Genomic DNA, 288358 nt, shown 5'->3' on the forward strand with positions numbered 1-288358 from the left:
TGTATGGGGAACCAACAGTAAAAGCCCATACAACCGTGACAGCTGAGGTCACGTGGGTTGTGACGTCATGGGCTAAAGCTATCGTTTAGTTTGGCCTGTGGGGTGATGTTCCTGATAGACACCTTCAGGAACAGAGTGGTTAATCTTCATATGCAGGTCTCTGTTATCATGGTGAGCCTGGCTAGAGCAAGTAAGGTCTGACCCTAGACCAGGTGACCTTTTTATTGTCTCAGAGACCCTTTCCTCACAGGAGATAATAAAATGATGTAATGTCAATAAATCCTCTGTAACACTGCAGCTCCAAATCCACACCTGGAGGTCAGCACAGGGTTTGAATATAAAAATATCATTTCTATGTTTGTTTGTTTGTTTTATTTTATTAACATATACCGTATTATTTGCTTCAGGGGTACAGGTCTGTGATTCACTAGTCTTACACAGTTCACAGCACTCACCATAGACCATACCCTCCCCAATATCTATAACCCAAGCACCCCATCCCTCCTGTCCTCCTCCCCTCCCACAACCCTCAGTCTGTTTCCTGAGATTAAGAGTCTCTCATGGTTTGTCTCCCTCCCCGGTCCCATCTTATTTCATTTTTTTCCCTCCCTTCCCCCCATGACCCCCATCCTGTCTCTCAAATTCCTCATATAAGAGAAATCATGTGATAATTGTCTTTCTCGGATTGACTTATTTCACTTAGCATAATACCCTCTAGTTCTATTGACATCATTGCAAATTGTAAGATTTCAGTTTTTGACGGCTGCATAGTATTCCTACACACACACACACACACACACACACATCCCACATCTTTATCCATTCATCTGTTAATGGACATCTAGATTCTTTCCATAATTTGGCTATTGTGGACATTGCTGCTATAAACATTCTGATGCGTGTGACCCTTCAGATCACTACATTTGTATCTTTAGTGTAAATACCCAGTAGTGCGATTGCTGGGTTGTAGGGTAGCTCTATTTTCAACTTTTTGAGGAACCTCCATACTGTTTTCTAGAGTGGCTGCACCAGCTTGCATTCCCACCAACAGTATGGGGGGTTCCCCTTTCTCCACATCCTCGCCAACATCTTGTCATTCCCCAACTTGTTAATTTTAGCCATTCTGACTGGTGTAAAGTGGTGTCTCACTGTGGTTTTGATTTGTATTTCCCTGACACTGAGTGATGTTGAGCACTTTTTAATGTGTCTGTTGGCCATTTGGGTGTCTTTTTTGCCGAAATATCTATTTATGTCTTCTGCCCATTTCTTGATTGGATTATTTGTTCTTTGTTGGGTTTGATAAGTTCTTTATAGATTTTGGATACTACCCCATTTTCTGATATGCCATTAGCAAATATCTTCTCCTGTTTTGTCAGCTGTCTTTTGGTTTTGTTGACTATTTCCCTTACTGTGCAAAAGCTTTTCATCTTGATGAAATCCCAATGGTTCGTTTTTGCCCTTGCTTCCCTTGTGTTCTTAAAAAGAGATCTTTTCATTAAAGTTAAAAGATTATCAACCCTCCCCCCCCAAAAAAGTCCTTGTTTTTCCAGTTTTTTTTGGAGAAAGACTTTAATTAGAGAGTTGTTGAATGGTGTTTAGACCATTTTACCATGCTACATGAAAAGATTTCTACAAGAAGAAAAAAAAAGCCATTTTGACCATAATATGGAGAAATATAATGTAAGCAGAATTTATTGTTGGAACTGACTCTATTATTGACCCAAACGAATTCTCTGTGAAATTTAACCAGCCTGCTTTTTGCATTTCATTCAGTTTATTCTATAATAGCTTTAGGAGAGTAGTTTTGGCCAAAATGGTATCAGATGTGGCTTAATATTAATAATTGAAAATCTGTGAAAATGTAAGTGGTTAAGAACACAACTTTAATTTTTATTTTTTTAGAAGCATCTGGTTTCAAGTCTTGAGTCAGAATACTTATTGGCTGTGTGACCTTGAACAAATGGCTTAATCTCTGTAAGTCTCAATTCCATTACTTGTTAAGTAATAATAATAATAATAGTACCTATTGACTGATAGGTACTGATTTTGAAGATTATATGAGGAAGTTCATGTAAAATATTTAGCCAAGTACCTGGCACATAATGAAAATTCAGTAAGTGCTAGTTATAGTTTTCCCATTTTGAAACAAAATGATGGCTAGTTTCAATAGATATAAATCACCTTTAATTTCTAAATAAGAAGTGAAATCTTTTAAGTAGTGATTATCCTATTCACAGAGTTTCTTATTTGTCAATTAAAAACATTATCTCGGTGGTATTATGGTCTAACATGGTTCTGCTCACTCTGACTTTGGAGAAATGTTCTCATTAAATGAAAAGTCATACTTCAGATCAATCAATATAGAATGAGAGAGGAGATGAGGTCAGGAAAATGAGTATTAAGGATGAGGAGGGAGGAGGGAGGAACAGTTGAGAAAAGGAGTTGGGGGAAGAAGAAAGAGGAAGAGTCAGAGGGAGACTTTGTAAACAGTCTAGGATAACTGGTGTCTGGGTAATTGGAACTGAACCCTCAGCCCTGGGGCTGATTAACAATTGTACCTCTGCTCTCCCCCTTCCCCCCAGAGACAACCCTCTCCTGGGCATTGCTGTTGTTCTGAATCTTTTCTCCCTAGTAGTACTCTCAGGCTTGTCTCAAGGTGGTGTTCACAGGAGCTACTTTTCAATATATCTGCAGCTCCTGTCATTTTACTACTTATAATTTAGGAATTCAAACTTTACAGGATCACTCTATAAAGAAGAAATGACGAAAGTGAAAGTTATGATGGGGCATCTGGGTGGCTCAGTGGGTTAAGCATCTGTCTTTGGCTCAGGACATGATCTCAGGACCCTGGGATCAAGCCCCACACTGGGCTCCCTGCTCAGCAGGAAGTCTGCTTCTCCCTGTCCCTCTGCTGCTCTCCCCAGAGCCCCCATGCTCATGCAAGCTCTTGAACCACCATGTTGTCTCTAGATCTCTCAAATAAATAAATAATTTAAAAAAAAAAACCTCTGAACTTGTTTTTTTTTTAAAAAGGGTGAAAGTTGTGAAAAATATTAAGCTTGCTTAGCAGCCACCAAAGTAATAATTTAGCTTCATGACTGAAGGATAAGTTTTGAATTGCTAAGTATTATCAAATGAGGCAACTAGTTTTTAGCCAGTCAGAGTGCTTCAGGCTAAGATTGAAATTGGAAAGACTGCCAACCAAGAAGAGAAGGTAAAAACAGGACTGACAAAGGATACCTGGGTGCATTGGTGAAGAGGCAGTAGGTCTCTCAAGGAGACTCACATTGCTGGCATTCGTTCAAACCCAGAGGCAAGCATGGGCACGAGCTGTGACGCTCATGTACTTCAAGGGCATCTTGATCCTTGATCAATACCTCTACTCCATCCTGCTGTGATACGAAGTCTGTCTCTGTCTCTTAGGTTAGTTAGCTTTAACCACTACTCGATGAGCTATCCCAGACTTTCTCACAAATCTGTTTAACTAACACTTGCTGTGTATTTTTTCTCTTCATTCTTATTCTACTGTCAGAAGCAGTCTAAGTTTTGAGTTCACATCTGTAAGTATGGATATAACATTTCTATTTTCTCAGTTTTTTCCTTTTGTTGTCACTTGTACTGGTGTGAGCTTTTCATCTCAGCCAGGAAGAGTGAAATGCTCAGTGACTGAGAAGGCAGTTTTCAGTCCAAGTGGGGGTTTTATCATGCGAAACCTTCAAGCAAAAATTCTATAACAGACATGCAAAAGTCTCTAAGCATTGAATAGTAACATTCAAATCTCTTTGCATGGAGAATTCATACATATGAATTGTTATTATTCATATGTTGTTATTATTTTTTCCTTTTTTTCTGTTGTTATTATTATTTTCCTTATTTCTAGTCTGAGTGATGATGTGAGGAACCGGAAAGAGCATTCCTTCTGGGGCCACACAGACAGCATTTGAATTCTGACTCTGCCCCTTCACTCTTATTGTAACCTTGAACAAAAGACTTGACCTCTTGGGGTATCAGTTTTCTCTTCTTTAAAAGCGAGATGCTGCCCATTTTGGAGAACTATTAGGTTATAGGAGAAAATATGAAAGATCTATCCCATGTTCAATAAATTATTGTTTTCATTATCCCTGTTATAGCAATCATATTTTACCATATTGTCAACTTACTCTAAAATATTGGTAATTTTGCATATGTTTTTTGAAGTTATCATACGTTACATACTTTCCTAATTAAAAAAACACCTATAATTGGATGAGACGCTTCAAAAGGCAGCATGTATGGAATTGTTTTGGTGGTGACGGTGATGGTGGTGATATTTACTTTCAGATTCTTGTACCTAATTCTTTTCTTTAAAAATGTGATCATTTAATAAATGCAAAATAAGATAATTCCTGTCCTAAAGAAAAATAAACCTGGCATGGAGTATGGATGAAACAGAGAGGAAAAACCCAAAGGGTGTCATCAACATGATGCAGAGTAAAGAGAAAGTTGGACAGATGGAAGGATCGGCAAAGACTGTGATGACCGTGGAAAGATTTAATGTGGGGACCTGGGGAATGGGATGAAGAGGAGGGAATTTCTGGTAAATAACCAGCATAGTACTTTACACAGGAGATTGATTGGCATAATTGGTGATAAAACTACACCGCATCGGGCTCTCTGCTCAATGAGGAGACTTCTTTCCCCTCCCCGTCTGCCTGCCTCTCTGCCTACTTATGATCTCTGTCTGTCAAATAAATAAATAAAAATCTTTAAAAATTTGCATTTGTAGAGCAACCTTTCCCAAACTCTTTTAGAAAATCAAACATTTTTTAAATAAAATCTTGTGCATAACCCTAGTATGAAAAATATGTCAAAGTAATAATTAAAGTTATTCTGTAAACTCAAATTTAGTGCAACTACTCCTTTAATGCTCCAGCCGTGTGAACTCCAGGATAATAGAAAATAGCTACAGTCTCAACATCCACTGCACTTGGGCCCAAATCTCATGTAACTCCTGCAGCACCTGTTTGCATCATCAGGATTCCAGAGAATTCATTTGAAAAATCGCTGGGATAGAGGAATCCAAGGTGCAGCTGAATGGGTTTGTCTTAACTCAGTTAAAAATGGGAGCCTTTGAAGATTTCTTAATGTGAAATGCTCTAGAAAGATTAGTCTTGTAAAATGAATCTTATAAAATGATAAACTGGAAGAAAAAAAAGGCGAGAGACAGGAAGATCTTTTAATTAGCAGACTGTGGAAATAGTGCAAAAGAAGCTGAGCCCAAAATTGAGGTGGGGTGGGAATGAGGTATTCATTAACATTCTAGTTTAAATTGTAGTTTTATTTTCAATGAGAACCCTATTTTGACTGCGCAGTCCCAACAATACTATTCTATTATTACTTCTACATTAAACACACAAATTTTGTTGTTGTTTTTTAATTTTAGCTCTTTGCAAAGTTAACTGTTATGTAAGAAATGAACCTTTTGTAATTATTCTGGGAGGTGGATATTTAGGATGGTGTTTGGTTGGAAAAGCTGCTCCGAAGATTATTTCTTTTCTGTTTTTCCTTCAGGATTTTGATTCTTTGGCTCTTGCTCCATAAGGACTCTTAGGTCACTCTTTCCAGTATGAGATAAATTAGATATAAATCACATGTCACTCTCTAAGTGTATTTAAGTTTTAATAACTTGGTTTAAATGAGTTCAGACCCTTTAATTTCTATTTCCATTTTCTATCACTTGAACTTTACACAAGATAGGATCTTAATTTTCCTCAAAATCTTTCCTAAAGAGTAGGTTTTTCCTCTGACATTGGCACCAGAGCTTAGAAAGGAAAGCTTATAATAGCTTTGTTGCAAGGCTTTAGAAATCAGAGGCAGTATTTTGAAGGTATAAATACTATGTCTAAAGGTCTTATAACACCTCGTCTATCACTCATCACCAATAAAAGTAAGATTCCATAAGTTGGAAAATAGTGGAAGCTTATCACTTTTAATGCCTTCTTTTTCCATTGCACTCACTTTGCGGGAAGCCTTTTAAAATGCATTCTGCGTTGCCTTGCTATTGAAACAACAGTATTATTTAACAAAATCTCCTTAATTCTCTTCTTCAAAATTCAGATTCCATTCTGGCTCACATTTGAGCATTTCCAGAGCGTCTTATTTGCTACCACTAGTTAGCCTTTATGAACTTTCTAAATAAACAATAAACAAACAAACAAAAAAGCTTGTTACAATTGCACATAAAGTCAAAAATAAATGATGATCTTAAGGAACACTTTGTGATAGCTCTGTGGTGATCAGAAGTACATTACAGGTATTCTTCATGTTAACGTCAAATGGGTAAAGTTAATGAATGATGACTACTGATAAGTGGAATATTGTTGTAATTTTCTGAGACATTCATAATTTAAATACTTAAATTTGATTCTAGGTGATTTATATTAGAAGATATGATATGGGCCACCTGGGTGGCTTAGTGGCTTAAGCCTCTGCCTTCTGCTCAGGTCGTGATCTCAGGGTCCTGGGATCGAGCCCCACATCGGGGGCTCAGCGGAGAGCCTGCTCAGCAGAGAGCCTGCTTCCCTCTCTCTCTTTGCCCGCCTCTCTGCCTACTTGTGATCTCTCACTCTGTCAAATAAATAAATAAAATCTTTTAAAAAAAGAAGAAGAAGAAGATACAATAGGAAGGACATAGGGAAAGTACCCCAATAATTTAAATAAGTTAACCATGATTTGAGAGTCATGGCTGCATGGAATGACATTTGCTCTGTGTTGGATAGTTTACTAGCAGCTAAAGGGAAGTTTATTTTTCTGAGCAGATACCCCTGTGTTCCCATGACTCTCTGTACCACCCTATATCATGTTTCATGTATTTTTTTGGTAAAATTAAAATCTTTTTGCCCCTCTAGATTAAATAAACAAACCAACCAACCCTAAAGGGAAAAACATACCGATATCGTGGACATAGATATATACCCAATATACACTTATTTTCTAGTTGTAACTAAAAAGAATATTTAAGGTCAGTAGAAAACCAGACAGGTGAAAGAAACTAAGACAATGAGAAATAATTCACTCTTTCTGGTTTCAGTCCTTGAGGGAATCTGCTAGATAAAAACAAAAACAAAAGCAAAAACACAGCTTCTACCAAGCCCTACATTTTATCTCTCCTCTAACTTTCAATCTCCTTATCCAGTCTCCTTTGGATAATGATCTAATGATATTCTGCTCCAGGTGTGCCCGTTGTGTTCATCACCATACACCATGGAAACTGTGTTACTGTCCCTTTGAAATCTCCTGGATTTGGCCCCAGCTCTGACTCACCAACTCTCAAGTACTTGCGCAGAAAGTGTGTGCTTTGTACAGAGCTATACCTCGTGTCCACATCCTTCATTATCCTAAGTTACTTTTAGACCCATTTTAAGGGCAGGAAATGGAAGTTAAGGGGGTTAAGTAGTGTGTCCAAGGGCACAAAAGAGAATCCATAGATCCAGTATCAAAGCCTGGTTTAACCTCTCCCAAGGTGTTGAATGAAACACCCTATGTTTCTTGGTCTTATCTTTTCTTGCAAGGAAGTCTGTTTTCAAAAGCGACCTGGCATTTTGTGAAAGCTCCTGCTAACAAACTCTGCCCTCCCTAGTTGCCAGTGCCCCTTTCCTTCCAGGTTCTATATACCTAGGGGCATTAACCTGTTACATTACCAACAGCTGCATATGGACACCAGATTGCTACACAGCAGCCAGGAACTTGCATTTTAGTAGTGAACTTCAAAAAACACTCAACAGTTTCAGTAACATGGTGAGATCTCAAGCACTGTTCCAGATCCTTGGAAGGTATTTGGGGGCAAAGATATGTACTGGAGACCCATCAAAGGCAGAAAGCTGTTTCCTGGGGTCTGTATAATCCAATCTTTTCTAGTCACAGAATGACAATTTATAGCAAATATTAGTGGCAGCGGAGAAGTTGCTTTATTTAGCAGGAAAGGGAGTTGTGGATGGAATGGTAGATGTCTCTGTGTTGAATGTGCAGACTGAGCAGGAAGGATGAGACATTAGAAGTATAAGGCAGACAAGAGGAAATGACAATTGAAAGAAATGTCAGAAGGAAAACAAACACACCAGATTTTCTTTTCACAGAGTCACAATTTCCTTACCATGACAAGAGATGGGGAAAGTAAGATTTCGTGCCTATAGCTGACAAGCAATTTTCTCCAATTTACAGTATTTTTCCATTTCTCTGGCTGTCCAATAGAATTGCTGTAATGATGGAAACTGTTTAGTCTCAGCTGTCTAGGAAAGTATCCATTAGCCACATATGTCTATTGAGAACTTGAATGTAACTAGCACGACTGAGGAACCGATTTTTAAAATTTTTTTATTAAATTTAAATAATCTTATAGAACTAGTGGTTACCATATTGAACAGTGAAACAGGCAAAATAGAAGTTGGAAGTTTTCCTCTACCGTTTATTTCTGTCACATAAGTTTTTGTTCAGTTTTTATTTCTTCTAAATGTTATGAAGAATTTGAGGGTTAATAGTAGTTCAGCTTGGCTTTTTTTCTGTGAGAAATCTAAAGCAAATGAGATTAATCAGACTTCCGAGCCTAGATCTGTAATTTCAGCTATCACAAATAGTCTATTAAAAGAAAAATAATTCCAAAACTATGCATTAATAATCTCTACCCAAAACAAAGCATGAAATTCATTTATTTAATAAAAATATGAATTAAAGGAAAATTATTTAAAACTCTGGTTCCCTCTGGGTCGTGGAGGAATGTGCTATCTAGGAGAACATCAGCCAATGAAATAGACCTCCTTACACATTGCACATTGAGGGGAACGATGGAATGAAAAAAAAGAAAGGTGAAGATATAATGCAAGCTTTTCAAATTCAAGTCTCTACTGGGCCTAGACAAACCATGTAAATATGTGACTTGCAAAGCCATGCTAAGGGTGTAACAGAGAGCACTGGACCCTCCCCCAAGCTATTTTTACTGCTCTGGTTATGCCAGAGGTCTACCTGCTCAGCCAGTCTGCCCCTTAAACCATCACTATTCCCCCTACCCACCTGGGGCAGCCAACTGGCCTCTGTCAAGTGAGTTTGGAAACCACTGTACTGAATGATTTTAAAGTTCCTCTAGCTCTAGCACCTTTTTTTTTTTTTAAGATTTTATTTATTTATTTGACAGAGAAAGAGATCACAAGCAGGCAGAGAGGCAGGCAGAGGGAGAGAGGGAAGCAGGCTCCCCACTGAGCAGAAAGCCTGAAGCGGAGCTTGATCCCCAGGACCCTGAGATCATGACCGGAGCCGAAGGCAGTTTAACCCGCTGAGCCACCCAGGCATCCCATCTAGCACCTTTTGATTCTAGAATTATCGGTCCATATCTTAAGAGAAGGAGGCAAAAAGTGAGTCTTGTTTTAATCAAAATGCTGTAACTTGGAGTTTTGACACATAAGGATAACTTTATAAGTACTACAAGTATTATGGGATGGGATTTGGAGATTATTATGCCCAGTTTTTTTTTTTTTTCTTATGTAAAGTACTATTTACTGTTTATTTGCACACCAACTCAGAGCATCTAATTAGGGGACCATCATGGGCTTCACCTAACTAGTAATATGTATGCCTTTTACATTTTGCATAACACCACCACATATCCACCTGCAGACAAGCCTAGGAACACAGTAGGTGCTCAATTAATGTTTAATGAGGGAATGATGCTGAGATTCCTATAAATAAGCATAATCAAACTTATAGACAATAAAACTAATTACCCAGTATCTTCATGGTGAAAACTTCTAAATCTTTTGATTGCGACAGTTCCTGAGATGACAATCCTCATTTCTTTTTTTTTTTTTTTTAAAGATTTTATTTATTTATCAGAGAGAGAGAGGGGAGAGAGCAAGCACAGGCAGACAGAATGTCAGGCAGAGGCAGAGGGAGAAGCAGGCTCCCCGCCGAGCAAGGAGCCTGATGTGGGACTCGATCCCAGGACGCTGGGATCATGACCTGAGCTGAAGGCAGCTGCTTAACCAACTGAGCCACCCAGGCGTCCCGACAATCCTCATTTCAATTCATGTTTTTGGTATAGTTTATGGTTTATTATGCAGTGGCTTGATTGCTCCTTTTACAATAGGTTGCTTGGGTTCCCACTTGAATGCTTTAAAATAAAAATAAAAGGTGATATTTTTAAAATTTAAAAATTGAAAATCTTCAGGAGCCAGGGAAACACACTCAGTAATTTAAAAATATGCCTCTGTTGAGGTCCACAATTAACAAATATCACTAGGAATTTATTGGTGTGTCTTCTTTAAGAAGAGAAAGAAAATGGGTAAAATAAGTTGTTCTGTCAACGTAAATTCAGGGAAGAAATCTGAAAAGAAAAAAAAATTGCAGGGGCCCCTGGGTGGCTTAGTCAGTTGGGCACCCAACTCTTTATTTTGCCTCAGGTCATGATCTCAGGCTCTGCTCCGCCATGGAGTCTGCCTAAGATTCTCTTTCTCTCCCTTTGCCTTCCCTGCCCCATTTGCATGCTCTCTCAGAAAGAAAGAAAGAAAAGAAGGAAGGAAGGAAGAAAGAAAGAAAACTTGCAAGTGGGGTGGAAGTTTGAGAGAGGACGCAGTCAATGTCCTTGACTTGTTTTCTTAGGGCTCCTGCTACAAATGTGCAAAGAAGAAATCAGGATAAAAAAGAAATTAAAGATGTGTGAGTAATAAAGTGAGACAAAATAGTCAGATCCTTAATAGTCCTTAGTCAATCTTCACAAGTAACATTTCTATTAGTATTTATAAAAGTACTACCAGAAGGGTGAGTGGTTGATTTACTTCTAAACTCCAGGTGATTTTCTACCAATAGTTGGCTGTTACATTAGACTTAAGTATATTAGGTATTTTATATTTCATTTTTATGTAGTGAAAAGAATTCTAAGGCAGTGGAAAAAGAGCATAGGATTTTAAGGAATACAAATAGACAAGTAACAAGTAAAAAAAAATTCTATTTCCCTTCATTCTTAAATGTCATATTTTGGAAGTTTGGAAACCTGGATGTTGATTATACAATTTTCTAGATTTTTGAAATTACCTAGATAATTTTTTGAAAGTTCAAAAAACATCAGAGCTGATGAAGATCTTAAAAATAACCCCAACCTTGGGGCACCTAGGTGGCTCAGTGGGTTAAGCCTCTGCCTTCAGCTCAGGTCATTCATGATCTCAGGGTCTTGGGATCAAGCCCCGCATCGGGCTCTCTGTTCAGCAGGGAGCCTGCTTCCTCCTCTCTCTCTGCATGTCTCTCCACCTACTTGTGATCTCTGTCTGTCAAATAAATAAATAAAATCTTAAAAAAAAAAAATAGCCCCAACCTCAACTTTTATAAATGGAAGAACTAAGCCTTAGTGGTTTGAAGATGATATGGTTGGTTGATGGCAAAAACTGATGAAGAGGTCAGTTCACCAAGTTCCCCCATCCAGGACTCCTCTCACTCCAGCACATGCCTCAGCCATAGTGAATACTCTAAGAGATCTCTGAGATGGCAAGAATAAATATACTCATGTGGATAATAAGACCATATGTTGGGCACCTGGGAATATGTAAATCTCTGAGTTCTTTTCCTGCATATCACATAGTCTTTCCAGGAGCATAATAATGGACCTCCTAAACCTCTGCCCCCTCCACACTCAACCCCTAGATTATCTGTTCATTATGATAGCGCATTCCTACCTCAGCTCTCACAGTATCCTCACAGCCAGTGTCATCTTACCCCAACGAGAATGCAAGAACCTTGGGGTTCATACCTTCCATTTACCATCAAGGGAAGCTTGGCAACTGTAACTCAAGATATCTCTTAACTATACCACAGCCCCATAGTATGAACAGCACCTACATGAACTAAAATATTATTTGGTGGCCCGTGGCCTATAAACTCTGGGGAATTAGTCCATAGTCCTTTATTCTGTGAGATCTTTCCATCTATACATACATTTTTATCTTTTCACCAAACTCTCATCCTCAACTCTGATGTCCAGTCAGAGTTTGAATCCTTGGTATCTTCTTTCATTTCTCTCTTTGATTCTCGAATGCTCCCTAGAAGATCTGTTAGTTGTTATTCCTGATGTGTAGAATTTTGATCCTTCCTTTTCTTTTCTTTGATGTTATGATTTAGCCTTAATAAAGAAAACCTAAGGAAAGAGAAAGATGGAAAAGTGAGGATTTATAGGATAAAATATCTAATTGAGAGCCCTTGAATATGAATGTAATTCTAAAGTAGCATAACATTATTCTGCATGTTCAAGAAAGACTCTCCTGATGGAGTAGCTAAAAATTTTAATAAGTGACACACAGTCCATAGCTTCTCTCTATCCTACTCTCTGACCTCACCCCACACCCCCCATATATATCCAATAAATATTTTTGGCTATGAGTAATTTATAGGTTTTTTATTAACTGTATAGTAAGTATCCTCAATTTTGTTCACTTTTAATGGCAGACTAAAAAAAAAATGCCAATAATTAAAGTCAGTTTAAAAATTTACCCCTGCCTGTTGTAAACCTTCGGGGAATGACAATGGAATGCTTTAATTCCTTGGGCTTTTCTCAGCCATGATCCTAATTCCATCTCCTTCCTGTCTTTAGACCCATCTTCAATCTCAAAAGGTTTTTTTTTTTGTTTGTTTGTTTTTTGTTTTTTTAGCAATTTATTTACGTTACATGGTGGGATAGTTTTCTTTGTGTTAGTTTTGTAAGGGACAGTGGGCTTTGGGGATCTGAAAATTTGTAGTTTCCATAAGTATGGGAACTCTGTTTGTTGTTTTTGTCCTCTGTTGCCCCTCATTTCATTCTGGGTCTCCAACTACCTATAAACCAGACTGCTTGATACTGTCCTTCAGAGCACTGAAGATTTATATTGTTTAGTCTTTGTTTTTCTGATTTCATTTTGGGTAACTTCTTTTGCTATGCCTTTACATTTACTGATATTTTCTTCTGAAATGAATATACTACTGTTATTTCATCCAATGACTTTCTCATTTCAGATATTTGATTTTCATCTCTGGAAGTTCCATTGATTTCTCTTTTATGTCCTCTATTTGTGTCCTTGTTATGTTCATATTTTCCTTTATGTCATTGAGGATATGGAACATATTTATAATCTTAAAGTTTTGTCAACAATTTTGTCATCCCTTTCATTTCTGGGGTTACATCTACTGACTGATTTTTTTTTCTTTTGGTCAAGTTTTTATACTTCACATATCTAGTAATTTTTTTTGTCAGGTGCCAAACACTGAATTTTAGGTTGCTGAGTGCTGGATTTTGTTGTATTCCTTTAAAGATTATCAGATGTGGTCCACATTTTGTAAATTTGATCTTTTGAGTTTTCTTTAAGTCATTTTAGGGAAAATCTAGAACATTTATTCTGGGCAACTTTAGCCCCACTTCTCAGAAGCCCAGGTCCTTCTGTAGATTCTACTGAATGTTCTGTGTACTCAAGAAGGCATCTCTGATCTTGCTGATGGGAACTCAAATAACTCCCCAGCTCTGTGTGAAATTTGGGAATTGTTCATCTTAAAGCTCCCATGTCATTTTTCCTTTCTTGGATGACACTCCTAGTCTGTACTTAAAAGGTTTCATATTATTCTTATGTATTTGATATTCAGCCAAAGACTCATAGACTGGGGCTCCTTCTCTACATGGTTTCTTTATTTCAGATACATTGTCCTGCAAGTTAACTTCTGCAATCTACTCAAATTGGAATATTTCCCCAACTCAATGAGATTGCCAGGATCATTTTGGTTTCTCCATTTCTATACTACAGCCCAGAAATGACCTTCTTGCAAGAAGCTCAACTCATTAGTTTCTTTTCTCAGAAACATTAGTTGCACTGCTTGTGTTCCAGTTTCTGAAAATAGATGTTTTCTATATTTTGCTCAGTGTCCTAGTTGTTTATGGATTAAGGTTAATTCTAGACTCTGTTACTCCCTCATGGCCAAAAGCAGAAATATCCTTCTTTTCAAGCATGACTTCCTTTTATGCTTATGATTTCACTTTAGTTGCTTTTAACACATAAGATCCTCTCTGACCACTGTGTTTATGTGTATACAAAATAAAAAAGTCCTGAATAATTGATTGTTTTCTCTTAAGTTGTTGCTCTTCTCTCTTCTCAAGAGATTCTAAGATACTTTTCATCTAAATTTTTGACTGAATGTATGAAACCACTTTTGGGATAAGAGTCATGTGTATTCTAGATGAAGAATCAGGTGGTGGAATGCCTGGGTGGCTCAATCAGTTAAGCGTGTGTCTTCACGCTGGGATCAAGTCCTGTACTAGGCTCCTTCCTCAGCAAGGAGTCTGCTTCTCCCTCTGCCTGCCACTCCCCCTGCTTGTTCTCTCTTGCTCGCTCTCTACCTGTCTCTCTCTCTCTGACAAATACATAAATAAATAATATAAATGTTTTTTAAAAAAGGATCAGGTGGAGATGCATGGGAGGACAGAATTGGGTTCTATTCAATCCTAGTATCTGGAGTTGCAGGCTCCCATCAGAATGAATTTTAAACATCAGTGAAAATAAAAGTATGATATTACAATAGCCAAAATATGGTAAAGCCCAGATGTAGCATCAACTGATGGATGGATAAAGAAAATGTGATATAGCTACACAATGGAATATTACTCAGCCATAAAAAAGAATGACATCTTGCCATTTGCAGCAACATGGAGGGAGCTAGAGAATATTATGCAAAATATTAAGCAAAGAAAGTCATCAGAGAAAGACAAATATCATATGATTTCACTCATATGTGGAATTTAAGAAAGAAAACAGGTAACAGAGGGAGAAAAAAGAGAGAGGCAAACCAAGAAACAGACTCTTAACTCTAGGGAGCACATGGAGGATTGCTGGAGGGAAGGTGGGCAAGGGGATGGGTTAAATGGATTATGGGTATTAAGGAGGGCACATATTGTGATGAGTGCTGGTTGTTATATGTAAGTGATAAATCACTAAACTCATTCCTGAAGTCAGTAGTATACTATATGTTAACTAGCTAGAATTTAAATTGGAACTTGAAAAAAAATGCTCAAATAAAAAAGTATATTACATAGACTTTTAGCATAATTAATTATAACAGAAAGGGAATGTCCCCTTAGTAGTTGATTTTACTTTCCTATTCTAGATGTTTTCAATGAAATTCAAGATGAGTTGACAGAAAGTTTTGTTCTGAAAAATTTTTGAAACCTGGTTTTAAATATAACTGTGGAATTAGGTAATTATTGTTCACTCCAGTCAGGAAGAGGAAGTAGCTGCGGATCTAGCTAGACAGAAATCATCATAGGTTTTTTTTTTGTTTGTGTTTGTGTTCGTTTGTTTGTTTTTAAATATTTATTTATTTATTTATTTATTTGACAGAGAGAGAGATCACAAGTAGGCAGAGAGGCAGGCAGAGAGAGAGGGGGAAGCAGGCTCCCTGTTGAGCAGAGAGCCCGTTGCCGGGCTCAATCCCAGAGCCCTGGGATCATAACCTGAGTTGAAAGCAGAGGCTTTAACCTACTGAGCCACCCAGGTGCCCCGAAATCATTATAGTTTTTAACCTAGGAGACGGATGAGAAATATAGCACTATTACCAAGATTGATCTTAATATAATCTTTGTCATGAAGTATTAGTAAACACACAATTTAATAATTTTGTTCCATTTGAATCAGAAAATTCACAGGTTTTATGGGATGCAAGTTATTCAAATATTGTATCAGTGTTTTCATATTGTTACTTATATCTCCATAATACAATTTAACTGAAAAAAATGACTTTTAGATGCAGAACTATAGGGCCCAGATACTATGGGCTCTAGAGGGATAATAATACCCAAATGATGTGGGATGTTGACCTAAATTTTTATTCAAGGACACCCAGAGTTTAATAATAATGGTGGGTTGTATAAACCTTGTAAGTACATAGAATCATATTTTTAAATATACTAATTTATGAGTATAAGTCATCCTAAATAAAATTACTACTTTATTCAGGTAAACAGCAAAGAACTTTTTGCAACATATTTCATAGTGCAATAATCCTGTGATTTTTTTTTTTAACTTCAAACATTCAGCAGCATGAACAGTAGTGAGTTTGCCTTAGACAATTTGGAAAACTGCCTCAAAAGAGTCAGGGTTCTGCAAATTATTTTATCCAACATGGAATCTATGAATTGGAGAGCTATAATTACTGTGCATGAAGATACTACCACATTCCCATCTCCATTTTAGTTATAGGAATTCCCTGTATAATATCCCTTTCAAGTATAACTATTTTCATGGATGGTAGTTCATTGATTCAGTCACATTTCTGGTCTTTTGTAGTGCAGTTCAAGATTTTATTGTTTTCTTGACCAAGCTAAAATAAAACAGATGCAAACAAATCAGACAAAGATGTGAATTTGGCATGTGACTAATCAGAGTAGAATTAATGTTTCCTCCTTGTTTAGTTAAGCAATATTAAACAGATTCTGTTACGGTGAACAAGGGATAATCCTTTCATAGTAAAAATTGCTAGGTTTTGGTAATTCTGACATTTGAAATCAATTAAGTGTTAGAAAAAGTAAGAGAGAAATATGATACTAAAATCTGGGAAATCTAATAGACATCAGGTCTATTAGAAGACCTACTGGTCTCAACTTAAATTCTTAAGTTTTAATCCTCACGTTAAGTTTTTAAAAAAGCATTTATTACATGAGCACTTTTATCCCTTAACATCGAGCACCTACTAAGTTACCAGGATATTTCATTTATTGAATCACCCAATTAACAAATATATATTGAATATATGTGTGTATTTATATCCATATATATCTGGATATACATATATATAAAAATCAAAATTCTCATAACTAATGTGTCATGTGATGTGAGGCTGAAAATTACATTTGGTAAAAATTCAGCCATTTTAATATTCATTGTGAGATAAGAGTGGGACACTCTCAGTAGATGAAAGCAGAATTTATTTTCAACTCTCAATAAATTTACATTTGCATTTTACAAGAATAAATAATTTCAAAATGTAGGTCTATTACATGAGCAATGTTTAAAAAAATTAATGTATCCATAAGTTTGGATGTTTCCAAGTGAGACAAGACTATTTTAGTCACAAAATAACTAATTGATGCTTAAGTCCGTGGACTGTGATGTTCCTGCTTAGCAAGAAAATCTAGATATAGTGTCAAGACATACTGGCAAGATCTTGGAATTAGTTGTCAAGAATCTCTGAGAGTTTCAATGAGAAATACATGTCATTTTCATTCTAAGAATGGTATTTATTTTTTTCAAAAAATATGCCTGAGACTAATATTCAATATTGATTCTCTGTCCAAAACTTTCCCAGGTCTATCATGTCCTATTATATCAATTTTTCTTTTATACTTAGCTAAACTTTACTTTATACATAGTAAATTAGCGAGTAAAAAATCTGAACTTCAGGTAATTTTCATTTTCTTCTCTTTCAGCATCATTTTAAATAAAAAATTATGATTTAGGGGCACCTGGGTGGCTCAGTGGGTTAAGCCGCTGCCTTCGGCTCAGGTCATGATCTCAGGGTCCTGGGATCGAGTCCCACATCGGGCTCTCTGCTCAGCAGGGAGCCTGCTTCCTCCTCTCTCTCTCTCTGCCTGCCTCTCTGCCTACTTGTGATCTCTCTCTGTCTAACAAATAATTAAATAAATCTTAAAAAAAAAAAAAGAAAACATTTAAAAAAATAATTATGATTTAGATCATAATGATTTTTAATAAATTACTCCAATATAAATAAATAAAGGAAAGAGGATGTAAAAATCATTGATAAAGAAATTGATTAATATTTATAATATAGGCAAGGAATCATTTAAGGAATATTTTACTTGCTGAAAGTTAACTTTCTAGCTGGAGAAGAAACTTCTTCACTGTTATCTTTCTGAATAATATTCTATGTCACCATGGAGAAAGATGATTCATCAACAATTTAGTACATTTTATTCCAACCCTATGTGTTTTTCAGAATCTTCAAATAAAACAGCTGAAATTCTTGCTTTTAGAGTATACTTTAAAATATTTCTATCCTATAATCTTGCCACTTAATAATAAATGTAACTTAACAAGATCTAACTTTTAATCAGTGCTCATAAATTGAGGATTGTCAATTTTTTCTAATTTACTACATGGTGGGAGAACCAAAGGATTTAGTCTGTTAAATAAAAAATTTCTTCCTTGAGAAATAGTAGTAGACAATAATCAGTTTAATATTTGAATAATACATAATTTATAAGTCTATAAATTTATATTAAAATATATAAAATTGGGGCACCTGGGTGGCTCAGTGGGGTAAAGCCTCTGCCTTCGGCTCAGGTCATGATCTCAGGGTCCTGGGTTCAAGCCCCACATTGGGCTCTCTGCTCAGCAGGGAGCCTGCTTCCTCTTCTCTCTCTGCCTGCCTGCCTCTCTGCCTACTTGTGATTTCTCTCTGTCAAATAAATAAATAAATAAATAAAATCTTTAAATATATATATATATATATATATATATATATATATATATATACACATACATTTTCTATAGCTTTTGAAAATTGTCCACAATATTTGATAGGGAATCACTGATGAATTTCTATTTTTCTCAAAATAATATGCTATTGATATGAAATAAATAAATCTCTTCACATTTATCAACCATGTAACTATTATTCTCAAAGTAGAAATAATTTGGGCTCTTTGATATATTTAAGGTTTTGAAAGAATTAAAGTGCTTTAGTATAATTCCATCATCAAACCAAAAAACCAAAACTAATTATGTGCAAGGCAGTAGACTATCTGTTATTTGCAAAATCATTTTAAATTAACTGCCCATGTCATCACAGCACTTTCTTATCCTTCTAATCTATTTTGTTTAATTCTTGAATAATTTAACTGTTGCCTTCTTTGTTCCAGTTTACATAGAATCAAAGAACAGTCAAGAATTTAGAAATGATTTATTCTAAACCCCCTCATTTTACAGATACAGACACTGAAGTCAGGAAAGGTAGTGCCACTTTTTTCTTTAAATTTGAAAGTTTAATCCTATAGAAAAGCTGAAAGAATAGCACAATAAACACCAATATAATCTTTATCAATTGTGAACATTTGTCAAATTAGTTCTCTGCACACACATATATGTGCTTGTATGTACATGTATATATGTATGTTGAACACCATGCCACTTCATCTCTAATTATTTTAGAACACATCCTAACTAGGACATTATCCTATAAAAGCAGAACACAGTTATTTACCTCAAGATTATACTTCGATTATAACATCTACTGTTAAATTTTCTTTCTCCAACATGTCTTTTATAACTTTTTCTCTGAAAACCAGGATCCTGTCAAATTTCATCTATTTAGTTAATCTCATTGAAATATTTTAATCAAAACAATTCCTATGCTTCTTGGGTGTCTTTTTTTTTTTTTTTTTTTTGGTTTTTGGGGTTTTTTTTTTAAGGGTTTTATTTATTTACTTATTTATTTTCAGCATAACAGTATCCATTATTTTTTCACCACACCCAGTGCTATATGCAATCCGTGCCCTCTATAATATCTACCACCTGGTACCCTAACCTCCCACACACACCCCCGCCACTTCAAACCCCTCAGATTGTTTTTCAGAGTCCATAGTCTCTCATGGTTTTATTTATTTATCTGACAGAGAGAGACAGTGAGAGAAGGGACACGAATTTGGGGAGTGGGAAGGGGGAAGGAGGCTTCCGAGGAGCAGGGAACCCGCTGAAGGGCTCCATCCCAGGACCCTGGGGTCATGACCTGAGCCAAAGGCAGACGTTTAATACCTGAGCCACCCAGGTGCCCCTTGTTTTTAATAACACTGAATTTTGAGCAAGTTCAGGATAGGTGTCCTGTAAAAACCTCCACATTTTGGATTGGTTGATTATTTCCTTATGATCAGATTCAAGTTAAAGTTTTGGGGCAAAAATATTATATACGTGATAGCGTATAATCCTCATTGCATTAATCAGGAGTCACATAAATTATAGTGTGTCACTAAGGATGATTTTAAATTAGACCAATTAAGGTAATCATCACAAGATCTTTCCCTTGTAAAGATCTGTTTTCCTTTTATAATTAAAAAAAGACTATCTGTATGATGATATTTTAAAACTATGAGAAAATTCTGTTTTTTATAAATTTTCACCAAGTAATATACATATATCTTCTATCCTTGTCTAAATTTCATGTTACATTGAGGATTGCATAATGGTGATTTGCTAATTCTGTCGTTCTTTCTACACTTATTGCTAACGCTCCTCTATATGGAATACAGTTCCTCTTTTTCAGGCGTCCTTATTTCCTTACCCCTTCCAATCATTGGAAGGGCTCACTTGATCACAATTGTCCCTTTGGCCAGAGATCACCATCTCACACCTACTCCTCATCTTCACCTTGGCAAATGCTCTAGTCCTTGTCCATGCACTAACGTCCACCATTCTGGCCATCCCAGATATGTCTTGGGCTCTACTCAGTCCCAGTTTACTTCAGGGCTCTAAAGGGCTGAGGAAAGCTTGGATGAGGGACCCAGAAGAAAGAAAGCACCCAAACTATTAACTTATAGTCAGAAGATTGAAGTTTAATGGAATCAAAGTGTGGGTCTCAGGATTAAGGCTGAGAGATGGCGATCTATTTATTTATTTATTTATTTATTTTTATTTATTTAAAATTTAATGCACATTCTCAAATGTAGCAGAAACAGAAAGAATAGTAGAATAACACCCTAAATGCCCACCACTCAGTTTCAAAACTCAAATTTTGCCAATTTTTTTGCATCTATTCCTCACTCTCTTTCTTTGTTGGTTTTACATTATTTGAATGCAAATCCCACACATCATGTCATTCTATCCTCACATATCAGTATGTACCTTTAACTGATAGGGTTTATGGTAGGTAGAATTTCAAGGTAGTTCCTCTAGATTATCCGGCCCTTATGTATGCACATCTTCTCTCAGTTATTCAAACACTAACATAAGCATTGCTGTGAAGAATTGTGCAAAAGTAGCTAAGATCCTAAATCAGGTGACTTTAAAATAGGAAGATTTTTTTTTTTTCGGGTGGGTCTGGCCTAATCACATGAGTCTAGGTCTAGAGATCAGAGACAGAGGAAGTCAAAAATCCATCCCATGAGAGGATCTAAACATGCAAGATAGTATCCATTAATGTTAATGATAGAGGGGCCCAGGCAGCAAAAATGTAGGGTCTTTAAGAGCAGAGAGCACCTCTGATTAATAGCAAGTAAAAAAATGAGGACTTTAGTCCTAAAACTCCAGGGAATTGAATTTTGTCTGCAACCTCTATGAGCTTGGTTCTATGCTTCAGAAGGGAAGAGCAACCCAGAATGTCACTTAGTGTCAGCAGTTTGAGACCCTGATCAGAGAGAATCCAGCCATGCTGTGCGAGACTCCTGATCCTCAAAAGCTGTGCGATTATTATTTTAAGCTGCTAGGCTTGTGGTAATTTGTTATATAGCCATGGAAAACTAATCTTTTTTTTTTTTTCCTAAATATAATCACCATACTATTACCACACCTAACAATCACTGTTTACTATGCATGACGCGTCAAAGAACTTAAAAGAGCAGGTAATATTGGCTGCCATGTTATGTAAGTAGTCTTTTATGAATCCTTTGGAAAGTTAACAATAAAGTATAATCTTATTACTATGGGGGAATTTAGACAAACTAAGATACAAATAAACTTTTGGGTCATATTCTAATAAAACTCAGTGTCTATATTTCTGAAATTAATCAGTTAAGGAGTTGTAATGAAATGACTGTGGAAACCAAGTTACTTAGAACATGTTAAATCATGTCATACTTAACCTTCCCTCTTTGATGAGTCTCTGCAATTTTAAATAATTCCAATGACTCACATCTCTGAAAGTTTTTTTGAGTGTGTGCCATTTACATTACCCAGGAGTTACTTCTCCTGAAGGTTTTTCCCCTTTCCAGTCTCTTTTGCAAGATCCCCAATTCTTTACTCAACCTTGCATCAAGGGTTGGTTTTTAAAGATATAGAAGCTATATAAAGAAGAAAATACCTGACAAAAAGATACCCAGAGAGTAATAGTTTTTTATTCAGGTAGTGGGTACACAGGTGTTCATTATATTATTTTCTGAACTTGCCTTTATTTAGAATTTTGTCTCCAAGTTAAAAAGAAATATTTCACTTTCTAAATGGCACTTCTGCTTCTGATATAAATTCTGTGAATTTTGACCTCTTGCTCTTTCTCAGTGCGATATTCACTAGATATTTCTCTGAGATTTTGACAACACATTTCCCTGAAAACTTCATTTGCCCAACTTACTTCCTTAAGTATTATAGCTCCTTCTTTAAAGACTTCCTCCAGATCTTATCTCATTTTAGAAGTCTTCCCAGGTTTGAGGAAGAAAATTTATTGATGTATCTCATTCACCTTCAGTGTAAGAACCACAAATACTTAATTCCTGAAGTCACATAATTACATAATCAGACAAAGTGATTCCCAAGATCTTCTCTTGCAAGTTGAGGCCTATCCTGATTTGTAAGAAATATTCCATGTGTGTGTTGATGACAACGGAAGCTCTGGCAGTTGAAATTGCTTTGAATGTAATCAAAAACAGCCACAGAAGCATGGGTAGTTGTTAAATGATTTCAATCAGTGGTTCTAAATGTGTGGGATATACTTCTTATGAAAGGTTTCCAGATCATACATACACAGGTATTTCAGTAGCCTGGATATATATGTTCTGTCTGAATACATGCTACTACTTTTCAAATATATGTAGGTGATAATGTGAATAAGAAGTATTATTGAATTGATAGTAACTTTGTCATTATGTATTTTCCTAGTCTGTGAATAATAAAAGTAGAAATGTGGTTATATAGGATTCTGCTATATTTCTATGTTATCCATTTTTGAAAATATATATATATGTATATGAATCTGGAAGAATGTACATAAATATTGAATTGTAATCATTCCCAATTGATTGAAACAAAGAGTGATCTATATTGTCCTCCTTGTACATTTATGATAATCACATATTGCTTCTATAAATCCCATCCACCATATTTACATATTTACATATTATGTAAATATGCACATATATTATCTGTATGTGTGTATATATATATGTGTGTATATCTAAAAAAAAAAATTCAGGAAACAAAAGCGTAGCATACCCTGACACTTAGAAAACTTTGCAAACCACTGATTTAGTCGAGAAGACAGAATAAGAGATTTGAGCTTTGATATTTTTGTGAATTCACAGTCACTGTGAAACATAAGTGACTTCATTTGAAACCTTCTAAAAGCTGTGTAACTGCTGGTAAAATTGGCTTTTAGGAAGAATGGAATGGATTACGGCTCATGCAAATGTTTTACAACAAAATAGCACATTGTAAAGCTTCTCAGTAATGATTACCAAGGGCTCAGTTGTTAGTGGCCACGTGCATATCCATACTGACCATCAACAGTTAGAACTGGTCTTCAAAATTCAAAAAGAGTTAAATCTATTGACAAAGACAGCTGCCTTCCAAGAATAGATAAATTAAACTCCCCCCTAAGAAATACCTTTTCTCTTTTTGATGCTTCCAGTCCCCAAAACTGAGAATCCCCATAACCTTCTTAAATATGCATCTCATCCATCGCTCCAAACAAACAAAAAGCAAATAAATGAAGTGCATGTATAATTTTATGAGAGCTTCCAACACTACACAACACCACTGTTCCCTAGAAGTCTTGTTCTAAAAGCAGTCACATCTAACTCACAGGGACAACGGTTTGCTGTTGCTATCACCTATAGCTGTCACAGTACATTTTCTAGGTTTGGGTGTGGCTCGTCTGTAGCAACTTTCCCCTGGGGAGTTTTTTCCTGACCTGACCCCCATTTGAAAATGTGCTCCTCTGTTGTAGCGGTTGTGTACCATGGAAGGAGAACATATCCTTTCTTTGTTTCACTGCAGAAACAATAAACATAGGCCTCACCCAGTTGGCTGAAACAAAATGTTTCACTAACCATATAAAATGACTGTGTTCAGGAATTTAAAACATTCTTACAGAAAAAGGGTGTTACAAAATTTTTTCTGTTAACATGATTCATTTGTTAGGACATGAAGACTCTTAGAATTGATATAATCATTTGATTAAAATTGCAGTGAATGTTTGAGGAATGAAAAGTGTATCTTTAAATCATTTTACATTTATAAAAAATAGAAAATGGAATGTTGATCAGAAAAAAATAATCAAGGAGTTATTCAAATATGTTAAGTCGATTAAAAATTAAACTTTTTGAAGTGTCCCGTTTAATTTTATATTAGTTATCCAAGAAGGATTGAAAGACTATTTTAAAATTTGTTCGTTCCATTAAAAAAACATAGTTTTAAAAAACCTACTATGGAGGGTTCCCCTTTCTCCGCATCCTCACCAGCATCTGTCATTTCCTGACTAGTTGATTTTAGCCATTCTGACTGGTGTGAGGTGATATCTCATTGTGGTTTTGATTTGTATGTCCCTGATGCTGAGTGATATGTACACCTGGGGATAAAAATATATGTTTATAAAAAATAAAAAATTTTTAAAAAACCACAAAAAACCTACTATGGGCAAGAAACTGGGAGGGAACAAGAACAAAGTGAAGCATAATTTCCCCCTTTGGAGCTGACGGTATATGCTATATTTTCTTGACTCTAAGATTTCTTGTTGTTTCTCTGAATAGGTCTTGAATTGGGATTGGTCTTTTAGTTAATGCATACATTAGAAAAAAAGTTTTTAATTGTTTCTGTATCTGACATCTGATTTTATCATTCTACTATACCTGAAATCATCTAGAAGCAGGACTCAGAAATTGGTACACTACTTAATACCATGGGAATGTTCCAAATCTCATTAGGGACAAAAGAATGCATAGGCAAGGTCTTGAGAGACTCCTGCTCAACAACAGATTATTTTTCTGGCTGCCTTTTCAAAATGGATAAGTGTTTCTGTCCCTAGAGAGTCTGACATGTGTCCTTACAACTCTGTGCAAGAGGATTATAGAGAAAGGCATCATTAATTTGACTGGGAAATCAGGAAAGCTTTAAGGACGCTGAAACTGCCAGATTATTTTTATTGAATGACTGTTTAGCTCACATCATTTCCCTGTTCAAAAATATTAAATAGTTCCCCATTCTAAGGTCCTAGAATTTGACTATAGGCTCACTTTCAACTAGACTTCTGTCAACTCTTGTACTTTAGGATCGAGTCTAGGGCTGTGTTATTTGATGCTGTTGAGCACTTGAGATGTGGCTAGTGTGACAGAGAACTGATTTTTTATTTTATTATTTATTTATTTATTTATTTTAGAATTTCTTTAAAATTTTTTTTATTTTTTTAAAAATTTTATTTATTTATTTGACAGATTGAGATCACAAGTAGACAGAGAAGCAGACAGAGAGAGAGAGGGAAACAGGATCCTTGCTGAGCAGAAAGCCCAATGTGATGCAGGGCTCAATCCCAGGACCCTGGGACCAAGACCTGAGCCAAAGGCAGAAACTTTAACCCAATGAGACACCCAGGTGCCCCAGGACTGATTTTCTAATTGCATTTGATTTTAATTACATTTAAATTTAAAAATTAAACAGGGTGCAATTTTCTGAATTGATTACATATTGAAATAGTAATATTTCTACATATTGAGTTAAATAAAACACTATTAAAACTCATTTCAGCTGTTTCTCTTTAATGTATTAACTAAAAAAATTTTAATGATAGATGTGGCTTGCATTGTATTTCCATTGGACAGTGCTGTTCCAGGGACAATGAAAAGCTTGCTTTTCTTGATATTGATATTTACACTTCAAATAAAACTTGTCTTTTCCTCCATAGTTTTCTTCCTGATGTAAAAGACTTTGGAGGTTGTGACAGAAATCTAAGAATTTTTGAGTCAGTAAATGAAAAGAACAAAGATAAGTGTTCAGGCGTAGTTGGAGTCAGGAACTCTGATTATATCCTCAGAACTTGGTCTTCCATGCAGCCAACCCAAGAAAAGCAGAGCTTAAAATTTCAAGAAATAAGTCTCAGTGGCTGGCTTGAATCGCCTACTCATCTTTAAACCAATCCCTGTGGCAAAGAAAAGGTTTAAACTCATTTGCCAGACATTGGTCATGTGCTTATACCAAGTTAGAATGTGAGGGTAATCAGTGCCTCCCCTTACATTGGCTGAAAAAAATCATGAAACTTATTACCAAAAGAAAGAGAATCAGTAAAGAATAAGAAAAAGTGCAGATACCCCAAAGCCCTGATTGCTCATGTTAAAAGTTTTTTGTTGTTTTTGTTTTTTGTTTTTTGCTTCTTCAGTGGTCATATTTCATGGTCTGTGCCTTACCATGCCCTTCATCTTCTTCTGATGCCTCCTCTCTGGCTTATTTTAATGTGCTCCTTCATGATCCCCTCTTCTAACCCTACCCTCACCCCCACCCCCGACTTATCCCTCCCAAATATTTCAGGCAGTTCCCTAAATAGGAGGCTTTCTCTCTCTGACTTCTGTTTCTTTTCCAATTCCCTTCCTCCCCCTACCACCCCCCCCCACAAACCCAGCCCTGCTAAATACCCCTGAAGTCCTCCTTATCCTTATCCTTCAAGTCTCAGTTCGTCTCTTGCTCTGAACTGTGATCCTGGATTCCCCCAGCCGAGTACATCTTCCGTAATTTTCCATCTTTGCATTTCCTCTGAAACTGTGTCCCTTCTAGTATGTCACTTTCAAAGTAACATGTGTAATTTGATTGCATGCTGGGACTAAGGTAGGTTAAGTTTTACCTGAAATAGTGCATTAAGTGAGAGGATTATTGACAGGTGCTGAAATGAGTAGGAGTCAACAAGGTATGGTAAAGCACCTGGGGGTTTGTAGTGGTAGAAAGCTGTTGTCACCCCTAGACCTGAAAGGCAAGGAAGAACTGTGTTACTGGAACTTGATCAGAGGTCTAGTTGAGGAAGAGAAGCATCCAGAGTGGAGCCATGGCTGTAGAGGGAGCAAGGTAGCTACTTCTCAAACTGTGGCCTTACAGGATGATGGGGATATAAAAACATACTCCAAATTCTCTTTCCTTCTCATGCTTACGCATCCATTGGCTAATGGTAACCAGGAAGAAGAGAGCAAAGAACCTCCCTGTGTAGAGGTCAGCCTCCAGGCAAAAAAAAAAACAACAACAACAGGATAGAAAAGGGCAAGAACAACAGAATAACCTACAAAGTTCAATTATTCTTTTTTGTATTCCCAGTCCCTAGTACACCTCCTTACATAGAGCAGATGATAAATATTCAATGGATGAACGAGTAAGTGACTCTCCACAAATCTCCCATAGTCCTGGTTCCTTTAATTCATTTTTTCTTAACAAACACAATAAATATAATATAAATGTAAAACTAGTGATTTAATTTGTAAACCTTTGTAATGCTTTTAAATAAGTAAATTCACAACTTAGAAGAAATGTTTTGTCCAGTTGTGGTTTTCAAATAAGATCTGGAATTATCAGCATCATATTTATCAGGAAACTTAATGTGCTTGGCCCTTTACCTGTAAGAGACAATTAATCCTCACGGCACCCGGGTGAAGTTGGTATTCTCAGTCTCTTTTACAGATAAAGAACCTGAAGGTCAAATGTATTTAAGAATGAGCAGACAGGGCTTTCCTCTTCAATTCTCTAGCTGTGCAAAACATAACAAGACTATTATATGAATGCTTAAATATTAAAGCCATTTCTTTAATAAATTAAAAATAAAATCAGTGAATCAGAAGTACTTCTCTCACCACTGAGCTCTGCAGATAGCAATTGAAATGTTGCTACTTCAGTAGTTTTAAAGTGGCCATGAAATATGTCTTGGGAAAGAATGGTGGCTAAAACCATGAATATATTTATTTTATTCTAATTGAAATTTTTTTTCAAGGACAAATACAAAGATTTTTACTTACTTTTAAGTGGTAAGTGCATAAGAGCAAAAAAAGAAAAGAAAGTAGATTGAGAATCATAATGATAAACGTGAAAGAAAAAAATGAAAAATATAGAAACTATGTAATGTTTTTCCAGTCTACATGATTTTTGAAATTTCTTTGGAAGGGTATTTTGAAAGGTCCAAACGCAAGACATGACAGTGACTATGTTACTGCCTTTCTTTCTCAAAATATCCTTTCTAGTGCCCAGTGTTTACTTAACAGAAAATATTTTCTTGTACCAGATATGTTATTCTTTTTTTTTTTTTAAGATTTTATTTATGTATTTGACAGAGAGTGATCACAAGTAGGCAGAGAGGCAGGCAGAGAGAGAGGAGGAAGCAGGCTCCCTGCTGAGCAAAGAGCCTGATGCGGGACTTGATTCCAGGACCCTGAGACCATGACCTGAGCTGAAGGCAGAGGCTTAACCCACTGAGCTACCCAGGTGCCCCCAGATATGTTATTCTTAAATTACTTTAATGCAAAATATGAAGAAATATTAATGCATGCTATAAAACCTTAGTACATATTTAAATACATCTTCCAAATATATACTGTTTCGCATATAGAAATAACTAACATTATATTAGCTAACTGCTAATGCTTGCAATAATCCAGTTTATTCCTAATGCTAATGATAACCCAGTAGCACCACTAATGTCTAAATCGCAGTCTCAAAAACCCCGGTCCCACTAAGAGGAACCAAGGCCCTTTAGAGAAAGGGCTAAGTTTAGAAACTTGACAATATGAGCCTGGAACATCTTATTGTGTCAAAATGCAAGGATATTATCAAAGAATATTGGGATCATCTCAAAAAGCTACAGTATTTAATAACTGGAGCATTAAAAAAGAACAAGGATTACAATACACAAAAACAGAAGGTAACTTTAACTCTGCAAATCAATAAAAAGCTGACAATTATCCAAACAACAAATGTCTGGAATGAATGAATAGGCAATTTACAAAACAGGAAATACAAAAGGGGATACAAACATTAAAATATGTTCCATCTTTATAGTAATCAGGGAAATACAAATTAAAAATATTAAGACACCAATTTTTTGCCCATCAGATTGGCAAATCTTTAAAAGTTTGATTATATCAAGTAGTGGCAATAGAGTGGAAAAACAGGAAATGTTGGAAGTTCAAACTGGTCAAGTTTTTGTTTTTTGGTTTTTTTTTTTTTTTGACTGGGCAATTTAGCAGTAACAATTTTCATTTTAACATATATACCATGTGGTCCAACAATTCTCCTTTCCTATACTTAACCTTAAAGAAAGTCTTGTACATACTTTTAAGGAGGCATCTATAATGCTGTTGACCAGCTACACTATTTTTAATTGTGAAGAAATTACATAAACTTTATCAATGAGGGATTAGATGTGTATGAGTCAGTTCAAAAGAATATCTTGGCTCTATCTTCAAGCTATACTGATAAGTTAAAAAAAAGTCATAGTGAAAAATATACTGTGATGTTATATATATTTAAAGACCCACAAAATTATTTCATTCTATGTGTCATATATATGTATATAGATATATATGTGTGTGTGTGTATACATATATACATATACATATATGTGAGTATGTGTGTGTGTGTGTGTGTGTATATATATATCTATATATATGAAGAATCATGCTAGAGGGAAACAGGATGAACTTTTGCCTTATCTGTATTTTTATACTATAAACACAACAAAATATTCTTTATTTTATAATTTTTGGATATTAGGAAAATAACTTCCCATAATTCTCCAAAGTGGTTTTTAATGGGCCCCCTTTTACAGATGAGAAAACAGGGCTCAGAAGTACTAGCTGACTTATCCAAGGTTAAACAATAGAAGTAAAAAATGTGGTTGATCTCAGGCCCTTTATGCAGATGCTTTTCTCTAGATCACAAGTCAAAACAATCTTGAATTTTGTACTGGTCAAAATTTTCTAGGGAGATATCTAGGTTGGAAATGGAGGTGTGGGAGCAGTAAGTATTTGCCAACTGATACCATGGAAGTATACTGAGGGGCTTGTGGATAAGAAGAGGAGCAGGCCCAGATCAAAATCCTGAGAATCAGCAATGTTTAATGGATGAACACAGTTCAGGAACCCTGTAAGAAAGTCAAAGAAGAGATTGCCATGCAGTCAGAAGGAGAGGGTGAAGAACTCAAGCACAGAGAGCGCGTCTATAAGAAGAAAGTGGTCACCAGTGGCATATGCTGCAAAAAAGTCAAGAGGGCTTTGAAGTGTCATTTGGACTTGCTAACATAGACCTTTGGTGACTTTGGCAAAAGAGTCTCAGTTAATAGGAGAAGCAGAAAACAGAAGGCAGAAAGATGAAGCATGAATACAGGAGAATTTAGCAGCATGGCAGGTCCTCAAAAATTTAAACATAGAATCATGATATGATCCAGCAGCAAGGAATACTTAAGTCTAGCAATTTCTATTTATTGGGTATATACCCAAAAAGAATATAGCCCAAAGAATTGAAATCATAGACTCAAATATCTGTGCACCCATGTTCTCAGCAGGATTATTCACAATAGCCAAAAAGTGGAAGCAAACACAAATGTCCATTGACGAATGAACAGATAAATAAGATGTGGCATATACCTATAATGAAAAATTATTCAGCCTTAAAAAAGGAAAAAAGATTCTCACATATGCTGTGACCTGGGATGCACCTGAGTGAAACAAGTCAGCTACGAGGATGAATCATCTACGATTCTACTTGCATGAGGTACCTAGAGAAGTCAAACTCATAGAGACAGAAGGAGGAATGGTGGCTGCCAGGGACTGGGTGAGGGCCAGAGAAGAGGAATGGGAAGTTATTATTATTAATGAGTATAGAGTTTCAGTTTGGGAGGATGAAAAGATCTAAAGATGGGTGGTGGTGATGATTGTATAATAACATGCATATAATTAATGTCTCTGGACTATAAGCATAAAATGAAAAAATTGTCAGTTTTATGTATGTCCTATCAAACACCCACAAACACATGTGCGCGCGCACGCACACACACACACACACACACACAACTATGAAGACATTAAAGAAGTCAATGATGAAAACTTTTTCAAATGGGAAAGTCATAGGGCAGGTCAGTCAGAGGAGAACTGTCTAAGACGGAGGGACCCTTGATCATATTCACCAGCCTGGAAAGAATCACTGGAGAAACAGAGACACGCATCCACCATCCAGGTGAAAGGGACACACATACTGAGCTAGCACATTAAAACCATCGATCGATATTCAGCACTATGCTTCCGGTACTGAGCCTGGGTCTTTGGTGGGCAGGAGGACCTAGTGTTTTAGAACAGATGTCAAATAGAGTCATATTTAGGGACATCTGGGTGGCTAGGTCGGTTAGTCATCTGCCTTTGGCTCAGGTCAGGATCCCAAGATCCTGGGATCAAGTCTCGCATAGAGCTCCTTGCTTAGCTGGGAACCTGCTTCTCCTGCCTGCTGCTCCCCCTGCTTGTACACTCTCTCTTTCTCCCTCTCTCCGTGATGAATAAATAAATGAAATTATTTTTTAAAAACTCACAAATACAATCACATTTAAATTTTTTCAAAACACATAGAATCTAAGCGATGTTAATCTCATTAATAACGTTTTCTTCAAGAATTTTCTTATAAGTATCTCAGTAAAGGATTCCAGTCCAATTTTATATTGATGATGCTCCGGTGTTCTGCTGTTGTTGTGACAGCTTTCTTAGTCCTGTTTGTTCATTTATCTTTACTTCCTGCAAATTCACATCACATAGGAGTTTAGGTGAAAGGGGAAAATGTTTCCGTTTTTCATTATCCCCTAATTGCTCTTCATTGCCCCTTTGAAAATATGGTTAAGTGAAAAGCAGAGTGTGATACCCTGGGAGCATGGTAGTTTCCAAAGTCCAGAAAGTGGTTCTTGCAGTGTGTGGAGGTTTGCATAATTACTGTTATTCTTGCAATCCACCCCGCCCCCCTTCCCTTCCCCAACAGCAAGGGACGGAGAGGGGGTGGGGAACTGCCACAAACAAATTGCAGCTGTTCATCTGGTGTTCATCTGCTTCTTCTATTCAGTAACCTGGGAGAAGTATGTATATGAGTATTTCCTTCTATTTGAGGTTGGTGATAGTGTTGGCTTTGATCAACGGGGTTTTTTTTCTTTTTTCTTTTTTTTTTTTTTTGGTCCTTTTTCCACCATTGTCCTTACCATCCCATAAATATTTTCAGTTAGTGCTCCAACCTGGTAGAAACTTGACCGGTTAAGTTCAACAGTGCAGGACCTGCACCTGTTTTTTATTCTTGTGGCTGAAGTTGAGAGAGACCGTAGCTTATGGATAAGCAAGAGTTTCAGTTTTGCAATGCTTTATCTATATGTAACAGGCAGCTACTCATGAGAAAGGAAGCTTAAGGCTTGTAGGTAAAAAACCACTACCCAGATTCCAGGAAAATGCCCGTTTACTGAAGTTTTTGTTTGTTTGTTTGTTTTGTTTTGTTTTGTTTTTACATTATGTCTCCAGTCAGATTAGCATTTAGGTCATACTCCAAAGAGTTTAAATTAATTAGCCTTATAAAAGCAAGTTTATTCCTCATGTATCAGCTTGACAGTTTTCGTCTGCATAGAGCGGTATTTTTTTTTTCTATGATTATCTTTCGACCACAGAGGAGATGTTTCCTTATGTAAATGAGCATTGCATAATCAAGGATATATTTCAATAACTTAACTTTTTGAAAACTTGCTTACACCTATAAATTCGTGTATGTGTTAATTGTGTATGTATAAATGAACAAATTACAGCCTGTCCCCATGACTCTAAATGTAAGGTTTGTGAAGACTTTTCCATTCTCCATAGAATTTATAAAGCAAAATGACTCTGGTGTTTCACAACTTCCTCTTTTGGTAGTGTCCTTTTGCAGAGAAAAAAAAAAATTGACTGAATAGAGCTGAGTGGAGTCAGAGCCCTTGGAGATGCTGGTTACCTCAACTATTTAAGCAGCTTAACAACCAACGGAAAAGAAGACATTGCGGTAAGAAGAAAGGGTTCGCTTGCTATTTTTCATTTTATTGCTTGGATTTCTGTTTGTGGAACAACAATTTAAATATTGGTTGGATTATGAAATAGATGAGATAAATCTGATAATTTTCAAGTAAGTACTCAATATTTTAGATGAAGTTTAGTAAGTTTGCTGTTTCAACTTTACATACAACCTTTTGAAAAGCTGGGCCAGTTTAAAGTGCTTATTGATCTCCAAATTATTTTAACTGAAAAGTAAACAAGTTCTCTTTTTTTCATAATTTTGTACACAGTTTAATGCTGAAAGAACTTTTGTATTGATATAACTTTGAAAACTTTTTCTTCCCCTAGCTCCAGTAAATTCCTAACATTTGTAAGTTATCCTACCTATATTTGTTTGTTCATTTTGCCTATGACTAGTTGGACATTTTATGTAAAAAAAGATATTCTTGCATTTGATTCTATTTACTGTGAAAATACATAGTATTATTTAAGGTGTTATATTTCAGTATTATTTTTCATATCATCACATTGTGATGATATTGAAATACCTTTGAAAAAGCAATTTGTAGTGTAGATAGTAGTATTTAAAAATGTAACTAAAGTAAGTAAATCAAATTTTAGAAATTTATGTTTGTTTTAAGATTTATTTGTAGTTTTAATGCTCAAAACTGGACAAGAACTGTAAGACCATTTGGATTCATAATTGGGGATCAAACTAAGCAGAAACTAATTTTATTAGGCAATTCTAAAGTAATCTAAATCCAGCAGAATTATTTTTATTTGTGCCACGCTAGAGTAATGTATACACATATTAACTATGTAATAGAATTATATTTATCATACAGCAATTTTTAAATCCTTTTTTAAGCAAATGAATGCTTATTTAATTTTTTTAATTAGAATAATCACATGGCTTCTGAAAAAGAAAGTCTGCATTATTCCATAAATTAACGGACTTCATTTTAATCAGTTTGGTTAAACAAGCCATCACATGGGTTCTATTACATTACCTAGAAAATAGGGTATTTTTAAAAATTTATTTTCATGCAATGTGCTGTGACAGGACTTGTCTTTTGGTTACAGAGAGAAGGAAAACAGACTGTTAGTGTTATAAATTCGGTCAGTAAACTGTGGACTCAAATTTGACATTCTTAACTAGATCAAAATCTTAAAATTAAGTTGGTAGTTGTGAGGAATCCATTAAAATTGTGTATGTTCATCTTTATGTATCACACACTTATTAAACACACCAGAACTTCATCATTGTTCTTTGCAACAAAACCACTTAAAATGTCCTTCTCTTGGGGGGGGGGGGGGGATGGAAGTATTTTTAAATGTCCAGAATTTTAAGGATGAGATATTTCGATACCATAAACTATTAAGTGTTGTGTGTTTGTCATACATAGTGTGGTATTACACTGAATAACTGATAACAACCAAAAAAACACAGCCCAAGGAGGTTACAATCTAAATTGATCAACATACAGTCATTCAGAATGGCAAATGAAGGCCCAAGAAGTAGAGAAAAATCCTATCTTGCTGGCAAGTTGGAAGTATTGTGGTGGTGGTGGTGGTGGTGGTTGTGAGCTATTGAAATCTCTGAATGAACAGCCTAGCTCCAGATTAAGGAAAATAAATTTAAAATTTTTTCTGTGACAAAATCATATTTACAGAAAAAAATTAGAGCTACCTGGTTGAGTTTCCTTAGTCGCGCAGATTGTTAAAGGAGCCGATCTTACCATTACTAGGAGGATAACAAGATGCATTGCTTCTGCTTTTCTTGCACACAGTGTAGTAAGAAAAAAGCACTTAGACTCCACCCCCAAATCCAAATTTTTGAAGTGAAATTAGATATAATATTGCAAATAATTTATTACTGGAATACACAAATTTTAACTTTTGAACTAAAGATAAATATTTTACTGTTTCGTTAAGATTACATTCAGGCGACACCCTAAGGCATAAATTTTCATTGAATCTAATCTAAGTTGAAACTGGGTGACTGCAGCATAGCACTGTGAAATTTTCTGAATTAGTAAGACATGGTTGACTATGTGGTGTGTGCGTGATCTTGCTCAGCATCCGTCCAATTGTTGAAATCCAGGGTTGATCCAACAAATCTCACCATTTAGTGGGTGTCTGCGCCCTCCTTCACAGTGTGAACTTTCTAGAGCCCCCCATCTGTGCAGGAGAATGACCTGCTTCTAGAGGGCTCTATCCCACCTTGGCAAATATATTACGGCTCAGATAATAATTTCACTTTGAAACAATGATGCTATTTGTTCTCAACATAAATAAGTTGACTTCCAAAAGAACTTCTGAAGCATTGAAATACTTGTTTGGTTTCCCCTTCTTTCGGCCATTTTCTCATTTGCAAAAGTAGATGAGAGTTTGTTGCCCTAAAGAAAGATCGTGGTTTGGGTGCAAACTAAGAGGGATGGCATGTTTTGAACTCAGAAACAAAAATCCTCTAAATCTGGATAAGTGCCACATGTAACATATTCATACTTATTCTAGTAATAAAAATATGTGTTCAATGGGGAAATTATTGTGTTCACAAAAATATGTGCTTTGGAAGTACATGTGCTCTGTAAGAGAGAATATCTATCTCATTTTCATACGGGAAATAATTTCTGCAAATATAAAGAATAAAGGCAGGTTCTTTTACATTTCTGAATATTTCCATTTAAAAGGGTATATTTTATGAAGTATAATGTACACATCTGTGTTCTAGAAAATATAACTTTTATATCTTTATGATTTTTTAATTTTTAAAATGTAAATTATTCACTGTTTGAGAATTATGATTTCCAATACTTCCCTAACATCATTGATATTTTTATTATTTTATATGAACTAAAATTAGGGACTTAGATTTGATGTCTTCTAGATGCTTTCCAGCTTTGTCTTTTCATTATTTTCTAAAGGTCTTAATTTTTCAGTATTAGTAAGGAGAACAGTGGATTTGTAGTTTTAGATCCAAATTGAGAGAAAAATGGCATTAAAATCATTAATTCATATTGGAACCATGGGAAGTAAATCAGAAATGAAGTTAGCCTACTGGTTTTACTCCACAAGTTAGTATAAAATGTCACAGCTCTTTGTTATTCTACTTTACAGATACTTCATTTTAAGTTCTTGGTTTTTTCAATATTGGGTGGCTATCACAGCCTCAAAAATTCTTTTCACTTTGGAAACAAACACAAATAGTAATATGATCATGAAAAAAGTCACCACAATTCTGATTCTGAAAAAAATAAATTTAGCAGCATTTTTCTTTAATCATACCTCTGTTCGATTTATTTTCATTTTACATAAGAAAAAAATTGAAGCAGAATGCTTTTATGCTTTTCCTGTGTTGGTGAACAGGTCTGAATTGGAGAAGAGAACATTCTCTAGGCAATTAGGCTGCCTTCTGAGTAAAAATCGTATCTGATGCCATTGGAGTCTCTTAAATGTTCACTAGAAATGCTTATTATACTTCACCTACTTTAAATTTTTTTAAGAAATAATTTCAAGCTCAAAAGAGTTGTAAAAATAAAAATAGCATAATGAATACCTATATATCCTTACCCAGATTTGCCCGATCTTAATATTTTACTCTATTTGCTTTATATTATAATTTGCTCTTATTCTTTCTATCTTTCTGTCTCTACTTTTTCTTTCCAAACCACTTGAGGGTAAGTTATAAAAAACATGACCCTTGACTTCAGCTTGTAAGTGCTAAAAATAGAGGTAGTCTCTTATGCAACGGTTACAATATCTACTTCATAAATTCACATTGATACAATACTTTTATCTAACACTTGCCCATATTCCAATTTTGCTATTTATCTGATAATACCCTTTATAGTATGTTCCCCTCCAGTAAAGAATACAGTTTAGAGTCATGTGTTACATGTAGTTGCAAAGTCTCTTTAGCCTCCCTTAATCTGGAACATTTCCACATCATGTCTTTGTCTTTTATGAAATTGAAAACTTTAAAGTCTATTCTTTTAGACTTTTTTTTTAGACTACTCTTTTAGACTTCTTTTTTAACAGAGTGTTTCCTCATTGGTCTGTGTCTGACATTTCCTTATGATGAGATTGTGGCTATGCATTTTTTGCTAGAATATGGCATAGGTGATGTCTCCTCTCATGCGATCATAGTATCTAGAGCCACAAGATGCTCATCTGTGCCCCACTGGTAATGCTAACCTAGGCTGTCATGTCAAAGTGTTGCCTCATTTCTCTACTTTATAATGACAACTCCTCATGAAACATTTCCCTTTGGATTTAATATTAATTGATGTTCTCATCTGATGCAGTCTTTACTGTAATGTGTGATAGTTAGAAAATGATGATTCTCCAGCTCCAGCACTCCTTGCATATTTCAGTCAGTCTTTTGCATTCTAATGTAAGCAAAAGAACTCCCTTCTCTCCTGTATTTAATTACTAATTTGTGTATGTGTTACTGATAATAAGTCATGAATTTCTATCTCTCCAATGGTTTATAATTCCTTACTGCCTTAATTATAATGGTGCTCAAATTTCTACATTTAAATAACGAAGCCCTCTTATTCTGGCTCCTATGTCCCTGTGGCATGCCTCCATCATGTTAGTGAACACTTTCTGGTGTAAAAAGATCTTCTAACCTCATCTTGTACTTATCCCATCCCAAACACAGAATCATTCATTTCTTCTTTTTTGTTTCTTTCTTTTATTTTTTAAGATTTCTTTCTTTCTTTTACTTTTCTTTCTTTCTTTCTTTCTTTCAAAGAGAGAGAAGAGAGAGAGCAAGGAGAGGGGTGAAAGAAGAGGGAGAGAGATAGAATCTCAAGCAGACTCCCTGACATGGGGTTTGATCCCACAACCCTGAGCCAGAGCCTGACACGGGATTCGATTCCACAACCCTGAGATCATGACCTGAGCTGAAATCAAGAGTCAGCACTTAAATGACTGAGCCACCCAGGTACCCCACATCTCATTTCTTTTGATGGGGAATGGTATGAGAGGCCAAGATCTGGGTTAGGTATACTCACTGCCACTGGAGTGTTTTTGTTTGTTGACCAATGCAAATGCACATAGTATGCATACCCAAAAGCATGCATGCATTCATAAAAACTCTTGTATCTATACACACATATTTTGGGCATCATGAGTTTATCTGATATCTCCGGTTCTAATCCATCCCCAGAAGGTTATTTCTTGCCTTCGCCTATGCCATGTTTGTGTGCTCCTTCCTCCATAGCGTGAGCCTTGGATCTTAACATCAGCATGTTTACTTATTTACTCATTTCTATAAAACATCTAAAATAATTTCTGAATTACTTTACCCAAACCACTATAATAAACCTACTGAAAAAGAATTCTGGGTCTGTATGCACTTCTTACCCCACATACCCATAACCCACCAAATACGTGTTTGTGGTTGCTTGGATGAATCCTTTCATGCTGCTTTCTCCCTTCCTTCCATCCCTGCCTCTTTTTCTTTCTCTCCATGTAGGGTTATCATAGTATTCATTTGAAATATAATAAGGTTCATTTGTTTCTTTCTTTTTTTTAAAAAACTATCTCTATGCACCTTTATTTCTGTATCTGATTTTTAAAAAAATTTTTTTTAATTTAATTTCTTTTCAGAGTAACAGAATTCATTGTTTATGCACCACACCCAGTGCTCCATGTATTATGTGCCCTCCATAATACCCACAACCAGGTTCATTTGTTTCTGTTTGTTTCCAGTTTTAGAATTTTTTTCCCCTCTGCATTGTTACTGGTTTAATTTTATTTTTTAATTTATTAGCTTTTAATTTTTTTCCAAGCCATGGAGAGTAAGTGTTACTTGTCCCAGCCATGTCTGTTAAAGAAATCTGATCATCGTAATTCAGATGTTATGATACAATTCGGAAATACCTGTTTGAGTTATTGGCTAAACGTTTATCTTTATATTTCAATTCTGTTCAATCTACAATTAGTCTGAATTTAATATCCTCTTGGATATTCCAAAAAGGGACAATTTTAGAAAAGAAAGTAGGTTATCAGAGGTATTTTGTCAACCTTATGAATTTATTATTCCAGAGTGGCTTTTAAAAGTTAAATGTGAAATAAAAAGTTAAAAAAAAAAAGAAAATATAAAAAAAGAGATTAAAAAAATACTATTTCATATTTATTCATATAGTAAACATTTCCAATGCTCAAAAAAAAAAAAGTTAAATGTGCATGTATCATCACATTTACAGAAATATAGGTAAAGAAAGAAGCAACCATGAATTTGTGTAGTCCATAGCATTGGACAAATTCTCAACCTTTTCTAGAATATTCCTGCCCCTAGCACTCCCCCATATTCTTCTCTCGTATTCATAATGATGAATGCATCCTGATATTTGTGGCAGGAAGAGAAAGTGAGTCAGTCTCAAGATTCATTTTCAGTTTCCATTCTGTCACTTATGGACTGTGAATCTTGGATGGTTACTTCTCTTCTCTATTCAGATATCTAGCACCATAACTGTAAGTTAAAAAAAAAATTCATACCTTCTTAACTTTTTGCCAACTTCTGGACTCATACCTCAAAGTGATTATTAAACTTCAGATGTTACCAGGCATCTTAAAGTTAACATGTCCAAAAGAAAGCCTCTCATTGATCACCCTTCTCTCTGCTCCCTGCCCAGTCTTCTTTGGTTGATAAATGACACCATCTTACACCCAGTTATCCAGGTCAAAAGCATCACTAATTTCTTTCTTTCCTTCACCTATATTCTATTTATTGGCAAGCCCATCAGTTCTATTTCCAAAATATATCTCAGCATCGACCAGGTTCATCCGTTCCACCATCTTGAGCTCAGTGTACAACACTATCATTTCTTCTGGACATCTCCATTCTACTTGTAGCCTATTAAGAAATCCCTCTTTCAATTCTTGCATTCCTGCCAGCATGATGTTTTTTTTTTTTTTTTTTAAGATTTTATGTATTTATTTGACAGACAGAAATCACAAGTAGGCAGAGAGTCAGGCAGAGAGAGAGGGGGAAGCAGGCTCCCCGCTGAGCAGAGAGCCCGATGCGGGGCTCGATCCCAGGACTCTGGGATCATGACCTGAGCTGAAGGCATAGGCTTTAACCTATTGAGCCACCCAGGCACCCCCAGCATGATGTTTTAAAATAGAAGTCAAATCACGTGACTCCCTGCTCAAAATTCTTTAATGGTTTCCTATTTTAATTATGAAGGAATCCAAATTCCTCTCTGTTGCTTATGTGTCTTGTCCTCTACCTACATCTCCACCCTCATATCCTACTTCTCAATCCTTCATTCATTATGCTCTGGCTCCACTCCTTATTTTGCCCCTAGGGCATCCTAAGTTCATTCCTGACTCAGAGAATTTGCACGTGCTTTCCCCATCTTTTCACGGCATATTCTTCTCACACATTATTGTGACACAGCTCTTTTTTATTCAGATGTTCAAATGTTCCTCCTAAAGGGTGTCTTCCATGACCAAGTACGTATTTTATTATCGTGTCCCTAACCCACTCTCTATCCTTTCGTCTCATTTTCATTTTCTTGGTAACACTCAATGTTACATAAAACTTTTATCTTTATTTCTTTGTTTAATTACTTGTTGTCTGTTTCTACTACTAAAATGTAAGGTCCATGGGGGCAGGGTTTGGTCTGAAATGTTTAGTTCATGTTACATCCTCAATGTCTAGAAAAATGCATGAAACATACTAGGTATTCAAGTGATGAGTAAGCACAAGGCCTCAACAGTTCTGAGCCTTATTTATAAATAAAACAAATGTGACAAAAATAACAACTATCTCCCAAGGTCATGTAGAGGCGGCCATGGGTATTTGTTGTGCAATGCAGTTGTCAGGTGGGATAGTTCTGCTAACACAGAATGAAAGGAACTGCAACAAAAGAAGTGGTCCCAGGAGACAACAAATAGACCGAAAATTCTCTTCTTTGTGTATTGGCTGTCTTCCATGCAGCTAAAAGGGATGGGTTCACAGCGGGTACCACTAATCTCTTAGGATCCTGGGGGCAATTGCTCTGCTTTGCTGCCCCACTGCCTTTGCACTTGTTCTGCCTCTGCCCTCACCCCCAAGAAAAACATGTGCCCACCCTCCCTTGCCAGTTAGGGTTCATTGCTTCCCTCAAGCCAGATGGAAGAGCAATCTCCTTCCAGAATTCTTTCCTGATTAACCATCTGCCTGCGCTGGCCTCATGGCTATGCATATAGTTCACATATTGTTTTGTAATTATTTCCTGGTTTTATATTTCATCTTGAAGTGGATTTTAAAGCTATTCTAGGAAAACTGTTTGGAGTTGTTTTGTGTGAATATCCAACAGATTAAGTTTAAGGTTGTAACATAGGTCTTGGTTCTTGAGATTATTAGGTCCTAGATGATGATGATGACAATGTTAATAATAATAGCTTTGCTGTTATATTTTTTTAGTACTAGTTTTTAGTACCATTGCATATCATTTTTAGTACCAGTTTTAAGATAACATTATGTATTAGATGCTTCAGATGATTAACAAATTTAACACCCTCACTAACTTTGTGAGTTAAGTACCATTATTACTATTTTACAGATTTAAGGAAAAAAAGGTTCTGAGAGAGTTCACTTGATAGTGGTTACCAAACTGATCCTGGTGTGTCTGTCTCTACAATGGATCTTTATAATTAATACACTGCCTTTAGAACTTACATTGAGAAACAGAATAGGCAAAGCTTTGGTTTAAATACAGTTAAAAATGTATATATTATATGGCACAGCCCCTCTGAAATCTTAGGCACTAGTAGGAAAAATCTCAAAAGACGTCAATTTTCAGCCACACTATGAAAAATGTAAGGAGTCACCTGAGACATTAAAATACTTGGGGGTTATACTTCTTGGTGCAGCCATGGCACAAGGCTCCCTGGGGGAGGCAGCATTAAGGTCGGATGATCCAAGTTTTCATCAAGAGGAAAAGAATTGGGATAATACATTTTCAAAAAAACTCAGAAAATTGTCAAAGAACTGGAAAAACATTTCAACAGTACATGAATTTAACATTGAGCCATGGTTTTGTATTGGTGTTTGTTTGTTTGTTTGTTTGTTTTCTCTTCTGTGGTCCTCCCAGAAGAGGTATTTGGTGACCCCGCCTTTGTGGTTCTCCTCAGGAAGTGGGCTATGCGAAGAGAGGGTTTTAATTCTTGTGAGAAGCTTCTGTTTCCATTTTGAAGTGCATATACACATGTATTCATATATCAAGCATTATGCATTAAGCATCCATCTAGAGGCTGTGGGATACCGGTGACCAAGACCAAGTTTCTACCCTGGAGGAGCTGAACTTCAGTCTGGGGGGAAGTCGATGAGTAAGCCAGTTAACAAGTGAATTTCTGAAAAGGGAATTTTAGATGATGACAGCAGCATGAAGACAATTCAGCAAAGTAAAAGGATAGAGAAACAGAGAAGGGAAGCTTCTTTCCCTACCTAGCCTCTCAGGAAGGGAAATATTTAAGCTAAGTCCTGAATGATGAGAAGCCTGGTGCCGTGCAGAAGCCCCTAGGAAGAGTGATATGCAAGTGCAGAGGCAGGAAGGACATCTGCCTTTCTGAGAAGGAGAAAGAAGACTCCGGGTCTCAGAGAGTAGTGGGAGATGAAGCGAGGGACCTGGGGTTGACAAAGGTCCAGGTTACTGAGATTGTAGACAAGGCAAGGAGTTACACAGCGTGAGCAAATATTTGCAAGGACAGGCACATGTATGTACTGGGGAACCGTGTGCAATGAATGATCCATTCATTATCTGTGTTTAATACAGAGTAGGAAAAACTGTTGTTTGAAGAGAAGCTGGAATTACGACATAGGTCAAAAGCTTTCTCAGGTGATAAATTTTTATATTTAGATAAATTTCAAGTAAGTGGAATTTATCTTCGCAAGTTAACTACATTTTCTTACCTTTTCCTCATTTTTATAATAGGTGTGGGTTTGATAAAAGTGAAAAGGGCTTAAATATTATTTGAATTGGTCAATCTAAGATTTTTCAGCACAATTGCTGTGGGATAGCTGACCTTTATCATGGCCACTGAAAATAGGTAGCCTGATGTCTGGTAATGGGGTCATTGGGCGCCTTAGTTTCTGCGTGGATATGAAGTAGGTAAGTCTAGAGAAAAGCTGTTTTCCAGTCTCTGGGGACAACAGATGTCCTCTTATTGATTCTTCTCAAATCCCAGCTCCAATGACGGTAGGGACCCTTGCAGCATCAACCTGTTCCTATTATAAAAAGCAGGTATTGACATTGCATTTTCAGAACAATTATAAATTTCCTCTGATTTATTTATATTATCCCAAGAGATTAAAATCATCCAGTTATTACATTTTAAATCCCAGAATTAGTCGGACACAACTTTTGAGTGGGAGTTGGGAGGCTGAGTGTGATTTAGGAAGGGAATATAGAATATCTTCCTGAAAAGGACCTCCTCTTCCTCTTCCTCCTCCCCCTTCTCCCCCTCCTCCTCCTTCTCCTCCTCCTCCTTCTTCCTCTTCTTCTTCTTCTTTCTCTTCTCCTTCTTCTTCATATTATTGTTATCAGTATTATTATTGTTATTTTTGTTATTATTACCATTGCTATTATTGTTATCATTATTATTATTATTATTATTTTAACAAACCTAATAGCTATTAGGGACAAGAGCAAGTGGCATCCCCATATACTTGAGAAGCTAATGACAACTAGTGTGGCAGCTGCTTCTTTTTTTTTTTTTAAAGATTTTATTTATTTATTTGACAGAGAGAAATTACAAGTACACTGAGAGGCAGGCAGAGAGGGAGAGAGAAGGAAGCAGGCTCCCTGCTGAGCAGAGAGCCCAATGCCGGACTCAATCCCAGGACCCTGAGATCATGACCTGAGCCGAAGGCAGCTGCTTAACCCACTGAGCCACCCAGGCGCCCTGTGGCTGCTTCTATTTCTGGGTTAAGAGCTGACAATGAAAAAAAAAAACAAAAAAAACCAAAACCCTACCAGTGGCATTGGACTGAGTGTGAATAGAAGGATGACAAGGGTGGGGTGTAGAGGAACACAACGGTAACTTCCCCAAGGCAGGCAGACATGATATTGTAGGAGCCACAAGCTGACTTTTGAGTGTTTCTGACAAAACCCAAATAGAAAATCATTATGTTACTGGTATTGGGAAGTGTGGAAGACTATAGATGACTTACGTGCTATTTAAGGGATGCAGTCCATTGTATCGTGCAAACACGTGGGTCTGATGACTCACCGTGTCACTGGATTATTGCCAAGTGTGAGATGGTGTGTGGTTTCTGAGTGTATGCGTGTGTAAATGCATGGCTATCTGCAGGATGTGATTATTTGGGGAACACTCTTGAAACAGAAAGCCGCTTCCTGACCTGCTGCTTACTACAGATGGACAGATTCACCAAGAAGCAAATATACTAAAGTATGAGAATAGTAGGTTTTCTACAGTAAGAATAGTACACATTTGTTGACACGAACTAGATTTGGGAGGGGAGCGTAGAAAGAGCACGTGGGCTTAAGGCATGACTCCAGAATCAGATGCTAAAGATGCCTTTTCCAGGGCTAGGAGTCCTCTCCTGCTGCCTTATTCAGCTTTGTTCCTCTGATTGGTGACCCATCATGTTGGAAAAAAATCTCTTTCAAAAGTATAAATGTTCCTCTTTCTGTGGGTGATGTCACCATTCCTGTGGCCCAAGCCTTTGTTACTAAATAGTACTTAGCAACACATAATCATTATTTTCTTCACTTAGAGCTCTGAGGGTGTTTGTTCTGATGAAATCGAGAGATACATTTTTTAGGGAGGTAGGAGTAAAAGCTGGGGGAAAAATAAAAGAGAAACTATGCCTGGAACATCTCTTGACTTGTATTACTTAAAAGAGGCAAGTAGACAACTAAATTTTTATCCTATGTTAACAGCTCTGACTGCATTAACACACACACAGCTCTGAAGGATGTGGTTTCAATGCAACTGTGCATCATACACTCTTTTTTAAAGTGATAGATGCCTTTTTCTTGGCTTGGCTTGTCCTTCCCATGTTTCTTCTCATAAAGTGGAGGGGGAAAGTTGGACAAAAGAAAGCTGTGCTCTGGTCAATGAGGAGTGATGTTTCTAAAGTGCCTGTTAATCATTCCAGGGAACATCTTGGATTCCCTTTTGATTATATCCTACCTGTCCATTCAAGAAACTGTAAAAGGATCTTTTATCTTATAAACAATAGCTGTAAATTTCTTAAAGTTGTAATTTGATTTTAATGCTCATGTTTTGAAGAGATCTGAAGTTTCACATGTGCTTGTTCTTTAAATATTCTATATTTTTAAGTTCATAATTTGAAATTATTACAATAGCTGTAATTTGTCAAAGGCCTGACATACGTTAGATCGATTCCTGTGAAATCGTTCATTATCACAGTTCTATGAGGTAGACAGTTTATGTTAGCAGGAAACGGAGAGTACATTGCCTAGAAATCTGTGCCTCAGAACAGACTCCAAAGACTGTCTTTATTTCATAGGAGCTGAGGCAGAGACAGAGCAGAAGCCTTGGAAATAACACCCCCTTATATTTTAACCTGATTCTGCTTAAAAGCGTGGTGCCTACGCAAGCCATTGCACCAGTTTGGTGAGAGAGAGCTATGCTATTTCCAAGAGGAGCCAACAACACAGGCAGAAGGACAAGGCTGTAGCAGCCATGACCCTTGCCAGTGGAAGCTGGCCCATGTGTCGTATTTGGCACATGTATACCAATTGCCAGTAATCCCAAGAGGCTGTGTTTTCTCTTGAGTTATCTGGGAATTTAGTCATAAATGAAATAGATTCACTTCAGCTGCCTTCTTCCATCACAGTGAGGAAAATATCCAGCGTTGGACCAAACATCACCCATATACTCCTTTTTCTTAATAATTAATTTTGGCCATCTCATATAAGTTGGATATTCGTGCCACATATGCCCTTTTCCACAAGTTCAAGTCTAATCTAACAAAGTGAACACCTCTCCGGGCCCACATACAGTTCTTGGTATTTAGGAACCCTGACAAACTATTTACAGTTTCTTCCTAGACAGACCTACCAGAATGGTGTAAGAATAAACAGACTTCAAAGTCTTCACAAGAGGAAAAACTGTTCTGGCAAAGTCTATAATTTAGACCATCTTCAGGAAGAATGACTTCACGAAAAGAGAGGCCCAGAGTGGCCAGCCTCTTTTAAACAGTTTTTTAAAACTTTTTCTTTATTTAATTGTGAAGACTAAATGACAGGAAAGTGCTTTTGTAGGAACGTGGGAGTCTTGACGCTGTAGAAGGAAGTTACACTGTGCATGGGAGTAGCTTGTGGGTGGGAGTTACAGACTACCGCTCTATTGCTAGTCCAGAATATTCATGCATAAACATCTTTACAATGGCACCCGAATAGAATTAATAAACTCCTATTAAAGGCACTTGATACATTATTTTTTTAAGAGCACATATTAGCTATTATATTCAGGAACAGGAAAAAAAAAATTACATCCAGGAACAAAGTTTAAAAAAGAGCCTTTAACTTTGGTGAAACAAAAGATGATACAATTGGATTTTCATAGGTTAATTCAAAAGTTGACATGCCACACTGTCTGAAAGTATGAGAGAGAAGCTGGCTCTGTGTTGTAGATGTCATAACCTTAAAAGACTAAACCCGAGAAATGAACGAATGTAAACAGCAAAGAATACAGCAAGGGAGGCATAGTAGAGATCCGTCACAGATTTCCCCAAACCTTGCCCTCGGGGCCTGTATGGCAGACAACGTGCATCTCGACAGAAATAAAGTCACTATTTCATGCAGCCAGGAATAGAATTCTGTCTTACAAATTAAAAGGAATTCCAACACGGAAGACATGTAGTGTAAGTACTGGGACAGCTCTCCCGTGGCTGTAATTCTAGACATTTGAATCGTGTGGGGAAAAAAAAAAAGAGAGAGAGAGATCATAAAGATAATGATCATTGTCTATCTCTTGAGTTTAGATTCACCTGTTTAACACTCTTGCTCTCTGTCACTACACTGTGCACACTCATATTGTTTACTTAATTGATTATAATTATTTACTATTTCATAGCTTTTGCGGGCTGGACTGTATGTTTTGAGAGCCTTGAGGTCTTGTTTTGCTCATTCTATAGTCTCAGATTCTAGGAAAGGCTGGAATTATGCCAGGTGCTTAGTGATTCTTTGTGAGCTGGAGAAGAAAGTCGACAGCAAAAAGACAGTGAAAATGCCGCCTTTACTGGGGAGCTGGTGACCTACAGCCAGAAAAAGTTTGAAAAGGGAAAAGAATGTTCAACATCGTCTAAAAATACATTCAGTACTGGGAAGACTCGGTGGGATCAGGTCCTGTCGGCAGTTACTCATTGCTAAGCCTGTGGCAGAAAATATGGGCATTCGGAGCCACCTGCGTGCGGCCTTTGGGACCAAAGGCACATTCACAACAACCGTAAATTAAGACTTCTAATGTTACCTGCAAATGAGATTCGAATGAGAAATGTCCTATTAATGTATTTGTATTTATGATTTAACCATGTTACTTTGTTGAATGAATTCATAAAGTATATAAGAATTTGTAAGACTTTATTTTTTAAAAAGTTATATATGTATATATCTATATACACGTACACATATTCACACACGTGTGTATATATGCACACTTTTATGTAATAGACACACACACACATTCTATAGTTCAATACAAATAAATCCAAAAAGAAGTGGCCTAAGATGCTTTAGATCTCTCAGAGACCCTAATGTTATTCTCAAGGAGTGCTCATGATTACAATTTCTTAGAAAGAGGCAGGATATGGAATTATAAATAAATAGCAACCTAAGCCTTATAGAATGTGTAGGATTATCCTCTGTGTGGACTCGACTGTATCTAGTTTGTTTTTAAGCCCACAGACAGACCACGGACGCTCACCTGGTACGAAGTGAAATGTGTTTAGGTTGCTTAGAGCCGCCATGTCCTACCAGGTGCGTGATAAACGCGCTCTGCCACCTTAGCTCCAGACAGCTAGTCCGGATTCCCACATGTCTAGGTGCATCTGTGCACCGGTTTACCCAAACCTAACTCCATTTGAGACAAACATTCCTGCAGAGAACACTGTTTCTTTCAAGCCAAATAGGGCTTATTTGCCAAAGGGGGGACGTGGACCAGGTCAATGGATCGCTGCTGATTCTGGGTAATTACATTTCCTGAATTCTAGCTCAGTAGGAGGACATCTTGGTTGCACACTGGAGCCATCTGAGGAACTTAAAAGTGCTCATATGGCACTCCCAGAAATTCTGATGTGTCTGGTCTGGATTTCACTCCATGGATCCAAAATGAAGCCAAAGTCAGGAACTACTGCCTTACTTTCATTCTCCCCATTTCTAGGATGGGCCCATAAATACCACCTCGTTTGCCTCTTGGGAGACTGCAAAGAGAGGTTATGTGCCATTAGAGTCCTGTCACATTCCTGAATTCACCAGTTTCCCTTCTTCTTTATCTCTGGAGAGGAAATAGGGAAAGACATAACTGTGGGTGGTAGCGGGCGGGAGTCTGGGAGGGTGAGATGGAGAGGCCCTTCACCAGAGCCCTCCAAGCTCTGTTAGATAGTGGTTTGGTTCCTTAGGGTTATCCAACTATCTTTTGTCAAACTAATTACTTTTGAAAGGTTAAGCCTCAATCTCACCTTTCTGTGAATGACTTTAATCAGATAATCTCCTATCACCTAGTTGAGGATTAGTTGTTGAAGGCCTGGGGGAAGCCAGGAGAGAGTTGCAAGGCAAGCCTGGGATTCAGGAAAGGTGAGGTAGGGAAGCCTGCTGTCTGGGAGCTAGTCTTGGCCCTCAGTTGGCTAATAGCAGCCTAAAAAATAAGAAGAACAAACTTTCTCACATTGCTAGGGCAGTGATTTGTTAAAAGTGTTCCTATGATCAAGTTGCTTGTCCGTCTCATGACCCTTTATGACTTTTCTGTTTTTCTGCCATGAAGCACTTAACACGTGCCAGGTAATTTTACCATTTGCCAGTTCTTGGGAGTCCGTGAGGAGCAAGGCCTGGCATAGCCCTAGACTCCTTACCATCTGCCTGGCACATGGTGAGCACTCAGGGTTTATTGAATTTAATTGAATTGTTTCATTTGCTATACTTTTTTTTCTGAAAGTGTGAGGTGTTCCCCACCCCCCACATCTGCCCCTTCACTTCCACCCCCCAGCTAAACTAGACCATGAGTACCTTGCAGAAATCTTAATAATTTCTCTATCTCCGGTGCCAAGTGCAACACTTGGCATATAATCAGTGCCCAATAAATATTTGTTCAATGAATTAAGAAGCAATAGCCAGCATACCGATGCCTACGTTAAGACAGTAGAATTAATTCATGACTGTACTACTGACTGTCCACACTACTGGAAAGGCAAAGAGGAGAAAAAGAAAAACATGTGTATATGAATCTCTCACCATTTATTAATGCAACAAAAGTTGTCCTTTCTCAAAAGGCCTTTAGGACACCTGTTGAGAAGCTATCTGAAAGTAATTTCAGGAAACAGAGAGGTAACAAGGAATAAGAGGAGCCAACAAGATCCAGAGAGAACCCAACAATGAAATGAGGAAAGGGAGGGACATCAATGATCACAGAAACCCAAAGAAAGAACTTCAAATATGAGATGAGTAGATAGAGAAAACAGACATTCAGGAAAGGAAAAACCAGCTTTGCTATTGGCATTTTCATAAATTTGTTTGCCTTTAGGAACCAATAAGGCAATGGCCATATTTTCAGATGCTTTTATTCTTCATGGACAGAGGTAATAGATAGAAATATTTGCATTATGGCATATAAAATAGTTATACTATAACATTCATGCTATAAGACCTACTAGATACTATTTCTAAAAAATTACAGGGGATTCTGGGCTAAGCCACACACACAACTTTATGAGATGGTAGAAAGCATTTCTTAATATTACATGTAATTATACACTATAAACATGCGTACATAATATACCCACTTTGGCATTCTGGCTACCTGTTTCATATTTATTTTTGTTTGTTTTTTAAATTTTTAAAGATTTTTTTGAAATTTATTAGAGAGAAAGAAAGCACAAGTAGGGGGAGCGGTAGGCAGAGGGAGAAGCAGACTCCCCAGTGAGCAATGAGCCAACACAGGACTCGATCTCAGGACCCTGGGATCATGACCTGAGCCAAAGGCAGACACTTAACTGACTGAATCACCTAGGCATCCCCATATTTATTTTGTAACTGCTTTTTAAAAGACCATTTCCTTTTCCTTAGTGACAGTTCTTCTTAAAAAAACATGTGTATATCCCAAGTAGAATGTCAATATATTAAATATTACACACATTAATTCAGGATCTGGGATATAGATTGTGAAATACTACACTGTGGGGCAGCAGTCTTGACCTCTCATTAGCTGTGAGATTTTGGTCAAGGGTTAATTGTCCAGTCCCCAAAACCTCATGTGATAAATGAAGGTTTAGATGAATGACATGAGAGATATCATTTGTCTTATAAAGTTATACTATGAGATTAAGTGGAAAAGAAAACAGAACACAAAATTGCATATATACAATGTCAGCTATGTAAAAAATGTGTTGAGAAAAGCCTGGAAGGATATAAACTGTAGTACGACCAGTGACTATCTCCAGGAATTAGAATCGTTGCTGATTTTTATAAAAATATTCTATTTTCAGTAATTTTGAATTTTCTATACTGTGTTGACTTCAAGAAAGAAATAAAGTGCACATATGCGTGCACATGTGCGCACACACATAAATCTCACTTCCTTTAAGGCTTGGAGGTGGTCATCTTACAGATTCTCTTCAGTTCTCAGATATAACATTCTAATTTTTACTGTATCTTACTGCTAAGGGTTTTCCACTGCCCTTCAGCTATTTGCTGCCCCTAGCCCTCCTAGCAGAGCCCACTTTTTTTGGTGCACCTCCTGCATTCTGCTCTGGGACTAGACCATTAGCCCCCACACTAGTGGTCAAGAGAGTACTCTAGTTATTTCTGTGAAAACCAAATCTGGATCACATGCCATCCCCCACCTCTAACCCCCACCCCCCAAACTCTAATACAACCAAACACTTGGATAGTTCCCACAGACCACAAGTCTCATGACTACAATTGTCGATTTTTTTTAATAGTTTTTTTTTTTTTTTAATTTATTTGACAGAGATTACAAGTGGGCAGAGAGGCAGGCAGAGAGAGGAGGAAGCAGGCTTCCTGCTGAGCAGAGAGCCAGATGCGGGGCTCGATCCCACGACCCTGGGATCATGACCTGAGCTGAAAGCAGAGGCTTTAACCCACTGAGCCACCCAGGCGCCCCCAATTGTCGATTTTGAGTGTGATTAATTTGATTAGGATTCATTGTTTTTCTCACTTAAATATAAGCTCTTTGAAGGTAGCGTCCTGTTTGTTTTTATTCACTGTTGGGACTTGAAGCCTTAGTGCGAAATTGGGATTCAAGGCTCTGGACATGCAGTTCCCACTGCTTTGAATGGTCTTTCTGCAGATGTTCTGCCTCTCCTTGAGGACTTCGCTGATCTCAGGCCACCTCAATTCTTGACCATGCCCTTGAACAGGTCAAGTCCTGTTTCCTCCCTCCCTAGTCCTGCTAACCTGCTTTCTCTTATTTGACAGCACTTAGCTCCATCTGAACTTGCTTCCCATGTTTACCTGTTTCTTTATATTTATTCCTTCCTTGTTTAGTGCCTGGTTCCCTCTGCAGCCTGTAAATTCCTTGAGGGTAGTGATTGGTCTGTGGTCATATCTCAAACGGTAGTACTTGGAACAGGACTTAGCATGATGGATGATCAATAAACATTTGTGAAATCTGGAACAGAGGGATTATGTGAAAAATATTTTCTGACAGAAAGAAGGATGGAAGAGTGGAGAAAGAAAAAAGTGGAAGAAAGAGTGTGAAAGAAGAAAAAAGAAAAAAGGAAAGAAAAAATAGAGGAGTAAAGAACTATACTGAAAATCTTGCATGGCCCTTCTTTACATTAAACTTGGGGAACTTTATGCCTATATTAGAGTTTCTTGTTGCCCCCAGTGTTTTTAAGAAAACCAATGACAGTAAAGGGCCTGAGAAGTCAGAAGACATTGATGCCAGTCCTGCTCCGTCACAGTGCCAATTTACTTATACAATGTTGTCTGGTCTAACAAAGGAAGAGGGCCAGATGGTCTCTAACGCTCCATTCCCAACTTAAATTCTGTGTTTCTCAATTTTTAATTCTGAAGTGTATTTTTTATATTGTCCTATTGCTGGATGCCAAAATAATTATATTGAAGATTTAGATTCAAGTTTTAGGTATAATAGCTTAATTGAGATGTGTCCAAATACTTGTAACTCAGTTTTAGTCTTTATAAACATTTTAAGACAAATATGTTGATTCTAATCTAATATTTTCACACTTATGTGATTTATACTTTAAGCGGCACAAAAATTATACATACAGTATGTTGTATTACACAGCACACTATATATATATACATAATATGCAATAGAATATAAATTATTTATACTGGGCATGATTTTAAAAACTTAGTTTGGGAAATATATAAGGTCCTTGAAGATAAACTAAAGTCATCTGACTCTATCAGTGTTATTTATTCACATACCTAAACAAGTTTGAATCCAAGCTATAAAAGAGTGCCTCCCTCCTCCACTGTGAAATGTAATAGAGGCACATTTAATGTATCTGCTTAAAATGGATTCTCCATACAAAAACGTTTCCAACTCTTCCCTGCCTTCCAGAAGCTTCTTCTCTCAACCATATGTATCTAAACGTGGACCAGAATGCAAAAGATCTACATTTGGGTCTGTTTTGGCACTGTCTTGCAATGGATTATTTTTATCCTGGTATAATAAAAGCAGCATTCCTGGATCAGTGATTGAAGACAATTTCATATTTTGACTTTTAAAAAACATACCTTCTTAGGATATTTTCATTGAGTTTTTTGTTTCTTTCTTTGTTTGTTTTGCCAGGAAAGCCAAATTACAGTTGGGAGGCACTTAGAACTTACTGAACTATAAATGTGGTTTGTAGGACAAGGAAGATACAATTCATACACATACTCACACACAGTTATACAGGTGCCTTAAAGACTCCCATTTGAGTGAAAAAGATAAATGCTACCATTTCCTTTATCTATATTATTGGTAAACCAGCCAACTGATATTATCTCTAAAAGCCATACTCCTTAACTGCATTTCTATTGGGATTCATTGGTATAATTAAGACTTGAATGGTCTGAAATATTTCAAGAACCTACAGTGAACATTCTTTCCTTTATCTGAAAATGCAGTTTTATTTCATCTGAAATTGTTTCTCCACCCACAAATGACCTTCTTTTTGTACTTATGGATCTACTCACTCATGAGCCCATGAACTCTAAGTACATTTCACAGAAGCAAAAGAAACCATACTGCTCATGCTTTCCTGGCACTGAGGGAATATCAGTGGTATTCTAAATGGGAAACTATTTACTTTTTATTACTAATGATTTTTTAATAATTTCCACAATTTAAAATGTGGTTAGAATGCTACTGGTAGCTGAAAGCTGGCAACATGATTTAATATTTTTAACATACGATCTGGTGTTTGTTACAGTGCTTCAAAATTTTCAATGTCATTACTCATGTTCTAGCATTATCAATAATACTAAATTAAGCTAAATCTGTGGCAAACTAGCTTTATATCACAATTTATTTTGAGTCCTTTTTGAATTTTAGATTGACAATTAGTTTATAGTTTTTCTTAACCACCCCTTTTTCTTTTATCTAATGTAAAACAACATTTTTTTCTCTTCTTTGTCATTTACGAGGATGTTTATTTTGCTGTTTCTAGCATTCAAGGGTCTTTCTTGTATTTCTTTGTATTCTGTTCGGTGGAGCAGAAAATCTGTCTCAGTTTCAATTTCTCTTTTGTTCCCAGAACTTCCCCCCTCCTTCAGTGCTGAAGTGGAAAAATAATTTCCCCTCTTGCCCCATACACAGGTTCAAAGTCCTGCTTTTGACCATGTTGCTCCAAACAGCAAACTTTCTAACTCACAAGGAAAAAGAACAGCAAAGTTCTAACTTGGAAGTCTACAAGGGTCTGAGAACAATTGAAAATGAATTCCTACAATGGGGATTAGGCCTTAGCAGTTCATTGGACATTCTGAGAGGTGCGTGGAAGCCTGCTAGGGCGCCAACCTGCCTGCAGATGCATAGGTGGCCCAGCTCAGAAGTCAGGGGCCGTTGTCATGGAGAATGAAAGGCAAATGGAAGACATTAAAAGGCAAGTAGCAAACAATCCAGTAGGCTAAGCCAGGGATTTGGGAGCCTCCCAAAGTTCCTCCCTTCCTCATTCCCTGCATGAGTCATTTTTCCAGTCTGTCCACACCCATTCACCCTTCTTCTATGGGCCGCCACCCCACACTCCCATTCACCCTCAAGCTGCTGCTACAGGATCTTCTGAACTACAAGTCCAAACTCTACCTATCCCGTTGCTGTATAAACTCTTCAGTTCACCACAGTTTTGACTAAAGCTCAGGCTCCTTGGATTACAACAGACCTACTTATAGCTCATCTCCTGCCACTCCCCAACATTTATCCTTCCCTCACTTCTGACAGGAAAGCTGGCAGGTCCATTGTATCTGCCATGCTCTTTTCTCCATTTGACCAGACGCAAGTCCCTTTCCATCTTGTTAATTGCTGTATACCTTTCAAGGCACCTATTGAAAGTAACTCCTCCAGGAAGCCTTCCTTAACCCTCCCCAGCCAGGCCCCCTTTGGCTTGCCAACACCGTTTTAGCATTTATCCCTCAGGCAGAGATAATTGGTTTATTTGTCTCTTCCCTAGTAGATGTGTTATCCTGGAGGGTAGGGACTGGGTTATCCATTCTTGTATCTCTGGCATAGTAGGCATTTGATGTAGTTGTTGAAGTGAATGCTGAATTAGAAAAAAAGGAATTCCTCATTGCTACTAATTGGCAGATAAAGAGTGCCCCTTCCTATTCTCTGAGAAAATGTCGGTATGTATCCTTTTTAATTTGCCTCAATTGTGTGTGCACTTGGGTACTTTTCAATAATTAACACTGAGAAGTAGAGCCATTTAATTAATTAATTTATTTGCTATGGAAGGGAACTATGCACAATATTTACTGTTTTGGGGATCTAGCCAACGGCTAGAACTCAAGTCTGTTATTAATGCCTCTTATTCCTGAACTTTAGCACCTTTCACAATGTTTTCCCTTTTCCTCCTTAAGCCGGCCCCACCCTCTTTAATAGGACTTAACGAAGTTGTAGGATGAACACGGCACCATATCCACCATTTCATTCCACACTGTGTCCAAAACATGGAACCGATGTTTTAAATTAGAATCGTTATTGAACAAGTTATCGAACTTCCTTAAATTCAAAGAAAATTCTGCCCCCAACCCTCCAAAACATTATCATGTTAATCCAGAATTCTTTCCATTCAAAGTGGAGCCGCGTTGCATCTTATAACACCCAATGAATTATGATTTGGGGCCGTGGTTTGTTTTGCTCCAACAATAATATGACTTACTTGCCTTGGAATATTCCAGTATTTCAGAAAATGATATTTTATTTCCAGAGAAGGGTCTCTGCTTCCTATAAATCGTGTAATGCAGAGTTGGGAAGAAAGGGGATTTTACGTTCCAAACATTATTTACCAGCTCGAGTGGAAGCTGCAGTGGGAGTTTTTGTGCTTGCGTGACAGTTTTACTGAGGAACTGCAAAACTGTGGACACCCTGCTCCTTGAGGAAGAGACAGCCTGGCAGTCTTGCAGATCTTTTTCCCGCCTGTGAGCCATCCAGGTTCAAAAACCGTGTGGTGCATTTTAAGGCGGCAGCCCCATGAGGTCCTTACCGTTTTCTGCCGAGCTGATTTCTCACCTTCAACCTAACCTTGCCGGCTTTCTTACAAAAAGCCCCATCCGCCGGCCTCTTTAAAAAAAAAAACACACACAACGAACCTCTGTGTCGGCCCGGCTGGTTGCAAGGAGCGGAAAGTAGTAGGGGTGCGTCCCATTTGCACTATGTAGCTCTGCTGTTATAATGTTGAACGTGTAAGATGGAAGATACCACCGGTCGGCTGCGGGGATGCACCTCGCCCGCGCCGGCTCCGGTCTCCTTGTGCCCTCGGCGCCGACCCGCGAGCGGCGACGACCACCCCCTGCGGACTGGGTTCGCCTGAGGGGCGCCAGGGCGGCCCGGGCGAGGGCGGGAGGGCGGCGGAAAGTTGCCGAGCGTTTTTTTCGCCGCCGCGTGCGTCCGGGAGCTCGACGAGTCCGCCCCGGGCTTCCTGGTGGGGCTGGGCGGGCGGGGGAGGGGCCGCGCAGCAGCGGCGGAAACCAGACCTCGGCGATAAGAGGCTGCACAGCGACATGCAACAGTCTTTTCACTGCAGCTGAATGAGTTGTGGCGCTCACCATGCTCCCGTGACCGGGAACTGACAAGTTCAATTTTAAATCGCGGGCCTCTTGGAATCATGACTCCCACAATGCCTTGGGCACTCGGTCGGCAGTCGGGCTGCCTCTGAAAAAAATGTGAGAGGTAAGTTTCCATTTTCACAGTTGCCTCGCGCGGCTCCGCGGCTCTGCATTGTTCGTACTCTTTCGGGGCCGTCCATGGCTGCGGGAGGAAGTGCGCGGGGGCTCGGGCCGGCTGCGTCTCGGGGCCGCCGGGGCTGGCTGGCCGCGGCGGGCGGCTTCCGATCGCGCGCCGTGTCGGGCTCGGGGGAGCGCGGGAGGCTGCCGCTGCAGCCCGGCCCCGGGCAGCCCTTCCCCGGGCGCTGCGGACCCTGTCAGAGCGCAGCCGGCGTCCAGTCTGGCAGTCTAGACAGAAAGAGAGAGAAGGACAGAGGGCGAGAAGGAGAGAGGGGGGAAAGGAAGGAAACAGGTGCGTGGAAGTGTACTTACAACTTAATGACCTTCGTCGGGGGTGGGGGGGAGACGCGAGTCCGTCAGACGCGAGCCACGGTTGCTCCCGAGAGAGCCCGCATCCCTGTCCCCGGGGCTGCCATCCAGCCCGGTTTTCATCTGGGCCAAATATGTGCACGCAAAGGTTAATTCTCTGCCTGCTACCCATAAATTACGCATGACATGTTTAGCTGGGCTTCCTTATATGGAGAGTGCTGTATTTCAGTCCAGTTTGCCTTTTGCCAAGTTTACAGGGCGGAAGACGCCCTGCATGAGAGGGCTCCTCTTTTTTTTTTTTTTTTTTTTTCATCGTTTTGTAGTGCGTCACTCAAAAACTGTAAGAAAAGTAAGTATAGACGCTCTCTGGGTGGAGCCGCAGTCGGTTGATTGAATTGCTTTCGTGAAAGACTGAAAAAAAAGGAAAAGTAGTTAGTACTTGGGTTCTGGTTTTTAGACAAAAGCAGGACAAATATGTGCCCCCCTCCCGCCCCCCGCACTTTTTTTTTTTTTTTTTTTTTTTTGAAACGGAGCCGGAATCTGTTATTGGTAGTAATGTGTCATGTGAGAATACTTTGATTCCAGAGCCTGTAACACGAGCAGGTATATGGTGGAGCTTATGCCTGCCCCTCTCACAGCACTTTACCACGACAGGGGTGTTGCTAGAAGAGTCATTGTGTTCTTAAGTCTCTCCCCGGCCCGGGGGCGGGGGGGGGGGGTGCGGAATATATGGCTGCTGGGGTTTGGTGGTGTATTCCCGTGGAGGGGGCTTCCCTAGGATTAAGACGGAGTAAGAAGCTGCCAGAAAGGTTACTGCCACTGTCTTTACTTTGTGTGCTCACCAGCACAGGGACAGGCGATAGCAAACGGATGGTAAACTCTGCCGTACTCTGAGGAGTTTCTTAAACAAATTAATACACCGAGAGAGAAGTCATAATTAATGCCTTCGGATTTGCAGGCCCTCTGCAAGGCGCTTTGAAATACTACACCGGTGGACACGGTGTTCCTCCCTCCTGGGTCTGAACACAGTGTCTGTTTATACACAGAGGGTATTTCGGACCTAACTATTCTATACCCGCATAAGTGATCCACTCCACGTTATCTTTGTGGGCTCCTGAGCGTGTTGGTGTTTCTCCTTGTCCTGCTGTTGAGATAAAATATTATCACTAAGGCAGGTTAAAATGAAAGTTCAGCGACTCTAAAATTCATCGGAAGAGTATTTAGTTCAATACTTAGAATGTCTTAGATGTAAACTTATAGCCAGAGACACTGAATAATGTTATTTTGTAGCCTGAAAAAGCACATTGTTGTCACTTGTATCTTTGCTTTCTTAAAGTTGGTGACAACTATAGTTCAAAAAAAATTTTTTTTTTTTGGGTTTGCATAGGGGTGAATTTTTTTTTTTTTTTTTTTGATTACTGTGTTGGTAGGCCTTCTTTCAAAGTGTAGACATAGTTTTTAGTTTTATTTGTTTAATGGGGGTTTCCTCAGGGAGAACTATAAAAGTTGCCTTTTGTGTTTTAGGGAACAGGTTGGGTCAGCACCAGAAAACCTGTTCATCCATCCGTCTATAATTACAGTGTCACTTAAGACATAATAATCAGGTTATATTATTACTAAGAGACTCAGAAAGGCTCACATGTGCCTAGTTTAATTTTTTTTTTCTCATGTAACTAAGAACAAAAGTGTGATATTCTATGCAGCCATGCCAGTGGAGAATCCAGAGTGTTTTATGGTTTAAAATATTATTGCTTGTGTTTACATTTCCACATTTGAAGCAAACTTAGACTCCAAGTTGAATTCATTAAATTTTGCTTCCAACATTCTGTTCTTCTTCTGGGCACAAAATTCCTATGAAATGAAGCACTGGGTTCTGTTCCAGATCAAGAAAAGAGTATCCCAAGGTTTCTCCTGGGGTTGAGGGTGGTGGTGGGGGGAGTAAAATCATTTTTCTCATTGAATAAGGGTGTGTTACTTTATTATTAAAATTTCCCATTTTCATCATAAGCAAAAAAAACTACCCTTGCATTTATCACTGTCGTGGTTCATTAGACCTGTATTTGATATGTCTATTTATGGAAACCAAGAGAGAATAGCCTTGCGGCACCTTCTGGTTTTCTGCTTGGTGATGGAAGATGCACAGGTTAGAGAACATCCTAGATCTTGCTCGGAAGGAGCTAAAGAGAATAGGTCACTGGGGTTTCCTAGATCCTTAAGAAAAAGTTATCAGGATGAGCAGTAGATATGAGGGTCAGAGGAGTAGAGCAAGGAAGTGAAATATATTCACTTAAATGTTTGTCTTAATGTAAAATCCCAACAGCAATACTGATTATAGAGGATATTACATAGGAAGATTTTGAAGTGGTGGCTTTTTAGGCCAGAAAGCTTCATATTTTTGGAAATCTAGAATGTGCCGTTCAGCGCAGCAGCCACTAGCCACATGTGGCTGTTGAGCATTTGAAATGTGTCTAGTTAAGTTTTACATTCTGGATTTGGAAAACTTTGTATGAAGGGAAGAATATAAAACATCTGATTAATAGTTGTATATGGGTTATATGTTGCAATGATAATATTTTGGATATATCAGTTTCAGTAGAATATACTGTTAGGTTAATTTCACCTGCTTCTTTTTCCTTGTTTAAAATATGACTACTAGAACACCTAGAATAACAAATGTGGCTTGTATTGCATTTCCCTTGGGTAGTGTTGTTCTAGAATAAAGCAGGGAAGCAGCATTCTGAGAGGAAGCTGAAAGAGTTTGCTGGTTAAAATATAATAAAATTGAATTTTATTTTTACAAGCTCAAGAAGTTTACTATACATAGAAATACCTTGTCTTTCTTATCCATTGTAACCAAAATTTGAGAAAACACACTACCTAACATCTATTTTTATTTCCTCAAAACTACTGTTTAGTTTAGAGATTTAATGGTGAGGTAGTAATAACAGAGAAAAGGCTTATAATTAGGGGATGAGTCTTAACACCTCTCAAAGGCCAGAATAGAGTATGATTGCTACTTAGGAACATTTTAGAGACACTATAGTTATCATTGTCCTGAAGTTACCAAACATAAACGAGTCACTAAAATTTATTTTAAAATAGAGTTTTCGGTAAATAGCAATTATCCTCAAATGCTTAATATGTATTTTGCTATCCTATGACTTTCCTTCCTTAGAAAATAAAAACATCATGTAAATCCAGACAAACTCCTGACCACGTGTTAATCAAAGATTAATAAATTCAGAAGATTGAAATTTTCACTTGTAAGCTATAAGACCTTGTTTTGAATGTTAAGAAAGGTAAAAATAGGTTTCTGTGGTAATACGGGCTTTGAAAGATTTCTATACACAGAGATAATTGTCTTTATAATTTGAACACATTCTTGAGAAAGCATCTGACTAGCAAACAAAGCACAATGGCATAGGTCCTGGAAACATTCCCCGCAGATATTTTCATAACTGAAGTACATTTTGCCATACACAGTGTTACGCTAGAAAAAATGCAGTTCTTTTCTACCCATATAAAGTATGCTTACTTTTACTTCCTTCAAGGCTGCCAAAGATATAGGACAGGGTGGATATAGTGGGTTCATTTTTGCGGGGAGGACAGATTTTATAGAGAAACTTGGAAGAGTTGCCTCCTGGCTAGGTGCCATCTTGAATCTCTCCCCTTGTATGAGGTATAACTACCATTAGTGTCGATGCATGTGTGTGGTGTGGAGGGGAACACTGATCCCCATTAACTTTGCATATCATTTTTGATGAGTCATGGAACATGTTCTCTAATGGTTGGAGAATTATTGATTGCTAAGCAGAGAATTCAAGAAGAGCTATTGACATATGGCATTAAGTGTCTCTAGACATATTTTATATTTTTAGATGAGATAGGGAAATTGATTTTTATGTAGTGTTTTATATTATAAAGATGTATGTTTATGTAAACATTACAGCTATATCCTTAAAAAAGCACTTAGCAAATACACAGTTACATTTTTTTACATATTATTATTAGGTTTTAATGACCCTAGTACATTTCTTACAGATAATTATTTACATTTTCCAAGAGACATCTTAATACCTGTGTCTGTGACATTCATAAAAGTGAAGAATCTTTAAAGCATTTATGTTACAGTATTAAATATTATGTATTTGGCACTTTCCCCACTGTTTTTGAGATCTTACTCAGGTTTCTGTGATTATCTTTTGTTAAAATAGTTCAGGATATATTAATCTTTTTGATGGAATATAACCATATTTTATAGAGTGAAGAATTCCTTTTCCACTGAGATCAGTGCTTTTAAAAAGGTGAAGAGGTTTCTGAAATAACTGTTATGCTTCCAGTAGTGTATATGCTCCAAAGGAAAAACTGTCAACTCTTCGGAAATTGTTCTAAGAAGTTGAGAGTTCTATCTTTTTTATACCCAAAGAGGTGAATAAGAATTGGTAAGGTAATACTCCTCTGAAATGTGGATACAATATTTATGTGAGTGTTTGTGTGAAGGCTGAGTATTCCCAAGACAGGGCTAATTTATTAAAATAATCTGGCTTTTAAATAATGCCATATTATTAAAAGGAACTGTGCTAAATATCATATAATCTAAAAGCTGTTGCCTATGCAAATATCAACCATGGTCCCTCTCCAGCTGGTATTTCTTCCTCCAAAGGATTTTTAAGAGAAACTTATATTTAAAACTGAGTTTTCTGTATATTTTGAATTTTAAAGCAGTTTTGGAGCTATTAACTAAGCATGAACTTGTTTTAAAGAGCTAACAAGATCTGAGGATCATGGGAACAAGTTTAATCATATGAAGCAAACATGACATTGCTGAGATATTCTATTTTGTAATGTTGATTTAAGTGAATACATATTGGGGCAAAATAGTAAGCTAGGCTCAGTGAGATCTACCAAACTTACTCAAAATATACTTGATCTTCAAAGAAGTGGCAGTCTGGTAGCAGAAGTAAGAGTTTTAAAAATAACTGTTAAGTAGAAAGTGGTATTTCGTAAACACTGGCTTGGCAACATGGTTTGGAAGTACAGATAAGGAAAGATAAGTCTTAACGTAGCTCTGACCAATACGTGTAATAAAGAGAACAGTCTTAATGTATAAATAATGGAAAACCAAAGCTATTCTTTATTTTTCAACCATGCAAAAATAGTGTTCTGTTAAGCCAGCATTAATTATATCTATTTAGTGACTATTTACATATTTTTCATACATTTATATTTTACATTCAGACACAGGATTTTTGTATGTGTTCTTTTTCATTTCTTTAGTTCATTTCTCTAGTAGAAATATAGAGATTTCCAGATGTCCTGTACTAGAATATAGATAGCTTTTGCCATCAGTTTTACTGTTGAATACCATAAAATATCACCTTTTGAAGTCAACAGATTGTTACTATTGTGTCAGAAGACCAGAATGGGTAATGAAGTTGAGCAGTGGATGCAGAGAATTTGCCAAAGATTAGATTGAAAGCAAACTGACAATTATAAAGAGGTTGTTTGCTAAAAATCTATATATTAAAGTTAAGAAGTAGAAATAATACTAAAATATATTTAAAAAGCAGTGATTTCATTTTGGGAAAAGAAATGTATCATACATAATGAACAACAATGAGGGAACTACATATTGGCAGGAGATTTTAATCAGAAACAGCCAGAGTATCAAATTTAACATGACATTGAATAAAAGAAAAGTGGAGTAATAAAAACAGAAGGTATAGACACAGGGAATAGTGTCCCACTTATGAATACAATTTTGTGGGTTTTCAAAAATAATATTTTAAGTACATAGTTGGTGGAAGATGTCACATTGTCTGTACTTTTCTGTATTTACATTCCTATCCTACTAACATCTGTCTACAGTGATTGTGACTGAATAGACTCTTCCAGAAAATGCCAGAAAGTATGGTAACAATAATATATGCAGTGGGAGTGTGAGGAAATATAAACAGTGAGACTTTACAGTTTAATAGTCAAAACACATCATAAGCATGTTAAATAGCAATGCCAAAATAAGGCATTACGCAGTTCATATTTAGAGCATCGTTAAAGATATTTTCTGAACTTGATGTAGTATTAGAACTTACAGACCATTCAGAGCCTATTGCATGCAAAATCTGTAGTCACATATCTAGCAATCCGTTTACCAGCATTGTTGATGATAGTGGTAGTGACACTTTCACATTTTACTTATTTCTGTGCTCTCTGATTGTAAGAAAGAACTACCTTTACCATGACCTTTTAGCACTCCATGTGGATGAATAGCTCTTATCCCAGTGGAAACATAGTTTGGGTGGTGGTAGTCAAGTTAGGTGACAGAAAGAAAGAAAGAAGGGAAGGCATAAGGCTTGCTGTGTGGGGAAAGGTTGGTAGGATAACCTCTGAGTCATTAGCTGAACTTGCAACTCTATTCCCAAGCCAAAGGCCCCCTCACTGATATTTTTATTTACTAAGTTTTAGTTTCAAAAAAGCTGTATTATGAAAAGACACATCACATCCTTTAAAGAGTTTCTGAATTTGTTTTGAAAATCCAATGTTTGTTGCAGTGTAAGTAGAACAACAAAAACCAGACCTCAGTGGGGGCTAATTTTTGAAAAGTAGAACATTCAGCAAATGTAAGAGGTGATATCAGTTTTATTATTATCAAAATGATAATAATAATCTGTATATGTTCTGTATATACAGATTATAATCTGTATATGTTCATTACATTTTTGTCTGTATCTTGAATGGAGAGACTGTTGGGAGGTTGGCACAGACAAGCTTCACAATGTGTAGACTTTATTTTATAGACCAGATCTGACCAGGTATGTGGCCTGGGGGAAACCATTTACTCTTTCCAATCCCTGTGTTCTATATCTGTGAAATGATAAACATATAAATAATTATTAATAATAGAAATTCCAAGGGCACCTGGGTGGCACAGTTGGTTAAACATCTGACTCTTTTTTTTTTAGTTTTCGGCTTAGGTCATAATCTCAGGGTTCTGGAATCAAGCCCCAGAGTTGGGGCTCCCTTTCCCTCTGTTCCTCTTGCTCATGTTCTCTCTCTCTCTCTCTCTGAACTACATAAATAAATCTTAAAAAAAAAAAGTTCTTTTTTATTTTTTAATAAAATAAATAAAAATAAAAAGCTTATTTTTTAATAAAATATCTCATTTAATCTTTTTTTTTAAACAGCTGTAAACTAGGCCTTATGACCTTTATATCTTCAAGACTAAGTAGCATGACTAGAAATCTATCATTTGTAGAATTATGAGGCTTGTTGTTTGTCTTGGTTCCAAATCCATGTTTTTAACCAATTTTTTTCTTGCCTCCAATGATAAAGAGTAGTAATGAGGATAAGAACTATAATGAAGATTATTAACATTTTTGGACTGCTTTCAATATGCTACGGTAGGGTTTATGAATTAATTCATGGATTCCTGAGAACAACCCTGTGAGATGGGTGCTATATTAGCTTCATAGATGGGAAAATGAGGCACCAGCAAGTTAATTGTCTAAAATTATTTAAGTAACATGAAACACAAGAAGGAGTTGAATCAGGGTAGTCCAGTTCTAGAACCTGTGCTTGTACATGAAAGAATAAAAACAGATTAAAAAAGTATTTGTGCTAGATGCATATAGGAGATTGAGACCATAAACATTTGTAATTCTCTAGCAGAGTCACACTTTTACAGCACTTAGAAATAAGAGGGTAGAGAGAAAAGACATGGGGGGAGATAGGCAGCATGTGGGGTAGGAAGAAGGGAGGAATCAGGTGGGAGAGGAGATTGGTACAGAGGGGGCCATTGAAGAGCAGGTGGTATAGGTTTGATACACAATGGGGATCACGAGACATGTGGTTAGGCCTGTAACCTTACAGGCATGCATTTCAGTGACAATTTATAGAAGAAGGATAGGAAACATACAGGATGAAGTAGAGATTGTAGGAAAAAGATGAGGGGAATGCCAGGAAATGAAAAGAAAGACCTATATGCTGGGGGAAAAGTGACTGGGATCCCCCTCTACGGTCCATAGGATGTATGTAGCAACTGTTTAGATGTGGATCTGAAAGGCAATGGGGGGTAGTAAAAATGATATTTAAATACAGTAATTTTTTAAACTTTTCATCAAAAATTTCTTATGTAAAAGTTTTAATCTTTAATGTTAATTCTGTTCATTACATTGCTACTTGTGCACTCTTTTAGGATAAAGAACTATGGAGTGCCTAGGTGGCCCAGTCAGCTAAGTGTCTGTCTTTGGCTCAGGTCATGATCCCAGGGTCCTGGGATCAAGTCCTGCATCTGGCTCCTGCTCAGTGGGGAATCTGCTTCTCCCTCTACCCCTCCCCCTGCTCATTTTTTCTCTCTCTCTCTCTTTCTCTCTATCACCTTCTCTCTCTCTCTCAAATAAAGAAATAAATAAATATATAAATAAATAAAATCTTTATAAAGGTTAAAGAACTGTATTTTAAAATGTCACTAAGAGAAAAATACTTAAAATTGTGTTTTATCAGGAACTATAACTCGATTGAGTAGAAGACGCATGTTAAATTCTTAAAATATTTCGTTTCTGTGTCTAGCTCTTTTAAATAAAGCACAGGATCGGATGAACTGTAGAACGTCACCAGATTCTTCATCCCAAATTGGTAATTCTGAAGTAAGCATAATTTTGTCTTCAGGGGCATATTGTTATTTGCTGGGAAATCTTTCATGTTGGCCAGGCGGTTCTGGTCTCTTATTAAAGGAACCAGAACCGCCTGGCCAAAAGCGGTGTCACCTGTCCTCTGTGATAAACCAGGTGGCACACAGATACATGATAAAGCAAGTTTGCAATGTGCTCAATGTGACTGACATTTATACTTGGACCTTGCTATTTTCGGGAAGGTATCAGTATAACTGTGATATTATTTTTCCTGGAAATAAAAACTCTTTAACACTAAGACATTCTTATAAACAGAGTGATGTACGTATGGAAATAAATAAGCAGTTACCTGAGCTCACAGTTTCCTGGTATTGTGGGGATAGTTTTAGTTCAGACAGAATAGAAAGCTTAGTAGCAGTACTCACACGCCTTTTTGCTTAAGGTCCTTCGATGCTTTTTACAAGTAAACGGCTTAAGGTAGTTTAAGCAGAAAATGTCAGAGCAGTGATAGATGATGTTGTATTTAACATGCATAGAAAAATTCCCATGAAATGAAGATGGTTTTCAAGAAAATGATTCTATTTATAAATATTTACCACTTATTATTTATTTAGATGGTCTGTATCTACCAAAAATAATAAAAATTGCACTGTTTATGTCTTTATAGCGTGTTTATATAGAGCCAGAGAAAATCGTTTATTTCACCTTTTGTTTATATGCCTCGTGGTATTATGTCAAAGCCACACTTAGTACATATTTTTTTCTATTATTAGATTTTTATTTTCCTTATCAGATTTTTGCCTTATGCTATGAAGATACGGTAAAATCTATTTTGTTGTGCTGTTTGAGGTAATGTTCAGAAAGTGTTCATTTTTTTAACTAAGATTAAACAGTGTTAAAATGAGAAATTCTGCTTTGCTTTCTCTATTCATTGGGCTAATTTTAACTAGACAAGTTTACTCTGAATTATTTTGAGCCATTATTTGAATTTCATTGCTCAGACATTTTAGGGAAAGCTGCATTGTCAACTTAGTGGATTCAGGTAAGTATTTGTTTTTAAATACCCTGTCCAGAAGACTTGAAGAGATTTGATGAACATAGCAAAAGTGAACAACAGGGAATACAAGCAAATTTTTGACCCAGGTGTAGGGTCTCTCTGAGGCATTGCATGACCTTTCCAAAAAGTAATTTGAAATGTCCAGAACAATTGAGATTATTGAAAAAAATATATCCTTCAAACATAATTCTTCCTAATGCTTTCTGGGGGACCACATTTACTGAAAATTGCATGTAGGAAATAATTCAGAGAAATCTATTTTTGAGGGCTGAATTTTAAAAGTAAATATTGTTTTGGGAGCAGTTAATACAGGAAGAAATTATTGTGCCTGTTTCTCAGTAATGGATTAAAGTTTGCTAAGTGCTGAGATCTTTTCACTTAAAAAGTTATTTTACTATGTTAACAATAAAGCAATACAGCGAAATAAATTCATCCTTTGTGTTCTGCTAAATAACTAATTAACAAACGTATTTTGAGCACCTATTAGAGTTAAGGGATTACAGTAGGTCAGGGCAGGGGATTCTAAGGAGAATTATATATTTTCTCTTCGTTGGCTTGTAATTGAGCTGGAGGGAGAGACATGAAAGGCGGACAGTACAACTGAGTATTTTTATTTTACTTTTTTAGAGAAAGAACGAGAGAGTGCATGTGCAGGCATGTGTGGGAGGTGGGGGGAAGGGCAGAGCAAGACAGAGAGACTCCTTTTTAAAAGATTTTTATTTATTTATTTATTTGACAGACAGAGATCACAAGTAGGCAGAGAGGCAGGCAGAGAGAGAGATTGGAGGAATGAGGCTCCCCATTGAGCAGAGAGCCCAATGCGGGGCTCGATCCCAGGACCCTGGGGTCATGACCTGAGCCGAAGGCAGAGGCTTAACCCACTGAGCCACCCAGGTGCTCCCCCCACTTTTTTTTTGTAAGATTTTTTTTTTAAATTTATTTATTTGAGAGAGAGACTCTTAAGCAACCTCTGGGTTCAGTCTCATGACACGGAGATCATGACCTGAGCTGAAGTCAAGAATCAGAGGCTTAACCGACCAAACCATCCAGGAGCCCCTACAATTGAGTGTTGGCCCTCTATAATCGCCAAAGGAGGAGATTCAAAGAAAAAAGAAAATCCAAAGAAGGAAGCTTTATGGAACCAAATAGTCAAGGCATGCTGTGTGGAGGAGAAATTTGCCACTCTGTTCAGAAGGTGGAAGGAAACAGTATGAACGGGGGGCAGGTAATGAGGCTGGCTACCATGTTTGAGTGTTTTCTTTGTGAGACGTTGCCAGTTTACATTCTCTTATGAAAGAACCATCTCGTAGTGGTGTTCAGCAGTTAGGGAACTCAGGACTTTGTGGCAGGAGCCACCATTCTCTTGACAGAAGTGAGGAAACAAAGACTCAGAGAAGTTAACCTACTTGCCTAAAGTTACACAGCCGGTGAGCTGCAAAACTGAATTGAAGCCCAGTCTTCTCTTACTTCAGAACCACGTTCTTTGTTACCCTATTAGGATTCCGCTGGGAATGGGTGGCTATAGTTATGATACAGTGACTTTAAAACTTCACCCATGCCACAACTGACCTAGGTTGAGAAGGTGTAAATTTAACTTCAAAGGCTGGCAAATAAAATTTCATCTTTTTGCTTTGAGGCTGTCATATAGTCTGACAAATGCTTATAATCTTTGTTTCTTAGATTTAGAACAAAAACAAAACAAAACACACTAGACCTCCCGTCTTCAGCAGAGGGAGTAAGGGCTTGCATTCGTGTGACCTGTTACAACACTGTATTTGGGAGGCTCTCAGAGAAAGCTTAGTGAGGTTCCAGAAGATAATGTACTTTCATACCAATAATGTGATGCTCTAAAATCTTCACCGAGAAACAAATGATCAGGGTAACTCCAGAGTGCATGCTGAATTCACTTATCATCCTCATGTGGTTATTTTATGCTTTCGTGTTCTATCGCGTTCACACACCAGTCTGTGTTCTCAGCCACTGTGTGGCAAAGCTTACGATTTTAAGAGATAAACTGTTAATTGAAGACTTGTTCTGCTGGAAACATGTCACTTTGCTAACAAATTCCTCTCTTCATAGAGCTATTTAGAACACATACCAAATGAAATTATATAATGTCTGGGGAAGGAAAATGGAAGAATCTTATGCCATTGCTTTTGGCATCAAAGGAAAACTCTCTCTGTTAATTTAGCAAATATCAATTGAGTATGGGGTATCCATGGGCTACCTATCACACTCTGTCCTTCAGAGGATAAAGAGGTGAGTAAAATATGCCCTGTTCTTAAAGTAGTTTCCAGTGTAGTGATAGAAATATTCACAAGTAATGTACGGGCAAAACAAAGTGGGCACAGGAGCCAAGAATAGGCTGCCTGTGGGCAGAGTGTGGAATTTGCCTAAAACCATCCAGTAGACACATTAACTCTTTACACGCTCTGTATGTGAGAGAAAAGACAAAGCCATCCCATGATTTATTTTAATTATGTGATTTCATATTTAAACTGCTTGTATTTCTGTCTCAGTGTTTGATAAAGAAGCATGACCCAAATGTAGTGTCATTCTAGACTAGACAGAAAAGATTACTTTATTTATGGGGTTGGCACTCTGGGAGAAAGGTGGGGAACGCCCGATTTATCGGAAGCTTCTCCATGCTCACACCTTGATGAGGAGAGTAAATCACTCCATATTGACAGTCAAGTTTCAGAGCCTGCAACTTTCGTGTTAACGGAGAAGCAAAGACTATAAGAGAGATGTGTGTTATACCTGACTTTAATGACAAAAGGTTTTGGATATGCACATGGTGCTCTGTTTCCTCCAACTTTTTCTTTGTGAGCAGGAAATAAAGCTGTATTTTGTAGGCCAGCTTCCAAAAAGTGCAACTATGCGTATTCTGTTAAGACCCCATTCAGCTGTGAAGTGTTCATCCCTCGTTTCCAGCATTTAAGCTGCAGTCTCAGTTAGAAGACTCAGAATTTTTCTTTTATTGCTTACCGTTATTCATTTTTAATCAAAAACATTTTTCTTTAAAGCCCACGGCATAAAAAGCTTCACGATAAGGTTTTGACTGAAATTTTCAAGAGAAATTAAGGATAGACCTTCTGCTTTTCTGACGTTTACAGCCCAAAGAAAAAGGTCCATTTTTAGGGAAATAATGAAAACAACCAAACCACAAAAGGATCAGCCTGTTAGCAATTGTAATAATTATAAAAACAGCAACTTATTCGGTAGGAACTTATTCTATTCCATATGTGACCATATACGGTTTGTGTATGGTGCTTTGAGATTTGGGCGGTGCCGTCCCTCTCTCTAGTTTACAGGTGAGAAAATCGACAGTTGGCAAGGTTAAGGTCAGGTAATTTGCCCAGGGATCATGTAGTGCAGTACTGGGAGTGCCACGATCCTAACCCAGAGGTTCTGCTGTTTGTTTGTCTGCTTGTTTCCATTCATCTGGTATGAATTAAGTACACAAATATTGACAGCACTGTCAGTTTGAGACCTAATCCAAGTTGGTTCTGAAAAGACTACATGAAGGGAAGATGTGAGAGATAGCTTTGGAAGCATTGTGGTCATATAACAGCAGAAGAGATGATGAAGTGGACTTTGAAGTTTCACTGGCTTGGAAAGAAGAGCTTGATCAAATGGTCTAATGTGCCTGTGTGGTTTGCGTAGTATTAGTTCCCCTTACACCTAATACCCTCTACCCCAGCACTCACCGAGATCAGCAGAATCTACTTTTAGACTCAAAATCTTTGCCACCTGTGAAGTTTCTGATGTCACTTCTGAATGACAGAGCACTCTGCCAATTGCTCAGTTGGATGACTTTAAGTGGCACATTTTAAGAAGTGTCTTGAGCCCAAAAAGAGTATTGCAAATGTGCTTCTCATTTATTCAGCTGCATTATTGAAGGCATTAGAGGATTCAGTTCATTTCTCTCATCACTAAAATATAGAAATCTTATTGCCAATATTAAAATAATAAAACATTTTATTGAGAATTGACATTCACTTGAAGATGTCTGATTGAACGTTCTCAGTTTCCCTCATATCCCTAACACGGTAGTTAGAGCACGTGCCCGTGTATGTCTTGTGTGCCTGTAGGTGTGTTGGTCTACCGTCCTTCCAGGTACGTATCCTTTATAAAGGATTATGGAGTAGTACATAAGTTACAGTTAAAAGTAGAATAACTATATGAGGCAAACAGGTACATTCACCAACTAATGTTTAGGAATTTGCTCTGAAGTATTTATTTAATACCATTTTCTGGTTCTCTGCACTGATAGCAAGCAGGACTTGTGAAAATGTAGACCCTACGTGGAAATAAAATGAAAGATACTCTGATAGGCAGATGTCAGTTTGAATACACCATCACTCCAATAGTTTTTAAGGCTTGAGATCAAACAGTTGGTAGAGATGTTATTAAGAATCTTCTGTGTCTTAATAAATTGATCTCCATTGCTCTTTTCTTCCATTGGTGTTCAACTCTAACCAATTCATACAGCAACAGTTTTGTTTATAAATGACCTGACACTTATGGATTCGGAAAATGCTTTCCCTTTACATACCAAGAATTCTCAGGCATGTTTTTTAGGAGGAATATGCCTTGCTAATACAATAATTTTTTGGCAAGAAAATGAAGCACCTATATTTCACTTCAATAGTTCTGTGATAAATGAAGTATAATTAAATGTGCAGATTCTGCAACATTCACTTAAATATTAATTTGGGTTCTTTTATATTCTAGGCACTGTGGTAGGCATTGAATACATAATGGTTAACATAAGCAGATATAATTATACAAGTGCAATTATAAAATTTAGACAACTCTCAAATTTTATATTGGCCATTGCAGAAATAATGACATATTATTATAGTTCTTAACGCCACAAAATTTAAATAATTTTTTCAGGTGATTAAAACCTATTATTTATAGATGTCAGTAAATATTTATTTTACATGAAATAAACAAATGAAAACTCTATCCATGTTAGTTTCCTATGTATCAGGGATGTATTTTATTTTCATGTAAAGAAAAGTACCACTGTATGCTTAGAATATGCTTTTACTATTATGCAAGAGAAATGGCATCACAAAGTATTGCAGAAAGAGGAAACTCAATTTTGAGTGGCAGCGCAATATTCTGAGTTTGAAAGGTCAGGCTGGTACAGGAGGCTCGGGTTTGCCACTCAATCTCATGCAGAATGCTGTGACAGCCAGGGTTGATACAGCTGAAAATATCTGTAGCCTTGGAAGCCTTGTAAGTTTCAGAAGATCATTTTGGCATCTAGTAGGAACACTGATTCGCATGGAAGGTCAAACTGGAAAGCCTGGCCAAAAAAAAAAAAAAAAAAATAGATTGCTGAACCCAGTCGTTGTAGATTTTAGACTAATTGTCCCTTGCAGTAACTGGGTATCCTCATCCAGCATGACCATCTTTCACTGAAATATTTTTAGAGGAGTACGCTTTACTTGATGGTGAATTCTAGATTTTATTTATTTATCTGACACATACATAGAGAGAGAGGGGGGGGGCGATACTGGGCTCCATCCCAGGACCCTGGGATCATGACCTGAGCTGAAGGCATACGCTTAACAACTGAGCTACCTGGGCACCCTTTGATGGTGAATGCTAATAAGTTCTCTTTTCTCTTCTGAAACTTCTAAGTATCCCATCTACAACCTTACCTGGTACCAGGACAAACATTACTTCCATTTTATGTGTGATGTATGCTCCATCCAAAAAGATGTGAGTCGGCTTATAACAGTAAAGTGCACATAAAATAGGACTGTAAAAAAGAGACCTAACAAATCAATTAGAAGGAAAAGGGATAAAACAAGTACTTGAGATGAAATCGAGCCCTAAATTTATCTCTCAGCTTTCTGGCAACCAAAGCAAAAGCTTTAGGAAGTAGAAAAACCCCGAGTTTACTTAATAGGACCTCTTCAGATCTCATGTACAGTCTTATTCTTAGCCCTTAGGGTGTTAAGTTAAATAGTCTGACTCCGTCCTCGGGTGAAATCTTGGAATGGATGAGATCCAATTAATTAAGAAGTGAGGCCCAGATTCTTCAGCCTGGCCTTCAAGGCCCTTACTGATTTGGTTCCAGTCCCCAAACACAGCTTTATTTCCCACCAGACCCATGGCACGTGGGTGCTCCATTCGGACTAGTTCCCCCAGTGCTCGTGTTCTGTGCTTTCCCATACCCCTGCCTGGATTGCCATGCCTTTTTGTCTCTAACCAAATGAGATTCATCCTTCTGTCTTTCCATCTTAAATGTCTTATGCATCATGAAACCACCCCTGACCTCTCTCCTTTAACTCCCCCGAACTTTATTGTTCTCTCTGTTGTGTACTTCTCACTTTTTTTTTTTAACTGTGTACAGAAAAGGTGTGTTTGTTTTATGTTCCCCTGTAAGTGGTAAATTCTTCACAGCTGGATCCATGTATTAATACCCTCTGTAGGGGCTCCTGGGTGGCTCAGTGGGTTAAAGCCTCTGCCTTCGGCTCAGGTCATAATCCCAGAGTCCTGGGATTGAGCCCTGCATAGGGCTCTCTGCTCAGCAGGGAACCTGCTTCCTCCTCTCTCTCTGCCTGCCTCTCTGCCTACTTGTGATTTTTGTCAAATAAATAAATAAAATCTTAAAAAAAATACCCTCTATGTCTAGGTTATGTATAAAGGGCAATCAATAAACTGTTTATATAATCAAGACATAGATATAATTTTATCTGTGTATTGTTTATTTTTGATGAATGTGTTTATTCATTTAACAAGGTTATTGTATGTGTTGGACATATTTGGATTTATTTTAGGAAAATATTTCTTTTTCTAGGAGAGTGGAGAAGAAAAAAGAACTGAAAATAAATAAATGAATAAAAAATAAATAAGCTATTTTTAATTGTTTTGACTTTGCACCTTCATATTTGAAAGCAATGCATTATTTACCATTTCTTTGTGGCATGAGGCAACTAATATAATACAGAACAGGTTTGTTACATGTAAAAGAAAAGTATCATTTATGCTGTTTCAAACCCTTAGTGCTTTCTCTCTAGTGTACTTTTCCATGGTTTTAACAGCTGTCAAAAGATCTGTCCAACTCTACATGGCTTAGAAGTGTTTTAGACAGTTATTCTATCCCCTTCACTGCTTTTCAAACACTGTTTTAGTAGTTGATATAGATCAGCCTTACTATATGCAGACTTGCTTAGCACATATTCAATTTTATACTTTTAGAGCAGCATTTCGTTTTACTTATAGGGAAGGTTTCTAGCTGATACATTTTAAGCTCCTGTAATGAAAGCTCTGAAGAAAATGTGGGTTCTTCTTGCTCAGAGGGCAGACAAAAATAAAATCATGCTCACAGACCTCTTCCTCAACAATTAATATTGAAATCAGTTACTGAGTATTTACAACCCTGTAATGCATTAATTACTAGATTAAAATTGATTAACAGTCTCAAGAAGCTGATAGACATGGTGTGTAATTTTCACATCCCTAAATTTACATTATTAGTGTCGAGTGAATACCCATGGACATACAAGGACAGTAGCAACCATCTCTCAGCTTTGTAAGGGACCATCTTATCTCCTTTAGGATCTATATGCGAGCCTTTTTCTTTCACTTACATCTCAGCACAAACCCTGGGTGATACAGTTGTTGCTGCTCTACCATATCCCACTCCAGCCTCATTCTCTCTGTTTTTATCCTAGTTACGGTCATTGTCATTTCTGTAAAGCTTGGCATTAAATTGCCAGCATGTGTTGTGAAAAAAATTTTAAAGATGGAATTAGAAGACCTGATTTGGGATCCCGATTCTGCCATATAATTGGCTTAGGGGACTTAAGTGAGTCAGTCAAACCGTACAAGCTTCAGTTTGTTTGTTCACAAAGGGCAATATAATAGAACCAACTCTTAAGAGCTGTGAGGGTCAGGGCGCCTGGTTGGCTCAGTGGGTTAAGCCACTGCCTTTGGCTCAGGTCATGATCCCAATGTTCTGGGATCCAGCCCCGCATGGGGCTCTCTGCTCAGCGGGGAGCCTGCTTCCTCCTCTCTCTCTGCCTGCCTCTCTGCCTACTTGTGATCTCTCTGTCAAAGAAATTAAAAAAAAAAAAATCTTTAAAAAAAAAAAGAGCTGTGAGGATCAAATGGCAACAATCAGGTAAAAATAATTGTATACCTATATATAAAATACTATTTGCTGTGTTGTACAATCATAGAATGTATGGGTTCTGGGGGAAAAAACAAATTTTTCTACTTGGCTCCTCCAGTAGAAGCTTGCCATTAAAGAATCAGATGAACACCTTCAGATTTTGTATAAAAACTCAAAAAAGAAATGTAGCATAAACCAACTTCTCAAAAGTTCATCACTTCAAGGGTTTATTACTTAATAAAGGAGAGAGCATAGTTTGTAGTTTTATCCAGAGTAAAGTGGTTCTTATTGTAAGAAGATTAAGTAATTTCTTCTCCCCCCCCATTAATTTTAACAGAGTTTTTACTTTAATTTAAATGAAGAGCTAGGAAATAAGTCAATCAGAGAAAGACAATTATATGATTTCACTCAGATGTGGAATGTAAGAAACAAAATGGAGACACATAGGGGAAGGGAGGGAAAAATAAAAGAAGACAAAATCAGAGAGGGAGACAAACCATAAGGGACTCTTAATCATAGGTAACAAACTGAGGGTTGCTGGAGGGGAGCAGGTGGGGGTTGGGGTAACTGGGTGGTGGGCATTAAGGAGGACATGTGATGTAATGAACACTGAGTGTTATGTAAGATTGATGAATCCCTGAACTCTACCTCTGAAACTAATAACACACTATATGTTAATTAATTGAATTTAACTAAATAAAATAAATGAAGAGCTAGTTTTTTGTTATTATATGAAGACCATGATTTGACTAATTCCCTCATAAAAGTTTTTCCTTATTCTTTGGATACACATACACAGACGCACACACAAACATACGTAGATACCTACCCATCCATTCATAAATTAATTCCTATTTCATACATACCTATGTTATTAACAGTTGATCTTATATTGTGGTGATTGAGTAGGTGCTTAATTGTTTCTTCATCTTTTTACAAAATGACTTCACTATTATAAATTATTCTCATTGTTAGTGAGAAATAAGAAATCTAAGTATCACTGCCTTTAAAGAATTTAGTGTGTGTGTTTATACACATAATGGTTTATTGGACATTTAAATGATAGAACAAAATGAAGTTTGAAGATCTCATTATGATTGCCTTTTAAGTATAACCAGTGCATTCCTTCAGATATACTGGGAAGTTTTTGGGTTTTTTTTTAGTAAGCTAAATAACTTTTGCATGCTAACTTGGAGTGACTGTTGAACAGGGTGAGAATATAAGTGGTTTGAGACATGATGAGTAGTATCTTAGAGTGATGTGGAGGAACATGCATGGTGCCTGATTAAAAATGATACTTTAAAAAGTGAATATAACAGAATTTTGCATAACATTTTGCAGATGGGTCAAGTTTTTAAAGTAATTCATAGATTTTAGTAAAAAACCTTGTTACCAAATCTCAAATAGTCCGACTTTTCAGGACAGATATTCTGAGTTCTTTGGAAGTTTTTGGGTAGATATGTAGGAAACAGTCTGGTGGAAGTAATATTTTAGGTTCAGTTGATTATAATTGCCAAATTTAATGAGATTAAGAATAACCCGGAGGAGTTCAATTAAAATGTAGATTCCTGGTCTTTATCCTCAATTGGTTTAAGGTAGGCCTTAGGGTAGAGGCAGGCAGAGAGAGAGGAGGAAGCAGGCTCCCCACTGAGCAGAGAGCCCGATGTGGGGCTCCATCCCAGGACCCTGGAATCAATGACCTGGGCCGAAAGCAGAGGCTTTAACCCACCGAGCCACTCAGGTGCCCCAGGAATATATATATTTTAATAGTCATCCCCCAAGTGACTGATGCAGATAGTCCAAGACTCTAGAGCATCAGTATCCAAGAACAAAAAGTGTCCCTGTTAATACACTGTTGGCAGTTCTTTGAGTTTATGAGCGACCATCAGTGCACTGTAATTGGCCATGGAAAGCTGGTCAGTGCTTTTTAAGTGTATCTGATGCCGATGGAGACACACAGAACCTTAATCACTGTCTCATTAGAAGGGTGTGGTCGGCTCTTTGGATTTCCACGTGTGACAGCATTTTTGAAATCGCAGAACCTTATAGGTAATTAAAATAACTAAGAAGGGGGTGTTCTTTTTCTATTTAGCAAAGGACCCAAACGTCAGATCCCATATTAGTTTGTTCATAGCGTGTTCAGTCCGTGTACTCTTTTGGAAAGTACAGAATGCTAAGAATGAAATCTTTGATCTCCTAGGAGAAGCAAGACCGACCTTACACTTGACAACATGGTAAAGTCACGTTGTGAAAAAGCATTCAAAATGCCTATATTTTGCCAGCGAACCATCCTATGTTGGTACTTGTTTATTCTGTGAGCTGTTACTTAGTAACTAAGGAAGAGTTTGAGGAAGGCAGAGTGAGGGGAGAATGTTTTATTCTCTAACAGGACATATGTCTATTGGCAAAATCCTACAAGAATACATACTTACCTTTGTCCTTTTAATTGGATGGACTTGGTGCCTTAGGAAAGCACTCTACTCCAGGGTCAGAAATGACTACATGAGGAGTCCCAGCCTCGGGGGAAATTACCACATGAGAAAATGTGTGTAGGCCTTCATGAGTTCACCACACTTCTATTGTGCCTTAGCTAGTTTGATAATGCCTTGCATTATTTATAGTAGTTGTCAGAAACCATTTCCTTTAGTCAATTTGTGTCTAAAAAAGGAGATGGGGGGAGCAGGATATTTTCTGACATTTGTAGAAATAATGTGTTAAAAAAAAGCATTCCCTTAATCATATGACATTGTGCTGTCAGTGATTTCCAAATATAACATGCTCTGCAGACTCTGTTAACTACACAGTCTGTTTTTATTAATACGAAAAGAATAGTAAGCTGTATATTGTCCTTTTTGATACTCTGTCAACCCAGACATTCATTCAGACTCCCAGTTCTTGTTCTTCAGCAAATTATTACAAAATGTAAACATTAGGATTGTTTTACGGTAAAATGGTTTATTTTGAGATAATGGGAGTTGAAAAACTGATTTTACAAATGTTTTCATTGATTAGCTGCCATTCTGAGGGCTAACGGTTGAAAATATTTTGTGAAATACAAAGACAAGGTTTTAAGTTCTGCTTCTAGGAGAAAAGACGCATTATACCTTTGGCCTATTCCCACAACAGAAGTTTACAATCTTTTTGTTGTTGTTGTTTTTGAAATTTACAGTCTAGATATAGGGATTGTATCTTTTAAAGGCCTGGAGTAGATTTAGCAATATAGAAAAGCAGTGTTCACTGTTGGTGGAGGCACAGATTGGTGAAAATTTTCTTATAAGAAGCTCATTGTTCGTAGTTACTATATACATATACATTATGTTGTAAGTATGTTATTGAAACCACTCAGTGTAAGAATAGTTTTATACATACATTATAGTGTTGCTTATGAGAAGTTTGCATTAACCTAGGTGGCTGCTATTAAAAAAAAAATGGACAAAGAATGGAAAAATACATAGTTTTTGAAAAGCATTTATATTGACCTATGTGTATTGACAAAGAAAGGTCATCATATGTCCTGGAAAGCAAGCCTCAGAAAAATATGCTTGTTCGTATGCTTCCATAATTTCCATAAGATAAACTTATGAGTGTGTATATGTAGGTATGTTTATGTGTATGTGAATGTGCATAGATATACTGCATATACTGTACTAATAAGAGGTTACTTTTGGCACGGTAGGGGGTCTGATTTGGCAGTGGAGTGGGGTGGGAGCGTTCAGCTGGACATTATTAAAACCCTTCTGTATAATTCAAATTTATTATAATTGAAAAGCATTCATTTAGCGATGTCTAAAACCAATGAAAGGGAGAAAGAAAAGATGTAGACTTGATGTATGTAATTCATGTAAATTACTTGCTAGAGATTTTTGTTCATCATTTTAATTTGTACTTTACTATCTCTTCCACTATTTAGTAGTTTCTATCTCTATACAGAGAATAGCCATATAATTTATACCCTGCTTCACAGTACACCCAAAAAGCAGAACCATAGTTAAGAGTGCAGATTGTCAATTGACTTCGGAATTATTTAGATTATTGTAGTCACTGGCAGTATGGAAGTCTAGGTCTGGAGGGAGAAAAGAGGCTTAAAACTTAAATAAACTGTATTTGGTCCAAATTTTAATTTGTTCCTGAGCCTTATAACTCTCATATGAGAATCCTTTATTCTCATAGTCCTAATTGTACCACTTCATAGGTTTTTATTTTATTTGACATCTCTTTCTGAATGTGAGTTCTGTGAAGACATGACATTTTCATGTATGTCTGCCAAAAAGGTCCTGTGTATCAGTGACTTAGAGATTCTAGGTCTGCATCATTTGATGCATTTATAATGAGATTTCAGTTCTTAGATATGTTAGAAATTCAAGGACTTAGAGGGACACAAAGGTGTGGTAAATAGTGTACATGTAGCTAAAAAAGCAGGTATCATATAGACAAATCCTCTTTCCAGTTAATATTATGTTTTCAGACTTGCAGATTTCAGTGTGTTTCTCTTTATAAAAACTCGGTATATTTACACACACACATACACATACACACACACCCCACAGGAATGTTATGCATCCATAAAAAGAATTAGACTTTGCTGTTTGCAACAACATGGGCATACCTAGGGGGAGGTTATTATGCTAAGTGAAGTAATCAGACTGAGAAAGACAGATACCATATGATTTCACTAATATGTGGAATCTAAAAAAAAATGAATAAGCCAACAAAAAGCAGAATCAAACCTATAAATACAGAGAACAAATTAATGGTTGTCAGAGCGGAGGGGGTAAGAGGATAGGCAAAATGGGAAATAAGAGTAAGAAATACAAGTTTCCAGTTAAGGAATGAATAATTCTTGGGAATAAAAGGCACAGTATCTTCAGTGATATTATAGAAGCATTGTATGGTAACAGATGGTAACTCCACTTTGGTGAGTGTAGCATAATATATAAACTTGTCCAGTCACTGTGTTGTATATTTGAAACTAATATAACATTGTGTGTCAACTATATTCAAATAAAAAAAATTATGTTAAGCCCTGTAAGAAATACTGAGACCTATAGGTATGAACTAAATATGCCTCCCTATGTGGACTGGCTTATAAAATTCTAGGCTTCTGCAAAATTCAGCTTGAAGATCTGGGTTATTATATAGCAATTGCAACAATGTGAGCATAATTTGTTGTTGCGTGCATCTCAGACTTAGTTAAGTGTGTGAGTTATAGGGAATCTTCTTCAAAGGATACTTAAGCTACACTGAAGTGAAAATAGGAGTTACCAGTGCATGTCCTTGTTTCAGTACATATCTTCCTTCATCCTTTAAATTAGGGAAAAGCAATGGGGTCTTGACTCACTATTAATTAGGGAAAATAGAATTCTTCTTTATATGTGAGTGTGTGTGAATTTGTGATTTTTTAAAAAGCTGAAGTTAAACAGATTCTAATATTTTATTGTTATCAGAAATAAGCTTATTTAAAAAGATAAATTTTAAGGTTAAATATGTCAATAGAAATATTTATAGAATGATTTATATTTATAGGATGATTTATAGCTTGAGTATTTGTAAAGTTTGCAGTAAGTATTTTGACTGAGTATTTGTAAAATTTGCAGTTAGAGATACATTTGTAAAATGATAGAGATTTTTGCTGATTAAATGGAAAGAAATTGTTTATGTACTATGTTGTGTCATGAGAAGTCCACTAATTACTTAAATTGGATCCATTAATATAGTACCATACTATATTTATAATTGGTTTCATTCATTATATTCTGAAGAATAATTATCTCTTTATAATAATAGAGATCTCTTTATTTAACTATTAACATACATTTTACTTAGATTTCTCATAATGATTAATAATTGCCCACATATTTTGGGCTATCTTCAATGGAAATAAATCAGTGAAATTTCCCAGATTGAGGTTGCTGTGTTAGGCTTTAAATCAGACCTATCTGGAAATTCAAGATTCATCTGTTAAAGTGGAGGTTTTGTACTTATATATACTTGACAGTATTGAGGGTTATTGCCACATTAGGATTTTAAAAATTCTGAGAAGTGTGACAACTATGATTAAATCTGGCTCTAATAGATATACTTTATTTTTGGTGTACTCTGACTCACATGCACTGTCTATGTACATACGTATACACACATATATTTATACATATATATATATACACACAAATATATGTACACATACATATGTATGTCATATATATATATATATATATATATATATATATATATGGTCATTTCTTCTCATGTAGACTTTATAATTTAGCTCAATTGGTTGAGTCTGCTCAAGTGAAAAACAGGCACAGGTTAATTGTGGAGAGGACCTTAATGACCACCAGTTGTGAGAGTGATTTCTGCCTTGGAAGGAAAGTTGGGACAGTGGGACAGAGAGGTATGTATGTAGCAGATCTCACTGTTGCACGGGGCGCCATGTTTTCTCACTGACCAACTTCATAGTTCTTTTTGAGTTGGGCAATAACACTATTAGGGAAGCATAGATGAATTTGCTACCATTTCTCATGCAATGGAGATCATATTTAAACATGTTTTAAGTTGAAGTGCCACCAACCTTGTAGGAAGTTAGGTGATATTATTCAAAAGATAGAAATGTAAAAAATTTAAAACTAAGATTGTGGTGCCCCCAGTTACTATGCCAAATAAAATTAACTCATTTGGGTAAACTTTAGAATCAAAGTCTATAATTATGGCATTGCACTGAGAATAACAATATCACGTTTTGGCATTCTCAGTTTTGTCATACTAATTTCACACTGGTAGATTCCATTTGGGTCAGTGTATTGCTGTTCCTGAAAATGGCCAGAATGGCGAGATTTGTTAGCTCTTGAGCACCTAGCAGCATTATTAATTTTGTTGTAGTTTGTGTACTGATTTCCTGTTTGTTATTTTGAAATATTAAATGATACAGACAGCTCAGAAATGACTGTGTTAAGGTTAACAAGATGACTTCTTTGTATAATATGTAAAGTAGACAAAACACTAAATAGGCTTAATGTTTTTTCCTGAAGAACGATAAAGTGACATTATAGTATTATGTCATTATGCTTTCTTGTAGAATAGCCGGAAATGTTAAAAAGCAGCCTGTTTGAATATCCTCAGAAAAAATTGCAAATTTTCCCTTCTTTTGCCAGAACTGAAGACTGATTCTGTCAGGAAGTCACAGATGATTATTTAGGTGTTTTAAATTTGCGAAGCCACATGTAACTATTTCACATTATTCTGTGGATAAGAAAATCTTCCATCAAATTCATAATTGAGGAGGTACATAAATACAGTCTTTGTTGACTTCATTGCCTCATGCTCTCTTTCCGGTGAGTGGAGTTTGATGCTGGTTTCAGTCAGTTATAAAGGTGACAGAGCCAGTGTATCAAACAGGCCTTGTACCTTTTGTAAAGTACTTACAAACTAGTATGCAGATATACTAAGAAATATTTACTCATCCCACAAACAGACTGCTGGCTTTCTCTGGATGAGGCACTTTCAGTTCTGGCTGTTGAGTGGAGAACTGGCTTGGAGAGCTGCCTGCTGTCATGGAACTTACATATTAATGGCAAAAGTAGATGATAAGCAGATAGTAAAATAGTTACATAATATTACACCAAATACTAATAAGTGCCTCAAAGAAAAAAAAAAAGAAAGAAAGAAAGGTAAAGATCTGGCAAGCCTGTGCTGGTGTTGAGAGGAACAGAAAGTTGGATACTCTTTGATAGTGGCTGGAAAAGCTTCCAGGAAGATAACTTTGCAGTAGGGACCAGATGAAGACCAAATTAGGTGCAAAGCTAGTGAGCCAGTATACAGAAGAAGTACAGACTGCCATCATGATGTTTATCTTCTAACGGTCTTAAGGCTTTTAATTTTTTTTTTTTTTTTATTTTGCCTGATACAGGAGACAATTCAAAATTCACTTTTTAATCATTGCATCGAAGCTTCCTGTTTTCTTTGGTCTTAAATATCAACACTGGAGGGACAATAATCATTTTTCTATTGAGTGCTATTCAATTAGTTGCTTTTGGAATTCTAATCTCTGGCAATAGTGTATCTTCTAATCATGGCCCCTTCATTATTCTTCTGGTAAGGGATCACTTGGTGATTTAGGATATAGAGCCCTCCAGAATTGTAAAGGAGTACTTTGACAGACCATAGATGACTTATTTGAGTTTAGTAAACTTTCCTTTTCTTGGCAGCAGCTTGTCACTCTAACACAGTGCAATGTGTCCGAGTGGCTGGGCACATTAATAGTCAGCATGTGTGGTTAAAAGTTATCTTTTTTTCTCAGCAGTATTTCTAAAACTTCAGTTATTTTCATATCTCCTTCATGATTTTTGCCAGTATATTTACTTAGGGTTTTTGTTTTTGTTTGTTTGTTTGTTTGTTTTTGGTATATTAGTTTTACTCTCTAAATTACTTTTATTAAATGTTAGCTTCTTTCTAAGCAATGCTATCCATGTAATCACAGGCTTGATGAGCTAGTTTTTGCATTCTGAAGCATCTATTAAAATATGTTGTTTCTGCCTCACTTAAAATGGCCATGGGTGCTACCAGTAGTGTGCTTACCCCTTGCTGAGAAACACTGATCTCAGCTTTTTGTTATATGGAGTTGAATACTGCTGAAGACTGCATTAACCCATTCAGACTGCAGTTTTCCCCCTGTAATAACTAACGGTCTTGTTACTCTTTTTAGTACCTTAATGAGTAGAGAAATTGCTGTACAGCTTCCAGAAATGCCTAGTTGGTTTGCGTACTGAAATCTGTTAATATTTGGGGCAAGACCTGGACAAAATTGTACTGTGAGTTAATTCACTAATGTCATGCATTGCTAATTATGGACTTGTTGACATTAGCGAGTCTGGGGGAAAAGTTATGGTTTGGGGCAAGGGGCTTCTTTTTGTCAACTTCAAATGTTGTGTGGTGAAATTGACTTTCTTTTCCAATTATGTTGAAGCTGTCTTAGTAAATAAAAAATAAAACAAAGTGAAACAAAACAAAAAAAAATAAAACCAAACCTCAAATAATTACTTTGTTAACTTCCTTAACATGTAAGCTATTTCAAAATCAGAAGCTTATGAAAAAAGTCCCCCAAATTCCCAGCTAACTGCTCTGGGAGGCAGTAGGACCAAACTCCCTATATATGGTTCAAAAGAACTGAAATGATGATCACACGTATATGACTAAGACATTTAACCTTGCTCATAGAAGCCATCCAGTTCTCCAAAACAGAATTTCAGTCTTCTACCTTGCAAGCACCCATTTAGCCTCTATTGCAGTATGTAGGCAGCCTTTAAGTAGCCATACAAAGCTATCCACTGTCCGTTTTGATGCTAATATATACTGCGTGACTCATTATTAGCAATATACCACACTGTTTTACTTTATCCTTGATCCTTTTCTTAGCTTCCTACCCTCCAGCTTTACATTCATGTCTTTTCCTATTTCCCTCTTTGTATCTTAAAGTAGAAAATGTATGTGATTTCTGATATTACTCAAGGAGAAACTGGATCTTGCTTCTTACAGCAGAACATGCTTATTTGTAGAATGTGTCACGTAATGGGAGAAGCTCTTCAGTTAGTGTTTGGAGTTTGATCAATAGGTACAAGAGGGCTTGTGGTTATATCCGTTTTAAGAAGTTTGATTCTTACTGCAAAACTATTAAATGGTCCAATTTTTTTTCTTTTTTTTTGGTGCAGGGAAGTTTATTATAATATGTTGAAGTATAGGTCAAGCATTTCCTTCAGAAACAATTTACCTCTTAGTAAATATCTTTACAGTAGAAATATTTTCCTCAGTAATATTTACAAACAACACATAATTTTAGAACAAATAGGTTTGTAAGAATTCTTACAATGCAGACATTACCCATACACTTTTAAGCACCTTCTCTATCTCTAGAATAAATATCCATTACTAGTTGAAATAATGTTTTGAGAATTCAGTATTGATCCAGATCCCACACAATCTTAATTTACTTTGATCCTTTTCCAACTATGAAGATTTCCAGTCTTCCTTGAAGTTCTTCTGTTTGAATAAAGAGGATTATAAAATAGTACTATAATCTGATACCAGAAGTTTAGATATAATCTCAGTTCTTTACCCCAGTGCCCCATATCAAGGACTGCAACACTCATTGCCTGGTGCAGCTACACTAACAGAGCATAAAGGTTGGTGTCCATTTTGACTGCTCAGTCTCTATGCCTAGATAATAGGAAACATTTTGACTATCATCTTTGCCTATACATTTGGCAATTAAAATAGTACTGAACTTACAAATACATGTTTATCTATAATTTTTTTCAGGAACTCTTTTTGAAGTGAGTAGAATATCTCTGCTACAGAAAAATAAAAATGTCCAAAATACCCATTTGCAAGCATTTTACTAATTAAAGTGTGTTTTGTGCCTGAGTGAGATTAAGCCTGGAGCATGGTTAAAAAAAAAAAGGAAAAATAATCAACTCTGGAAATGGATTTTGTGGTTGTATTTAGACATAACCACTGACCAATGAAGATATTTCTAGTGATACCATTATCCTTTCTCATGCTGTGGGACCTGGGCCCCGCAGGTCATGATGAACTATTTCCTTGCTGTTGGGGATGTGTCCTTATATACATGTTTATTCCTGTGAGTTTGAATAAAATTTATTCATTTATCAAACATTTTAAAGGCATCTGTTATGTTCCAGGAACTGGGATAAAATAAAAAGTGGTGGTAGGCCCTGTTGTCGGGGAATTTATAACCTTGGGGGCCAAAGTTCCAAGAGCTATAACGTACCGAGGCTGTTCTGAGATGGATAGTGTTTAGTATAGTTGGTGCAGCCGTCCAGAGAAGGTGATATTTGAATAGCAACTTAAATAAGAAGGGATTTACCAAGCCGAAGGGATGAAGAAGTGTGTCACACCAAACAAAGGGTTAGCACGTAACCATTCCTGGAGCTACACCAGCATAGTACACGCCAAGAGGCTTCCCAGCTCTCGGCAGCTCCTCTCTCTGAGGGAGGGTACTACAGGGGCAGCAATGGGAGAAATCAAAAGGTTAGAATGTGTCGGTTCAAGACAGGAAAGGTTCAAGAAAGAGAGAACTATAGCTGCTGTTAGAGGTCAAGTAAACATAAGGACTTGGGTAGTCTTTGGATTTGGCTCAAACTGGAGCCTTGATGGCCATTGCTGAACAGAAAGTAGTGAGTGTGGAGGTCACACTGATACAGATTCAAAACTGAAGAAGCAGAAAAACGGCACATGGAGATGACTCTTTAGACATGGGTCTGGGAACAACCGATGAAGAGCATTAGGGAGAGGAAGGACACGTAGCTAGGCAGGGTCCCCTTTCTCCTGCCACACCACCTCCTCGAGTCAGAGCTACCTCGGTATGTTGAGGACTAAGAGAAAGCATGTGGTCAAGGCCGGTTATTCACGGGTAGAGGGAATATAAAGGGAATGGGTGTTTTGAGAAGGAGTGAGTCAAGGCAGACGCTTACGGTGTGCAAGGGAAGGCAAAACTGGAAGAGAAAAATGAAACATACAGAAAGATTGTTTAAAGATGGGTGGTGGGAAGATGAGACCTCTCTCTCCTGCCTGAGAGCTGCTTTTTTCACTATGAAATATCTGTGACATGTAAGACTATCATCTGCTGCTAGGGAGAGGAATATGGAGGAGGAAGGGCTTGAAAGTGTTGAAGCTTTAGAAAAGCTGCTGTGTGGAATGTCTGAGGGAGCTGTCCAGGGCTGGGGGAGGATTCCTGGGCAGTGGGAGGGCCCCTGTGACCTGAGAATAGAGGAATTGATAGAGGCAGTGATGGTGTGTGTGTTTGTGTTCATGTGTTGTGTTATACATGTGTTTATAGGGTGTGTTCATATGTGTGTTTATGTATTTCTGTGCTCTAAAGGTAATTCCAGTCCGGATGTAGTAATCAATCATTTAATTTACCAAAGTTACAGAGCTCCATATATTTTCCATCACTGTGCGGGGCACTGGGGTTCTGAGACGAGTGACATTGTTTCTGACCTATAATTTAGTGGGTCATACATAGAAGGGAGTAACACACCATATGGAGATGCAAAGATAATTCAGAAAAGGCTGTGCCAATAAATGGGTGGGTGGAGATGGAGAAAGTGACATCTTGGGAGTTTCTTGGAGAAGTGACATCTTAGCTGGCTTCCAAAGTAGGTGAATGGTTACAGGTGAAGCACTTGAAGATTCCAGAGAGAAGGACAGAAGAGGTTGTTGGCCATAGCTGGATACATGCTAAAGGTCTGGAGTAGTTGAGAAATCCTGAGTGTAGAGCAAAGTCAGGAGGGTGGATGAATCTTAGAGTTTATGGCCAACTTGACTTTGTTTTTATATATTTAGGAGGTAGGACCAGAAAGTTTTTTGAAAATAAAAATATTTCTTGAGTTGGTTCTTTTTAGCCCCTTTTTTTTTTAAGTTGTAGTCTTACTATAGTGTTCCTTAAACCTGGCTTCTGCTAGTTTTTTTTTTTGTTGTTGTTGTTGTTTGTTTTGTTTTGTTTTTAAATTAGTATTAAGAATGACAGTATTGGGGCACCTAGGTGGCTCAGTAGGTTAAAGCATCTGCCCTTCTGCTCAGGTCATGATCCCAGGGTTCTGGGATTGAGCCCTGCTTTGGGCTCCCGGCTCAGTGGAGACTGCTTTTTCCTCTCCCTTTGCCTCCCACTCATGCTTGCTCTCCCTCGCAAACAAATAAATAAAATCTTAAAAAAAAAAAAAAAAAAGAAGAAAGACACTATTAATCCTAAAAGAAAATTTTTCAGAATTCTGCTAGATATCCATAGGTAGATCTATTCAGGTTCTATATTTACACATTTATATCCTGTATTCCGGTTTCCAAATCATGGTTCCACATGTACCATATGCTAATTGACCATATTTGGCCTTAGAAGTCTGATCAAACATTATTATATTGTGCCAGTGCCTCTGTGGAGTGGGAAATTTTTGGAGTTATTAAAGCCTTGTTTCCTTTGTTGGTAACATTCAAAAGAAAAAAAAAAAAAACTATGCACTTTTGTTTCTGTAAGTACTAAGCATTTTCAGAAAGTTTTTTCATCCCGGTTGAAAGAGAAAGTAAGTCGTGAGAGGCAAAAACGCACTGCTGTTAGGAGCAGCCTCGTAGTAGATCACTGGGCGACAGGGGAGCCCCCAGCCCCCAACCTCCGGCTTCATTCGTACCTCCGAAGTGCATCATGCTGCCCAAATCAAATTGCTCACTTAATATTTAATGTTTCTGCGATGGAATCACTTTCCCCCTTGAGGTTGACTTCAGATTTGCCAGACACACTGACAACACTGCACTCCTTATTTTCCCCACATGACCTCAGCTTCTGCTTCAAAAATGTTCAAATAAAGGATGCTTTTGTTCGCATCTCGCCTGCCTGTGATATATTGACAAAGTGTCTGCCGGCTGAATGGAATAGTTTTACAGTATGAGAGCTGCTTTCAGTGGAGGGGCAGGACTTGGGCTTTAGAAGGAAGTGAATTGGATAGGTCAGGAGAATGTACCATTTGTAAACACCCCTTTCCTTTTTTATTCACGTGTCAGGACAGCGGGAGCAGGCTGTTCAGTGCCTGTCCCTGCGCAGAGCCGGAGGGAAAAGCAGCTTGGAAGTCAGCTGCAATTTTTAAACCTTGCCTTTATTCACCGGTAATGATCTTCAAGTGCTTGGACTTGTCTTAGATGCTGTTTTGAAACTAACATGGTTTAGTCCACTAACTGCATGTTGGGTAAATTCAAAACCCACATGCTCGTCCTCTTGCAGTGGAATAAGTCACATCTGATGGACATTTTCTGTGCTTATAGCATAGTAATGAACGTCTGACAGGCGCGACCTTTCATAAGACAACCCACACTATTGGCTTTCTGCCCAGAATATTGCTGCAACACTATCTGTGATTGGTTATCTCTCTATCATGCATTGCTTCACAAGGGGAAACGGCCCCTTTTTTTAATAAATCTACGATGGCTGGCTGCAATATGCTTCACTGTAAGTATTGTGTGTGTGTGTGTGTGTGTGTGTGTGTGTGTGTGTGTGTGTGAGAGAGAGACAGAATGAGCAAGAGACAGAGAGACAGAAAAGCTGACTTGAATATTACTTAGTCTGGTAGCACATGGCAAGGTTGTGATACTGTAGGACATCAGTGAAGTGCTACTTAGTAAATCTTAACCTATCTCTTTTTTCTACAGGTTGGTACTAAGAAGTGCCTTTCCTGACGTCTCTGCTGCTTGGACCCGCTTCTAGAGCAGTCTCTGCTTTTGCCTTGCTTGCTGCCAGCTAGACTGTGACGACAGCACATCCACCCTCCACCTCTAGCCCAGACACCCCCATTTCTACTTATAATCAAGACAAAAGCTCTAAGTATCTGGCATTGCCCTAGGCTGCTTTAGTTTTAAAAGAAAAGTTTGCTGAAAAAGTAAGATCTCTTCTGCCAGGAAATCAAGGAGGAAAAAAAAATCATTTTCTCGATTTGCTCTAAACTGCTTCATCTGTCTATGCCAAACTAATCAATACCGATTGCACCACCAAACTCCATTGCAAATTCAGCTGTGAGGAGATTCCCTTTCAGACAACTTTGCTGAAAGCAGCTTGGAAATTCGGTGTCAGAGGGTCTGCCACGTTTTCATGCTTGCATTTTGGGCTCCAAATTGGCACTGGGAAGGGGTTACTGAGAGCACAAGGCTGATTCGAGGCCCTACTTTTAAACATTCATCTACTTACGAGTCTAGTATTTCTCTAAAAACCAAAACCTCTTTGAATTAACAGTTTCATGCTGTGAATTTCTAGTGGGAGATCTTTTCCTTGATATTGACAACAAAATTTTCCATGTACTTTTAAAGCAGGGAGTGGGGAAAAAAGTATTTTGGAGGGGACATTTTCACCATCATTTTACAGTTTTATCAGTTCAGCTTTTTTTGGGGGGGGTTGTTGTTGCTGTTTTTTTTTTTGTGGGGGGGTTGGGTTTGTTGGTTTCACTGAAAAATTTAACTACCTGTAAAATCTAAACATGGCTGTTAGTGTCACACCAATTCGGGACACAAAATGGCTAACACTGGAAGTATGTAGAGAGTTCCAAAGGGGGACTTGCTCACGGCCAGACACGGAATGTAAATTTGCACATCCTTCGAAAAGCTGCCAAGTTGAAAATGGACGAGTAATCGCCTGCTTTGATTCATTGAAAGTGAGTAACTATTATATTATTTTAAGGATACGCAATAATTGAATAAAGGGGATATGGACATATAGTCCCTTGAGTTTGGAATTATGGATTGCTTTGTTAATAGTTTAGTTATACATACGGTGTGTTCTTACTAATGTTTTTGGGGGAGGGGGACTTTTATTGAGAAGCAATAGAGCCATGTCTGGCCAAACTTTGTTTGTTATGAGTAACTTCATCAGTCCTTTAATGCAGTATTTTTTTTTTTTTCTAAAAGAGAGTATCAGCATACTTTTTACTTAGTTATAGCAATGTCAATGTCTATAGAAATAGTAAACATAGATAGGTGTGTTAGCATATGCTTAGATTGATTTTACAAGGCCATGGCAATAGCTGAATGAAGATGATATGTTTTCCCTTGTTTGTTAAGGTGCTGCACCATTGCTTGTAAAAGAACAGATTTCTAGGCAGCTAAACTTGGCTAGAGTTTTTATATTAACACTATGAAATCGTGGGTTTCCTTTGTATTGTATAAGCATATTCTTTTAAGGCCAGAAGCAGTGAATTTTGTGGAAAATAGAGAATTAAGGTTCTCCTGCTCCAGTACTCTATCTGAGGCATAAACTTTGTTGAATGTTGAGTATCATAAATAAGCAGAAACTTTTAAATATGAGTATTTGGATTTTTTTTTTTTTTTTTTTTTTTTAGCTCCTAAACTTCTAATGTAAAATAACTTAGGTTATTTTGTTGGATCCTGATCATTTTGAAATTTGTAACAGTCTCAGCTAGAAGTGTTAAAAGTTAGCTTTTGTTGGGCAACATAATACTGAATACAAGATCTGCTTTAATATGTCTTGACATTCAGAAATGTCATTGGTTCGTATTTCAGGTATCAAGTTTGAAAATGTGCCTTTTAATAAGATAGCATATGTGTCTTTATTCTGACATGCAAGGTCAAGACTAGAAATGTGAAGATTTCTGGTACTTATTTGGTTTAATTGAATTGCCTTTAAAAAGTAATGTGCCAGTAGAATTCACTCTTTGAATCTGTGGATGGCGGAGTTGGGGGGAGTCACTATTGTTTCTACATCTGTAGAGAAGTAAAAGTTTTATAGATCCATCTTGTCTTTTGCAAAAAAAAAAAAAAGTGCTATTATAATAAAAATGCTTTCTTTAATAACATGGGGTGAATTAAATGAAGTAGTCTACTCATACGTTAACTCCTAACTAACTCTGATGTGTTGAGTTAACGTGTGAGTTGACTATTTCAGTTAATTGCTTCTTGGCTTAGCTTGGGCTCCTACTTTGCCAAAGTTTTCACCAAAGACTCAAGGATATTATCTTCAGAGTAGTAGATCAAGGGAAGTGTTCACAACAAAAAGGTATCTAATAGTATTAGATTATTTCTTCATGTCATAGTCATGAAGATCAATAAGCCAAAAGTTAGGAATTATCTTCGGGCCTTTCTCTTACTTTCCTTGGAAAGGCATCGACGAAGGGCACAGTGGTTGTACCTTTGTGAATATATATTCCTGAGTTCCTGCTGACTGAATTTAGGTGTAATTAGAGATGAGGGCCCATAAAATGAGGGGCAAATGGCTAATTACACTTGTCGGTAACCAGCTGTGTCCATAAGTAACCCTGTTTTGACCCAATTACTAGTAAATCCAATTTTTAATCCTATAGACAGTTGATGGTGCACTCGTAGCTACCAAATGAAGGACATTAAACTTGGCTGTGACATTGAGTGGTTTCACAGAAGACCTGCCTCCACAGCACTTGGAAACATTGTGAAACGTTAAAATTCAGTTGCTATTTTCTCATCTCAAAATATTTTTTTAGTGGCTGCTCACTTGTGGACACAGAACAGTCTCCCTTTGAGTAAAACAGCAGCATTGCTTAATGACATGCTGTGTGGTTAACAAGATTGAACTGCCACATCAAGGACTTTTTTTTAATAACGAGTAATTTCAAGATTTAAATTTACTTATGAAATGAACTCATTATAGCAGCTAATCAATGCAAACTTTGTCCTCGTTCTTTGTCTTTCTAAGAGAAACTGGAATTTAATTTATCTTGTCTAAAACTTGGTAAAATATTTTGATTTGAATAAGGAGAAAAACAAACAAAATTTATTTGTGGTGGAGGTTCATACTCAGAACAATAGCTCCTAAAATGTTAGTGAAATAATCAAATTAAGAATTCATTTAACCGATTTGGAATATGTAATTAAGTATTCATGTTTCAAAAGCCACCTTTCTTAGATATGTATTTATAACTACCACTTTTTGGCTAAAATAGATCAAAAACATACTTTAACAGTTAAAGGTAACTCTGTGACTCATGCTTGAAGTTCTGAAATTTGGGAGCATTATGAGGTTTCCATGCCAATAACCGCTAGATCATTTGTATTGTTTCAGAGAGTAAACGGAAGGAATCTAGAAAGCTTGTAATATCCTGACTTCTTTAATTGTGTTGTATGTTTTCCTACAATCCATAGTCCAGCCTTTTGTGAGTTCTTGAGCCATGAGATGGAGGTAGCCTGTGTAATCTACTATTTTTAGCAAGTTAGGAAAGCAAACCAAATACTCTGTGAGAGGACCCTGTGAAATGGCTGTAGCCTTCAGCTGTGCTGTTGCAGACTTTGGCCAGGCTCCCAGGTGACTTACGTTCGTAGCAGACTTCTACTTAGAAGAGGATTTGTTTCATTAAAAACAGAAGTCGAACAGTTCAAGACAGTATTTACGTAGAAGAAATCAATTGGCATATTGCTGAAGGTAATAGGAAGGAAATTTAGCTGATAGTATTTTAGTTGCATATCAGTGATTTCCAAGTTTAAATAACTTAGATTAAATGTACTGTGTGAAAACACAGAATTCTGTATCGTAGTAGATGTGTTGCTAAGTGAAATGAGAGTACACGATAATTAGGAATATGTGTTTATATTAAGCATGTTGGAAGTAGAATAATAACAGGAAGAGAGAGCAAAAGCTGTAATATTGTGTGTTAGTTTATAAATTAAACACTATTTTATACACTTTATTGTTCTCACTTAATTTTGCTTTTGTACTTGTAGTCTCCATTGACAGCAGTCTAAGAATATATTCAAATTGAGAATGAGATTGCTTACACACTATAGATTCGAGTGTTTTCGTTACTTCAGAAATGGTGAACATTTGAAAAGGTAGATTATTTTAGGATGGAAAGGATTTTTCTTATAGCTTGTGAAAGGGATACCAAAGAGGGAAAAAAAAAAAAAAACCAAAACCTGAAGAAAAATGTCAACACTGAAAGCTGCCATTAAAATACTATATTTAGAAATGATTTAAATAACAGTTAATTGGCAAGTTACCTATTTTCTTCAGTAATAATCACTCAACTAAAATTTAGGTAGTTGTTTAAAGAAAGCCTGGAATGTATTTTATTGTGATGTCAAGTTACTTATGCTATCAAAAAAGTATGCTTTCACCCTGTGATCAATACAAAAAGACTACTGCTTACTGAATTTTTCTTTTTCAGATATCCATTCATTTTTCAGGTGCAGCAGGAAGGGCGATATTTATAACCTTCATATTTACTATCTATTTTCTAAAAATCTAGCAAAATTCTTTTACCTTTGAGAACTTTACTCACTTGTTTTCTTATCAAGTTGGGCAGTTTTGTTTTAGATAATTAAGGTTCATTTCACTATTCTACACATTTGTGTACATTTCTAGCCCAGCCAATCAGATTTGTCATAGAGGTATCAGAGATCAGATTCCACTGCAAAGTGGCAGGGGCTCACGGGCCCTGAGTGAACACATTTAAGGTGCTTCTGAAGACCTAACAGAATACATGGATTCAGCTATTAGAAGACATACAAATATGTAAACATCCAGATAAATGAGCAACTAGAAAACTTAAAGCCAGTAAGGGAAAATCAAGCTTCTAGTTCATCACACAGGAACAAGGTAACATAACTGGACACTATAAAGTGGTCCCAAAGGTATTTATTTATTTATGTATTTATTTATTTGAGAGAGAGATTGACCCAGAGAGTGAGCTAGCACCAGTGGAGGTGGAAGGGGGCAGAGGGAAAGGAAGAAGCAGACTCCCCACTGGTCAGGGAGCCCTAGATGCGGCCCAGTTCCAGACTGTGGGATTATGACCTGAGCCCAAGATAGATGCCTAACCTACCCGAGCCGCCCAGGTGCCCCAGTACTTACAGTTTTATTCAGTTACCTATTCATATTCTTAGAATGAGAATTTTTTTAGACAAATAGGTTTTAAATGAGTTAAAATTTTAAAACTTGGACAAATTTCACGTCATGTTTTGAATCATGCTACCTAAGGCTCTAATTCTAGAACTAGTTACTTTGTTTCCTTTCGTAAGATTTTGGTATCCTGCATCTATTTTTTTTTTTCCCCTCCTTAAACCTCCCTTCAGTTTCTGTGTGTGACAAACAATTTACACCTAAAGCAATATGGCACTTAGAATTGAGTTCAACCTTGAATTGTATTTCAGACTTCTGAACTAATGCAGAATTCTGAGTCCATAAATAGCCTCAAAACAATTCCATGTAGAAGGCTGTTACTTAAAAGATTTGCCCATCCATTTAGGGTGGGGCAGATCTTTTATCCAGGATGTGTGTGACATATTCCCAGTTCACTTGAGAGGTGAGAAATTGAATGTTTCTCAGTTCCAGCACAGATACCTAGGGACCTCGTTTGGGAAGTTTATTCTGTCATTCTCCTTGCCAAGGATAAGTAGAGGATTTCAGCTATCAACATCACTAATCTGTTACCTTTCATGCTGAGCAATATCTCTGCCTTCCTGCAGTCTTAGACAAAGCTTCTTATTTTCTTACAAAGAGATGCTATTGAGGAAATTTTCTTTTTTTTTTTTTTAACTTTAGCAAAAACACATTCCATGCTTTTAGATCAGGGAGCAATTTTCTATGTTAACAGGCCCAAAATTATGACAGTCAGTGGGAAGTGGATTAACTAAATAGATAGTGTTTGATTTAGCACTAATGATAGTTATTAATAAGCAGAAACCAGTAAAAGCAAGTGGAAACCCTCATTAGAATTACTTAGCTGTTTGAAGTATAATCGATTATTAGAATAGTAATTTCTTTTCTTTTTTTTAAAGAATGTGATTTCTTTGTGACTTTCATTATACACGAGTCATTGTGGTGAGGAGATCTTATCCTAATAGTCATTTATAATAACTGCACAGGTTTTATCAAATACATATTTTTCATGCAAATAACATTAAATGCACATCACCTAAAGCCTTATCTATCGTATTTTGGCACATTTTTGAAAGACTTTGAGGTAAAGTTTGATTTATTGTTAGAGATAAAACTTTCTATACTGTAAGGACTTGTGCTTTGAAAATACTGATAGTTATGATCCCTCATATATTATAATTTGACTGAATGGGTGTCACCTGGACACCTTTGGGCCTTGGCAGTCTCTTTCATTCTTGTGATATCTCTGTGTTCTTCCCAGCTTGCTAACAGTCCCTAGCTTCAGAACCAATGGTTCTGATCCTTCTTTATATTTCTCTCTGAATATGCAGAAATTACTTACACATTTTGTCTTTAAGGACTTGTGTCCAGCATTAAGTAATAGAGCCTTTCCCTCTCCAGCATATGGCATAAACAGATTAAGGGTTGATATGTTAGTTGTCCAGGCCTATATGATGACGTCACTGTCCCTAGAACTTGGTTGTCTTCATCCTTAGTCCTGAGGAGCACACAGCTTCCAACCTGAGGTTTAGTTCAAAATTGCAAGATGTCCAGTGCAGCCCCAGCCATCGTAGGTTCATTCTGGGAAGTGGGAAGCGGCAAGGGCAAAAGAGACCAACTACATCCTAGCCTACTTAGGCGTCTTTGCCCTCTCGTCCTCTGAGCTTCACCTAGTGATTTATCCTGGCCGCTCATTGGCTGGTTTTGGCAGCAAGGATGGCTGGGAACTATAGTCTTTTTAAAAATACTATTTTTTTTTACTTCTAATTCCAATGTAGTTAACATACAGTGTTATATTAGTGTCAGATTTATCATTTAGCGATTTAGCAATTCTATGCATTACTCAGTGTTCATCACCATAAGTGTATTCTTACTTTCCTTCATGATTTCCCCCATCTCTGCACCCACCTCCTCTCTGGTAACCATCAGTTTGTTCTCTGCAGTTAAGAGTCTGTTTCCTGATTTGCTTCACCCCCTTTTCCCTCTTTGCTCATTTGTGGGAACTATATTCTTTTAACTGTTGTCCTGATTAAAATTAGGCCCCTGGATGGATAAGGTAGAAGGGAAGAATGAATGTTCAGGAGGGTAGTCATGAGGATGAAAGAGAGTTTTTTTTTTTTTTTTTTGAAGAAAAGTCCGGAATCAAGTAACTCTTCCTGAAAAATACTTAGGTATGGGGGTTGCTGAGGGGAGACCACCTCTGAAGAGAAACTTACATCTTCTTATCTTGGTAAACATATCATCAGTCTTCAGTCCTGGATAACCAGAGACATTTAGACAACTAAATCATGTTATATTTAGTCACTAAAACCTGGAATATCACAAATGGATTGCTTTTTTACTTATATAAAAAAAAGAAAATTGCTTCATTTTTTAAAATTTTTCCTTTGTCAGTGTGTGTGTGTGTGTGTGTATATACATATACATACGATTATATAATTATAACTGAACTGTAACAGGAATGCATGTCATAAGAACAGGTCTCAAGTGACTTTATTCAACAAAAGAATCTGTAGTTATTCTGGCATCTGTTTCTGCTTCTTCCACAAATTTATTTTTATTTCCTCTCTATGAAATAAAATGAGTTGATATTTATTGAAAATTGTAATATACTGGTCAGTATTTTCAGTGCTTTTAATTTTTTCACAGTATTTAGTGCTCACAAAACCTCGGAGAGGGTTCTTGATATTCCTCCCACTTCACAGATTGCCACATGCACAGGGTCACTCAGCTGGTAACATGTGAACTCCAAGCCTGGTCACCTGATTTCGCAGCCTGCCCTTTTAACCACTTTCCTCTAAAACTTCGCTTCTTAATTTACATATCCACATCCTAAGGATTCAACAAAGGAGTGCTTAAGAATAAAAATTAATGTTTAAGGCAGATTTACAACAGGTAGCCTAAAACAGTGAATAATCAGAGGTAATTATATTTAAAGTCCACAAATGAATCAGTAAGTGAATACAAGATAGCCGCAAAATAGCAGGTGCTTTTTAAGATTATATATTCTAAGTGTATTGCCTTACTGGAAAATGGTTTTAAATTAGTCATCTTCAGTAGGTAGTCACTGTAGAGATGAGATAGCCACCCCCCCGCCAATGAATTAAAAAATAAAAAAGCCATATTCTGAGTTTTAATTGTTTAGAAAGCATTTTCCACAGAAGGGGTGTGGTTAAGTCATCGGGCCAACCCCGGGAAGTCAAGTAACTCCTAGGATGCTCGACTTAAAGTTCAGTACAAATACTACCTGGGAAACCTGGGAAAATAGGGTTATTAGTGAAACCCATGGGGTTCCGCAGAGCAGGGTGAGAGCCATCTCCTCATACATCTTAAGTATTGCTAGTGTCATAGACCATAATGGCTTTTGTCAAACTGTTTCTATGGGAACGGTACATTTCCGGTTTCAGTTTAGTCCTCCAGAAATTCGTCTGGGCGTGGTGCAGGAGAGGGGTTTCTCCTAAACTTCTGCAAGGAACTGCAAGAGGTTCCCCAGCTTCATGTTTGGGCTGCTCCTGTCCCCAGGGCTGGCTGGCCACAGAGCAGTGGTTCAGAATCAGTAGGGACTAAAGATGGTATGGGATGATGGACTGCAGTTCAAAGCTTACTCAGGGTGGGAAAACTTCTTTGTCAGTGCCTTCCAAGTGACCTACCCTCCCCCTCAAAACAAACAAACAAACAAATAACCTCAGCCTGCTTTCTTTTCAAATGTACAGCTTGTTAATCCTGAGTCTGGTCCACTGTGGAACTTAATATTATTGATGAGCTTTTTTTCTGTTCCCTTTCATTCCTAAAATTTTCAAAATTTGAGCTGTTGTTTGGATACTGTTGCTTTATAAGTAGCACAGTTGGATAGTGAAAATATCAAACTAAAAAAAATTATCTTTTTGTGTTCTGGCTATTGTAAGACATAGTGAGAAGATCAGCAATAAAGACCCAGATATGAAATGAAAGGTGTCCAGCAGGTCTAGGGGATGGGTATGCCACAATTCAAGGAGTATAACTTAAACACTTCCTGTGTCAAACTTTAGGTAGGCAGATATGAAAAAACGAAGTCCTTAAGGGGCTAATTGCCAGCAGGGAGACCAATATATTATGGGTGGTGGTGATGGAGTTTAGAGGGGGAAGTTCTCCACAGCAATTAGAGGGTCTGTGGAAAGGGCACTTAGGGAAGGGAGACAGAAATGCCTCTGGTGGTTTATCTTTCCTTTTTCCCTCCATTCCCTCTCACAACTACTAACTCTCAAACTGTAAGTGGGAAGAGAACTAGAGGGAATCCCTACTAAGAGAGTTCCCATAGCCATGGGCCACCAAAGTAGGGTAGTTATCTCTGGGTCATCATTGGTCATTTGGGAACCACCTATATTTTAACTCCAGGTCATATTTTTTAGGCCCAGAAGGAATCTTCTGAAGCTGTCTCCATTTATTCAACCACATTTATATTTGAATTTCTGTTAATGTTAGATTGAGACTTAGTATTTAATGAGAATCCAGCACTCTGTTTCCCTAAGACCCCAGGCCTCTTGAGTCAGAATCGATCTCTCCGCATAAAATTCAGATTTGTTGTGTCAGGCTTCTGGATTTCAGAGTCACTTACAGTTATGTCCAGGCTGTTCTCAAATAAGGCAAGAAGCATCTGCTGTTAATAGTTGACAGTAAATTACACAAAGTATAACATGGAAAATTAAAGTTAGAAAAGCTGGGGAGCTTTTCTATCATTTTCAATTTTCTGCACAAGCATGGACATAATCAGTGTTTAGGATCTGCTTGTGACGGATAAATTACATCCGTAATTCATTCTTTCCCATGTTACTGCATTCAGACGTTAATTTGCTTTCAGATATCTTTGCTCATCTAATATCCTAAAATCGTTCATAGACTGAAAATAAGTCTAGTGACATCTCCCAGTCCCAGGAAGCTTTTAAAACTAAAGAGTGTTACCAAATGGGTCAAATTAAAAAAAGGAAGGGGGTTGTTTGGAGAGAAACACAGCAAAATTTATCATGCCCCAAATAAGGTTCCTCTTTGGTAGATGACATTGTTTTTCATAAAACAATTCTCCTTTAAGGGAGGCAACCAAGAAATGAACCATGAAGAAAGAAATAACTAAAGAATTCATTATTTATAAAAAGAATCCTGTTGAGAAAGATCTGTGTTCTGAATGAACTATCTCTCTTCACATTATCTCATATCTCTTCATGGTTAAGTGGAAACTAATGAAATCTCAATCTAGCCACGAGAAAAGATTATCATCCTGATTTTATTTATTGAACTTTTTTTTTCTCTTATAAACTTTTACTGCCAGACATTGCCTTCCATGAATCACAGCACAGTAATACATTGAAAACAAATGTCCACATAAGAAAATCCAATTTATTAAAAAAAACAAAACAAAACCCACAGGTTGACTTACTCACATGAACTAATGAGTCATGACCTATGCTGAAGAAGAGTCATCTATCTACATTGTACGTTTTTGCATAGGTGGGCTCTAGGGAACTCCTGCAGAGCCTTTGAACTATAATTAACCTATAGTAGCTTAACATGTAACATACATATAGTGGGTGAGGTGTGCGTAGTGAGAAAAGAAAATTTATTATTTAAAAAACTCTTTCTTAGGAACTCTTGGCTTCTGTATTTTGTACTGAGGATGAATAATGCTGGAGGAGAGATTTTTACCGGAAACATGTTTTTATACTAAAAGTTTAGGAGTTTAAAGAAATTGCAGACCCAAGTTTTTGCCACTTCTGCATATCAACCAAAGCATATCAACCAAAGGAAAGCAATCCATCCCCACCCCCTGCCCCGCCCCCGCTTTCGTCATTCATAACCTGCTGTGTACCAGACATCATGATGGGCAGTCCAGCTGCAAGGGTGAATGACTCACAGGGCCCCTGCCTTTTTGGGTGTTACTAGACCAGTGGTTACCAAAAACTTTTGAGCTTCTGAGGAGTACAATGAAAATCAGAATGATCATAGAATACTAAGACATTCTTTTAACTCTTCTGTTCTTTAATTTTAAGATTTCCCAGTAGAACATAAATTTGCCCATGTAAAATATAAGCAGGCATTAAATGTCGTCATGTATCTGAGGAGGTTTGTTATGAAAAACACGGTAAACTGTTGCGTAGTTAGTGTAGGAATAACAGATGAATTTCAGCTACGGTTATGTGTGTTGCAAGAGAAGCTGTGTGTTTGTATTAGTCAGAACAGGTTTACTGATTTTTACACGGTCAGAGATTTATACCAGACCCATCCTCACGTTCCATCATTTAGCAAGAGCAACCTGAGTCAGATTGGTTTTTAGGTAGTGCACGTAGAAGTGGTTAATTTTGCATTCCTGATCTGATCATTAACTATTGATGATATAACATGATGAGACCTCAGACTGATTGAGTAATCTGGACAAGGTGGCACAGTCTGGAGGCAGCTGACCTGGGATTCTGCCCAGGCAGCCTGTCTTCAGAGCCTGTGCCCTCAGCCTACACTCCGAATTTCCCTCGTATAAACTGGGCAGCATTAGGAAGCCCAACACCGTGGTCTTGTGCAGACCAAATACATTGTTCATTATCAGTGAGTCCGCTTGTTTGAACAGTGGACATAGTTGGGCAAGTATTTGTTGAGTCACTGTAATTGCCTGCGTTTAAGACAACTCTAGTTTTTAAAATCACGATCACTACCACTTTTCATAATTCGAAAAACCATCCCTGAATAATCACTAGTGAGGTTTTTTTTCTCATCTAATGTGGGAAATTTATATTAACATTTTAGCTAGAAGTCTGATAATGTCGAGAACTCTTAAGCGTTAGATCAAGAAGAATTTTGGAAGTCATGCCAGACTGGAATCAATTTAGCAAATCAGAATAATAGGCTGCTGTGGGAAAAAAACAAATGAGAATTTCAGGATTCCAAGACAAAGCTTAGAAGGGAAGTAAAGGGCAGTAGATAAGGAGGTTTTCATTTCATAACTACCTTTTTTTTTTTTTTTGCAGAAGATAGAATGTGCTTTCTAGTCAAAGAAATAGTATAATAAAAATTTTTCTAATGCATGAGCTGTTATTTTGTGAGAGACTGAGATTTCATTCTTATTTTATGAGTTTTACTGGGCTTTTATGATAATATTGGAAACAAGCCAAAACATATGCTTAAAAGCCTTTGTAAGTCCTGGTTAAGTTATACTGTATAAAATTAAAAGCCAAACCATTTTGCAATAGTTTATGCTATAGGTCTCTATAGTGTATGTCTCATTTATGTGTTTATAATAACTTTTAATATCATAGCTTAAAAATGAGCTCAGAATAAAATTTTAGTAGTTCATTTTAGTTCTTTGTATATTTGTATAGTAACTATTATATTATTATTACTGAAATATCTAGATTCAGTGAGAGGAAATTTTTGCACACGAATACTTCAATTTTAAAATAGCTCACACTATTCTTAAGACTTTTGCATTCTGTGTTAATATAAGCATCACTGATTGCATTTTTGTTTGCGATATGGCAGAAAAAGCATGTTTGCTCTCAGAAAAACATGGACTTCAGAATATAAAATACCTTAGCTTCCTGGGTATTAGTAAATAATAGTTTAAATTGTAATTCTGGACTGTCAAGAGATATTAGTGTTCATTATATGATTTAAAATGCCCTGTGGGAAATATATATTCTCACAGAGCAGTTCATTTAGGTGAATGATAGCGTGGAGAAAAGCGAACAGACAACCTTTAACATCAGTCACAAGTATTAGGAGGATCCTTTCTTTGAATGATTAGAAACTCCCAACCTTGGGGCCATTTTCTTGAATGTATCAGTTTAGTCAAATAGCTAGTTAGAAAGATTTTTGACACAGTTGTCTTCGAAATATAAATTCAAATGGTGTAAAAGTCAAACTTATTTCGTGTCTAACGATGTAAAAGTCAAACTTATTTCATGTCTAGAACAAAATTGTTCATAGGAAAAGTGAGCAGTATGTTTTGTTCTTTGACTTCTTTTCTCTGGGCATTTTCTTCCCTAGTTTGTTTTAATGTTAGGTTGATTGATTGATTGGTGTTTTCTGAATATCTGGCTTAGCCTCTGTGTTCTTTTTCTTGGGATGAAATTTATAATAAATATTACTTTATAGCAAATAAATATTGGTGCCAGGGATAATGAGAAAATGGCCACTGGTGGTTTTCTCTTAGTCCCAGTGCTACCTTGGAACTTTTCATCAAAGTAGGATCTTCAGAATACTTGCCAAAGCTATATGCAAAAATATTTAAGGCAAAGAGTAAGAGCTGGTTAAGAGCCCAGAGCAAGAATTCAGCTGGATCTGGGTTTGGGTCTGTCGGTTACATCTTACTGACTATGTGTCAGTCACTTTGCGCCTGTTCTATAAAAGGAGGCTCAGGATGTTGGCTTTGAAGGTTCATGTGGAGTCCGTGAGATCAGTTCTATAATCCAGGTCACTTCACACAGTGTCTGCATCCTTATAAATAGTCCGTGTACATGGGAGCTGCTAGTGTGCTTGCTTGTGTCATGCTGCTGGAATTCAGTCCAAGTTATCTTTCCCATTGTAAGAGGAGCTTGCCTTATATCAGAATAAATACCACATCAGTTTGCTTACTGTCCCAAAGGGATCTATCCATTACTTGATTAAAAAATCAAAACCAACTTTTATCTGGATGATGTATATAAATATGCCGTATCACATCCTAGCTTTTTTACTTACCTGTTATCAAGAGAAGATACCCCTCAGCCTCTCAAGGTATGTAGCTCTTGACGGTAAACTCATTGAGAGTAGTATTAATGAAATAATTCAGTGTTCATATCATTGTCTGTGCATGGTAATCCATTTCTAACTGCTGTTACCCATGAATGAAAAAGTAGTTGTAGCCATCTGTTCTGAATTTCGTTTCATTTAAAACTAATGCCCCTTTAGCTCTATGCTGGTCTAAAGTAAATAATTCACATTTGATATTTTGAACACTATATTATTTATGTAAATTACTTCCTAAAAGACTCACTTAGGACTTTTTTCAAAAATAAAATTGATGTTTATTCAATAAAATACTTGCACAGAGTAGAAGGTTGAATATTAAAGTCCCACTTTTTCATGATTTGCCCTCTCCCTACTTCGTTCTTTCTAGGCCTGTATAAACTCACTTACTTGGTGAACTATCTAGCACTTCCTTCTTTAAAGGTGTAAAGAAGTATCCAAGGCCATGCTCATCCCCACTCACCACATCCTCATTTCTCCCCTTTCACTATTACTCCGAATTGACAGGGATCCAGCTCTAGCTCTATGAAATGGTTTCCTTTGCTCCCAGGTCTTTCAAGGTGCTGCCTAATTCACGAGCTTGAGACTTTTGACTCTGGTTAGACCTAGGAGAGTATATGCTTTCTGCAGCAAGCCGGGCGAAATCCCAGCTTCTTGATTTTACTGGTTCTTTAGGAATAATACAGCCTAGTAGTTTCTCGTGGCTAGCTTCAGGTTTTCCTTTGCAGTTGTGTATACATTCTGTTACATTCTAATCCAGGATATGAGTTGTGCATTTACTGTTTGATTTACTCAGCTGTGCTACTGACTTCTTGTTAAGGATATCGATTATTACCCATTCTCTTCTGCTGCGCATTGATGTAGTATGTGGCCATGAGTTAGTTGTATTACTTGATGTTGAAAAAGGATCAAATATGTGTTCAAAGGAGATGCTTACAGTCTGTTTGATTGAGTTGGCTGTTTAGGCTTTTAACATGTGAACCAATTAGGAGAAAGTGCAGGAGGACCTCTGGGAGCAGGGAAAGTAAAATTTGTCTTCAACTTTTTAGAAGTTGCAAAAATTATGCAGTAAAGCCTTCTTGGGATTAAATTGTCAATTGATATTTTGTGAGCAGTTGGGTAAAACCTTGGATTTTCTTTTAAAAATCAAGGGAGGTAGCACCCTCAGATGTTCATGTTTTATTGATAACAATTCACTTCTCCTTAAGAATGGTTTCTTGTTGAAACTACATATTACTGGATATAGGTAGAAGTAATAAGCCAGATGTATATGTGTCTGGGGCACTCACATTTTGTGGGGGGTTGGGGGCTTGAGGAGATAGAAAGTTAAGCGAAATAAGCTCAGAATCAAACGAGTTCTTTTTATCTTCTGTTTTCTTTCATGTTTCATAGTTAAAATTTTTTTTTCCATGTAAATAACAACATGTAAGATAAGGCTGATATTCACTTAGTTTCTCTAACAGTAATTGTTTGATTTTTTTCGAAACTTTAGACAGTCCACACTCAAGGTAAAAACAAAATTAACCCTCAGAATGAGATCATGGTACCATGGTTCACTGATGAATGTTACCTTTTGTTTTAGCAGCTCAGTTGGCTCTAATCCATGGAAAAGTTTTTATTTCCCATCAGCTCCAAGGTAGGAGCCAAACCAAAGTTAAAGAAACATTTTCCAGCAGACAAGTCTCTACAGATAATATCAACGGTCGAGGAGCGTGCACTTGTGTGTTCTCTCTCTCTCTTTCTGTCTCTTTCTCTTTTTCTCTCGTTTACGGAAATATTGAGTTAGGAAGCAATATTGAGATACTGATGATGAAAGTGACTTTCATGTTAATAAAGGTGCTCCTTATTAATCCTTCTTGGATTAGGAACTCCACGTTTAAGTTTGCTTACTTTTTCAGAATACATTTGCTTCAGAATACTAGAGGACCACCCTCTCCCTATGTTTACCTTCTAGGTCTTTTTGATCTATAACCTTTTGTCACCTCTGGTTTATTTGGCTAGCCTGATTTTTGAAGAATGAGGGAACATAACATGACTGTTTTACTTATTTATTTTTTGAAATGCCCATTAAAACCCTGGCCTCGGGGGCTCCTGGGTGGCTCAGTCCTTAAGTATCTGCCTCCAGCTCAGGTCATGATCCTGGGATTGAGCCCTGCAGAGGGCTCCCTGCTTCTCCCTCTCCCACTCCTTCTGTGTCTTTCTCTATCAAATAAATAAATAAAATCTTAAAAAAAAAATCCTGGACTCAAAAGACCTACCATCTTAGAACTTTTAACAGCAGAAATGGGAAAAGCTTAGGACTGAACAGACTATATAAGAGATGTTGCCAATTGGACCACTTACGCTCCAAATACCTACTAGACCCAAACCTTTCCCTTGCCTAGTGATCAACCTTACTAACAGTAGGATCCACTTAATTCCAAGTGAGTCAACAGCTTACGTGGCATGCCCACTGTGTGCCAAACAGCATCTCGGGTACTTTTCCAGGCTTCCGGCACAAAGCAAAAAAGTCTTGGGAAAGCATATTCCCCCATTCTGCTCCCCACCACCGCTTGCCCTACCAGCTAGACTTACTCACTTGGAATCTCTAAGCCAAGAAATATGGCCGGATGTATTTTTAAACAGTTATATGCTCCTGGTTAACAATCGCTCTTTTAACATTGCTGAGAGGTTCAGGGAACATAGTATTTTTGCCACGACTTCACAATCTATGTAGAAGATGTATTTTTCTCCTAAGGATAAAACCATCTGGAAGTCTTTGCATGCTCCAGACTCTGACACAGAGCTCGCTTTGCTTTCTGATTAGCGCTGTAGATAAATTTTAAAACAGGATTTAGAAAACAAATATCTTCTCACCTACTTAGTAATTTCTTATTCATAGTTAGAAAGAAGGTGGAGTCACTTCATTTCATTAATGTCTTTATTAGATTTCTGATTCAAAAATAATTTTTCTCTCTAAATGACATTCCCTATGATCTCTGTTCCCTAAAAAATGCTATTTAATGTATGTTGATTATAATTAACAGGTTTTCATTTATTGTATACCTTTCATTTTGTGATCTGTTTTCTATTAATTATAATAGCCAGTTGATAAAAGAAAAAGTGTTACTTTTAAGTCTTATAATGTGTGTCAACAAATGTGGAGTTCCAGAGATGACCTATTTGACTCATAACTTATTTTTTTGGGCAGAATTTCATTTTTTTAACATATTTTATTTCTTAGTATCTCCAAATAACTCCACATAGAGTAATCTCCTAATAACTATTATATGTTCTCTTTGAATTTCTGAGTCTCATTTGTAGCACTGAAATTAAAAGTGATGATAGCCTATTAAAACAAAACAAAACATAGTCTATTAAAACAAAAGAGACCTTCTTTTGTTCTTGTGACCTCTTACCTTTTACCTTTTAAGTATAATGGATTTAAATGTGTGAAACTTTTCTTCGTAAGCAGCAGTCCTCAGACATATCCTGTGTGGGTGTGGATATAGTCTTATAAACTATCAACACATGAAAGTGGTACTAAAACTCTAAATGCTGCTCCTTTAGAACTTTAGAACTTCATACATAAATTACATGTGTTGTTCTAGGAAATGGAAAATGGATGGTCAGCCTAAGCCTGTAGTGTATTTTGACAGCATGAATGAGTCAAGCAAGCAATTTTCCAGACTGTTTAATAGTACAAAGGAAAGGGCTTCTAAGGAAGTCATTCTTATGACTAGCTGAAAATATTTTTCTGAGTAACTGTTCTAGAGAAAAACAGGTCACTGTTGGAAGAAAAATGAAATCTCAAGTTACAAGCATTCTGAAAGTGATTTGATCACTAAAACGTGTTTATCTTATGACAAAACTCCTGAAAAGGATACTTCTTCATACATTTCCAGTTATTTAATGAATATTGTCTTGAAATGCAACAAGAAATTAGTTAATAGCATTGTAAGTTTTAACTCAACCATCATGGCAGAACATTGGCCATTCTATTTCTTGAACTGTTTTTTTTGTTTGTTTGTTTGTTTGTTTTTATTCCAGCTGTATCATCATAATCTTAAAGGTAAAATGTTTTAGGTTGATAAAATTTATTCCACACGTGGTTTTAAACTGTATTTGAGTGAAAATAGGGCTTGATCGATGGAAAATCATTCGTTTGTGGGTTTACGGATTCTATTCTAGGTGGTTTGAAAAGACACATTTTCCCCCACCACCTCCTCACCCAGGGACAGTGCTCAGTGTGAGCCTAATGGATTCCAACCACGGGGTTTATCATTACTGCATAGATCTTTGAAAGGACAGGCTGCAAATCTTGTTTCTAAGCCATGACTAGCTCTTATGTCAATTTGAAGTATAGAAATAAAATCAATACAGATTAAAAAATAAAAGACACTCTGCAGTCATTCACGGACTACAGCCAGCTTTCGAATTTTAATATCCTGGCTAGTTAAGTACCCTTGATTATTATGATTTTTCAATATGAGGTTAATATTGAAAATTTGGAATATAACATACTAAGCTCATTTTTATTTGTACCATTGGAAGGGTTTCTAGTATTTTTGAAATAACTTGAAAGAAAATGAGATTTAGCAGTGATTCCACTTAAAGTTTTTACCAGAGTAACTATGTCAAGGCAAATCACTCTATAGTCAACGACTTCTTGGCAAGTGAAGCTTTATAAGAATTTTAAGAATAAAAACCTCAGGTGCTAGGTTTTCCATGAAGAAAGAAGATGTTTTTCTTTTTATTGCTTTTAATATCGAACTCCTGTGATCCATAGGTTCTTGGGATTGCAGTTAGAAACAATGCAATCCCATTGTTAGAAACAATGTCTCACAATCCATCTGTTTTACTGCTTAGGGGAACCAAGGAGGCACCAGTGAGATTAGGGCCCAAGTATAGTCCTAAATATCCTAAGATCATCGGGGCCCTTTAAATATGACTAGTCAGTAGGTCCTAGCAAAAACTGGATTATCTTGTCTCATTTCATGAAAATGGCATTACAAAAAAAAAAAAAAAAAAAAAAAAAAAAGGCATTACTGACACACCTGGTGGATAAATACTGCTATTAAGGTCAAGGTACTGACCTGCTGGTGTTCGCTGCTATTAATGGTAAAGAACTTCCTTGGCTCTTCTGATGCCTTGATTAAAGGCATTAAAGGTTTACGGTGTTTTGCTATATAATAGCAGGTTTTCCAAAAAAAATTAAAAGGTATGTACGTCTATACCTGAGTTTGATAAAACTAGCTAATAAAAGGAGGAATAGAACATAGTTTAAGATTATAATAAAATATACAGTACCCTGTATTTATACCCTATATTTGAAATTCTGTATAGCCAGTTGATTCTTATAGATGCTTTTTGTTTGTTGCTAAACTCTTGGATTTGTAACCAGCCTGTGGTTGCAGGTGATGGATGAATTTAATTCTGTCTCTGTGCCCTTACTCATAAGTGGCCCTTATTATACAATGATTATCAGATGAGACATACTCCATGGAATGAATAACTTTTCTTTTCTACTTTTCCCTAGCATTCTGTGTGTCACAGACAAATCACATTATACCTGATCTTACAATTCATTTGTTCATGTTTCATTTTCCCCACACTAGCTTTTAAGCTTCTTAAGAATGGGAAGCTTACATTAATCACCACTGTATGTATGGTGTTTTGAATATCCTTGGCATGTATTAAATGTTTGATGAATTGAAAGCAATGTTTCTTTTTGACCATGACCAATAATTGTGAGCAGATTTTATGTGCTTTAAAAAAAAAAAAAGATTTTTACATTTATTTTGGGGGGAAGGACAGAGTGAGAGAAAGAGAGTCAGAAAATCTCATTTTTACTCTCTGCTAAGCAGGGAGCCCGATATGGGTCTTGAACTCAGGACCCTGAGATCATGACCTGAGCCAAAATCAAGAGTCCTGATGCTTAACTGACTGAGCCAACCAGGCACCCTGATTTAATGTGCTTTTAAGTTCAATGTTAGTGAATTTTTTTTGTGGAGGGGTACATGTGTTGAATAGTAACATATAACTATAAGTATTTCTCTGAGGAATCCTTCATTTATGGTAGAACTCAAGCAGTTAAATTGCTCTGGCACTCTAATGGATTTGTTTCTGTTATCTTGATGTAAATTTCTGGAACAGGCCCTTATTTGCACTTACGCTGTGTTTTGTTATTTTGTACAGGTAGAGCATAGGGACCTGGTCAGGCTTCCTGATGCATGGCTGTATGTATAGCCCATGTCTCTAATGGGAAATGATAATTGGTGGGTACAGTGGGGCAAAATACAGTTGTTTTTGTAACAGTATTAACACTCTGTTAATAAACTGCTTTGTTAGAAAAGTATCAAGCTCATGTAGAAAAATATTTATCCTTCAAAAGTTGCATAGGGAGAAGTGATATTACCAGGATAGAAGCAATGATCAGTTTTGTTTTTCTTTCCTTTCTTCCTTCCTTCCTCCTTCCTTTAAAAAAAAAAAAGAAAAAGAAAAGAAAGAAAGAAACAAACAAACAAATAACTCTACTGAAAATGTTGAGATGAGCCTAGATCACTGTTGCTGTTTATTATGAGAGGAACATTCTGGGTACCAGACTGCAACCATAGCAACTATAATTATTGTTGTTTTATTGTAGAAGTAATAGTAGCAAAGATAACATGTTATTTATAGGGAAGTCCATGTATCTCTGTTGCACTTAAATTTCTCCACACTTTATTTTTAGAAAGAAAAAAAAAAAGTTTTGCCTTCCAAGTGTAAAAACTTCACAGTATTGTAAATCTTCAGCCCGAAGCAGAAAAAAGAGTCGATTTCTGAAAGGTATAAATGCCTAGACCCTGCCCTGTTTTAACCTGCTCATGACTTTTTCCCTCCAGGAATTACTTTAGGGGCTCTATGATATAAGCTGTTTTAAAAGAAAATAAAAAGTTCTAGAGGGTCAAAAATGATCCAGATTATGTGTTGATACCAGTAGTCCTAGCAATTAAGTATTTCAGAAGAAACCTGTATTTATCCACTTTGAAGAGGGTCATCAGGGGAGATTAAAAATTTAGTACTTCAGGCTCATTAAGATTAGAGTGGAGTAATTATGTAGCTGGTAACAACTGCCACAGTCGCCACTTGAACATTAAGATATATTACTTCTCAAGACTTACTGGCCCTCTTCAAGGAACGTCACAATTTGTAAATGTCATCTGCTTAGAGAATAAGTTCTGCTGATCCATTATTTTAGATTTGGCGTGCTTTTCTGCAAACTGTGTGTTTTCAGAAAAGGTAAGACCTTGATAATAATCTTAAAGAGATACAGACTCTATAGGGCATCTCCCCTTGGAATGAAGCAATACTTCCTGTCCTGAGCAGGGAGCCTTCTCATACAATGCCCAAAAGCGATGAATTTGAAGATCTCTGTATTATGTTTGTTTTGTTTGCTGGTAATTATGAGGCTAGTCTAAATTTCTAATCTTGCAGGTTGGGGAAATAATGAAAATGTTTGGGAGATAACAAATTGAGCCTAGTGTGTACCATTCTTTATCATGAACATTGTAAGGAATTTAGTATCAGTGACTCCGTATCTCTGTTCCAGGTCATGGTTCCTGCTTGTATGGCAATATAGTGACGTGTTAATTTCAAAAGACTATGTAGTCAGATCCACTTTGAAACTAACTGGAAGAGATAGCAGTATTTGTTTTCTCTTGAGTTTTTAATTTTGTTTTGTTTGCTTTTTTTTTTTTTTAATCTGAACAGAACAATTATTGCCTAAAGCAATCTCTTGATCTCTGACCCAAAGCCTATTCACTTTTGTTTTAGATAGGATTCTAGTAACTTAGGTAATATTACCATTATATAGAAACATGAGAACACATAAATTACTTATTAAGATTATTTTACTGCATGCAAATGCAGTGTCAATAGACACATTAGAACTCTACCGTACTCTAGTGGAGACCATTGTGGTTAGTTTGAACCCTCACGTTCCCTCTCTTGGAAGCTTTTTAAAAGCAGAGACTATGTCTTTTGTCATCTATGAATCTCTAATGTCTGCCCATAGGCTGGACACATGGTAAACTTCCAATAAAAACGCTTTACTACTATTAAAGTGGGGCAAAATGTGGAATATCAGTTGAAATCTTAGCTCCTGATCCATGCTCTAACCTTCCTTATCCCACCTCCAAGCTTTACAAAAAAATGAATTATAGATATTATAGTTACAAAGTAGACCATACATTTCATTAAAAGTTGACACAGTCGTCTCTTTGCAGGGCTCTTTTATTCAAAGAAATGAAATCAACATTGTGTATAGAACACTAGAATTATTTGGCTTGAACTTTTACGGCAGAACTACTTGTGATACCGCAAAGATAAAACTATACACCTATACTCTCATCTCAGTCTGATAACTGGGCTGAAAAAATTGTCAGTTCAGTTAAGTAACAAAATCGGTTGTTTGAGATATTTTATATACTTGGCAAGTATTGTTGATTGATTTTTTGTTGTTGTTTTTAGTCATTTATTCTGTGAATTTTTTTCCCGTAAGGCAGGGGACTAAAAAAGTGATATCCTTCTGCCTTTGATAAGCATTGTGAATAAAAATCAATAGTCAAATAGACCCAGGAAAAGCTGTCTGGGACTTACTATTCAGAAAAAACAACATATAGATAGAGACTCTAACAAGGCTCAGAAACATCCTTTGCATTTATTTTGCATGTGTATTAAATAGCATAATGAGGTGCTAATGGGTTGCATTTTTTTTTTCCCCCTTGGAGTCTCTCTAAGCCAGGATTCTGTTAATAGACAGGCTGTGGGTTTATGAGAGCCAGATATTCAGTCACAGGTCATCACTGGACTGCCCACATGCCCCAAATGGAGACATCTGCTTTAAGGTTGCTAGAACTCTCAAGAAATTTGTATTTAATTTAATTTTTTTTTTTTTTTGCTTTGCTAATCACCAGTTGCTTCTCTTCAACATTATATTTGCATTCTATTGAAAAATCTGTTTTATATTTCATGAAATATTTATTAGATGTATTTATTTGTTGGATACTTTTGTTCAATGATAAAGGGATTTTGTAAGGAGATAGGATCAATATATTAATATTAATAATTCTTACTCCCTTTTGTACACATATAAAATTCCTCTAACTATGCTTATTCATTCAGTGCTATTATTAAATGAGTAACCTAAAGGAATGTTTTTAAAGCAATGGTGTAAATATACTAATACTGATCATTTGAACTCCCCTTTATATACATGTATTTGCATATTCTTTAACTATAAATAAGCTGCAAGTATATAAATCTAGTTCTATGATGGCTTTTTTTTTTTTTCTTCTTTCTGATCAGTATCATTCAACACCTTTTATATGGCAGGAAGCTTGTAAAACACAGGGTATGCAAAAGTAATCTCCCCTTTTTTGGTTGCCATGTCTGTTGATGACCCAAACCAAATAATTGCCTTCAACTGTGTTTTCATTTTTAACTTTTCTAATTAGAAGTAAATCCCCTTATGTGTTACCTGAGGGAGGAATAGTTTAATAGGAAATCATTTAGTAATCACAGTTCATTAATCATATAGAAAATACTATTTTAATTGTCAACTCTTCATTCACAGAAAATGTATGTTTCCTTGAGGACTCTCATTGCCTTTCATACATTGTATTCTATTCCTTAGGAGTTCATTAATTTCAAACTTGTATTGGCTTTTGCTTTTATACAGATTCCTGTAGACAGAGCTAGCAGTTGAACCTTTTCTTTGATTTGCTTGTTATCCTCTTGAACATATAATTAGCCTCTTAATATAACTCTCTACCTGAATGGGTTGTTGAAGGCTATGGCCAGTGGTGTGCTGGAGCTGGCCCACATAAAGATCTCTTCCCAACTCCAGGTTAAGTGGTGTCATGTTGGCAGCTTGAAATTGGCGGTGGTGGGAGTATTTACATCATGGAAATTGACAGATGCCACAACTCAAGTCCTTCCCCTCCAGAGAGCTACTTAGATACTAAGGAGTGCTCACTGTTCATAGTGGCTTCTCTTCTTTTTTTAATCGATTGACCATGTAGAATAGCCACATAGAATTTTATTTTCAGGTATTTTCTTTCCACATTGTTTGAAACCATCAGAACATCGCTTAATATACCACTTGCTGATGGAGTGACTGAACAAGTTTTTTAGCTCTTAGGACCCACCTTGAGGTTGATGTGAGGCTGAATAAAAAATACATTTATCTCAGGGCACCTGGGTGGCTCAGTTGGTTAAGCATCTGCCTTCGACTCAGGTCAGGATCTTAGGGTCCTGGGATTGAGCCCCACATCAGACTCCCTACTCAGCGGGGAGTCCCTCTCCCTCTGCTCCTCCCCCTGCTTCTTTTCTCTCTCATTCACTGTCTCAAACTAAGTAAAATCTTAAAAAAAAAATTATTTCAATATATTAGCAAAATGGCTTGTGGACAGTGAGCAGTCCAATAGTACTAGCATTTATCTCTCCATGCTTTCCTTCATTAATAGGTATTAATTAGGTATTAATTAATAGATATTTATTGATCCCTTACTAAGTACTTAGCATTTTGTTGAGTCCAGTGGGTCACTGACTGAGGCCTAGTGCCTGTAACGTTGAGTGTTAGTGATAGTGCCCTGTTGCGAGGAAGCTCTATTGCTTTCTAGCATAAAGTCTTTCGTCCTTTCTGTCTTTCTTCCTACAACTTTTTTTCCTTTCCTAAAATAGTTCTGTAAACTTTTTTCATATTTAGATTTAGTTTAGATATTAGCTCTACTAGGAAGCTTCTCCATACCCCAGCCCTAACCATGTTATTGTCTCCTTGTGTCTGTATTGTGCCCCATTCATATCTCTGTAACTATCTTTGGGACATAAATCATAATTATGTACCTCCCTCCATCCCTCTCGCCACCTTTGTGTTCTCACTGTTTAGTGGAATACTTGATAAGTAGTAGGCCTATTAGGAACATATGTTGAACAGTTGTTGATTGAAAGACTAGGACACAGATTTTGCTCTTGAAGACCTTATCATTTGATTGAATTAATGATACATACACAAGTGACATGAAGGTGAACAAGAAAACATTTTAATAATGATAGCTATATTTTCAGATTTTTTAAGTTTGTAATTTATTTCCATATATATAATATATATGTGTATATATATGTTTGACATAGGTTAAGTTAGTCTTTTTTCTGTTACATATAGAGATATTTATGTTCACAGATATGAATGAATTGAATTAGGTCAGCCAGATCAAATTGTAAAAAGCAAAGTCTAGTTTGTCAACTAGGCTTTGTGACTCTGGGTCGGATATATAGCAAAGTTTGGTTATTCTTCTAGGCAGTAACTCATTCTCTTTTGCTTTCTGTTTATGGTTTTTTTTTTTTTTTGAAGCTTTAAAAAATTATTATGACAATTTTTAAACATGTACAAAATTATAGAAAATACAGTGCTATTTTTGATGTATGAATCAACATTTTGTATGCTTGTATCCTGTGTGCATCAGTTATTATTTTTCCCATCTTATTTTATTGCCTCAACATACCTTTAATCCCTGATGTGTTTTAAAACTGATCTCAAACATCCTATTAGTACACCTACAAGTTCTTTAGTGTGTATCTATAACAGATTATAACTTGTTTTAAATATAATTCTACTTCCAAATCTATCAAAATTGACAATAATTATATTACTTAGTACCCACTTTTTGTTCAGTTTTTTCCCTATTGTTATTGCAAGAGCCTTTTTATAGGCGGAGTGATCCCATGAACATCCAAATAGGATTTGCACACTCCATTTGGATATTGTATCTTTTAAGATTCTTCTACATTATGATAATTTCTGCTTTTTTCTCCCTATGCCTTTATTTGTTGAAAAATTCAGTCATTGTCATGAAGAAGATTTGAAGTTCTAAATTTAGCAATTTATACAGTGATGTTTACTTTGTTCTTCCATCACCCTGATTTTCTGTAGACTAAAAATTAAACCTAGACTTGAGTTCACTTGTAATGCAATTTAAGATTATTATTTATTATCTGGTGAGGATACTTCCTAGATGGTGCTCTGTATTTTTTATTGCATCACACTAAGGGGGCACAATTTCTCGTGTTTCCACTTTTAATGATGCTGAAATCTGGTACAATATATAGTTTGCATTTGTTTTCTACTTATAATGTGATGTAATTAAAAAAAATAAACACATACATGCATCTGGTTTTGGTTACTGTAACATTTGATGTCCTATATGATGAATATTAACCAAGAATGTGGTTTTTTTTTTTTTTTAAGATTTTATTTATTTATTTGACAGAGAGAGATCACAAGTAGGCAGAGAGGCGGCAGAGAGAGAGAAGGAGGAAGCAGGCTCCCCGCTGAGCAGAGAGCCCGATGCGGGACTCGATCCCAGGACCCTGAGATCATGACCTGAGCCGAAGGCAGCGGCTTAACCCACTGAGCCACCCAGGCGCCCCGAACCAAGAATGTTTTTGCTGACTTTAGAGTCCCTGGCCCTAGAGTCTGAAACAGGGACAATAAGTTAGAGGCTGGAAAGTTATTCGTGCTGCCCAAGGAAAAATGAGATTTCTCCATATAGGGCATTATATGTGACAAACAAGAAGTTTTAGTTTTTGTTATTTGAAAAAGTTAGAAGAGGGAATAATGGGGATTACCCCCAAGACTAAAAGTAAATAGGAAGATCTTATGCTATTTTAACTTAACCAAATATTTAAACGTTATTTGACCTTTATTTTCAGAAAGTGAGGGTGACATTTTAGGGAGGTCTTTATCTCCTGTAATTAAAGTGTGTTTTGTTAGGATTTTTAGAGGTGTTTTGGCTTTTAGAAAATGTACGATTTCTAAAACATTGTGGCCATCTTCTTGTATGAATAGCCAGTGTAAATAGGACTAGTAAGTTACTGCTTTTCCTGTGGGATTCTATGACTAGGAGATAATGAATATAATATTGAATTTGCCCAAAAAATGGACTACGTAAATCTGAGATTATGCTTAACATTTTATTAGGCATGCAATATTATGTCGTATATTTTAGATGTATTTACATAATTATTGTAATTCTAAAACTCAGATGTTTTTTCCAGGATAGAAACTCTACTCTTTACTCATCTTCATATAGTATGTAGCTACATAGCTGTTACAATTACTTAAAATTAGAGAAGTCAGATTCTTGACATATAATTAAAATAATTTTTTTCAGTTGAAAATCATAAAGATGAAAAACTTTACATTTTTCTTGTCAGTCTATGCTAATACGTTTTATGATGTTGTGGAAAAGTTCTAGAAAGTGAGAGAATTTTATTTTATTTTTTTAAGAGAATTTTAAAAGAAGTGGCATTATGTTGCTTTGCTAATAGTTATCAGGAAATCTTAAAGGAGACAAAAAGCTAAGCCCTTTAATGATGGTGTCTGATAACGAAGGATTAGACTGAATTTAGCTTTGAAGATCAACAGATGGACATTTACATTATGTCATTTGAAGGAATAGTTGCATTTTGACTTCAGGAGATAGCTTAATCTGAATGGCATAGAAGTTGACAAAAAAGTTTGCTAATATGTAAACACTGACTGTGTTAATCTGTTGAAAACAGAAGGCTAGCATCAAGGATACAGTAGTAAAATTCTAAAAGGAGTTGTTGAAAAGTAAATGTTATGCAACATGAAAAGAATATCAGGGGAAAAACTGACAGAGTAGAATAACAGGAAGATTAGTCATTTCTGCAAGGGGGAAAAAAAGGTGGAGAGAGGGGGAAGAAATATTTTAAACAGGAATGTAGAACTGGAAGTGCCTGTGCTAAGAGACAGATACAAGCTAATTTAGGAGTGAAACTGAGCCTAAAAAAGGAATAATACTGGTTGCATTTAATTATACAAGATAAAGTTTATAATAACAACAAACAAAAATAAAAACAGGCAAATTTTCTATTCAGCATTAAGTGAACCCGGTACAAATAAAAGAGTACTGTTTATTCCTTAGCCGAGTTGACTTGGGTTAGGTCAGCTAGCAGTGTCAGATGTGTATAAAGAAAATGCATGTCTTTCAAAACAGACTGATTTTAATGATAAAATTAAAGCCTTCTGGATATTTTAAAATCTGTCTGCTATTTGGTTTGAAATAATTTTCCCTTTACATTTTCTTATTTGACAACTGAAGGAGTAGCAGTCTCCAAATAGTTGAAGATTTCTATAAATCCTCAAAGGTAGGGGCACCTGGGTGGTTCAGTCATTAAGCCTCTGCCTTGGGCTCTCGTCATGATTTCAGGGTCCTGAGATCAAGTCCTACATCATGCTCCCTGCTCTGTGGTAAAGCCTGCTTCCCCTCTCCCACTCCCCCTGCTTATGTTGCCTCTTGCTGTCTTTCTTTCTGTCAAATAAATAAAATCGTTTAAAAAAAATCCTCAAAGATATAAATTATGATTCTCTGTGCATCTTAAAAGATATGTATAACAATCCCTATAACAAAAACCAAGAAAGTGTACATTGTAAATATCACCTGTGTGTGTATGTGTGTGTGTGTAATCTCACTAGTCCCTAGTTTCTACCCAAGGTGTCAGGGACATTCTGATTTTGCTGGACAGATTTTCCAACCTCTCTGAATGTTCTTATCTGTCAAATGGGAACAGTAATATACCTGCCTCAAAGCTGAGCAATGAGGATTAACTGAACTAGTAGATGTAGCCATATACCTGACATGGACGTGTTACTTGCCCTTTTAACTTATAATCTTGTACCCAGACATGAATCAGAGGCTTGTATGATGCATTTCCACCTAATACATGGGAAGATGGATGGTTGCAGTACAAGCTCTTACTCATACCTTGACAACTTAAACCGTGGTTTGATAGGTTACATTTGTATCCATATTTGACAAATACAAAAGGATTACTTCTCTTGGCCATTGCTCAGTAACCCCAGTAAACAATAAATTACATAAAATGTATTAAAATAAAGTAGATATGTCTAGTGTTATATAAGCATGATATCAGGACAAAATCCGCTTATTCTCCTATCAGGAAAAAAATGTTAACATTATTTAAATGCAGAAAATGGTTTATGTATATTGAAATAAAGATAACAAATCAATCCAATTTAGAAGCCCAAGACTTCTATTATTTTTTGTAACTATGTAATATATCATTCTGTGTCTTTGAATTAATAGAAATATATATATATGATCAGGTAAGCATTTCCTGTTGATTTTATTGACAAATTGCTATTTTTTCGTGGCTCATGTGCACATAACTTGCTGAGATATATTCTAACTTCAGCACAAAATTTGGTGTTATGTGAACACTAAATACTTCTAAAAAAATCTTTCTCTTTCCCATCTCATTTCTCTCTCTCTCTTCTTCTTTCTACCTTTACCCTCACAAACACAAGCACTTTACACATACGCGTTCACGTGCGCGTGCACACACGCGCACACACACACACACACACACACACAGTCCCTGTGCTTAATTGCTTAACTGGATAGGAAATGTTTATTTTCCAGACTACAGAAAACAAACGTTATCTCGAACACTGAAAGTCCTTCCTTTTCCTGGTTTGGAAACACTAAGTCATACTGAGTTGCTTGTAGATTTTCTTTAGCTAGCGTTTAGGTTTATTTAAAGCATAAAGTTGTGAGGACAAAATGACTCAGGAATTTGTAATGCACAATTAGAGCTTTTTACTTTTAGGTCATCAATTTATTCTTGACTGACTTGATATTAGTTAAGAATTGGTAATAACGCATTGTTTAGTTTCAGAAGAATGTGGGTAGCTCTTGGCAGCCATACCTGTTTTAATTTAAGTATGGCCTAGGGTTGGTGCTTATTAATATGTTTCTTTCCAGATAAAGCCAAGTTCAAGGAATTAAATAAGAGAGTATACCCAGTAAGAGTTGATGAGTAAGAAGCAGCTTATGTATTTATCTACAAATATGACTTCTGTTGTTTTCTATCTTTCTGAATGTTAAGTCTCAAAAGGACCCAAGCTTGGATTTCTATGTTTTTAATTACATTGTCATTAGCATCAGCAAGAAATAATAATTGTAGCTATGGTAGATAACTTGAACAGTCAGAAAAAATATATGTTCATATATGTATATATTTATATTCAGATGACTGCATAAAGGCGTCCTGATCTTTCTAGCCTATTACTTAATAATGCCAAGGTCATAGAGATAATTTGTTATGCTCTATCTTATATAAAAGCCTATGAGGTTACTTTGTTTTTCTAACTTGAAAGATGTCAGAATGTGTGTGTGTTTTTTAAAAGAACTTTTGAATAACTTTTGTGTTAATTTGGTGTTAACATCAAAGACAGATAAATTTAAATCTTGTTGTCAGCCAAAAAGTGAATCAAGCTTATGTGGGTACAGTGTTTAATGCCACCGCTCAAGGAATTGTGCAGAGAAGATAATTGTCTAGAAATCACGTAAAGAATTGTCATCTTCCTTCTTTGGAAACTCTTGATTTTAAAAATAATGGAGAGTAAATAGGTTAGTATGTATCACTTTGAGCTGTGCCACATGGGCACCTAAATTTCTTCTTGCTAAAGGCCACCAAACAGTTGCCTTTCTTATAGCTTGTGGCTAAATTCTGAAAGAATTTAGTGAATGGTGAATTTAGAATTTAGTTATAGTGAAGATACCTTCACCATAACTGTATTTGCTCTCTGAAGTTTTCATGGTTTCTTGTTTTAATTTCTATTAGGTTAAAGCCAAAAAAGCTGAAGCTAGCCAAACTTAGTCCAGAGAGTTAGGCTTGCTGCCAGATTAAAGAAATAGGTTGGTTTCAGTATTCTTCCCTGGTTTTCCAGTCTTATGTTTGTGACCGTAGGCGCTTGATTTGAGCTAAGATGACCCAGGTGACTTTGTGTCCTCAAGCGCTAATTTAAAGAAGGTCATTTCAGCTGCTGAATATTCAAGGAGGTGTCCGAGTCCAAGGTTGCTTCAGCCTGTATCTCAAGGGATGAGCCTCAGATTTCTGAGGCTTCCTTTAATCTCACAATTATTGTCTTGGTCCTGCACATAATTAAATGTATAATTAAATGATGGGAATGAAATAGAAGTATGGCTGCCAGCAGTGGTAATCCCCTAAACAGAATGACCAGTACTGTGGTGATAATAATGTTACTGTCCTGTTGGTGCGTCTGAAGACATGATACACTCGGGACAAATGTGAAAACTGAAAGTGTCCTTGACTTTTTTAAAATCTGAGAATCACGTGAAACATTTAATTCCTTAAATTAATGTTACTAAATATCATTAAGAGAAATGGATGTAGACTTCTGTATTATATAAATGGACATACTTTATGCATATTAACTTTTTGGGAAGAGACAGGAATAACATACCCTCTTCCCACCAGGGTTCCAGCCAGACCTGACATTCCTCACTCCCTTTCTTTCAGTGTAACACACCATCAGCTTTCAAGAGGCAGTGGAGGACAGGGGTAGGCATAAAACCACAACTTCAGGAGCTGTCTTTCCTGGATCCAGAGCTAACACTCGCTCCTTAGTAGCTGTGTGACTGTTGACAACTCCCTTGATGCTCTGTACCTCTGATTACTCCAATATACCCCGCTAAATGGAAGCCTATCTGCCTTGTTGGGGCTTTGTGAACCTTATAACACATGCATGTCAAGAACTTACGGAATTTCTGTGGCACACAATATGTACGATACACATGTTAGCTATTATTAAATCTTAATTTTATGTGAACACTTTCTAATGTCTATCTTGTTAAAGGCAATATACAAAGCAATGAAAACCAAAACTCATGTGACAGTTGTAGCAAAATGTTGAAGAGCTCCAGTTCTGACCAGGACAACCTGGGTCCATGTCGGTTGCAAGCTCTGTGACTTAGAACTTGTGATGGAACCTGGCTGCACCTCAGTATCCTCATTCGCAAAATGAGGTAGTGATAATATCTGATCTGGGGTTGCCGTGAAGATTAAATGGGATGACGCATTTAAAGCACTAAGAACAGTGCCTGGCACTTTGTGAGCATTCAGTCAGTGTCAGTGATTGTTTCTGTTATTACTTTGATGATGAAGTAAACATGAAAAGTACTAATATACAAGAAACATTACATACTAAGATTCTGTGTATGTAGGGTTTCCATTTTGCTAATGAGAATTGGTATTCTCTGCTAGGCAGGGAACAATGTTCCTGTGCTCGGTATTTATGACTCTTCACAGTTATTCTCTAATAAGTAAATAGTATTTACGTATTAGGAAAATAGTAATCTGCATTATACTCATCCTTGATTGAGCTATTTAAATTTGTTTTGAGCTATTTAAATTTATTTTTATTTTTATTTATTTATTTATTTTTAAGATTTTATTTATTTATTTGACACAGAGAAAGAGATCACAAGCAGGCAGATAGGCAGGTGGGGGGTGGGTGGGGGGCAGGCTCCCTGCTGAGCAGAGAGCCCTATGCGGGGCTCGATCTCAGTACCCTGAGACCAGGACCTGAGCCAAAGGCAGAGGCTTAACCCACTGAGCCACCCAGGTGTCCCTTGAACTACTTAAATTTTTAAAAAATCTCTAGATACTCTTCCTATCTATAGGATTTTAGGTCTGGATAAATCAGTTCGGTAAAGGAAATGCTTTGTTAATGATGTTACCTGTCCACTCTGTTGTGCAGCCGTATTCTAGCCACTCATTAAGTTGAACAGTACTGGAAGGAAAAGTAACTCATCAGTAACATCAAAATGGGAATAGAATATAATAGCAAAGAAGTCATTGTTCCTTCTGTAGAATAAAGATCGTAAGACCTGATATTTCTCCATCTGTTGGGAGTGTTGTAAAGATTATGAAAACAGTGTTTGCAAAAAGTGACTCTGTGCCAAAAGGCAGATAGAACATTAGGAAAGAAGTGACCAATATTGCATGATGGCATTTATTTTATATGGTAACATCTTTTCTTTCATTAACAGGACATTTTAGAGCAATCCACCTGCTTATTAGGAGTAAGGAGTGCGAATGAATTCTTAAGAGGGTTCATCACAGCTACCTTTTAATAAAGTAAACCTTTAAGAACATGTTTTCCATAGAATTAGAAGCTTAGAATTTCATAGTGACAGTATACTTATCACTTTGTTTTGGGAGCAGATTTTAAGCATGATCACAGGAAAACACCTGTTTTGACACCCTGGGAAAGGTGCAAACATACGGGTAAACTCTGTCTAGGTGTAGAATAAACAAGAGTGCTTTGGCTAGCATCCTGCAAGGAGTTGGGTCTAAATGGTCTGCTCCAGCTTCTGCTGCTGCTGCTGCTGCTAATACTGCTGGGAAGGAAAAGTGGCTGACCTGGCATATCCTTTACTCTTGGTGCTGCAGCAGTCACTCAGGAAGTGTTGTTTAAGGGGAACCTTCTGGATCCTTTTCATGGCACCATGGCAAGAAGAAGCCGTATCTTATCTATTGAAGATAAAGCATGGAGTTGGCTAATGGATGCTGGTGAGTGAATAAGGCAAATGGGGAGCCAGTTCACAAAGATATCTTCTGGGAAGGGCTGATCTCTCCAGGACTGACATGGCGCCCGCTGGAAAATGGCCTCTGATAATCTGAACGTCAGAATATCGTTTTGGAGGGGAGTCACAGTTTCCACACTTGTGACCTGATCTGTGATCTTACATATACTCCATAAATGAAGTTCATATGCATTCCCAGCTTACGACTTGAAGATACTAATCCTGAAGGTTGTTAGATACCTCAATCCATGGAACACAGCTTCCATTGTAATTTCCACTATTTTTTACTCTTGTTTTTCATTTGATCCACAATGATCTAAAAAAAAATAAAAAAGACTTTTTAGTATATGAAAGCAATTTTTCCTCCTTTCCATTCTAAATGATCATCTCCTTTTTTAAACAGCAATAGAGTATAGAATTTTAACTTAAGAAACTATTTAGTATGCATAATTCTTGCCAGGAATATTCTTTTCAATTTAAGATAATTATGTAAGCAGTTTAGTAAGATATTGGATATGTTAGTCAGATAGTTGCATAGGATGGGTCTTTGACATTGCTAATATATTTATGTACCAATTCAAGGTAGTTCCTTGAGCAAGTTTCTCTGTAGGTAAAATGAGTAATTTCAATGAGCTATATCTCACCTTTTCTCACTCTAAAACTTTATTTTCCCATTTTGACAAAGCCTACCATATGACTTAAAAATATATATATCTTCCCTTTTATAATTTAGAACACACATGGATATTACCAATTAATAGTTCAGCGGTGTCTTTCATTAAAAGATTAGAAGATCTATACATATAGATGTAAGATATAGACATAATAAGTTTTCCACAAAGTTGTAGACCAAATTTTCCTAGATAATCTCTGTTTAATAGGTATTGCATAAAAAAGGTAGACAAGTTTAGGAATTTATGGCAGCATGACAAACCATGCAGGAAGATAACTGTGGAACTTTTAAGAAATTTATTTGACCACACCCCCCCATCCCTGTACACACACACTTTTTTGAGGCGTGCCTTCTCCCCTGTGGTAGCACCATTCAGCCAATGAGTTGTTATTGAGCACCTGCTATGTTTTCAGGCTAAGTACAGGGATATGATTGTTTGCACATTTGTCAAAAATTTCTCCCCTTGTGTTGCTTAACAACAGGGAAACACTAATTTAGATTATATGGTCTTATTACCTTAGTAGGCTCATTAAGTAGCAATTGAATGTATATTTTTAAACAGCCAGTAAGGATTTTTTGTTTCCACTGAAAATAATCCTGAGACAGCATATACTCTAAAGAGCTCTCTAAATGCATACATGCTGCTGTGTCACATTTGGTGACATTTACTCACTTTTTGGTACTCTTACACATTGTTTTAGTTTTTGTTGGTTTGATGGTTGAAACTGATGTTTGTGAGTGGGACTGACAGCGTAGGTCAAAAACCAACTGTAATTGGTTTTCTATATTTTATTCGAAATCAGACTATTAGTTTTTTTTTTTTTTTAAGTCCAAACTTCCATTTGGTTTCTACCATAGGGGCTCACTCAGTCTTTTCTTATCCAAACCTTCCTATTGAAATGACTGTGTTTGAAAATACTAAGTTTTAGTTCAACATCTAAACTTAGGTACTGTTTATACAATAAAATTATTTCTAAAGGGAAATTCAGATTCAACACCCCCTTCCCTTATCAATTCTTAGTTCTCTTAAATTTAAAGTACTAGCTACCTGGGAAGTGCTTACTATTACGTAGTATAAGGGCTATTCCATTTTATAAGAGTGGTGGACCCTTCGTGCCTTATGGGGTATAAGTAAATTTGCCCAGCAAGAGCTGCTTTGATTGTCATTTATTAACTGTATATCTGTATCACTTTTTATTTATATGGTGAGGGATGGGAATCCACCTTTCCTAATACAAGCTGATTGCAGCCTTTTGATTCCAAGTAAAGATTATTATTCATATTTTACGTAACTTGGATTTTAAATCTCACACACAGAGCTGCCATCAACCGGCAGATTTTCTTCTCATTTAACTATGAAGCAAGCAGAAGACAGCACCTATGGTTAATTTGTTTCTAGTCTTGAAAAAAAAAGAAAAAGAAAATGATCATTCTCAAGTAAAGCTGATTTTTTTTTTTTTGGCACATATTAGGAATTATTAAAGTTCTGTCAGAATTTATATTTCCTTTTTGGCTTGATTTTATCCAGCTCCTTAAAGCAAAATTGCCTTAAGTTCTGTCTCTTGTACCTGTTGGATAGTTAATACTCAGTGGGCTCCTCCAGGTGAGCTCCTGAGGGCTTGTGAGCCGTTGAGCTGTGAACGGTGGTTAACATGCTAGAAGGAGCTATCTGGAAAACATGGTATTATGAAGTCCAGTTTCAGGAGAGTCTTAATGAGCTGTTTAGCTGACTGTACATTAACACCTAGTATGTTAGTTCCATTTTCCTGACTTCCTCCTGTTTTCTTCTTGCCTTTTCTTCTCTGTCTTCCTCTTCTAATTTCAGAATGCTCTTTGTCCACTTGCTTCTTTTTCTTCATATTCTTGTTTTCTTATCTGATTGAATTCCTCAGTCTTCCCAATCTGGTCAGAGTAGAAAGAGGTATATTTGATAAAGTATTCATTGTTCTTATTGAAAAAGCAATTTTCATGATTTCTCAAGTTAGAAATCAGCTCAGTTTAACACTTCTATTACATTTTCTCCTCTAATAATGGACAGCTTTACCTTTTAATTTCTCTTGCCTTGTGAATTAGCACCCTGTGGTTTTCTCTATTTGTAAATTTTCTTAATATGAATGTGATGGTGACAGGATTTAGGCATTTTTATGTCACATGTTAGATTTTTAAGCTTAAATACAGTAGGCGTACTGTAATATGTCTTCCTTACTTTTCTTTCTAGAACTAGAGCTCCGTATCCCTCCCCCAACTGTGTTTTTGGCTCTCTTATGGGATGCTAGAATGGCCTGTCTCCATGTATTTCGTTGCATTTCGCCATTGCTTCTTGTGTTCTGTCGGTGAATTTTGGTGATTCTTTTCAAGCGCTACCTGAGCTCTGTGCTAGTTGTTCCGTTACCCCAGGGTCTTGTGCTGTGCGGTCATGTCTCCACTTCCTCCGCCCTGTCCATTGACAGAGCCTGGGTTCCCTGATGGCTGCCTCTGTACCCTTGTGAGGGCAGGAATATTCCTCCCCCTGCTGCTACAATTGAGCACGTGCTGGGTACCATGTTGCCCTCTACACTTGCTTTTAGTTGTTAAGGCTTCCCAAGCTTTGGCTGTGGCTCAGTGATCCTGCTGTCAAAACCCTGAAGCTCTTCTAGCCTCGACACTCAGTGGTAGCAGCAGGTGTTGGGATTTCTCCAAGCCCCTAAGACCCTGGGAGCAAGAGAATGGCCGTTTGACATAGACCTCAGGACTTTTCAAAGCACCAAGAAACATCTACGGAAGATATGTAAAGGTAAGACTCTGATTTCTCCAGGAAGCTGTTCTAGAAGCTAGAAACCTATAGCCGTGGATTTAATGTGAACTAAAGAGCTAAAGAATGTCCTTAGGGAACTCTGCTTGATGATGAAGCCAGCATATGAGTTTTAGCTTGGGTAACTACTTATTAAAACACCTCTTTTAGGAATTGGGTCTGATGTTAACATTTCTAACCTATTTTATTTATATTAAATTTAGATCGAATAGATTTTTAAAAGTATTTTTTCCATTCTTTGGATCGGAATCTATGAAGCACTTCTTTCCTTCTTCACAATTTGCATTGTGTATCCAGCAAGAGAAATCTCGAGAATGAAAACAGTTAAAACAGTCAAAAATAAATTAGAAGTTATTCATGTTTCCAAAAGCCTGTATTTTATTTACCTGTTAATGTTCAAAACCAGAAACATTCAATTATTATACCCTTAAATTCTTTAAACTTGAATTTCTAAAGCTGTAATTAATTCAAAAGGAAGGGGAAGAGCTGCTTAGATCTTGGTAGTGCAAGGGTATGTTATTGTCCTTTGTCAAATATCACTGCTTAGCATTCTAAATGTAGCAGTCTCTTTTCTTTAGGCCTTTATTTTCATTTTTTAAAAGGGACTGATTCCCTGCCCCTAATTTTTTGGAAAAAAAATCACTCCATGTGGGTGTAAATAACCTGGATGAAAGGTGTTGGGGGGGGGGGTGGGTGTGGAGGAGAGAGCTCACCAGCATCTTGGCGTAAACAACACAGATCATCTCTTCAGCATTATTTATAACCCTTTATTCTTTACCCTGCCTCATTCATAAGCATTAATCTGTGAAGTGAGGTTAAAGCAGCTCTTCTAGTGTGAGATCTTCAGTGGCCTTACTCTCCATTTATGTCTCTTTTTTTCTTTTGTTTTCTTTTCCATATGGACTCAATCTGTTAATGGATTCCCTGTAGTTGGAATTCAGGCTATTAGCTGTCACACTGAAACTCCTTCATTTCAATAACTAAATCGGTAACTGAGGTTTTAAAAATGAGAAAGAAGAATGTTTACGAAATAGCTGTACAAAATGAAGAATCAAGCTCCTCTTTGATAGTGCTTATTTAGGATGCTTATTTTTAAAACTAAAAGAGGTGCAACAAAGTATTTATTTACACTTGAAAATATCCCAATTTTATTTCCTCTAGACTTCAAGAGTATAAGTGAATGGAATGTTTTGAAGTCTTTCTAGTGCATTAAATTGGGTAATTGATTTCATATGTAAAAACAGAAAAGGAAAACTGTAATGTTTTAATTCTTATATTATTTATAATGAGTTTACTGTTTTTGAAAATGTAAGGCACAGTCTTAAGCCAAGAGTTTGCATTATTCTCAGGTTGGCTTACAAACCATGTTTCCATTTTCTGTTTATTTAGAATTCTTCTATTCCTCTAGGACAAGAATTGAAACTGTGTTATAGATTATTTATTATGTTAATCATATATTTAATATAATTAAATATGGAGATAGAGAAATTGACATTAGGCATTTACAAAATTATTTTATTTTTTACATTTTTAAAATATTCTATTTATTTCTTTGACAGAAAGAGACACAGCAAGAGAGGGAACACAAGCAGGGGGAGTGGGAGAGGGAGAGGCAGGCTTCCTGCTGAGTGAGGAGCCCCATGCGGGGCTCGATCCCAGGACCCTTGGATCATGATCTGAGCCAAAGGCAGACACTTAACGACTGAGCCACCCAGGCTCCCCTTACAAAATTATCTTAAAACTTTAAAATTACTTAAAATATTTTTAACAGAACATAATGAATTAGTGGTATCCACTGTGTTTAATGTTTAAGGGACAAGATAGCTTCACAAGGTAACTTCACATAAGCTGAACTCAGTACAGTAATATTTAGACTTTAGTGATTTCTTTTTTAGGATGTACAAAAAAGGTACATGATACAAAATATTGGTGCCATGAAGCTCTTAGCCACTACCTGAATAGAAAAATCTATTGAATAAATTATGGAATGACCCTTTTGCAGATAAGGAAACAGAGGACTGCTAGTTCACAGTTTTTAAGCCCAGAGCCAAGACCAAAATGCAAATCACTGAATTCCAATCCAGTTCACTTGCCTCTCCCTGATTCTGTTTGGATGAATCGAGTGGCCATCTTGTTTGTGTCTTCAGGGCAATGAATAGACTCTAGGAATTAAAGTGATTTCATGCAGCATCAGCTGTGTCTGATCATGACCGATAAACACGGGCTCACTCCCACAGTGTAGCCCGATTGAGGCCTTTAGAATTGCCCTTTTATGTCTGCCTTGTTTAGTGTGGCTTTCCTTATATGAGGATTTTGGGAAAAGTACGCAAAAGAATCATTAAAATGTTTTTGTTTGAAGGGAGTATTGAACTTCTGGCATGCCATTTATTTTAGTTTACGATCCTAGTTTATGACAGGTTTCTGAAAATTTAAGTTCTTAAAATTGAAAAGATTAGGCCCATGTGTATATGTAGGCAGTTTATTTTCTGTTTCTAAGCAAAAAATTTTAATTGATTTCCATTGTTTCCAAAGTTGAAAAAATCCCTCAGCTTGGATCTTTAAAGATGTCTGTTTACTTGTGATATGAAAGTGGAAAGAGTGCACATTCTCAGTGCTACAATAATTATATGTATGTGAAATTATATGGTGTATTTATTAACTAAGTGTCTGGTTGCCTGACTTAGAATTATTACTTCAAAATCCAAATTCTCCCTGACTTGAGTGGATATCTGTCATCATTTAATAGGGCCTTGCCCAGCCTCCTTTAATGTGATTTTTTTTAGGAGGTATAATTGTAATCCAGTCCCCTTGAGTGATGCCCAAGATAGACTCAAGACCCAGTACAGACCTAAGAGAAAAACCAAGAATGTAAACTCTGAATGCTCTTTTTTAGGAAGTTAAATTTATAAAATAGCTGGAATACTTTTGGGATAGATTTTTTTTTTTTTTTAAGATTTTATTTATTTGCCAGAGAGAGAGAGAGAGAGAGAGAAAGTACACACAAGCAGGCAGAGAGGTAGGCAGAGGCAGCGAGAGAAGCAGATTCCCCTCGGAGCAAGGAGTCCGATGAGGGACTCGATCCCAGGACCCCAGGATCACGACCTGAGCCGAAGGCAGCAGCTTAACCAACTGAGTCACCCAGGCGTCCCTTGGGATAGAAATTTATAACACTTATTTCAGAAACAACAACAACAACAAAGCACTTGTTCACTGTAAGTCTTCGAAGTCATAGGCTAGTTCTCCAAATAAGGTTCTTAATGTCCATCGTAATGATCCCTGAGTATTTATTTCTGCCATCCCTCAACTCAGAAGACTGGTACCTCTCAGTGTACACTGTTGACTCTTTCCTGTCTATTCCTGTCCTTTCTTGGGGAGAATGAGAACTCTCCGGACTGATGGACAATGAGCAGAGGTCCTAATTAGTTGTAACCCCTGGCTCTGAATGCTAGGACCCCAGTGCGGTTCTCCCTTTGTCATGGCATAGTGCCATCAAGATGCTTTGACTCGAGCCTCCTTCCGGCTCAGTCTGGACTACTTTTCACCCCCTGGCTCTTTGACCTTAGAGAAAAAGGCTGCTTACTCTCTCAGTCATAGTCTCACATGCTCTAAAATATGAAGAATATCATCTCCTTGTCAGGGTTTTTGTGAAGATTTAATTTAATTTAATGAGGCAGTGTATGCCAAGCACTTAGCGCAGTGGCTAGCATATAGAAAATAGCCAACAAATTGGTCATGCTATTATGTGATTTTCCCAAGGTCACACAACTATACAGTGATTGAGTCAGAATTCAGACCAAAATCTGCCTGCTGGGGTAAACCAAATGAAAAAGGAACATGTATGTTCTTCGTGCACAGTAGCAACAACGTGAAGCAAAACCTTATCCTGTCTCTGAGCTCTGACCCTGCTTCCATGTGTACTCATAGCTTTTATGATGCATAAATCATGATGTCATGTATGCTGATGGGGAAAGTAGCCTAGTTTAGTGGTTTTGAGTCAACTCTAGAGGTAGAGCCTTCAAGGATTGGAATTGCAGCTCTGCCACATGCCAGCTTGTGATATTAGGTAAATTACATAACCTTTTACAATTCTTCATCTGTATATGAAACTAATAATAGCATCTGTTGTATTGCATTATCGTGGACAGTAGATGATGGAAATTAAAGAGCACCTCTAGTAAGTGACTTTTATTAATAATTGATAGATTTGGAATTATTTATTAAAAATAAAGTATGTTCACAGAATGAAATGCGTGGATGGGGAAAATCAGAAACCCAGACAGTATTAGATAGGGACAGGATCTTGGGGACTAGATGCCCTTCCATTCTCCAAGAATCTATATGCTTTCCCCATCAAAAGACATTTTACCTCAGTGGCATGTCAGTGGAGAAGGAGGGGAGAAGATATCGAAGATCAGAACTGACCCAGACATGAAGTGGTGGTTCCATCCAGAAGGTAGGTGAACTTCTGTCCGTCTGGGTTGATGACAAGGACTGGCATCGATGTCACCAGATGAAGAGAATAGTCCCAGTTAAGCGCATGGTAGGATTATCATTCTTGTTGTCTTTCTTTTTGAAGCAGAACCCAGACCAGCAGCTGGGGCTCTAGTCCTGGGGAGAGTGAGTTAACCTGGGCTAAGTTGGAGTGTCAATGTTTAACCTTGAATGCTAGTCAGATCTAGGACTTTCCTTGCTAGATTCTCAACTTTGTGAGGTCAGGGATGTTCATTCTACTTGTTTGCGGTGTTTTACTTAGGGTCTGGGAAACTTTTTCCCAGACCCTAAGTAAAAAAGCATGCCCTTTTTGCATGCTTGATAAGTAAGAGAAGAACTCATTTAAGGATATTGTGGCCACCAAAGGGATAGGAAAGCCGGGCTGCCATGAAGGAAGGGCAGGGTGCCTGGGGCTCCCTTAGAGACAGGGAAGGGTTAAGGCAGATTCAGGGTTAAGGCAGTACCTAGTCTTTGTAGTGACTGATTTAGGGACCTGGCCAAATGGAAACCATCAGTGCAGCCTGATTAATGAATGTAGGAATAAAGTATTGTGAGTTTTAAAAACTTTTCAAGAGTTTAGAGAAAAGAACTTTAAGGAATCAAAATCTATTAGAATCCATTTACAGCTTTTCATACAATTAAAAATGGTATTTCTAGCTTTAAAAGCTCAATTTTGGTGCCAGACACTTGAGGAAAAAAGTATCATACATCCTTGATTTTATATATATATATATATAACCTTACATAAAGAAGTCATCAAAATACAGTTTTTAAATATGTACTGTCATGAAGTGGTGTTTTGTAATACGTGGACATAAAGTGAAGAGCTTATGCAGATGATGTGGGAAGTCAGAGTGTAAATCTAGAAGGTGAACGATTTCAAAAACATTGAGACTTTTTAACTACAAATTTGCTTCCTCTTGTGATGTATACTCCCCCAAATAATAAGATGAAAGCATCTTTCCTGGGTGCCTGAGTGGCTTAGTGGGTTAAAGCCTCTGCCTTCGGCTCAGGTCATAGTCTCAGGGTCCTGGGATGGAGCCCCACATAGGACTCCCTGCTCAGTGGGGAGCCTGCTTCCTCCTCACTCTCTGCCTGCCTCTCTGCCTACTTGTGATCTCTGTCAAATAAATAAATAAAATCTTTAAAAAAAAGCATCTTTCCATTAAAGTCTGTTTTGAAAACATGAAACACAATAAAAAGAAAAAAATTAACTATGCTTAGTGTTAAAACTAACCTTTTTTGTTGATATTGAAGTTGCTATACAGGTGTTTTTGGGTAATCGGAACAGGTCTTGCTCTTACTTGGCATAGTAAATGGTAGATACATTAGCTCCTTGCAGTCAAGGCCGAAATACTCTGTGCTGGCACCTGAAGGACGGTTGTTTAGAAAACTTCAACTGAGAGTTAAAATCACACCAAATGTTTCTGTGAACATTTGTGTCTCCTTAATTTGAAAAAGACCATATGTTACAGTCGTGCTTCTATAATATTAAGATAGTGTGGAACGCTCCCTAGTATCTCAAGAGCAAACTCTTGAATCACGTGCTAAGTCATTGCACATTTAAAAATTTTTGCTTTGCAAAATACACATCAATGTGTAGGTAAACAAAAAATTGAGTCCAAAGTGGCAAAATCACCACTAACAGGTGTTTTTCTTTTCCGATGTGACTGTAAACTGGACCCCTCCCTCTAGTTCTCCCTCTCTTCCCGTTCTCTCTCTCTGCATGCGTAGAGATGGAAATGCACACACACAGTCTTCTGCTTTTGCCATAAAAGATTTACACCAGAACAGCAATCGCATGTTAACTCACTATAGTTCTTTCCAACATTTGCTTTTATGGTCGTGTCCCTGAATTCTAGAGGGTTGAACTTACTGTTTGCATGTGGAAACTCCCCAGCAGAGCTTTTCTTTTCTTTCCTGTTGTTTCCTGATGCCTGATTTTAATTTATCTCAGGCATTCATTAGGTGAGTTTAAATTAGGTAGTAAGTTAGAGATGTTATTGAAGCAGTATTACTAACTACTAAAAGTTGAACTCCTTGTGAAGTCCTGTACACGTGAAATAACCGAGATCACTGAGTACCAGTTTTTCTCATAAAACTTGCCCTGGACATATTCTAGGCAGTTTTAATCTGTTGTTTTACCATGTTTAAAAAAACATGACGGGCAGCAGTCCAAATCAAAACAGTGCATTCTCTCCTCGAGGAGAATTTTGTCATTGGACATAAAAAGGTCAGCACGAAGAGGGAAAACACTCTAAAGAAAGTGACCTGTGTTTGGTCATAGTCACCATTCGTGACTTCCTGTCTGAAACTGTGTTGGTGTATTTGCAAAAAACATTTAATACATTCCCATACAACAAAGGAGTACCTAACAGTACAATAGTAAGATTGCTGCGTGGCAATAGAGCCCTTGAAACAGGACATCTCAACTCAGAGGAAAGTTTGATTTTAGGTTCATTAGAGAACCAAAATTGTTTTTTAAATGTCTCCAGTGGGTTGAAAAGTAATGGAATGAAAGGAAATTACTTTAAAAATGCTAATTGAATTGACACTTTATTTTTATTAACAGAATTTCAAATTGAGTAACAACTATCCTTTAATTACTTTTAAGTTATACTTTTCCATTTGAAAGATGTTTTAAAGTTAGATTTCTTGTTTAAGGCCTCAAATTGGCCATTTTCTACCTGTCAGTCAAATCTACTGAGTCTTAGGGAATTGGATCAGTTTCCACTTGAGGTTTGTAATGTCTGTGGCACTTTTGATGTAGTCAGGAGCTTTACAACAAAGAAGAATAAAAATCATGTAAGAAGGCTGTGGAGGAAGCACTGAACTTTGACTGGGTTAGTGAGTTTCCTGGGACAGGTTTGCATTTAATCACTGTGTTACTTTGTATCATGTGTCCTCTCTAGCGTACCCATCATTTTGCTTTCCTGGATGGAATGAAATCTAAGGGAGATAATGCACAGCACAGTACCTTTTATAAACTCTGCTTCATCCTGTTTGTGAAATAATTCATTTATCTGAAAAGCCCTGTAAATCCAAGTCTAAAAGTATACTCTGAGAAGTAAGCCTTGTCCAGAATCCTGCCCACTAATGATATACTTGGGTATCACTCTTGTGAACACTAAAATTGAAAGTATAATTGTTGTTTTTATTATATAGTTGGTGGTATAAATTTTAATCTGTTTGAAAGAATAGTGGTGTCGGGGTTGGGGGAGAGTCCAGGCTCTTCTTTTCCTTCAAGATAAGCCATAAATTAGAAAAGTCAAGTCATATTTAAAATTTATTCTACAATTAATGAAACTGGTTTCTGTGGCCCCAAAGAATTTTCTAAGAGCGAAAATACATGTAATGGGAAGAAAGAAAAGGTATAGAAAACAAGCACCTTCCTCTAAGGAGAAAATGTATTTTTAACACTAGAGAATATAGAATCTGCTATATCAACAAAGTATATTATTTCATCAAACAGCTGGATATGCAAATGTGTATTTATTGAATAAATGAGTGTGTGTTGGTGAAAATTAAAGAGTGAGTAGATGAATGAATGGATAAGTTTAGTGGCAACAAATTCTTCTTAGTTATTATTTTTAGGAAAGAGATAGTTATTTTAAAATACTGCAAAGAATTCACTGAAAGAAATTGGGTGAAATTCCTCAATTTCTCCTGTGGTAACAGGCAGTGGTTACAGTAGGATGAGAACGTTCTAGGTTATAAGATACTGTTTTTGTAGGTTGAATTACCCTCCATTTATAGAACTTTGGGGAATTGCTAGATGAGAAAACAGAAGTCCTAAGCAAAAGGGCAGTTAGTACTATTCTAAAAATAAACATTGATTCATGTTATCGCATTCTAAATAAAATAAGTAGAAATAGGTTAAGAAAATCATGGTGGTTTCGAAGAATTCAGTGTGTTTTCTGTTCCTATTTTCATTTGGATTTTATGGCAATTGTTATTAAGGAGCACCACACACTACATAGTTTTAAACTTTCAGCCAGCAGTAGCAACATCCAAAAGTACATTGGATGTCTTTGCTGTGTTAAAAAAGAGAAAGGTTTGAGGAAAGGAGTTAAATATTAATATGGAAATGAGGCTTTCTGGAAGTCTTAGGACATGGAGGGCATAATAAACCTTATCACAGCCTGGGAACAGAAACAGGGCTTGCAGAAATAAAGTGAGGTGGGAGTTTGGAGAGAAAGGAAGAGTCTTTGCTGACAGTGAAGCATGCTCTCATCAGCCCAAGTACTGGCTATCATGCCTTCTCCTGGGGCTCATTCCCCTGGAATGTATCCCTTGTGCTTAAATAGAGCACTTATGTAAACACACACTGTAGACATTTGAAAATACTCGAATAATAGTTCTTCAGGGCTTACCATGTAATTCTTGCTAGCTGTTGCATTTATTTATCTTGGTGCTAATTTATAGAGCTAGTTTTTGACTTGTGTTACCTACAGTGTCTTGTTTCATAGTTTGGAAAAGCATATAAACAATATTTAAGGAAAATGCAAACATCAGTGGCTTTCTTGAGTGAACGGAACAACTGGAAACTTGTTTCTTATTTTGTAAGTGAATCACTTAATGTAACACTATATCTGTGGCATGTTGAGAAATGAAAAGATAAAAAAAATTAGAAAAAGAAGTGAAAAAGAATGGAAACTTACACTTCTGAATGAACAGTTAAGAAAACACTAGCTTTTGATTTTATCTGCGCTTTCCTGTAGAAAGTTTTTACTATTGCTCCAAAGCCTGGAGGCAGTTACTGAACTCGAAAAGCTGAATATCATTTCTGACTAATCTCTTAGTCATAATAATAGGAAATTATTTAGTTCCTACTTCATAGTAGACCATCTTGAACAATAAAATCATATAGCCCACTCAAGGATATTTCAGGAAAATTAGCGTGACGCTTTGAGAAAAAAAAAAAGGTACTTAAAGACTGTGCACAGGGAATGTTTTGTACTGTGCTAGTGTTTTATCCCTCATTCCTCAACAGGAAAGCTAGGAAAGTTAGCGAGCTTGAAGTTTATAGTTTGGGTGATCAGGGATGGGGCGTTGCTGTTTGTCAGTGTAAGAAACACAGGTGTTAGAATTGATGTGTTCTCTTTCTTTGGAGAGAGAGTAAGCAGGGAGTAGTAGATCACTGATTTGGCTGGGTAGTTGAGTTTACAGAGAAAGCATCTGAAAGCCACTCCCTTAGCACTGATTGTGCTGTGTCACAGGATAGTGCTGTGTTATATTCAAAGAGACGATGGATGGGGAGAAGAAGGGATGTAGAGACAAATCTTAGTGCATCCCTCTCTAATCAGTAGTTGGAAATGAGAGAGGTCAAAGAAAGTGGCAGGAAACAAGAAAGGACAAAGAGGAAAGAAGGAAGTAGTAAATGGTGCAGATGCCACAGATAGGACAAGAAATGAGAAAAGAAGACTGACTGGCAGTGAAAAGGAAAGCAGTAACCCTTGAGAGAGCACTTGGAGTAGAATTGGAAGGGGGAGCTAGGAGGCTGACTCCTCAGCGCAAACCAGATTCCAAGAAGATGAGTCAGTAGTAAGTTGGAAGATATGTATGAGGACTCAACAAGTTTAGACAACTCTATAAAGAAATTCAGTAACAAAAAAGAAGAGAAGAAGTGGGCGTCAGAGAATTAAGCAGAGGAAAGATTGTTGTAGAAGGCTTGAGGTGTTTCTCCAATGGAGACGTGTTTTTTTTCCCACTAAAGGAAGGTACAGAAGTCAGTGGAGAAGAAAAGAATGAAGATTGCTTAAAGTAGTGATATTGGAGGGCACCACATGTCACAGACATTAAGAAGGGGTAAAAAAAAAAAAAAAAAAAAGGGTAGAGAGGCTGATTTGAGGAAGCAAGATGAACCAAATACTTCCTGAGAGTCAGATTGAAGAAAGTGGTCTTCTGTTACTTTAGTTCCATCTTGTTTGCTGTGTGGGTAGCTCACTGCCTGATGTTTACGCTTTTTTGTATGTTGCTTTTTAAATCCATTAGTTCAGCTTCTCACCTTGACTATACAATTTGTGAGGGTGGAAACATGTTTTATCCATGTATATATACATTGTTTACTGTGATCCCTTTCATGTGATCCCGTAATGTATTTCAGGAACCCCACAAACCAGTGCTATTAGGGGAAAGGTCTTGGCCTGTCCATCAAAGTACAAGGCTGACAGCTATAATTGGCTATCTTTGTGAACCTCAAAAACTGTTTCTAAAACAAATTCTCAATTTCAAAGGGGTGGACAGGTTATTTTATCAGACTTTCTTTTTTCCTGATTAAGAAAGTCACAGCATAACAAAATGTCACTTAGAGCTCAAAAGTGGATACTTCCAAAGCCAGATGAAATTTTAAACCAAACTTTATTGTAGAAAGTAGAAACATTTGACTGAAAAATAATTATGAAAAGATAAAAATTTGCAAAGCAAATGTTTGCCTAAGTGATGTGGTTTATACCACTCTTCATATCAACCAAATAAGATTAGGTTATGTCTTTTAAGTTTGGTCTGAGACACACTGTAGGCATGAATCCCTTAATTAGAATAGTCAAATTATGTTTTTTGATTTTTTTCTTAGCAAAAATAATTCCAAGCAGAAGCAAAAACTGTAAGATTGTCTCTGTCTCCCATTTAGCAAAAATAGAGTGAATATGTTTCTGTTTATAGTATATTACTATTTGTTTTATGGTTAGTTATAATCTACTTTATTTACCTTTTACATAAATGATCAATGCTCCTTTTTTTTTTTTTTTTCAGTACAGCTCCATAGTCACAGAGAGATTATGAATTGGTTACCATTCTCTTGGTTTTAGACTCAATATTATTCTGGAAGTAAAATATATCTGTTTAAATTTCTAAATTATATAAGGCTGTAAAGTTTCTAAAGTAAGCCACTTGATTATAATTCCTCCTGAAAATACTTCATTTTCTTTCTTTTAAGACAAGTGAAAAGGAAAATTGAAGGGTGAGACAGTGTATCCAAATGAGTAAAATGTGGCTAATGACAATTTTCATATGTTCATCTTTTTGTATTATTATTATTATCATCCAAAGTTTTTTAAAGCAGTGTTTGATCATGTCCATTATGCAGTTGCACAAACATTTTATCATCTCCCGGAAGCACCCAGAAAAGCCTGAGAAGGTCCTATATTTACTTTGGAATTTTAAACTGAAGCGCCATGTTGCCCTGGCTCACCTTGGCAGGCAATCCTGAAGTACCCTTCAGTTTAGACTCTCTTCTACAGCCTCCCTACAGTTTTTTATACGCGCATCTTACTGTCTCACATTTGTGCTTTTTCATCATTCTATCTTCTCATGAAACATCTTTGCCACCCTTCTTTCTTAAGTAACTTCTACCTGTTACCTGTCCTTCTAGACTCAATACCAGTGATAGTTCCTTTGGAGAACCTCCCTTGGTCCTTTTATTCCCATGTGTGGGAGATATCCCCATGGCACCCCACACTGGTTCCTACTGTAATTGTTTACTGACTTGAGTCCTCTGGGGTGTAGTGGGACTCTCCCCCTTAGCTCTGTGTCTACTGTGGCTGGCACCATTGTGTGAATGCTCTCTACTGTTGCTTGGATGACGACAGGGACACATAGCTGTTTTGATCTGAACTTTAAGCTAGGTTTTATCCTTATTTATTAGGGGGATGCATGGATGTAAACTTTTTGGATTATGTAGCATGTCACTAAATAAACTAGTTTAAGTCTAGCTTGTAATGAATGGTTTATAAAAATATAGAAATTACACTTGCAATAAACAGTTTCCCCCTTTTTAATTAATGCATAGACAGATTTAAACAGATATATATATTTTTTTCTTTTTTTTTAATATAATTTTTTATTTTTTATAAACATATATTTTTATCCCCAGGGGTACAGGTCTGTGAATCACCAGGTTTACACACTTCACAGCACTCACCAAAACACATACCCTCCCCAATGTCCATAATACCACCCCCTTCTCCCAAACACCCTCCCCCCCAGCAACCCTCAGTTTGTTTTGTGAGATTAAGAGTCACTCATGGTTTGTCTCCCTCCCAATCCCATCTTCTTTCATTTATTCTTCTCGTACCCACTTAAGCCCCCATGTTGCATCACCACTTCCTCATATCAGGGAGATCATATGATAGTTGTCTTTCTCCGCTTGACTTATTTCGCTAAGCATGATACGCTCTAGTTCCATCCATGATGTCAGGGCAAGGTGATATGAGTAGCAACCACTACCTCCTTGCACCACCCTCCCCCCAATTCCACCCCCCAATTTCGGTGGCTAATTCCAGCAAAGAGGTATTTCTTGCTCTTGTAAACTCAGTGGTGCGCTCCTCTATCCAGTGACTCTGGGATCTAAGTTTGCTCCATTTTCCTCCAACATGTGGCTTCCGAGGTAGCTGAAGCTCAGACAGAGAGAGATGGGGGGAAAACATTGGCTTCTACTCATCTCAGAGGTTAAACTAGCTCAAGGGTCCCTCGGCTAGAATTAGTTATGTGCCACCAACTTAATCACAACAGAGGCTAAAGAAAAGGAAGTTTTCAGGGCACGTACACAGAATAGTGCATAGAAATTGACCGAGCCACTATGTGTTTTGCTTTGTCTTTTACCTTCCCATTTTTTGGAAGCATGATGGGACAGGTGGATGGGTAACAGGTAGATAGATGCATCTGGGTGAGTTCAAACGGAAAATATTAATTCCATAGCTTTTTGCTGTTTGAGTCCTTGGTATATATTTCCTGTGCATTAATTCTTGAAAAAAAAGAGTCTATCCAAATACATTCTCATCTTTTTAGTTTATGGTTCCTTTTGAGAATCTGGTAGAAGTTCTGAAATAGAGTGCATATGAGCTCTTAACCCTGAAATCTGGCAGGCAAGTTCAAGGGTTTAGGAGACCTCTGCATCAGCCCTCCCAGTATTAAGGGTACCTGGCCTATGCTCCGTAGATAGGAAGTATTGGAGAAGATGAGAAATCATTGTGAACATAAGTTTTAGCTGCCTTAGGGTGAACACTAAGAATCTTTTAAAATTAGAAACAGGGACTAAAACTAAAACTTAGTCCCTCAGTTTGAATGAAAGAAGTAATTTGGTTGCTACCTGGATGCCTAAATGAGAGAGAATGCAGACAATAGACAAAATTGTTGATAAAAAGCATAATTGAGAGGCAGCTGACTGAGGAGTGCACAATAGCTTTTATTCATACTATCTTTTGGCAGTTTGCACCATATGAGGCTTTAATGATAAGTGGATTAAATATTTCATGTTCTAAGTGGTTGCACTGCAGTCATTGCTTTGCTATTAAGGCAAGTACTTTAGGTATATATTCAGGTGGAAGATCATACTGATTAATGAAAGGACCGTATGATTTTTCTATAGCTTATTTCTGTAGTCAAGTCCCCTTTATTCTTTAAGATTATAAAGCAAATCTCTTAAATTGGAGTTTTATAGTCTTAATTACTTCATTGTAATTTTACGTCTTTTACCATGTGAAAAGTGTCTTCCCCCAAGCCCATCATTTATAGAGTGCAAATGAGCATATTTGTAATGTGTAAAAGAAGTTAATATAAAGTTGACGTGGTTTTACAGTCACTTTCTTCAGAATTAACACTTGTTATTTGTGCCTTTTTTAACGGTTGAGGGACTTGAGATTCAGAGTTTTTCAGTGACTGTCCCCAAACCTTTGCTTCTCTCATTTACCTGTCATTTCAGTAGTGCTGCTGGTAGAATTTAATTATTTTGTCCAAACTCTGCTGTCCTCCCCAGACTTGGAACTTTATCCTAAGAGGCCTACCTTCTCTATTACTTGTCATTATTTCTCCAGAGCCTGGCCCTTACTCAGGTGGTCAGAGCATGCTTATTGAGTGGAGGGATGAGCAAATAACTAACTAAAAGTATGTACGTAGAACAAAACAAGATAGAACAAAGAACAGTAATCCCTGGCCGAGTGTCTGAGAGACAAAGTAGCATCAGGGTTTGGTGCTAGGACATCGGAGCCCCATTTCCTTTGGTTCGCGTACTCCATCAAGGGAACTGGTCAATAACATGACCTATTTTATAGTGTTGCTGTGAGGATTAAATGAGTTTGTATATATATCCACTTTAGGTTTGCTCTGCAGATTTAAACCCCCAAGATTATGTAATGGGGACATAAATATTTAAATTTTTGATTAAAGTAAGAATTACAGAGTAAAAATAACTTGACATTGATTGAATAAAAGGAAGCAAAATATTTTAAACTTTGGCTTATGAGTCTGCATCTGATAATCATGGAAATTGAGACCAACTTTCCTTTTGAGCTTTCACATAAAATATTAAAGTGTACGTTATTGAAGGTATAACGAAGTTTTGAAACACTGAAGTCTTACGAGATCATAGAATTAACCTTCTCTCCCAGATTTTATTTTCTTTCATTGTCCAGTGAGCATCTAGTTAGAAAAATGCAATCATTTATTAGCGAGCAGAGGATGTGATACTGCTAGGTGAGGTGGGTCATTAGATACTGGCCAAAATTTAGACTCATATGCTGAAAATAAGTATTCCCCTATTGTTGTGTGGAAGAATGGATATTTCCAAACCAATTTGAAATTGCCTGAAAATGAACCACTGAATGTCACTTTATATCCAAGAATTATTTAATCGGCTTCTAGTTGATTGTAGTATTCTAGTAAATTTCATCAGGAGCACGGAGTGGAGAAGCAGCACAAGATGTCATGTATTTTTGCCATGTGTTTGGCTTGAGTCATTGCAGCATATGAGGGAGTCACTGTGGAGCTGCTGGTCCCTTTAGCACAACACTTGTTGCCAAAGTGAATTGATGATCAGCAGGAATAGGAGTGGCCATTATGACTGTGTCACTCACCCAAGCACAGAGAAGAGAAGAGCCTGCCTGCCCTTCCCTCCCCCACTATATATATAATATATATATATAAAACATTGCTTCAGGCCTCAATTTCATGACACTTTGTTTCTCATGGGAAGAAACAAGAACTCCAGAATGGTGTGAAGTGGAAAGACTTTTTGCCTCCACCCTGTAATCCAGTGCCTCAGAACAGCATGGGTTGGGGATAATCACAAGACAAGCATCTGTTTTCACGGTTTTATGAAACCTCCTTCTGATTCATTAAAATGTGTGCTAAGAAAGACAGCAGTCTCCCTAATTTATGTTTCATTATGCTCAGATGCAATTTTTATAGTCTCAGACTAAAATAAGCAGGTATTCCAATATACTTTTTATATATAAATACTGGCCCAAGAATTTATTATGCTATTCTTTTCTGAGATTGCTTAGTGGCCTCCCACTGTCGTGCCTGTACAGTGTGAAGCCGTTGTGAGTTCAGCCTGTCAACCCTTTATAAAATAGCTTGACCAATATTTGCTCCTTAAAAGAAACGACTCAATCCTAGAATGTGCATTGTGGCAAGAAAACTACTTAGTAACCTGGGTTTGCCTGCCCCCAGGATACCTTTAAAAGGTGTCCTAGTTTTAGATAATATACAGATACCTCTCCCCTTTTTTTCTGTACTTTTTGAGGATCCGAAGTTCACATGTTCATGAAATCTGCTCTAGGAGAAGTGGAGCCTTCTAATAGGGCATATGTTTTAATGTCTTCCAGGTAGCATAGAAATTATTATGTGGACTACAATAATGTCACTATGCTTTTTTTTTTTTTTTAAGATTTTATTTATTTATTTTACTGACAGAGATCACAAGTAGGCAGAGAGGCAGGCAGTGAATTGAGACAGGCAGTGAATTGAGAGGAGGAAGCAGGCTCCCTGCCGAGTAGAGAGTCCGATGCTGCAGGGCTTGATCCCAGGACCCTGGGACCATGACCTGAGCTGAAGGCAGAGGCTTTAACCCACTGAGCCACCCAGGTGCCCCATCACTATACTTTTTAGAACATTAACTTCACTATAGAAATGATATTCTTTTTAGTTTTAAAAATTATAACAATACAGTTGTTTTTTTTGTCTAAACCTGAGGAGATGTGTGTATGTGTGTATATATGTGTGTTTGTGTATTGTGTATGTGCATACAGTTCCCCAAATATATTTTAACACCAAGTCGTACATTTTCCCTGTGATATTACCATGTGTATAGTCCCAAATGTAGAGTCCTATGGGAGGGAGACAGCCAAGGAATGGAAAGACCTGGTTCTAACCCCAAATTCACAACTATTGTTGTGCCTTTGGGGCTTCACTTTCAACATTTTTCCAAGCAGAGATCATGCAGTCCTGATTTGCAAAGTATGCCTTGTCTGTTTTCCAAGCTGCTGGGAGAATTGTAGAGAGCCCCGTACAGTACTTTGCGCATAGAGGGTCTCAGGAGTGGTAGCTGGGATTCGTTATGTTATTTTCTGTCCTTAAAAGTGACACAGGAGGGGCGCCTGAGTGGCTCAGTGGTTGAGCCTCTGCCTTTGGCTCAGGTCATGATCTCAGGGTCCTGGGATCGAGTCCCGCATTGGGCTCTCTGCTCGGCGGGGAGCCTGCTTTCCCCTCTCTCTCTGCCTGCCTCTTTGCCTACTTGTGATCTCTCTCTGCGAAGTAAATAAAAAAAATCTTAAAAAAAAAAAAAAAAACTTTAAAAGTGACACAGGAAGGAGGCCGGTCAATTCTCAGCAGATCTGATTATAGTTAAGACCATTGCTGCTCATTGAATACATGATCCCTGACCAGACATTTTGCATCTCAGAGCTGGTTTCCTTACCTCTACAATAAGGTAGTAGCATCTGCTTGGATGACTTCCAATGGCTGTTGTGAGGATTATGGAAAATAATAATGTGTTATATAAACATCAACAGAGGTAGTTCTCACACACTGTCTTTGATGCAAGGTTCCCATCCCTGAGAGGGAGCCTGGTAGGAGCAGGGGAGTCCCCCTGCATGCATAGGAGGAATACTTGAAAGACTACTTGTGTTTCAGTAATGTGGATAATTAGAATTCTGGGAGGATGTGTGGTGGTTTAGTTTGGGGGGGGGGGGTGTGGAACAGGAGGAAACATATGTAGGAAACAGTGTCAGAGAAATTGGATCTCAAAAGGTGTCTCATTTAACCATCTTGTTCTTGCTTTTTTATGTTACAATTCCCATAGAATCCTGACTGTAGGCTCACATTTGAATGAGTGATGTTACTGATCAGGGGAATCTGAACTTCAGGGAGATAACATAAAATGATCAAAGCAATGAGATGCAAAGAGTTAGAAATAAGGGTGGCCCATGTGAGGGTTTGTATGGATGGTTAGAATTAGAAATATGGGGATCCACAGGATCTATGAGGCAGAAGACACTTGAGAAATGAAAAAAAAAAAAGTGTCCACATTCAATTTTCTTCTTAAAGAGGTGTGTTTGTATGTGTGTAAATTAAGGAGTGAGTATTTTTGTAGGCTGTATTTAAGAAAAAAAGAATTTGTTAACTTAGACTATTTAACTTCATATGCCTTATCATTGAGAATAGCTTCTGGCATTCAGTGAAGAGTCAAAATGTGTATAAAAGAGGAATTACTAAACTTTAAAGACAGATTGTGATTTAGGGAACTTTAAAGTCATATGGAGGTTTTTTTTTTAAAGATTTTATTTATTTATTTATTTGACAGACAGAGATCACAAGTAGGCAGAGAGGCAGGCAGAGAGAGAGAGAGAGAAGCAGGCTCTGCACTGAGCAGAGAGCCCGATGCGGGGCTCGATCTCAGGACTCTGGGATCATGACCTGAGCCGAAGGCAGAGGCTTTAACCCACTGAGCCACCCAGGTGCCCCAAAGTCATATGGAGGTTTAAATTGTGATAAGCACTGAGTGTTGTATGTGAGTGACGAATCACTGAATTCTACACCTGAAGTAAATATTACACCATGGGTTAACTAACTAGAATTTAAATAAAAACTTTCTTTTAAATGAAGTCATATGCAGGTTAATTCATTACTTATAAATATGTCAGTGTTTTTGATTACTGATATATTTGATTAAAGGTATTTTTCATTTATGCACATTTAAACAGATGTGTTGGTGAAGATTGTAAGTAGAATGTTCAATCACCTGCTTCTTGAGCATTGTTGTATGCCTGATTTATCGGGGTAGGGGGCCTGGGGAAGACAAATGATTGAGGAGAAAATAGAGTTGAAAATTACCTTTTGGGATTTAAGTGACTCATTAAAGGATAGAAAAGACCATAAAAGCTATTTGAAAAAAATATGTGAATCATTCACTTTGAAATACCCATGTACAGTTAGTTTTCTTCTTGAGAAATAGGTGTCTTTCCTTTGCTCTTTGGAATGAAGAGAGTGGGTTGAGATATCCAAGTGATGACATTTTTTTCTTTCATGTTTCCTTTTATTCATACTGAAAGAACATATTTTCTTCTTTTCTGATATGGATTGCATAAGACAGTACTGGTTCAGTGATCCTTTCCCTCCAGAGAATTGAGTGATCCACATCGGTTCACCTCTAAATTATAAAAGGAATCTGTTGTTTTGTTTGTTTGTTTTTTAATGGATACATGTGGTATAGAAAGATGATCAGTTGCCCAAAAGTAAGGGAAAACTATTTGACTCTCAGAAGCTACATTTAGTACTTACGAACAGAGATTAATTATTCCCCTAGAGATTAAAACCTTATATCCCCAAAATAACACAATTTAAACTTGTCCACCTGTTCTGTCATTTGACTTCAACTACGTGTATAAGCCAGCAATGGTTTTGGCTTCTTTCTTAGTTGACATTAGCAAGACCTATATATGCATATATATTTTGATCTAGACATTTAAGCTGGACAAACGACAATGCAAATTTCGAATCATTTGATTTATAAGAGGAATTCAAACTGATTTGCTCACTAACAGATTGCTGAGCTTTTTTAGTTATTATTTATCATGAGACGTGTCCTTGGTTTCTGACTGTCAAGATGGGTTGGATCTAGTGGTATGGTGGTAAGTGGTTAACAATCTGCTCTCTGAGGGGAAAAAAACAGAACCATCTTGATCTGTCAAGTTTGTGGGTCTGTTTGCTGAGTTCTGTAATCCCACAACTAGTTTCAGGCTATCAGTATAAGGTCACTGAAAATGGGGGTTGAGATGAGATGTCCCCAGCAGCTAACAGTGGCCAGTGCAGACAGGTTCCCACCCATCCCCAGAGGGGTCAGCATTATAGAACCCCCAGGTGTCCATTCTGGGGTTTGAGAGGGGCATGGAGTGCAAGACAACAGTAAGTGGCTCTAGGGGTCGTTACCGGTTGGTGAATGTGACTGCTTCCCATGTGTTCCTGGCTCCTCCTTTTTATCCGATAGCAAAGAGGAAATTCTTTGTGATTCATGGTAAATTAAAAAGCCAGAAGAGGGTTCAGACATTAGGTAAAATATCCCTGTTTTACAGTACCTGTATCTTCATTTGCAGTCAAACTGGACTCTTGCTCTAAAACTCAAGGCATAGTAATACTCAGAGCATAGTCCCAAGAGAGATTTAGAAAATTATAATCTTATTGCCTCTTGAAAACATTGGCCTTTTCCCTCTGTGTTCAGCTTCTCCCAGGATACCTGCCTGTCAAGTTTTCTGTAGCTTCTTTTGGCTTTGTCATGGCAACCAAGTACCTTGGCTCAGGGCCCTAATGATTTCCAAATGTTTAATTATCTCTAGTTTCTAATATGCTTATTCTGTCATTTTTTTAAAGTATCTTCACCTTAATGCTTCTTGAATAGGTCCTTAGCTTGTGTGTATAATCAGATTAGTATTCCATTACTTCTTTAATCCTCCTATAGATCGTTCATCTTTATTTTAAGCAAAGACAGCTCCTGTGTTACTCCATCACATACCAAAAACTATAACATAAGCCCCATGCCCATATCCCAAACCCTGTTGGTTCAGATTTAATGTAAAAACAAAAAAACAAACAATAAGATAATGCTTGCAAATACCAAAAGTTTGAGTTATTTTCAATCTATTATTTTTTATATCAACAAATAACAAAATATAATTTAAAAACAAAGTAAATAAAATTAGCAAAGTAGGAAAAAAAGATTAGTGGTACCTAAAAATTATATATCTGTTCAGTAATGATTTGTGGTAATATTAACACACATTTTAACTTTTTTAAATTGATAGAGTGCAATGTAAACAATGTCTTCCGTGCTTATGTCATTTAGGTCATTCATTCACTCATCCTGGAATCTCCTTCCCTTCTCTTTTTCTTTATCCCGTCTGTCTTTCAAGATTCATCCCAGGAATCCCCTTTGCTGTGATATCTTCCCTAATTGGTCTTCTCTGCTCCCAGAGCTGGGTAGGGGTTCCTCTCATTCTTCTGCATGGGGATCTCCTAGCACTCTGTTGACCCTTCTGCAGGTACTTCTACATTTATTATAGCTGCTGGCATTTTTCCTTTCAAAATTTTATTTTGAAAACTTTCAAACCCAGCAAAATTGCAATACTGGTGTCATGAATATGCATGTATCCTTCAAGTGGACTTGCCAAGTAGAGTTATTTGTTCGTACACATTGTTTTCCTAAATCCAGAGAGAAATAACTTGCACATTATCCCCTCCTTTTGCTAGTCAGCCTTTACTGAGATCCTTCTGTCCTTGGTTTAATCATACTCAACAACTTTTGAAGGATTCATTCCTTGATTTGTTTATTCAGCTGGTGTTAATTAAATAGCAACTATGTAACAGACACTGAAGCTGAACCTTGAAGGCTTTAGTGAGTAGATAGCTTGATTATAGAATATATATATATATATATATATATATATATATATATATATATATAATTGAGGATGGTTAGGAGAAAATAAAATGTTACCATTGTCAGTGGAGAAAGGAACCCACATACCCACCCAGATCTATATGAAAGGACCATCATTCATTCTTTTATTGATTCAGTTACTAGTGTTTATAAGCTATTCCGTACCAGCCATTGCCAAGTTCTGAGTCTTCACAGTTGAGGCTCCTTACCTTTAAAATATCAGTCTCACATAGGAGACCGGGCAGATCATTAGAGGATGTAGTAGAATATGCTCATTGATGGAGGTCCCCAGGATACTACGGAAACAGAGGAGAGGGAAGGCAAGGCAGGCTTCCTGAGTAGTTCCAATGATATACTCGGTAGTAAGGATAAGAATAAAGGTGTAACCAGACAGATAAAACACATTTGGAATCAAACATCCATGATTTTCAAGTCAAGCCTGAAAAAAATACAGAATGTTCCAGAAACTGCTGGGAGTGTGATGTAATTGAAATGACAGTTGCTAAGGGGTGGTTAGGGAAAAAAGGGAAGGCACGGAGCCAGAAGGTAAGCCTCAGGTTACTAGACACTTTGTGAGTTCAGCTGAGGAGTTGAGTGTTTACTTAAAGGGTATGGGAAACCATTGACTGGTTCAGGTTGAGTAGTGGCAGATAGTGGATTTGTGTTTTCCTAAATTTGGCCTGAAAACCACTGGGAAATGGATAGGTCTTAGTATTTTTAATTTGGGAAGACTAAATATTGCTGTCATAGGAGCTAACTCAAAGAGTAAAAGTGACTTAATGACAGGATTAGCTAATTAGTATGCATTTAATAAATTAACCAAATTATTGATACCTCAGCCAATGCTTCTTACCCCAGAACCAATTTTATTTTCTTTCAGACATTTCCCCCAAAGATGACTGACATAAAAAATTTAAAAATGTAGCTCACAATAAGGAGTTAGTAGTCTCTGCAGCTAACATTGCTCTCTGAAAGAAGTGAGTGAACGGGGGTGGGGGGAGGTTGCTATAATTAGACACCTGGCTTTGCAGTATACTGGATGTGATTTAAAGCATTTTATTTCTTGCTACAAAACTCTTTCTGTTGAGTAAATGAGTAGGAATTAATCAATGAAAACATGACAGTGATTTCGGAGATTTTTATAATTGATGTAATGTTTTTGTTTATTGGACCAATTAAGCCTGATTGACTTGCAGATTGCAGCCGCTCTGACAAAGCACCCATTGCTCACATTTCAATTCTCTGTTCTCACTGCAGTGCAGATCCACTGGCAGGATCAACAGGCTTCTTGAGTGTGTCAGAGAAGTGTAAATAGGGATCACTTATGCAGATGTTTCAAGTCAAGGATAAAGATGCAAAAAACTTATCCATATTACTGTAAAATATCACACTGTGTTTGTCTTAAACGCCTACAAACAGTATAGTTCTTACTTCAAGGTTAATGTTACAAAAGGATATATCAATTTCTGAAGGGCATTTATTAAATTAACTCTGATGTGGACTAGGGTTTCTCAGCCTCTGTACTCCTGACATTTTGGAGCTGATAGGTGTTTGCTGTAGGGGGCTGTCCTGTATATTATAGATGCTTAGCAGAAATCCCTGATCTTCACTGACTACATACCAGTGGCAATGTCCTCTCAACCTTTAGTTCTTAAAACCAAACTTGTCTCCACATATTGTCAAGTGTCCCCTGGTGAGCAAAACTGCCCCTGCTTCGGAACCATAGGTTAGACTTTTAAGGGTTAAGATAAACAAAACAAAACAAAAGTAGTTTAGTTAACCTTCCCGTGGGCTAATTGCATGTATTCATTTCTCCAAAAGGAAAAACAAACCCTCTCTATATATTTATATAGAAAGAGAAATGATATAGATATAATGTTTTAGTACTTTGCTGAGTGCTCAAATGTAGAGAATATTTTACAGAAAGAACAGGTATGAAATATCTGTGGAATTGTGTAAGTTAATATATGTGAAGTTTCCATATTTTTAGTAGAAAGGAAACTCAATCACAGAAACGTATACCAAATAAAGTAGGCGAAGTTCCATGACAAATTCTATATTTTTAGATAGTAATAGCAGAATTAGGATTAAATTTATGAGAACATAAATAAAAGACAGTCCTTTTCAGGCATGGTTTTAAACTATTGGAACTATACATTTGTTCTAAAATTTCATTTTTATCTACAAATTTAATATTTTTCACTTTTGATATATGTTATTAGTAGCATCCGAAAAGAGCATTGAAAGATACAAATTTAAGTTGCCATAGTAATTTAAACATGCCTTATACACCAACAGTCTAATCATTATTCTAGCATGTTAACAACTCAGTTGCTAATTTTGTAGATTGTGCCACAAGATACCAGGATAAACGGTGTTGTGGTAAGGACTTAGTTGGGATATACTAGTATCATTAAGTTAAATAGAGCTATTAGAATTCCTCCAACTAAATTCAGAGATCAATAAGTTTCAAAGAGGAGTAGGATAAAGGTGGTAGATAAAGGGATAGCCCGATGAAATTAATTTGTTTTAGCCCAGTACTAAACTGTCTCTCAAGCTTTTTTTTTTTTTTTTTTCCAGTGAGCTTTTACCAAACACTGACTATATCCCAGGCATTGTGGTGCTAGGCTAGGTGCTTACACTTCCATGATTTCATTCATTCCATAAAACAGCTGGGACAGGTATTGATAGTTCAGTTTTAGAGATGAGAGCACTAAGAATTAAATACTTAAATACATGTCATATAATTGGTTCATATCAGCACCACAGACTGAGCTGATATGCTGTCATCCTTTCTTTACTGGATACATTCAACAAGCACTTACCATGTACCAGGTATTTTGCAATGAAGAAAACATATGTCAGGTCCTGCCCTTTTATAGATAATCATCTTCAGTGTATCACCCTCACATTTCATTCTTTTTCATGCTTTTCCTGTACTGTAATCAAGAATGAGACCCATCAGTCATGCAGCTGATAGCCCTGGGGAACATAACCTGTGTTGATAACAGTAGCCACATTCCATCAAAACCTTTCCAGAAAGAGAGTATCTGTCAGGTGAATTTTTTGCTCCACAATATGTTACAAATTCAGGATGCCCTTATTCTTCACGTAAAACTTCTGGAATAGAGTTCCTTCTTTCTCTAATTTGATTCCTTAAGTTATGTAATTGATAGAGACTCTAATACCATCTTTGTTTAGCAGTGTCTGCATTTTATATTTTCTTGTATTATTTATTATATATTTTTATATTTTAATTTTATATTTAAATTTTATATTATTTAATTCTATATTTAAAATTCCTTAGGACAAGAGACATCTGTGTATAATGTAGCTGTAGTGTGACTTACAATAACTTTGCGTTTTTGTTATCTCAGCAAGAGATCACTTGCAAGGAGACAATGCACTCTTTGTGATTTCTAGTAAACCACTGCATACTTTTCCATGTCTAGCGTATGTACAGCCTGGCGGAGGTCAGGAAGGACACATTCATTACATGCCTGCCATCACTCCAGAAATCCACCTCCCATCAGAACTGATGTGGAAGCTGAAACCCTGTCTGACATCCCAGGTGATATAGTAATCAGGGATGTCCTCTGAATTGTAAAACCAGAGCTTTCACGGGACTATACATTTATGGCCTAGATGGACCGATGAGTGAACAGACTTCATTTGAAAGTAGAAATCTAAATATCTTAAACACTTCATTTAGAACATATTTATATCTTCAGGTTATATTCCAAACTCAGTGCAGCCAACATGACTTAGCTTCTCTTTAAAATATTTTAAAGTATTAACTTCAAGTTGTGACCAAAACCCCCAGCTTGGAAAAAGAGAAGTCAGACATGGTGAGAGATTGCAAACAAGTAGACAGGGAATCTGTTCTGACAAAGGTAAAAAAGAAACCAATTTGTTATATTATGACTTGTCCTACCTTTTACGTGGCATAGCCACTTTGGAGGTTTTGAGTAAAGATCCAGGGCGGGCCGTGTTAGGAACTTGGTTACAAATGTGCCGGCAGCTCCGTGGAAATGGACTGCTTTGCCTGAATGGTGCCCTGTTTCCCACCGTGCTGGGATGAGCCTTGTGTAACAGACCGCTCTTTTGGGAAGCTCTGCAGAGAATGGTGGCCTCTAACTGTGTACTACCAGACAGGATGGTTGCAGGTGACTTATTTAGACAGCATTTCGCTCTGCTGGAGATTTGAAATACACATGTGTCATATCGTTACTATACTTTATGCCTATAAAATGTATGTCAAGATAGATTTTCTAAAGACCAATCCCCAAGGTGTACCTGGGTACAGTCAGGGGTACCTGGGGGGCTCAGTCCGTTAAATGTCTGCCTTGGGCTGAGGTCATGATTCCAGGGTCCTGGGATCGAGGCCCACATCGGGCTCCCTCCCTGCTCAGGGGAAAGCCTGTTTCTCCCTCTCCCACTCCCCTTGCTGTGCTCCCTCTCTCACTGTCTCTTTCCCTCTGTCAAATAAGTAAGTAAAATCTTTAAAAAAAAAAAAAAAGTGAAATGAATATATGGCCTAAACAATTTCCTGATAATTTTTATAATTTTGTAGTCCTTTTTATTACTTTGCTAAGTGAAAGATTATCACATGACTGAACTTTGTAGGTCCCAGCAAACAAAGAGACAAAATGTTTGAATGTTTGCTATTTCCACATTGCTTCACTACAAGGCAAAAGAACTCACATATTAATATTGTCTCATCATTTGTTCTCTGTCAGAGGTCTTAAAGTCTCTTTCAGATTTTGAGACCTCAAATTGGATGGATGTAATTGAGCCTTTTAAGTTTAGTTTATCTTCCCTAACATGGAGATTGCTAAAAAGCTGTACTGGAGGTTAAGTTGGTGATGTTAAGCAGTTAATTTTTTTTTTTTCTTTGAAATCTAGCTTCTGAAAATAGAACGAAGAAGCTTTTGCTTAATTTTATTTTGTCTTAATAGCAGTTTGTGAACAACTGTGATATAGCCTTGAGGTTGGCATAACAGGACTAAATTATTTTAATTATACAGTTCTGCTTAACATCTTTTACAAGGCTGAAAGTTTATGCGATTTCCCCTCCCCCCAGAAATTCTGAGATAGTTTCCAGGGGCTTTTTCTCTTCAGAGATACTCTGTCAGTTTAGGAGATACCTCTATTATGTATACCCACACACACATATAAATCTTTGTGTATGTGTTTATATATATAGGGGTGGGTAGGAAGAGAGGGAAGTAAGTTTTTACAATCAGATATATAAAGGGATCTTTCAAAAGCACAAACAAGGCAGCCTGTGTCAGGACAAACACGTAAAGAAGGCTAAGTTTGCTCTAATCTAGGAGGAGGCAAGACTGACATTCTATGAGTCTTCCTTCTTTATCTACAAGATTAGGTGGTTGACTTAGCGCTATTTCTAAATCCTACTCCGACTCTAAGATTCCACAGTTTATTAACTGCAGAATTAAAAGTAGAAAAGAAAAAAAGAAGAGTGATCTCAGTGATCACAGTGGAGCTAAGAAGCTATTAAACTAGGTTTGTAATCCTAGCCAGAGGGTTTGTTGCTGTTTGAATATTGAGTAACAACTTTCCAAACTTGAATTTCATTCCCATCCGAAGTGTCTTATTCTGGTCTTAAGGACCAATATATCTCTCATTTGAAGATGGAATTTTTAGAGAAAGTACAAGTCTTTATCATGCGTAATTTTTACCAGTTGATTTTTATAGCACTTAATTTTATTCCATTTCAATCCATTTTTCTTTTTCTTTTGCTGTGTGAGTCATCGCGCTAAGCATCACAGAGTATAATGTAATATCCTCAGCACCTAATAAGCTGGCAGATACATTTCCATCTGAATGTAGATGCTATGGAAAATTTAACTGAATTAGGCTATAATGCCTCACTTACTTTTAAGTGGTCCATGTTGGAAGATTAATGAAGGAGTCTTACAGCTTACTGTTATATTTTAGAAATGCAGCAATCTGAGGCTTTGGGAGGGTAGATTATGACAAGTGCACGGCTGAAATTTAAATATGTAGGCATAATGAAAAAACAAGTGTTGCAGCCAGCGAGGGAAGTGAGCAGGCTTTTGAATGCCACAGTCATTCTTTGTTGTTTTACTCCCTGTTAGCAAAATGAGGGACATCAAAATAATTGCTTACTAGTGTCAGTTAGTTTGGATGGTGACTTAGGACAGATCTTCTTTAGTTACTGTCTCATTTGCCCTTAATTAACAGTCAGGTTATAGTTTGCAGAATATTAGACATTAATAGTTTGATGTAGCAAAGAGGCTAAAATGATAGGGTTCGTAATTCTAGAATGAAATTGAGAATGTATTGTGTATTTCTTTTTCAAAGTGATGAAAGCTTTAATTCTAAGGGGAAAATATATTAGACTTGTTTATATTTGACTCTCAAGTGATTTTTGTTAGTTTAGGAAAAGTATGTGATTTAAAACAAACCCCCATGTTTATAGGTTTCTAAGTAAGTATTTTAAATGATGATTTTTCAAATTATTATAGAAGTTGAGAGAATACTATTAATATACCATAATCCGGTGTTGACCATTTTTGATGTTTGTTAATCTTGTTGCTTCTGTCATCCCACTTTTTTGGGGGGTGGGGTGAGGTGGGCTCAAGCATTTTAAAGCAAATCCTAAATAGCATATCCTGTGTAAATGCTTTAATATACCTCTTTTACATATAAAGATTTAAAAAAAAATGAGGATCTCCTTTATCTGTTTTCCTTTAGAAACACTGAAGTTTAAAGATAACTATGATTTAGAAGAGTAGCCCAACTATAGAAGAAGCACTTATAAAATCAGCTCTTATTATAAACTCTGTCCGGTGATTAGCCACTTTTTAGAAGTCCAACAAAAGACACGTTTAGTTTAGTTTTCTTGTTAGCTTTTTGGTTTTGGTTTGGATTTTTTGTTTTTGTTTTATTTTGTTTTGTTAGCAAGAGGAGGGGGTTGAATATCTATTTTCATTTTTCGGATAACAGGCATGCGCCATCGTGAGCCGACGAGACGAGATGCTCTGAGGCATCTTCGCTGGGAAAACATCTGTATCGCGTTCTGTAATCGGTGTCAGCCACCAGCGTCTCCCAGCAGCACTGCCAGTGGTCACTTCTCAGCTCCATTATGAATCATTAAGGAGCCACACTGCAGTGGCTTCAATCCATAGAGCTGACAGATATGCCCTGGCATTTCCCTTACATGCCATGACCATTCAAGCAAGGGTGTCAACACGCCGTCACAGGAAGCCAGCTGAAAACAGGCAGGGTGTGATTGCTTAGAAAGTGAAATTGATGTATAACCTGTGGAACCATCTAGATAAAATTTACCAAACAAGAATAAAGTGTTTCTTTCAGTCTGAATCTGGAAATGTGATTAAAAAGAACAGAGGAGGATTTTAGGGATGCTGGAATTGTTAAGAAGGAAGATTGCCACCCACACCCCCCATCTCCTGCCCATCACCCACAGATCCTTGGCAATTCTCATAGGTCAAAAAAGGACCTGTCATTATTTTTCCCATGGACGAAGGAGAATTGACTTCATCATGTTGCTTTTTGAAACATGTCTCTTATTCTTACATCTTATTTATATGGCAAAGAAAATATCTCTCAGATGTGTACATTACAAGGAGTTAAGAGTTTTTACTCCTTTAGAGAATAGTTATATATTGCAGTAAATAAAGATGGGTTTGCCCAGGAGTTTTTTTTTTCCTCCTGCAAATAAAGCCTTGGTGCTAAAAGGCTCCTCTTGGAAACCTGCTTATAGTTCTTTTCACAGTGAAGTGTAGAGAATCGAAGATTAATTCCATTGAAATCATAAATGCACTGCAGTCTGTAGATTATCAGTTAGTCAAGATAAACACCACTGATTACTGTTGAATTATGCATACAAATATTTACATCATTTTGGGTAATTAATTCATAAAAATAAATAATTAGTACTTAAGTTTCTGTGTATTTCTCGAATCCTGAGAGGAATATTTTCCAACTGGTTTAATGTTATTGTATAATTTAACAAGGGTAGGAAGTATTTGCAGTGCAATGTTAGCCACATTTATTTCCCTTTAGACTTAAGAAAATCCAAGTATAGATATCACCCTTTTGTTTCCTGGAGAAATTTCTCTTGCTACAGGACACATCAATATAGTCATAAATTCATAGTTTTAAGTATAATATGGAGGTATGGTTTATGAAAGATAGTTTTGTTTAATTTCAGAAAGCTTTAAAATTCATGACAAAATATAAAGTTAAGAATGTAGGTTTTTGTCTTAAGACTATCTACAAATATTTGAGTCAGATATCTTAGACAATACTCTCACATATTGTCTGGAATGGCTATAAATTCAACTGTACTTTAATTGTTTATATCAAGTGTTTCAATCTTTTGTTTAACACCATGCTGTAGCTCTGCCTTCATAGTTAAAATCTTTTAAATGAGAGATTCTTTGAAAGTGCCATTGTGACTCCCAGTTTATACCTGAAATATGAAGCTCTTTTAGAAGCAGAATGAAATGTTTATGGCGGATAAGACTTGCTGACTAATAGTTGTTGGAAACTTTCCATTTGTCAAATCGTTATGTAGATGATCGCGTATTAGATCTGAGAGGAGAGTCAAAAGCCTAAGGAATCGAAAATAACACTTTGTTGGCAGACAGTGTGTTTTTAGGAAGAAGAGCTTGCTGTGAAAAATGCAGAAGGATCATACCATTTGTCCCAACTCCATCTTGAGCAGAGGATCTGAGAGGTGGAGCACTCTGTCTTCTGGGGAAGCTGTGACTCTGGAGGTCCACCTCAAAGTCTGCATTCGGTTCCCCATCTTCTCCTGGTTGTGTTTGTCTTTTCCTCACTTCCTCTTTTCCCTGATGTTCCCTTTTCCTCTCTTTGCCTAGACTCAGAATGTGATATGGAGTAGAGGTCCTGCTTGGTGATTCACATGCGAACTTCCTGTTGCTTTAATACAAAACCCCACAACCATGGCAGTGAGGGAAATACAGTACTAACAGTGAGGCTGTTCCAAGTAGCTGGGAGATTTTCACTGTAAGAAGCTATTAATAATGGCTCTAGTCATTCCTTTCTTTAGAGGTGTCTTCCTTTTTGATAAGGTGATATTTACTCTCTAATAGATCCAAGACCCTGGGCTGAAGGCAGACGTTTAACTGACTGAGCCACCCAGGCATACCCCCCACGCCCCTCCCCTAGTCCTTGTTTCGTATGTGGGCCTTTGAATCTGGGTTCATTTGTAACTACTTGCTGTCCCCTGCTGCACCATGACCTGTGGGTAGTGTAGAAGAGACACTGTAGCTAGGGGTGGTAGAGTAGTGTCGTTCAAATCCTGACACTGCCACCTGTCAGTCATGTAACTGTTAACTAATTACTTACTGTGTCATCATCCTGTATTTGGGGCTAATGATAGTACATACTGAATAGGATCGTAAAGGCTTAAATGAGGGAATACATATGAAGAAGCCCTTAAAACCATGCTTAGCACACATTGTATGATAATAAATGTTGGTTGTCATTATGTGCACAAAGACAAATTGTTGATAGAATGGAAACCTATGCTGTGATACCCCTTAGATATTTGGAGGTCACATTCATGATTTAGAATCTTTGGCTGTTACTTGTTTAAAATTCTTTAACATTGATTAAACTGTCTTCTATAGTACCTGCATTTCTTTTACCATCAAACTATCAGATTTGTAAAAAACTATTATATTAATTTATTTTTCAGTAAAATGCACAGTGGTCAAATGCAGAGCACAAGGACAGAGTATTAAGAGTAGTATTTCATCTGTTCTTGCTATTTAAATGAGAGGTAGTAGTGCGCTTGTTACTATACTATGTATCAGTTTAAATTGCTTTGTTTTCTTTGAGTTAAACTCATTTTATTACTATAAAATAGGTATAATATAATGTAAACATGTTTGCAATGCTGTAACCTCTCTGAATTTGTTTAAATGTTTAATAGGGTATTCCTGCCTCATATATCTATAATAAATAGACATTTTTTTTGGAAAACTATTTTTAAAATGTGCTTATGAAAGGTTCCCTCTTTGAAGATTTTCAAAGCTATTTACAATTCTAGTAATACTAAGAAATCATACCCAATATACTATGTTACATCAGTATTAGAATAGGAATTCTAAAAATGTATGTTTGTAGTAGACTGAATATGCTGTCAACTGAGTTTATAACTTTATCTGTCATGTGTAACGTACACCGAACAACTTAAAGCTAGGTTGAAAACAATGGCAATTAAATATAAAGACTTGTGTAAGAGGATGCCACTGACATTTCTGATAACTAAATTTGAGTATTTTTATTGAAGACACTAGAAAATGGACAGGATGCACACTGAAGCAGGAGTTCCTTATACGTGTAGGATATGGTTATTTCTGAAAATATCTGATCACAGTGTGCCCTTTTGCCAACCAATGATGGTTAATACTGAGTAATTATAGCATTTTCCCTCCCACTGCAAACCACCTGTGGATACATAGTAGCTTTTCTTGGAGGTCTAAATATTAAAATCATTTCAGCTTTTCTTTCAAACTATTGTTTTTATTTTACTTAATATTTTGGGCATGATGCCTCTTCCTTTCCTGGAACCATTCCAGATAGCTCAGAATTGTCTTCATTAAATTTACGGGAACACAGATTTTTCTAAATGACATTTTAGTAATTGCTACAAATAAGTGACAAAGGACCAGGAATTTGTAGAGGGGTTGTTGGGGGCTCTTGTTTCTTTGTTTTTGTTTTTGGATTGTTTTTGAGGTTTTTAGAGTTTGTTTTCTTTTGGCTTTTTTGTTTGTTTTCATCAAAGATTCAGATGAAGATGTTAAGGTCCCTGCCTCTGCTCTGTTTGAATTGCTGATGGACTCTAATTTCCTTAATATAGACAGACCAAAGTTCATGACAGGATTCTTACATTTTAAGGCAATTAAAGACCTTCTAAATAACTATCATTTTTAAAAAGACTTTATTTACTTATTTGACAGAAAGAGAAAGCAGGGAGCGGGGAGGCAGAGGAAGAGAAAGAAACAGACTCCCCACTGAGCTGGGAGCCCAATGGGGGCCTGATCCCAGGACCCTGGGATCATGACCTGAGCCAAAGGGAGATGCTTAATCCACTGAGCCACCCAGGCACCCCCACTAGGTATCATTTCTAAAAGCAAACAGAGCTCGAAAACCATACAGACTGCTATTCTTAGACAGGGTGAGTTAATATTAATTCTCAACAACAAAGAACTCTTCTTTAAGTTTCTAGGTGTGAGATTTTTTTATGCCATTGTTCACTAGCACATTTCGTGTTGTATAACCTTGAGATCAAGGAACTCCTTCGCTCTCCATCACTTACTGTGTTCTCTGTGTTTGAGAACACGTCTTTTGTCACACTCTTGAAATTTAAAAGATGCATCATAAAGTATAAAAATAGGAAGTGCCCACAAAAATCCAACGTTAACAGTTGTAGAACACATTGGTCCTCGAATGCCTAAAATATAGTGCCTGAAATGATCAGAAAAAGAAAGAAAGTGAGATAATTTGAGAATTTCAAAGTTCCTTATCTTTCAAATTGCTTGAATTGACTCTTTCCTTGCTTCTAAGTTCAAAGTTTATCTTCAGGTCTAACTGGCACTGAGCCATGTAGAAGAAACGAGAGAAAGAAGATAAGAGGAATGGACAGAAAAACAAGTGCGTGGATGGAAGGACTTTCAGATTATTCACTGATTACTAGGTACAAGCCTCTAAAGAGGTTTGAAAAGAGTTTTTATAGATTTTTCCTCATCATCCTTGCCCCTAACGTGTTGGCTAAGTGTATCTGGAGTATTGTGAGCTTAAATAAAGACTGTCTGTAATACTTTACTACATTACATTAAGCTCTTCACATGGGAGTTATGACGTTTTCACATGCTGTATTTCCATACAGCATTTATGCATTTTCCTGTATTGCATTTCTTTCAGTCATTTATGACTGTTTATGTACTTTGTGTATATCTCCCACTGTACATCTCTATGCATTTACTATTTTTTCCCTTTGAATATTGGTATGTTTTTGTTTGACATTACACAGGAAGATTCTTTGAATAGTCAAAATAGTCATGAGAAAATTCCTCTGTTCTTTTAGACTAATCCAAATGGCAAAAATCATACATCTTCTCCTAAGCTCAGATTTTATAATAGATACTTTCATTATAACAAGCTTCACACTTACATTACATTTATATAAAAAGCAGCTCTAAATGCTGCCTGTACTCAAGATTATTTGTAACAAAGCCTGGATTGAAAGATAAACACATCTGTATTTGGAGAAATATGTGTAAATATGGGTATATGGGAAGGTAGCAGAAGTTTGTAGGTTTCCTTGCTAGAGCCACATCTGTATATTTTAGGCAGAGTATAGAAAAATCCCAGAGTATATTAAATTAGGTATATATCCTTTCTTGCTAGAAAATAGAAAAAAAAAATACCCTACCTATAAATGCACACTATCATTTAAAAAAAAATTCCTGTTTATAGTTGGGATATTTAAAATTTTGATATAATATAAAAAGATGAACATGTTTTGATTAATTACTTATTGAAACATTATAGCAGAACAGGGGACCATATGGTATGCTGTTTACTGGAAAAACCACTTATCAGAAAATTCATTTTGGTGATCTAGCATATTCAATAGTTAGCAAAGTTTAATTTAATTTTATTTTTCCATGAAAATGAATGAAATGAATATGAAAAATATTCATATTTTTATGAAAATTGGTCTTAATTTAATGGGCAAATATTGCTTTTTTTTTCACAAATGTTAATTTCCACATGGGTTTCTGTGAAAGGTATGTTTCATGTCTTTGATTTAAAAATGTGATCTAGTGTAGCTTTGTAACTTAACTGAGTAAGAAAAGACTTAAATTGGTATTTCTCTTAACATGCTTAACTTCATTTCAAAATGATCAGCCCAGTCAGTTGGAAGGATTTAGTTGTTTGATGTCAAATAATTGATTGACTTACTACTTTGTCTTTCAACTGCTCTTTGACACCCTAACCTGCTTCAGTACAGGGATCCTATTTTTTTTTTTTTTTAAGATTTTATTTATTTATTTGACAGAGAGAGATCATGAGTATGCAGAGAGGCAGGTGAGGGCGGGGTGGGGAGGTGGAAGCAGGCTTCCTGCTGAGCAGAGAGCCTACTTCGGGGCTCCATCCCAGGACTCTGGGATCTCCACCAGAGTCCAAGGCAGAGGCCTCAACCCACTGAGCCACCCAGGCGCCCCGGGATCCTACTTTTTTTGAGGCAGGAACATATTAGGCATTGGGCGTATTTGTCAATTGGTTTAGAAACAACCTTAGTGTAACTAAGTAGCCATAACACACTCCTTAGTTACCCCAAGGAAAGTATATTTAGATTTGTTTAGTAAGCAGAGGTGGCAATGTTTAATCAAGTAAGCAATATAAGTATGACATGGTTTGCCTTTAAACCCACTTGGCAATAGAAGGAGCCAAATGGAAAACTAGCTGGCCATTCTAGCTGACCATTCTTACCCTGTTTGTCTTACGCAGTGGTTAAACCAAATGCCACTTAAGACAATGATTTATTAAGGGAAAAGAAATATTTTTCTCTCCTAAAATCATAATGTAACATCATGAATGATGACTCTCTGATGGAATATTTGTCCCTTGCCACATAATATTTTTAAGAAGGGACAAAAGCTGGAGAAATCATACATTGTATTTGTAAAAGGAGCTAGAGAGAATGGAAATAAGACTTTTCTGCCCCTTCCTTAATGCTTCAAGTAATTTGAAGTGTGAAGGAGAAAAATAAAACTTGGAAAATCCAAGACAAATGGGAAAACTGTGCTTTTTTAGAAGCTCATTTTCAGTTTTATACTGCTTCTCTTGTCCGTGAATTCTTTTGGATATGTATCCCAGGCGACTATGCAGACTGCATTTTATCTTTAATATTTTCCATTTTGAAGCTAGTTGTCCTCAATGGCAGAATATAAGTGGGATTTGGATAGGTGCCCTGTTCTGTTAGCTCTTCTTATTTTGTCAGGCAGGATCTAGCTTTTACTTATTTTCCTTGCCTTTTAAATTCAGTTTCTGTTACCCTACTATTTTCTGCAACTTTATTTGGTTTTGTTTGCTTTAGCATTCTTAGTTCTATAATGCCGTTTTATTTTGCCTGTCATTGCGTACTTATCAGGGTGTTCCCACACAGTACTGAGTCTCCCACTAACCTCTCCTTCAAGGAGTAGTTCTCACCTGAGGGACAGAGGGGCTACCCTTCCAGTCAGCCCCAGAAGGGAAGACCTGCTTGATGCCACCTCTGGATTCCAGAAGCCCAGGCAACAAGGGCTCTCCTTGAAGGTGGTATCAGTGTTTTGCTTTGATACGGTGGTATCAGTGTTTTGCTTTGATACAAGTTTCTACCAAATTTCTCTGAAATCTCTTTCTATTAGCCACCAAAAGCCTCTCCATCAGCTTGCTTGCCAATAATGATTTTGTAGGAACTGACTTGCTTTTGGATGCCTCGACAAGTCCCACGTTCTTTGACAAGTCCTGCTGGGGAATGGAGCTTCACAGTCCATCTTAACTTGGGGATTCCTGAGAAGCTACACAGAACCCTTAAAGGAGCTCTTGATTTCAGCAGGGGTATTCACAAGCCCCAGAGTTTTATTTAATTCCACTTGGGCAGTTTTCTGGAGAGTACGTCTGTAACATAGAGAGTTGTCTATGACCCTCCACAGCTTAAGAGCTGTTTGTACGCCCTGTATAGAAAGCCCAAGCGTATCCTGAAAATAGCAAAGATGTGAGACTTTTGGTTATAGAGAAATGCTGTTTCATGAGTAGAGAATACATTAGATTAAATTAGATGAGCTGGTGTAAAGGATCCATTGTAACAAGATCAACAAAGGTTTGTTATCCCTGCGGAATAACTGCCATGGGACTAATTCCCGAGTGTCCGCTCTCGAGCTGTTTTCGGAGGAATCTCTGGGCAGCTCTGCATTGTATGGATGCTGAGGCTGCGAGATGAATGCTTTTTAGTATGTAGATGTGTTATGATACACTTCATGGTTCTTTTACCTTGAAAACTGTGTCGCTGTCACGTAGGAAAAAGAACAGAAACGAAAATGATTCAGAGAGTGTCCCTTTGATTTGTGACAAAGAGAGAGAGATTTTACCTTCACTTACTTCAGATTTCCTTTTTTTTTTTTTTTAAGATTTTATTTATTTATTTATTTGTCAAAGGGAGAGAAAGAGAGAGAGAGAAGGCACAGGCCAGCAGAGTGGCGGCAGAGGCAGGCTGCCTGATGAGCAAGGAGCCCAATGTGGGACTCCATCCCAGAACCCTTGGATCATGATCGAAGCCGAAGGCAGCGGCCCCACTGACTGAGCCACCCAGGCATCCCTCAGATTTCCTTTTTATGTGATGGCCATTGAGCAGATGTATATTGTGCTCCTAGCACCTGAGTAAATCCGTGCCAGTAAAGGGAGGTTTAGATTTATTATTTGTTAGACTTATTGTTTAGTTAGATTAAATGAGAATTTACTTTGAAACGTGTTGATCATTTGGGTAACAGAATGACAAACATTTTCATATTGCTTTTCAAAATGTGAAATGTAAGTAATATGCATTTGAATTATTATAGACACCATATGCTTGGTATACAACAGAAGTCCACGTTTTATTTTAAGGAAAGTGACGCTTGAGAGGGGGTGGTGGGTGGAGGTCGGCTCTAGTGAACCCTACTCAGAGGAAATGCTTCTTAGTGGAGTAGGTACCTATCATTGTACTTTTTGTCCATAGACCCAGGTATACTAATTACTTTTTAAAAAATTAATTTATTTAATGGAGAGAGAAATCACAAGTAGGCAGAGAGACAAGACCCGGAGATCATGACCTGAGCCGAAGACAGAAACTTAACCCACTGAGCCACCCATGCGCCCCTTTAAAAAGTATTTCTCAGGTGTCAAATATGCCTTACCCCCATGAGCATTGTTCCCTGTTTTTTGCCTGGATAAAGAATTACAGAAAAGTAATTGAAGATAAAATGTACATACACAGTTTGAAAAGAATACAAACGAAGTTCAAGTGATTTTTAGAAGTCACATTTTTTTAAAAATTACATTTCATTGTCAATTTAAAAACGAGCAACATTAATGACAATAATGGTGATACTCTAAGAGCAACCCATGTCAGAAAAGAAACTGAAGAACAGCTAGATTACAGCCACAGTGTTTTAACATCCCCGAAGGCAGCACTGACGTGGTGCTGGTTGTTGAACCAAATCATAAGGCCCCCAAGCAGGTTGTTTCCAACACTCACTGGCAGGTGCAGAGTTTATAGGATGTTTGCTTTCCAACTTTTGACTTTAAAACTTGAAATCGCAATCTGCAGAGGGGGAGGACCTTATCGCTTGATGAAACAGACATTCTTTTGTGTTGCTTGGGAAATGTCTTGATTTTATAAACCTGTGCCGTCAGGTGTTTATAATTCTGAACTTTGTACCATTAGATAGGCCGTGTCCGGAGTTGGCCGATTGTTTGAGTATCGCTTGCACATTGGAATCTTTAGTGGGCATGTTCTCATAAAGTTTATTTAGATAAATATTATTTACTCTTTAGGCCTGAAAAGAGGACCAAGTAATGATGGTATAATTTTCAGAATTACTTATACTTTTTAAAGTAATGCAAGTGAGGTTACACACCTCTAGTAGGAATCTCAGAAGACGAAACCTTTCTATTTGGTAGCAATACTTAGTTTCAGGATTTGCATCTGTATTGTAATTTGAAAGGTAAATAGCTTAAGGTTTGTTTGCTTTTTTTTTTTTTTTTAATGAATTTGTAAGGTATTTTTGAAATACATTTTTTTTTCCCCAAGCATGTTTCTTCTTGTATTTAGGCTTTTCTTTGGTTAAATCTTCCAAGAGCCATTGCTATCTTAAATAAAGTACTCTTTAGCCCTCTTTGATGGGAGATAAAATGTTCACAGGGAAGACAGGACAATTTATAGGGCTGGTACTCTTGTATACTTTGTATTATTTTAATTCAGGTGATTTTCTATGATTAAGAAAATTAGCCTCCTCTTTCCTAACACATACTTTCTTTCATCTAAAATCTTTAGATTTTAACTCAGTTAAAATCTTTCAATTATAAATAATCATACCATTTCTGAATAGTCAAAGGTATACTATATTAAGGTATTAAGTATAATATCAGCACCTTTCCCATTATTCCCAATGGATAATTCTATGCTCAACTGATGGAGGAATAAATAATTTTTTATTTTCATCAGTCATAGGATAACTTCTTTTTATACATAATGAATCATTTCACATCATAATGGATTGAGCCTTTCAAAAACACATTTTAAATGAGTCACTTGCTTTTTACACTGATATCGAAAGGAGTATAATCTGGCAACTGCATAATAGAATTTCTACAAAACATTAATATTTATCTTCTGGGTCACCACCTGAAGACTAATAGCACTATGTCCAGAATTCTTGTCATGGACTATGTTAGTAAAACAGTAATAAAAGTGATCGAGTAGTTCACTATTTTATATTCTGTGGCTGGTTATGGTCATCTGGCTAGAATCTAACCCATATTAATCCCTTGAGTCAACAGTCAGGAACATTCAATGATGTACTTAAAATACTTTTTAACATGTGGTATTTAGAGTGTTTAGAATGTCAAAGGATCCTTTGTAATGATCTTCCCCTTGAGTAATTCAAAAGATATTTTTAAAAGTTATTTTTCAAAGAGCACAGTGTTTGAAGACTTTCAGAAAATATAAATCTAGTAGAGTACTTTGGGGGAAAAAAAAAGTTCAGTTCTAGAAAAAAAAAAATCACACCATACACTGAAGTGATATATTACTCAAATAATCTCTAAAAAAATTCAAGAAAACAGAGCATGTGTTCATTTTTGGTTGAGAAAAGGAACTTTTCTTTTTTTCCGAACAAGAGAATGTGTTTGATGCTCCCTTAGGGAGCTACACTCCTCTCTATAATTGTGTTTTTCACATTTTATGTTCAAATGTAAATGACTAAGGAGAAAGCATGACATGTTCATATTTTTCACAGAACATATTAAATCCTGTTTCTATGGCAACCACTTTTAATTGGCAAATCCCGTTCTTGTCAGTACTCTCAAGCTTATTTTTCTTGGGTACATTGAATTGTTAGAAATGCTTCCAGAAGTAAAAGTTCAATCTGGCATCGTTTTTGGGCATGAAGGATGTTCATTGGCACGGGTTTATTTTATTAAATAATTTCGCTGTAGTATGTTTGTGTCGTGGGTTGCTGTAGAGGTGATACACCTACCCCAGCAGCCTATTGTGTATCAAGAAACTTGCGAGGTTTCGGGGCAGACATTCGGACGCGCAAACTGAGAATGGCGACGTGTGCTGGTTCACACAGGTGAAGGAGGCAGCTGTCTGACATGGCAAAACAGAGTTGGGAAAAAAATTAAAATCTTTTGGGGCTGTATTTCAGATGTTTAAAATGGTGTTATCTGGGGTTTCTTGTGGCCCTGACTTTAATAGTGCAGAGTAGATTGATTTATTAAAAACAAACAGAGTTTGCTACTTGCTTCTCATAAATTTTATCTCTTGAATCAATGTGGTGCAAAATGTTGAAGCAGGTATTTGGTAAGTTGGTTCTGCTACTGCAGTGTTATAAAAATAGATTAAGTAAACAGACACAGCAGGCCAGTGCAGCTTGGATTTTGAACTCTTCTGAGACCTGGTATAGCTTTAATAGCTTATTGGTCTGGAGAGAAAGAAGTATGAATCCCCAATGTAATTTTAATATTATATAATGAAAGAAGAATGATTTTACAGCATGGAATCAGGTGTTGTAACTATTATAATTCTTTCAGAGAGCTTTATCCAAAAGCTTCCATTTTTTAAGCTATTTTGGTCTACTATTCCGGTCTGCTGTGTATTTTTTTTTTTTTTTTTTTGCCTTTGCTATTTTTATATGACTGCAGCAGCATAACCCTGCACCAAGCACAAGACAGCATTGCAGTTGGTGTCGAATATAAAACTGTTATTAAATGAAAACTAAGAAAGCAAATCCTTGGAAGGAAAAGAATTGTCCACATCGAAGACTTGCAATATTAAGATTAAATTTGTCTTCTAAAAATAAAAATCTGAAAAGAGTAAATGACAGTGTGTCTCCTCCTTCAAAAGCGATGATTTCATATAGTCAAGAACTAAAATATGTTTAGTCACCCTCTTTTAATTATCCTTCTCTGTTGCAGATTTCTGTAGAAGTATTCCTCCCTCGTATACACACTTTGTCCCACAAAAGTGTTCTCATTGCATTTTTCATGAACAAATGACTCTGCTGCTTTCATCAGAAGTCACAGAAAGCATTTATGTTCGAGAAGTTCAACCTTACCTGTGTCCTTCTAATCTGTATATGTTTCCTGAGTAATTTTGACTCTCCTAATATTAGGAGTGTCTCCTAATTCAATTAATATTAAAATTAAATATAGAAAACAAATTATGTATATTTGCTACCTATGTGCATAGTAGCCTTAGTAAGTGATTAAAGTTCTACTGATTTAGTTAAAAGTGGGAAATCAGCTTACCAGGGGCATTCCAGAAGTCTATGAGAAAAGGAAACCATAAGAATGGAGGTCAGTGGCTTACAGCAACCCGTACAGCGCTCCATTCTCTGAGCCACTGGCCCTTGTTTTCTAGGCTAACAGGTTTTCCCTAGATCCAATATATTCATGTAGTTTTGGGGATTCAGGAACAATCCCAAAGATCCATGACATGTGTACGATTTTGTTGGTGCTTGGGAGGAAGTCTGAGCCATGTGCTCTGAGTAGGCTTGGTGACCCAGCCAGAGAGGACACCCAGTTGGCCGCCCATCTTAGTATGTCCTTGTTCACTGTTTGTACAAACAGCAACTGAGGAAATGGAGCATTGCTACATTTGGGTATATACAAGGCTCTGGGGGGGGGGAGGCGGGACACAAAGCTTTAAAATCCCGAGGATCTTTTCATACCAGTACTGGGCCAACAGGATTTGAAAAATGACAAGATCTAACAAAAATTAGTTAATGGTTTTTAGATTTTTAGCTCTCCTAATCCAGAAGTCCCATTCTTATAACTGAGGGGAGCAATGTTCTTCCTCTAGCCTGTTGCTCATAGGCGCTTCGGATTCCCAGTTCAGGTCTTACATCCACCTGCCTACGTCCGATTTGGGGTTTCTGTCTCTGATGAGAAACAGGCAGGGCTGAAGGGGGCATAGAATTTTCTGAGAAATGGCCAAAGACTCTGGGTCAGAGACCTAGCAGTTAAAAGTAAGAGCTGGAAATCTGGAAACATTTCACTGACCGTATTGGGTGGGTATTCACTAAGCACATCTCATAGTTTACATGTAAATTACTTACACGGGTATATCAGTAAAGGAACTAATGGAGAGAAACAGTATCTCTATTACATAAATCATGCTCTAAAATAAGGGCAAAGGAGGAAGGTTGGTTGATAGTGGAGCAGTGTCTTGAGTTGCTAGAAAATAGGACTATAGATATTAATAGATTAATACTAAAGATTTTGCAGTTTAGAGCCTAATTCCCTTTCATTCATCCTTCCTAGGTCACATGAAATACTTCACAGACCTCGAGTAGGGATTAATTTCTATATGTGCCCTTTGTACATGCATGTATATTGATTGTTCTGTATACACAGATCCATACACAGACATCTGTCTCTGCCTCTTCTATATATTTATCTTTCTTTCTGCACACACACCCACACACACTCACTCACACACGTACACATGAATAGGTATAAATGGGGGATAGTCCTCTGGTTACTTAGTCTGAGATCAAGCTTTTAGAAATAAGACATCATGCCTTCTTTCTTGCCATGAGAAAGCGCACTCAAGTAGCAGTAACACTGATCCTGGGGACACCTGATTCAGGGAGAGGGCTAGAAAGCACAGGCAAGAATGCCCTTGTCCTACAGTCTGTGGAACAGCAGAGCAGGAACTGTGACCTTGTGGGAAGCCGCCCACCCCCTCCCCCTTACCAGAACAGTGAACTGAGACCTTCAAAATACATTCATGTAAGAGAGACTGGAAAACTTTCATCTAACAAATCCGGATAAACTTATAAGAAGACCAACTATAGTCTACTGGTGTTTTCTAGATACTAGCTATTGACTTTACACACATTTTTATTTAAATCCTCAAAAATCCCACTATCAGGTAGATTGTATAGTTAGTCCCATTTTATTGATGTGGAAATTGAGGCCCAGAGGATTATGAGTTAGGCACAAGGTCACAGAGTTGGTAAGTGGCAGAGTGGGATTGGAACCTGAATGTATCTTCTCTGCTTTTTGAGCACCCGCTCTGAAGCACTGTCTCCTTTGTCAGTTTTAAAGGAATTTTGCAGCATATCTCACATGTAGGAGATCCTTCTTGGAGAAATGAAAACCTTTCCTAGAATGGATAACAATGGTCCCAAATTTGAAATGGGAAGTCTTCACCACTAGGAGCAGGTGTGTTATGTAACTGTGTAAGCTTCTGTTCATAGATTTCTGACATTATCGTTCAAATTCCTGAACTTCTTGCCACATCTCTCTTTTTTCTTCCAGATCCTCATACCTGTAAACCTTCCTCCTTCTGACCTTGTCACTTGCGTTTAAAACCTTGGTTCATACAACTTCCCTGGAAATCACACCTGAAATAGCAATGCTCTAGAAGGCTTTTGAGGGGAAAGCTGGCAGTGCGGGGGTGGGGGGTGTGGTGTGGTGCGGAAGGGGGGCTTTATTCTGTACGCTTTTTATTCTCTGGGCATTTGGCTTCTGCCTGACTTGATTTTGTTTGTGTGGCATTTTGCTAAACATGGGCCAGGCATTATTTCACTGGGATTTTCTATATGAAACCCCCTGGCATAGTTCATGATGAAAACCATGGTATCTCTGAGGGAAGAAAATCAAATTTGATTGGCAAAGTGCTGACATCCTCCTAATGGGAAGTGGTGAGAAGTAGCACACAATTACCTCAGGCCCATGGAACCTGTCTGCCTGTCCCCTTCCTACCCCCAACTCACAGAGAGGCATATTTTTAAAATTCTGATGAATTCGTTCCGATTCTATTTTGGTGGGGGGGGAGGCTAAGTTTGCAGGGAATTGGTAGGAAAATATTGGCGTTCTCTTCGCTTTTATCATCTGAATGAATTGCAAAGGGTTTTTAAGAGTTTCTTTTACTGAACACGGGTTACAAAGAAGGGGAGCATCATGAAGTCCTTCCATTTGGCTAAAAAAAATGTATATTTACATTTTAGAGGTCTTTGAGATTTATATATAGCAAATAGTGGCATATAGACTTTTTTCATCTTTAAATTATGTGATAGAAATATCAACAAGAGGGGGCTTCTGGGTGGTTCAGATGATTTAGTGTCTGCCTTGAGCTCAGTCATGATCCCAGGGTCCTGGGATCAAGCTCTGCATCGGGCTCCCTACTCAGTGCAGAGCCTGCCGCTCTGCCTACTTACGCTTTCTATATCTCTCTGTCAAATAAATAAATAAAGCCTTTGAAAAAAATAAATCTCAATAAGAGATCATTAAAGATGGGCCTTATTTTTTAATATATGGGCTGCTGCTTAGGTAATACTCTATCCATAATAATAAGTAGTTCACCTCTCTTTGCTGCATAATGCTTCTATTAAACATTTCAGAGCTTCTGGCAAAAATGAAGAACTATAACTGATACGAGGTCCATTGCAGTGGTGTTAATGGGGGCAGAGTTCAACTAATTGAGTCCATTGTACATATTTACATATTTCTTGTGCTATTTCAAAACTCAAAATATGAACGGAATGCTTTTGAAAACCAGCATACCTATCCTCCTTCAGCCTCTTCGAATAAACAACCATCCTAGAATTTCTGCTTTTGTTAAGGAACAGCAAGAAATAGAAAATATTCGTAGTGTTAATCTTTAATTTTGGAAATAATATATGTTTGCTTTAACATTTCTTCTAACCAGCCTATTCCTATTTTTGGCAAAATTACATAAGACACACACAAAGAAAGAACGTATTATAAAAGTAGCCTTTCAGAATATTTTGGTGCACTGCCAATACTGTCGCGTTCTTCTAAAGGTAGCTGTTTCCACTTTTTGCAGGAATGTAAGGGAAACTTCATAAAAGATGCAAAAATATTCCTGAGAATTCATCTGAGTAGAAAATCCCAAAGCCCCTTACGTGTTTTTCACCGGAAGCATGCCTTGTGCAGATGGCTTGTTGAGTTTTCGAGCATTTTACTGTGGTGTACAATTCGTTGCCTGAGATCCTAGGTTTCTCGAATGGTGTTATCTTATCTCCTTGAGTTACCTCCTAAAAGGAGTCCAGAATCCTTTGCCTAGATGCCGGAGGAAGGTGACAGAAGTCGTTTTTATAAACAGGGCTCTCCTTCCCACCCGACTCTTACTGGGCTGTCTCCCTGTCCCGTGCCATTCCTCCCTCAAATCCCTCTCCATGTGTGCCTGTTTTCTAGAGGCCCTTTCTCTGAGATCCTAGAATGCAGTGACATTGTATTCCCAATAAAGTAGGTACAGAAGGGGATTATGGACTTTGGTTCCTTGTAAGTCTGTGAGGCAGATTACAAACACAAATTATCGTGCAGCTAGCGTCTATCCTAGAGGATTGTTTGATATCCGAGACTGATCCTAGATTCCAGAGCACTTTTAAGAAGCACGGTAATTTTAGTTCTTACCAGAAAATGGCAACAAAGAGCTAGAAGTCTCTAGAACCATATTGGACTACTAGGTTAAGAAAGCCGCAGTTTTACCTTTTCAAGACAATGAATGGGCGGACGGGTGGGATATTTCAGATATTTCAGAGATCTTTCAGACCTCTCCAGGTCTGAAAGAATTTCCTTTGACCTTTTGAGTTCAGCTTTATCCACTCCTCTTTTTTTGAGGAAATTTCTCATGAAGTCAGATGCCACGATCCCTCCTACATCTGACTCTATTTACCGGTAGGAATTGTGTTTTATATTTCTTTTTCTATCCTCTGTCACCTAGCATGATGATAAGCCACTAGGCACCCAATGTATATTGATTCATAGATAGAAGGAAAAATAGGAAATTAGCAAAATTGTAGATGGAGGATCCTCTTTCCTCTGTATGTGCAGTAGTTGGCGCAGTGAGTTTGAATGTTACTTATAATCCATCAGTTCTTTGTAGAGATTGTTGTCTCAAGAGTCATTTTTTTCCTTCAGAATCCTCATATTTATTGCTTTTAGTGGAAAGTACAAAATTATTGTAAATATTTTTTTCTAAGGACCTCACCGAAAAAACGGTGCCTAATTTATGGAACTTTTCTAGCAGTTATTGAGAGCAACTAGTTTTATATGAATCTGTTTTTATCACTGACATTCAGTTCATCCTTCATGGTTTTCCAAGATGAACCTACAGCTTTCAATATCAAAACTATCAGATTTTCTTCACAATTTCATCCAAAGTGAGAAGGATGGAGACATTCTATTATCTTTATAGCGTCCACACTGCTACTTTGGGGCAAAACTGAGTTTTTTTTCCAAAGGGTAATGGCAACAATTTTGTTTGTGACAACTTTGTTAATGGATTTCCTACAAACCAGCTGTGACATACTGATACACCGTAGCAACTGACATAGTCAATTGTGAATAGTTCATTTGCGTGAAATCTGTCATGTAACTCAAAGTGTATTGGGGTGATGGCCATAAGAAGTCTGTCTGACTGTATTAATGTACAATGAAAAGGGTCCTTAAAGATTGTTTTCTTAATTGCTGCCTTTTAAACACCACTGGCTATTTGAATTTCAGCTTGATGCTATGTTTGTTCTAAACATAGCCTGCTGAATTTGTTTATACAGTACCTATAAATCAGGCAGATGAGTCTCCATTGCTTTAATTGTTCTGTGACTTTGTACAAATGACCTCATTTCACAGGATCTCAGAATCCTTGTCAGCAAATGGGAGACGAGGTTAACAGTATTCCCATCCTGAAGTCGTGGGGGAGGATAATGTGAGACCTGTTCTTTCCTCTTGTTAAGCTGCGGCTCGCGGTGAGAGAGGAGAAATAAGGCTTTGCCCCCATGGATCTTACATCCCTAGAGGGATCAGTCAGTCAGTAAGTGAACATATAAATTAGCACCATAACTGCACGTCTGACCAATGCTATGAGGAGAAGAAAAAGGAGCAGCAGTCTGATGGAGGCTGGTTCTGGGAGAACTTTAGTTGAGTAGCTTATGTTTACTGTTCTGTCTGGGGGAGCATCGACAATAAGTGGTAATATTTTTCCCCTTATTATGCATAGTTAATTTTCTTATTTTCTGTTTAACCAGTGTGTTCATAATTTATTAAAAAAATGGATAAGTAGCTTTTATTTTGTGACAGGTGTTTTTGTTTTTATAAATTTAAGATATCAAAGCAGATTATTTCGTTGTTTGAGGGATAAAAGAGTGGGTACATTTTCGTTTCTTCACAAAATAATATAAATTATTATAAACGAAGGTATCATATGGTAGTCCTGATTATTCAAATCTGTTTTTCTCTTCTCTTTTGGTATATAATAAATTTCAGGGAGGCATGTGTGCACTAGCTTACAGTAACCTGCTTGAACAGTTTAGTGCAACTGTTTTGTCTTGGGTTGTTGGGTACCATAAAGCCACAGGAACCACCTTTACTCTTGATTTGTTTAATGAGTGCCGCCGATCTTTCTATATCCTTATGACTTAGGTCCTCTTCACCATAGGTCTTCCTGACATTCAGGTAGTCCTCAGCAAAGACATTCAATGAATGGGTTATTCTTGCTTATATTGTAGATTTCCTAATTAGGCATTTAGGTTATTTCCACTTACTTCACCTTGTCCACCTTAAAAATTAAACAACAAAGGTTCTTAGGCAGCAAATTAGTTTATTTGGAAACAGCAGAGGAATTGCAATTCAGAATAGGAAAACTCTGCAAACCATCAGCAAGTCTGGAGAGCAAAGGAGGAGAGTATCCCTTTATAAAGGAACTGAATAAGTCAGGAGGTATTGTTTTGACGAAAGTTCATGGGAGAAAAATCAGAGTTCCGAGTGATGGCTTCTCATTGGCTGCAGAGCTGGGCAGCTTGCTGTTGCCAGGCTCAGAGGAGATCTTCCTTCTTCCTGCCGAACTATGCAGGCTGGCCCCAAGGAATGTACCTGAGAGCCCCTCCCCTTACTGGCTTCCCAGTTCCATTTTGAATGAGGTTTCCTTCACTCATTTTCACAGCCGTTACTCTCTGAATGTACCTCCCCTGAGTAAAGCCTCCATCCCAATCAGGTTGGTTTAACCACTGGCCATTGCATGGCCTGAAATTCCCACCTGTATGCTATTTTACTTGTTAGGTCCTCTAACTCTTTGGATTCCTGGGAAGCCAGCTCTCTTATAGAAGACACAATCCTCCAACTTGGTATCAGATCTGAATTTGAGACATAAACTTTACTTGCTACTTCTGTAACCTTGGGCAAGTCCTTTAACTTCTTTGAGCCTTAATTTCCCCATCAGTATAACATGGTTAATACCAGTTACTCATACGGTCATTGTGAAGTTAATTGAAAATGCTTGTGAAAATGCCTGACTCCCTGCCACGTTTTCCTCTGTACTTCGTCCTCTTTGGTAGCACTTAACAGTATGAAGGGCACATCATAGCACTGATTATCTGTTTTCTGAAATATACCCTGTGGTGGGTTTTATGGTCCATGCCACCCCACCTTTTCTTTTCATACTATTTTCACCTGACCTTTCCTTTTGGTTTTTGGGTGTCGATAGGCAGTCAGATAAAAGAGAAGTAGATTAAAATTCTCAAAAAGGAAGTTTGGAGATTACCTCTTTATTTTGAAGAACCATCTATCTGTTCATTTGTGTGAGCAGTGCTTTATTTATGAAAACTGAGGTAGAAGAAATGGTTTGTGGTAAATTGATAGGTGTTTTTACAATAGTGGACCTATAGAAATACAATGAGGAAAAACATGGGGGGTAGGGTATAATACGTTTTTAAATATATCATTGGAAAGACCACAAAAGGAGAAATGACAAAGTTTCCACAGTAAATAGTGAGCTGGTAGGACTATACAAAGAGAAGACACTATAAGACAGTACTGTTAAACCCATGTAATAGTAGTGATGTGCTGTTAAAAATGGGTGATCTAACCTGAAAATTTCCCCAACTTTAAAATCTGGCAGTTAAGAACGTTGTCATTTTGGGAGCTGTTTAGTCTTAAATGATGGATTATGTGTTTTAAACATAAATAATAAAGCTGTAGATAATTTGTAAAGTTGTACTTGAATCTTTTTAAGGTGTTTCTTGGTCCTTCCAGGATCCTCTGTTTAATTTTTCCCTGCAATAACTGCATTGACTAATACATTATAAATCTTTTCTTGCTGTGTGCTACATGGGCTCCAGTAATTTTGTCTACTCACTCATGGTGGTGGGGGATGAGAAGTGGGGGGGACCTGTGCCCCTGCCCCATATAAACTAGTGTACTCTAGCAAAACCCTGGCAGTTTGTAATGTAGAATACTACTTTTAAGAGTAATTACTGTTTGTTTGTTATCAGTCTGTTTGATGATCAATTTTATTCTCTATCAGATATTAATATTAAAAAAATAAACTGCCTTACTAAGTTCCCTTTTCAGAGCACAATTTATGTAAAAACTAGTCAAAACAAACCAAAACAGTTGTCCTGATTCAGTACAAGAGAAATTTACTGTAAATTAGGAACCGCAACTTTTTAAATGAAATTTGAAATTATTTTGACTTATAGGTGAGTGCTAATGATGAAATAAGCCAAAACAAACAGTTTCAGAAATAGCTAAAAATAGTTGCATGTAGAGACTTAAACGTATTTTGGATAATGTGAAACTTAAATCACAGAATTATGACTCACTGAAAGAGTTTGGGAAAAAATTGTTTAGAAGCTAGGCATATATGCTAATTCCTATTGTTTTCTTATGCTAGTGTATTTTACTACACCACTCTAGAATAATTCCATTTAATTTTAGAAAGGCTTTTCCTATTTGATTTCATGATATTGTAGGATTATCTTAGGGTTGGTAGTAAAGTTGTTATTTTCAGGTATTTTAGATGAAAATGTCACATGCAGAAAACCTCCATTAAAATTATCAATATCAGCTACTGGTGGAATAAAATGAGGCAAGCATGTACTTTTTTTTATTGCTGTGGGTTTTTATGGAATCGGGAAAAATGGAAAGTGGCAATTCTAACAGGAAATACTACAGCAGGTAAACAAAAGTTAGTTTCACTTTATTGGAAGGTCTCTTGAGTAGTGCTTCAGGATTTTTGCCAAGCTACGTACCATATTGATACTTCTTCTTCTTCTTCTTCTTTTTTTTAAGATTTTATTTATCTATTTGACGCACACAGAGAGAGAAATCACAAGTAGGCAGGGAGGCAGGCAGGGGGGCAGGGGGAAACAGGCTCCTTGCTGAGCAGATACAGGACTTGATCCCAGGATCCTGAGATCATGACCTGAGCTGAAGGCAGAGGCTTAACCCACTGAGCCATCCAGGCGCCCCATATTGATACTTCTAAGTAACCTTTTCCAATCTGAGTAATCCACATTACAGTTCCTATTTACTCTTTTCTGATGTAATTGTAGTGTGGAGTCCAGTTTTTATCTTGGCAAAAGGAAACAGTGAAGCAGAATAATGGACTAATGATTGAGCCAGGAATTTGCTATTAAGTTGCAAGAAATTATAGAATAATAAAGCTTAATTTGGCAGTTAGTCAATAAGCAATTTTCAGAACATTGCTAGATGTTGAAAAAGCACTGCTCGAGGTGCGTTTGAAAGCTAGACATATAGTTGATATATGTTCTATGTATGTATGTCTATTAAACATGTATTATGTGTATATAGGATGTAATGTACATTTTGCTTTATAAGATTCCTATACGAGTTAACATTTGTTATTAGTCTAATGCTATTCTCGGTGTTGTTTGGGGAATGCCGCTGAAAAAGAAAGTCATGGTTTTGCTCTCACGGAGCCTGGTGTAGTGAAGGAAACAGGCAGCTGGCATGTAATTATGATAAGGTGTAACGAATGCTCTGGAATCAGCCAGAAGAACATTAAACAAAGAGGAAGTTTAAAAACAAAAACTGCTTGCGGAAGGTGACGTTAACTGGAGACTCTTAACTCAAACTACAAGTTGGCCAGGCCAAAAACACCTGGCAGGGCGAGTATTTTGGTAGCTGGATACACATGGTCTAGTGATGTCTCGTGAAAGACACTGAACCTAGTTCCATTCACTATAGCTGAGAGAGAGTGTGTGTGTATGTATGTGTTAGTACGTGTTAGAATAGGAGTAGAGGGGGAGAGATTGTGGAAAAGTTGGGTCTGGGAGATTATTAGGAGACAGGTCTGCGTTAGCTCTGGCCTGTACTGTTAAAGTAATGATTTCATTGGTCTTCCTGGCCGCTCTCTCGGCCACTTCAGGAGCTCTTGCTCTCCTTTCCGATGAGTTCATGAAGTATAACTTGGCTGCTGTGCTCGTGGTGTCCTTGGCCCCAGTCAGTGGCTCTCCCAGCTCTACAGAAGGAAGTAGACAATCTATACTTCAGTTTTTGAAACTGTCCCCAAACTAGAGTCAGCCGGCTCTTCACACTTATTTCTCACATCTATTATAAATGTATTATTTGTCATTTTCGCTTCAAACTATGCTATTTTTCTACCTGTGCATCTTTTGTAACTCTTCATGTTTAAATTCTACCTCTTCTTCAAAGTTGTTATCTGATTCTTCTAAGTGGGAACATTCTCTTTTTCCTTTGAATTATGAGACTTCTTTATCTGAATGTCCTTATAGCATTGTTTGCTTTCTATCCTTATATTCTAGTTATTCAGGAGCATGCCTTATTTCTCTTCATGAAATAATGTCTGATCCGTTTATTGTCTCCACTGCCCAAGAGCACTGAGCACATGAGAGGCCTCAAGAAATAGTGGGTGAATAAACGTATAAATGAGTCATTTTAGAAGGTAATAAGATTGAAGTTGAAGTATGTTCTAGGCAACCCCGTGACAATAATTGACAAGGCAACAGTTCTCTCCTTTCCTCCCTGCCCCCTCCCTCCCTCTCTCTACCTTCCTTCCTTCCCTCCCTTCTTTCTTCATCCATTCACTGCCTATATTCTAGCTTCCTTTTCAGTTTGATTAAGAGACAATGAATCAGTTGTTCTGTTTTCTCTTTCATCTGTGTCCGCACAGATGTGTCTGTGCGCATGCACTGTATTTCTTCTCTGTATATAAATCTAGCTTTTTTGGACCTCATGGACTTGTATGCTTTGGTATTATTGCAAGAAACACAAAAGAAACCTTCTGTTTACCTTTTGATAATTTCTAGGGTGAGACCTATCAATTTCCAATTTCTCTCTCAGGATTGTAGTAAAATCCTGTGTTGCATCTGCAAGCAAACAGCGACAACAAACTCAAGTTGCCCCCAGTCCCTAGACTGTTTAGACCACCCATATCCTGCCCACCCATCAGTGGGATGCATGGGGACTCTGACATGTCTAGTACTAACTTCATTACTTCATAAAGGTAGGACCTTCCATGGGGTATTAACCTCTGAAGCTTCTGTTTCCCCATTGGTACTAGGAGACTAATAAGAATCACTTCTTAAGATTTCCCTGAGGGTAAATGATAGATAATATTGTGAGAGTTAAAGACAGACATTGTAATTACACCTGAACAGGGCTAGAGGAGGTCACCATTAGGGTAAGGTTTCTATCCATTGTAATGGTCTTTCAAAACAAATGGTAATAATCCTGTGGAGACCTCATATCTCCTTTATTTGAAAATTTATGACATGCCAGTTTACCTCCATAAACATTTACTGCAGCTGTGAAAATTTTAGCCTTAGCATAGGTAACTTATAATTGAGTCATAAAAGCAGTACTGCAAAGATAACTTAGGAGCCGCCCAAGACCTCTGGCCCACTGTGGATGAGAGTGAAACTAAATTGTATAGGAACCGTTATGAGATATCTAAAATGCCACAAAATCTTTGATACACTCTTTCTTTACAATACCATCCAAGTCGAGTATATAAGAAAAATACTTGAGGGCTCTCATGGGTACCTTGATGACATGGGTCCTTTGACCCTCTTTTTCCCATGAGCTCTTTGGCATCCTATGAACAAGGCATTCAGAAGCAGGTGGTGCTATGGTCTGAGACACCGAGACCCAAGGGAACGGAAGGTAATAGCTCTTTCTGTGTAGTCCTTGTCCTTGAGCACCCTTTCCACCACTGTACAGGGAAGGAGCTGTGAGAAAGACAGGTGAGAAATAGAAATATCAGTTAAGGGAGAGTCAGATGACATTAGCAGTTGTCCTGGAGTCCTTGGCAAACACTGCGTTTGCAAGAACTATGGAAAAAGTTGTGATTGATGTGTAAATGAGAATGTGGGTTGGTATATATAGACTAACCAATGGTCCTCAGAGAAGCAGTCATTAGAATCATCTGAGAGCTTGCCTGGGATCCAGCCAAGATCAATGAAATCAGAATTTCTGGAGGTAGATGCTGGGTCTAGAAATTTATTATTTATAACGTGCAGCCATGGCTGAGGACCAGTGGCCTAGGCCTTACGGTATCATCACAGTGATGTGATAGCTGGGACACTGGGAATGCCCTCCTGTCTCTTAAATTGCTTATTCATTCTACAGACATTTACTAAAAAATGCTTAGGTTGCTAACTTAGATTTAGCCCTGTCTTTAACAAGTTCTTAATCTAGAGGAGTAGACAGACTTGTGGAAATTACCTGTAATACAGTTTGACAGGTGCTGAGTTCACTACTGTGAGCTCATTCTCTCTGGCAAGAAAGTCAAGAGGAGGAAGGGAGGGACAGTGGGAGAGAAAATGTCCCCAAAAGGTGACATTTGAAAGGGTCACCTCTCATAATTAAATTTAACTTTAGAAAATGGTTACCTGTTATTATCAACTCCTTTTGAAATACAGATGCCCCCTTTCCTAATGGGAAGAGAAATGAGCGTTATTGGGCTCTTACCGGGAACCAAGTAAGCTTCCTCAGAGCCACTCAGGAACTACGTTACTTGGATGCAGTGTCACAACTGAAGGTACTGTTGAGCTAGGAGCTGAGACCTACATAAAGTCACATAGCCAGTGGGCCAAGAACTCTAGCAAATCCATGTCTCTCTCCTTGGCTCTGGATGGGTGTTTTTTTGTTTTGTTTTGTTTTGTTTCATTGTGTGTGTGTGTGTGTGTGTGTGTGTGTGCTGGACCGTGCACATAGCTATCTTGGGCTACTTAGACGCTTAGTATGAGTTCATTAGAAGAGATTCGAACTTCATGGTGTACTGAAGGACTCTGGAAAATGGGAGGTTGAAGGAAGAGGAGAAAGGGTGCTTTCAAGCTCTTCCAGAGAAGTGGGACTGAGTAATAGGAAGCAGAGGTTGTGAGGTCCCAGGGATGTAAAGAATGTGCTTAGGAAAGTGAGAAAGGCCCAGGGAAGTCCATTTACTGAGTACCAGATCATAATTGAGGCGCCTGTATGCATTCTTTCCTTTAATACTTACATCATCCCCAGGATGGTATTCTTACCTTCATTTTTATAGAAGAGGAAATCAAAGTCTGGTGAGGTTGAATAATTAGCCCCAGATTTTACTACTTAGTAAGTATCGAAGTTGGCATTCGAGCAAACAACTCTGTGATGGCAGCTCATGTGATGTTAACCATTGAGCTGGGGCTCAATTGCTTTTTTATGGCCTGTGTGCAGATCTCTGATGCCTGCATATGAGAAGCTTACAAGCTGAGGACGTGGATAAACCCAACAAGAGACCGTAGCTCTTATCTGGGTGGCTGGAGCAGAGTACAAAGATGTGGTTGGGGACAGAAGTAAGAAATTACCTGAAAAAAGTGCCTATGGAAGGAGACTAGGGAAGAAGGGAAATAAAACTGATGAAAATGGGACTGTAGTATGTGAGTTGATAGAGGTCCTGGAGAAGTTGCAGAAAGAATGTTCTAGAACGTTATTGGACAACATATTTCCTATTCTGAAACAGTTATTGGGGCAACAGTTATTGGGGTTGTTGACCCTGCCCACCGGCTGGGCATGAGTGTGAGACATGACGCTGCCTCCTGGAGGCAAGGGGAATGGAGGGAAGATGTATGAACAAGGCACAGTAAAACCGAGTGACTCTCTCAGGAGAGAAGCAGGCACGCAGTACCAAGGAAGGTAAACCACAATCGCTACTCACAACCACTTGCTTTAGCCAGAGGTAGGGAGTAAAATTCATGCATATGTTGCTTTACTCGCCGCGCTCAACCGTGGTGTTTAGCTGATGGGGCCTTCAGCCTAAATGTTGTTGGTAATGATAGCCAGAGAAAAACATCAGGTGACAGCAGCCTGTGCTTTCCCTCGTACATTCCACATTCTGGCTTATTAAGAAACAGTGTTGCCATGGCTGGCGTTCTTGTGAGGCCCAACATCTCCATACTTTTCCTCTTAAATAAACACTTAAGAATACGCTCTGCAGCCTCTGATTGCCTTTTAGGACAGAGTAACCTTGTGATGATTTAGTTTTTTCAAGTGCCTCTGTTTAAGTGATGACTTCAGTACCCTTCTGCCTTAAAAAGAGCCTTCTCATAGATGTTTGTAAGGTTTGCATAATTCACATCTAGTTTTACTTGTTTGTTTATTGTGAACGTGGATCCTTTCTCAAAAAGCTACTGGAGGATACTAGAAACATGAATTCTTTCTCCAAATTCTTGCTCCAAATACTTATTTCATTTCCAGTGATTATTTGTAATAGCTTTTGTCGAGTGTTCTTTCTTTAGGTATTTGGGGACCTGCCTTAGAGAGCCAGTGGGGTAGGGATGGGGTGAAAGAAAGAGACAGGCTCAAATGGCCTGTGTTGTGATACGGCTCTTTTTTCTTTTTTCAGGAGATTTTTTTTTCACCCTTACTGCCTATGCTGCTGCAGTCAGCATCCAATAGAGACGTGTTCTGGGCTCCTGAGCCAATTGTCTTTCTCCTCACTGCAGCCTGAAGTCTGAGAGAGGGCTGATGGCTGTGCACAATTTTAGCAAATTGTCATGGGGACGTGGGGGTTGGGAGGGAGTGCTTTCCCCACAGGAACAGAGCCAGTGTCATTGAGCACATTTTGTTCAAGTACAAAGTTGATCTGTCTGAAGGAGACAGTGGTCAGCAGTGGTAAGGACCTTTGTCGCCTCACCTTTTCTTCCTGCTCTGTCATTGTTGTTTATGGGAAGAGGTAGCATTTAATGGCTGGACTTGAGGTCAGGTCTGTGAGGTCAGCAAGCGACCACATTTGATTTCAGTTAGGGAATCCCAGAGGTTTATAGAGGAGTCGGAATGAAAAACAAAAAAGGAAAGGTGTTTGAGATTTGGCAAAGATGATGATGTCTCTAAAATATTAGAAAGTAGTGTAGTGTTGTAATTTCTGCATGTAACTGGCAGACAAAATTTTGGACGTTTGTTACAGTTGAAAGAATTATCTAGGCACTAATCCTATGTGTAGCTTACAGTCTCCCAGAGAGTGGACTTGGCTGAAAGATTTACTATGGAAATACCCAAATGGGACTTGAAAAATACTGCATAGCATTATTCTTTTAAGTTTATCATCAGTAATAATAAATCTTTCTTTAGGTATGTTAAAAATAGGGTCATCTCTATTTGTAGGTATGTGTATCTAGAAGGTACAAACAGAGCAAATGCCTCATATATATACAGGGTAACAGTGTTATTAATCTTGAGCTCACATCATCAAGATGTTTTACCTCTTTGATTTTTTTAGTTTCTTTTCTCTTGCTGAATAAAAGACTTATCCCTTAAAACTGGCCATCCTCTCTATATCCCTTCTATTTTTCATTTTATATATATAAAGATTTTATATATGTAAAGAATATGTATACACATATATGTTTATATAAATGTACTTTTATATATACATATATACTTATATGTACACTTACAATATATAAGTAAATATATATTTATGTATCTAAAGAATATATATATTCTTTTTTTTCCCTATATAAAATCACCTTTTCTGTATTTGTCATATATCCTGTATCCATTAGTATATCCATTTGATATATCCAGAAATCCATTTGTGTTGTATCCAAATCACAGAGGCCAGTTAGGGGAGTCCATAGATAATCCAAGAACCTCTTGCCTCACTGGATGTCTTGCTGAAGTGGGTAGTGTTAAGCAGAATTTTAACTTGTCTGGTGTTCAGTTATTTTCTACTGTTGACCCTACATTAGAAGTCCCATTGAAGGCAAAAAAAAAAAATGAACAGCAGATAAGCTGAAATTTGAAAGAGAATCTAATGTTTTCCATTACACTTTGGAAATACTATGTGGATGAGTCTTCTCCGAAATCAGTTGTTTATATTGTGAAACATATTTTCCTTTGTAGAACTCAACAGAGATGGAAGTGTTCATCTGGCCCTGACCTATTCTGGTTAAAGTTATCTATGTTTTAGTGTGGGTAATGATTAGAAAAACATATGTACATACGTACGTACATATGTACATACATACTTGAGAATGTGACAGTGATCATCAGCTCGAATGCATCTCTCTAGCATCGTGCTGAAGAGCATCAGCTCCATAGTTAGACTGCCTTGGTTTGGTTATGTGCCCTTGGACAAGCAGCCCCTTCTCCACACCCCTACCAGCTCTTCCTCCCCACATACCTTTGGAGCGGTATATAAAGATGGAATGCTTTTGCATTGCCAGTGCCCTAGGAACTGTAAAGGACTGCTCAAACAAGTCTTCCAAAAGATTGTTAAGGAAGAAAATTAAATGCATTTGACTTAAGACCTATACCTTCTTTTTACCCTCAGGAAATCCTTAAGAATATAATAGCTATAGTCATGTGGTAATCCACCTAATAATGGGATGATGATGAATCGGGTACTATTTTTAAAACTTTTGATATTTCTCAATTGAAAGGCATGCGCTCCAAATAGAGCGCTAAATTTTATTAAGTCAATGCTGGGGTTTTTAATTATTAGCCAAGATCGAACAGTGTCTGATTTGGATTCCATAAAACTTAAGAAGTGTTTCTGCCACCAACAGTTTAGAAGTCTGACAGTGGCTGTACCAAAAAAATAATGAAGCAGTTGAAAAAATAATAGAAACATAGTGACCTGGCATTTCCAATTTTATGATGCCATAAAAAAGCAGCCAAGAAATGTTGGACTGTTTAATGATGCTGGCACTTACCAAATGTCACTGGGCTTTCACAAGGTCATGGAGACTCTGGTTTGACTCAGGGATGTTGGTCAGACCCATGTTGGGAGCACAGGGAGACTGGAATAGGGACAGGCAGTAGGAGCCAATTAAACCCTTCACTAAAACTTCATACAGTAGGCTACACACTTCTGTGGGATTCTTTGGGGTGGAGGAGAGGCCATGGGTGGGAGTCGCTAAAAGGTGAGCCCATTTCTTCTTATAGCATCCGATTGCAAACATTTCTTAGCCTAAGATCCTTGTGGGCCCTCACTGAAGAAGCTGAAATTTCTTCAGAGGACTGTCAGGTAAAAGTGTGCTGATACAGCTGTTGCTTTCACAATTGTATGTATATGGGAGCTCTCACAGACAAAAGCTGCTGGAGAAAGGAGTGGTATTTTTGTAACAAGAATGTGTGTGATTTGTTGCCTTTTTCCCTTTCTCCACCCCCTCAGACTCTCATGCATTACATAATGCTGCTCGAGATGTGTAGAGTTTCAGTTATGCCACGTTCAAGATGATTAATGGGAATTGTGCAATTAAAGCTCCCAAGTTCTCTGGGAAAAAAGTCATAGTATCCCGATGTTTGAGTTAGAGTGCGTTGGGTTTGCGTCAGTGTTGAGGATATTTTGGGATATTGTAAATGTCACTATTGGTTTTAATGTCCAAGAATCTTCATCATCTCACTTCGGAATGTTCTATGAAATAGTGCCTCGAACAGCCTTTGAATACTAGCTAGAAACGTCTAAACCTAAAATTGGTAGGTTAAGATCACGTTAGACTTTGATGAGAAGACGTTTAACCCCAGTCAAACAGGGTCTTTTACGTTCTTCAGGCCGTGGTACAATTATAAATTTGCGCTCAACAGATTGTGTGTATGCACCTGGGTTTGTGTATTTCTTTCTTTTCCTGGCAGTCTCAATCATTGCCGAGCCATAGTGTTTGTGTGGATATGAACTTTTTATGGAATCAAGAAAAGGAAAAATCTAAATTGGCCTTCTGTTGTGTTTCATTTGAAAATATTTTGTATCTGGTGTAATATAATTTAAGAAATTGAGACTATTTCAATAAAAATACATTCATAAATTTCTGCTCTTTTCTCTCACTGATAGGAGAAAAATTTCCCAGCTCTTGTATTGACCTCTAAGCTCTAAGCATATGGCCATATGTTGATTGGATGAATATATAGTAATTTACACCTAAAAAGTTAAGCTTTTAGTATTAATTAGTGTTACTGTATTTGCTTCATTTAAGTTTGGAAAACTTGAGAGTATAAAATGCCCACCAAAATAAAAGGATTGACTCCTTCCTTCATATTCTGTGAGAATGCTAAGCATTTGTTGCTGGTATTGCCTGAAAATCCAATGAGGAAATTAAAACAGGAAAAGTAATGTTTGGTTTAAAGAATATCTTCTTGCTTTTCCACATGGTAAAACTCTGAAATAGGTACAGGGGGCAAAATCATCAACAAAATTCCTATTTTGTTGTCTGAGTTAAAGGGCTATATAATATTTGAGAATAAAGAGAAAATAGAAAAAATACTGTTAACATGTGAATATTTTATATTTATTATATTAAAATATAGGAAATACATGGTACTGGCTTATTAAGAGTATATATACTATATATATTTACTAAATAGTATAATACACTGTTTATAAAACACAATACAACAAAACAATAGCATAAAATCAGTGAAATCCCCATGGAGATTTTCTAAGGGGAAAAAAAAAAAAAGAATATATCTGTTCTACTACATTAGGGATTTATACCAAATGATAGTTCACTGTTCTCTGGGGTTTTATTCTATAGCTTTCTGTAAGTATGTGTTTTTCCAAATAAAGCATGAAATGTAAATTTTAAGTCTTATATTCTAGGTTTCTTAAATTTGCAACACAAGCGGAATCTAAGTTTATAATACATATGTTGCTCTTAGAAATAGGTACATAACTGGGATGAATATATGTGTGTGTGTGTGTGTGTGTATAATTACTTACATATACATGTATACATTTGCGTATGACTAAAAACAACATTATGCCTTGGGTTTACTGCAATTTCAGGCGGTGGTCAGAAGCCTTTCATCATTTTTCTGGGTTCTCTGGCTACTTAATTAGCCTTTCTCAGTAGCTTCTTTTCCAAAGTAGGAGTATATGTCTCACTTTTCCTTATTCTGATAAAAATTTTCCATAGGGAAGTAAAACCAAAAAAATTTCCTTACTCTTAAAGTCACCATATCCAGTATTCTGGTTAACAGGTGGATGGAGCTATTAGTATGATTTTGGAATTTAATTATTTACTTTTTTATATACCACAGTCTTTATTTGTTTTAATTTCAAATAAGAAAAAAATCAGCATTGAAGCTCACGTATTCGTACCTTGGAAATTTTTAGAAGCTGTAGCTATTAGAATCTAGCAAAACTAGAAGGAGCCCACTCTTTTTGAGTCAGGTTTTATAGGACAAATCTATTATCTTATGTTTGAGGAAATTGCCAGACATTTAAGTGTTGTATGAAAACACTTAAAGCTAATTACAAATAACTTTGGGTTGACAGTTTTTAATTGTGTGCCCCTTTCAGAGACTGAACGTTGTTGTCCCCCTAAAATTCTTATGTTGAAGCCCTGTTTCCTGTATGGATATATTTGAAGATGGAACTTCTAAGGAAATAACTAAGGTCAAAGTCACAAGAGCAGGACCGGGATCTGATAAGATTAGCATCCTTATCAGAGACTCTGTGGAACAAACTTCTCTATAAACTTTCTCTCCTCCCAGAGGAAAGGCCGCATGAGGAATAGCAGGAAGGTAGCCGTCTGCAAGCCAGAAAGCACTTTTACCAGAAACAGAGGAATAAAATCCTGTTGTTTAAAACACTCAGTCTGTGGTGGTTTGTTGTGACAAGCAAAGCGGACTAATACAGCCCCTATTAAATTCCATTAGGTATAAAGCAGCAGTTGACTGCCAACTGGAGATGATTTTGCCTCCCCCCTCACCCCTAGAGACCTGGGGCAATACCGAGAGACAATTTTCATTGTCATAACTGAGGACAGGAGTGCTGCAGCCGTTTAGCAAGCCAGGCATGCTGCTAAACATCCTACAGTGGACAGAACAGCTCCACCGCAAAGCCCTGTAAGGCCCAAAATGTCAAGAGTGCTGAGATTGAGAAAGCTTGAGCTGCCTTTTAGGATGCATGTGTTCTTGTAAGCTGGAGCAAGTCCTTTAGGGAAACAGATAGGGTGTAAAGAAATACACATTCAGGAACAACAATATCCTGTGTGTTAGGTACAATTAATGTATTTTCAATATTTGCAAGCCCATAAACTATAATTTCTAGAGTTAATCAAGCTCCTCTCCACCCAAAGGAAAACAGTGAGTCTGTACAGGTGTGCATGCATGTTTACATGCATGTACCGTTTTCTAAAAGTTAATCATGTTTTAAACTGCCATAAATTTCCTACCACAAGATGCTTGTGATTTTAAAGTAGATATTCTACCTATGTAAATTTATTCACCTTGTATTAGAATTGAAAATCATAAATTAGCGTGGTAAAGCCATAAGATACAATTTTGGAAATGCATGAAATGTTATTTCTTGACTGCCAATTTTTTCCCCTTTGGCAAAAATTTTGTGAGCTATTTCTATCAACTTAGCTGAAAAAATGAAAAGTAAGAATTTTCAATAGGAAGCTACCAAATTCCTTTGACAGAGTTTCTGCCCAGTATCTGAGCAATGAGTATCGCCAGAAAGTGCTTCAAAAACATTTGTGTATCTGAGTCGTCCCAAAGGAAATATGGATTTTGTTTTAACAATTGAAATAAATGGTTGCAATTTGAACAGTTTTTCCTGAAAACCAGTATTTCTAGTGAAAATTGGAAAAGACCCATGAGTATAAACTGGTACCCCTATGAGTTTTTCATTGCCCCTTTATTTCCAGAATCTACCTAAATATGACCCAGTAATTTTAATTCTACCACATAGTTACCATTTGGCAGCTTAACAAGATGTCTTTTCTTTTTATATTCTGAACTCTTAAGTCACAGTGTGCCTTTTATTTTAGATAGAAGAATTATAGCTAACAATGGGAGATTAGTTTTTCTAGTTTTCAAATAGAATTTTGATTCTTTTGTTTTATTAAGTTTCACTGACTTCTAAGTAAGACATTTCATTTTTGATTGTTAGTTCTTAAATAAATATTAAAAATAGCTAAGAAACAATTTCATCATATCTCTAAATTGTCATCTATAGTTAAATTCAATTTTATCTTTATTCTGTAATTTACATCTCACTATATGCATATATACTGTATATACATACACATCATTTTTAGGTATGTACTATATGTTCTTACTATGAGTTATTTAAAATTATATAAATATATAAAAATATATAATATAAAATTATTTATAATTTATTTATAATTTATATCTCACTATATACATATATAGTGTATATACATACACATCATTTTTAGGTATGTACTATATGCTCTTACTATGAGTTATTTAAAATTATATAAATATATAAAAATATATAATATAAAATTATTTATAATTTATTTATAATTTATATCTCACTATATACATATATAGTGTATATACATACACATCATTTTTAGGTATGTACTATATATGTTCTTACTATGAGTTATTTAAAAGTACATTTCACTGGGACACCTGGGTGGCTCAGTTGGTTAAGCATCTGCCTTCAGCTCAGGTCATGATCCCAGGGTCCTAGGATTGAGCCCCACATCCTCTGGCTCCCTGCTCAGTGGGGAGCCTCCTTCTTCCTCTCCCTCTGTCCTTCCCCTCTACTCATTTTCTCTCTCTTTCTCTCTCTCAAATAAAAAAAAATTAAATTGTAAAAGTGTACTTTATCAAACTACAATGTTTAAAAATTAACCAGGTGCCTATTTTGAAGTTCACACATTTAATCTAAACATACATTTTCCTTTGTTATAAATCACAAACCCATGCCCATTTCATAAGCTAATGAGAAAACCCTTAAATTCACAGTTGAACAGTTTATAACTTCAGAAATTAAAGACTTGATGAGTTGATCTCTTGAATGACCATGATTGGTCTCAGAGAGGCTTTTAAGACGACACAGGGAAAATTTTGACTTTTTCGGAAAGATTATTTTTAAAGATGTAGAAAAATTACTGGAGAAAAATAGACTTAGTCTGAATTGATACTTTACTGAACTTCCTCCATTCCCTTAAAATATATAATATGTACCTTACAACTATGTCTTTGAAATCTGTGTTCAGTGAACCTGTAAAAAGCCACTTTGAGTGGCATGGAAGATATTTATGGTATAGACCCTATAGAGTGGCCTGCCAGTCATCTGGGAAGCTCATTGACAATAAATGTCAGTGCAATCAACAAAAGCAAACCAAGGCAATGTAACACTGTAAGAAATGTATCAGACCGGTATTTTCCGTAGTGGGTGTGGCAAATACAGAGTGATAATTAAGGACCCAGCTTGCATTATTAATGACTGACAGGCATTGTCCCTGGGTTTTGCCTTTTGCATTATTTTAAGTACTTTTAACAGAGCTAGTGCTAAACTAGGCAACTGCTGTTTGTTACTAGCTTCTTGACAGCCTGTTACAGCGGGAGCCATGTATGCAGTTGGCCCACTATCCTGCTCAACCCTTACACATCACCAGTGAAATCAGTAGGGGTGTTACTATTCGACCAAAGGTATGGCCACTCAGAGCACTTAGCTCCTATCTGGTCATACAGCAAATAAATAACACAGCTGCTATTCTGCTCTTAAAAACCAAGCTGTGTAGGATAAAATGTACAGTCATAAAGCAGTAAGTGAAACACCATAGAGCCATCAAAAAGGAATAAAAACTACTTTGTATTTTAGCATTAATCCTAGCAGCTTGATTTACTGTCTCTTGGGGTGAAATCTCTGGATGATTTAGAACACAGTTCATTTACACAGATTTGCATGTGTGAGTGCTAGATACCAGCAGAATTTTCATAATTAGATTTTTAGAATGTCACTGTATAGGTTTTAGAACACCAAATACATTGAAACTACAAAAATCCAGTTTAATCCCTGCTGAAACTAAAAAAAAAAACAAAAACAAAAAAATAACCAAAAACCAAACGAAAGGAAAACTTCTATTACCCCTTCTCCCTTTATTATGGCGAACTTTATTGGGTGTTCAAGTTACTGGCCTCTGAATAAAAGCATCAGTAACTTAGTACAGCTCTGAATCAAAGTTTGGTATTAGAGTTAGTTTTTGTTCTACTATTTTCATTGTCTCCAGAATGGAGTTGGAGTAGAAGTCACCTTTAAGGATTTATTAAGAAGTGTCCATTCATTGATTTTGCCAATGGGTACCGAGGTACGGTGCTGGGAACTCAGGTGCAGACTGGACAGACTTGGAGAGGTACCAGGGGTGTGTTCTCCTTAATTCTTCATGAGAGGTATATTGCTGTGATTCTCTCCAGAGTTTTAGGCAGTCCTCTAGAAGAGGATGTTTATTCTAACCTTTTCTTGACCTTTTTATTTGTCAAACCACAATTATTCAGCTGCATAGTCAGCATAAAACACGATCTGAACTCCCTAGGAAGCTGAGTTTATCTAACATAAACTGCGGAGGCCACTCTGGTTTTTTTTTCCCCCACACGTCAATGAAAAATTCACGTGGCTTTGCAGAATTGTGTTTTTGTAGTGTTTTTTTCTCTATCAAGCTAACCTGGAATACTGTGACAATGCAGCTCCCTGGGCTCCCCCCGCAGGTCTGTCACCAAAGACTGTGTGGAAGAGGCCTGCTTGTCTGCCTGTTTTTTCACCAGATATCCTCTTGATTCTTAGGAACAGAGCTTTTTGAAAGGGAAGCTTCAGCGCAGTCAAATCAAGACGTGTATAGAAAGGTAGCGTTTGTAAGAAATTAGAATGGTATTTTTCCTAAGTGTGGCAAATACAAATCGAAAACCAAAGGTCTCAGCATCTCTTGAAAGGTCTGATGTGATCTGACACAGAATGTATATAGGACAATACGATTTGTCTTCATGATTCCAGTCTGAGCTGTGTTCCTGGGGAGGAGGGACTGGGTGGTGCATGTGACGGGAAGCACTCAGATGAAGAGTTTAGGTGTTGGTGTTGGCCAGGCCTAGTTCAAGGCCGAGGGCTATCTCTGTGCTATTTGTGGAGCTATAGAAACTGATCAGAATGAATTGACAGTAACAGAGTCCTGGGGTGGGAGATGGGGGCTATAACCTTGCTTATTTCACTTAAATAGATCTAATATTAGTAAGAATTATGATGTGAAGTTACTGGCAACCAGAGTTTCACTTAGAGCCAAATTGTTCTTTGCCCTGAAAAAAGCAGGTTTTCTCTAGGATACTTCAACTGGGTAACCCTGAGATTGCATCCCATGTTAGCCAGGAGCTTATTTGCATGGCCAGGCATTCTTTGGGTTTTCTTTTGTGTTGTTTTTTTTAGTACAAGTTACTTTCTATCCAGATGCTTTCAAGCTAATAGCATGTTAATGATCTCAACAGATAGCAAGCATGATTTCATATGGAGTAAGTCACAAATATATAAATGTTACTTTATGAACATATCAATAGGCATAACTAAGGGATTTTACAAAAATTACCTTCATGCCAATATTTTGGTCTTTTTTTGTTAAATATACGATTAAAAGGGTGGGGGTGGTCGCAAATAGCAGCTCCTGACCTTTACCTTGCCCATAGAGTGCCATGCAGTGCCAAGGGCATGACATATACATTATGTCCTCTGATTTTCATAATAAACATGTGGTGTAGGTCCTATAGCGATTTCAACATGGATACAAGGCCTGAGACTTAAGTTTTGTTTGCAGTTCCTGCTGCTGATGGGAGACCTAGGCCTCTCACCTAGGTCTTAGGACCTATCAGTTCCTTGGTATCAACTACTGTCTTATGCTACCTTCGGATTTAAAGTATTATTAGCGATGCTTTATTACATAAATGAAAGGCAAAATGAAAGGCAGTATCCTATGAGATTAGCCCTTTACAGAAACTTATTCCTAAAAACCTGAATCAAAACAAGCCAGAAATAGATCTTTCAAATTAGGGTTGTGACAAGATTTTTATCAAAAATGTAAGCATGCTGAGTCAGTTTACAGTATGAGGTCAAGTTATGGCAGATGGATTTTTCTTAGAAAAATCAAAGAAAGCTCAGGAAAGTGATTGATGCTTCAGTTGAATCTTCCTTTGACCCTCCCAAGCAGTTCTAATTAGATCTATCAGTGAAAGAAGTTGTCAGGATTATAGTTGATGAGACCTTTTACTATAAAGGCTTGAGAACATATTGAAATAATATGGAAACAGTAGAACGATGATAGTATTGAAACAATATGAACTAAATCCCTTTTATATTATTTCATATTGCAGACTTTAATATATATTTTTGATGAAAAGAACTGTCGCAAAAGAAAGGGTATATTCATATTTCTTAATTTTTACTAACATTTTGTTCCTCCATTTTGCGTTATATATCTTTTGGAGGATATGTATGTCTATTTATACCTCTTGGTCAATGGAGACTAGATTTATCTTTGAAAGGTTAAAGGCTACATTTTCACCAATGTTTCATTATACTTACTAATCTTTATGTACAGGGGGAACATATGGGCATTTTCTTTTTTCACCTGTAAATTTCCTAATACATGGGTTTGTAAGCTTAGTAGTAATTAATTTTATTTGTTAATACTTGTAAAGTGATACTTGTAAAGGTGCTTAACTGAAGATACAGTGTGCCTCGAATCCTCTAAGTTCATTTCCTTAGAACTCAATACAAGTAAAAATAGATGCTAAAACTTCGTGATTCTTTTGGGTTCATTAAAGTTAACCAGGAGATTTGGAAGGAGCTAATATTCTTCATTGCATATTCTTTATTTTAAGATTACACTGGAAGTTTGTAGATTTTTAAACTTAGAACTAGAAATATTAGTGCTAATATTAAAAGAAGGGAAATTCTTTAAGCTTTAAGACTTTTTTGGAATGTCTTAACACCTCATTTGGATAGTGCATTTGGGTGAATTCATTACTTATTCTAAATGTATGGTAAGTGGGTATGTATAGTGCAATGTGCTAGAAACCCACGGTAGATCCAGGTGGTAGGTTTGCATTATCTTTATTTTTTAAGATTTACTGGTCTAATCTTTTTTAAATGATATTTTCTGCTTTTTGTCTTTTAGGGTCGTTGCTCCAGGGAGAACTGCAAATATCTTCATCCACCCCCACACTTAAAAACCCAATTGGAGATAAATGGGCGCAATAACTTGATTCAGCAGAAGAACATGGCCATGTTGGCCCAGCAAATGCAACTAGCCAATGCCATGATGCCCGGTGCCCCATTACAACCCGTGGTAAGCACATCTTCAGTTCTCATTCATCGAGTTTGTAATTCCAAGTGCTCAGTTTCAGTATAAAAGTAATGATTGCACTTGATTAAGTGAACATAGGTAACAGTATCAGGTGTCTTGCATTTTCTAGCAAAATTACCAAGCAAAGCCCGAAACAGTTTTCACATTGCAAAGTTAATTCATCTTCTCGTTCAATCATGGGGAAATTTACTTATGACATGTTCTCCCCCTGAAATTCTCTTCACATGAAATCCTGTGATTTGCAGGTATTAAAATGGTCATCAAACTCATCACTATAGTCCATGTGCGTTTTCAGGCTCCCTTTAATAATAGTAATACTTTTATAATTTGGTATCGATCAGCTTTAGTTTTGAGAAAAATTCTCCCTTTCCTCCTTCCTTGAAGAGGATCTGTTTGCATCATTTTCTTTATTGAAAAAGAGCTTCTGTTATTCTTTCAAACTCAAACTGAAGTTATTTTGTAGTTAGAAATGCTAGCAAAATTCTGATAGTGGTGAATCAATATCATGCATTAAAAGAAAACTAATCAGGAGAGGAGAGGCAGAAACTCACAGGGCTTTTAAGCGAAGAGCTAAGTATTTTAAACTGTAGCTGGTCATAGAGGTTTAATGTTTACTGAGCAGTGTGTATGGGAATAACTTTGCATTCTGATCATATTTATTTATTTATTTGGGGAGTTTGGGGGAATGTATACCATAATCGACTTTGATAACCTTTACTCCCCATTTATTCATAAAAATGTAAGATTACTATCCTAAGTAATTTTAGATTACAAAAGGTATTCTGATATTGATTGTGATATAATAATTCTGTATTTAAATGCATGTTAAAATTTGTAATGATCAGAGTGTATCTGTCAGTAATTTATGTCACTAACTTATATGCAATATAATGGGGTTATGGGAATGTGAAGACCCACATTTTTCTGATATGCTAACTGTAGCATGTGTGCTAACTAATTTTTTTCCTAATACATTTTAACACCTGAACTCAATGTAATTATTATTCTCTCTTAGAACTTAATGCACCAATCATTCCAAAAAAGAGGGGGGGATTGCATTTCGAGGTGGGAGGGATCTCCATATCACATCGGCAGTGATACCAATTATCAGTACTATACAGTTGAGGTGAGAGAATATTATAATTCTGTGTCTGTTTTAACCTGATATATTTTTTTTTCATTATTGGGGGCTCAGTTTAAAATATGATATCTTAAACTTATTTTTTGTGTCATCTGACATCTGCTAATATTATATCTGCATTGGGATAGCGTGAAGATTTCCATTTGGTTTAAAAAGAAGTTTAGATATAATCATTCTCAGTAGCATAAAACACAAGACAGGAGGTGTCTTTAACAGCTGGCCCTCTCACACGGTTTCAAAAATCTGATAAATCCTTGGGGTGGCTACTACTTTAGCTGATATGCGATCTCTCCTTGATGTGAAATACTTTGTTCCACTTAAACATTTAAAGCCTGCTTACTGTCAGGCTCGACCCTTTCAGTGACCGGCAGCACCTCTGGGCCATACTGCTGGATACAGAGCTGGTCATGGCATTGAGCTCCTACTCACTGTGACATCTTGGCCCATCTCCTGACTTAGTCCTTGAGCTTTACTCTCAAGGCCATTCCAAGGTCATTGTATGGGTAATCCTGGGACAGACCGTAAATGTTTATGCTCATGTCTGTGAAATATAGTAACAAATGTGTGGTGTGCAGAAAATCATAATTTCTGAAACCATCAGACAAATCACATGTCCTGGTGTCTTTGTTGGAAAATTCTCTACTTAGACAAAACATTTATTTTTATTAGTTGTGAGCACATTCAGGCTTTATGTTAATTTTCCCTGGTATGACTAGATTTGAATGCTGAATTACCCTTCTGCTAAAGGCATCCTGAGATCATAGTCTAAAAATATACTCTGTTCAGGGTGGCATTTTTGTAATAAGTATAGAAGTCATTTTAATTATTCAGTTTTAAAGCATTTGGGGCTTTAATGACTATAGAGAAGGCTCTAATCCAGGAAATTTGCCTTCAAAATCCCACCTGAGACTTTTCGATCCTTTGTGTAGTCAGCCCGGCTGATGAGAGTAATCATACAGAATATTCAGAAATAAATGAGATGGTCATGACCAGCTGCTTACTGGAACTTGAATGCTGGGTCACCAAATAGGGATGACGACAGGGCTGGAAGCAGCCAGGTGACTATTACGAGACATGGTTGTCACTCAAAGAGGATGGCCATTAGTACAGATGTTAGTGTTTGAAGATACAGCACACACTCGGATCCAGCCCAGGTAGGGGTTCTATCGAAGGAGAGGATACTCTGAGCAGATCCATAATATCAGGAGTGGTGGGAGTACCTGAGCAGTTTCGGGGTTTGTAGTCGAGTAGGTGAAGCCTCTTCTCTTTTTAGGGCAAACCAGTTTGGTCCCTAAAACCACAGCTGAAGGAACACGAAGAGGAGGAGGAGCTGGGGAGTTCTAACCAAATCCGGAAGCATCTCCAGTTGTGCCTGGCATATAGGGAAATCAAAAATCGTTGATGAGTGAAAGAATGAAGTAAGGCGTTTCCTGAATACAAGGAAGACAGGCAGAGGTTTATGGCAGTTCACCTGGCCCTGTGGTTCCAAAGGAATCATCAGCGGGAGCCAGCGTACAAGCCCCATTATAGAGATAGCAGCATAGTCTGGGGTGTACAGCTGGGTTCATGCTAACACACTATTTGCAGAGGCAGCCAGGGCCTCGGTGATCTACCGATCATAAACCCAGCCCACTTGGGTGGGTTTTCATCTTTTCAGAAATTTTGATGACACTGAGCTGACTTGGGGAATGTAGGGCTTTAAAGGAGAGCTTCCTTCTTTTGTTGACTTTATTCTGTTGTTATGAAATGCACCAAGCCAAGAATCAGAAAGAGGACTTCCATTTTGGGGGCAGAGACAACACTCTAAAGGCATTTACTGCACTCACTACTTGTTGTATCATAAATCCACACCGTCGTCCTATAAAGAAGATAATATTATCTCAACTTTAGAGATGAAGACATGAGGTTCAGAAAGGTTAAGTAATTTGCCCAAGGTACATAGCTAGTGGGTGGTAGGGCCAGGATGTTCAGGTTCTGGCCATCCGTGCTATAGAAACACTAATGTAGAAACATCCCACCAACCAGCTCTGGGTCCTCGGTTGAGACATCTGACTTCATTAATATAGAGCGGTAAGTTTCAAATATGTTATCTGCAAGTTCCTAACAATCTCGTAATTGTTTCCATTTCATAAGATGAGAAAATAAGTAGTTGAAAATAAGTCACTGAATTTACCTATGTGTCTACTCCCTAAAATTTGTATAAGACATTGTTAAGTAATAGGCATTAAATTCTATTATCATTTCCAAGCCCCTAAAGAAAATGTAAAAAGATCATATTTCTCTTTATTATATGATCTTTGAAGAGAAATGAAAGACCTATAGTATTTGGTTTTCCAAATGTAAAAAATTAAATATATGGATTTTTTGTAAGTACTACTTTAAAAAAAAAGTATTACTGCTTTGCTATGCACTATCTGATGCAGAGATAATCCAACCAGAAAACTAAGCAACCTAACCAAATATAGACCATATCTTGTGGCTCACAACTTGGAAGCATCTGGTGTGTTTCTTTGATCCATCCCAGAAAGATGTCTTCAGCAATTCTCTTGATTCCATGCTTTTGTCATTGCCCTTGAAGAGCTCTGCACAAGCAGTGGTTATGAAAAGCTGTATCTGAGCTCTGCTTTCCCACTCCACTCCTGTGCCTTTCCGTAAGGTTTGCTCCCAAACCTTAGCCTTGGCCATTGGTAATTTCTGAGGGCAGCTCCCCATAAGATGTACACACCTAGCTGCTTTGAGGTACATAACTCAAGTTGAATTCTTGTGCCTTTCATGAATTTGAAATAGCCTAGCGATAAGAAATTCAAAGTTATTGGACTTAGCAGAAAAGTCTTGGGAGCTCCTTTGCTCTTCCTGACACCTCACCTTTGCTGGCCCGGTGTTCCTGCATCATGGTTGTTGGCAGCTGCGTGCTGAAAGTTTTGAAGTCATCATTTGTCACATTTCCAGGAACACCTAGAATTCTTAAATTGGTTTTTAGTGCTTTACCCCCCAGGCTTCCCAACTAGTGACTGAGATAAGGCCACTTTGTGAGAAAGCGTTTCCAGTAAAACGTGGCCATATCTGTCATCCGTGGTCCACGTACCTGTCCTTCTAGTGCCGTTTCAGTCAAGGAGCCGGTGCTTTCTGAAGCAGCTCGAGGATGGGCCAGAATCTTAGGGACCGGGCCACACATACTGATACCTTCTTACTTGATGGGCCAGAAGTGAGTCTTCTTTATGTAAATGTTTGTTACTTCATTAAAACAAGATTGAAGTGGCAAGGTGACATTAAAAAAATAAAGCCAAGAGGTCATTGTGATTGGCCCAGTCAACAAACTCTAGAAGCAGACTTTGAAACAGTATTCTTATTTTATTCTAGTCATATGCTGCATTCTTGGGGAGGAAAAAAAAAAATACTTGGTAATGTGATTTGTTGAGAACTCCCATTAGCCTTTGGCTGTTTAATATTCAGGAATACAGGAATGTCTCTCCTTTCTGTACAGGGTTGTGTGTACCCAGAAACAGAAACATGGCTTTATATACCTTGATTATGTGCTATCAAGTTTAAAAAAAAAAAAAAAGTTTTTTTTTTTTTTTGGTACTGCTTGCAAGTTCAGCATGTACAAACATACACACACTCACGCATGCACAAAGGTAAAATCTAGAAAAATCCTTGTATTCCATAAATCGCATCAAATGCTGATTAGATACTTTATTATATATATTCTACCCATTTAAAAAAATCACAAACACTGTTTCACATAATGTATTAAAATAAGTTAGGGCTCCTATGATATTTGCAACATTACAGCATGGTCATACCACCATTTGGAAACTTAGAAAGCTCAGGATTTAAAAAAAAAAAAAACAAAACGCAAAACAATACTAAAAGACATTATAGTTTTCAAACAAGCATCCTAGGCCAGTTAACGATTACACTGTCAAGTGGAGAGGAAGTAACATTAAATCGCTTTCTTTTACGTTCACATAGCTATGCTAGAAAAATTTTAATGCGTTTGCTAAGTGAGTTTATGTGCTGGAGAAACACAGCAAAAGCATTAATTCCGACACGAAGCCAGTATGCCGAGGAGCTGCGCCCATGACAGCCGCTGGTGCCATGCAGAGCGAGGGAAGCCTGGTGCAGAAGACCCACTGGGCCGCCTGTAGTCAAATTTGAGAAGAGAGGGTTAAGTAAACAAGTGTGGTGATCAATGCCAAATTCGAGTGGTGAGGAGTTCTATGGTAACAGAGGGTAGAGGGAAAAAAAAAAAAAAACCCTCTTCATAGTTGGAGATGTGGGCGGATCAGGGGAAACTTGAAGAGAAAGAGTCGTGATTCTTGAAGCGTGATTAGGAATTAAACAGAAGGGCTGGGCAGGAACAACCTCCCATGTAGAGGGAAAAGCATTGTTCAGAAGAAAGCTGTGAGGACGCATGTCTCCTTGGAGACCTCACATACAATCAGAAATCTGAACCTGTTTCTGTTTTTCAGTAGTAGAATACCACGTAATGTATAGAAGGGCAATGACCCAGGAGATTTTTAAATAGTCCTGCCGAGATTGTGATGAGTGACGAGTGCCAGGGCATTCGGGGCTCGATGTTCTTCAGAGGATGCTAACGGCCGGCTGGCCCCAAGAACCACTGGTTTCAGGATCACCTGGAACCAGACACACCTGCATCCAGATCCTAAGTCTTTCATGCTCTCCTTTGCGATGATGAACATGTAATCTGTGTGAGCCCTTTTCCTTGTCTGCAAAATGGGAGAGACTAATAAAACCCACCCGACAAGACTGTAACTCTTCACACATTCCTTCATTCACTCCCTTAGTCTGTGTATGTTTATTGAGTACTTACTATGTGCTAGGCATCTAGCTCGATCCTGGGGATTTAGCAGTGAGTGATACAGATAGCCGCCCCTGCCACAATTCACAACTGGAGTTGTTGCCTTTGTTTGCCCAGGGAGTTTATATTTTACTGTTACATGAGTTAAATCGAATAACATAGGTAAAGCCCTTAGCACAATGCCTGGCACAAAATAAATGGAAGGAATTATAGCAATAATCATGTTTGCACACATTTAGCTAGGGTCATCATGTGAAATTGGACATCATTTTAATTTCTAATAAAGCCTGATGACTTTAATGGAATCAGAATGTCTCATTTAAAACAAACCAGGGATTAGCCCATAAATGCACCAGCACTCGTAAGGTTGCATTTTGTTTTTCTCTGCTCAGGGTGTTCACTTGCAAAAGGCAATCATAAGCCAGCATTCTTTATGCCTTCCAGGAACAGAGATATCTGTAAGTCATTATTACAAGGATGTAGTCAGTATCAAATACTCCAATTAGGTAGTTATATGTTATCCTGTGGATACTTCAGAGAAAATGCAAGGCACTTGATAATACCACAGCATTAACGTCTGCCCTTGCCTTTCTGCCGAAACCCTCCCCGGGAGGGCTTTTGGAAAGGAGACTTGGCAGTTCAAGCGCCTCACTAATCTGATTAGGGCGCTGATGGGGCCAAGAAGTGACCTACCTCTGACAAGGTGCTCTTTGAAAAAAGAAAGTAACAAATTTACAAAACCCCCAAATAAAGGAAGGAATGTTGCCCTTTCTGGGGGCAGCTTTTGGGATCAAGTTTCAAAGTATAGAGCTATTATTATTGATCCTCTGCTGGTTTAGCAAATAGCTCCACTTATCTGAAGAGGGAACAATTGGAGAGAATGCTTGCTGAGTAGTTGATGTTTCAGATTTTTCAAGCTGCTAGATTTGGGTGAGGGTGCCCTAAAATTTTTCAGATTTGAATTTGCTCTGCTGCATTAAGTCAGAAAATCAATTCACGTGACACCTCTATAGAAACAATCCAGCAGGAAAATTGTTGCCAGTTAGTGAGATCAATATTTTTATTTAGGAGAAGTATTCTTTTATCTGTGGTATGCAACTGCTGCCTCAGATGCATCATGGATTATAAATTTATCTTATTCATTGGGAATTAACAGAGCTGTGCTTTATTGGTCGCTGGTCTTATTTTCTTAAAATAAGAATGCTTTTCTTAAGAAAAATGCTTTTCTTGCCTCCAAATACGTTTTTAACTTTGACCTCTGCTTCTAAATAATGTACAGTGACATAAACATCTCCGTAACTTTGCAGAGTACACATTAAAAATCTACTACCTGGAAATCCCTGTTAATTCATAGCAATAGAATATGAAGAGGAGTGATACAGACTGGCTCTGCTCTCCAAATTTTAAAACTGGGCTTCTGGTCTTTTATGCTAAATTTCTTATAATTTTTAAATGCCTGATAGAAAATCAGAGTGCTGGTCTGGTTGAAATTGCACATAGTGTATCTGACAGTATGTAATGGTGAATGTTCGACCTGAATATGTTTGAAGAGCAGTCCAAGTTCGACATGGGTTCACGGTACAGATCAGCCCTTGCCAGGGCACTACCCTTAGCAGCCATTAGACCTTGGAGCAGCGTAGGATGAGCTGCTTTTCAAGTAACTGTTGATGGACAGAGATTGCTCTGGGCCCCAGTTTCTGACCAATTATTGATTGTTTGTATGTGGAGAGCTCAGGTAGTTCCAGTGTTTGGGGCAGAGATGGGGGTGAGGATCAGAGGTATTCCTTTAGGCCACTTCATCAGGCGGGAGCCCTCAACCTGGCAGGACAGCTAACCATGGCATTCAAACCAGCACGTCTGGAGGCATAACTATAACTTGAAAATCCCAGTGGAAGGTATGGTGTATTGTTTCTTCTCCCAAGTGAATCAAATTACGTATGAAGTATTTTATTTTCCATGGTCTTCTAAGTAAGAATGTATACACTAGCTGCAAAGATTTTGTCCTAAAACAATTTGTGAAGTCAAAAGACGAGTGCATCCCTTAAACAGGGATTTTTCAACCTACACACTATTGACATTTGGAGCTGGGTAATTCTTTGGTGTGAGGGGCTCTCCAGTGTGTTGCCAGTCACTTAGCCTCATCCCTGTCCTCTGTGCATAGACGCAACAGCTCCCCCAAGCTGTGACAATCGAAAATGTCTCCAGACATTGCCACATGTGCCCTACACATGGGACATGTGCCCTGCCAAGGCACAAATCACCCATAGAGACTTGAGAACCACTGCCCCAAGAAAAACAACACTTGAATTCCATTTTACTCTTCTTAGTGCTGGACAAGTCAGGGCCTGACTAAATAAGGACAGTTTATTTTTTAAAAACATTTCTCTTGAGCTGTAAGAATTTTATTTATTTGTTTATTTATTTATATATTATTTTTTACTTTTCATTATGTTATGTTAGTCACCATACAGTACATTTTTAGTTTTTGATGTAGTGTTCCATGATTGTTTTTGAGCTATAAGAATTACTTTTACATTTCAATTGCATAGAATTTTATTCCAAAGCTCTCTTGAATACTGTGTAAACTCAGGGTTCTTTTAACTTCTTACTTCTGTAAGAGGGAAGAATTAGCTACATTCTAGTGTTCCCCGCATTCTAGTGTTCCCCTCATTCTATGATTCTGTTCCTTACCACAGGGTAAAGAAAATTAATTGTTCAGAAGTCCTTTAAAGAACAGGATCCATTTTTACCCATGAATTTTTGGGGTTTGGAGACAAACATTATTACAGAAAATATTAAACTTCAAGAATTGAAACCCCATTGAATTAGAAAGTTAAAAATAGACCACCCATCAGGTGGAAAATTGTTATGCAACATTTATGCTTTAAAAACTGGAAAAGCGGGCACCTGGGTGGCTCAGTGGGTTAAGCCACTGCCTTCGGCTCAGGTCATGATCTCAGGGTCCTGGGATCGAGTGTCGCATAGGGCTCTTTGCTCAGCAGGGAGCCTGCTTCCCTCTCTCTCTCTCTGCCTGCCTCTCTGTCTACTAGTGATCTCTCTCTCTGTCAAATAAATAAATAAAATCTTTAAAAAAAATTAAAAAATTAAAAAAAAACTGGAAAAGCAAATCGCTAAAGTAGCTTGCAGGTAAATTATTTAATTCTACTCAAGAACAGATGTATTTCCTGATGTGCATATCTTCGTATCACAAGTAGAAACCACCATCCTGTATCCATGAAAGCATTTATGGCAGAAACCCTGTCTTGTGACATTTTAGTCAGTGCTACCTTGTATATTTCCTTGAAAAATCTTGTAGCCTTTGTTTAGTTTTCTGTTTCAGACTTCACATGCAGAATGGTTTCTCCCTAGTAAGGTAAATTCTTTGTTAAATATTTCCCAAGGGTGTGATAAGCTGGTGGAATATTTATAGTTTCTCCAGAAAAAACATGCAACAAGTGAATATGCCAAATGCTGTGCCTTACGTGTTCAAAAGAAATCATGTCATCATCATCTTTCCCATATCCCATGAGATTTATTCACAGTTTATATTGACTGTGAAACTCTGTTATCCCCTGGGAGTCTTGCTTTATTTATTCCAGCTAATAGGACACTTGCAACCCATTAACAGTTGTAAACAGGTCTTTCAAGTTCATCTGACATAGCAATTATAAAATGTATTTCTTAGACAAGTTTCTGGGATTAAATCCGGGCAAAAATGAAGATGAGGTGACCATAAGAAGTTACTGTATCAAATAACTGGTCTGTTATTCAAAGAGAAATTATAAGTATTACAGACAACAAGTTTCAGAATCCCAGCAGAAATTTAATGGGTAATTCACCGATTATATTTTAGAAAATCATGGACTTGATGAATGCTTATTTTCAAACGATTCTTATCCCAAATGGGAGTAAATAAACACAGAATTCAATGGGGGCGGGGGAGGAAGGGTGGAGGGAAGGAGGAATGGATCATGGAGGGGTGAGTGAAGGATCGATGTATAACGTGGGATAGCAAATTCGAGCCAAGACCTGTAGATTAAATTTTGCTTTTTTATTTTCTTTTCCAGCCAATGTTTTCAGTTGCACCAAGCTTAGCCACCAATGCATCAGCAGCCTTTAATCCCTACCTGGGACCTGTGTCCCCAAGCCTGGTTCCAGCAGAGATCTTGCCGACCGCACCAATGTTGGTGACAGGGAATCCTGGGGTCCCTGTACCTGCGGCTGCAGCAGCTGCCGCACAGAAATTAATGCGGACAGACAGACTTGAGGTAGGAGTGATTAGTCGGTTTCTTCACGGGCTCCATCCTGATTTTCAAAGTGTGCTGTTCATTGGCTTCTTCCATGGCCATGAAGGTTAAAAACAAAACAAAAAAAACAAAGAAGATATTTTGGTTTAGTGTCTAGAGCATTTTGGGAGATTTGAGGTATGCTATGTTTGACAAATGGAATGTGTGTAAAGACCACAGTGTCCCTTTGTATAAGGGTGCATAGAAACTTGGACCGGAGTCAGACTGCCATTCACCTCGTTATGTCTCAGGCTCCTCGTCCTTAAAATGGACGTCATAATGGCACTTCCCTTAAAGAGGCCGATTTCTGGCACACAGCTCCCTACATGTCCATTGTTGCTACTATTAATAACAAATTCTGTTCCTCCCCTGATACTTTTGTCACAACAGTTTGCTCAGTGACTATGTATCAAGCAATTTAAAATTTATTATTGCAAGTTTCTCACAGGCCCCACAGTATTTCGGTTGGAATAGCAAAGCCTCTTTGCTTGCAAAGTGTGTTCTGTTCCAAGTTTTTAAAATTGGAAGTTGCAGCATGCTCAAAGTCTCAGAGTCAAGGATGATCAGTTGTATGTGCTTTGGTATTGCAGCGTGAAAGAGAAATGAAAGGTAATTCTTACATTGAAGTGGTTGTTCAGAATTTCGGCATGGCTGTAAATGAAGGGATTTGGTAAACTCCAGATGAGGGGAAAAAAAAACAATGGCAGCATTACTGTACAGTGAGACTCTGAAGCCTGCCATTCTTGTCCAACTAAGGAACAAAATGACTCTTTTCTTCTTTTCCCTGGTTAGGATGAGGCAATACTTAGGACTGAGAAATTTTGAGTGTTGTTAATTACTGAGAAAGAGGCAAAATAAGACTGTTGTGTGAACATAATTGACACTCATAATTCATCGGTTGAGCAGGAATTCATTTAATAAGCACCAGTTTCTTGTTGATAGGGTTTCACTGCATCCACTGCAGAAAGGATCTCAGATTTTGGCCTAGTTTTAATTGCCACCACCTTTTTTGATGGTAGTAATAATAGTGAGTATTTTTGGGGTATTTACTATCTACCAAACACAGCATCAGCCCATCACATGCATCGCATAGTTCATCTTCAAAACAGTATTCTGAGGAAGTTACTATCATTAGCTCCCTCTTACAGGGCAATAAATTTAGGGGGAAAGTTGGGGCACAACTTATTTGAGGTCATAGAAAGGATGTTCCAGTTGGGTATGAACATAGAACTCTACTCTTAAACATTGTATAACTCAGTCCCATACAGGTGATAGGACAGGGAGGAAGCAAGCGATTCTGGCTCCCGTATTTTCTTTCGAGTTCTTTGTTTGCTTGTTCAGACTTAGTTCTTACCTTTCGTGAATATTTTGAAGAAAGCTACTAATGACGAGAGGACCATATGGAGATCCGAGAAGGGATTCTGAGACCTTGGTTGCACGCCCCCTGTGAACCAGAGACCAGGGTGTGCTAGAGATACACTTTGCTTTGTGGGTGGTTGGTCACTGTGCACTTGCACTTGTTTTACTAGTAAATTGATGCTGTTTGCAGCATCATAAATAAGAGGAACTTTAGGAAATTGTAAATATTTAAAAATTACTGGATGCTTAAACATGTGACTCACCTTCCCCCTGCCCCAATCTTTCCAAAGCGCACCCTGGATTCCTAATGCGTAATTGTGGATTGAAGGGAACCCAGTAGGCAACACAGGATGAACTTTAATGAATTACTTCTTAGGAGGAGATGATATTTAGGAAGCTTAAAAATCTCTATTGAAATCTCTTTCAAGGCTGAGCTATGTGGTCAGAACTCTTAGAAACTAATCCTCCCACAGTTTTAGGTAGTCTGTAATTGGCTGTACTTTGTAGTGTGTTTAATTAAAGTAACGACTTTATCATTGGTTGGGGGTTTCTGTCTTTTATCTTTTTTCTTTTTCTTTTCTTTCCTTTTTTTTTTTTGTGAGGAGTTGCCATGTATATTTTGTCATCTTCTGCTTTACTCACAAGTGGCTGCTGCTCCAGGACTGTCATTTCCTCTCAACCTGAATTCCTCTGATCTAAATGTTTGATGGTGGGAAGGCAGCTTCCTATCTTATTCTGGCAAAGAGGATCTGCTCCACTGTCAAGGTTACAGTCTGTTAGCTTATTACAGTGTGAAGTTCAGGGGCATGGCTTTCTGCTCGGCACTGAGATTCCAGACCCTTCCTCTCTTCAGCTTATCTCCTCTCTTGCTAATTGCACTAGGATCCTAGCATACTAGGATCTAAATGGCTTGGCAGTGAGAGCACACACTTATTTGCCGACTGGCCACATGTTTATCATTTGGACTTAAATCTATAGTTTTCCCTTATGGAACTCTGAAGTACATGTTTGAATTTTGAGTTCCTTTTAAGGTGAAAGAAGCTTAAGTTAGTTTAAATATCAGCTAACTCTTCTTGCCACTTCTTTCTTCTTGCTGCACATTGTTAGACCATAAGGACATTAAAAATGCCATAGATTATCAGTGTTCTAGTTCTTCTGTTTGAAAGAACTGACATATTTACAGCACCTGATATGAGTCTACAAAAAATGTTAAATCTAACGATGGGAACCCAAGAATAGCGATTTTGCTAATTAGGTGAGTAGCCTTGGGTTGAATTTCTCATCTTTTCTGAGCTTCATATTCCACACATATAAAATGAGAGGGTTGAAAGAGAGAATGTGTAGGGCCGCTTCCAGTTAGAAGTTCTAAGGGACATTTAGGTTGTCTTTGTGCTTTTCATGCCACTTTAAACTATTGAAAATTTTATTTAAACATAATATTTAAATAAGCCTATTTAAGTATATAAATAAACATTACAAATTTTATTAAATATATAGATGGAAAACACACACATGAACTTTGTATCAGTATGCCTATTATCCATCCTTTATTGGATACCTTTTAGTTAGGAGTCTTAGCTACTACTTTCTGTGCTGTAAAATTCAGTATTTACGGTATTCTGTAAAGAAGAGCAAATCTCTTAAATATTGGTCACTGAAATGGGAAGCTTTTAAAATTCCATTCTGTGACTTTGGGATACCTTTTTGTAATTTCTAAGCAGCAGCTTATTTTCAGTCATTATTTTCAGGAATTGTTAAATCTATAGGTACTGGAAAGGACTAAGGTTTTCAGTCATATCTGTACTTTATTATGAAGAGCAACAGTATCCAAGGGAGCACGAGGGAGCATCTTTCAAGTAAAAGGTATTGTGAGGAATATCTTTGAAATCTTTTAACTGCTGTCTTACCCATAACAAGAAAAGGTCCACATCAGGATAGTGCCAAGCTCATAAATGATACCCAATAACTTGCTAAATGAATGCATAAATGAGCCAGTCAGCCAGTTAATTAATTAATCACAAAAAGACATGACTTTATTCAGAGTTTAGTTTAATCAAACAGAGAAGATAAAGCATGACAGATTTTTAACATTTGTTAACATTCTCCTTGGGAACGTGTTTACATTTTGAGCATTCCAGCTATAAAATATGGTATCTCGTTCATGCCCCTCGTCCTACAGCAGTGGTTTTCAAGTTTCAGTGTGATTAGAATCACTTGGGACAGTTGCTAAAAATGCAGACAAATAGACTACATAGACTGATGCAGTAGGTTTGCAGTGGGGCTTGGGAGTCTTTTTACAGATCTGTCCAGTGATTCTAAATGTCAATAGTCTATAAAATACTTAGCCCACAGGATGCCAGCACCTGCTATTTAAGTGCTGACTTTTCATCATTTACCTTATGTCCAGTTATTTGTGACTCGGAATTAAAAACCTGCCTCCTCCAATACACTGAACATTTGACATTTTATTCAGTTGCTAAGAACACAGTGCACATAACGAAATATTTCAAGTAAATTGATAATTTTTAAGGTCCTTTATACTGCTTAATAGCATTAACTAAACAAAAAAATTAACCAGTGATCATATATTTCAGATGCTGATGAAGATACTAGATTGCTATTTGGTTAAGTGCATCATTTTTATAGCAACTGTCTATATGAGAAAAACATAAGATATATTCCAGAAAAGGTGGGCACACCACTTGGCTTCTGATATTTTCCAGTTGGAGTTGGTTTGTTTTTAAAATAGATTATTCTTGGGCTGGAAGTCTTATTCTACTGACATAATCATGACACGAGTACCTAATTTAAGCCATTGGATGCTGATCGCTTCTTTTCCTTATGGACACAGAAAAGTCTGGTGACTTTTCGCATGCAGGCATAAAACAGTATGGACTTGAAATAAAGTCTATGGTGCTAGTCATGCCAAACTAGTTGACTCAATCCTTTGAACCTTCGAAAAGGCTGGTTTTAGGACATAAAAAAAGAGCATTAAAAGCTAAATGAGGATTCGAGTAATAGTAGAAGGCATGTCTAGCTTGAGATCTTTATAGGAGTTTCACAGATTTGTCATGATCTATTTCGTAGAAAAGTCATTTGATTCAAAATAAGATTAGAAAAGCAGATGCTTTTAATGAGAGAAGCTTATTGATAGGATTATTTTCATTTTGTATTTTTGTGGAAGGTGTTTAGCTACAGCTTGTCTACTTTAATTTCTTTAGAACATTACTAAAATATGACAAGTTTCAAGCACACAGGTCTCTGTAGTTTATTTTTTTTATCTGTCATAAAACTTTAGAATAACTCCTTTCAGTGTTGTCATATCCCCTTTGAAATGTCTAGTCCATCAGTTATGATTTTCTGTGGCTAGTTGGAGTTTTGTTTGGGGAGGAAAGAGCTGTAAAGTTGTAAGTTGTTTGAAATACAGTAATTACTAAGCTTAGCCACTCATTTTTGCTGTTCTGCCACTCCTTTCTTCCTTCAACTTAAAGCTATTTCCTTATCTTCATTTATCTATTTATCTATTTCCCCAACTTCCCTATCTTCATTTATCTAGAAAAAATAATAAAAATAACTATAGGTTTCAGCATTTTGGCATATTGATGAGCCTGTTGATTTATACATTCATTCATAGGAATGACTAACTGAAGACCTGGAAGTAGATTTAATGGAAGGTTTGTTGTTGTTGTTTTCAGTTGACCATTCCTATATATTCAGATTTATTTATTCATATTTTTAACTACATGAGGTAAAGTGGCAAACTCTTAGCTATACTATCTATATGCTTGTTCTCTGGACTAATGGTAGTGAGAGGTTCTGCCTTTTAGATTTCAAAGACAATTCCCATTTGATCTTAACAGAAATCCTCTGAGGTAGCTGACATGGGTGTCTGAAGTCTAGGCAGACCAAATTATTAGATAACAGATATCGTCAGATAGCTGTCTTGGGAACTGAACTATACAGTCAGCTAAGATCATTACCCATAATCACCAGAATTTTAAACTGTGGAGATTATAATCCTTTTTAAATTGAAAATACAGATAATTCTTGGCATTAGCTTGTACACTCATGGCCACTAATGCTGTGGACACTTTGATAAAATTATTGATTATCCAGTATTCCTTTTTTAAAGTCTCATATAGCTCAAGCTTAATGGGAAATAAAGTCTATGGTGCTAGTCATGCCAAACTAGTTGACTCAATCCTTTGAACCTTCGAAAAGGCTGGTTTTAGGACAAATTCTAAGTGGATTCCTACTTACCGGTCCCCTTAAATACATTTTGAATTCTCCTGAATTGCATCTTGCAAAAGAGGAAACAGTAGAAAATTACAATTAACTGGTCCTTAACCTACAGGAACCACCAGCTCACATGCATGAAGCAGAAGGAGAGGAATGAGAAATGTGTATTAGAATGACCATTTGTATGCATTCTGAATCTCAGTTTATATCATTGAAAGTGAAAAGAATGTTGAGACAGAGAAACAAAAAGTCAAAAGCCCAGCACTCAAGTTGTATTTTAGGAGAATGATACTCAAATGTCTGGCATCAGGCACTGTCATAGTTGTTTTTTAGAAAATACCAAATCTTAGATTTTAATAGTTCTAAAAGAGCCCACAAATAGGCTGCTCTCAGATCTTTCTTGTCCATGAGGCAAAGAGTAAGGTAAATTGACAGACAGGGTGTCAGCCTGTCTGTTGCTAGTTCCTTCGTGAGCATGCTCAAGAAAGCAGAATTACTAGAGAACTAACCGCAGAAATATGCATTCATATAGTTTCTTATTGCAGGACACTGCACTGACTCAACGCAAAGGTGGCGTTTTGTTCATACGATAGTATAAATTCAGCTTAAATTTCATATACGTACATGAGAAGTTTTTGTTCTCAGCTAAGTGTGTCTCTCTCCTCCTGGTTGTTTTGTTAAGCCTAATCCAGTTAAGTGTTGGTTAGGGACTGGGAATTTGTGGTGTAGAAAGCTCCACAGCTATTTCCAGTGCTCAGCCAGAATGGAGGATGCTAGTTCAGGGGAACAGCTTTGATCACCTCCACTTTTCAAATTATAAAAACCCAGTTAGCCTTGTTTTCTTCTGTTTGAGAAGACAGATGCAGTGGAAAAAAAAAAAAAAAAAAGCAAGAGGGTCTCTGTAAGTTCTTAAGTCATCTTGAGATTCTTAATATCTCTCAGAGTATCTGGCCTGTAGTATTTGTTCAGTAACTTTTTGTAAATTAAATAAAGTGAATGAGGTGATGAATAAAGTCAGTTCATTGCTGTTATATGGAACACAAGGCTTCAGCTAGCTTGAGGTTTAAAAAGTAGTTCAAGGGGTCATTTACAGTGCTCATTTTCAGATGTAGCATGATATAAATTATAGCATTCTTCTTAAAAGGAAACGCTTTGCTCAGTAATGGGATGTGGGTATAATGGGTGAAAGTACCTAGAATTGAGTGTGATCATTTCACGTTCACAAATGCCAAGAAAACCTGTGCTTTTAAAATCACAACAGGGTTCCCGTTTCTCTTTCTTGTTGTGCTCCAAAATAAAGTGCTTAGGTTCTGCATATTTTCTCATTTTTTGAAAAGATATGTGAAAAACAAAAACTTCCCTTGAAGCACAAAGTAGGAGCATGGAAATATTAAAAAGACATTCTGTGTTTTAGATGGCCCTCTTGTGGTAAAAAGGTCAAACTACCCCAAGTGAAGAAGGTGCTGTTAACCTCTTGCTTTGAGCAGCCATCATGACAAACTTCAATAGTTAAGAGTCAAAATTGAGCAGACACATGAGAACTGATCCATTTTCACCCTTTCCCCAGGGACGCCATCCAGAATTAACAGATATAAAGCAGATAGTAACAAAAATTAATCTTTTTCCATCTGCTTCATGTAACTACCAAGTGAATCTCTAATGATCAGGAACACAACTCGTGGAAACATTTTACTAAAAAGCTGTCAGATTTTACTTTTTATACTTTTACCTGTAAATAATTTCAGATTAGCACAGAAGTTATAAAAATAGTCTGCCTGTCCACCCAATCAGTTTACCTAAATACTAACCACTCGTACCACTGTGTCATCACTTACAAAGCAAGTTCTGTGATATTCTGCAATTAACCAAATACAGACCTCAGTCAGATTTCACCAGCTGCTCTCCCAGGATCCTTTCTCCCACCCCGGGACCGTTCACTCTGTGGCAGTGCCTTATCATCCTTTGCCTTTCGTGGCTTTGACACTTTGGGGGAGAGTATTGATTAGTTGTTTTGTAAAACATTCCCCCATTTCAGTTTGTCTGATGTTTTCTTATGATTAAATTCAGGTTATGCAGTCTCGGCAGTCATACAACGGAAGTGATGTGGTAGCCTTCTTCTTGGTGTGTCCTATCAATGGGTACATGATGCCATTATGTCTTCTTCCTGGTGTTATTAATTTTGATCACTTGGTTAAAGTGGGGCCTGCCAGGTCTCTTCAGTGTAAAGTTACTAATTTTAATTAGTTTTTTCCCCTAATTGAAATTAGATGTTATATCATAATTAGAACAAAAAATGCATTTTCTTTCTCATGGAAGTTCTACTAAAAATGGGGTTATAACTTGTGTACTCAATGAAGAGCTCCTCAAGGTTATTTGGTGTTGTTTTTTTTTTTTTTGCAAATGATCTTCTCCCTCTTCTCAAGTGTGGGCTTCTACCACCAGTCTTGCACACACTTTAAGTTAAAAATCTTCAGAAGGATTCTCTTCGCCCACGTTGACTGAGCCCCCTGCGCTTAATGACCTCATAGGTATGTCGAGAGTACCAGCGAGGCAATTGCAACAGAGGAGAAAACGATTGTCGGTTTGCTCATCCTGCTGACAGCACAATGATTGACACCAATGACAACACAGTCACCGTGTGTATGGATTACATCAAAGGGAGATGCTCCCGGGAAAAGTGCAAATACTTTCATCCTCCCGCACATCTGCAAGCCAAGATCAAGGCTGCCCAATACCAGGTCAACCAGGCTGCAGCGGCTCAGGCTGCAGCCACCGCAGCTGCCATGGTGAGTAGCGACCTCAGCTCTGTCTCTGTTAGCAGTCAGTCAAGCAAAGTGAATCACTATCTCTGACTACAAGCTATTCATTTATTAACCTTAAAAAAATTTTTTTAATTTTTTACTTTTTATTTTTTTACTTTTTTTGCTGAAGATATGTTTGTTCAGGTATCCCAGACAATACGTAATGAGGTTACCATTCACAGATGTGAGGGTAACTCCTCAAATGGTTCCAATTGCTCCTGCCCTTGGCCTAACTCTTAATACTCTGTCTTATTCTGGATATAGGGTTCTGAAATTCCCGCTTTGTAAAGAACACCTGTCTCCTTTCAACTTAACGATATTGCCATTTTCGGTCCTCTTATTTTTCTGTGTGCCATCTAATCAGCCATTGTTCCCCTTCGGTGTGTTCTTTTGCACATCAAGACTCTACATATATCTTGCTTTTAACAATAACATAATCTGGAACTATTTAGGAGGATTGCTTAAGCAAAGTTGTTCTGAGGATTAGCCACCAGATTTTCAACAGTATGCTCTCTAGATTGTCTTACATAATATTGTGGCATAGACTTAATTGTCAAACTAGAGAAGCTTGACTATGCCATCATACAGAAAGAAAGACAGACAGCAGCACTCAAGGAGTTAGAGATTGGATCTTTTAGAGCAGATACCTATATTCTTAAGGTAAATTTTAATGTGATCTAATAGCTGATTTTAATGAGTCCATTCTTTGTTCTTTGCTTAGCTGTTTTAATGTTGTCCTTTTTTTTTTACATAAATATATGACTTAATCATGAAAATATTCATAAAACATACTGTGTGGTATTTGACAGCACAGTAAAATAATCACGAGAGAGGTCTTTTCTGTGTTTACGGATACTTGAGCAAAAATACAGAAGGCAGACTCTCTCCTCCTCTCTTCCTTTCACTCTTTTTTTTTTTTTTTTTTCCGTTAGAGTATCTTGTTTGTAATTAACTACAAAGAGGAGTTATCCTCCCAATAACAACTCAGTAGTGCCTTTATTGTGCATGCTTAGTCTTGTTATTCGTTGTATATGGCATTCCGATGATTTGTTTTTTTATTTGTTTTTTCTCACCTACCCAAAAATGCACTGCTGCCCCCATGATGCACCTCTGCTTGCTGTTTATGTTAATGCGCTTGAACCCCACTGGCCCATTGCCATCATGTGCTCGCTGCCTGCTAATTAAGACTCAGTCGGCTGTCAAATCACTGAAGCGACCCCTCGAGGCAACCTTTGACCTGGTACTATGACCTTTCACCTTTTAGCTTGGCATGTAGCTTTATTGTAGATACAAGTTTTTTTTTTTTTAATCAATTTAAAAATATATATTCCTTTTTCTGTTATAAAATTGTAAAGTACAATGAAAAACTGAGTGTGGTTTCCTGACAAAATTAGTGGAAAGACTATACTATAAGTACCTGGACGGATATCATACCATGAAAGATTCCAAAAGCCCAGCAGCCCACATTCAGTTTAACTACATTGTAGAATGTTCTAGTGAAATACTTTAAGGACATTAAAAATGTATTTATGACTGTATATTTATGTACCTGTTTGGTTAGCATGGCTTTAGTGATAGAATTATTTATTTTTTAATATTTATAGTTCAGTGTTTAAGAAAAAAAAAAACTTGCATGCTCTGGGACATTTGCATGTCTAGATAGGTCTGGTGGGGGAGGAGCAGAGTGGGATTAGTTTTTATTTTACCTGTTTCAGTCACTCTGTACAATTAACTATTAACATTGCTTATACTCGTCAGTCCTCATGGAGCTCGCAGTGCAGCTTTTCTTCTTTCCCCAAATCAGTGGCTTCTCACAGAAAGCCTGAAGCATTATGGGACTTAAAACACTTTAACACATTATAACATGTGATCTTGTCCTAGAGGGGTTTTTCTTTTTTTGTTTGGATTGGTTCGGGGTTTTTTTGTTTGTTTTTTGTTTTTTGTGGTTTTTTTTGGACAAAAATAATGCTTCTTTTAAAGCTTTTATCTTGCTTTTTTTTTTTCCTTTCATTTTTGTTGATTGGATTTTTCCCCCACCCTGGATAGTTCAGTGCTCTGCTGCTTGCTTGCTCATGCTTCCTAACAATTTTAGCCTTCAACTGATATTTCTTTTTTCTTTTTCTCTTTTTACTGGTATTTGTTTTTTATACTCATTCACTAAACAGGGAATTCCTCAAGCTGTACTTCCCCCATTACCAAAGAGGCCTGCTCTTGAAAAAACCAACGGTGCCACCGCAGTCTTTAACACTGGTATTTTCCAGTACCAACAGGCTCTAGCCAACATGCAGTTGCAACAACATACAGCATTTCTCCCACCAGGTAAGGGGTCTGAGCTTGTTCATGAACAAATCTGATGAGCTGCAGGGATTTGTGCTGGTAGAGCAGATAAGCCACACCCCCAATAATTTGCTGTTAGCCATAGATAAGGTGAAAGGTAAGGTGGTCCACAGTGGAAACTGACCTGAGGTATCTCATGTGATTTTCCTTAAAAACTGAGAATTTTAGCTTAATGAGAAGTGAATGAAAGATCAGTGTGATGTTCTCTAGATTTATTTTTGTTTGTGTAATTTGGAATTGAAATACAGTTCTCTCTCTTTTTTTTTTTCCTCTTTCCTCAACACTGTTGTATGTCTGTCAAGCTATTTTATGATACTTTCCTGCTGTAAGACCCCTTTGCCTTCATGATTCCATAGAGTAAATTTGAATTTGATGAAATGACCCTTCCAGTTTTGATTTTTATTGTTCAGCCTTTTTGTTTTTGAGGTGGAGAATAAACAAAACTGGCTCTGTGTTCCAGAGCTCATAAAGAGTACTCTTATTTGTACCAATCAGTAGATTGCCTAAAATCATTTGCTCCTGAGGTAATATTGAAATAGTCCTAAGTGCCCAGGGAAGTTTACATCTACTATTGAGTTACCCATTTGTGATTTCAGTTGATTTCAACTTAGTCACATAAACATACTCTAGAGCTCTCCACAAGGGTATAAAATTTAGAAACATTAATCGTCATTTAATTACTCAAAAATTTATTATTTCTGCTCTTCATGCAGAGGAAGAAATACATATTAAACTTACTAGAATCTGGAAAAAAACACATTATCTCAGAAAATACACATTAAACTTCTCATCATCTGGAATTCAACTAGCCAGAGACTCTAATCCCATTTTCCTCTTTCCCTCTTAACCTTTCTAAAATAATTACCATGGCTTCAGAGACTTATTTAATAAGATGATTTTATCTTACTAATTAATAAATTAATGACGAGGTGTGTAGGTCAGAGGTCCAGCATCATTAATATATTACCCTATATTGACAGTATTTTTTTTTTTTTAAAGATTTTATTTATTTATTCGACAGAGAGAAATCACAAGTAGATGGAGAGGCAGGCAGAGAGAGAGAGAGAGGGAAGCAGGCTTCCTGCCGAGCAGAGAGCCCGATGCGGGACTCGATCCCAGGACCCTGAGATCATGACCTGAGCCGAAGGCAGCGGCTTAACCCACTGAGCCACCCAGGCGCCCTATTGACAGTATTTAAATGCATTAGGTTCATAATGCCATGAGGGCATGTGATCATTTATTTTTTTAATCATGAACAAAAGAATAAATTATATTCACATTAGTTTTTACTACAAACCACAACTTTTTATACAGTGCATCTCTGAAAGCTGGCCATCCATACGTAGAATCTGTAGCAGCATTCAATGAATTGGAGTATCAGGAGTGTTCTATGAATTAGACTAACATGTGCCTTAGGCACCATGGATAAAATATTAGTACTCATGAAATAGGATCTATCAAAATGCAGATTGTCCATTTTAGAATACAAATTAAATCCTTTTGATCTGTAAGTTACTTATTGCATTCGGAGGAGAAAATCTCTCTTATATTTTATATGTTTCTCTTACCTTTTGTAAGATTAAAACTTTTTTCTCAAAGTACATAGGTTTCTGGAGATTCCCAGAATTTAATCTTTTGGCTTTCATATAAATTGCCATGCCCCTAGATTTATGCCATCTTCAATAAATAATCTGTCAGTTTTTCTATAGTCAGATCACTAAACAAAGTTTAAAGAGTTGGTAGGTAACTACCATAATCTCTTTGAAGAAATTAAAGATTATCTTTATCAGTTTATTTTCAAGGAATGAAACATTGCCATTCAAAGTGAATGTCTTTAAAATCTAAAAATAAAAAAAATCTAACTTATTCCATGTATTATTTAAGGAAAGCTAACATTTCTGTCTTATTAAGTGAGTTTTATGTTACTTTCTCCAACAACATTCTAATGACTAAGGACTTTTCTAAATAAGCTTAACCATTAACTGCATTATACAATGATATTTATGACAGTAGTCTCTCCCTAGAAAGGTTTTAGTCTGTGGATAAGACAGAGAAAAAAAGATGCTAGTTAAGAATCAAGTCAGGGGTAGAACAATAAATACATTCATAATTCAAAATCATACTTATCTCTCTGTTGAGAAGCTAAGCGTTGTTAATTTTAAAAAAATGTGTCACACTATATTGAAATGTGCTGAAAATATGAAGACATATTTGTATTTTTGATGAATTTTGCATCAGAGATATTCTGTATTCTGTTCTTGATATTTTAACAAATACATGAAATTATTGCAATAGTAATATAAAATTACACTTATTTGTAACCCAGTTTTAAGGGGCTTAACTTTTATTAATCACATAATAAGAAGTAGGTAATACCTTCATCATTCTTTTAAACTATTGTCATTATTTGTCATACGTGCTTGAGTACAAAAAAATTGGCTCTACGACATTAAAAGGTTAAAACAGAGAGCCCATCTTTACTTCTGCCCAACCACTTTGTCAGATAGCCAGAAGGGAAAGAAATGTAATGCAGAGAATGTAAACTAAAATGCCTCAGGGGCCAGGCAGGAAATATAAACAAATGGAACAAGAAATAAATTAGGAACTGTGGGGTCTGGGAGGCACTGGGGAGCACAGGCTCAATCTAAAAGTGAATGTTTTGACTTAGCCTTTAATTGCCTCAGAGGAATATCTGCCTGGCAGGTTGTACCTGCTATACACTGCACATCCTTTGCGGCTCCATTTACATTGTAGTGTAGTTGTGCCTCTGCCTCCGGTGGTTGGTTGTGCAATGTAGTCACCCTGATGTCCAGGATTACCAGATCTTGTGAGTTTTCTTTTCCAGTTATTCACCTCATTTGGATGTTTAAATTTAAACATTTCTAAATTTAAAAAATTTTTCCAACTATTTCAGTTTTTTAAAAGCTTGTTAGGAACTACAGGAAATCCATCCTACCACAAATCCCTACAATCTCATATATAATACCTGGGAGAAAAGGAAGTTTGTTTTTTTTCCAAAAACTACATTATTCTGCAGACATACAGATGAATTATATGATCAGAACATCCTAACTGCCCACAGTATAAAAATCTGGAAGGTATATTTTGGAGGCTGTATTGGAACTGGAAAGAAAATAGAAGTTATTTATTTTTTGCTGTTTAGAGTTTTAGAGCCCTGTAGTCTCTTGCTTCAGTAATAACTTCAGGGGTATGTAGGTCTATTTCATTGAAGTTACAGTGCAGCATAGTTGCCTAAGTCATTAGAGGAGGTGACCATGTGTACAGACTAGGTTGCCGGCAAAAGATCGGGGTTCAGCGGCAAGCCAGGTAGCTGGATAAAAAAATTACTGTATTTCATAACTTCTAACAACAGAATTGGACCAAATGGCACGTACACATCTTTTATCCCTCCCTGCATGCATGCATCCGTCCATTTATCCATCTATCCTTCTGACCATCTATCTCTTCTTCCCTCTTCCCCCCCTTCCCTCCCTTCCTCTTTTCATTCCCTCTTTTCCACCCACTCAGCCACCCACCCAGCCACCCACCCATCCATCCATCCATCCATCCATTCATTGAATCAGTGCCACGTGGCGTACCAGTACTGACACTAGGGATTATAAATTTATAACCCAGGAGCTAAAGCTAGAATTAAGAAATATTTGTTTAGCAGTGTTTTTAGTGTTTAGTGTTTAGCAGTTTAAATAAAGACATAATGTTAATCCTTTGGAAGGTCTACATGCTCTCCAGTTTCAAGCCCCAGGGCTCTCCCGGGCCTCTGGCCCAGCTGTTTCACATATTTTGTTCAAAAGAGCTACCTTTATTGAGTGTTTGCTCTGTGCCATACTACACTGGTTATGTTATATACATTATCTCATTTGTTTTCACAACAACCCTGAAAGGTTAGCATTAGTAGTCCCATTTTACCAATGAGTAATTTGGGACCTAGAGAGGCCCGCTGATTTGCTCCAAGTTGCATGGCTTGTAAGGTTTAGCTAGAACTTGAAATCGGGTCAGGTGGGTTTCAGTCAGTCTCTGAACATCTATGAACTCTTTACATGAAGTCCTAAAAAATGATGTGGCCTAAGAGATGAACTAGGCCTTTTTGACAACCTGTGTCCATGACTGGGGTTCTGTACCCTCCATGTCACTTAAAAAAAAATGCAGATAGTAGATTAAGTTCACATTCAAGTTTCTTTCTTTCTTTTTTTTTTTTTTTTAAGTTTTAGATACGTACTACTTTTTTTTTTTTTTAAATCTTCACCTTTTAAGACTAAATTATTAGTACATGCGTAATCTAGGGTCTACTTATGTTGTAGCTATGAGTTTCACCCCGAGATTAGAGTAGGTGAGAAATACACTGCTATGTACATCAGTTGTTTATTTTCTTGGATTGAAATTCGGTCCACTTCTAAATTTCTAAGCTTACCCTGTTGGATAGAAATACCAGACATTGCTAGGATTCCAGGACTCCCTCCTCCCCTCCCTTTCCTCCTATCTTCACCCTAAGAGAGAGGTCCTGTGTGGTCCAGTAGGGTAGACAGGCTGCCCATTCTCCATCTTTAGCCAGCACTGGTCCCTGCTGGTGTGATTCTTGCCTGATCTTCCGGGGTCTCAGCGAGGCAGGCACTCCAGAGTTCCTGGGGCTGCCTTGGATACAGGTGTGCCTGCCTGAGCTCCTTAGCCTCATAAGCAGCCTTTTCCTTTGACAGCCCGTGCCTTCGGGTTGGTTGTGGAAGAACAGGCTGTGTGCCCAGCTCCTCACGACCCTGCAGACTCCCTTCCTCTGTATCTTGAATTTTTCTCCCCATTCTCCCTCACCATTTTTGTTTACTTGCTGTCCTCTGAAGACCACCCCTCTTCTCTCCTCCTAGGATACTCCCCTCAGTGTGGGCTTGTGGTTTAAGACCATCTAAAAATAGTGTGCTTTAAGCAACTTCAGTTTTGGCCTGTGCTGCGGCTTACCATAGAGAAACAGAAGGCTAGGAAATTTTCTTTGGGGGCGGGGAATGGGAATGAGAGGGGAGGTGCAGGGGCATGAAAACAAAATTTCCCAGCTTGTCACTTTTATTGTAATTAATGAAATTAATGCAGATGGCTTACTTGAAACTCAGGGTAGTGATTAGAGATCAGGCTTGGGAATTTAAATCTGGCTTCACCACAAGTTATAATCTCTCTTTATGCCTTGTTTTTTCATCAATAAAATGGGGATAGTTGAATGGTAATCATTTCATAAGATTGTGTTTAAAGAAGTGTTAAACAATTTCAGAAAACAATCTCTTAAAGCACTTTCATAGGCAGTTCTAAGAGTTTAGAATAAAGCCTGGAAGGTAGGAAACACTGTTTTATTTGTTATTTCTTGAAGTCAGTAGTGCAATCGAATAGAATTCTAAACACTGAATAGAAACAGAAGTAAACTGTATGAAGCTGTTGCTGTTTCGGATATCAATTTTGAGACTAATTCAGTTGATTGTGAACTTTCAGCCCTAAAGGACACAAATTTAGTCCTAAATGATACAAATTTTAGAAGACCTTAAATCAGCTTTCTACTTCTAACCATACATAGGCTTGCATTATTACATCCAAATTCAAACCTCCAGCCAAATCTCTATTAAAATCCTTCCCTTCTCCTTGAAGTATTTTTAACTTGTACAAACATTGCATTTGTAAATTACCTTTCTACTTGTTTTTCCTACATCTTCAAACAGTAATGCATTTCTCAGGAACACATCCTTCTGCTATGCAAATATCTTCATAGGGGAAATTTGAAATTGACAAATACATTCACTTAAAATTTACCTTGTGTGGAAAATTTAAAAAATTTCAATTGGCTCTTTGTGCATCATTGTTAGTAAATCAACTCACTTGATGTAAAGATGGATATTATGGTCATTTCAAAGTGATTTTTGGTTTTGGTAAGTGGGTCCTACAGCATTATGTCTTCATTTTTGTGAGTTATTGCACCTGGCTAGTATTTTCATTGCTGCCTTATGTTTATTTGCTGCAAATCCCTCTCAAAACTGTGTGCACTGGTTATAGTGGTAACGAGGAAGATAACTTAGACTAAAATTCAGATCACAGAAGCTTTAGACAGATAGGAGAGTTAACTCATTTTCGGCATGTGCAGGCTAAATTATGCATGGGATGAAATATAATGGACAAAGTGCAGCATAACAATAAACAGTAAATTTAAAACATACAACCTGTACAGTACTTAAGCTGGCTCTAATATTCCTGGAATACCACATTACTGTTTTTCATTCATCTTCTCATCCTCTCTTTTCCCAGTCCCCTTGCCCCCACCTTGAGAGGATAATGTTGTCCCAGGATCTAGACCCAGGATTAAATTTCACTTGTTCTACTGTCTCCAGTTAACGTCTTTGTTATTACTGGTCTGTTTTTGTTGTTGTCTCTCACAAGTCTTTGATGCGGTAGTAGCAGCAAATGATAGAGATCTTCCAGTGTCAACCCCCCCACCCAAAAAAAAATGCCTGTCCGGGTAATATCACTCCACCTGAGAGGATGCCTCCCCAGCTCCTTGACCTTGACCGAGCTGGATCACTGATCCTTGGGCCCACGATCTGATTGTGATAACAGACTAATTGCAGCTGTTACAGGGAAGCCAGCCCAGTGTTTCTCAATGGCAGCTTTGTTTTGTAGAGCCATCTCTGACAAGACTCAACTGGCAGATATTTTTCTAACAAATGTTCATCCCAGATGCTGCTAGTGTTTAGATAGGCTGTGCCAAGATTTAGATAGAAATATAAAATCATTTGATATTTTAAAACCTAGAAATCTAAAATAATCTCATAGAAAGAACAGTAGTTCTTTATGTGGGGAAGGGCCCTGTACTCGGGAGAAAAAAATTACATTTTGTACTGTTTATATGTAGAAGAGAACAGGGACTATATACGTAACATCTTAACACCGTGGTTGGAACAATTGAAACATCACTCTTAAGCCCCCATATGCGACGGATAGATCTTCATTATCTCCCATTCAGGGTTTTCATTGAAGCCTATTCAACGATTTTTTTGTATGCGCAATTTTGTAGAACATTTGCTCTTCTAAGAAGTCCTGAAGGTCTAACCCAGCGGTGAAAACCAGTCTGTTTTCCCAGATACCTTTAAGCAAACCACTTTGAGACATAGAAGTAGAGCCCCTCTAAATGTTTTTTCTACATTTAAATTCCAAACAAAGTCAAGGCTGAAGTTTCACTTTCTCTTTATGCATAATTTATTGCCTGGTACCCCTCCCAGTAAAATTCCCGTAGGGATGGATGGTCACTGCCCCTTCCCTGTCTGTGTGGTTGCCGCTAGGGTGAACAGGGAAATAAAACCAAGGGAATGAAAATGAACGTTTTGGTTTTATTACGTTGTTAAGCCAGTTCTGTGCATTGGGTTACCTAGCATTTTAATAATAAATAACTTCTCTAATTATTTAACATGTGCGCAATATAAAGAAAATGTTAATACAGTCCTATGTTAAAGTCAGAAATAGCAAAGCCGCCAGATGGCTAGTAAGCAGAGTAAAAACAAAACAAATTACGATACGATTTTTAAAAGAACGAAGCAAGTTCCAACTTCTCCCAGCATACGTTTATTTATAGGCAGCGATGAGGAGAAACAAAGTGTACCAGCACACAGTTAAACTGGCTTTTATTCTTCACTCGAGACTAGTTCTAATTGATCACTGTGCTATTGTATGATTTGATTGTGCTGACAGTTACATGCCACTGTTCCCATAATAACAATTTTTCTTCTTTGTTCAAATGAATTTCCTAATTACACGTGTGATGGGATGTTTTAATTCTTTTCCCTTTTCAAATCCACCTTCCTGTTGCAATGCATGATGGGCAGGCTCAATATTGTGCATGACACCCGCTACAAGTGTTGGTAGGTGCCAGCTTTGTTTCTTGATTATCTTAAACCTGTGGTGCACCTCACAGCCCCTCAAAATCCACTGCTAAGTTTAACTTATATCCTATTGGGCAAGTCCATTTCCCTTTTACTAACACCTGTCAATTAAATGCCATTTTCTATTTAATTGACATGGACTCACATAAATGTTTTCTTTACACACAAGTTTCCTTTAGTCACCTTTGGTGGATTTTGATTGGACTATGAGTTCTGGTGTGTAACAACAAAAAATCTATATCATAAAAGTAATATATTGTGTATTTTTATAATAATAAATAAGAAAAAGTACATTCATTCAAATGGATAACTGTATAAATGAAGTAAATACCTGTATTTTGACGTAGATTCTGAATGTCTGACTATGAACACTATATAAAATTCTTGTTTTTGACGTAGCAAATTAAGCCTGTTGTGTCAATTTTCTTGATTTGATGGTAACAAGCTTTTTTTCCCCTTTTTTTTCTCTTTCATCCCCCTTTCCCTTCTCTCCTTGGAATGTTGTCCTGCTTTGCGCTGTGATTGCATGTCACTCGCTGGTGATGATGTCCCGTCACATGGCTTATTGCTGTGATAAATACCATGCCCAATTATCTCCTCCATGTTGCCATGGTTTCCATATTGCTACACTCTTCTGTATGTTTGCTTATATGATTTTCCCTCCGAAAGTTCCCATGGTGCACGGTGCTACGCCAGCCACTGTGTCCGCAGCAACAACATCTGCCACAAGTGTTCCCTTCGCTGCAACAGCCACAGCCAACCAGGTTTGCTAATTTACAGCTTTGTTTCTTAAAAACCAACTCTAATAGGGCTCGATCCAACAGCCCTTACGCACCGGATTTCCCATTGAGGTCAGTGGGAATTGTGCGTACGTGAGGGCTGTGGTGGGTGCTTTAATAGCATGGGGTTTCAAAGATACCTCTTGTTGGCCTACACATTCTCTCTATGATGAGCAGCAGAATGCTTTTATGCCATTGATAAGTGCTCCAAAGTTGTCGCGGCTCCATTTCTAAAGCTACTAAAATGATATTTACACAAGCAATTCTCACTGCGTCTCAATTGTGCAGGTGTTTTTGGCCGATCAAAAATGCAGCTGATTTTAGGTGTTTATTATAAACATTTGGCATATACCATTTCTTAGTGCTTGCCCAAATTCTTAACAAAAAGCAAAATGTTTAAATACGTTCTATATGCCACAAATGACCAGTCTTGTAAGTAGAGTTTGTTACAAATTCATGAGGGTTTTGTTTAATAAGCAGATTATATATTCAAAATAAATTAAATTGGCATCCAAGTTTTGATTCTCAGTGCTCTTGAGGAAAAACAAACAGAAAAACAAAAAATCCTATGAACTCTTATTTCTGTAATTAGCCAGCATAGATTTTGGAGAGTTAAGGAGGGGGGAAAAAAAAAAAAAAAAAAGACATCAAAGATGGTAAATTGAGTCATTCTGTATTTTGTACAAGTTCAGGGAGTAACAATTTCACAGTTTACTCATAAGTAAGTGGGATCTCTTTCAGAAATTTGAATTTTATGACCTATAAGAATGACTATATGAAAGAAAATGATAATTAGAATATTAGAAGTTTTAAAAATGGACATCGATTCAGCCAGCATTCTCTGATCCTATTTTAAATTGTACTCTGGAAAATAATGGTTGATCAAAGTCAGACTTAGGTAAAGTAGGTTTTGGCTTTAATTTATAGGTGTTCGTTATGAAAGCAAAGTTCAGTACAGTTGATAGCATGTGAAAAAATTTAGAGCCCAAATCCAATTTTAGATCACACACAGACTGTGGTTTAAGTGTAGCCAGAAGAAGCAAAAGAACCAGCATCAGATGGGAACCAACATGTAACCCCTTGGGCAGAAAAGGCCAATTAAGTGCCATCCGAATTTGTAGCTCGGGCTGTGAGAAGTAGGCATCCTGCCCTCCCCAGGACACCACGTCCTGTTGAAGAACTGTAAACTATTAGTGTAACCATTATACAACTCTCAAACGCAGCCTGCCAAAATGGATGTATTTTAAAGTTTCAGACAAGCTTTAAACATTTCTTGGCAAAGAACCATTAGTTTTTCTGAAGCTTGTCAAAATAGCCCTGGATTTATGCTAACACATCAAACTCATTTACAAGAATACTAGATTGTGCATATGTGGCATGTTAGTAAGTAATCTATGGCAGAAATTTCTTAATGGATTCAACACGATCCATTTATGGTGCAAATCAATGATGCCGAGCTCTGTGAGTTTACCGCGGATGACGACAGAATTGCTGGTGTAAGCGGAACTACAGCCAAGCAAATTCCAACGTGCCCTGGGGCCACCTGGGTTGTAGGGGACACTTTACTTTTTGCATTGTGCTGTGACCATTTCATGCATAATCTTGGGTCTTCGTACTGTTTTACAACCAAAAGAAAGAAAAGGGAAATGGATATATATATACACACATATATAATATCTACATATACATACATATGTATATGCCTACAGTATATTAGCAATGCCGGAAATAGCTGATGCCACAAAATGCAGCCTGCATGCATGCAGAAGTTTATAGCTGGCCCTTCATCTGCATCGATTGGTGTTGAAGGTCCTTGGTCTGTTTCGACAGCCCCATCCTTGATGCTTCTACACTGTTGGGTGCAACATCCTGTCCTGCAGCAGCAGGAAAAATGGTATGAGAAGCTTCATTATGCTTGGAGCACATTTTCGTGCCATTTGCCGATGCCGTACAATTGTGTAAAGATGTCAGCTGAGAAATGGAAATAAAATAGAGACATATTAATTTACACTCCAGACTGTGGATTGCAATCTGTTGAATTAGTCTAGGACATCTAAATTGAGACAACAACAACGAAATGCCTTCATGGACACGATGCCGCTCTTCTCCCACCAGCCTTGTGGAGTTGGGATGAGCGCCATTTTGTAGACAAGAAGCTTTTAGCCACAGAGTAATTAAGTGCTTGGCTCAAGGTTCCACAGCCAAGAAATGGGTCCCCCTCGGGTTAGAACCCGTGCTTTCGGTCCTCTGACTGCCTCTCGCTACCGCACTGCCTGCTCCCGGGTTAGTGGCCACAGTTCTGGGTTGGAGGAGAATCGGGCTACAAATTGGAAGTTCACTGCTTTGGGGACCATTGTGATGAGGCCCCTCTATATTGATTTCTTCCTGTATTTTCTCTCTCAACTTGGACTCTCATGCCCATTTATAATACGATACATTGTGCCATCAGGATTCAGAAATAGGTTCTGAAATGAACCTCGGCTCCTCTCGGGTTCCTTTGAAGTACTCCTTTAAAATTATTACCTGGTATTTTTAATTTGGAAAAAAAAAAAGCTAGAAACCATAAAGTGAACGAAAATGAGCAATTGTTTGCACAAAAGCAGGCAAGGCATTTCCTACTTTGATTTCTGGATGACTCCCTAAGTGAAACCACAGGTGTGTGTGTGTGTAGGCCAACAAAAAGGGCTTCTTTCAATTATTGCTGTGCATGAATTTTTGATAGTTTTACTTCTCTTACTTCCTAAAAACTGATAACATTTATAGACTAGTATTTAACACAAAGATTTTAAACAATGAGTTGCTACCTTGACATTAAGTCTACATTAACTTACTGTTATGTTGGCCAGATAAGGACTGTCACCTCACAGCTGAATTTCACTTCTCTTAAAAAAAATTTAATATTAAAATGTTTTCATCTCTTGGTTGTTGGCTTGCTTGCATGGATCATTCATCAGATAATTTTTTGTTTGCTAGATACCCATAATATCTGCCGAACATCTGACTAGCCACAAGTATGTAACCCAGATGTAGAATTTTCATCACTAAACAGTAAGTTCATTATGTCCTATATATAGTGTGTATTTATTCGTAATGGTTTTTTAAGATAACCTTGGTATTATGTGCTTCAGAAAAATTTTCAAAATTTTTATGAGAAAATGTTTATATGTTTTATGTTATTTCAATTATTTTTAAAATTCAGGATGTTCCTATGCTTAATTGAACACCTGCCTAGTGCTTGGCACAGTTCTCTAAGTACAGACAAATTAAATAAAGCTTAGATGAATGAATGAACTTAGGACACAGCATATGTTTCAGTACTGAAGGTTTTGAGTGGACTAAGGAAGGTCTCACATTTTTATGTTAAATGGGTTATAAAGAATCTTATCATACACACTTAGAATACATATGTTAATATCATGTGAATATATAATAATACTTAGGAAAATTAAAATTTGTTGATTAGATTGTTATTTTTAGTAGAAATAAACACAAGCATGAAGAAAGAAAAATAGGACTTAAAACTAAATGGATGGTATCCATCAGGGGTTGGTAGACTTTTTCTGAAAAGCTCAGGTAGTAAATATCTGTGGCTGTGTGGGCCCTGTGGCTTCTGTTGCCACTCTTGTGTTGCAACTCTTCAGCTCCACCCCCACCCCCAGCCTCCTGGCAGGAGAGCAGTCAGAGGTGATATGGAAATAAAGAGGTAAGTCTCTGTCACAATCAAACTTTATGTATAGAGCTAGGCGGCAGACCCACTTTAGCTCCCAGGTAGCAGTTTGCTGAGCCCTGGTGTAGGTCATCATTTTTTTTTTAATATTTTTTAATTTTTTTGCTAAATCCTAAAGGAGAACATGTACCCTCTTGACTCCATGCTTCACCACACACACACACACACACACACACACACACACACACAGTTATTTGAATGTAAAGTGTTGATTTTTTTTTTTAAGATTTTATTTATTTATTTGAGAGAGAGAGAGAGCACAAGCAGAGCAGAAAGGAGCAGAGGGAGGAGGAGAAGCAGGCTCCCTGTTTCTCCCACCCCACGTGGCACTCGATCCCAGGACCTTGGGATCATGACCTGAGCTGAAGGCAGACACTTAACTGACTGAGCCACCCAGCCGCCCAAGAGGTGGACTTTAAATAGGTGTATACACACACTAAATCTAGGCGTACACCTACATCCACGTATGCAGATGAATTTCAGGTACTTCAAAGTGGTCACCTTAGAGGGTTGCATAATTCTGAAGATGTTGCCATTGCTCAAAAATACTCTGAAACTCTTGTGATTTCCCTTCAAACACATTGACTGAGATACTTGTGAAAGGTGGCCAGTTTTTATCCTGAGAGGATCTGCTTCATTCAGAGTACATGCATTCAAGCTATCATATGTGCTCAGAATATTTTTTTTTAAAGATTTTATCTATTTATCCAACATAGAGAGATCACAAGTAGGCAAAGAGGCAGGCAGAGAGAGAAGGGGAAGCAGGCTCCCTCCTGAGCAGAGAGCCCCATGTGGGTCTCGATCCCAGGATCCTGGGAAGGCAGAGGCTTTACCCCACTGAGCCACCAAGGCGCCTCAGAATATTTTTGATACTTGAAAACAGCCACCACATTTAAAACTGAATCTAGTAATAAGATGGGTGATCCTTCTTGTTGTTTCCCTTCATGTATCTGTGCATGAACACATTTACAAATGATTTTTTTGTGTGTGCTACTCTGGGTGACCATGTGCTACTATGTCAATGAGATCAAGATGAATAGACCATTAGATCAAGATGTAAATTTCAGCACATGATATTAAAATAAGAGAGGTTTGAACAAATTTTTCTTGGAGCAAAGATGAAGGAGAACTTTTTTCCAGCAGAGTCAGAAAACAAGTGAATCGGGGCCATGATGGTTGCTATAGAGAGAAGGGAGGCGTGAGGGCCTTTCTGAAGAAGGGACAGTGTGTTGAGTGAGGAGCTGGTGGTGGAGAAGCAGTTCCGAATCCCTTGTGGTCATAATCCATTGCGATAAGGGGACAGAGGATGAGCCCAGGCAGGAGAAGAAGATAGACAAGATTTGAGAGCAATCCAAGAAGTACTACCAGAGGCATGCTGCCATCATGAATTAAATTATTCAAAATGATTTTTGTCTACTTCATAAATTTTCTCAATAACCTGATAATAAATTGTCCTGAATAAGAGCCACATTTTTTAATAAGCAATGCTCATTACTTTGTAGTATGTAGGTTTGGAAGAAAAATTCTCCTTTTGACATGTTTAAAAAAAGAGGGACTTCAAGCTTTTGTAATCAGTTGGGTATGTTTCAAATGTATTACATGTAACTATGTTTAGTTCTGAGCAATAATCCAGGTTGAAGAAAATGATACCAAGTGGCTATAAGTTCACCAAGTAGCAAACCAGTGGATATGTCTGTACTGAAGCTTCGACTCTTAATGTAGTGTTTATTTATCAAGTGATTGCTTATTTTCACGAGTAGTCAGTCGCAATAATTAAACTGGTCATTGAGTGTAGCAAAATGGTGACTTCTTTCATTCTCACGATTGTATTCTAAAGCATACTTTTACTATGTAAACAGCCTCTGATGAGAACGAAGGTCATGTAAAAACTGGAACTGTTAATTCACAAGTACGGGGTCCTATCTCTTCCACCTTCATTTGTCAGGAGCACGAGAGATTTTTTTTTTTTTCCCTTGGCTTTATGGGGGCGAAAATCCCAAACTTTAAATGATCCAAAACAGTTATTTAAAGTATAATTTCTACCCCCCTGCCCCCTGCCATACACTGTGCTAATCAAGCACCCAAACAGGATGAGCTCTGTTTCACAGGACTTAGCGTTGCATGGATTTTCATTTTGTAGGGCCAGGTAATAACTCTTGAAACCTATTAAACCATAAAAAAGAGATGAATTAAGCGAGCTTAAATTCTGAGCCCCAATGTCTGCGCTCCAAAAGAGCTCAACGACGTTCTGCCTCTTGATTCCCCAAATATCTTTTATACTTTAGCTCCGTACTGGGTAATATTCCAGAAGAGCTCATGATTTTATTAAGCTGTGCTTGTCCTGTTACTCTCCTAGAGGTGTGAATTTAGGTCCACCTGTACTTGTGAAGGGTTTTTTTTTTTTTTTTTTTTTTTTCAATATGAAGATACAACAACGTTCGTGTATTTACCCTTGAAATCCAGAAACGTAATTTTCATATTCGGTATGTATTGGCAACTGCTCTGCTGTCTGGTTTAACGAAGCTTATCTCTTTTTCCCTTGTAGATCATACTAAAGAGGAAAGGACAGTGTGCTTGGTTAGAGTAAAGGACGAGGTCATTAGCCATATTGTATATACCGTCAAGCAACACACACAAAACCCCTCAGCCACAAGACAGCCACATTTTGCATGTTAACCAGAAGAAAAGACAACATGGAAATCCACTGCACACTGTTGCCTATACACTTTGTACATTTAATTGATATTTGTGCTGAGGTGATATTCCTGTCTAAAAGAACAACATCGTCTTTCTTTTCTAGCACAGAGTTATGCATTAAGATATGCATACCTCATTAGTTTCCTATATATTCATGCCATCTGGAAAAGACAGACTATGGTGTAACCATGATTCTCTTATGTATTGGTACGTCTGTAGACCAAGATATAATTTTTTAAAAATAAGTTTATTTCTTTCAAGGTTTACAAATAACAAAGGTGCACCTTGTATTTAAAATTGCCATTATAGACGAGAGCGTGCATGCACAGTCATTTTTGTTTAAGAGTAATATTTTTAATGTAATAGATTTTAAGATGTGGTGAGGGAGGGATCTGACAGAGATGAATGTGCCAAGCAAAACCACAACTGTGTATCTTTTAAAGCACATCATGGCTTTAAGTACCATGTTGTTAAGGATTCTCATGAAGTGCCATAGACTGTACATCAAATTAGAGTATTATTTCTTCAGTGTTATTGTTTTCAGAGCCACATTTTGTTGCTTATTTGCTAGTACTAATCAGTCAAAGGGCACCATTCTTTTTTTTTTTTTCTTTCTTTCTTTCTTTTTTTTTTTTTTTGGAAACCAAAGCTGTCTCAGAAATGGCCAATTTAACTCTACAGTAACAATAGACAGCACAACACAAACTCTCTTGATACAGATAAACTCACACATACTGGAGATATATATAATAGATATATATATATAAAATTATTTTAATGCATTGTAGTGTAATATTTATGCATACTATAACATGTTATTCAAAAGGGATATGCCATTTCTGAGACACGATAACAAAAAAAATGTTTGAGGAAATTATTTTGCTTCTATTTATAGCTCTGTCAAAAGTCAAAAGACTATAAATGCTTTGCAAAAATGGTTTCACATTTGCTTAAATGCTTCATCACAGTCACATTTAAAATAGTGACTCTAAACAAAGAAGAAAGCAGCACTGTCATCAGATGCATGATAAACCAAAATATGAAAATGGGAAATGTTTAATTAACCTAGTAATTGGGTGGGTTAAGTACATGGGTGAATTTTATATGTGATTTGTTTTGTTTTGTTTTGTTTTATTTTGTTCAGATTAACTGCTTATAGCCTTAGAAAGCCTTTTACAAAATTAAAAAAAAAATAGATGTGCATTCAGTTTTTAAGAATGGATTCATCCAAAGGAATTCCTTTTTTTGTGGTTTGGATGTTGCAGCTAGCAATGGATATTTTTGCTCTGTTCAGCAGTTCTAAAAATTGCTGAAGTAGGGGCTAGGTCACTGGTAGTTATAGTATGGAATGGGAGAAGCGAAAGTTCGGTTATAGAACTTTCCATACTTCCAAGTTTACTGCAAGTTTTTATGCTTGAGAGAGATGCTTTCTAATATAAGACTGATGTGTTGATTTTACTGATTGTACTGTACATCTATTAAAGCCTTAGATTATTACATTACGGGTTGGAACCCATACCAATGTAATTTCAATCATGTTAAGAGAGTAATGGTGACTTCACATGTTATTGTAGTTAGTTACATTATAGAATACTACTTATTTTTCTTGTTAAAATGTAGTTTTTCATTTCCTACATTTATTAGATTTCATTTTCTATTAACAATTGAATACCATTTCAGTTTATAGACTATTGTTTTATTAGATTTTACCGATGAATTTTTCAAAATACAAAAAAAATTAAAGTAGTTTTTCCTTCATAACATACTCAGTTTTGAATTACATGTAGTGTCATACGAATATTCGTATTATTGTTAACTAAATGATTTATATTTTACTGATTTAATATTAAAGTGTAAGAATGTCAGTCATTGTTAGTTCTTGTCTAGTTTTCATTAAAAGAACAAAGATCTTTTATATGGATATCTTATAAATATATAATCATTGCTAAGTAAGAAGTTAAGTTGTTGCTATCGCAACAATCCTGGCAGACAATTGAGTAATATTTTGATGATTTATTTTGTTTGTAATTAGTTATTATAAGAAGATCTAGATCCTAGATATTAGAATAAAATTTATTTTCTACTGTATCCATTTCAAATGTTAAAGTATTGTTTAATATTTTTGAAATCCCTGAATATCAGGCCTTGTTATAAATAAGCTGCATAATCAATAAATAGAACAAGGGACTTTTTGTTGATAATCCAAATACTCAAAGTTTACGTAATGAGAATTATAGCGTGTGTGCAAACTCTTGAGGGTTGATTATGCTGCAATTTAGCATGTTGGAACGTCTAGAGAGAAGGTTGACTTTTTGCACTTCTGTATATAGTCAAAAGAGAGAAACCTGTATAATAGTAAGATCTTATTTTGAATAAAAACGTCTATAATTACAAGGAGTTTTGTTAAGGCTAATAAAATGACAGACTGAGCAAAATTGCTTGCAAAAGTGGCACAGAGTTAGCACTCCATACCCCTTCAAACATGTTGCTTTGCTTTATTGTGGACAGCTTGTAGTTTGCCAGGATTTTTTCAGCTGGAAAGATATGCCATCCTTCCGAGATCTCATGACTGACAAAAACTCCATTGGGCCAAATCTGCCTGAAGATCATTACCAAAAATAGCAGGTACTTCAACCATTAAGGTGAAATCATGGATCAGATATTCCGTACATTTTTCGAAACTACTGCATGTTTAAAACTTTCAACGAAAAAAAACAAAAACAAAAAAAAAAAAGAGAGAGAGAACTATACTAAGGACATATATGATACAAATCAGTTTCTGCCAATTTCAGTGGTTTATTGTTCACAAAAAAAAAAAATCTTCAAAACAAGTATTGACTTTCACAAAATTTAAACCATAAGCAGGCAAACCAAACAGCACACCGTAGCTATAGTTGTTATGTGATTGTTTTTTAATTGCCGTAGGATCCTGTTCTTTCAGCAGGTGAAAAAAAAAAACAAAACACAGTTCAAATTTCACGGTTTTAATTTTCAACTCAGAAGCACTCAAAAAAGCAAATGTGGTCATTAATGGGCACTTGTTTCCTGAATTTGTGTATCCAGCCTTCGTTCCAGCTGGCATCATGTTGCACTTACCAGCAACCCTCCCGCTTTCATCTGCTGAAAGGACAGATGTGCTTGGTTTTACTATTATGTAATCACAACTTACTTTCGGCTTGTAGTTGCTTAAAATTATGTATTTTGTCTTGGGCTGCAATTTGTTTTATGCTTATTTTATTATTACTGCAGTAGTTGACTTTGCTGTATGGAAAAATAAAGTGAAATTGCCCTAATAAAACTTCTCTTTCTTAAGTATATTTGCGTACCTGAGATTGAAGAGTAAATTATTTTTGCGCCTTTCAAGCACTCAGGCCTGTCTATCTTTAGAAACGTGTTGATAAGAAAATTCATCATCTGGTTTTAACCCATCGCGAGGAAGGCGTTGGCTGTTTTTCTCGGTAACTGTCCTTTGGTGCCAGGAGTGAGAATCAGAAACGTGACGTGTTGCCCAGTCTTTTCTGAAAAATCTTGCCCTCTCCTCCCCTGACACTTTAAGTACTGACTGGTATTATTTTGAGTGTAGGGGAGGGAAACCTTAAGGGGAAAAAATTCTCTCTTATCAATTCCAGAGCACTGTCTTTCTATTAAAGAATTTTTTTTTTTTTTGGTCTGACTTCCCCAGGAAACTAACACTAGAAAATCAGGCAATCTAAGAGAATACTTCAGTAATGAAATAGTAATTGATTCAGGGGGATAAAAGCGGTTACACACATACAGCTGAGCCAGGCCATGCCATAACTCCTGTATGTGTGTGTGAATTTTCTAAACAATGAATTAAAAATTTGGTTGAAGTGAGGGTTATCCCATTCACAAAAATGTGGAATTGATTAAATGTCAAGCAGTTTAAGTTCTCTTGATCTATCAGAATAACATCCCGTCCTGTATCTGGTATCCTATATAGCTTTACATTTTGCAATTTCCACAAATAGCCAGTGAAAGCCAAAGTTCCCATGTGAAGAAATTTGCTCATTTGTTCCTTTAGTGCTGTTCTATGTGATTTCCTCTTCATATTTGGCCAAAGACTGCAAATTCTCTGGTGTAGACCAGTGTTGTTGTTGTTTCTAAAAGTAAGATATTATTTATAATTAATACAATTCTGTTACTGTTTGAATTCTACAGAACATTTCTGTTATTCTCAGTGGGCCCAGCTCTCCGGGGGCCACCTATCAAAAATAGAGTAGGTGTCCTGGAGATGAGTGTCTAAAGCAGGAGTTTGTAAACTTGAGGAACATCAAAACATCTGACTCTCTCCAATTAGTCACAGGAATTTGGGTATCTTTTAATGGAAAAAGAATTAATGACAGTAGTGAACAGAAATTGTAACATTTTCCGTACTTTAAATGATGCTGTATTTTATTAATCACAACAGAAAAATGGTGTTTCTGATACACAGACTCCAGGCAACACTTGAAGTTCAGGAAGGAGCTATTACTACGGGGACCACTAGGGGTCCTCAGCTCACAAGACGGGACCCTGGCTTAGCCGTCCTTCCTTTCTTCTTTCTTATCTAAGGAGCAAAATCAGTTGCTAGAGCTGTTCCTTCATTACAGACCCTTGACCCTCACAGAGTTTACACTTTGGAATTACCCTGGAGGTCAGTGACATGGAGCAATCTATAATGTCACTGAGGCACACTTTGAACAGTAGCTTCCTTCACACAGGAAATAGTCACTTAAGGTGTAAGCAAACCTGTGGGGCACTTAGCAACAAGATTTTGTAATTTTTTTCTAGCTGCTTTCACTCCACTCTCTAAGGAGACTGAGGCAGTCACTTTAAATGCTTGAGGTACTCTTAACGTTTTGGAGAACATAGGGTGTTGTAATGTCACTCGAGGATTTGGAAACTTGAAAGCCTAGGAAGTATCTGCTTTAAAAGTTTAAAGTCTACTGGATTAGCATCACAGAGGGGTCCAAAAATGTGAAACTAGTTAAATGTCCAGCGATTTAAGTTCTCTTGATCTGTCAGAACAATATTGGGCCTTACCGAAATGGCTTTAAAGTGGCGCTGTACCTTTTGCTGGCACTGGCCCAGCCTCCAGCTCTTTATTGTTGCCATGGGGGTCCCAACCATCCCTAGAGGGGGCCTGGGCCCCAGCAGCGCTTGAGGTGGGTGGTAAATCTGAGGCCATGCCGGGACACAGTTTCTCCTTGAAACCTCTTGGGAGTTGGACTGTAGGTTTCTCCTAGGGTCATGGGTGCTCCGAATCCCAAAACAACATCCAGATGTGTGCCGGGCCTGAGCGGGGCTTGGGGCTCTGGATCTCTCCTTGTCCCAAGCCCCACTGCCATGCTTCCTCAGAGTCATTGACACTTGTCTGCTTAGAATGGCGCACAGTACACCGGTCTGGAAGAAACTGTATGCCTCTTGCCTGAAGTCGTATAGTGAGAGTAGCAAAGCTAAGCAGAAAACCTAGCTCCCCCCTGCACCCCTCCTGAAGTCCCATCATGTAACATGACTTTCGGTTCAGGATGAAAGGGGAACTTGCAGCCTGCAGCAGAAGCTAAACAAAAGAAGCCACAGTAATTGGTGTCTAAATAACAGTCAAAATGCCGGCCCTGAATGGGGTCTCAGGAAGAGGAGGAAGAACCTCAGTGTATGCTCCACTTTGCTCGACCCCTGGGCCCCTTTTTCTCACAAGCCCAACCAACTTCCAGATGTGGACTTCGGTGGGCTCTAAAGATAATTATAAGTAGCAACATCTGGGGGCAGGAGGAGGTTAAGGAATTGGGGCACAAGCTTTTGAGTGGTAAAGCTAGGTACTACCCAGGGAGACCATGTCACAGATGCTGGTAGTGAACAAATGGCATAGGAATAGAGTGTACCCTCCTAAAATGACTTTTTAAGACACATGTTGACAATCTCCTCAAATTCATAAAAATCAAAGCTATGCATTAGAAATGGCAGTAAAGCCTGGGGTGGGGGCCCTCTGAAGGGCTCTGGAACCAGACCACCTGATTCATCTCTCAACTTTTCAACACTTTGTGTTCCTTTAGCTGTGACTCAGTGCATCCTTACTAAGAAATCGTAACAGGAATATTTACCTTGCATTTGCAGGATCTTTAAGTGGTTTCCAGACTCTGCTACAGTCTGGAATTACCTGGCAGATCTTTACGAAGTATTGATGCTGGGTCCCTACCCCTAGACCGTCTGACTTAATTGCTATGGAGGCAACTCCTGGGTTAATATACATAAAGTGCTTAGAACAGTGCCTGGCATACAGCAAGCACTTCGTACGGGTTACCTAAGACTGCTGTTTAATTCTTAGCCATTTTGTAGATTATTCCACATGATCTTTATAACTTTCAGTCCTAGTTCTTCGGTGATGCTTCCCTTTGCATGGAGCCTGGGGCCAATACACTCTATCTATTTGTGTTATCTGTAGTTCTGGCTTTCCTGTTAAGTAGTGAAACTTGATCTTCTAATTCACCACGGCTCCTGCTCATTGCTGTACATGCAGGGAACATTTCAAAAATAGAATTAAGTACTTTTTGACTCATTCTAAAAGTTTGTATTTTATTTTCCAGCACAATATGACCATATATCCTACCAAAGCCATGTCAGTTTGAAAACAATAGTTCAGATATACAGAAGCGTAATTAATTTGAATTGTCTTGTGTTTAAATTGTGCTTCAGAGCCAATAAAAGCATGGATTAATTAATAATCATAAAAATGTGCCTTTAAGCAATGCATTTAAAATGCTTATTATATTGATCAACATAATCTTTCCATATCACATTTTATCATAGGGTTATTTTAGATGCTTAAAAGTAGCACTGACTCAGCTGTATATACACTGTAGTTAGAATCAAACTATGTGCCAGGCACTGTGCTAGGCTCTGAGATAGAAGATTGAATGGTGACAAGCTTACAGTGTAATGACTAAAATATGATCTATAGAATACAGAATACACACAGATTTATTATTTCCAACCTCCCACAACTGTCTCAAGCCCACCAACTTGTAATTAGTAATTTTAAAAAATTTTTTAAATCACATTAAATGAAATTTAAAATAACAAAGTAATTTAAAATAACATTAAATGAAAATTACTCTCATTTTGAGTGCAAAAACCTGACTACCCTTCTCATTTCCCAACACATTTTATCCTTAAAATGTAATCTGAATATTGAAAAAATAGGTATGATTAAGTATGTTAATTCCAACAGTTTTTATAATGGCAAACCCAAGAACAGTGTTGGTTTCAGTAGAAAATGACTAAGCAAATTATCACAGAGTGTTATGTATTTTAAAAACATTTTTCAAAAATGATATAATTACATGGGAAAGTAATTTTAGTGGTGGGATTATAGAAGGCTTTATAAATTGTCTGGGTTTTAGAACTTCTAATTGTTTCAGTAAATGTGTTGCTTTTTATTTAAATCACTTTTGATATATTTCCTTTATTTTTTACTTTGAATCATTTGCATTGTTTCTTAGACCAACCACCCACTTAAGTGATTCAGTTTGCCAGATCCAGAACAATAATATATCTTACAAAACATGCATTTACCTACTACTGTTAGTTGAAAATTATGTAAAGTATCTTGCCAACTCAGTAAAATAAATATGTTGTTTTAGGGAAGAATAGTAAAAGGGTATTAATAAAACCTCTCTTAGTATAATCTTTGGTCAAAATTCTCCAAAACTATAATTGGTTTCTGTGATTTCATCATCCTGATTGACACTCTATGTATAGCACAGTTTTCTGTTTTAAGTCAATTAAATCAATAAATACCTATTTATTTAGGTAGTTATCTCCTCATGCTCCTGCCCTCCAAAAGATACCCCAGTTCATCAAAATTGGTTAATATAAATTACAATTTTATTGAAAAAGACAACTGTCTTTGGAAAAGTTCGAAGACAAGAACTTTCAGGAAAATCTGCTAACAGGGTAACCACATTATTAACCAGGGAGTGGAGGACAAGTTGCTGCTCTCCAAGGAGGTGGCATCTGAGCAGACCTGAATGAAGTAAGAAGGCTTAACATGACCTTGGTGGCATACCTTTTCCAGACATCCTTCCTGCTGAATGCTGACTCATCTTTTCTGCTCCAGGAAATCCCACTGCATCTAGAAGCATTCCCTTCTTTGCCCCTGGCATCACCGAGGGGACATTCATTATTCCTTGCTCTATGTTCTCGGGCTTACTGCTTTTGCCTCTGCTTTCATACTTCTTTTATTCTTCCTGACATTACAAGTTTATTATTTATGAATCTGAATCTCCACAAGGAAGATTTACGAATCTTCTCGTCCTCTCTTCCCAGGAGTGAGGAACCAGGGTTCCTCATCTCTGAAGGGCACTCAGGGATTAACACCAAGTTTTTAGTATTTAGTAGCCGCTGGTTGAATGTTTGTGCGCTTGAATTTTAATTCAATCTATTTCCTAGCTTCAGCTGAACATGCAGATTAGGAACATTCTCTTGAACTCCGCTTTTCAGGCAGTGAAAATAATGCGACCACCGAAAATCTAGAAAGAATGATCAGAATCTCAAGGTCTTCCATTTTTTGAAAAATAGTCCGGGGAAAAGCACTGGTATTTCCAATCCCACAACCCACTCTGAACCTCCTTCACTGAACGACTGACTAGAGTAATTTAGAATGTGTTTAATTAGACTTCCCTCCCTTCTTGAATAAAAACTGTGATTACTGAGCTCATTATCTATGGAGAGGGGCATGTAGGGAGGGATATTCTTGTATGTGTGATATACCTTATGAACATATTCTTCTAAGTCTGTGGTGAGAGAAGAAACCTTTACAGTATTTCTGCATATTTTAAAAGATTTCTAAGTCTGCGAGTGAGAGCCTATTGCCTTGCATGCGAGTGTTTCCCTATCATCTGCGGAACGTTTTTATTTATATATTCCTTTCCTAGACACCTCAAGCCTGTGTTAATTAGCATCAACAGCGGAGCATAGGAGGAACATCAGACACGTATTTGTGAACAAATTATAAGAATTGCAGCCGGAATTGATCTGTACAAAATATACACCTACAGTCTAAATGCTTTTTAATATATTTATCTTGTTTTAATTAGTTAGTTTATTTTTTTACTCCTTCCTGTACCCTTTATATTATTTCACAAGCCTCAGAGTTCTGATCATTATTTTTGGCTCCTTGGCTTCCAGCAGAACCTTCCTATGAAAAGGCCTATTGAACTATTATTTCATCTGATATGACTTGAAAAGGTCTGGGAAGCCACTCCATTCTCCCACAAACAATTTTCCCACCTGTTCACTGCTAATCAACCCTTGAATAAGAGATGAAATTTTCCATTTTATAGTTAATGAGATTTAAATGCTTTAGGAGACTTCATGGGAAAATGACTTAGATTCATTTCTTTCTTTTCTCTCTCTCTTCATCCCTCTCTCCCACCTTGTCTTCACCTTTGTCCCCTGTTCTCTCTTCCATGAGAATTTAGAGAATGCTAGTCTGTGTCATATACTATGGTAGACACCAATGACAATACATTTAATCTGAATCAGTCCTCATGCTCAAAGAACACAGAGAAGAGTTAGAAAGATGTTAACAGATAGCCACAATTCAAACTGATAACTTAGACCCTTAAAGACTATGCAAACTGCTATGGAAAAGAGAGAGAAAGATCCCTGGTTCCTAAGAAGCAATGGAGAAGAGCGAGACAGAAGATGAGGAGTCTATGGGCACAAACTTTTCTAGCTTTACAGTTTTCCCATGTCTTTCAACTTTCTAAAAGCTTTATATTATTTACCTTCCATAGATACACAATATCCAAACAATATCCAAAACTTAAATTCAATGATGTAATGATCACCTGAGTTTTGGTCCCACAAAATATGATAATACTATGTTTTTAACCTGAATTGATTGATGTGTTGGCAGAAGGTGAGTATCTTTTTAAATTACGGTTTGCCAATATCAAGTGCATCCCCACCAAGTGCCTGGGTAAATGGTTACAATATTTTGAAATAGACATAAGAGAAATTATTAAAATGCTTATCTTATTCCATTAAAAAAATCCTCCAAAGCCCCAATTTATTGACCAGTCTTATTTCAAATATGAATATTGAAGTTTGAATGAGTGAACTAGATCACCACAAAATTTCAACCACAATTTAATCATTAGTATTAATTTTAATTTTTCCTCCAGCACCGTTGTCAAAGGAAAATGGATTGCTCTTCATTTGATATTATTTTTCTTCTTTTGCTGACCCTCTGGGTGGAGGTTCCCATAATCCTGAAATGAAGAAAACTCAGGGCAGCTGCTGTTCTATCTTGTTAATTTCCAAATTACAAACACTTTGTCCTCTCATAATTGCAAAATCCTTGAATACACTAATCAATTATTTGGTCTTCTGAGGGTTTTTAAAGATCGTAAATTCATGAATTACTAGAGTTTAGCACTTTCTACTGAAAAAGAAAAAAAAGTATTTGTTGGAGGATTGCTCTGGGCTAAGCGGGTGTTTATGGAGTTTCAACAAATAAGACACCACACCTGCCCTGATGAAGGTCATAGTTCAATTAGGAAAAGGTACAAAGGCATACCATATTAGGAGCTAGAAGCACTTAGAGGACAGGGTGATTGGTGGGGTCAGGCACTGAGGTGACACGGGAAGCTTTCCTGGAGAGGTGCCAATTAGACGAGCAGCCGCATCTAGGTGAAGAGGAGGGAAGGGGATCCCAGGCAGAAAAGGCCCCCTTAGCTAAAGCACAGAGGAAATGGGTCGAGGCCATTGATGTCATTATCAACTAAAATCCAAGGCACCGAGGGGTCAATGGGAAAGCTGGACAGGCTGGCATGGGACATAGAGCCCTCACGGGTCTCAGTAAAGAGTTTATACTTTCAGAGGCCATCTATAGACAGGTGGAATATTCTGGTTGCCACTGGCAGAGAATTTGAGGAAGCAAAACTAGAAAGAGGAAAAGGAGTTCTTGGTGATAAAACACGATGGTCAGAATTAGGATAGTGAGCAGTAATGGCATTCCAGGAAGTAGACGCCAAGATGGATGAGACATGCAAAACAAATCAAAAAACAAACAAACAAAACATACTGGGTAGGAAGCAGGAGAAAGTGGGGAGGACCCACATATTATTCTATTATCTGACACGGTGAAAGAAAAAGGAGGATAAGATCAGGAGTTTGAGACTACAGCATAGTTACAAGGAAGTTTCAACCAGGCTAACAGAGACCGCCCCAGTCAAAGTGGCCTATTAAGGACGCCCCACATTTTGCTATTTTGTGTCTGCATTTTGCGTTTAGGGGTATGAGGGGGAGAGAGAGGCTTAGTTTTACTATTCGGTGGGGGTGGGATGGGGGAGCCTGGGCAGAAGGTAGCAAGACGGACAGGAGTGACTGGCATTCATACTGGGATGGGGGGAAGGTTTGGGTGGTGTTTGGAGCAGAAAGGACTGCCTCAAGACATGTTGGGAAGGAGAAACTAAAGCCAGCGCCAACTGAGACCAGACTAGGGAGGTGGGGTTGGAATTGGGTCTGGAGGAATGAAGGGCCACCCCATCTCAGGGCTGGACGAAAAGTCCTGGCCCTGCCTTACTTTTCCCTTGTAGGGTCTCAAGCCCTCCTGCTCCCTGGGCCACACAAACCCCAAGCCTTGCTGCTCTGGAGAGGGCATGCAGTGGGGAGGGCTAGTCATGTGAAGACAGTGGACAGGGACCCTAGGGGAGTTAGGGAGCACACAGTGGGACCCGAGATGGAGAAGGTGGCAACCCCCCTGGTCAGTTAGTTCCCGGAAGTGTTGACCACAGAGAGTGCCATACCTTCCTGGGCATCTGCGTGCCCCAAGGCCACTTCCGTGGGATGGACCAGGTACCTTTGCTACTTGTTGGGCAATGGGCTGGGGTGTGGGGCAGTGTTCTCCAGTATAGGGCAGTCTCCATGCTCTGCTGGGCTATGGGCTTCTTCACCAGCTCAAAGGACAATGTGTGTATATGTGGAACATTCCATCTTTAAGACCACTCTCAGAATGGGGATGGCCTCTCTGAACTCACCTTGCCAGGCTGGCCCCTTGACCTTGTGGAAGGGCATGGTGATGTTGCCAGGCAGGCGCTCCAGCACAAGGCTACAGGAACTCAGTGAGGAGCAGCAGTGGCCTGGCTTCAGCTGCGAAGCCTCCAGACTCTCATATAATTCATCCTGAACCACAGGAGCTATTCTGCTTCCTCAAATGTCATGTCTGCTTTGGCTCTGGAGGTGACAGCCTTGATGGTGAGGTTGTAAGTGTTGGCTGCGGACACCAAATTGGCCTGTAGGCAGTTGGCATTCCTCTTCTCCTTTTTCCAGTTTTCTAGTGCCACACGCTCGGGCCCTGTGAGCATCTCCAGGCCAGGCTCAACCATGCAATGCTCAGGATCTTCTCTATGCACAGGGAAGGTTGTAGAGGGCAGTGTCTGAGGCCTTGGCTGTACTTGGAGTTAGCAGTGACTATACCTAACTCTCCCACATCCATGACTTGGATGCTGAGGTCCAGGGCCTGGAAGTTGTTATAATAGTCCAGGTTAACACCCGTTCTGGAACTTCCAGAACCTGTGTGTGGTTCTCCAGTGAGGTCTGTACTTGCAAGGATGCGGCCCTTGGTTGGGTGAGTCCAGGAGTCTGGGCCTGGGACCAATGTCTTATTCCTCAATAGTGGATTCCCCTGCATGTCCAGGCTTTCCTCCAGGCCAAGCTGGGCTTGGGCTCAGGCTCCAGGAACTGCCCATCTAGGGCTGGGGTCTGGTAGGCCTCCTCTAGTGGAGGCTGCCCCAGGAACTAGGATGGTGGTAGCTGGCTCAGGTCCTTCTTATCCTCTTGGTGTGCCTTTTCCTTCCCCACCTTGTCCTCCTCCTTCTCTTTGCATCTTCTACACTCACCAGATACTTGAAGTCCTCCAGTGTTGGGATACAATTGAATGAGGGGTTAATTCATATCTAAAAAATATAAAGAACCCCCACAAAGCAATAGAAAAAAAATCTGATTAAAACATGAGCAGAGGGGCACCTGGGTGGCTCAGTGGGTTAAGCCGCTGCCTTCGGCTTAGGTCATGATCCCAGGGTCCTGGGATCGAGTCCTGCATCAGGCTCTCTGCTCAGCAGGGAGCCTGTTTCCCCCTCTCTCTCTCTGCCTGCCTCTCTGCCTGCTTGTGATCTCTCTCTCTGTCAAATAAATAAATAAAAATATTAAAAAAAATGAGCAGAGGATCGGAATAGACATGTTTCCAAAGAAAAATACAGATGGTCAAAAGGTACATGAAAAGGTGTCCAACATCACTAGTCATCGGGGAAGTGCAAATCAAAGCCACAATGAGCTATCATCACACAGGTGTTACAAAGGCTATGATCAAAAAGGAAAGGAATAACAAACATTGGCAAGGATGTGGAGAAAAGGGAATGGTTGTGCACCATTGGTGGGGATGCAAATTGGTATAGCCACTGTAGGAAAGAGGAGTTTCCTCAAAATATTAAAAATAGAAGTACCATACAATATAGCAATCCTACTTCTGGGTATTTATCTGAAGGAAATGAAAACAGGAACTTGGTTGGGGAGGAGCAAGATGGTGGAGACATAGGAGGCCTAACTTTCATCTGGTCCCAGGAATTCAGCTAGACAGTTATCAAACCATTCTGAACACTTACAAACTCAACAGGAGATAGAAGAAAAGAATAACAGCAATTCTATGAACAGAAAGGTGACCAATTTCTGGAAGGTAGGACAGGTAGGACATGTGGAGAAGTGAATCTGAAGCAATGGGAAGATAGACTGTAGGGGGAGGGGTCAGATCCCAAGCAGCGGAGCACAAAATCAGAACTTTTAGAAGTCTGCTCTGTGGAGGGACATTGCTCCAGTGACTAAGCAGGGGCAGGGGGTGGACCCCTCAGTGGGACAATGTGGTCTCAGGACCCATGGGGTCACAGAAAGACCAAGGGTGCCTTAGTGTAGCAAAACTCCAAGATATTGGAATTGGGAAGCCAGCTGCAGAGACGGAGCCCAGCAGTGGGCTCTCAGCTCAGTGTTACCTTAAACTGTGATCCGAGGCACAGTCAGACCTGCTCCTTGAGCAGGGGTCCCACAAGTGGCAGATCCGGGGAGACCCCCTCCTTCCTCCTCTGGGAGGAGCAATGCAGGAACACGTGGCAGAAATCTGCTGAGTTTGGAGACTCCAAATGGGACTGTGCACCAGAGATAGAAATGCTGGGTCACAGGCTGGGTCAGCACAGAGTGTGACTGGAAACCAGGGAGATGGGAGGGATTGACTGCTTTACTCTGACAGTGCACTAAGGAGTGGGTCCCTCAGCTCTTGGCTTTTCTGATCAGGAGATTGGGAGGCCACCATCTTCATTCCTGTCCTCCAAAGCTGTAGGGAAAGCATTCAGGGAACAAAAGCTACTGAGCACAAACCCAAGCAGATTATTTAGCCTGGTCCCTGGCAAGGGCAGTGCAATTCCGCTTTGGGCAAAGACATTTGCGAACCCCTGCGACAGGCCCCTCCCCCAGAAGAACAACAAGAACATCTACCCAAGACCAAGTTCACAGATCAATGAGAACTGTGGAACTCCAGCGGCACATAGAATTCATGGCTTTTTTCCCATGATCCTTTAGTCTTTCAAAGCTAAATTTTTTAATTATGTTTTTAATTTTTAAAAAATTTTCCTCTTTCTTATTTTAACCTTTTAAAACTATTTTATCTTATCAATACCTTTATAAAAACTCTTCAAATTTTCATTATCATAGTCATATTCTATCCCTTCATTGTATTTAACTATTTTTTTTTTTGTTAACATATAGGTTTTTCTTTCTTTAAAATTTTGGGATACAATTTCTTCTAACAGATCAAAATAGAACCTAAATCTAGCACATGACTTTTCTCTAGTCTCTAACCTGATCACAATATTTCCTCTTTTGTTTCCTTTCTTGATCCAGCCAACTTCTTATCTTATCAATTCCTTTTTAAAAATCATTTTAATTTTCATCTTTACAGTCATATTCCATCCCTTCATCACATTTATCCTTATTTTTGAATATATATAAGGGTTTTTTTCTTTAAAATTTTGGGAGGCATTTTCTTCTAATAGACCAAAATACACACAAAATCTAATGTGTGTCTCTGTTCTATTCATCAGCTTGATCATATTCTTTTTATTTTCTTTTCTTCCTCTTTCCCCCCATTGTGGGTCTCTTCTAATTTGTTTAGTGTATATTTTTCTGGGGTTGTTGTTACTTTTGTAGCATTTTGTTCTCTCATTCACCTGTTCTTCTCCGGACAAAATGACAAAATGGAAACTCGCCTCAAAAAAGAACAAGAGGCAGTACCAATAGCCAGGGAGCTGATCAATATGGACATTACTAAGATTAGAACTAGAATTCAGAATGACTATTATAAAGATACCAGCTGAGGCTCTCTGCTCAGCAGGGAGCCTGCTTCCCTCTCTCTCTCTGCCTGCCTCTCTGTCTACTTGTGATCTCTCTCTGCCAAATAAATAAATAAAATCTTAAAAAAAAAAAAAGATACCAGCTGGGCTTGAGGAAAAGCATGATGAGGGGCGCCTGGGTGGCTCAGTGGATTAAGCCTCTGCCTTGAGCTTGGGTCATGATCTCAGGGTCCTGGGATCGAGCCCCACATTGAGCCCTCTGCTCAGCGGGGAGCCTGCTTCCCCCTCTCTCTGCCTCTCTGCCTACTTGTGGTCTCTGTCTGTCAGGTAAATAAATAAAATCTTTAAAAAAAAAAGTAAAGCATAAATGATACTAGAGAATCCCTTTCTGGAGAAATAAAAGAACTAAAATCTAACATTGTTGAAATAAAAAAGGCTATTAATGAGGTACAATAAAAAATGGAGGCTCTTACTGCTAGAATAAATGAGGCAGAAGAGAGAATTAGTGACACAGAAAACCAAATGATGAAGAATAAAGAAACTGAGAAAAAGAGAAATAAACAACTACTGACTAAAGAGGGGAGAATTTGAGAGATAACTCATATCATAAGATGAAACAGTATTAGAATAATTGGGATCCCAGAAGAAGAAAGATAGAGAGGGGAAGAAGGTATACTGGAGCAAATTATAAGGAGAACTTCCCTAATCTGGGGAAGGAAACAGGTTTCAAAATCCAGGAGGCACAGAGAACGCCTCCCTCAAAATCAATAAAAATAGGTTAACACCCTGTCATCTAGTAGTAAAACAAGCAAGTCTCAGAGACAAAGAGGAAATCCTGAAAGCAACTCAGGATAAGAGATCTGTGACCTACAAAGGTAGAAACATTAGATTGGCAGCAGACCTCTCCACAGAGACCTGGCAGGCCAGAGAGAACTGGCATGATATATTCAGAGCACTAAACGAGAAAAATATGCATCCAAGAATACTATATTCAGCTAGGCTGTTGTTGAAAATAGAAGGAGAGATAAGAAGCTTCCAGGAAAAACAAAAACTAAAAGAATTTGCAAACACCAAACCAGCCCTATAAAAAACATTGAAAGGGGTCCTCTAAGCAAACAGAGAACCTAAAAATGGTAGAGCAGAAAGGAACAGAGACAATATACAGTAACAGTCACCTTACAGACAATACAATGGCACTAAATTCATATCTTTCAATAGTTACCCTGAATGTAAATGGGCTAAATGCCCCAGTCAAAAGACATAAGCTATCAGAATGGATAAAAAAGCAAGAGCTATCAATATGCTGTCCACAAGAAAGTCATTTTAGACCCAAAGACAGCTCCAGATTTAAAGTGAGGGGGTGGAAAACCATTTACCATGTTAATGACATCAAAAGAAAGCTGGGGTGGCAATCTTTATATCAGACAAATTATATTTTAAACCAAAGACTATAATAAGAGATGAGGAAGGACACTATGTCATACTTAGTGGGTCTGTCCGACAAGAAGCTCTAACAATATTAAATATCTATGCCCCTAACATGAGAGCAACCAATTATATAAACCAGTTAATAACAAAATCAAAGAAACACATTGACAATAATACCATAAAATACAATAATAATAGGGGACTTTAACACCACCCTCACTGAAATGGACAGATCATCTAAGTCAAAGATCAACAAGGAAATAAAAACTTTAAAGGACACACTGGAACAGATGGATATCACAGATATATTCAGAACATTTTATCCCAAAGCAACAAAATGGACATTCTTCTCTAATGGCATGGAACATTCTCCAGAATAGACCACATCCTGGGTCACAAATCAGATCTCAACCAGTACCAACAGATTGGGATCATTCCCTGCATTTTTTTAGACCACAATTCTCTGAAGCTAGAACTCAATGACAAGAGGAAATTTGGAAAGAACTCAAATATATGGAGGCTAAAGAGCATCCTACTAAAGAATGAATGGGTCAACCAGGAAATTAAAGAATTAAAAAAAAAATCATGGAAACAAATGAAAATGAAAACACAAGTGTTAAAAATCGGTGGGATGCAGCAAAGACAGTCCTGAGAGAAAAGTATATAGCAATACAAGCCTTTCTCAAGAAAGAAGAAGGTCTCAAATACACGATCTAAACCTACATCTAAAGGAGCTGGAGAAAGAACAGCAAAGAAAGCCTAAACCCAGAAAGAGAAAATAATAAATATCAGAGCACAAATCAATGAAATAGAAACTAAAAGAACAGTAAAACAGATCAATGAAAATAGGAGCTGGTTCTTTGAAAGAATTAATAAGATTGATAAACCCCTGGCCAGACTTAGCAAAAAGACAAGAGAAAGGACCCAAATGAATAAAATCATGAGTGAAAGAGGAAAGATCACAACAAACACCAAAGAAATACAAACAATTATATCAATATTAATATAACTCATTAATATAACTCATAATATTATTAGCCAATATATGGCAGAAAATTAGACAATCTGGAAGAAATGGATGCATCCCTAGAAACGTATAAGCTACCAAAAGTGAACCATGAAGAAATAGAAAGCCTGAACAGACCCATAACCAGCAGTGAAATTGAAGCAGTTATCAAAATCTCCAAACAAACAAAAGCCCAGGGCCAGATCCCTTCACAGCAGAATTCTGCCAAACTTTTAAAGAAGAATTAATACCTATGGTCCTGAATCTGTTCCAAAAAATAGAAATGGAAGGAAAACTTCCAAACTCATTTTATGAGGCCAGCATTACCTTTATCCCCAAACCAGACAAAGAACCCCATCAAAAAAGAGAATTACAGACCAATATCCCTGATGGACATGGATGCAAAAATTTTCACCAAAATACTAGCCACTGTGATCCCATTCACCATGACCAAGTGGTTCGACATCCACAAATCAATCAAAGTATTACATTAATAAAAGAAAGAACAAGAACTATATGATATTCTCAATAGATATAGAAAGAGCATTTGACAAACTATGGCATCCTTTCTTGATCAAACTCTTCACAGATGGGGCGCCTGGGTGGCTCAGTAGTTAAAGCTTCTGCTTTCGGCTCAGGTCATGATCTCAGGGTGCTGGGATTGAGTCCTGCATCGGGGCTCAGCAGGGAGCCTGCCTCCTCCTCTCTCTCTGCCTGCCTCACTGCCTACTTGTGATCTCTCTCTCTCTCTCTGTCAAATAAATAAATAAAATCTTTAAGAAAAAAACTCTTCACAGTGTGGGCATAGAGGGTACGTACCTCAATATAATAAAAGTCATCTATAAAAAACTCACAGTGAATATCATTCTCAATGGGGAAAATCTGAAAGCTTTTTCCCTAAGGTCCACAACACAGCAGGGATGTCCACTATCACCATTGCTAATCAACATAGTACTAGAAGTCCTAGCCTCAGCAATCAGACAACAAAAAGAAATTAAAGGCATCTGAATCAGCAAAAAAAGAAGTCAAACTCTCACTCTTTGCAGATGATATGATACTTTATGTTCAAAACCCAAAAGACTCCTCTCCAAAACTGTTAGAACTTGTACAGGAATTCAGTAAAGCATCTGGATATAAAATCAATGCACAGAAATCAATTGCATTTCCCTACACCAACAAAAAGAGAGAAGAAAGAGGAAGTAAGGAGTCACTCCCACTTACAATTGCACCCCAAACCATAAGATTCCTAGGAATAACTCTAACCAAAGAGGCAAAGAATTTATACTCAGAAAACTATAGAATACTCATGAAAGAAATTGAGGAAGACACAAAGAAATGGAAAAACTTAAAAAAAAAAAGAAATGGAAAAACTTTATATGTTCATGGATTGGAAGAACAAATATTGTGAAAATATCTATGCTACCTAGAGCAATCTACACATTTAATGCAACCCCTATCAAAATACCATCAACTTTTTTCAAAGAAATGGGACAAATAATCCTAAAATTTATATGGAACCGGGGGAGGGGGGAACCAAATAGCCAGAGGAATGTTAAAAAAAAAAAAAAGCAAAGCTGGTGGCATCACAATTCCAGACTTCAAACTCTATTACAAAGCTGTAGTCATCAAGACAGTATGATACTGGGCGCCTGGGTGGCTCAGTGGGTTCAGCCGCTGCCTTCAGCTCAGGTCATGATCTCAGGGTCCTGGGATCGAGTCCCACATTGGGCTCTCTGCTCAGCAGGGAGCCTGATTCCTCCTCTCTCTCTCTCTCTCTCTGCCTGCCTCTCTGCCTACTTGTGATATCTGTCAAATAAATAAATAAAAAATCTTAAAAAAAAAAAAGACAGTATGATACTGGCACAAAAACAGACACACAGATCAATGGAACAGAATAAAGAGCTCAGAAATGGACCCTCAACTCATAATCAACTTATCTTTGACAAAGTGGGAAAGAATGTTCAATGGAAAAAAAGTCTCTTCAACAAATTGTGTTGGGAAAAATGGACAGCCACATGCAGAAAAATGAAACTGGACCATTTCCTTACACCACACACAAAAATAGACTCAAAATGGACGAAAGACCTCAATGTGAGATAGGAATCTATAAAAGTCTTTGAGGAGAACACAGCCAAGCAGCAACCTCTTCAACCTCAGTCACAGCAACTTCTTCCTAGAAACATCACCAAAGGCAAGGGAAGCAAGGGCAAAAATGAACTATTGGGACTTCATCAAGATCAAAAGCTTTTGTTCCATAAAGGAAACAGTCAACAAAATCAAAAGACAACTGACAGAATGGGAGAAGATATTTGCAGATGACATCAGATAAAGAGATAGTATCTAAAATCTATAAAGAAGTTATCAAACTCAACACCCAAAGAACAAATAATCCTATCAAGAAATGGGCAGAAGATATGAATATCTATTTCTGCAAAGAAGACATCCAAACGGCCAACAGACACATGAAAAACTGCTACACATCACTCTTCATCAGGGAAAAAGAAATCAAAACTACAGTGAGATACCACCTCACACCACTCAGAATGGGTAAAAATATCAGGAAATGTCAGGAAATGACAGATGCTGGCGAGGATGTAGAGAAAGGGGAACCCTCCTATACTGTTGGTGGGAATGCAAGCTGGTGCAGCCACTCTGGAAAACAGTATGGAGGTTCCTCAAAGTTGAAAATAGAGCTACCCTATGACCCAGCAATTGCACTACCAGGTATTTACACCAAAGATACAAATGTAGTGATCCAAAGGGGCATGTGTACCCAAACGTTTATAGCAGCAATGTCCACAATAGCCATACTATGGAAAGAGCCTAGATGTCCATCAGCCGATGAATGGACAAAGAAGAGGTGGTGTATATATACAGTGGAATATTATGTAGCCATCAAAAAACCTGAAATCTTGCCATTTGCAATGATGTGGATAGAACTAGAAAGTATTATGCTAAGTGAAATAAGTCAATCGGAGAAAGATAATTATCATAGGATCTCACTGATATTAGGAATTTGAGAAACAAGACAAAGGATCATAGGAGAAGGGAGGGAAATATGAAAGAAGACAAAAGCAGAGAGGGAGATAAACCATAAGAGACTCTTAATCTTGGGAAACAAATTGAGGGTTGCTGGAGGGAAGGGAGGGTTGGAGGGAGGGAGTGGTTGGTTAATGGACATTAGGGAGGATGTGTACTATGGTGAGTGCTATAATTTGCGTAAGACTGATGAATCACAGACCTGTACTCCTGAAACAAAAAATACATTATATGTTAATAAAAAAAAAGAGAAAAGAAAGAAAACATGAAGTTGAAAAGATATCTGCATCCCCATGTTCACTGCAGCGTTATTTACAATGATGAAGACATAGAGACAATTTAGGTGTTCATAGATGGATGAATGCATAAAGAAAGAGAAAATAGAATATTATTCAGGCATAAAAAAGAATGAAGTCTTGCATTTGTGAACATGGACCTTGAGGGCATTATGCTAAGTGAAGTAAGTCAGACAAGGAAGGACAAACACCATATGATCTCACTTATATATGGACTTATATATATATATGGACTCTAAAAATAAAACAGAACTCATAGATAAAAAGAACAGACTGGTAGTTGGCTGGGCAAAATGAGTGAAGGTGGTCAAAAGATATAAACTTCCAGTCACAAAATAAATAAATCTTGGGAATACAATGTATAACATGGTGACTAGTGTTAATATAGTTAAGAGAATGGATCTTAAATGTTCTTATAACAAAAAAAAATATAATTCTGCATGGCGATGGGTGATAACGAGACTTATGGTGATCATTTTACATTGTATGCAAATACTGAATCATTGTGTTGGACATGTGAAACTAATGTCATATGTCAGTTATATCTCAATTTAAAAAACGTGTTGATTAAAAAAAAAGAATACAAATTAAAAGACCTTTATTTTCCCACTGCTCTACAATGCCAAAAAAGAAAGTGGGGGGACGAGCTCATGGGAAATGTAGCCTTGGCATGAATGCAGTGGTGGACTGAGGAGAAAAGCAGCTAGGATTGTCAGTCAGTTGTGCTCCCTACACAGCTGGAGATCTGGGAGGTGCATATTCTTGGCTGCTACAGGGAAGAGAAAGAATATATTAAGTACAGAAGTCTGGAGATGTGTGATTTGTGATTGATTGAGTATGGAGGAGAAAGAGAGGAAGAACACAGGGTGATTGAAATTTCTGGCCACTGGTGCCAAGCAATACAATTGGTGGAGAAAGAATGGGGGATTTAATAGGGATGGAGATAAATTCCTTTTTATCAGATTGAATATGAAGTGTTTTGGAATATCTACGTGACTTCAATCAGCTCTCAGCAGGGAAAACATATCTGAAGACACATGGGTTGCCAATGGGCCTTATGTTTACCCTCATCCTCAGCTCTCTATATCCATAAAGATGGAGCTATTTATTTGCCAGAACATCAGATTTAAGAAGCATTCAGTCTGAGGTCATTTATGTGATGCAACTTTATAAAATTAACTATATTAAAGTAATTCTGTCCAACAAAAGATAACAGTAAGAAACTGAAGAGGCTAGCCAATGAAAGTCAAATACAGGGACTTTTTTTTTTTTAATTCCAGAAATTAATAAGAAAAAGACTGACAATACATTAGAGAAAATGAGCAAGGGACTTACGTGGATACTTTATAAAAGAGGATATTCAATGCAAGGTAAAAGCAAAACGAGATACTACTACAAATCCACCCCTTTTGCTGAAATGAAAAGTCTGCCCATATCAAGTGTCAGCAAGGACACGAAACACTCCTATATGGTTGGAATTAGTAAAACCACTTCATGAAAAGTTTTGTGACGTTGAAGCATATAACCTATGGCCCAGCAAATCTACTCTTAGGCTTATAAGCAACAGAAATGCCAGTAAATGCACCAGAAGACAAGCACAGGAATGCTTGTGGAAGCATTAGAACCAGGAACAGCAGCAGACCAGAAATGACCTGGATATCCATCAGTGATAGACCCGGGTGAACACATGGTGATATAATTATAAAATGTAATAATAATATTGATCAGAGATGATAAACAAGTCCTAGCCACCATGCAACACAGACAAAACTTACAGCATGTTGACTGAAAGAAGCCAAACCTGAAAGAAAACATGTGCTATGACCCCACTGATACAAAACTAAAACCCCAGTAACACTATGGATTTTTAGTTTGTTTGTTTGTTTAGATTTTATTTATTTATTTGACAGAGGGGGGGGCATTAGCAGGGGGAGCGGGTGAGGGAGAGGGAGAAGCAGGCTCCCCGCCCAGCAGGACCCCAGGATTATGACCTGAGCCAAAGGCAGATGCTTAACCCACTGAGCCACCCAGGCACCCACCAGTAACATTATGGTCTTTAGAGATGTATATTTAGAGGTTAAAATGTCAGGAAAAGCAAGGGTGTGGATTGCAATCTCGAAGGGGCAATCAGGGCTTTTGTAAGCATGTAGCCAATGTTTTATTTCTTGATTTGAGTGATGGTTATATGAGAGCTCATGTTATTAAAATACAGTAAGCTATAAATTAGAGTTTTAGAAGTAGTCATTCTACATTTTATTGTGCTTCACAGATACTCTGCCTTTTTTTTTTTTAACAAATTGAAAGTTTATGATAACCTTGCATAGAACAGATCTACTGATGCCATTTTTTCAAAAGCACTTGCTCAGTTTGTATCTTTGTCACCTTTTGGTAATTCTCATAATGTTTCAAACTTTTCACTGTTACTGTATTTGTTACAGTGGTCTATGGTCAGGGATTATGACTCACTGAAAGCTCAGATGGTGATTAGTATTTTTTAGTAAGAAGGTATTTTTAAATTAAGGTGTATACATTGCTTTTTTTAAGACAAAATGCTATTGCCTACTTCAGGACCTACATTATAGTGTAAGCATAACTTTTATATGCATTGGAAGAGCAAAAAATTCGTTTGACTCACTTCATTATGATAGCTGCTTTAGTTCAGTGGTCTGGAATCAAGCCCCAATATCTCTGAGGTGTCCCTATACCTTTTCTGCTTACTTGTTGCATTTTTACAATAAAGAGATAAAAACTGAGAAGCAAAAAGGGACGAAATAAATACCTTCGTTTCTCAAAAAGAAAACTTACGGAGTAAGTTTAGAAGAAAATAAGAACATCTTTAACACATGATAGGAAGCTAGGAGCTAATTTCTATAGCAACAATTTTAAATAAGCAGATTTAAAAAATAAAATAATTTCCTTGAGTCACAGAACTTTTTCTCTTACCAAAATGTTTCAATAGATAGGAAAAATAAGTTTAGAAAGAAATATGTTACATCTGATTATACTTAAAATTTATAAATAAACAAGTGGGGGAAAGATTATTCTTCAGTTTGACTGTTTCTCAAATACCTAAATAGTATTACAAGGGAGACAGCAAAGAGAAAACCTAGGAGAATAGGTAGAGTAACACAAACCCTGTCAAGGCTCTGTTCTTCATCCTCGTGAAAAGGGAAGCCTCAAAACGAGTTAGTGCTTCCTATGATCCAGAGAGCACGAACTGTGCTATTTATAAGATGTGAGGTGGAAATCAATTGAATCTTATTTTGCTTTTAAAAAAATGTCAAATATATTTTGGGGGCCATGCTAATGGTTACCTGTAAAAGAATTAGTAATTCAGAATTGTAAGTCTATGGCCATGTTTATCACCAAAAAGTTGTTGCCAAGATTATATTCTTAATGAAAGAAATGTTCAAGATTGCTCAAGCTCACATTTTCTTGATATATTAGTTCTTGGTTTGGGTTCCGAGGTAGTTTTCAGGTAGTTTCTTATCATCTTGCACTCCCCCCCCCCTTCTTATAACCAAGAGCAGAAAATGTGTCCAGTGTGTATTTCCAGCAGATGTCAGTGTTGGCGTTTGATGTGATCTAAGAAGTCCTCCAAGCCAGGGGCCTCACCTAGAAGATAAGCAGTGTTCTGTGCAGATCCTCAGTTCTTGTGCAGTGTGGAAAGACAGAGAATTCTGTTCTTTTGTAGGATGTTTTCTTCAGAAATATATTGCTGTGAGTGAGGAGATAGATAAGGCTCCAACAGATTCGTCCATCTCTTTTAGTTTGCTCTTGTTTTAGTTGCACGTAAATTGTATGAATTTATTCTTCCTTTTTCTCCAAAAAGTATATTCACTATCTATTTCTCTGTCTGAACTTCTTCCCAGAATGATGCTTTTTTTGGCTTGAGGAATTTCAATGTGTTTATCTCAGAAAAATATATTTAGCTCCTACCAGGTACCAAAGAAATAAAATATTCTAGCTGCCTTAAAGGAAGCCTTGAAATTTGTAATTATGGCAGTAAGTTCTATCACAAGCTATGAACAAGTTACCAAGAAAGCACAGAAGACAGGATAACAATGTCTAGAGGGGAGAGTTAGACTTCATTGAGGAAAGCATTTGGAGTCTTGAAGGATGAATATGAGCTTTTCAGAGAAGGGTTTTCAGAGAAGAAGAAATAACACGCAAAATTCTAATGAATGTTGGTCATACATATAACTTCAGTACAAGTAATTTGAGATCATAGTCCTGATTCTTTGGAGACTACTCTTAAGTATATTCAAGTAGTTAAGAATAGTTTGGGATTAAGGGCACCTGGGTGGCTCAGTTGATTAAGTGTCTGACTCTTGATTTCAGCTCAGGTCATGATCTCAGGGTTGTGAGATGGAGCTCTGTGGGGGCTCTGTGCCAGGCATGGAGCTTGCTTAAGATTCTCTCTCTCTCTCTCTCTCTTGCTCTGCCCTTGATCCCCTTAAAAAAAAAAGAAGAAAAAGGAAAAGAATAGTTTGGGATTAAAGAGCATTTAAAAAGAGGTAAAGGACACAGTTTAGAGTCTACCTAGATTCAATTTCCAACTATTAGGTTATGATACAGGGAAAATTCTAATATTCTTGTTCATCAGTTTCTTCATCTGAAAAGGAGATAAAGATGACATCAAGAATTTCTAGGAGAAAGAAGACTAAATGAAATAAATATAAATTACTTAATACAGTATATGGTATATAGTAAGTATTCAAAATGTTACCTATTATTGGTAGCTATTTTATCTCAGTAGTGGTAATGAAGAAACATTAAAGTTGACACTGAGTAGAGATACTCAGATTATAGTTGGGAAAATAAGTGAATCACTTTTTAAATCAATAGTTCACTAATTTTTGATACTTATACAGAATTTGCTCTGTCCTTTATGAAAGAGAACATACCAAACGCATTTTTAAGCAGTTGTCTGTTCTGTGTGTCTTGCTGTGTGGTTTTAGCTCAAACACACATGTTATCAGTGAAGGACAAACTCAGGTTCAAGAACACATCAAGAAAAAGACAGGTTTAAAGAACAGAATGTGAGAGATCTCTTCAAGGCAATAACAATGCTTAAGCACTTCCAAGAGAAAACCAGGGTTAGTGAGGATTTTGTCAACATGAGCCTGGGAGCCAACGTCCTACTTGAAAGTCTGATCACTAGCAGTCTGCCTTCCCTCCTGTCTTAAGAAGAATAGTGACTCCTTTCATAGGCCATAACTAAGAATGAAATGCATTGGTTGAAGAAGAGAATGGAATTATATGCTTAGCTTCCGGGTTTATTGACTAGATCTCTATCTTTGTGAAGCAGGTGAATGATGTGGCTTAGTAAATTTGGATTGACCATGTGGTCTATGTACATATTTACTTTATCCAAGTGATATGATTCCAAAAAATGAAATTAAATAAAAGGGGAAAATCAAATTTTCTAACTATAAGGGTGAACAGAATTCTAGTGATGGAGCAGATATAACTTACACAGATTTTCCAGGCAACCAAAGTAAGAAGATTGACTGAGTTGAATTACTCACATGAAAAGAGGAACATAAATTAACAACCTGATTCTGAAGTTTTATGGAGAAAGAAACATCTGAGAACAGCCAACACAATATTGAAGAAGAAGGACAAATTTGGATGACTGAATAACTTCAAGACTTATTATAAAGCTATAGTAATCAAGACAGTATGGTATTGGTAGAAGAATAAACAAATAGCTCAATGGAAGAGAATAGAGAGCCCAGAAATAGGCCCACATAAATAGAGACAAGAGGTCTTTGGCAATACAATGGAGCAAAGATAGTCTCAACACATGGTGCTGAAACAACTGGACATTTACATGCAAAAAAAAAAAAAGAGAGAGAGAGAGAGAAGAATGTAGACACAGAACTTACATCCTTCACAAAAAAATTAACTAAAAATGAATCATAAATGTAAATAGAAAATATAAAACTTTAACACCCCCAGAAGATAAACCTAGGTGGCCTTGGGTATGGCAATGACTTTTTAGATACAACACCAAAGACATGAGTCATGAAAGAAATAATTGAGAATCTGGACTTGACTAAAATTAAAAACTGCTCAGGATGCCTGGGTGGCTCAGTTGGTTAGGCGACTGCCTTTGGCTCAGGTTGTGGTCCCGGAGTCCCGAGATCCTGTCCCACATCGGGCTCCCAGCTCCAAGGGGAGTCTGCTTTTCCCTCTGACCTTCTCCCTTCTCATGCTCTCTCTTTCTCTTTCTCTCTCAAATAAATAAATAAAATCTTTGCAAAGAAACAAACAAATGAAAAAACCTCTGCTCAATAAGAGGCACCATAGTGGCACAGTTGGTTAAGCATCTTACTCTTGGTTTCAGCTCAGGTGTGATCTCAGGGTTGTGAGATGGAGCTCCAGGTTGGGCTCCTCACTCAGCACAGAGTCTGCTTAAGACTCTCCTCTCTCCCCTCTTCCTGGTCCCCCCTCCTTCTAAAATAAAAACAAATACATCTTTAGAAAAACACATACAAAAGAAACCAAAAAACAAAACCTCCTGCTCAGTGAAAGATAATACCAAGAGATGGAAGACAAGCCACAGACTGGGAGAAAATATTTTCAAAAGACGTATTTGATAAAGCTCTATTATCCAAAATGTATAAGAACTCAAAAGAAGCTAATCTGGAAAGGCTACATACTATATGATTCCAGAACATGATATTATGGGAAAGACAAAAGTATGAAGACAGGAAGAAGTTCAGTGGTTGCCAGGGGTGGGTTGTAGGGGAAGGACGAGCAAGTAGAGCACAGGGGATGTTTTTAGAACAGTGAAAATACTCTATATAACATCTTAATGACAGATACACGCCGTTATACGTTTGTCCAAACCCAAAGAATATACAACATCAAAAGTCAGCCCTCAAAGAATCTATGGGCTTTGGTGATTGTGATGTGTCATTGTGGGTTCATCCATGGTAACGAGTGTACCACTCTGGTAAATGATGCTGATACCTGGGGAGACCATGCCTGTGTGGGCAGAGGGTATATGGGAATCTCTGTACCTTTCTCTCAATTTTGTTTTGAACCCCAACCGCTTTAAAAAATTCAAGTCTTAAAAAGAGAGAGAAACACATCAGTCTCTCAAAGGAAGCCAAGTTTTTACCAAAGAGAAATTTTGTCACACAAGATACTATGTAAGAAATAGTGAGTTCAATAATTAAGAATATTCCCAGCAACCATTTCTCAGTAGTTTTCCTACTACTTATCTTATTTGATGTATATTTGGGCAAGAAAGATAGCTCTACAAAGTTTTATTTTTATCTATTTATTTTTATTACGTGTTAGTCACCACACAGTATATCATTAAGCCCTACAAAGTTTTAAACACATCCTTGAATTGTCCTTTTCTTAACTTCTAATTTACTCATAATGACAGTAATCTATCCTCTTCACATGTCCTCTCTTTGGCCGCATAACATTTCCTAGTCTTGAACTTGGATGAGATGCACATTCTCTATGCACCGTAGCTACACCATCCCTTCATGCTCAAAATGGGAATATTAACTACTCGGTGCTTGGGATTTTAGGAGTTCAGTAATTTGGGGGGAAGAAACAACCTGTCCTCTACCATAATAAGACTAAAGATGTTAACCCAAATAAATTCACTGGACCTGGAAGGATCTGATTGACTCAAGCTGACAAGAAGTTATATATCCCTTGGTTTAAGATTTGAAATATGAATTATCACCGACACACATGTCTTGTTTGGTAGATGAAGTCTTTCAACATGAAGACTGTAGAAGGTTACATTACAGGAGTTAAATTATTGGGAGCCTAAGTTTTGAAAACTGGTATAATTTGGAGACAGAAAATATGGGATTTACTTTCTTTTCTTGTTTGTGGCTCTGGGTCAAAAGATCTGGCTTCTCTCCCTTGACACCAACAAACCTTCCAGGAACAGCATGTACACAAAAATATACCTTTATTTTACCTGAAAAGAAATTTTCTTTGAACAAAAGCCTCATTATGCTTGCTGTAAACAAATGCAAAAATAAAAACCACATGATTCTAATCATTCCCAGAGAAACAGTCAATTTTGTGATTGAGCTTTCATTGTCCAGTCCACACTGGCCATCTTCTGTGATCACTGCATTCACAACCAGACCCTGCCCGGCACAATTTTGCACACATCTGATGCTACAGAACTCCTAATCCCAGTTGAGGGAACCAACTCCAGGCTTATATTAATCATTTCCTCTCTCATTCAACCTCTGGAACTTTTCTCTTGGAAGTGGAGAAGACTTGGCTGCTCTCGCACACCCCTCTGTGGTGCTGAGAAGCTACAATTTGTGTTTCTAACACCCCTCACAGGTTTCTTGAGCCTCGTTTTCATACCATTTGATGGGAGGACTTCAGCAAGGCTGACAATCACCAGAATCCAGAGGACTGGTGGTTGACAGGTCTTCTCAGTTCTTGAATCATCCTCAAATTGTTCTGAGAAGTTCTACTGCTACTCTAAAGCCCTCCCAGATACACTGTGGGGTGAAGGTGGGAAGTAAGATAGAGAACCACCAATGATGAAATACTCTCAATCCTCTTCCTGAATTTATAGGAGTTTTATCTGGTCTGGAGCTGGGTGAAAGGAGGAAAAACGAGTTCTGGCTGATAACTGGTCACTTTCTAAATTAGTCTTTCTCTAACATTGGTGGTAGGTTGAATCAAAAAGCTAAGAAGTTTCTATCTTCTATCTCTCCTCTCCTTCTGATGCCTCTTCACTGAGCAAGATAGCTCAGATCAATTAGCTGAAAAAAGCTTCTCAAATTATTATCCCACCACATTAATTTTTTTTTAAAAATTGGCCCAGAAACTGGTGAAAGTTGTAAGAATGATCTGTCACATTAGCCAGTTAAACATTGGCCGGTGCTTTTGTACGAAGGAACTTAAACTCATTTGTATTGGCGTATATGTTGGGATAGAAGCTTTGGCATATACCTTGGGGTAGAAGCTTTGTATCTATAAAGTATATATATATATATATATATATATATATATATATATATACATTTTATATATAAAATAAATTTTTCATAAAAATGTGTTTCATGCAGTCTAAATATTTACAGAACAGGAAGAAGAGAGATTATTTTCCTTTTTGTGTGTGCCTGTAACAGTTTCTTTGTATCATATGCACCTGAGCATTAAAAAACGAGGGAGACGGGCATCTGGGTAGCTCTGTCAGTTAAGCATCTGCCTTTGGCTCATGTCATGATCCCAGGGTCCTGGGATGGATCAAGCCCTATGTTGGGCTCCCTATTCAGCAGGGCGTCTGCTTCTCCCTCTCCCCCCTGCTCCTTCCTCTGCTTCTCCCATGGCTTGTGCTTTTTCCTGCTCACTCTCTTAAATAAATAAATATTAAAAAAAAAAAAAGAAAGAGGGGAGAGGTTACAGTAAGTATAAAGGGTCCACTTGAGACATGTACAAACCAAATAGCCTTAAAAGTCATCTTGCCGTGGAGCAGACATATTAGTTCAGAAGAATATGTATTTTTAGAAGTGAAGAAACAAACACCCAGAAAATTTAATTATACCATGATGAGATTAGTTACCATGTATGAGGTCCCACTGTGAACAAGGCACTGGACTCTGCTTTTTTCTGAAAATCATTTCATTTACATGAATTCTCACAACTCATCTACTGAATAGGTATTTTTATCCCCCTTTGAGAGATGATGAGACCGAGCACAGAAAGGACACGTGCCTTGCCAAATATCACATTATTAATTCACCAAGAATTGAAATGAGACCTTTGACTCCAGAGATCTTGGGAAAACCTGATATTTTCCAGAGAAATGTCACTGGTCTTGATCACTTTCAAATTTGAATTAACCTGATTTGCTCACAATTTTTAAACCCATAAAAACATTTGTAGAAAGGATACAGCTGATATACTTGGTCGGCATTGGTTTGGGCTAAAGGATATATCAGGATGTATCATTGTTTTAAAATCAATTTCTCTTTTTTTAGGGAGAAAGCAAATGATACATTTAATTATAAAGATTCATTGATTCATTTGGATCCTTGAGTACATTTTATAAGAAACCACTGCTGGTCACTTGAATTGTATCAGTTGAGAAAATTACTTCCAAAAAAATAATTAGTGAATGAGAAAATAGATACATCATTAATCATAATATTGCATGGTAATAATATTTTTATTTTTATATTTGACATGTGGAGCAGATGCGTGTAATTTTTATCCTATAAAATCCCCTCTTAATATTTTGGCAAATTTGGGTGAGGCAAGTATCTTCCTATCTGAATATTTTCTAGTATTGGAGAGCCCTGTGGAGCCCCTTTGTTATGCAAAACATTTATTTGCTTCTGTAAAAGATAGACAAACTGTTTCTAAAACCCCAGGTCCTAGAACTGGGGAAAAGAAACCTTAAAATTTATATTTGAGTCATCCAAATTATTTGTATTCTAAGACAAAGATCAAGTAAGTCCAGTGATCAGACTGTCCTCCAGATTAGATTGGAAGGAAGCAGTGCAGCGTAGCCTCCAGACCTATCACTCTTAGTAAATGCTCAACAGTGACACCATTGCCAGTGAGCGTCAGAGGCTTAATGTTTACAAACAAGTTCAAGCCATGGTGCCAAGTTGACACTGAAAATAATTTACCTCTAGTCCCACATGTCATTAGGGAAAGTGAGGTATGAATATATATCTTAGGAATAAACAGAAATGGCTTTTTTTCAGAGATATATTTTCAATGGAAAAAAAAAAAGAGGAAAAATGAATTTGGAACTTTCTGTGAGAACCCCACTGTAGGAGTTTTATACAAATTATAAAATTCAATTTAAAAGACCTTTAGTGATCTCCAGTTTTGTTTTCCTGAGGGAATATCAGAATTTCTGAGTCTCCTGAGCCTGAGAGAAGTTTGTGTGACATTGCCTCGTTTAGCCTCAAGGAAGCCAACAAGATCTGCAAACCGCGTGTCGGCATTCTTCCACATGGGATGGGTATAGGTGTGTGGCTGTGTGAGTGCTCATAAGCTCACACGTGCCAGATTTCTTTAATTTATAATCTCATATAATCAAAGGGGGGCAGCTTTTTTTAAATCCTAAAGAAAAAAATAATCTACTAGTTATTTGAAGTTCAAACTTAACTTGTAGGCTCTTCTACCTTCTAAGGGATGTGGCAAATCTTATCAGTGGGGATAGACGTCTCCCCATTGTTCCCTTCCTTTAATGATCAAACTTTTAGAATACCATGCTGCACATACAAATGTCCTGTGTAAGTGAGACGTTTTTGTTTGACTGAATTCTGCACCTTTTTTTTTTTTTAAAGATTTTATTTATTTATTTGACACAGAGAGAGAGATCACAAGTAGACAGAGAGACAGGCAGAGAGAGAGAGAGAGGGAAGCAAGCTCCCTGCTGAGCAGAGAACCCAATGCGGGACTCGATCTCAGGACCCTGAGATCATGACCTGAGCCGAAGGCAGCGGCTTAACCCACTGAGCCACCAGGTGCCCTGAATTCTGCATCTTGATCAACCCAAGGGTAAAGACATAAACACCCTGGGGACACGAGACACAAGTCAGAATTGCAAAGGAGCAGGAATTATGAGCCAGGAGTGACATAGAAACCCCAAGTCCTTGCAAGGCACAGAAATTGTGTCCTAAGATTTGATAAAGGAGGCAGTATGTGTAGGTAGATGTATTCAAATCTGTGCTTTTTATGCAGGTGTAGTATTGTATTAAGAGTCCAACTACATTTTTTGATATTTGCCTCCTGACGGGGGATTTTAAAACTCTCTGCCCCTTCCCAGACTTGGCCTAGCATCTGGCCAAGCTGATAACAAAGGCCGGTCCTCCCTTCCATCTGCTCAGGCAGGGGGTTCAAACCACACAAGGAATTCTCACTGCAGCCCCAGCTCTAAACAGCACAAGGACTCCCCAGCTGGTGCCCTCTCTCAGATCACTTTTGGACCTGCTTGGGAAGCAGCCCACTCTCTCCAAAAATCTCATTATATAACAAACATTTTCCTACTCTTTTGATGTAGGTGACATCAGCAGTCTCAACATTCAAATCAAATATTGGGTGTAAGTCCATCTCCCTCTATGGAGTGACCAAAACAAATATGCATGTATATTTGAATATATACACATATTTAGATTTAATTTGGGATGGAATGTATATGGAGGACATTTTTCTTGTGATCCTACTGCCAGAAAGAAATCTCAAAACTCACATGGAAGGAAGAAAGAAATTTGAGTAATAAAACTATCTGTCCTACATCCACATTTAAGAATCCACACTGAGTGACTAGTAAATAGTCAAGCAGATAAAGAGTCATTTTAGAAATTAAGGAGCTTCTGAAAAGAGAAACAATCAGTATTAAAGTACCACCTAGTACATAAAATTTTGTTTTACAATTGCTTCTAAATGTTAGTGAAATTTAAAAACCCTACAGCTACAGAGTATAAAGCGAGTCTTAGCTGACTGTGGCCGGCATAGATGAAGATTAACTAGGTTCCTACACTTGCATGGCTCTGGTCAGAATCAAATCAAGAACAGAAATAGACGGATGAGATAAAACCAAACACGAAGTCTATGCACAAAAAGGGAAGTTGGCACTATAACGGATGGAATTGCAAGTCTTACCTCTGTCAACTCTGGTGCATAGTAGCTAGATTGTTATGAGCAAAAAATTATGACCATATGTGCTGGATGACATTTAATCATACCGTGGTCAAGAAAAGAGTCTTGTGTGTTTTGTGAGGTGATAAGTAAGCAAATGCAGGAAAATCACATGTTTAATATACAGCCACCAAGAAAGGACATTTTAACCATATGTCATTGACATTAGTGCAGTTTCTTGAGAAAAGATGAAATTTTCAAAGCCTGTCCAAGTTGGCTTTTCTGGATCATTCTACTTCTAGAGAAGTCTTTGAGGTTGAGGTCCTTGGATAGACTGTCCAATTTTAATCTTGGGCTCTCTGAGAAATAATTGTTCCTTCTAAAATATAATAAATTCCAGCCAACTCTCTTAGGAGTTATTAACATTTCATTGCTATATAAATGTTCAGCAGTACAAGAAGGAATAACTGTATTCAGGGAATAATTCTGACAGATTACAGTGTGAGGTCTTGTTAAAGGCTGTTAAGGGTTATGTCCTCCAAATGATTTATCCATTACAGTAGAAATAGAAATACCACACAGCCTGAATAAGAATTAGCACTGCCATTGTAATTAGGTGAGCATTGAATTGTTAAGGACCAAAGACAATAATTACAACATAGAAGGTACTGCAAAACACCTTAAAATAATGAAGTTTTTGGGTCATTCAAATAGAGTCAGCCTTGAATATCTGTTTAACCTATTTATTCTCTGCAGACCCCAAATACTCTCACCACTACATTTACTGAGTGAAGGAAATTAGGTAAAGTTACTCGAGCTCCTAAGTGTGACCTTTTTTAGAAATTATACTGTTCTTAAAGGTAATAAATGCAATAATTCTAGTTATTCCAGGAGAAAGATTGCAATTGTGTGAGAAAGACAATATGGCTTAGAAACATGCACAGAAAACAATAGAATATGAGCAAACAGGACATGTTTCATTGAGAATCTCCTTAAACTACATCATGAATCAGGAACAATTAAATTATAAAGGACTCTACAAAACAAACTGCTTCCAAAGAAGATTGGATATCTCATAACAATGCCTGTGTCAGTGCTGGATTAAAAAGTAATAATGCACTACTCATACCTGCTTTGAAGATAAAGCCTATTGCTAATGAGCAGAAACAAAAATCAAGGCTGTGGTTAAATGTTTTGAGAGACAGGAGCTAGAGTACAGAAGAGTACTTTTCAGGCAGGTAATTAGATTTGTGGGAGTCAGAATCTCGTCAATGGTATGAGGTTCTTTATTCTTTCCCTCAATTGATTATTTAAGCCTTTTGCAGGAATTTACACAATGAATAGTCAAGGTACAGAGATATTGAAGGTCATGAAATTGTCCAGCAATCCACTAAGAGTCAGTTAGTTTCCAATGTATATGTACTTGTTGGAAGTTCTAAACTGGATTATTTTTTTTTCCAATTAAAGTCTTGACAAGAATTAAGTGGTTTAGTAACTCTCAGGAATGACAGAATCTCAGCAAATCATTTGGAGCCACTGTACACACTGCATATCCAAATCAAGTCTTGGAAACGAAGCACAAAACACAGCAACTCTCTATTGAGCACCTGTTAGGTACTCAGCATTCTGTCAGGTCCATTACACGCATAATCTCATTTAGTCCAAGGAAATTTTTGTAGATGCTGTTTTTAAAGATGAGGGCACTGTGATCCTGAGAACTTAAACAACTTCTGGTGCTCACTCAGTGGGTTAACAGAAAACCAGGGATTAGTGGAAGGCCCACGTCTTACTCCATCAAGGTTCCCTTTGTCAATGCACACAGATCATGAGGAAAATATCTCCACAATTCCAGTTCGTTAGTCATATTGAGAGGTAAACCATATACCACTCTCTGGCTATTTCCTGGCTATTTTCTGAGCTAAAGCTCAGAAATGAGACAGTATGAATCAGATCATTTTCTGACAGCTTCTGTGTGACAGATCATTTTTATAAACATATCCCATATTTGGTGGGATTAAAGTACATGGTGGTGTGGGTCTGGTTTTGACTTCAACAGTAACTGGATATATGACCTTTTGTAACTTACCCTTTTTAAACTTCTCTCCAGTCACCTCAAAGGTGGCAATGAATAACAGTCCTTACTTTATAGGACTGACAAAAAGAATTAAATGAGACAGTGAATATAAAGAGTTTAGTCAATGCTCAGTTATGTTTGCCAAATAGACTTAAAAAACAACAACAACCCTGGTTTCTATCAACAAGTAAGATTGATAAAAAGAAGATTACAAGGGCTTTAAAAAGTTGTTCCCGTGATTAAATGATTAGAAATACTTCTTTGTTGCTTAGCGTCAGAGAGATCTATAAGAAGTTCATTCCTGAGAACAAAGGGCATAGTAAACAATCTTCAAAAGATAATACAATGAAAACATTAAAAAATTTAACACTAATCGGTAATCAAAGAAATGCACAATAACACCAACATGCTATTTATTCTTTATTAAATTAATCGCCCTCAGAAAGATACTACCAAATGATTTAAAAATAAAGTAATTTTATTCATCGCTAACAAAAGTCAACATTTTGGAAGAGTAATTAAATAATATTTTTCAAATATAAAAAAGAATTTTAATTTTTAAAACATTAACTCTACTTCTGAAAATTCCCACTAAAAAATGGAAAGTCAACATAGATACAATTTTTATAATAGTATTATTTAATTGAGTAAAAACTGAGTAGAGTCTAATCACCCACCAAAAAATTATTTGCAATAACCACAGTACCATCTCTTCTTAGCATGTTAAGTACCAATTAAAATTAATGTTTTGAAGACAATATGGCATCATGGTAAGGCTTAGATAAAAAGGAAAGCGTGGTGTGAATTGTGTAGACCCATTGAGGCTAAATGAGAAACAGATGCCCAGGAAAAAAAAAATTCCAGAAAATTCAAAATGGTCATAGTTATGTTAAAGTGAAGGAACTTGGAATCATTACACTCTTTTAAAAAATTATTTATAATTTCAATATTAATTGTATACTATTAGTAAAAAAATAATTTTACCAAAACTGTGGGTGATAACAGTAGGTTGCTAACTGTTCTCATTATTATGTAACTAACAACTCTTATGACTAACTCAATTTTCTGAGTTCAGAAACTGATTTATTAATTACTGTTTTCACATGAATAAGACCAAAAAATAAGAACCAAATAATCAAATTCATCTTTTCATATATTTTTGCTACTTTTAGAATAATTTCCCATCACACAAATACTTTCTCAAAATGAGTCACATATGTGATCTAGGACTAACTACATGCAGGTATCGGTGCATCAATCTTTCTATTGCTATTGATACTAACATATCTCTATATGTTAAAATTTATCCCCAGTGATCAGTATCTTTAATTTCATATGTCTATGGACATTGATAACTTGTTTTCTCAATCTCTTACCTTAGGAAAGATTCTTTAGAAGGTTCAGTAACAATATGAATACTGCTACTTTATTGCAAAACTAATTTTTTAAACTCCATTTGACATACCACTGACAGAATTTTTTCTCTGAAAGCTACTGCTGTTATTAACTATTTAGAGTCTTTTGTTTTCAACTCAGATCCTCTCTTACTCACTATAGGATTTTGAATTTAATAGCGTGAAAGGTGGGGGGAGAAGAATGTAGAAAAATCACATGGTTAGCTATTAAAGAAGATAGAGAGGGCTTCAGAAAGAGTCCCTTTCTTTTATTTTTTTGAATATTTATTTATTTATTTGAGAGAGAGAGCACGCATCCATGTGAGCTCGGAGGGCAGGACAGAGGGAGAGGGAGAGAGAGAATCTCAAGCAGGCTCCGCCCTGAAGAGGAGACCGAGATCATGACCCGAATTGAAACCAACTGTCCACTGCTTAACCAACTGAGCCACCCAGGCGCCCCTAGGCAGAGCCCCTTTCTAATACAGATAATTGAATTTAGGGCAATTTAATATTTACTATATGTTACATGCAGTGCTAAACATGGTGGACAGAAGCAAAGATGATTAAGATACAGTTTCTGGCAATAAGCATATGTTCTAATAAGGAGCCCAGTACATATAAACAACAACAACATACATATACAGGAGTGAGTGTGTTCCATTTCTTTCAATTATGCTGCGCTGAAATTTTGTGAAACTATTTTTATTTTAAACAACGTTAGAAAATTTAATGCACAGACTATTTGTAATGTTTTATGTTCATTCCTAAATATATAAGTAATGCTTGTGATTAACATACCAGTTTTGAAAAAAATCACCCTTAGTTTTCTGGGGGCTGATCAAAATGAAGTAAACCTGCTATAGTTTATCTTTCTCACTGATCACAGCCAAACACTTCGGACAATAATGTCAAAAACAAACAACTACCTCAGAACTCTGAAAATTAACAACAGAAAATAAATGGAGGGTGGAAGAACAAACTTGAAAAACGCCCGATAGAGGGTGAGTTTCCTATTTCCCTTCTTTTTTCTTTGTGCCATGAGCACGGGCAACTTCAAGGTGCAACTGTGGATTTGGTACAGGGAGCAAATTTCAAGAGAGAAACTCTGCCTTTCTAGTAGAAGGAGCAGGAAAAGGAGCCCTTGCTCCACAGGCAGCCCCAATTGCACATAACTGTGGCAGTGAAAGCAGCTAAAACTCCAAAAGCAAAACAAAACACAAAAGCAAAATGCAAAACCAAACAAGACAATAGTCAAGCCAGAGGACTAGGAAAAGGGAGCTCTTGAGGGCTGAGAATATGTGGCAAATTGCCCCGTGAAGGGAACGTGGGGAAGGCTCTAATTCTGCCTTTGAACTGACAGAAGTCCCAGCTCCATCGGAACTGGGCGTCTGTGGGACAGACCAAATGCAACATAGCATGGGCTTTGAAAGCTCAGCCGACACAGGAATTCTACCCGTGGAAGTTAAGGGACACTTCAAGTTTCAACTTAAGTAAGGTAGAACTTCCAAGTTTCAACAAAGTAACTCAAGTTTCAACTTATGGAAGTTTCAACTTCGCTGCCACCACCCATCCAAATTCTCTAGTGGATTGTTACAGGATTCAGTATTCATGTCTCATACCATACTATTCAAAATGTCCAGGATACAACCCCAAAATACTCAACATACGAAGAACCAGGACACCATGAGAAATCCTCAAGGGAAAATAATCAGCAGATCAACAGATGGAAACTCCGAGATGAACCAGATATTAGACTTTAAAGCAATTATCACCAACCCTCCTTCTTCCCTCCCTGCCTTTCTTCCTTCTTTCCTTCCTCCTGATCAATTTTGTTCTTCATTTCTTAGATTTTTTGTTCTCGACCTTTTTCTTTTGTAATAGAAACATATAAAGCTATTGTTTTTTTCTGTTTCAGCTGAATCCCACACATTTGCTTTTGCTGTTTTGAGACGGTTAGGAACCATGGGAACAAGCCCCAAGTGAAAAACTTCATGCAGCGGGACACTTCCGTTGGATGTTACTATTACACCACTACCCCTAAAAACAGAACCAGAACGTGGCCACATGAACAAACTGGACTTAAAACAGGACTCTGAGTCCAAAGAGCACCAATGAGCTGCCTTAATTGCCTGCCAATATAGACCAATCAGAACGAGGCCCTTCCAACCAATCAGGAAGAAGTGCTTCCCCACCCCCACCCCTTTCTCTCATTAATGTATTAGACCCTAGTGGGAACCTGGGTGGGAGATTTCTCTCTATATGCAGGACCTCCCCTTTGGAGCTTACTCCCTTATGCTGTGTGTACCTTCGGGGGAGCTGCAGCCCGGGTAAAGCCTTTGAGTTTTGGTACTGGTTTCACCGTGTGGGGACCAAGAACCCAACTCTGGTAACATTTTCTGTATCATTTAGTTCAAATGATTTTCTAAGTTCTTTTGTGATTTCTTGTTTGGCCAACAGGTTGTGCAGAAGTGACTTGTTTAATTTACATATCTTGGAGTCTTTTCTAGATAGTATATTGTATTTATTTGTAAGTATTCTCTTACAGAGAACAACTCCTTTAACCTGAAGTACTTTCTTTAGAACTTGTTTTTTTTTTTTTTTTTTTTTTTTTAAATCTAGGTCAGCTGTAGATAAATTTCCTCATGGTTAGTTTATCTGAAAATACCTATATTTCCTTTGTTTTTTAAGGATAATTTTTCTGGGAAAAGATTCTTCAGCACTTTGAATATGCTTCTGGACTCATTTTAATATGACAAAAAGCACTAATTGTATCATTGTTCTTGTATATGTTTGTGTTACTTTTCTCCAGGTGCTTATTAAAACATTTTTTTATTTTTTAGTTTTCAGAAGTTTGTCTCTGGTGTGATTTTCTTTATATTTATCCTTTGTGTGTATGTGCAGTGTTTGTTTTGATTTGTTGAGATTCTTCGATCTGAAAGTTAAGGTTGTTTACTGTGAAGTGTTTAGCCATCATTCCTTTGAATGTTTTTCTATGCCTGTCTCTCCTCTCCTGGAACTTTAATTGCATGTCTTTTAGGCCTCTAGGCATTATCCCAGAAAAATATTTTTCTATTTACTTTTTTATATTTATTTTTCTTCAGTACTTTGACTCTTTCTGTTCTTGAGATTGAGCAATTTCTTTTAATCTTCTCATAAATTTCACAAGTTATTTCTACCACTTTCAATCTGATGTTGATCCCATCTAGTGAATTTTTCATTTCAATGTTTATATTATAGAATTTCCATTTTTATATATTTTAATTTCCATTCACTCTTTTGGACCATTATTTTCTTTGATTATTTTCAAATATTTTTTCTCAATTTTTTGAACACATAATAGCTTTCCTAAAGTATCTGTCTGACAGAGCCATCATCTGGGCAACTGGAAGTAAGGTCCCATTTGATTTGTGGTGTTTATTTTTTTAAGATTATAGATTAAACTTTACTCTTTCTTTGCATATATAATAATATTCATTGAAAACTGGATATTGTAGGTTCTATGTTGTAGCAACTCTGGATTCTGTTGTGTTCCTCTGGGGATTTGTTAGAGCAGTCAGTTAATTTTCTTGGATTCAAATTGTAACTTCACTCTTTCCAGTAGAATGCAGCAGCTGATAACCCTGCTTATTCCTCCCAGCAACCAGCTGCTGTTATTTGTAGCCTGATTCCCTGAAGGTGTTCACCACGATGGCATGGTGATAAGCTGACGATTCAGGAAAAATGTATTTCACATTTTTAGGCTCACAGATCATGGTAACTCTGCCTCTGAAGACTCAAATTTCTAGATGCTCTGCCAGCATCAGACTCTCTTCTTTGATGTTTCAAATCAGTAAGGTTGATTTGCATGTGAGTCAGAGAATCCACTTATTTAAAAAAGCAGCAAAGTCACAAATATCACCTGATAAATCTGTTTTTCAAAATGATATTTCCATTTGGTCTTTCCCTGCTCTATTTGCCAGACACCCAGGGCTCTGCTTTGAACATGCATAGTTTAGTGGTCAGTCAGGGATTTCTGTAGAACTTAACATGCAAAGATTGGGTCTTGGCACTTCTGCACTTCTCTGAGATTTGCCTTTTAAATTCTCTCAGCTGTTATTCTAATACTGAGCACTTTCCTCTCTATTCTAGAGCTAGTTAGGCAGAATGCTTCCTCTTCTCTATAGATGGTCTTTGGAGCATACTCAAGCATTCCTTAAACTTCATAATGATGATTTTTTAGACTACAATTTCCCTTGGCTTTTGTTTGCACTTATATACTTCCTTGGTACTTTTAAATAGTATTTTAAAATGTGTCTAAGCTTTATAACTTTTACCCGTGGGAAGATTCATATGACATCATTTTGTCACCATTATCAGAAATCTGTCCACACCCACCCCAGGCTATTGATCTACACTTCCTTCATGGGCAAAGATCCATAGCTGCCTTTGCCTTTCTCTACTGTAATGGTATTGAAGCTGGAAGTCTAGTCATTTTTAAAGAATTCTACCATTAGATAAATCTTGAAAAAAACCATCTCACTAAAAGTTAGTAGATACAGTTTCACTTAACTTGGGCAAGTAGCTTGACTGCTGCGCACCATTGCTTTCTCTTCTGAAACTGAAGGAATGAATGAGGTATACAGTACTTCCACCAATGAAGTTCTATTTTTTTCTTTTTATGGTCAGGAAGTAAAGACCACTACTAATTTATAGACATAGTGATTGTTTAAGCCTTTTTCCTACATTTTCTCAGAAAATAAGTCACTTGCCGACTGAAATGTTCTCTGGAGTTAAATGAAACACTTTATCTATTGTCTCAGTGGCTTTGTAAACACTGTTTTAATTTTAATACCAAAATAGTCAATGGGCACATTACTCTGAAGGTGAATTTTGCAATATTTTTTAATTTCTCAACCAGAGTGTTTTCTTCCCTCTATTTGCTGTCAGTTTTCTCCCTTTCTTAACTTCCAGTTCCTCCTCAGGATTTTTCTATCCCATTGCATTGTTGTCTTGGCCCAGGGTGTTTTTACTCTCTATGCTATGCAAAAGATGGGTGCTTAACTCTATTTTCTCTTCTGAATGACAAAGTCAACAAAATAAGAAACATGTCAAGAAAATGTCAGTTGTTAACAAGAAACCAAAAATAACCAGGTGAATAAATGGGCTTCTCCAAATAATAGTTTTTAGTGTCTTTATTTTTATGTCATGTATGTGGATAAAGTAATATTTATCTTATTAAGCCTAGTGTACCTATTACATTCATTATCTTTTCATTTAACTACTTATTTATCAAATACTTGTAAAATTATTACAGTATGTCACAGAGCAGGAAATAAAACAGTCTCCCTGCTCACTGTTGCCACCCAAAGTCATACCATGATGAGAAGCTATACTTAGAGTTGACAGTGATCATTAGATTTAGAGTCTTGGTAAGTTACAGCACAAGGGAGCAGAACTAAGAAATTTAAATGTCAACATCTTTTGAAGGTGACAGTATGGGAGATGGGACAGGAAAGGAAAGATCAAAGAATGTCAATTTGTCTTTTTTTTTTATTTGTTCCACTGAATTAACCAAATTATTTCTAATTAAATTTGTTACAAGCCTATTACATTACAAAAGACATACTTTCTCACTGTAAAACAATTCAAACAAGAGTTAAGTCTGAGATCACCTTGCACCCTTATATTAGAAAACCAATTGCTTTAATGTAATGTTGTATTATCAGGAAGTCAATACCATAATTCATTTTTCTCTTTATTTATGAAAAACAAAGCAGAATATATTAATCTAATTAATTGCTGTACTAATTGCTGTACTAATTATCTTAAAACTTGCTCACTTGACTTGGCTATAGACATTGAGATTACTATGTATGAGTTTTACACATGCACAGTTACATTATGTATGAATCTATGATTAACTTATTAAAGAATTAAGAACATTTACTTAGATATACTACTCTGTCTCATAAAATAAATGATGTCTTTCAAATTAGCTTGTTAAAAATTATAAAAGTTGGCTTATTGTTAGTATTAAAAGACTTGATAAAAATCAAGGGAATTCCCAAAAGGGAATGCCATAACACTCTATATAACACTTTGATTTTGGGGAATGCCATATTTCTGAAACTAGATTTAGAAACAAAAAAATACTTAAGTCTTGCATATAAAATTTTAGAGAAATAACTTGAATCATCAAATATTATAAGTAAATATTATACATTGATTTAATAGGAAATATGAGAATATTAGAATTATTTCTAAAGGATGGCTTACCTTTTGGATAGTTATGAGTATCAGACTAGAAGCTAAGCAAACTCCAAGACTATCTTTCAAAATTCTTATCATCCAATCCTTTTTTTTTTTTCCTTCTTCTGGTGGTGGGGATAAAAATGAGAGATAAGAATTTCAAAACAGAGTAAAGTGGAAAATGAGGAAAGGAGATGTATTTTCTAGTAAGAAAGTGTAGTCATTTTTTAAAGCAGATCATTGATATAGAGTCTACACTTAAATAAATGTGGATATATCCATTAAGTCAACTTTTATATTTTTAATCTTTACTATCACTAATAATATGTAATAAGCTAAAGTATATTTATATTGGTTATGTTGACATTAAATCAATATGATGACTATATTGTAACATTTGAAGCTATTGCACTGCTAGATTTATACATAATTGTAAGTATTAAATATCTCAGTAAAATGCTTACATGAAATTGTTTATTTCAAAAATATATACTGTACTTTCAATGCTTACATTCTGGCTTTTTTGGAGGATTTTATTTATTTATTCATGAGAGAGAGGGGAGGAAGAGGGAGAAGCGAGGCTCCTGGATGTGGGACTTGGTTCCAGGATCTTGGGATCATGACCTGAGCCAAAGGCAGACACTTAACCAAATGAGCCACCCAGGAGCCCCATATTCTGACATCTTCTGAACAAGAATAAAAATTCTTTCTTTTTAAAGGTGACAGATTGGGGTGCCTGAGTGGCTCAGCAGGTTAAAGGCTCTGCCTTCGGTTCAGGTCATGATCCCAGGGTCCTGGGATCGAGCCCCGCTTCGAGCTCTCTGCTCAGCAGGTGACCTGCTTCCTCCTCTCTCTCTGCATGCCTCTCTGCCTACTAGTGATCTCTGTCTGTCAAATAAATAAATAAAATCGTAAAAAAAATAATAAAGGTGACAGATCATGGGGCTGGGTGGCTCAGTTGGTTAAGCATCCAAATCTTGTTTTTAGCTCAGGTCATGATCTCAGGGTTATGAGATTGAGCCCAGCATCATGCTCTGCACTGGGTATGGTGCCTGCTTAAGATTCTCTCTCTCCCTCTCCCACTCCTTCTCCCCATTTTCCTCTCATAAATAAATAAATAAATAAATAACACAGATAAGAAATGTGCATTTACCCCCTTTGCCTACTAAGATTTTGCTGAAAAAAAAACGAAGGAGAGAAAGATATGTGAATAAAAATAAACTCATAATAGAAAAAAACTGTGAAGGTTATGGTAGAGAGAAGTCATCATTTATGAGAAGTTCCACTTTATTTCTGCAAATCAGATAGAAATGGGAAATCACACAGAGGGGGGAAAAAACTGGACAAATGGATTTCTGAGGTGCACAGTGAGCTTTGTGCCTCTAAAAATCTAAGGCCTACCACTAAAAAAATTGAGCAGAGCTTCTGAGGAAGACTAATCTCTGTGCAGATCTCACTGTGTTATTTATCCAGGCTTGAGTCAGGAAGACCAATGACATAGTAATTCAATTTTCTGGACCCCACACCCACCCAGAGCTGCCTCATTTAGTCAGAATTTCCACTCTGTGGGGGTCGGTGGGGGGAGGGTCCATGTAACAGAATGGCTTTACTTATACAAATCTACTCCACTTATCAAATTTTTGAAAGGAGGCTCTTTGAAAAACTTCTATGGTTATTTGACTAAAAGAAAAAAAAACACCAACTTCCCACTCTTGAGGTTGGTTTGAGTAATATATATCTTTCTAGAAAATTAATCATTTTATCTATATCTTAAAATTTATTTCCATGAAGTTTAATCAGGCAGTACATTTTGGTTATTTTAGTTTTCTCAATATCTGTAATTATTTCCCTTTATTTATTCTTTATTTTAATATTCTTTTCCTCATCTCCTTTGGATTAGGTAAACGTTATAACTTTTCCAAATTAATGGCTATTTAATTTAGTTATAACCTCGAGTCATTTTCTTTCTTTCTTTTTTTATTTTTTGAGTCATTAAATTCTCTTATTTTTCCTTATCTTGAATTTGGCATTTTTCCAGTTTCTTGAATTTCTACAAGTTTATTTTTATTTTTCTGCTTGATTAATATATGTATTTAAAGCTATGAAATTTCCTCTGAGTGCAGGTTTAGACAGTGTGCCATAGTAGTAAAAGGCATTTTGAGACCTAAAGGTTTGATTAAAAGTTTGATATTCCACTTGATATTTCATAGTTAAAAGAGTTAAATCAAAACTTACCTACTATGTTTGGTTTTTGTATTTATTTTCCTTTGCAAATTTTGATGCTAAATCATGCATTGATCTATGGAAAATAAAATGGGTAGCACATAAAATATTTTCATATTATTAAAATAATTATTGCTAATCCTAATAATTGTATCCAACATTTATAGCATTATATCAGTTCCATGTACAAGGTATTATTTTAAATTTAATGTATATATTAATTCAATCATTTTTGTTTTACTGATGAGAAGTGAGAAAACTGAGTCTTAGGTTATATTAATTGTGCTAAGCAAATTAGAAAATGTAGACTCTAATCTAGCTCCCAGACTCCAGAGTTAAAGATTGTACCTCACAATTATGGGTGGGGAAAGAGCATAGGAAACTAGAGTCAGGCTGCTTAATATTCTAAACCAGTCTCTGCTACAGTAAGATCCGGTACAGTTCGATCATGCTCAATAGTGCTAAATTGGGATTGTATGAAATGTGTTCAAAGTCTACTAAATTAGCATAAATGTTATATAATCCTTGATTTGCTATTCTAGGAATGGAGATAAATTAATGCACTCCAGTGGCATTATCGGTAATATGGCCACCTAATACTAAGGGTACATTCCAGAGTCATAAACTAGAGAGAAGGTATCTGGCCTTGTTACGTTGATCTCATTAAAACTCTATTGTAACTAACTGCACTAAGTAGTAATAACCTAAGAGCCCATGTGGGCCTAGAACCAATGCTAGAATCTCAGAAGTCCAAGGAGTCAGCTAATGTCAGAATCCATATGTCAACTTCAGTGGTCATGAGCATTGGGTTTAGTTAATACCAACTATATTGGGTTTAACTGACCCACGTTGGGGCTGACTTTGGTCATATGTTAAGTACAACTTGGAATACAAAACCCATTTTTGTTTACTGTCGCAACGGGCGCGACAAATCCACCAGGAAACGTGAGGGTAAGAGGATGGTGAAAAGAAATTAAGAGACAAAGAGATGGGGGCAGGAGGGACACTGAGGGTAATGTCCAACGCTGCCGATTTTATTTGACATCTTACAAGCATTTATAAGGCAGATCACAGTAGAAGGAGTAACCGCAAGTTCCTATAACAAGTTTTACATTAACTACAAACAGATCTTGTGATGCCAGGTAGTCACAGCTAATGCCATTAGCTACTATTGATACAAGAAGTTACAATCAACCAGGGAGTGGATTATGGGAGGTACAGGAACAACAAGGACCAACTAATATAATCAACCAGGGAGTGCGTGTGGAAAGTCACGTAGGCGAGCACAGGACACATAGCACAGACCCTTTCTCAGTGGTACTCAACCTTTCCTGTCTGTAACCCTTTATTAAGGTATTTGGACTTAAAGGGAGACACAAGTCAGGGCCTGGTTTGGTCCTCGTCTCAAGCCTTATCATGGCCTCCAACAGTTTACTTAAGCTAAAAGAAGAAAAATATAGCCCCTTCCCTTAAAGAAAGCAAAGATGAAATATATGTATTGAAATGTACAGTGCTTGCCTCTTAGCTTTAGTTTCAGTTACTTGTGTCCATGGTGGTCCAGAAGCAGATGATCCTCCCTCAGAGGCATTGTCAGAACGTCAACAGTAGCCTATCACTACTATGTGACAATGTGTTTGTCATTTACCTCACTTGATCTTATCACAAAGACATTTTATCATCTCACATCATTATAAGGAAAGGAAAAAGAGAACTTTAAAATCTTATTCAAAATTTTGTCATCTAACCATAAAGGTGGCTGGAAATGTGGTCCATTCCATGAGTATGTTGTAGTCCACATATAATTGGGGTTCTAAACTAAGGAAGGAGAGAATGAATACTGTGTACTATATTTAGAAATTACTTCCCTAATCTGCATAGTGCAGGATTAATTCAAGGCAGCTATAACAAACTGAAAGTTTTAAACAACTCAATTTTTAGCAATCAATGGAGTCATTATGTCTAAGATTTTAAAGTTCTCTTTTTCCTTCTTGCCAATCATTTGTACTTTTTTCTTAATTGGCTGCTATTTTCAATCAAGTACAATTGCCCTAAAGTAAAGTTAGAGTCACATTCCACTGATTAGAGTTGTCTTCTAATGATTAATGAGCCAGTCTGAAATTCACACTGTGCTTATTTAGAACATGATAGCATCATTCAGTAATGAACTTTCAAGAGATTATTTATTTCCCGTTGCCATATTTCTAATCAAGTGCTCATATGCATAATGAATGCTTCAAGAGAAATCTGCTTTTTGCCTTGTTTACAAGAAGAGTCATCTTAATGGCAAACCACAAGCATGTTGAGATGGATTGTCTAGTGAAATTTGAACATAAAATATTTCAAGGATTCATAAAATAGACACAATGGTCTCTAAAATTCTAATAAAATCATATCACCTTAGATGTATTGAGATTCATTTGACCAACCCCTAATCCAAGTCCTTGAATATAATCACTAGCAGGTGATTCTCTGGCACCTTGTGGACACCCTCCAGATGGCAGAAACACCACCTCTGCATAGGTCCTCTCCAGATGGCAGTAATTACTAGAACATCCTTTTATTGAGCAAAACTGCAAAATTTACTCTCTCCATCATCATCTTTAATTTCTCTCTCTCCTCACCAAGCTAAATGCTTATATGCTAAGTGTTTACTTTAGACAAAGTGTGTTGCCATCCATATTAACAGCCATATTAAAACAAAATTTAATTTCAGGATCACAAAAGCAGTGAAAAGATCACCAGTGATCCACAAAAGTGAGGAAACCATCCATGCAGATATCTAACACTGCCCAGAGTTCAAGGCAGAGTAAACAAAGTGAAAAGGCCACTGGGGCCGGAAGTGAGTTTGGTGGGTGTCTTCAGAGAAGAGCAAGCAAGACTAGTGTAGCCGGAGCAGAGGGAAGGCGGGGAAAAGGATCGGTGGTGAAGATTGAGAGTAAGTGGCACTGTGAGGCAGATATGAAGTCTTTAGACTATCTCAAGCAAAGGAGGGACAGGATCTTTTTTAGTTGTAAAAGAATCCGTCTGTCTGATGTGTGGAAAAGAGATTGCCAGGCAGGAGGAAGTGGAGAGACCACTTCGGAGGCTGCTGCGGTAGTCAAGTGGAGATACTGGTTTATGCCAAGGGAGTAACTGGGTTAGTGGCTCAACTCTACTTATGTTTTGTAGGAAGAGCCTACATAATGTACTGATGGATTAGATGCACGGCAGGGAGTGAAGTGTAATAGATCCGATGATTTTCATTTGAGCACTGGGAAGAACGACCGTATCACTTGCTGGAGTAAAAGGTATCTAGAAAGAGGAGCACACTTCTGCAAGGGAAAGTCAAATGTGGATTGTTATTTTATTTATTTTTAAAGATTTTGTTTGTTTATTTGACCGAGAGAGATCCCAAGTAGGCTGAGAGGCAGGCAGTGAGAGAGGGGGAAGCAGGCTCCCAGCTGAGCAGAGGGGCTCGATCCCAGGACCCCGGGATCATGATCTGAGCCAAAGGCAGAGGCTTAACCCACTGAGCCACCCAGGCACCTTGTGGATTTTTATTTCAATATGCCATTTAGGCATCCGAATGAGGATATCAAGGAGGAATATGTAGATTGTGCATATGTGAGTTGAAATTTAACTGAACAGTATCAGTCCGATATCTTTTAAAGTTGTTTGGTGTGTAGAGTACATCTGTACAGTTTCCTCCTCAGTGATTTGAGACCGCTGGGCTTGATGATGACATATTATTTTCAGGGTTCAATTCCAGTATTAATGATATCATAGTCATAAGTGCCAGTGGTATACTGGAAAATTTTTGTTTGTTTGTTTGAAAATTATTGCACTTACTATAGTGTATCCACCACCTTCAGGATGGAGGTACTCATTTCTCAACTGCTGGGAGCACTGGGGGGTTAGAGCTCCCAGTCGCCTCATACTTGGGGAATTGCTCTTCTTTTGAAGGAGGCTGCCTTACACACTCCCTCCCCTGCGTGCGGCTCACATCCAGTGGGCTGGTCAGTGCAGGAAGGGTGATAAGGCCTGGATCCTTTGCCTCAATTTAAGAAACTTACAGAAATGCATCACAGTTCAACTTGTCCTTCTGTTCCATTCTCTACTCTTAATCCTTAGAAGTATTTCTGAGCCTATTCATTCGGTAATAAACTTCACACCAAATATCCATCTCAGAATCCATTTTTCGGGAAGCTCAACTTAAGCCACAAATGTCGCATAAAAGTACATATTCATAAATAAAGAGTTTCAGTTTTTTTTTTTAAATAAACTAATAGACCCACTATGAAACAAGTGATTTTGGTATTATTTACATTATTTATTTTAACTATCCAACAATACTGGTTAAAGAGCATTCGGTTAAACTATATTGTATTTAGAATTTTTTCACCTATAGATTCATCCAGGTAGAAACAAAATCTAATGGCAAATATGGATTTCATTTATCTTTTATTACATCTTAAAGTTAAATTTTAGATTCAACCAAAGACCATCACATTTATAGGACAGTTTAACAGCAATTATATTTAACAAAAACAGGAAAAAAATTGAACCAAATAACCCTTCCTTTGCAGAAATGCCTAAGAACAACTTAGTATAGTCATTATTTTTATAATTCAAAAACTTCACAAAAGACCAGGATCAAACTCTCAAAGCTTTTGTGCAGATTCTCATCTGTCAATCAAATACTCCCTTTCTGAACATGTTGCTTTTCATCATTTCAAAAAGTTGACACTTCTGTGATTAAGATCATCCCCTCATTTAAAAATCTCTTCCCCTAACTTCCTGCGTTTTGCAGTATTATTTTTTAAAACACTAATAAATGGTCTTTTGATAGATTCAGTTTGTTTACCTGATAGCTTATAAACCAGGAAACTTTAAGAATCAGAAAGAATGTTTCTTTTAAATTTTAAAGCAGAAAATCCAGTTGAGTGAATTTTTTTAGCTTTAATATATATTTACTAATACTGATTTAAAATTTTTTTTGAAATACAGGAAGAAAAGCATGACCAAAAAATGAGAGCTACACTAGAAAACTCTGTTTAATTGCTTTTCCAGAATATTATGTCTCAATACAGAAACATCTGTTTAACACCTGCCTTGAAATTGCTGACCTTAATCTCTTTTGCTGCTTTAGAATTTCAATCTTAAAGTTCTTTCTTATGTTGATGGAGTAAAATTATGTCTTTTTTTTTTTTTTTAGAATTTTAGAAAGGGGGACAGAGGGAGAGGGAGAGAGAGACTGTTAAGCAGGCACCACACCCAGCACAGAGTCCCATGTGGAGCTTGATCCCACAACCCTGAGTTCATGACCTGACCCAAAATCACAAGAGTTGGATGTTTGACTGACTGAGCCACCCAGGTGCCCCAATAAAATTATATCTTAAGAGAAAACATAGGTAATGTAATTTAGATGATTTTGAGGTGAGTTAAAAAAATTTAAAAAGTAATGTGATTTTAAATTATGAATATTTCATAAAGAAAGTGAAAGGTTGGGGTAATTTTTAATATTTTGGAAATTTCAAGTTTAATCTGTCCGGCTGAAAGTGTATTGTGGAATTATTTTCCCTTATAGCAAATCTGAATAAGGAGATTGTAACAGATAAAAACAATGTAATGCACCCATTATGTCATATCTCTCTTAATTGTTCTTACAAGTGGTAGCTTATTATATAAGCTAAATTATTATTATTTTTTGCTTTCTTGACTCTAAGTGAAAATGGGAAAACTTTACTGGTTTCTTTTTTTTTTTAAGATTTTATTTTATTACTTTTTATTTGACAGAGAGAGAGATATCACAAGTAGGCAGAGTGACAGGCAGAGAGAGAGAGAGAGAGAGGAGGAAGCTGGCTCCCCGCTGAGCAGAAAGCCCTATGTGGGGCTGGATCCCAGGACCCTGGGATCATGACCCAAGCCGAAGGCAGAGGCTTAAACCACTGAACCACCCAGGTGTCCCTTTACTGGTTTCTTTAACTAATCTATGTGCTGATCTAGAATGGCTCTCTATGCCCCTCAAAAATCAGCCAGCAAGTAGGAGCTGAATTAAATTTTTGCTCATGTGGTTCCAAAAAGGAGAACTGAGAGCCATATGTGAACATGACAGATGGGCTTATTTCAGCAATAGTGGTGGGAAGAAGCTTCAAACAGTTACAACTGTGCAAAATTCAAATGAGCAGTGAGTTACCATCCCTTGCTAGGCTTGAATATCACTCATTGGCCAGAAACTTTGTAGAGGGGACTACAGCATTGGACAGTAAAGGTGATGTTTCATTCTAATTCTGGAATGGAAATATGATGGACTTGATGGCCTGTGGGAATATATCCCTCTCCTCAAATCAGGACTGTTTTAAATGTATGTCAGGAAATTTTCATGTTAAAGCAGCAAATCCAGTTGGACAATTTGTCTTTCTATCTCTGCTATAAAATTTGCTCACAGCCAGAGTCCACTGGCTGGTGTTCATTGTTTTTGAACTTGCTGTCACTGAGGTTGCTGCTATGAGAGGATTCATCTTTGAGTCCTTCTGAGGTGCGGCCCTGCCAAGCCTTCCTTCTGCAGTGACCTTCCTTCTTGCCCCAGGGGGAGTGACCATTGCAGTGCTAGCCAAAATAGTTCCAGTTTGGCCGTCTGTGGTAGAATAATAGCCCCTCAGGGATGCCAGTGTCCTAATTTGTGGAGCCTATGAATTTTTTTTTTCCCCTTTGTTACCCTTTTACCCCTACAGGGTAAAAAGAGGCTTTTGCAGGTATGATGTTAACTGCTTTAATATGAGGAGAGTATCCAGGTGGGGCTCATTTAATCACAGGACATTAAGATGTGAGGACAGAAGAAAGGTTGGAGAGAGTGCTATAGTCTTTGAAGATAGTGAAAGGGGGGGCCATGGACCCCAGAACGTGGGCACCTCTAGAAGCTGGAAAAGGTAAGGAGATGGATTTCCTTCTAGAGCTTCCACAGAAGAAAGCAGCCCTCTCAATATCTTGATTTTAGCCCAGTGAAACCGGAGTGGTCTGTGTCAGGCTTCTGGCTTAGAGAACTGAGGATAAACTTGTGTTGTTTTTAAATGACTGTGTTTGTGGTAATGAGTTAACGGAGGCAATAGGAAAGCTGTGTAGCGTCTGTGAGACCCCTGGGCATTGCTCCTGCCAAGGGACGCCAGGGAGCAAGGCTGCTGGGGTGCATTGGCCTCAGAGGCTAGAGCAGCATTTTTCTGCAGAAAATGTGCAGCTGGATTGCTTTACTGTCCTTGTGTTGTACAGTTCTGTCTCCAAACACCCAAAAGCCTATGTAATGAGAATAATTTAATGGACTTTTTGGGGTAGTGACTCCGGTTTACAAGCAAGATCTGAAAGGGTTTCTTGAATCCAAGTCAAAAGATGATCCTCAGCGTTATTTTTTGTTTAGTATCTGTGGGGTTGTTATTACATTTTGATTATCTTAAAACTTTGCCTCAGGGGGAACAAATACTAGTAATCTGTTGCGGAAAGCCCAATGTGACTAGCAGCGACACGCGGATCTGTGTCAACCCCAAGAACCTCAGGCATGTTTAAAAAGTAAAATAACCACCCACTGGAAGCCTTCTTCCTTTCTCTTCTGTATTTCTCTTTGCCTCTGGACTATCTCAAGGCTTCACACAGGCTTACCCTAAATTGTTCCAGTCTTCCCTCCCTTTCTTCCTTCCCCTAAGATCAAAACAGCTAGTGCCTGCAAGTGCTTATCTCTTGCAGGTAGGAAGCTGTCAGATTGAAGTCATTTGCCCTAAGGATAAAGGTCTCCCCCAGGGCTGTGTGAGGTTTGATAAACTAAGGGCAGTTGTAGTCTATGGACCAAGCAGGGGGAACCTTTTTGAGCCAGAGTACTTTGAAAGAGATGGATATACTACTGCAGGCCGATAGCTCCACTGTGAAACCCTCCTGCCAGCATTGAAGATCTTCTGGTGTTCACATCGTGGCCCTAGGTTCAAGTTCAAAGATCTGACGGCAGACAAAGCTGTTAAGAGGCTTGGCTTTGCCCTTTGGGAGCTGAGGCGGAGAGTTTGTTTCCTCCTCTGTGAAATTCTGTGAAATAAGGATAATAACAATGACCCCCCCTCTTAGTTTCGTTGTGAGGTCTGAGTAAAATCACGTCTGTCACCTGCTCAGCACGGTGCTTGAGCGAAGACTGAACACACCTTATCTGTCCGTGATTTTCTAGTGCAGGCTCAGGATAAGGAATTTTGTAACGACGCAGGCCAAATAGGAAAGGCACAGCCTTAGACAACCCCCCCGCCCCCCAGCTCTCTCCCACCCAACCTTTGCAAATAGGCTCCAGAAAGGTAACCATGCTTGGTAGAGTTAGTGTTAAATTAGCTTCAGGTGTAAAATATGGTGATTCAGCAATTCTCTACATTTCTCGGTGCTCCTCGTAAGTATGGTCTCAATCCTTATCACCTGTTTAACCCATTCCCCCACCCAACTCCCTTCTGGTAGCTATCAGTTTGTTCTCTATAGTAGAGTCTGTTCTTTGGTTTCTCTCTCACTTCTTTTTCTTTGTTCATTTGTTTTGTTTCTTAAATTTCACATAGGAGTGAAACCCTATGGTATTTGTCTATGACTGACTAACTTCGCTTAGCATTATACTCTCTAGTTCCACACATGTCATTGCAAATGGTAAGATATCATTCTTTTCTATGGCTCAATAATATTCTGTTGTCTATATACCTGTTCATTTAAAAAAGTAGTTAATTTATACATACCTAGAACTTGCAAATTTTTATCATCCACAACAAAACCAATTACCTAAATCCTCACATGTGTACATGGGTATATACTTGTTTTCTGAGAATTCTCACAATTCGGGGAAGGGGAAATATAAAGGAGAAAATGTGTCATTAACACCCAGATTTTTTTCCCCTTTAAGTATGATACACTGAGAAGTAAACAGAGGTAATTTAGGAAATATTATCTTTAAAAAATATGTCCTGGTAGTTCCTCCTCCACCCCCCCCCCCCAAAAAAAAAAAGAGTGTAAGTCTTGGACTCTGTCCCTACATCTTTTGCAGAAACAGGATACTTTAATCACAGCTATAGGATAGCGAGATGGTTTTAAGCAAAGGCAAAGATGTCAAGAATAATTTGGTGAGGGTTGTCAGGTACCAATAATGATCAGCAGCCCCATCCTGAGGACTTGAAAAGCCAAACTAAGCAAAACCAAAAATCCTTCACATTTAATTTCAGAATCTAAATAGTAAATAGATAAATAAATAAATAAATAAAAGATGGCCTATAACTTGAACAATCCAAAAAGAGCCCTCTTGGTATTTCAGGAAAGAAAATTTAAGATGTTTTCCCACAAGTTATAGTTAGGGAAAAGCTTTATTAGAATAAAAGTAGGTTTTGTCCTCAAGACATACCATTCAGAATTGATTACCCTCCTTCACAGGATGCAACAATAGATATGATTGACAAGCGTGCCAAAGGCTTTATTCTTCTAACTGATTATCAAATGTTCCTCCCTGGAGCCAATTTCAATGAGTTATATTTTGAGGTGCTGTCATGGACTCATTGGAAGGAACTAGAATGAGGAATTTAAGTTTCTTGTGTCTACATTTCCAGGAACTCCATGTCAGAATGTTATGTCTAATTTAATAATGTAATTTTTAGAAGTTTTTGAAACTGTCTAGAAAAATGGAACAGTTACCTCATTCAAATATTTATAAGAAACCATAAAACATCAAAACGGTGCTTTCTATACTTTACCTCTTGTTGTGAATAGGTATTTACTATTGCAAACAGAATTGAGTATATATCATGTAAAATTTAAATGTAACACTGTTAATTATATTATTAATACTTCTCTGAGCAGAGATGGAGTTAGTACCCTTTGTAACATGAAGGGATAACCCTCAGAATAATTTTTTTCTGCTGAAGGGAGGGTCTGAACATTTATAAATTTAAACAACCCTTCCTAGGACAAGTGAGGCTATAAAAATCACAACCTAGGTATGTCTGATCTGCACAGAAAGGTGTTATCTTTCTGTTAATAACATGTATCTAGCACAAAATAGGCACTCATTTAGAAGTGTTATTTGTGAGTTACAAAGACCTAAAAATAAGTGGCTTAAAAATACATTAACTTTTCTCTTGTGTACAATGGAGTCCAGAGGTAGGCTGTTCAGGCCTGGCATATTGACTTTTTTATATTATCGGTATCTTAGAATACTTTCATTTTCTGCTTTGCTGTTCTTAGCAGAAGGTTATAGCCTCAGAACACCTCATGCTCACAAGATGGCTGCCATGTCCTACCTATCACATACAGGTAGAAAAGGAAAATAGAATATGCAAAATGGTGAGGGCCCGCTGAATACCAAGCCATTTTAGTGAAACTTTTCCAGAGTCCCAGCAAACAACTATTGCTCAAATACCATTGTCCCAAACAGTCACATGCTTTCCCTATTCTTTAAGGTAAGTTGTAAAATGGATTTTTGCTGGATTACTTGTCAAACCTAAAATAAAAATTCTGTGGTTAAAAAAGAAAGGAGAATTGGACTTGGATAAGCAACTGTCTTTCCCATGGTTATGACAATGATTATACTTTTTGGAAGGTCCATGAATAAATGAGCCCTTTTCTAGTAGTTTTCTTCTCTGTGTGCCTGCACTATTCCGCTTTCAGCAGTGTGCTGCAGGCAGCTTATAATGGCTTACCAGAGCCAACTGATACATTTTCAAGAGTTTCACAAGCTGGTAATTAAACACACACACACACACACACACACACACACTTAAAAGTTAAATAATAGAAACAGAATCGAATAAATAATAATAAAAACAAAGATAATAGACACTTAGAACATGTAAGTCCTTTATTATTTTACTATAATTTGGTGTTATGTATGCCCTTGACGTTATATACATCTACTGTGCCTTCATGAAGAAAATACTGTCTAATGGAAACTTCTGTAATGGGGTGCTGCTGTATTTCTTCCCAGTTCTGCACTTAGTGACCTCACATTGGTAGCTTAACACCGATCATCAAGGAAATATTTATACCATGGACATTGAAACGTCCTAAAATGTGGGCCCTTTTTTTCTGGAGGGTATGTTTTCAACATTTACCAGCACACTTCTGCCTTCTAGTAATGAAAATGTTTTTAATAGTTTGCTATAGTAATGCTGGCCAGGAAAGAAATCAGGGCAAGGACAAATTTAGTATGTTTCACTAACATTTTAATCCTATCCAGAAGGTTAACTAAGGAACACACTAGAAGAGGGAAGGAATTACTTTTTCTCTGTTCTTGCCCTACAACAATTCTCATGGGACCGGCAGTACTGCCAGCCAGATATTTCTAGTCTGAGCTAGAGAAGTGAAGCTTTTGTCACCAGTCTCCTGCAGAGATAAGCAAGGAAAGGAACTGCTGCATGTTTCCCCGCAGACTAATAATTTTGTTTAGGATCCTTTGAGTTTGGTCCACTTATCAGAAAAGAAAAAGACTCTTAAAAAAATTCTGCCTCACTGATTGTTACTCTTTGGAGGGTGTGAAAGTGAGACATTTTGGGGGAATAAAGATGCAGTTAACATCAATGAGACAGTGTAGTGGGGATCATTTAAAAGGGTGATTTATAACCCCTTTTCTACATCTAGTGTTTAAATTTAGATTGTTAAAGCTATTTTGCTTTTTCACCTTGGGTGCTTTTTCTTTTGCTTCCCACAATTGTGGGCAAACTTTCTGCCCCACAGTCGGGAGTTTGAGATGGTACCAGAAAGATCTGTAGAAGAAAGCAGTTGGACACCCTACTTTGGTGCGACCATAGGGAAGCAAGCACTCTTCATTCCTGGGGAGGGAGTATGAGTTAGTATGACGCTGGACATACTGGGACAGCTTGGCAATATTTATCCAAATTGTGAATGTATATAGCCTCTGACCCAGCAATTCTACTTTTGTGAATATATTCTACAGATACACTTATACATATGCTAAATGCTTTTAGATTCAAATTTATTCCTTATGTAACATTTTTACATAATAGCAAATGGTTAGAGTCCACTCAAAGTCCAATAAGGAGTGGCTAAATAAATTGCAACCAATTTTTATAGTGGAATGCTATGCATTTGTTTAAAAATATTTGTAGGAACTATATAGTGGAAAAATGTGTCTGAACAGTATATTTAATATACCTTCTGTTAAAATAAGCAAAAATAAAGAAACCTAAATTTATATCTTCTTGAATATGTATAACTCTGGAGAGATACGTAGACCCTAAAAATAGACACATATATGTGGAAGGGAGGGATGTTCTGGCTAGATAAGGGATCATGTTGGAAAGAAAGGAACTTTTTTTTTTACTTTTTAACTTCTATAGTTACTCATTTTTTTTTGCACTATGTGAACATATTATCTAATTAAATAAAAAATCATAAACCGTATACATAGCTTACACTGTTTAAAGAGTAATAGGCTTGCCCTTTGTCAGCAGAGACATTATTAACCTGATCTGAAAAGGAGTTCTAGGTTTGAGATGGCTCCCTCAAAGGTTTAACAGAGGAGAGTTCAGTGAGGGACCATGTGCAGAGATGTCTAGAGATTTTAGAGAATCCTGTAGAAGAGTAAGGTACTCGGGGGACTGGCAAAGACAGGATGCTGGAAGCTCTGCTAGGTCACAAGAGAAGGGGAGGGGGATGGAGCGGTCCTGAAGACCTTGCAGAACAGGAGCTCCAACAGTACAGAGCAGCTACTGCCAAAAACAGGGGGGCACTGAGAAACAAAAAGAATCACTAGCCCAACCTTCCTGTTTTTCCACCAAAATCTCCTGATAGTCCCAAACCGAAGCTCGAGAACCAGGAAGGCTAGGAGAGAGTGTGGTCCTCTCTCTGGGGGACAAAAGAGGAGAAAGGAGGGGAATGAATTCAGGCAACAAATGAAAAACAGCCAGTATGGGCTACTAGGATGACAATTTGCATCTTTGCTGTGTGTGCGTTATTTAAATGAGTTAACGATGGTCCCTGTAGGTTGGCCTCTACGTTGTGTACTTATTCATGACAAGCTAGGATCCTTAGCTCCACTCCTGCCAGCACAAGACTCAAATGTTTACATGTCCAGTTGTTTTCGATACAGCTCAAGTAAGCCTATTTTTAGCTATTTAGCGACTTCCTGCTTTGTATACCCTGTGAAACTGCCCCCATCTTCTGCTAGCTGTAGATAAACAAACTTGGGGCTGGACAAGACCACAAGCCTCTGCTGCCCCTTGCGGTTTTCTGACCAAGAGGTTCCCCACTTTGGGGCTGAGTGGCATCACCTAGACATTTGAGCCCCCTCTGCGATGTCCCTCTCCCCAGGGATGTCCTTGCTTTCTTCTCACTGGGTGATGACTCCAACCTTTTGTCTCTGGACAGGCCCCTTCTGTGAAGCACTTTGCTTCTCCTGTAACCTGTCACCTACCACCCAGTAAAGCTCATTGTACATCCCTGCTATCTCGTGGTCCCGTGTTTTTCCCTTGAGTAGCTGTGAAATCCTCTAAGTCATTACAGGGTGCTCACTCAGGGATAACTATTTAGTTTGTTAATATAAGTCAGTAGCTGGTATTCAGATAGTTTTTCATAAATTCCATTGAGTTCTTAAAATAACTTTGTGGATCAAGATCTGTTTTATCCCCACTCAAAGTTTAAATGACTTGTTCAGGATTTGAAGGCCATAGTGAAGCCATAATGCAAACTTGGGCAGCCTTCTGACTTTCAATCCTAATCCTTTCTCTATATCAAACATAAAACTCGTTTTCAACTCTTGAACTCCCTCATATTCTGTATCCCTCTGTTGTTGTCTAGTGCACAATGTTTATTATTTATGACTCTTTCAAGGGACACAATAAGATGATTTCTCAGAGGTTTATCTGATACCCAAAATTCAACAGATTCATGCAAAAAGCAGACTGAAGATTCTAAATCTTC

General features: G+C 37.4%; 2 protein-coding genes across 31 annotated transcripts; one reads left to right on the forward strand and one right to left on the reverse strand.

Annotated features, from left to right (window-relative positions):
* Positions 1-32699: 32699 nt before the first annotated feature.
* Positions 32700-232072, forward strand: MBNL1 (muscleblind like splicing regulator 1). 30 transcript variants are annotated; one of them, XM_082743381.1, is made up of 13 exons: positions 32700-32760; positions 32846-33089; positions 37719-37910; positions 122193-122312; positions 192463-192633; positions 202682-202882; positions 211027-211284; positions 212486-212539; positions 213465-213618; positions 221496-221531; positions 222222-222316; positions 225305-225379; positions 228604-232072. In XM_082743381.1, the coding sequence occupies exons 4-12, from the start codon at positions 122307-122309 to the stop codon at positions 225359-225361; spliced, it is 1032 nt and encodes a 343-aa protein (XP_082599507.1). In that variant the 5' UTR covers positions 32700-32760; positions 32846-33089; positions 37719-37910; positions 122193-122306; the 3' UTR covers positions 225362-225379; positions 228604-232072. The 30 variants fall into 30 exon arrangements, with proteins under 30 accessions (XP_082599507.1, XP_082599513.1, XP_082599514.1 ...); XM_082743398.1 differs by lacking the exons at positions 37719-37910; positions 122193-122312 and adding an exon at positions 88919-89910 and having other exon boundaries at positions 32702-32760; XM_082743396.1 differs by lacking the exons at positions 37719-37910; positions 122193-122312 and adding an exon at positions 88919-89910 and having other exon boundaries at positions 32702-32760; positions 32846-32969.
* Positions 55057-63980, reverse strand: LOC309870953 (uncharacterized protein). The gene is made up of 2 exons (XM_082743618.1): positions 56893-63980; positions 55057-56808 (listed from the first exon to the last, which is right to left on the reverse strand). Exons 1-2 carry the CDS (start codon positions 57059-57061, stop codon positions 56009-56011), a joined length of 969 nt encoding a protein of 322 aa, XP_082599744.1. The 5' UTR covers positions 57062-63980; the 3' UTR covers positions 55057-56008.
* Positions 232073-288358: the final 56286 nt, after the last annotated feature.

The sequence above is a fragment of the Mustela nivalis genome (assembly GCF_964662115.1).
Source record: "Mustela nivalis genome assembly, chromosome: 1".
NCBI classification, from domain to species: Eukaryota; Metazoa; Chordata; class Mammalia; order Carnivora; family Mustelidae; genus Mustela; species Mustela nivalis.

Coding starts and splice junctions, on each gene's coding strand:
- MBNL1 (XM_082743395.1), top strand. CDS start 89,737: ATGGCTGTTAGTGTCACACCAATTCGGGACACAAAATGGCTAACACTG. Junction 202,883..211,026: donor TGCGGACAGACAGACTTGAG/GTAGGAGTGATT, acceptor ATGACCTCATAG/GTATGTCGAGAGTACCAGCG. Junction 222,317..225,304: donor CAACAGCCACAGCCAACCAG/GTTTGCTAATTT, acceptor TTTGTTTGCTAG/ATACCCATAATATCTGCCGA.
- LOC309870953 (XM_082743618.1), bottom strand. CDS start 57,061: ATGGGTAGCAGGCAGAGAATTAACCTTTGCGTGCACATATTTGGCCCA. Junction 56,809..56,892: donor CCGACGAAGGTCATTAAGTT/GTAAGTACACTT, acceptor CTTTCTGTCTAG/ACTGCCAGACTGGACGCCGG.